Here is a 275,932-nt window from a genome sequence, read left to right as displayed (position 1 = left end):
TTGAGCCCTGACTTCATCACAAGTGGGTAAAACCAGCAACACAAACACATCAGAAACAAGACCGACTAGAACCATGGATTTTTTAAATATATATGTAAATCCTATTGTTTTAAGTTAAGGATATAATATTTCTGGAAGAATATTTTTTATTGTATCTAGGTGAAAATTATAATTAATAGCATATTTATAGTAATAATATAAACTATGTTCTTACTTTCTAGGAAAGGGTATGCCACCTTGAAGTTAGTGCAAGATTTTGAAAGATTACAGAATGTAACTTCTATAAGGAGCTTGTTTGCCAACACCAAACTCTGTAGAAAATCCAGTTCCATGGGGAACTTTAGTCAATTTGACAAAAATTTGGAACACATGTAAGACCTTAAAAAACAGATTAGCTTTAGACCTATTACTGTTACATGACCATGGATCATGTGGTTACTTGAATTTAAAACACAATACTTGTGTACACATTCCAAATGTGACTGCTAAACTGAATGATCAAATAGGACAGGATTAGAAACTAACGAATTAAATATTTAAAGAATTTGGATTTTCTCTGACTGGTTGATTAGCCTCACTTTTGCAAAGTATAATTGCAATCATAGTAATAATTGTGATTATGATACTTGCCTTAAAATCTTATATGATGTTAGTAAAAAAAAAAATAGTGAGGCTTACAAAGGCTTGAAAAGCACAAGCTTCACAAGCCTCAAAGGGGGGGATGTTACCAGATGATAAATTGTCTACACCTGGTGAACTAACACAATGCTTGTTCTCCAAAACTACTGGCCTGTGGAAATCACACAATGCCCATTTTGTAAGAAGGAGAACTGGAAGTTGACCAGCCTGTGTCCTGACAACTCAACCAGGTCATCTGGTATCAGGGACTGAAATAGCTCATTCCTCAAACATTGATATAAAAGAGTTTTGCCCATTATGAAAAAAGCTGTATAAAGAAACTACAATCAAAGAAGCCTCCCTGAAGATACTTGACTGGAACTTTAGACTGTAAATTATGCTGCCTAGATAACGTTATTATTCAATCATCCCAGCCTAGGGAAAAACAAATAAGTCATAGGAAGAGGAATGCACCCACAAGAAAGCCGAACAAAACAGAGATCCTTCCCTGGCTGAATTTGGGGTGGGGGAGACCACAGCCCACAGAAGTCAGGTTTACTCCCCTGAAACGAGGCAGGGGAGGAGGTTTTGGGTCTGTCTCTGGTCAGAGGCAGTGAACACCCATCCTCCCTTACACAAACTGGCCCAGCTCTGGAAGCCCCAACCCCACAGGCCACATCCTCAGGACATTCAAGTGAGAGGCAGCTGAGGGAGTGTCATAATCCATCAAAGACCCCCCAAAGTCTTTCCTGAATTCTCTCTCTCTCATATTTACTATCAGATAAAAGCCATACTATTGACATTGGCGTATGGTCTCATTTGCGCCTTAATTCGGGCAGGGGTATTTCTAAGAATTTTAGTAACTGGATCATGACAACTGGAACATTGGGATCCACGACCACCAGTGATCACCAGAGAGACCCCCAGAGCAGAAGAATGCATGCATAAAGGGATGGGGAAATACATTAATGATTTCCAGGAAATTATTATGATACGGTTATTCTGGGACAATCAATGCATAGGTATGCAGAAAACAGAAACTTCCCTGTACTCGGGATGCAAGGCTTTAGGAGGAGCTATCCCCCTGTGCATCCAGCTGAATAAAGAATGTGTGCTTCTTAATGCTGCATTGATGTTAAGGAGTTGTTTATTTTACCATATTTTTGGTAACGCTTTTATTTCTTCACATCATGATGAGGGATTTGAATGTGCATGGACATTTGGTTCTGCTCTCTCTGCCCCACTTCTGTTTTGCTTGAGCAAAAAGCCCAAATCTGGTCAGAGATGAAGGAGGGAGGACAAAGATGGATTAGCACATGACATCTACTGCCTCCCTCTCCTATGCCAGAAATGGGAGGAGCAGCTGAAGGCAGACTGCCCTTCCTTTCCTCTTCCCTACTCCTCTTTCACACAGGCAGCAAGTTACCACTGCTCTGAGCAGGCATCTATCTCGAAGGCTGGAAGGATCCCTGGTACCTCATACATTTTGTATTTGTATTGGGTTTGTATGGCTAGGTTTTGGTAGTAGGTGAGATACAGGGATGACTTCTGTGAACAGCTTCTAGAAGCTTTCCCCATGTCTGACAAAACCAAGGCCAGGCGTCTCCAGGACAGACTTGCTGTTATGATCTGTTTAACACAGAAGACCAAAGGAAACTAAGCCTCTGTGAATAAAACAGATTGAACCCAGAAAATTTTGAAATTTAGCCAAAAAACATGATTAAAACCAAACGAGATTAGATGTTGGTGCCAAAAAAATTATATATTTTATTTAATAGAGAAAGAAAGAAGGAAAGAAGGAAAAAAGAGAGGAAGAGAGGAAGGGAGGAAGGAAGGAAGGGAGGAAGGAAGGGAGGAAGAGGGAGGGAGGGAGGAAGAGGGAGGGAGGAAGAGGGAGGGAGGGAGGAAGAGGGAGGGAGGGAGGGAGGAAGAGGGAGGGAGGGAGGGAGGAAGGAAGGAAGGAAGGAAGGAAGGAAGGAAGGAAGGAAGGAAGGAAGGAAGGAAGGAAGGAAGATGGAGAGAGTAACAGGGGGGTTAGGTAGAAATATATCACCCTTGGGTCCCAACAGTGTCTCATTGCTCCCTTCCATCTGGTCTTAATGGTGAGGGTCCCCCACTGCCAAAAAGTACAGAATCCCATGGATTTGGGCCAGGTCAGAACGCACCCGTGCCTCCAGTGGGAAGGGCAATTTTGGCACTGTCCCTTGCAACACTGTGCATCTGTTGCATCATGCTGCAGTGCTCTGCTGCAGAGTCTGGGGACCCCTTTGGGGGGCCTTTGATGCGCCGTGTCAGCCCCTCTGCTGTCCTTCACATGGATGCAGCTTTGCCCGGGGTGAAGGGCTCTCACAGCTGAGGATGGCTGTTCACTGCCTCTGACCAGAGGCTTTTTCAGTGCACAACCAAAACCTCTCCTCCTCCCCACCCTGTGGTGTGAGGGTCTGTGCAGCCTGGCAGCTGATAGCCCCAAGGCTGTGGTCTCCACCCCAGAGGTGCTAAGCTTGATCCCACTGTCAATGTATTCTTCTTCCCTCAGCCCAGACTGGAGTTACTTTATCTTACCTCCATCAATAAGCAGTCCAGGGCCTTAGTCAGGGCATGGTAGTCTTTTCTGCAGCTTTTATACCGTTTTGCTAGAATAGGCAAAAGTCCTTCATGAAGATGCTGAAGCCATAAATGACAACATTTCAGTCACTTGCCAAGGCTGAGCCTATCAGTGGCAGTGGCAGCACCTCAGGAATAAGATATTTAAGAAGGACAGGAAAACTGCTGCACAGCAGCAATTGTGGAGAGAAAAGAGGAGTGAGAATATGTGAGAGGAAGAGCTCTGAAGAGACCTAGTTTGGTGAAGAAAGAGGGACAGGAGCTGCTCCAAGCACGGGATCTGAGATTCCTCTGCAGCCTGTGGCACAGACCATGGTGAGGCAGCTGTGCCCCTGCAGCCCATGGAGATCCATGGGGGATGCAGAGATCCACCTGCAGCCTGTGGAGGAGACCCGTGACAGAGCAGGGGATGGCAGGGAGAAGTTGTGACACTATGGAGAACCTACAATGGAGCGGGTTCCTGGAAGGACTTGTGGATCTATGGACAGATTAGTTTAGGCTGGAGCAGGATTGCTGGCAGAACTTGTGACCCTGTGGGGGACCCACACTGGAACAGCCTGTCCCTGAAGGACAGACCCTGTGGAAGGGATCCACACTGCAACAGTTTGTAAAGAACTGCAGGCCATGGGAAAGACCCACATTGGAGAAGTTTATGGAGAGCAGTCTCCTATGGGAGGAAACCATGCAAGTGGAAGAGCGTGACAGGCAAGGAGTGGCAGAGGTGAGTGATGAACTGACCACAGCCTTCATTCCCTATCCCACTGTGTTGCTCTGGGAGAGGTCGGGGAGAAATTGGGAGTGAATTTGAGCCCAAGAAGAAGAAAGGGGTGAGGGAAGATGCTTTAAAATTCAGGGTTTTTTCTTACTATCCTACACTGATTAGATTGGTAAAAAATTTAGCTATTTGTAGCCCAGCCCCTCACCACCCTCACAGTAACTCTGCTCTTCCCTAGAGAAAAGCCTCCCAATAAGAGAGTAACCAGCTGCACCTTTTCTCCTCCTCCCAGCAACATCTTTTTTTCTCTTAAGTGTCAGTAGTTATTGTTTCTTAGCAGCAAATGGGACAAAATTCCATGAGATAAGGAAACAAAAGGAAAAATCCTAACCCCCAACAAAGGTTCTCCTTTTTGGTCTCCCAAAGAATGGGAGTTAATATCACTAAAATATTTAAGGAAGGGAAAAACGTTGATTCTAAATTTAGTTAGAGCTGTATTTTGGTTGTTGTTTTGTCTAATAAAAGTTGTGGAGTACTGCTTTGCTGACTTCTCTGCTTGTTTGTCTCTTTTAGCAAGGAGGTGCCATTACACATCTCCCATATGGACCCAACAGGAAGTTTGACTTGCTGTCATTAGGGAAAAGAATACCAATTTATGCCTTGTTCCTGGCAATCACCCTACTCCAAAGAGTAACTTTCTCCTTACCATCAGAGATTTTTAAATGCAGAATTTGTGGGAGTTTATATAGTGTGTATTCATGAAATATGCCCTATGATCTTTCTTAAAAACAAAATTTAAAAACTGGATCTTTCCACTGTTCATCTAATACCAACAAGGAAGAAAATCTGGTGCTGCCTTTGCTTGGCTCATTTTGGAGCCATTGCATTTGTCTTGTCATCTCAATAATCATGAGCTACACTGTGAAAAGACTTAATTTGAACTAGGGATAATTAAGATAAGGTCTGCTGCAAAATCTGTCACCTGTTTCTCCATCCATCATCCACACAGGTGAGGCCACTTCTGCAGCACTGCAGATAGAATGTGACTCCATTGCCTTTCCCCAGGACAGGAGAGATGCTCTTCTGGCTGCCACACTGGCTGGAGATTTCAACGCAGTGCATGTAACTAATAAGTGTCAAAAATTCGACTAATTATAAACTTCAGAATTCTTTAGAAGAGGAGAACAAGAATTTTTAGAAAATAACTGTTAAAATGAGAACTCTAAGAAGATCAGCATTTAAGGGTGCTACATTTGGTGTCTGAATTATTTGAAACTGCTATTTGCTTTTGTCACAATCAAATATTCCAAGAAAATGGTATTCATAGCTATTGTAGAAGGTATTTTCTAAGTCCTTGTGATTCAAGTATAAAAAAATGTCAGGAAATATTATGATTTGCTCTCATATTTTATTTTTCATAATCCAAGATAATAAAGCCCTCATTTCACATCTAGAAGTACTTGAAATAATATGCTTTACAGGTAGGAAAAAGACTAGGGCAGCAGTTAAGCTGTTATTTTCACTAAGCCAAATAATAGGCTTTAATAAAAAGCCTCTTCTTAGCTGTTTTGTCCATTATTAACATGACTACATCAGTCCTGTAATACTCTTATTTTGAAGGACTCTTGATGGTGCTTTTTTCATCAAGGGAGTGGTGATCTGTGTGTTAGTAGCTGGTCCTGACTGATGTGCCAGTTGTGCCTGTGCATGGAAAGCTGCCTGTTCTCCACCCTGCCTCTGACAGCCGATGAGCTTGGGTCAGTCATTCCTGTGCAAAGTGCATGGCAACTTAAATAATCTTGCTAAAAATATTGTGTGCAGTGTGCCTGGGATTGCAAATGCATTGGATTTTCAGTGCATTTGTGAAGATAAAAGGAGAGTTTAATGCTAACTGAAGGGATCATTAGTGCTGGGGCTGTACTAACCATATACACTGAATATACACTGAATATTTTTAATGCAAAACGTTTAATTTTGTTTAACACGGCTGTCTCCACACATCCTTGGGGTGAAGAACACATTGCATGTTAAAGTGTTGAGCCTCTTGATTTCCATCCTCTCTGAGTTCAGCAGCCTTTGGATTAGAAACCTGACAGAGTTTCTGTTGGAGTACCCAGTAGCTTCCTTAAATGAATTTATTTAATCTTTGGAGCCAGAAAAGAGCAGAATACAAGAGAAAGGTGTTTTAATGCAGTAAAAGAGCTACATGCCTGTCTTTTTTACCCTAAGACCTCTGCCCTGTGGTGCAAAGTAACAGAAATTTTGCTTCTTCAGATCCCACAGTAAAATCAATGTGCTTTATTCTCTGTGGAATTTCTTTAGGGAGATTATTTTATTTTGACTTCAGATTGTAACTGTTGCCATTCTTTTGCATCAGTTTGCTCCCAGATTGGCAAAATCAGCTGTGTTAACATTGCTTGTAGTCTGTCATAGGCTGGAGATGTAGACCTGTATTACTTGTCTGGTAGGGTTTGATCTTATTTTAGTAGTTACTGCTTTCTCCCCTGTTTTCAGCTAGATCTTTCTCCAGACCTGGCCAAGACTGCAGTCTCAGAACTGTTGAAGTGGCAATAACCTCAAACTGATGAAGACAATCAGGTTGGGAGGAGTACAAAAGAGTTAGAACAGGAGGGAATACTAATCTCTTTGTCATCAAATCTACTGTTTCCAGGAAATAAATGTATTTAGTTACACCTTGAAAGCAGCATTATCCAAGGGATGTGCAAAGATCTTTCAGTGACCCATCCAAAGTGGTGTGGAGGGGAAGAGCCAGTTGGCATTTTGTCATGGTTTTTCCGTGTGAATCAGTTTTTTATATATATAAAAATATATACCCTTTGTTATTAATATTGTTGCTGTTGCAGTTCATTTTCTTACCTCATTTCTGCTTCCAGTAAATTATTCTTATCTCAAAACATAATTTTTACCTTTTTGTGCCTGCAATTCTCAATGCCATCCCTAGAGTGGGAAGAGGGAGGGGAAGGATGGGGAGTGAATAAGCAGTGTCTAGTTCAGGATAGTCTTGGGGAGGGGAAGTGCTAAACTGGGGAGTGCCATTCCTAAACCAGGACACCTATAAAATACAGTATCATGATAACTGATAATTAAAAGTTAACTTTATGTCCTTTGCAAAGTTACTGACTAACCTGGTCTTTTCTCTCTTACATGGAGCCAAGTGCCAGTGAGAAAGGATTACTCAGAGCTTCCTCTGTGTTTTGGTAAACATCCTGTCTCAAGGCAAGGGGGGTTCTTAGTTCTTACAGAATGCTGAGTATTCTTACAGAATACTTTTTTCCCCTTAAGGAAATATCCCACAATAAACTGCTTGAAAATGTTACATTTTTGTGGCAACTGTGAAATTTTCAGTGTCATTGGCAGTGTTGCCTCATCAGTCCACAAACAGGTTTGAAAGTAACAGGGAGTTTTGTGTATGGAGTATGCTTCCTACTAATGCAAATTTCACTAGTCGAATTGCAGTAAGAATTTCCATAGCTGTTAGGGTTTTATGAATCAAAATGTAACACGATTGAGCTACATGACTGGAAGAATTCTTTTCCATATGGAGTAACATACCTGGTGTATTAAGGAAAATGGACCCAGGTCTTGGATCTGAAGCAGAGAACAAAAAACATCGATCACAACTTTTCTTAGAGGCCAAAACTGTAAGTGGATCACTTGCTACATATATAGAGTAGCCATTTCTGCTGGCTTTTGGCTAGTTTAAGGAGCATTTTCAGTACACAAGGTATTAAACTGGATTCTGGCCATTTCATCATGTGAAATTGTGGTGGTCATTTTTTTCTGCTAGGAAATAAAGGATGAGATGGCAATCTAAGTACCTATACAGAGATTAAGTGGTGATATAACCATTATATGAAATGTATGAAATGCTGTTTTCTTCGTATCTTTCCTATCCTGAAAGGTTTAAAGACAAGATTTTCAGTGTATGATTACCAATTTTCTGGGTACTCCTTTGATAGAAAGTATCTGCAGCATAGCTCACAGATGAGTCCTTTGCCCATAAAGTGAAGATATTTATGGATTACATTATGTTGCCTCTTAGCAGAGCAAAGTTATTTTTCCTTGTCTGAAAACTAAGTACATTTATTTTAGAAAGCTCAGTCTCCCTCTTCATATCCTCAGTACAATGGTGCTGTAACTGCCCTCATGAAATAATACAAAAGGAATTTCCCAAGTAAACTTTTAATTTCATTAATTCACCAAAGAAAAGTAAATTCCCTGGTTGAAGAACAGCCATTTTCTGCAGCTTTTCACACAACTGCTCTGGAAACAGATGTAAAGAATTATTCAAATATCCCATGACTCTAATTAATTTTTTCTATTGCCTATCACTTTTCTGTAATACTGTGATATTCATGTTACTTTGAAAGAGGTTCAGTTTATGTCCTTCAAAAAATGGTAAGATATTTAGAGTAAATCAATTTTGTGCTGTTGGCACTTGGGTGGAAGGATTTGCTGCAACAAGCACCTCCCATGGCAACTCCTGTACCAAAGCATGAAGCAGGTGGGCTGATTTCTGAAATACAAACCTTGCCCTTCAAGAAGCCAGGCAGCAATGCATGAAAGAGACCTTCTTCATCCTTGCAGTGGAGTGATGGAAGGAAAGTTACAAGCCCATTTCTTTTAGCATTTGCAGTTCTAGAATAGGGAGAAGCACCAAGAGTGAATTGAAAGCTGGAATCCGCTGGACAGTGGTGATGAACCTTCCAGAGGACCTTCATGTTCCTCTATTCAGCCACAAGTTCTCATATGGCTGAAATTCTTGTTATTCTATTCAGCCAAAAATTCTCTTATGGGTGAAAGTCTCATTGTTGTCTTCAGCCAGATTTTTTTCATAAAGTTTATATAGTATCTCAACCTGTGCATTTATGACATACATATAATTTTCACAAGTCTGGGTCTGCAAACTTTGTGTGGATCATAGCCACTGTCACTTGGAGTGTTAAAGCTCTAAATTCTATCAAACTTTCAATACAATTCTGACCATGCAGCAGCTTGCAACAATGCAAGCTTCCAAATCCTATCCAAAAGAAATTTGAAGTGCTCTGAAACCTACAGGTTCCTCAAGAGCATAGCCAGGAGAGGCTTGTATGTAGTTATTTGCCAAAATAACTTCAGTTCAGCTGCATACTGAAAGTGGCCCTTCTGCCAAAGATGACTTGGAAGCCAACTGATCAATAACTGGTGCTCAGGTAAACACTCCTACCTAGTCATTTATTCCTTTCAAATGCTGACAATAAGGAATGTTCTAATAATTACTCAGTGTGTAGCCTCAAGAAGAGAAAATGATGGGCTATAAACATAGTTGGATTTGCCTTTTTCAGCTATTTAGATGGTCTTTTAGGGAACAGAAAATTGGGTCAGGCATTGAAGATTATGTATGAGTAAGCCTTTATTACTGCTTGTTGTCTAAAGCCTCCTGGAAAACTGGCTAGAGTACCAGCGGTGTTAAATCATTACATTTATTCTAAACAATTTACACCTGTTTCTGTAAGCTTTCCTCAGTTCCTGTTTGTTTGTTTGTTTGTTTTTTATTTCAGTCCAATTTGAAATTTGGAATTTAATTTCTGGATCTCTGTTTCCTTCAGCAGATAATGTACTGAAGCCATTCTGGGAAATGTGCTGTAGTTTGAGCAAAGCAATTTTCTCTGCCTCTAACCCCAGATGAACTAGAGTTTTGAAAAATACTTCTGGATGGTCATTTGCCTTCAGTATGTTAGAATTTTGTTAAAAAATATGTTTATGACTTCTACCTGTTTGTTACCCAAAATTGTCTGAGTCCTTTATCCAAATTCATGTCAAATCAAGGGCCACTGCAAAGTTTGCGTTCTTGATTGCTTTATTTGATGTGTGTGGAGAAGCCCAGCCTGTGTTGCATTACTTTTCCTGTCCTAGTGGACTATTGAAACTTCCATGGAAGAGCTGAAGAAAATGGGATTTCAAGGGAACAAAATGAATCCTGATTTCAGTATATATTCCTGAAATACTTTTGATGCTTGTTCACAACTTGATGATAATAAACACTACTAGTACAATCACTCCTGGCAGATGAAAGATAGAAAAGGGAATTCTAAGTTTTAATCCAAATACATATATACATATAAATATAAATTCAATCTAGCCAATGTCAGTTATTGTTTGATAATTTTTGTACAGGCTGATACGGCCATGGGTCTTCAGTCTTCTGATTTTATTGACAGTTATTTAAGCCTTATTTCTTTCCCTTTAATCAGCTAAAAGTATAGTGAAGAATGTGTTGCAGAAAAGTATAATTTCTTTTTAGCAGGCACTAATTAGAAAATAAAAGGTGTATGAATCTGTGCAAGAATATTTATTCTGAAAATCAGTATTTTGACATGGCCAATACATATTGGGAAGGATAAACTTGTAAATACACAACAGTGAGACAGCCATTAATTTTCAGATCAATACAATTCCCATTGATGACAGTGGTAATCTTTGCACTTATTTCAATATTTGGTGAGTTCAGTCTCCTAAGCAGCAGTACCTTTTGAACTCATAAAAAGGGCCTGATACATTTTTTATGTCTAGATTTCCTGCTGTCTTTGAGGTGTTATAGCTATCCAGACTTGGAACTGTGCTTGAAATTCTACTGATGGTTTTTTAGGTTTTGCTTTTGAGGGAAGGGGGTTTTGTTTGTTTTGATCTTGTTATACTTCTGTGTGTTGTTTTAGCCCTCATTGATAAACTCATTTATTTAAAAAGTTTAAGCTTTTTCTGAGTCTCTAGCTTTTAGATTATTATCATATGCATGATGACAAGAGTTGGTCTGAATCACTGAGTACTGAAAAGGGTTTTAAAAGCAATGGAGAGAGCAGAGGAGAATGCTGAGCACTTCTCATGAGGAAAATCAAGAAGGACCCTGTGTGTAGGCTACTGGATGGGTTTTGTTCTGGGAGCAGGGAGATGAATATAAGTTCTATGTATGAGAATGCATGGACAACACTTGGCTCTAATGAGCAAAAGAAACCTGCACAATTGCAGTACCTCCACAGAAGTTGTTTCGGGGTTGATTTATTGAGTATTTGTTTGTATTAAAATAAACTGTGACTTCTCAAACAAGGCTTGTTCCTTGGGGTAGGACAGTAGTACCTGTGGGAAGACATGATGGTGTCAGAGTAATTGTATGTAAGGTAGGGACAACACCTTTTAATCCAATCCCTGCAATAAATCCAAATACCCATACTGGGTATGTAAGTGTTTATATACATATATGTAGGTCATATCTTTATGTATGTGTGTGTTTACCAATGTAATTTTTTAATTTTTTGTGGTTTATCAGACACGTTGTAATGTCTCAGAAGTTACTGTTATAGTATACATAATAACAAAAAAAAAGACATCAATTTTTTTAACATATATAACCCAATATATTAAGGGGGCTTCTAGAGACCAAAGACACTCCACTGCATACATGTGCATTTCAATAGTTAAAGAAACTGGATGATTTGCTGAATGAAAAAAATATATATGCAAGATTTCTGCTACTGGTTAGAGTTGGACTCGATGATCCTTGTGAGTCCCTTGCAGAATGCCTATAATAATGGTTCTACTGTTCTGGTTTTATGCATGCTGGATGGATTGCTTACACATGAAATATGAAAAATGAGGTGTGATAAAACTCTGCCCCTACACTCTACCTTTTAGTTTATACCAAAATACTATGAAATATTTTTGAAATCAGTAATTTTTTTTGTATTCCCTCTTTTCAAGTATTGACCCTCTTTGGTAGGACAAGATTAACTAACTCATTATGGTGTCAATGATGCTTGAGAACCCCTGAATGGAAAGCACTGTGTATTTGTGTTCTCTGATGGAAAGCACTGTGTATTTGTGTCCTGTTCTGTGGCACTGCCGAGAGCTTGTCCTAAAAAGAGAAGCAATGTCTCATAAAAGAAAAAGATGCTGTTGTGGAAAAACAGCAAGAACAATTTCTGAGAATGAAGCAGCATATTGAAAGCATATAGCTCTTGGCTTAAATTTTCAGCAGTGTCTTATATTCCTCAGAGCAGTTCAGAAGGGAGCCATTTCCTCCTTGTTTTCTGAGTCCCTGAAGATTGAGTAATGGATGAGAATAAAAGCATTTTGATGGTGAGAGGTTTACAATGGGATCATTGTCAGACTGGTACCTCGAGGGCTCTACCAGGGGCCGTTGTCATTCCTGTTTGCTTTCTTCTAATGAGTGGATCCAGCTCTCACTGAGGTACAGGAGAGATCAGTGTAACTACCCAAGAGCTCACCATGGCTCATCTTTCCTGTCAGCCTCCCATACTCACTGTGACAAAGTGAAAGGCTTTGGAAAAAACAGACTCATTCAATGTAATTGAACTAAATGGATAATAGGACACTTATTAAGCTTTAAACAGAATACTCTTAGCTGGCTTTTGCAAAGACTACAGCTCTTTGTCATTTGATAATAGACATTCACTTAGGAGTCTATTATATATTTTTTTTTTGTATTGGGACTTTTAAGGTATTTTACTCACATCATTATTAATGAGAATTTTGCAAGTAAGCCCTGGGAATTCAGAAAAATAAAACCCGAGACCTTTGTGTTTCTAGCAACCTAAAGCTCAAATGACTGAGAATCTGTAATTGATTCTAATATGGGACAATCTTGGATAAGAAAAAGAGATCCAAGTATAAAGTATATACTTTATATATAAAGTATAAAAGTCACCCACTTCAGGACAAATTCTACAGTCCTTGGTTCACCTAGACAGTAACTTGCACTTCAGACAATCTAAATCTGTCCAGTTATCCCAGCTTTCTGTGGAGTAAATGGAAACTCAGAATAAAGCAATATGAACCTCCTGTTTCCCAGTCTGAAACCTTCACATATGTTTCCTATATAGGGTTATCCTCTTGCTCTGTTGGTGTCATTCAGAAATATAGCTTTCACCATGAGGAATCATGTTGAAGTGATGAATTTTAATTCAATGTTTAATTTCAATGATCTGAAAGTACTGGTGAGATTGGTATTTTCACCTTTCCAGTTCAGCTCTGCATAGATTCAATAACACTAATTTCGCAGTTTATGGGTGCCTTTTATCCTCAAAAAGCTTTTCAAATATTCAACCATATTTTCTTGTCATTTAATGCTTTAAGCTAGGTGTGAAGCCATCAGAGTTCACAGCACTTGTAAGTTGGACAAAGCCACAAGGAGGTGATTACTTATTAGCATTTATCTTACGGAGAAGTATTTCAGCAGGACAGTACTGTTAATGTCAAAATTTACATGATGAGACCAACCTTACAGTGAGAGAATTCCAACCTCTAGTGGTTTTTTATTCTGCCGTTTCTTTTTTTTTCAGAGGTGGAAAAACTGTGGGAGGAACATGGCAGTAAATTGCTCTGGTTTGAAAAGTGAGTGGAAGTAGGAAAAGAATTAACATTCATTTATCACTGGTGCTCTTCAGTAAAGCATCCCACAGTTGTTCAGAGTAACTTGTTTCTTGTGAACCCAGCTGGCAATTAAAATGGAAGTACTGGAGTGAAGAAGGAACCGAGGAAAAGGACAGGTAGTGCAGTTCTGCATTCTTGTTTTATTAGTATGTGGGGGAAAAAGAGATATTTGCCTGGTATACAGAGTGACTTGACTCTGTTTTGTCCCCTCAGTTATTGCAGTTAGCTAAAGAAATATCCTATTTGTTCCTCATGGCTTTCTTATTAATTTGGTATAGTACTTCGTGCATTTTCCTTGCCCTTTTAAGAGAGTAGGGATCTTCCTGAATGGATCAGTGCACCCCTACTCACAGCTGCAGGGAAATTTCAGTCCTTTGGGGCCACCTGTGGCTGTGCCAATGGTAGGAACAAACCCAGGATTTGTCAAGCACTGAGTTTGTTTTTCTATTAGTTGTTTACACCTATCTCAAATACATAGTCTCTGAATCTGAAAAAAACAATTGCTTAGGAAAGCAGCCCAAGATACACATAATATACCTCATTCCCACCTCATTTACCTTTATGTAATCAGAAACAAGCTTATTAATGCAGAACAAAGTTATATCAAAGGAGAGCCAAGCTTATAGGAGAAACCAGCCTATTACATTCAGGATGTTATATTTTCTTAAAATTGCTATTGTACAGCTGAAAAGGATCTTTAGGAGGACTTTGAGCAAGGTTGCTGCCTGTTTGATTTCTATTTGTACTGAGATCTTCTGAGTGCCCGCAATAACCCTCTCTGAATTTTCCCTGGTTGGGAACATTCTGGTTTCATTCCACTAGATGGCTACAGGGAAAGCAGTTTTGCAAGGAGCAGAAACATGCAGCTCTTGATATCCAGGGAAAACCTGTCTGGGATTTTTGTCTTTTCTTTACAAGTTCATTCTCTGACTGTGTGATACGGCTGAGCTTCTCCAGCCAAAAAGTCATGCTCAGTGGGGTTGGAGAACTGCCTTCTTGGAGACTGAAGCAATTCCAACATGATGATCTGTTTGATCCTGGTTTCTTTCAGTGATATTGCGAGTTCCAAGACTGGAGGTTTATCCTGAGTGCTGTTGGCAGTGGAACTTATCATGGGCCCTTGTAAGGTGCAGGTAGCAAACCAGATGTGGCTTTGCACAGGTTATGCTACACAGGGTGTTTGGCCATAGTGCTACAGGAGCTAAAACTGGGTCTGTGCCTGACTTTGGTCACCTGCAGCATCACGGAGGCTCACAGCACGTGCAGGCTCCTAAACAAATATCACTTTCCCCCAGTCAAATTAGCCAGAACACCTTATTCCAGCATTTCCCCCACTGCAGGAGAGCAGAGAATACTTGCTGTAGAATAAAAGCCTGCCTGGACTACGCTCTGTTGCCAGTGCTTCCTGAACATACATAAAATCAGAGAGTGAACTTACACTAGGGCAGCACTTTGAGTTATATGGCAGAGGTGGTTTGATCTTGGTGTAGAAGACCAAAGTCACTGTCTTGCTGCTTTTTCATTTTTCAAAACCAACATAACTCTAAGTGCATGGATATTGGAGAGTCTTAACTGGGACCAGTGAGGTGCAGCTGATAAGATTTTCTGGTGTTTCTTTTAGCCAAGAGTTGTGCATAGAAAATTTCTTCTGATTGTAACAACTGGTTGGGCTTTTTTTGTTGTGGCTTTTCCTACAGGGTTCCAACACATGAAATGAGTATCATTATTTGCATTCAGTAAATTAGGAGAACAGAAGTATTTCCTAGTGATGGGGCTTCCTCAAAGCCTTCCTGTCTATCTGTGGCAGATCTGTGAAAAATGAAGGTAAAAATCCCATGAATCAGAAAAAGATAGTGAAATTGAGAGACCCAGCTGCCATGTCTTTGGGGTTTTGGTGTGTGGCTTTGGCTGGATGGAGCATTGTCACTAATGTAAGTGGAAAAATTCCTACTATCTCCTTTACTGGCTTTACATATGGAGCACAGGATGCAAACATGCAGATGCCCTAGAGAGAGTTCTTTTATAAAAGCTCTTTTTTTTTTTTTTTTTTTTTTACCTAAACATCATAATGAATCTAGGATTTGCTCTCCAAAAAGTGAAGAATGAAAATAGTAACCCAAAAATAATCAGAAATTGGTGCTGTACTGAAAAAAAAAGCCCACAGTGAAATGATGGAAAAATCCTGTATAATCTTTATTACCAATGTTTTCTGCATTTCATATAATATTTTAAATTGGGACAATTAGGTATAAATCTGTAATGAAAGTTATATTTGCATATCTGTCATAATTCTGATTTATGTTAACCAATATAAGGCCATTTCATGGAGCATCTCTCTCCTTTGTCCATTCCCCTTTCTAACTGCAACAACAGAACAGAAACTCCCCTTACAAACCCAATTTTAGTCAGTTTTAGGAATTTATTCCTTCTCCCCCAATGTATCTTTCCACTCTGCACTTTCTGCATCTCTGATTATTACAATTTCTATTGTGTTTTAGGTAATGTCTTAGTCAGGATACCACCCTCTGTATTCTTTTACTATAAATTAATGTAGTATTTTGTGTGGGAACATATGTAGCTGTAGAGATAGAAATGGTCATCTTGAAGTTCACAAAATGAATGTAAGTCAGACTTTTCTGCAGTTCAGTGTATTTATGAAGGACAACCTACCATTTTTCTTGCAGCCTCAGTGAAGCTGTGTGGGAATGTAGTTCTACTGTGCCAAGTAGTTTCTAATATATCCATTACTTTCATGAAACTCTCTGCCGTAGTTTATGTACAGCTTGAGAATAAAGGGAGAGAGTAGAGGAGTGCCTGCTGCATCATCCAGTTCTGTGTACTGCATGAAATTCTGTATTTTGGAAACTTGTGGTCACCATTAAAGTTTTTCTTACACAAATTCGAGTCCCTCCTTGCCTGTTACGTGTGACTGTGATTTAGACAGCAAGCGTGTGTCCCAGGGTAGGGCCTGGCAGTGTGGAGGCAGGCGAGGGGTGAACTGGGCTGGTGTGTGCACTGGTGATGGAGAGAGCCCACACTCCAGCAGTGGCGTTTCCCCCCAGTTTACCTGGACACCTGACACTTCCTGCTATCACTTCACCCAATACACTCTTCTAGCCCAGCAGTATAAATTCAGCATCTCAAGAGCCTATTTTTACCCTAATTTACCTTTTTGGACTTGTCAACAAGCAAGGGCTCTGTATGGTCAACTTCTACATTACTCTGTATCCCCTGTCATTTAAGAATATCTCTCCTGTAATTCTTAGGGAAGTTTTCACCATCCTGTGAAGATACTCTTTCTCAAAGTACAAAATTGACATCTATCTATCTTTAGGAACCAAGTGTGGGAAACAAAATACAAGTTGCACTTCAGCTATAAGTTAAAGTCAGTATTCCAAGGAATAACTGTGTTTATGTATGGGACTCTGTTTACTTGCAGTAACATTGTGAAGAGTCAGATATTCTAATTGACACATTCACTGTGGCATGTCTAGCATCTGTAAGTGTCAGCCCTAGGGATGTCAGTCATAGTTGTGAGGCACCACATTTACACACACGATTGACTTAGTCCTTCTCCTCAAGCCCTTGACCATCTCATAACATCCAACTCTTCGTCTGAGAACTGTGGGTTCTCAGAAATCAGGAGAGGAAAATGAAGGGGCCATAAAGGGAAGGGGTGTTATATTTTGGAGGCTTGGTTTTCTTTCCTAGCTTCCTCAAGGCATCCATTGAACTAATCTGAAAATCTCTGAACCTCATTTCGCCTCAGCTGCTCCATCTGTATGCACTTGTCTCTTAAGCCCTTTCAAAATCAGGTAATGCTAATCTAAGCATGGGCTGCTGATGCTGAACACACAGTGATGCTGCTAAACTCTAAAATCATTTTGTTCATCTTACCAGTTCACCTTGGAATTACTGGCATGGTAAATCTGTAAGTCCCATGACTAATTTACAATAACTGGAACTGAAACATGTACACATTGTTACTTTTCCAGCTCTGGTTCCCAAAGATGCTAAATGCAGAATGACTACACCAACATTTCAGATCAATTGATCAGCAGCAAAAAGGTGGGAAGCTAAAGTGTTCTTGTCCATTATGCAGAGACAGTCACTAGCAGCAAAAAGTCAGCTTTGAATTAGTCTCTGCCCAGGCAAAAATCTGACTTTGCATAAGTCTCAGTTATGTTGTGCAGAGGAGCTGAGCAGCCCAGTGCATCCCTGCCAGAGGAGTCTTCCCAGGTTGGCATGGAGGGTGAGGAGCTCCGAGCTGCTCCCATGGATGGGAGCCAAGAGAAGTACCTGCACTAATTCCTGCTAATTGCCTCCAACCAGGCAATGGCTCTGCACGGGCTGCTTAAGAAAAGCCATCTTCAAAAGTCAGCTCCACCAGGAAAAAAAAAATAATTCCACAGCACTAAGGACACCCAACATGAAATTTGTATTCACTGGCCAACAACAGTCACCATTACATCACCCACCACCTCTCCTCACTTCTTGTGTGTCAAAGGCAATCAAGGGGCTGGCCAAACCTTGGTGCTCTGGCAGTGGTTTTTCTGCTGTATTTGCCCTTGTTGTGCACAGGGGACTGCTGTGGGAGAGATGGGAATGCAATCAGAACTGCACCAAGTGTATCAGGGAATACTGCCAGGGCAGCCAGTTTTCTCTTGACTTGTTGCAGCTCTGTGGGAAAAAAAAATCCAACAAAAAACCTACAGTGATAAAATAATGAAACTTGTAAAAGGCAGAGAATTCAGAGCCTATATTAGCAATCTGCACTCCCTGTACAGCTGAGAGAGGCAGAGTAGCTCAGCTAGTGCTGGGGGATTTCAGCCACACGATGAATTTCAAATGCTCTTTCAGTAGATGCCTGCTGTTTGGAGAATCTCCACCCAAACTCTTGCCTACTGAGTAGTTAAATTTGACAAACAGCTTTCATTCCTATTTCTGTGTTGCTTTTCATCAGCTTAGTGTATATCCCTCTTGTTACTGTACTGTCATGTTTTGATGACTTCATTTCTTTAGCTTGCCTGTCCCCTTCTTCTGCTTCCAAATGCTCTGTTTCCCAAATTCCTCAATACATCTTGTAGCACTAGAGAAGTGCTTTAATTTCCATGGGACTCTGCTGCTATCTGCTCACCAAAGGAGCATCTAAACATACTCTCTCTTGTATGAGCTGCTGAAGTTTGTTTATTTGGCACCCAGGAGAGGGGAAAACACAAATGAGTGGGATTTTCCATGTCTTCTGATAAAGTTTCATTTGAATATCAATCTCATGCAATTTTGTCCTCATTTTTCTGAGACTGCAAGTCCCACTTTTGCTTCTTGCTGATGTTGCTAATTCTCAACATGGGCTGAAGTAAGACTGATAGTGTAAGAACCTGAATTCCCTACAGTAAAATTTGTAGCTTATCATATTCAATAATAAGAAAGTAAGTTGCAAAGTTAAAACAATTTCTCTAAACTCATAGTGAAATAAATCTATGGTGGAAGACCATAAAGCATATAAATATTCAATATTTAATATCTTCCATCCTACTGGACTAAATTTATTAATGAGATTTATATCTGAATGCCATCCTCTCTCAGATGGGAGAAGTCAACTCTTTTCCTATGACACAAAATACATAATGATGGAAGAATCTTTCTGATCTAAATGAGTTTGAAGCTTAGCACGAACAGAATTGCCATGTACCTAACCATGTGCATTCCTATGATTTAGTCCAAGATCAATTTCCCAGAGTAGGTGAAAATCTGTGGATTAACACACAGACATGCAGACACACACATGCTACGAAGGCTAGGTCTCTGCAAATAACTTGTTACCTTCTCAAAGTGCAAACGAGCTACAAAAAATAATAGTTTGGAGTCAAAGAAATCAAACAATGTTAATGTCAAGGTGGCACTAAAAGGAGATACTTCAGTTAAAACAACAGAAAGCATTCCTATGTCACTTCATGTCTTCATGATTAAATTTGTTGCCAACAAAACTCTAAGACCAGTCTGAACTGATTAAAGGAAGCTCTGTTTGGAATTTCTTCTGACTAAAACAGCTTAATTGTAATCAGCATTTCAGTCAATGTGAACTTCTGTTCCTTGAATGAAGAATTAATAAAAGTAATCTATTCTGTTCATGTTGAAATCAAATGGCAAAACATGACCAAATATCACCCACACATAAGGGAGGGCAAGGAAAACTTCTGAGTGTTCCAATCAGAAGAGTAGAATTTAATGTAGAGTTTTGGGGAAATGAGAGTACTGATAATTACCTCAAAATTGTAAATAACCTCCTTGCAAACAGATGCTAAATAATTGTTACTTTAAAGACATTTTTGGGATTTTTTAAAAAAGGAGAAAAAAATCAAGTAAGTTTAAGTAAAATTTTTTTCGAGAAAAATTCAATGCTTTCATTTTTGATAAAGTTGTAATTCCAGGGGAGAGAGGCTACAGTCCACAAAATAATTGTACTTGAAAAAAAAATTGCTTGTTGAAAATTTGCTTTGATTATTTTTCTTTCCTTAAGAGTTCCTAGCTGCTTTGGTAGAAATAGCTATATTCAGAATATGTGAGACAGTGAAAATCCCAAAAATTTTGACAGCATAAAATATACTGAAAGATACTGATTTACAAAAAGCTATATAAAATCCTCTTCCTTTGAAAAATTATGGCCAGCTGTATTTAGTGTGCCTTAATTATGCATTTGATCCAGAATGTCATTCATCCTGTTTTTCCCATCTGATTTCAGACTGAGCATCTCAATGGTAACTGGGTCAGCTATATTTGTGGTGTGAATTGAAAGAGAAAATAAGTTTTGATCCCTAAGGAAAATTTGGAATGTATTTGGTTTTGGCTGTGAGGAGAAGTTAGAGGTGAAGGAGTCAAGCATGGAAACATATAAAAATTTATTTGTAGTGGAAGAGTTTATATAGGACAAGACAAAATGATTTGCATGTCAACGCTCCTTGTTTTGAGGAACCTTGCTGTTAGCAGCACTTGAGAACATATTCCCATACACAGGCAGCATTCAGAGAAAATTCAGTGCAAAAAAGTGTTGTGACAAATTACTGGTTACTGCTTTGAAATTCTCTCTCCCATGCCCAAGACTTGAAAACTTCCACACCAGAGCCTTACCTGCATTAGTGAGGAGGAAGACCCCTCTCCAATACATGGCTATTTCCTCCCACACCTTGCCAGATGATAACGAGACAAAGTAATGGAACTGAACAGGGCTCCAGCAAGACAAATAGAAAAGCAAAAGTCAGGGAGGCCTAATCACACTGCTATTTTTGATGGACTAATGATTTATTATTTTATTTTAATCCTTGCCTGTTTGAGAACCATATCAATTTAAAATAAGGAAACACTTAATAGTGTGACATTATTAAGAGATTTCCTCTTTTCCCTCTTCCCATATAATCTCAAATAGTTCTCATTGGAGTGTGCACCTGAGGACTGTCAAGTGGCAGGGCCCCGGGCATCTTTCTGGGGAATACTTTTGTTAGAAGCATGAATTTATAACCTAAACTGTGAACTCAAGTGAGCTCTGGTTCTCACTTGGGTGGGCATTAAGTGTGAGCTGGTTAAATACCATCTGTTTTCAGCCCTTTTGAGGGGATTGTAGCTACCCAGAGCTGTGAGATTCTCCTCCAGCCCATGGGATGCTTTGGGGAGAGGGTTCCCTGCTGCTGGTGCTCTGGTGATTACACCCGGGTTCATCTCACCACAGGAGCAGAACTTTCTCTTTTGTGATTATCTTCGTCTTCATCAGTTCAGGCTTATTAAGCTTATTCTGGCTTGTGAGTGTTCATTAAGCCTTAGCTGGCTTTAAGACATATTATTATTCCTCATGCAGAAAGGGACACTTAATTTTGAGGTGAATCTGCTCCTCCTGGTCCCTCAAGATTTCACAGATGGTCATTTTGGCCCTCTCAAAACAAAGACTTGAACATGGCACTGTAAGATAGTTCACACCTCTTCTTGAAATTCACCCAAATTAAACCAGAAAATGCAATAAGTCCATATAAACTGTGACAAAAGAGGAAAACGTCTGAATGACATTGTCCCCAAAGGGCCTTTGTTTGCAAATATCTGATTCTGCCATTTCTACCCACTTACATATGATGGGTGACACTGCTGCAGAACAGACAAAGCATCTGTCTTGGATATTTTAAAGAATGCCAATTTTGGAAAAGTGTGATTAGTTGTTTATGGTTTTTTATAAGTAGAAAGGCTGGATGTGAGTCACTGGCCGGGCTGTCCCAGTCAGCTGCAGGTGTTCAGGGACAGACAGGATGTTTTCTGTCTCTGCTGCTGAATGTGGGGTGTTGAGGGATAGCTTTGCTAGGAGTCTCCACAAGTGCTGTCTCCTGGGATGGCTTTGCTCTGGGGCCCTGTGTTAATAGCAGGATTGCACTTTCCTTGTGCTTGTCATGGCAGCATGGATGTGATGCCATTTGGGCAGTGAAAAATATCTCCATGAAGTTCAACTTCTCCCTGTTTCCTTAACAAGTCCTCTGGACTTGGCGCCAGAAGCCCTCCAGCAAAATTCATCCAGGGCTGGGGTTTGGAACAGGCACCTATGAAATCATGGGGTGCCAAGTGAACTCCAGTAGCCCAAGTGCCCAGACAAGTAACTCGGCACTGCAGCTGCTTCCAGAGGCACAAATGAGTCTGAGGAAGACAACAGACCTTCCTCCAGGAACTGGTGGGGCACAGCTCATGGTCCCTCGCCCTGTGACCTTGGGGCTATCCTGCCTTTTCTGCCACACCTCTCTGTTTCATCTCTCACAGGGAGTGTTCCGGCATGAATTGGTGCTTTTATTGCTGCTCCTACTGCAGGGCATCAGCAGCAGATTTTGTAGCTTACAACTTTTTAGCAAGATAAGGAAATAGGGAATACCTATTTTCCCAGATATTGTAGTGTATATAAGGTGTAGCCTGCTGCTAGAAATTTGGCTTACATCTCATCAGCTTCAGTGTGATAAAAACATTTATTTCAGTGTGTTTACGTGACCCCCTAAATGGCAACCTTCTAACACTAGTAGCAGCAATGTGTGCCTAGAGCTCTGCATGGCCTTCAGCTGGAGCCATCGTTTATTAGCTCCTCTGAAAACAAATCCTGTCAAGACTACGCCAGGAAACTTATTGCTGACTTTCAAGAAAAAAATGTCACTGCACTCTCAGTGACAAGATGAAAAATTTAGCAGGAATGTGTAAGATCCAAAAGGACAAAATCTCTGAGTGGCCCCTTTTGCCCTGTTCAATGGCAAGTCAATGGCTTTCTGATATTCTCTATGGGAAACCTGCAATGGTGAAAAAATACCCACCTGTCAGGGTAAAAATATTACTGATGCCCTGGTCCAAAGCTAATTGAAATTATTCTTAGAGAAAGGGCTACAGAATTATGCTTTTGCAAAGTTTTAATTGGACTTGGATGTGGGTCTAAAGGGGCCACTTTTGTGGGAGATGTTTTACCTGCTGTGCTTTTTTTTATTCTTTTTTTTTCTTTCTTTCCTTTTTTTTTCTTTCTTTTTTTCTTTTCTTTTTTTCCCCTGTCTCTGACCTGCTGAGTCCGATAGTGGAATTTTGAACACAGCCTGGTTGCCATCTCCAGTGTCAGACAGAGGATATTTCTGAGTCTGCCCATGTAAAATCTGCACTGGTGAGTATCACACACATAAACAGATGCAGAGGCTGAACTAAAAAGCATCACCAGGGTTATAAAACCAAATAAAGACATAATAAAATGTAAAAGAAAGGCAGTGTAATTCCATGTCACTGTTGTATACTCAAGGGCATTTTTCTGACTTCTTCACAGTAGGTTTTTTTTATCTTAATAATGTCCTTTTAATGCATTTATGAAATCACCCAGGTTTTTTTAGTAGCAAATTAAACAAAAAATCCCAAATTGTCGTCAGTGTTGTCAGCATTGTACTCATGGTCAGTTTGATCATTAGCAGGGATGAAACTTCCCTGGTTTTCCTGGGATGCGAGCTCTCTTCCATCATCCTAGAAGACAGCATCATGTGGTTTTTCATTTCTTGTGCTTCCAGCCGTGTTATAAACATTTTCCTAGTGATGACACTTGGCTTGTTCACCTGAAGAAAAGGAGACAGGGGAGACCTCATTGCTGTTCAACGTCCTCCCATGGAGCAATGGAGGGACAGCTCCAATCTCTGCTCTCTGGGACCAGGGACAGGCCCCGAGGGAACGGCTGCAGCTGCGTCACAGGAAGGTCAGGCTGGATATCAGGATAAAGATTCTTCCCCCAGAGGGTGTCGGGCACTGCCCAGGCTCCCCAGGGAATGGTCACAGCCCCAGAGCTGCCAGAACTCCAGGAGTGTTTGGACAACGTTCCCAGGGATGCACAGGGTGGGATTGTTGGGGCATCTGTGCAGGGCCAGGAGCTGGACTCGGTGATCCTTGTGGGTCCCTTCCAACTTGGAATATTCTGTGATCCCTGCTTTGGGTCACCAGTCTTTGTCTCCTAGCCATCTCTACCTAATTTTTGTCTCTCATCCTCTACTGCTCTTATTTTCTGCACCCTCAGTCCAGTCACAGATTTCTTCTGAGCCCCAGCTCCTGGCCCATTAGCCACTGTCCTCTCCCAACTGGGTTTCCAGTCATGCTGGGTACGTGTGTTCCAGGGTGCCATTTCCAAACACTTTTCCTGAGATCTTTGCTTAAACTTGCAGTCTCGGGGGTATTCTGCTTAGTCTCTCCTGCATCAATCTCTGTGAGGATAAAATAATTAAAGAAATTAACTGGAAAGCCTAGAAAGGATTGTCCATACATAAACAAACTGATCTTTCAAAGATTTTGCAACTGGGCCAAATTTTGCCAAAACTTCATGGTCCCTACAAAAGGCTTTTGTTCCATCAAACAAACTGTCTCCCAAGAATTTCAGGATGTGAATCATAAGGAAGGATTTGGGCGGTGCTCAACAAAAGGAGCACTAAGTTTGCATGCTTACTTTTCCCAGGGTAAGGCCACATATTTTCCTATTGTTTTTCTGGGTTTTTTTGTTTGTTTGTTTTGTTTTTTTTACAAGAAGAGTTTCCCTTGGAATGAAATGAAATTAAACAAATTAAACAAAAACACCCTGCATCCTGTCTAAGCCTAATAACTGGAATGGTAAAACTCACCTGAAACATTTGGAGTTTGGCAAAATAATAAATAGAGAAAACAGGCCTCAAAATGTCAAATATTGACTAGAAACTAGGCAGCACTATCAGCTCCAACTCTAAAATTACCAGGTCAACAAGACAGCAGAGGGTAAAAGGAGAAATGCAAAACAAAACCCAGTACAAAAGGGAGATGCTTTAGAAGCTTAGAAAAGTAACAGTAAGGTACCTACGTGGGCAGTTTGGGATTCTGAGGAGATAATATTCTGTGTTCTTCTTTCTTTTGCTGGTTGTCTTACAGAGCTGAGAGAGAAAATTGATTTTTCATGCAAAATATTGAGTTGCTGCTCACTTGTAATTTAATTTATTATTTTTATACTCTGCACAATTTGTTATGGCTTTCTCCTGTCTCTGTAACATTGTTGGAAAAGGTATTATCAAGCAATTTGCTACCAAAAATAATTTGCTATATTATAGGAATTTTTCTTATCATCATTATTATTGTTTCCAGGCCATAAAATGTCACTGGTTGTGTGAGCATATCAGTATTTGTAGGCTGAGACCACGCTGTGCACTGCCAGGGCACATTGGTCACACAGGTGGGTGGTATATCCACAGCATTTCCAGCCAGAGGACTGTGTCACAGCTGGTGTGAAAAACTAGCTTTGGGGCCTTTGTTTATCAAGTTGCTCATCTGTTTCCATTTGCCTTTTTCCCTAGTTCTTAATGCTTCACTCCTGCCTCCCTCATCCTTTTTGCCCTTTATTTATTCTAGGAATTCAGGAATGCAGGGTTGCAATAAACCAATTTTTCCAATATTTTTGTCTGATACTGCTTTAAGAGGAGTTACAGCCAACAAGGCTTCATAAGATGAAAAAAAGATCTCACTAGGAGTTTGCATCCTATGGGGATAAAGAGTAGTCCCTGAGCTCTCTCTTCTGTCTATCTCTTGCTATTTTTTGAAAGTTTTTTCCCTGTCTCTCGGTGTGGTAAGCACTACTGAGTGATGTCGTGCTTGGTTCCACCCCATATGGTGTTTCTTAGAGAGCTCTAGGAGCAGCCTTGCTTCTGAGGAGCTCAGTATGAGGAGAGAGCTGCTCTTCAAGCTTTAGGGGCAGCAGGATGTACAGGGAGGAAGGCTGTGAGGTTCTTGCAAATTCAGCTGCCCAGGAAAGGGGTGTGAAAGAGTACAGCCAAAGAAGCCACCACATCTGAAATTATTCCTTTAGCCATCCTCCTTTTCCATGGCATCCATGGGGCTCAATGATATTAAAAGCACTTGTATTTTTCCAACAGAAAAGCTGGGGAAAGGTAGCTTGCTTCTCCACTAGAAGTTCCTTTTTGGGCTTCTGGGACTTTGAAGGGACAGTTTCTACAAGCCAGGGAAACCTCAGTGTTGAATAAATCAGTGGGTCTGTATGAGCAGTTAGCCACAAAAGCCTTGGCCAGAAGCTTATGCCAGACAGACCAAGCACCCCAAGGAAAATCCATACCTACTGAGTGAGGGTTTGATGCAGAAAAATAGACTCTGCTTCACTAAAGATAGTGAGTTTCCACTCATTGATCCACCTGAACTGGTTCCAAGCAGGTGATCTCCCTCCTCCCTGCTGTTTTCTGGTCATATTCCATGGAATCAGTCCCACTGTTACTGGGATTGGTCCCCCAGTTACTGTGCTGGGGCCAGTTGCTATGCTGCAGGCAGCAGCTCTAAAGTGGCCTAACAGAGCTCAGCAATAAAAATCTAACTGTGTTATTTAATAGTGCAACAACGTGCTTTCATCTGTACAAATGATGAAGCACAAATGACTAAATTCATAAGTCAGAGGAAGTATTTTGCTGAACTTTTCTGAGGAGAACAACTAACTATTAATTTTCTCCTTACTGTATTTCTCCTATTTTTAGTGATATCATTTGCATCCAAATGCTTCAGTGCCCATGTTATTTCACTACGTGCATTTTTGAAAGGGGAATTATTAATATTTTCATAATTATATACCATGACAAATAAAGGGAAAAGGCACTTGTATATAACTTGACTGAAGAAAAACAAATATTATTTTAAATGATGTTTTCCTTTTAAAATAGAATTTTAAAATAAAATTGCATTTCCACATGTTCAGACCTATTGCACTGACACCTCAAGCTATAAATTAGCTGTATAACATGACCCCATTAACTTCACAGTGTTGCCTTCACAGAACATACAGAAGCAAACATATATGCAGATTTTCCTGGCTGCTATCTCCTGCTGCTGATCTGGGACTCCTCAAGCTGCTCATGAAGATGCAGCTCTCAGAACAAGGTGATTACTGAGAATATCATCTGGCTGAATGGCTAAAAAATACAAGCCTTGGACATCCAGAGGAAAAAAAAACAACCAAAGTACAGCAAAACTGCAGCTTTGTAAAAATTATTATTTTAAATTTATCTATAAAAAGGTTTAAGAAGAGATGATAAAAATCATTAACTATAGGCAGTGCACACAGGAGTTAGTGCTTGCATTGACCTTTCGGGTTCAATTGGTAATGTTTTTTAATTAAGACCTATCTCACTGAGTTCTCACAGTCTGATCCTTTTTATCACTGAATTTGAACAAAAGTATTGGCATAGGGATTTAAATCTTGGTTGTGTTTCATCCACATTTCAACATTGGAACAGCAGCTGAAATCCTCGTTTCATCTACATTAATTGCTTATGTATGAAGAGAAATGTTTTCCTGAAGTTTACCACGGTCTTAATGTTAGTTAAGGTTAACTCCTCACTGAAGCTTGCAGAAGCACGAGCAAAATGGGGTTCACCTTCTCCAAGAGAGTATTTCAATCACAGCATCAGAGAGAATATTTCCCTCCAGTATGTTTTTAATGCTTTGAGACGCCTTGTTTTCATTATTCCTCACATTGCCTTACAGTCTTCCCAGGAAACTACACACAAGGCTGATTTCTTTTTACTTTGCCTTCCCTTCAGGGATGCCACTTCTGCAGTCTCTTGTGGACACCTCAACAAATAACCAGTGACTCTTTTATGCAGAAGCTGAGGGGCGATTGCTTCAAGTCCAAAGGATGATCCAAAACTTTTAAAGATATCTTTTTGTTTCTTTCTTTTTTTTCTTCTTATTTTTCTTTCTTTTTTTTCAGATCAAATAAGCAACAGTTCTTCATTTAAATGATCTTGATCATGATGTGAGTAGGAAGTTGCCTTTCATAGTTAGCATTGTGAGGGAGAAACCTGATAATTAATTTATTCCATAATAATAGCAGGGGTAGCTTTAAGGTTTTTACCATCTGTGCTCCTATGGGAAGGAGGAGCAAAGCCAATACAAATTTAACCTTCAGATTTATGCTTCTGTGCTTCTCCATTGTGCATCTAAAGTTCTTCAGAAAAAATGCTTAACCACTTCAGTACTGTATGATAAACAAAACTACTGTTCCAGATTCCACTTCTATTTTAAATTTGTGGAATTAAAGTCTGCAGAATTCAATTTCATTTTAAATCTGCATGTTTTCATTTAATTTCAGACTTTAATAACAAGTACTCAAGGCAAGATAGATATATTTAGCTTGTGTTAAGCTTGATTGCATCTGTTTGTGTGCCCAAAATATCCAAACCTAACATAAGTGCTGTATCTGTCTTAAAATCTTTCTCTCTTTCTAAGTAATATCACAGTTTTACAGAATATACAACTACAAAAAGCTCATTTATGCCAAAGACTTTAACAAGGACAAAACTCTTGTTGAAGTGGAAGTGGGGACCTGAGACAAGGGGAAACTGCTAGCAAAGTTACATGCCAAGATTTAGGATAAAAAAGTGTATTGACGTGTAGGTTCATCTGGATTTATGGACTGATGATCTAAGAGAAACCAGGAATCTCTCTGTCCCAAACGAGTGTGCTTTAGATCACTCAAAAAAAGTGTGAGAATAGGGATGTCATGCCATTCAGGCTAGAGAAGTATTTTCCAAGGCTGGTCGTGAGAAAAAACAGAAGCTCGTTCGGAGCTCCTGAGAGGGAACAGTGTTTCTTGGTAAGCTCGGAGAGAGCTGAGCCCAGCTTGTCAAGGACAAGGCCTAACAAGTATTTTCTCAGATCACTCTGCATCCTGGAAAGGAGTCAAGGGGGAATGAATGCACCACCATAGCTACTCTGGAGATGAGACTGAGTTTATTAGGCAAAGATCAAAATGTAACTGCATCCAAAAAGGGTCAGTAACTGATTCCTCCAGCCTTTGACTGGGAAGGACTGAACTTCCTTAGCTCTAGAAAGCAACTGGTTATTGTTGTGAGAGCCAGGGATAAAGTAATAATGAAAACTTCACTTCTTTCCTTTTCTTTTCTCCAGACCCCTGTCAGGCCATGGAAACACTTCACATGTATTTTACTGCATATGAGCACATGATAATACACAGCATATGATACATGCAATGTTTAACCATTGCTGTCTTTTAATGAGCTTGGCTGAGAAAATGGAGTCATTAGGGGCAAAATTCCCTTCTCACTCTGGATTGGCTAAAAATTTGAAATTAAACTGACCATCCACTAATTTCCTGGAGGAGTTTGAGTTTAGAGTTCAGTTCAGCATCATATAATGTCCTTGGTAGAAGAAACTTTACAGAAGAGGGGAAAGGGTTGTTTTTATTGACCTACTTACTTATGGGCAGAATGGGATTCTCTGGCCACATTCCATGGTGGGGCATGGAGTCTGTCCCACAGAGAAAAACAGCAGTGTGGGAACACCTGAACTGTACTTCACCTGATGCTCCCCTTCAGCCTTGCCAAAATTCAGCTGAGTCTAAAAAAAAAAAAAATAAAAATCTATCTATCTATCTATCTGTGTTTTTATTAATTGTGCCTGGAAAACAAAGGCTCTCTTAAATAAGATCTGTGTGAGGTAGTACAGCTCTGCAAGCAGATGGCTGTGCCTTTGACTTGCATGGACTCAACTGCCTGCTTTGGCTAGAAAATTTCAGGCACTGCAGCAATGGTTTGTCTGACATTTCTTCTCTTAATGCTGTCACTGTGCGATTTAATTTGCTGTGGGTAATGTTTTAACTTTACACTAGTTATATAATCCTTCAAAGAACCTCTAGAATCCTAGAATGGTTTGGGTTGGAAGGGACCTTAAAGCCCATCCAGATGCAATCCCTGCCATGGGCAGGGACACCTTCCACTATCCCTGGTTGCTCCAACCTGGCCTTGGACTCTTCCAGTAAACAATCTCACTCCATTTTTATTGTCAGCTCCTTCAAGTGTTGGAAGGCCGCAACTGGGTCACCCCAAAGCTTCTCTTCTCCAGGCTGAACAATCCCAGCCTTTTCCCAGCCTTTCCTCACAGCAGAGCTGCTCCAGCCCTCTGAACATCTTGGTGCCTCCTCTGGACTCACTCCAACAGCTCCATGTCCTTCCTGTGCTGGATCCCAGTGCTGAAGGCAGCTCTGTAGGTGGGGTCTCACCTAAGTGGGGCAGAGGAGAGAATCCCCCCCTCACCTGAAATGTCCCAGATATTTCAGATGTCTGACAAGTTTTTCCTGCATCGCTGCAGCTGAGATATTGGTGCCATGTCTACAGGTGATATCAACGCCGGTGTGTGATGAACAAGGTCAGCAGTTGTTGTTGCTCTGGGCAGCACCATAAGTTATTTTGAGGCAATACTGTAATATGCATTTTATTTGTACAATTGGTGAGGGCAAATTCACTTCTCTCAAGTTCAAAATCACACACTAATACCGTAGAGAGGTAACTGCTTGGGGTGGCCCATTCCTGGAATGAGAGGGGAAGTCCTGTGTGATGAAAATAACCTCTTGCCTTCAGGTCTTCCATTTTGCCCTTAGGAATATCAGTTTCTCCATACCACCAGTCATGAGGGAGTCCTACTGCCAGTCCTGCAACACCACTGGTGCCCTAAGACCCAATTCTTTAGCAGCCACTAGAGACATGTCTTGCCATCACTTTCCCAGCAGATACTTATGTTAAAGGGGCTTTGATCCCAGTTCTGAACTGATTTGGAAGGGCAAGTTACTGCAGCACAGTAACAACAGTTCCAGTGAGAGATCTAGGAGCTATGCCAGAACTCCTGCATCCTGGTTCAGTGTCTTCATCTGACCCTTGTCCCACCTCTTCAGCCAAGTCTTACAGGTTATGTGCAGAGAATAGCCCAAAGTAATGTCAGAGGTCTCTCTTGGCTTGGCAGTGGTGAGGAAATCTGCATTAAAACTGCTCTGTTATTTCCAGCTCACTCCCCTGCACTGGAGCAGATGATGTGTAAGCGCAAGGCTCTGACAGAAGAAAAGGAGAGGACATCTCAGTGGGATTCTTCTTCCTTTCTTTGCTGCAAGTTACAGCCTTAATGTGTCTGTAATTGTTTTCACTTATGTAATTGAAAAAAGTTTCTTAATGGCAGGCCAGCTCCTTTTAAACTGTACTTTGCGCCTCGTTCCCACTCACCTAATTGCCTTTCTCCACTGTGGTGATTTGAGAGAGGGTAAAAGAGAAAAGAGGAGGATAAAAAAGAAAAAGAAAAAGAAAAAGAAAAAGAAAAAGAAAAAGAAAAAGAAAAAGAAAAAGAAATTAAAAACAAAGAAAGAGAAAGAGAAAGAAAAAAAGGAAATGGAAAATAAAAGAAAAATGAAAATAAGAAGAAAATAAAAAGGGAAAGGAAAAAAAATATTTTGGCACATTAATATTTACCTAATTTCATTGTCTTGTGTGATGACTCGCTGTCAAAATAGTGCTGCACTATTTGATATGCCACACTGGAACAACTTCTGAACTGCTCCGACTTGCATTTCCATCTGTACAATTAGGGAGGACTTTAAAAAGCAGATCTCTTGACACAACTTGGCATAGCAAGTTCAGTGTATTATGCTACTTTATACCACGGAGTCTCGACTAAATGGGCTGTTTGACATTATGCATTATAAAGGATTTAGAGTTGTCGTGTGTAAGTACTTTATAGTCTTTGTGATGCAAATGAAAAAGGATGTAACCTGGAAAAATATTAGAAGTATTGCAGACACCATTAGTCCAAAGGTGTTTCTCTGCACAAATGTGCCATCTGGCCTGGGTCTGTCCTGGTCCTTGCTAATAATTGTAATTAGGGTGAAGCAGTGGGATCTAGTGGCTGAAGGACCCTTTATTCCACCAATGGTGGAACAACAGGTGCTTCATGGCCAACAGCTGAGAGAAAGCAATGCGATTAAGAGCACATAATTACACTGAACATTCAGATCATGCATTTCTCCCATGTATTCCAGTGTTCTGGTGTTACCTGACTATTATGCAGGGCAATCTGCATAGCTGTGTACTTCATGTTCCCTTACAGACAGCCACAGCTGATCCACACTGCCTTGCACTGCAGATGGCATGGTGAAACCAGGTAGTTACAGTTTTTTGCATTGGTGGCAAAATACGTGAAAAAGAAGTTTTTAATAAGTAGTTGGCTCAGAGTTTCACTATGTGGATAATTTTTTTAATGTGCACACAAGGGTGAAGGAAACATCTTTGTCCAGAGGACGTGCCCTGTGGATGTGCACCATGCAGTGAGCCCCCGTTTGCAAGCCACAAAGCCTCTCACTTACTCTGCCCCTTACTTACTGAAATGCTCCCTACTCACACTTACTGCATTTTATCTCAGTTTATTGAGCTGGCTACAGGAAGAATAATTATTTGTTGCTTATAGAAGTTCATGTGACTGTCTTTACCTTTCCCACAGTGTTTTTCATAACAGTTACCTGATACTGTTTTTTTTCTTTTTTTTTCCCACGTGATTAAATTATTTCACTGAAGTCTGGTAATTGTAGCCACACGTCTGTGATTTGTCTAGTCTAGTTTTACAGGCTGTTCATTGTAAGGGAGGTACAGCCGGTTAGAGAAGAGGTATTGAAGCTCAAGGAATATGCCCTGGTTTAAGACCCAGGTAGTTACTATATTAGCTGTCTGGCTGACAGGAAAGTGTAAAATAATTTCTGGGCTGAGTGAAGGGGTTTTTTGAAGTAAGCACCTGGGAAGCATTCACTTCCATGCAGGTCCCTAAAGGAAGAGAAGTAAGGGCTCTCTCAAACTTCAGAGCGATGTTTTCCAGAGAGAGGGTTTAACTGACTTTTTTTTTTTTTTTTTTTTTTGTATGTTAAGACCGAAATCATTAGGTGAAAAATAAAAGGTGGAAAAGCATCCTGCAGTAGGAAGAGGTGAGGTTTGCCAGACAAAGCCATCTAGTGGTTACTGCTCACTGCTCTGACTGCTCATGGACTCGGAGCTCTGGGTCACCAAGGGGTTTGGTGCCTGCTGTGGCACCTGGTCGGCTCATGGGGCTGTGTCTGCTCGCTCCTGAGCAGAGAGGGAAAGGGCTGGCTGCTACTGAGTCAGAAAAGTAAAGGGAATGGTCCCCTTGAACAGAAGGAATGTAAAATTGCCCGTGACAAAATAGATTGTTGAACAGCAGAGGCCAGCAAAGGTGGTGGCTGGTCTGGAAAAGCACTGCCAGAAGTGGTGGCTCAAGTAAAAGCCTGACTGAATGAAGTGTGTGAGCCCAACCCAGGCGTTGAGAGCGTGGTGACCCTGGCTGTGCCTGGGGTGCACAAAGGACAGCCAAGAAACAGCTCCCAGCTGCTGCTGGCATGCTGCACTTGGGAGGAGATGTCAATGAACCTTTTTAAAGCAAAATGCTAATTGGATTAGTGTTGAATTTATTAAATTGGAGTTTACCCTCAAAAAAAATCACTTTAAAATCCAAAAGGTTTTGTTTTGACACATTCTAAATGTTTTGACGCTTACATATAATTTTAAAAGCTGAAAACCATAGAGTTTGGACAGCAGCTTTCACTTGATCACCATATGCAGTTTCTCTACTTCCCCATAAAAAAAAAACAATTGATCAACAAGAAATGTTTCATATTAAGGTAAAATACTCTCTTCCCTGTATTCTCTAGTTTGGTAAATGAACAAAAAATCAATGTTGTTTCCATTGTGAGGCCTTAGTTTAATGCACATTTTCCTCTTAAAGATGATACCTTTGAACTTTGTCATCTGCTGTGCTCAGAGAGCTGGCAATATAAACTTTTCAGAAAGTATTACAGAATCCACACTGGAGGCATATATTTATTAGGAAAACAGCTACCATGTCAGCATAATGTGACAGTGCCAGAAATTTACATCGTGAGGAAGCACAAAGACCACTGAGAGGGCTGAGGAAGGAATGTGTGTGCTGAGTATTTTAATGTGGTAGAGGTGAACAGTCAATGTTGGTGAAGAAATGTGGCAAAGTAGAAAAGCCCAGTGGAGATTTCTCCTGCTGTTGTACCCTTGCCTGAGAGAGAAGACAAAGGATTAAACGGTTCTTTACTTCAATAGCTGAGCCTAATTTCACAGTATCTAAAATATCTTCATAGTGCATGTAGTGTGTGTTCAGCTACAAGTACAATCCTGTTATTAAAATGCAACTCCAATGCATCTGGCAGTTGCATGGCTGCATTGCTCACTTTTTGTGAAACTCTTAAAAGCACTTCGACTGCTGTCTTTTGGTTGTTTTTTTTTTCATTAAGAATTTAAAAAATATTCCAAAGAATGCTGAGTTTATCAAAAGCTGGTGGGATTTTTGGGCTCTCAGTCACCAAATTGCTTGCTCTAAGTTTGTTCCTTGCCAATATTCAAACTCCATCACATGAAAAGTGAGCCCAAAGTCAGTAATGAGGCGGTAGAGGAAATGAATGTGCGTTTGATCACTTTTTTGCTATCCCTTTCTTTTATCCTGCCGGATGTAAACCATTTTTGGTTCTTCTGTGGATCCAGTTAATGAGTCTTGCACGTTTGGAGTTTGCAGTGTTGCACCTTCAATGGCAGTAGAACAAATTGAGTCCAGGTGTGAAGCTGAAGGGAGTAGGGGAGCAAGTGCTGTGTGTGCCTCAGAAGCAAGTAGTCAAGTCCAGCTTCTCTTAAGTAACATAAAAACTGGGCAGGTTTCTTTCTTCCTCTTTCCATAATTTTTGTTTGCTTGTTTCTTTTGAAGAGCAGAAGCACAAGGCAGGATATTGGGTCAGAAAAGGTAATTTTCTCTGTTAGCTGAGAAAAAGAAGACTGGGTGACACCTCCTTCTCTTTGCCAGCACCACATGAAGCAAGTAGCACTAACAGACTCAGCAGGCCACATTTCCTCATTTTCAGTATAACTGCTCATTTTAAGTTGTTACTTTAATAAGCAGATGGATTTTTCCATAACGCTTAAAAGGAATTAAAGCATGAAGGCACTTAAAGAAATCAGATGTCAAGTCTTTAACTAATGGGATTATAAAGTAGAGACCCTTTAAAGATGGTTTGGTCTAAGTGATCCAGCAGCCATAAAGACCTTATTATGGGTCAACAGTTTATTTTGTGAACAATAGTGCCTTCTGAAGAACTCAGACAATCAAAATTTAGATTTGTGCAAAGTGCTTAATTTTACTGAAGTGTCATAATATAAATGCATGAAGTACCCTGAGCCAGCTGTGTGTGCTTATGTCTGTACTTTTCTAGAATGCCGGCTCTTTTGCATCTTTAATAAATGACAAATTCTATGGATTTCCTTGGTCCAAAACAGCATTTTATAATTTTTCTGATCCAATAAATGCCATCCTTTCAAGGTTATTCTTGCAGGAGCAAGAGGAGAGGGGGAAAAGGTCACCATAATTTTTAAAAAATGCTCATGGTTTAATATTTAATAATGCAGTAATATTTCTTTAAAAGCAACTCAAATTCAGCTATGGGCCATTTCTCTTATGTTAGATTGTAAAAGGCAGGGTTTTGGTAAAGATTTGAGCATTTGGAAACATAAGATTTTATAGAAAACGCTGCATCTTTATTGTCTTCAGTGCTGGTGGAAGTCTGGTTGCTTTATGGGAAACATAAGGAGCTGCTGAGGAGATGTGAATATTCTCCTACATAATCTAAGGTCAAATTTCACCTATGAATTTTCCATTGACTCTTAAAGAATCTTCGTCTGTGATGTCTAGGGCCTGATGCAAAGGAATTCAAATAAATTGGAATTCTTCCATTGATTTCCAAAACGTTTAAATCACGTCTTAAGTTCTTTACTCTGTAACACATCTGATTTTGGTTGATTTCTTACTGAAATCAATGTGGACTTAACCAAGGCTAAAGAGAACGTTCCCTTGAACCTCCCAAGAGTGTTCCAGATACCTTTGGAAGCTCTTCTTTTGTTGGAGTCCCACCTCCAGGGCCACGGACTTGACCCGGTTTATGCTGATTTTGGGCTTTGAGCATGAGGTGAAGAAGGGGGAGGCAGTGCAGGTGTGGTACCCATCCCCTGGCACTCGAGCTCCTGAGCAGTTCTCACAGTGATCCCACACTGTGCTGACACCTTATCCCAGCCAGCAGGATCGTATGGGCACGTGGGCTGGTGCTGCTGGACCTTCCTCACTCGTGAAGGGCACAAGGTGTCAGAAGCTGATGGGAGCAAGAGGTCTGCTGTTGCCCACAGGGATGGTCTGGGGGACTTTCAGGCAACCACTATAGTCTGACTCCTAAGGTGTTTCTGGAATTAGCCCCTTTTTCAGTTTTACAGCTGATGAAGTCAGGAAGAAAGGTGACTCTTGGGCTCTGAATAGATCCCGCTGGCAGAGTTTTCATGACATTAAGTTGGGGTGACATCTTGGTGAGTCCAAGGGCAGGAGACACCCCTCCCTGAGAGTTATTGGGCTGTTCAGGATAGATGGAGGCTGCTGTACCTGCACTTGCAACTTCCTACAGTGACTGTAAGACTTTCAGGAGGCATGTAAGGGGGGATGTTTCTAATCCCAGCAGTGTCTGGATTGCTTAATTGCTGCTACTTTGTCCTTTCTGAAGTGCTTGTGCTAGAGAATGACTTGAATATTCCCACAGAGATGCTGATTCCAAGCCTTCTCTGAAGTCTACTGGAGGAACTGACCACGAGTTAGCTGAGTCCCTGGACAGGTTCTCATCTTGGGTGTGATGTGCTTTGCTAGAAATGCAGCTCTCCTGCAGGCAGGCAAAGAGCCAAACCTGGTTGAAATTTCAGTAGGATTTAGATTAAGCCCACAAATCCCAATTCTGCAAAGATTTAAGCTTGTGCATAACTTTACATATGTGAAGAGTCTCATTGAGATCAAACAATTTAAGATAATGTACAAATATCAAATTAAAATAATGTACCTGCTCAAGTCTTGGCAGTATCAAGGCTGTAATGAACTGGATAAAAACATGGAAGAGAAAAGATGGCTTTCTCAGAGCTGTTAAGGTATTATTTCAGAAATTGGTCAATGACAACTGTATGTACTATACAAAGACTAAATAAATGGGAGTGTTGATTCATCTGTGTAGTGTATTTGGGTCAGTAAGGGAGCTTCAAGGATTTGGCTTTTCTATTCTACTCAAAAAAATCACGTGAAAGTATCAGTTTTACAGTCCAATCCTAGTGCAATCAGTGGGTGTTTTTACTGTAGAGAGACTTCAGGATTCAGATTGCAGGCCTTATTAAAAATAGGCCCAAAATGAAGGAAAAGACAGTGTGACAGGCTGAGTGAAAGGTCTGCGATGCTGCAAGGGCTGCCTCGTGGTGTGAAGAGCCAGTTCTTCTCCAAAATAAGGATAGGGAGAGTTAAATAAAATCTTTTAGAGAATAAGAAAATCTTGTGCTAACTCAAGGTCTGAGGCAAGATACGAGGGTGACATGTGCTGGTGCTTGCAATGACCCTGCTGGCCACCTGTCCTGCCTTCTCCTTCCTCCCCTCTACCTTCAGCTCTGGGCTTCGGTCACTGGGCTCCTTCCTCTCAGCTGTCATTGGAAACTAGCGCATCCCTCCTTCTCTAGCAGGTGGCAAAACTGTGGAAGCAGGAAGCAGTGGAAGCAGCAAGGTTGTTTAGCACACCTTTTACCTCATCTTTCCTCGGTGTTTGAGGGGCCTAAGCCTCCTTTGGAACCCACATTGTTTCTGGGGATGGCATTCCCTTCAACATGCTCGTCTGCTCCTTGCTTGGCCCTGATCCCTGCATTTGGGTTTTCAGAGCCACAGGTCATCATTGCACAGGTAAAGAAACTGGAGAGCAGGAAATCCTCCCTGTGCCAGCAGCCAGCAGGGCATGTGCTCCAGTGGAGCTTTGACTGGGGCTAAGCCAGCAGCTGGGGCAGCTCTATGTGTAGGGCAGATCTTATTGCTAAGGTGTAATCATCTTCCTTAGGCTTAGGAAGCCCTCTGCTTCATCAAGCACTGCCAAAACAGGATTAATTAGGAAGGCAGCACTGTGCCAGACGCAGCCGACATTCACACTCACTGACAGCATTTTAAGGTGCCTGCTCTGTGTCTTATCAAAGCCAAATTATTTTTCAAAGCTGGAGAATTCTTATTCCTATAGTTCTCACACCCAGAGGAGCAGGAGGACAAAGTTGACCTTGCACAGCTGGCCCAGCATTACAGCCAGACCTGGAGCCATCTTTCTTGATCTCACCTGCCTCAAGCCTTGAGGGAGGAAACAGAGCTCACCAAGCAATAGGTGACAGTCCCAGTGTGCATTTGCTGGAAACAGAAACCCCACAAAGGAATAATCCAATGTGGCAGTCTGGTCCAAGCCCTAGATTTTGGAAGCCAAATTTTACTCTGCAGTAGAAGCTCAACTGAGGGACTAAAATATCTTCACCCCTTAGATCAGGATCCTGGAGACACTCTGTGCAATTCCTGTCCCAGGAACAACCTGTGCTATCTGAGAAACCTCAGCCAGGAAGATGGCTTTTGGTGCCCATACCTGCCTTCAAGAAGCACCAGTTGGGGAAATATAAGTCAAAGAAAAATCCATCGCCTGGGCTGAAAAAGTCATAATCCAGAGGGTAAGACCTCATCATCATACCTTAGAGGACTAGAGGTTTCTGCTGCTGTGTTTGCAGGAAAGGATCACCTGGAGGGTTCTATTTACAGTGGCATTGTATGACATCATGTGGGGCCCAGAACTCGGGGGGAGGGAGCAGAATTATTTGGGTAATGAAGACTAATGGAAATCAGAAAACATTCATCTCCTCCATTGCATTCTTCATAAGTTGATCACAAGTGGGAAAATGTCACTCATGCTAAATGTTGGGAAAGAAGGTGAAACGGCTTCTTCCAAGTCACCCAGCCAGACAGAGCTCCCTTGGCACTGGGCTGTTGCTAGCCAGTGCTCTGTCCTCTAGGATAGATCAAAGAGATCCAGGGGAGAATAATGTCTCCAGTCAACTCCCAGTGACAGGATTTTTAATGATACTTTTCTTTTTAAATAAATCTTTTTGTGAAGAGGGGAAGTTGTCACAGTGAAAAAGTTCTGCTCTGTCCCAATTATTTGTATAGATTTGCAATTACTATTAACCCAGGCACAAAAACACACACACACACATATACACATGCATGGCTTATTAGTGGCCTCAGAGCCACAGAACCAATCCTGTAAATACCTCCTTAGGCAGAAAAGTAATAGTTACAAAAATAGGGAAAAATATCTTGCATTTTCTATTTATTTGCTGTAGAAAGGCACGCAAACTACAAAGTGCTATTAGACATTTTACAGAAAATAACCTGCCAAGTGTCTGTCTATATTTTAAATAGAAATTCTTCAGGACCAGAAGTATGAGCAGCTTGTAAATTCCTAATTATTTTTCCCATACATTTCTAACAATGTACTCAAATTATTTTAGCACCTTAAAAATGCGCTGCTTAAACAACCTATGTGTCAACAAATTTAGAACTCTACAAGAGTGTCCTGCTACACAGAAGTAGTGATGGGGGGAAAAGAAAAAGAGAATTTAGACGTAAAGAGAGGAAGAATAAGAAGCCATTTAAAGGACATGGAAAAGAAAATGTCAGCTGACAGGAGTCCTTACAGTAAAGGGTGTTGCAGATTTACAGGGATCTGAAGAGCAAGTTGTTTATAATAATGCAGGTAACTTTGGGTGTCTATGAGCTGAGGGAAAACTAAGGATTAGGAGATGAAAAGATGGGAGGGAGGACTTGGGGAGCAAAGAAGCTCTCCTTTCCCTACCCTCCCTGAGGGCCAAACATATTGCAAGCACGCCAGGATCCCCTGTTGTCCCTCCACTAAAGTCACCATGCCAGAAGGGGACAGGATGAAAAATACTGGTAGTTTGGGAACAAGTATGGGGTTTGTGGCCTCAGCTGTTCTTGTTTAGAACATTTGTAGCTTGTTTTGGAAGACACTTCTTTCCAAAGGTCTCCCACTTAAAGGGCAGTCTCTAACTGGGACTGTATGGCTTTTAAAACTCAATGGAGCTTTCTTAAGGAAAGACAAAGCCAAAATTTCAAAGTTTCAAGAAAGACTACCAAAATTTCATGGTGGCTTTGAACATCACCTGGCACAAATATTATCTTCTGAGTTCCTTCTGTATGAATATTGTGAAAAACAAAGCTCACTCTTTAAAATTTTTAAAGATTTAATAACGGATAAAAGGGACAGTCCAGTGCTGAGGTGCCCAGCAAATTGCCAGGAGCTTAAAACAATTTTCTTATATACTTTTTTTATTACACTGGTTACATACATATTTATATGGTTATGCATATTCGAACATTCCTGTGAATTCTTTCACTTGTTCCTGGAATTCTTTTAGCTTTGTTCAACCCTTGACCCATATACAATAGTGTAGATCTGGTTTTTTTTGGAGTTGTGTATGCCATTTCCTCACAACATGTATGCCATTTCCCCACAGTGGTAGACAGGGAATTATTGATAGATGCAGAGTCAGTAACAGGAGTTTTTCCACATCCTTTTTCTGACGTTATCTGTGTGGTTCCTTCAATGTCGTCTAATCATACACGGTTTAAAGCTATTTCCACAAATTTATGTAAGTCTCTATTGTCAGTTAGCTACAAACAAAAACAACGATAGAAATGTATCCTACAAAAGCTAACATAGTCTCTATTTCAATATTTTGAAAGAAAGCCTAAACCTAAATATCTGTTTATCACCCTAATGCCTAGATAAGATACACATAGCCACAGCACTGGCCACGGAAGCTGACAAATTATACTATATCAAAAACAGATAAAAGAGATTACAAACTGTGCTACATAAAAAAATTGTTGTGATTAATAATAATTTGCAAAAGTCAACACATAACAGCAAAATCCAGAAATTCCACAGTTACTTATAACAATATTTGATAGAAGTCACTGCAAACAAAACTGAATCTGGATCCTATTTTTAGGACACTTTGACTGTGCTCTACACTTTAATAGCGTATTTGAAAACTCTTGTTGTATTCTCTCATCAGTGAAATTGTACAGATCAGTAAGTTTAAACACCAAAATTGTTTCTCATTTTCCTTGAGTATACCAGTGTTGGGGGTTAGGTTTTCTCAAAGGAATTTCTTCTCATTTGTTGTCAGGGAAATGCAGGGAGGAGGGGAAGTGGGGAGGGATGGCTTTCTAGGTAAAATGATGGAGATTAAGAGAAAAAAGTAAATGGCCAAGGACCTTACATATCACTGAAATGGTTTTGGGGATGGGAATAAATTTTGGCACTCTCAGCTGTGTGTGGGTAGTCTTAGCCTGGCTTGGAGGGGCAATGGTTGTGGTTTTTAGTGCTGGACTTCTCCTCAGGCCTCAGAGATGCTGTGGAATTCTCCTTGCTGTCTACTGGTAAGCCTGCTGCTTGCAGGAGCTGATGGTTGACCAGGACTTTTCAGCACCTGCCATTGCTGAGATCCTTGCCATCTACGCGGGTGTTTCAGGGGAAGACTGGGTCCCTGTGGAGGATCCAGGGTCTGCTACTGGGACTGTAACATTTCAGCCCTGGAGGGGCAAGAACAAGAGAGGAGAAACACCCTCTAAGGTTGGGGTGAGAAGTGCCTCCCTCCCATAGACCTTTGCAGGCACATAATGTCTTGAGTTCTATTGGTTGGTACAGTTGTTCCACCCTGTTCAGCCCCTGTTCACACTATATGTATCCTTTCTGGAATGTTCTTCCTTCATGCCCCATTGGCTATGTTTTGCCACATTGCTCCAGCCCTGTTACCCCGTTGCTTCCCTCAGGCTCTAGCCACTCCCCTGCACCACTTTCCCCTGTTCCTGCTGGACCCTGACCCTCAGACTTGCCTCTTTTGTCCCATGTTCGACCCTCTGCCCACAACCCAGTTTTGTCTTAGTTCCTGGACTCCCTTCAAGACCTAATAAACCTTCCCTTGGATTCCCATACAAAGACCAGTCCTTCACCTGTGTTGTCAGCCAGTATTTTAGCAAGCATGCTCCGGGCCCCAAAAGCACAGGTCACTCTCAGAGGAACCCATTGAGGCACTCTGCTTCAGACCCCCACCACCTCCCTTTCTCTGGACAGAGGGCCCCAGCTGCTGGTTGACTGGAACCTTGGGAATGCCATCACCAGTGAGATGAAAGATGTATGCTGTTATAGATGGGTAATGCGATGGTTGGCTCTCACAATTAAGGGATGGGTATTATGTGTACGTTAAGAGAAGTTTTATAGATGTCTAGTTTTGTTATTTTGGTATGTTCTCCCCATAGTCCTCTTTCCCCTCCCTCTTGTCTTGACACTGACCACCTTGGTAGTCAGGGCATTTTTGAGAAGGGCAGGCTTGTTACTAGAAGGTGCAGCACGGCAACACCCGACCACTGATCAAGTTGCAAAAAAGAAGCCTCCCCCAATGGATGGCAGAGAAGGAGTTGGCTGACAAGACTTAAAGAGGGGCCAAGGGTATAAGAAGCAAAGCATCCATTTTGTAAATGAGCACATGGTGGTTTAGTTCCAAGCTCCAAGCGCTGTAACTTTCTTTTTTTCAGTAATTTGTTATATTTGGTTATGGTTTAATAAACCTCTGAAGTTTTAAAAGTGAGCATCATTTCTCATAGTGCTAATGTCTTTACAAATAGTTTGATGGGTGAAGGTCTGGGTGTTAATGTCTTTGAAACTGATCTTAATGTCTCTACTGCAGCAGGTTTGTTGCAGAGCTCAGACAGCTTGGCTCCTGAAAGAGACAAGGGGTTCTGCACAAGCCTGAACCTCTGAACTTTGGGGTAAAATGCCAGGTTCAAGGGGAAATATGTGGAAGGTGGTTCAGGAAGGCTGTACCTTCTAAGTACCTCAGCCAATGGGGAAAGAAGAGAGCAACATGTGGTTGGGAGTTCAGGATAAAAAGAGGCTGTGCCCTCCAAAACCTTGAGAGACAAAACTCCATGGGTGTGTGCTCTGGTGACCTCTCTCCCTTTATTCGAATAAAGTGACTCCTCTGTCTTCTTTTTGGGCATAAACCTCTGGTGTTTGTGGGTTTTCCTGACACCGGGATACTGCACCAGACACGTGAGAGCCCGGACAAAGAGAAACCCCCCACCTTCTGCTCCAATCTGCTCCAGTTGGCTCCTGTCCTGCAATATTTAAATTGTTCTGAAAGCAACAACAAAGAAGCAACCTCAGTTCTTTGTACCATTCAGCTGAAGTAGGAAAAACTCCAAAAATTACATGAAAGAGAAAGTGGGGGGAAAAATTATCCCAAAATGCTACGAAAATGGGCTGTGAAAGTGCTGAGAGAGAAAATGTTTTCATAAAGCAGCAAGGGCTCTGAGCCACTCCTCTCCTTTGAGACCAGTGTTTCTCCTGTTGGCATCGATGGAAGTGCTGGCAGCAGATCAGACCCCTCTCTGCACTCCTGCTGATGCTTTCCAAACTCTCTGCACTTGGGAGATTCCCCACCTTTCTCATTCAGTTCTGTGAGGAGTATTGCACGTCCCTCTGACATGGTGCAAGACTGATCCCCATTTTTCCCACAGGGGAAAAATGTCACCTAGAGGAACAGAAACCCTGCTTTTCCTGGTGGGTGCTTTAGAAATGTCCATTCCAGACCTCTGGACACCTGGAACGGGCTTGTCTTCTCCAGGCTGTGGGAAATGTTCTTCTCTCCCCACTGTGGCCTCCTTATGCTTGTGTTTTCCAGCACTACAGGAGGAGCAGCCTGTAAAACACATTGTCTAGATAACAGATATTTGCAATTTTCCTAATCTCACTTCCAACTTTTCCTTTCTTCCTGTCACTTCCGTCCCAGCAAAAGACAGGTATGGAGGTTATGGAGCAGCTAAGTTTGTAAACATGAAGGAGGGATGTTGTGTGAGTGAGTTTAGGCAATTTTTCTGTGGGCAATTGGTATTTAGCGCTTAAATAACTGTGTAAGTAATTCAGGAGCAACGACTGTTGTGGTCACAGTTAATGTTTTTAAATCCTTGGCTTTTCTCTGCTGAAAGCCCTATAAAAACACCTTTAAGAAAGTAGACAAGGGAACAGCAAAATTGTTTATATATCTGTATAATTTTTGTTCGTTGTATAATTTTTTGTTACAGAACTGAAAACCAACATTACCTAAAAAAAAAATTAAAAAAAAATAGTAAATGTATCTGACAGATTGCATATCCAAAACTCTATCCTAAGAGCACCCCTTCTTAAGGTAAAGTTGAGCTTCAAGGCCTTTGTTTGCAGGATGACAAAATCTTCCCATGTGGTCACTAATACTATTACAAATGGCCCTTTTTAAGTTTGACTGACAACTCTGGCCCCTGTTCCTTTGGTTATAAATTAGGTAAAGTGCTTGCATAGAAAAATGGCATTTTACAGAAGGTGTCTCAGTGCTAGAACTAGGTAAAATTTTCAGACACTTTACTCATTGAAAAGTGAGGTTTTGGCTGAGAAAATAGGAAGTCTGGATCTCTAGCTCCTTAGGTTACTACCTTGTGCTTTATTTTAAAAATGTTATTAAGCACAGAACAGGAAAACATAATATTTTAGGTTGAGCTAAAGATTTAGTGTGACACCTAAAATATAACTTTCAGTTCTGTGCAGTTTGAGTTTTTCTTTCTGGAAACACAGTTTGATGAATAGAAAGTGTCTGCTTGTGGAAACACAGAGCAAGTTTTTACCAGATTATTTTTTTTTAATCTATCATGCTAAAAAAAAAGTATATATGCAAAATCAGTTTGATATGGTCAAGTGGCCCTCAACATTTGAATTTGAATGTCTTAGAAATTTACCTCCCCTCAGCTAAGATATGATAGTTGACCAAGTGTATTTGCCTGCTTTAAATTCAAAGTAAACTTATCCTATTTACTGTTCTGCTAACATCCTAGAATATTTGCAGATAGTTATTTGTGATTACATTTCCACATTTAGGTAAACTGTAAATCTGGGACCATGGATTAGAACTAGTGAGATAACCCCCAACCCTAGAGAAAGTGTCTCAAAAGGCAAAAGTTCATTGAAGAAAGAAAAGAACATATATTCTGCTAGCATATATTAGCATTTAAAGTATGACAAATTAAAAAGTCAAAGCTGGTTCTCTGTTAAAATTTGCAGTTCTAGGCTATGTCAGAGAAAATAGCTGAGGTCTTTGAAATAAGAAGGGTCAAGGACACAGAGAAGCATTTCTTGCTTTGGCATTCATGCAACCTAGTAAGGCTCAGGAATGATGCTTTAGAGCACAAGGAAAGCAGTTAAGGTTATAACACTACACAAATAGTGAAAATACTTTATCCAGATGACAATAGTATCTTTATATCGGTGCTAAAAATAAGTTTAAAATATTAAGTACTCAGTGTAAATAAATTACGCAACTTCTTCAATGGAGAAAGTGTTTTATTAGCTTATAACCTAAAAAATAATTATAAAAATAAGCAGTACAAATGTCAGCACCGTCTGTAGCTCATTAGGTTGCTTGAAACAATGGGACAGATTCTGATCAAATTCCTGTTGGATATAAACCTAAAATAAGTTCCATAATGCCATCACACTTTTTTTTTACTGTGCTGGAGGGCAACCAGCAAGCAGAAAGATCTTTTGTTTTCTTTCCAACAAAGTTCAGGGGAATTGCACATCCCTGTTTAAACCCTTTTGGTTACTTCATGAAGCCCTCACAAGGGTTTGTATGAAGTGAATAAATGTTCATAGCTCCCACCACAGAAACACAGAGATGCAGGACTTTTCATTCCATCCTCTCTTGCATGCCTCTTGCCAAGTCTGACTTGGGATCCATCACACTAGGAAATTCTGCCAGACTAGTTCCCCTCTGAGATTAATATATTTGAACAAAATATGAGGCAGTGCAAACTTCGTCTCTCTGCAGCAAATCAGTGAGTCTGTTTTTAAAACAGATCTGTAGATTAGATGTCTTTCACAGAGGACATTTGTTCCAGGGCATTATTTCTTACTAAGAAAAAAAAAAATCAAGATGATAAACAACAAGCTTTTACTATTTGCCTTTGTATGTGTTTTACTTACCATCTCCAGAAAGAGGCCTTGTTTGGGGGAATTAAAAGGCATATAGATTAAAAAAAATCCCTGGAATATTCTACCATATTGCATTTGATTTAGAGTTTCTTCTTTTCAGTATTCAAGATACTGCTCATTTACTATCAGACTTATTTTTATTTCAAGTCAATATTCTCCAATTTAACTTGGAGAGAATAATGGTGAAAATGGAAATTTTCTACCCCTAGCTTCGCTTTTGCCCTAATTCTCTGGTCCCTGGTCTCCACTCTCTCTGTGCTGTTGGGCCATGCCATTGTCCCACAGGAGACACACATCTCTTTTAAGTGGCACATGCTGTCAGCTGGTCCACACAAGTGCACATTCTCCATTTGTGTGAGGGGCAAATAGGCTTTTGTGATGAAGATGACACAAAGTTGCAATTCCACTCTGGTTTTCAGGTGTGTATTTTCCATGACATTCCCCTCCTGTCGCTGACTTTTAGCAATTTTTGCAAGGAGATTTAACTATGCATATAATTAAATGGGCAAGATTTTTGAGTCTTCCTCTGATAATTTATTTCTCCTTCACTAGTCACAGGGAGAGCAGAGTTTAAATAGCAAATTGACATCTGCCACACAGTGGCATGGGGCCTGTCTCTATTTAAATTTATGTCTATAGCAGCCACACTCATCAGGACCATCCTTAGTCAGAAGGACTGCAATTACAGCACCAGAGTCCTGCTTTCGTCCTGGATTAAATCTGGAGTCACATCACAGAACTTGCCTGATGGAATAAAAAAATAATCATTGCTTCCCACTCCTCAGGCAGGGCTTCCAGTCAAGTTCAAGCCAGGTTGAAAGAGTTCCTGGTTTGTGAACATGGAGAAAATGGCTTCTGCCTATGTATAGCTAAAATGTTGCATGGCAATGGAATATAAAGTTGGTATAGCATCTTTGTTCAGAATGATTGAAAAAAAAGGGTTTTGGTACATGAGTGTTTCCTAAAATTTTGAAGAGATGGCTAAGTGCAGGAGACATTGAGACTTTTAAAGACTTTTCTTTGATAGATTTATGTCTTAACCTAGCTTGTTTAGACCGTAGGGAAGAAATCTAAACTTGAATAATAAAAAATATATCTGAAAGTGTGTCCCAAACTAAGACGACTTTTGTAGCAAAATTCTTGGTGTTAAAAAAGCCTGCAGGCTGAGATGACCACCAAGTGCTAGGTGGCACCTGAAACTGAGACACTTTTAAAAGTGGCCTAAACACAGCAACTTTGGGTTCAAAGACATCATTAGAAAAGTGTTTCGATTTGCTAATCTGTGCTGGTTTGAGAGCAAACCAGGGGGAGAAATGAACTGTATACAATTACCTTGACAGGGATTACAGATCAGAATTACAATTTAATAGGAGGGTCACAATAAACACAATGATACACAGAAAAACTGGTTTAAACTCACAGAGAACAGCCTAGCACCCTGATGTTCAGAATGGAGGTTGCATTCCTGTCAAATGGTGGTTGCAGTCAAAAGTGGTGGTCCTATGAGAGTTCTGATCCTCCTCTGAATCCCTTCCGTAGTGGTGGTGTCCCAAGTCCCCAGTTATATATTGTCAGGTTCAGGGGGGAATGCTCAGTACCTCTGCCAGGGTGGGGAACTTCACAACTGAACTTTGTAATATTGTGAGTCATAAGGTGGTTTTGGTAGCTCTTGATGATCTTAAGTCATCGCAGCTGCTCATTATGCTAGTGCTGTTCCACATTACAGCCCATTAGCAGAGATGACCCCCCTTAGGAAGGGTAACTATGCCGGTACTTCCTTGCAGGGAATTGCTACGTCTGAGTAATTTGTGAAGACAAAGAAGCTCAAGGGTTTGCCTCTTCTCCCTTACCTTATTTAATAGCCAGCCTGTAGCCTGAGGGATTGGGTGTGCACTGGGCAGCTACAATGAATGACCCATCATGAACAGTTTGGCAGAAATGACATAGATGGGAGTAGAATACACGGTTTGGTTACACCCTGCATTGGCATTATTCTTCTGTAACCCATGATGCCTGTATAACTGAGATCAAAGTTAGAAGGTGCTTACATAGCTTGAGTTATAAGATATCAATATAAGCTGATAACCTGAACCTAAATCAGGACTCTTTATATACCCATACAAACTGATACCTATATAACCTGAATCATAACTTCTATACCTATATAACCTTATATAAGTAACTTTCTATATAATGTAATAGCTAGTATATGGTTAACTAGTTCCTTAAAGCTGAATACACACAAAAAAAAAGAAGAAAAACTCACCAGGTGGATAGCTTCAGAGATAGATAAGTATAGTACTAATGAGAAATTGGCAAGTGCAAAGCCAATTAGCCACAAAACAAAGAATCTGGCCTGGGTAGGACCAGACAGACCAAGGAACACCATAACTGTGCATTCTCTGAAGACAAAGTTGAAAAGTTCAGATGTGAAGATTTTGGAAGCCTTCATCAAAGATTTCTGACAGCTCCTGAACTGGGGAGGTGCTAGTGCAGTTCAAAAGAATTATCTAATAACCATGCACACATTGTGTAAATTAGTTCCAGCATGTATGAGATGATGCTACAGTGACACAGAGATAGTAGGCAATACTTACTGTATAAATATACCACAGCACTTGGCAAAGGTGGGTGAGTTAGGTGGAGAAGTGTCCCTCACCACCAGTGCTGCAATAAACAAATACTTGCTCTGTAGACACTGGTCTATGGAGATTATTCACAGCCTATCTTTTGGGCATCACCCTGGACATAATTGTGTATGAATAAAATCACACTGCCATCACATTTCATGAGGTGGGGGGTGCTGCCAGCCTGACCAAGCCTGACCAAACTCTCACTGTGATGCAGCTACTCTTTGGCTTGAGGCAACACAAGCAACATGGTTGTTCTGGCAGAGCAGTGTGAAAACATGCTCTGTACTGTGCACAAGGCTGTCAGGCATTGTTCTGATCACACTTAGGCTGTACTGACTGCCTTTTTTGGGTCAGAGCCTGAAATGCCCTTCACATGCTGCTTCAAGGGACCGATCCTCTCACAGGAAGATGTTTTACCAGCTGGGAAACACCTGATTTTCTGTGACACTGGACAAACATGGAATGAAAATGGCAGGTACATCTAATATATTTTGAAAAGGTTTGTGCTCCCACCTGTCTGTATTAGAGTGCTCCATGGCCAGTCCTGGGCCCTTCTTTGTCTGGTGTGGTGCCCAAGGTGGAGGGAACAGGTCCTTCTGTCCCTGCCAGTCTAACCATGGCAGAGTCTTGTCTCAAATTGACATAGAGGAAAGCTTTTGTAATTCTCCTGTTTGTTCGAGTGATGCAGAAACCAAAGTAAGATGTCCTTGGTAAGAAACTATGATATTCTGAGGAGAGGGTTTGAGAATTTCTCACTTGCTGGGGGTCAGTGATGCAGCATTCTCTGGGGAGTAATCAACTGACAGGAAATGCTCACTCATTTCTGCAAAGAAAATGAATAAGAGAAAGGGTTTGTATATTCCTACTTTGATTTTTTTTCTATTTTTATTTTATGTTAATAAGTTGGCTTGTGCCAGAGAAAATAAACTCTTTCTTTTTCTCCATTCCTAGTCTGTCAATGTGATATAAATACCAGCCCACAATTTAGCATTGTTAATTAATACGTACTTTCCATTACCTTCCTTTTTCTTGAGGAATGCAGCTCTTCATTCAAACATTTCATTTTGTAGCAGGAGAAAGAGACAGGGGCATGGAAGAACTATTTTAACTGGATTGTGTAACAATGGCTGTGGTAATAATTGTCTGGGAGAATTATATGGAGGTAACAAAAGGACTCACAACATGAATACATTACAAAGAATCTTTTATGACTGAAAAATACTGATGTCCTTAAAAGAGGGTGAGAGAAGTGGGAGTCGGTGAGGAGTTGGATGATTCTTTTAAGAAAATGCAAAAATTACACTTTGAAGTTTGTCTTGGCATAGGGAAGATGTTTTCTCGGGACTGCTGGAGGAAATCTTACACTCTGTTCCATTGTTTCCTCACCCCTATTTCCACAGCACATGTTCCTTGTCCTGCCCTAGCAGCAGTGAGAGGCTAGGCTGGTCAGGCTGACCCGGGCTCCGACAATTCTGATGCCACCAAGTGCTCGTCAAGCAGAGCAGCTCTTTGAGTGCCTTGGCTGCTGTGCCAGTCTGATTTACCTCTGCACAGACAGCTCATACCCAGTTAGTTTCAGCAGTCGAGGCTCACTGCCAGTATCCCTGTAGGATCCAGTTGTGCAAGCGGGGTAATCCAGGATGGGGTCAATAAATGGGAGGTTAAGAGGAAGGCAGAGGAGGTAACTAGCTATTCTGGGCATCCATTACCATGACAGCTATCTATTTCTAGATCTATCATATACACACACTGATTGCCAGGGGGCTGCAGGGGGCTGATCTACTAGGTAAAAGATGGAGATTTGCCTCTTTAAAAATATGAAAGACTTTATTGGACCCACTTGGTAAGTGGATTCAATCTTGTTAGTTTTCTCTTAACTCCAAGTTATAATCATGAGAATTCTGTTTTTCATGTCACTTATTTCAGCTAAGAGGTTGCACTTCCTGTCACCATTTGGAATGCTGTAGATGTTTGTACTGAACATTGTTCAGAAATTTTTATTTTTGTCATGAAAGTACAGCTGTATCTTGAAGGTGGAACAGAATTAGAATAAGGTATAATGAGGTGCTGTAGGTTGCTAATACACATTACAATCAGCTGCACCTTGGCACGTGGAAATGTGCAACTTTACACATCTGAATAACTGGCGCCAACAAAAAAGAGATAGAAATTCTTTTAATGTTAACAGTTTTTAACAGTTTAATGTATCTTTCTCAATGAAACAAGTAATTTCTTACTGGAGTTGGTGACTCCCCAGATGACCACCTTTCCATGGCTAGTGTTAATGTTAAGCACTTCAAAGGCATGGGAATGTGGGAGAGGAAAAAATCTGCTTAAAACAATTAATTTTAATTTTTCTGAGGGGGTAGTTGTCAGCTGGATCAGTTTCTGACTTGGCCAGGCACATAACTGTGAGTGCCACTGCTGCAGAGAAGGTGGTGGTGGGGAATAGGGGGTGTGAAAGGAAGCGGGAGAAAAAGAAGAGCATGGAAGTTCCAGCATCATCTTTGTGTTGGAGGAGGCTCTCTGATGTGAAGCGCAGCCATTCCTCATTTATGCAGGAACGGTACAGAGTGGAACTTTCAGCCTTTTATGCACAATGCTGGGTTAACAAACTGTTGTGGTTTGACACTGGCCAAACACCAGGTACCCATGAAAGCTGCTCACTCACCCTTCCCTGCCACAGCTGGACAAGGGAGAGAAATATTAAATGAAGGGCTCATGAGTTAAGGACCTGGAGAAAACACTCTAAGGGCAAAACAGGCTCAACTTGATATATTAAGTGAATTTATTAATAACAAAATCAGAGGAGGACAATGAAAAGTAAAGTAAGCCCTTAAAACACCTTTTCTTCCCTCAGCCCCTCCCTTCTTCCCACTGATAGTGCAAGGGACAGAGCGTGGGGGTTTTTGGTCCGTTCATCACTGAGATTTTCTTGCACTGCTCAGGGAGAGGAGTCCTTCCCTGGGAGACCGTGGGGTCCCTTCCCACTGGAGACAGTTCTCTGTGAACTGCTCCAGCATGGTTCCACTCTCAATTCGTCCCAAACCTGCTGCAGTGTGGGTCTCTCTTCCCACGGGGTGCAGTCCCCCATGGACAGGCTGCTCCAGCTGGAAGCAGGGCCCTCTCTCCACTGGATCTCCCACTGGATCACAGCCTCCTCCAGGCATCCACCTGCTCTGGTCTGGGCACCTCTGCCACGGGCTGTGGGTGGATCTCACATCCCCCATGGATCCCCACGGGCTGTGGGCGGATCTCTGCATCCCCCAGGGATCCCCACGGGCTGTGGGTGGATCTCTCATCCCCTGTGGATCCCCATGGGCATTAAGGACACAGCTGCTTCACCATGGTCTCACCTCCTCCTCTTCTCTACCTGAAATGAAAACTGCCCCACTATCTTTGTTTTGATTTTCTTCTAAAATCTGTTATCACAGAGGCATTACCATCATCTCTCATTGGCCCAGCCTTGGCCAGCACCATGTCCATCTTCAGAGCCATCAGGGATTGGCTCTGCCAGACACGGTGGAAGCTCCCAGCAGCTTCTCACAGAAGCCACCTCTGTGGCCCCCTGCTACCAAAAACCACACCATGCAGAATCAACACACAAATGTTAAAGAACAGCCAGCAAGCATAGTGGTCTGCTGAAGGTGAACAAGCAGGTCTGAGTAGAAAGCCTGTTCAGGATGTCTCAGGCAGCATTAAGGATCCTTTAGACTTCAGTTTTGAAGTATCCTGTGCAGGCAGACATCCAGAGTCTGTCTTTGATGAAATATTGAAGTCCATTTCCCTATGGATTTTGAGGACCATCCTCTCCCACAATTCCACTCCAATGACTCTCAATTTCTGTTCTATTTCTGTGCTGCACCATGGATTTCATCCCACAGGGAGATGATTTCCCAACTGTGTGTTCAGTGCTTCCTCTCATTGCAGCCTATGGTTGGAGTTGTGTGGTCACTGCCACGTCCCTGTGCTCCACAGACAGGCCATGGCTTTGGTGTGTGACTGATTGAAATTGAGTCACTGAGGTTGGCTGGGAAGGAGAAGAAAGACTAGGGATCATGCATATTATCATAGAATTATTTGGGTCAGAAAAGACCTCTATGATTAGAGTCTAACTCTAATGTCGATGTGACCAATCACCGACTTGCCAACCAGACCAGAGCACTGAGTGCCACATCCAGCTGTTCCTTGGATGCCTCCAGGGGTGGAGACTCCACCACATCCCCTTCCAAAGCCTGACAGCCCTTTCCATGAAGAAATTCCTCCTGACATCCAACATGAACCTTCCCTGGCAAAACTTGAGGTGCCATTTCTTTTTGTCCTGGGAGCAGACCTGAGCCCCACGTGGCTGCACCCTCGTGTCAGGGAGTTGTAGAGAGAGAAGAGGTTCCCCCTGAGCCTCCTTTTCTCCAGGTTAAACACCCCAGCTCCCTCTGCCACACCTCACCTGCCTTACTCTCTAGACTCTTCTCCAGTTTTGTTGCCCTGCAGGCAAGTTAACAACAGGAAAGATGTCTAACAGTGCATTTCAAACGCCAGCAGTGGTTTTTACGGTGTGTGTGAAACTGAGCTGTTCTAATCCTAATCTCACTTTGACTACGAGATTTGTAATTCCTGTAAAAGCCGAGCAGCCCTGGAAGGGGGGCAGGTGGTCCCATAGACGCAGGGCAGCCTGCTGGATGCTCTTGGGAGCTCTGAGTGGGGCTCTGGGGCACAAAGTTGGTGGGAGCCCGGCGCTGGGGGCGGCCCGGAGTGACCGAGGGAGGGGCTGAGCTGCGGGCGATGCTGGTCCAGCGGCTACTGAGGGAGCACAGGGCACGGCCGCTTTTCCAGGGCTGCCTGCTCAGCTCGGCACATGCTCCTTCCTTAACCCTTCCCCTTTCTCCCTGCCTTCCAAACAGATTCTTTCCCCAGGCAAAGCCGGTTTTCCCCAGGCAGTCATTAAATCAGCCGGATGCGGCTCCCTTCCCCCACCTGATACGGTGACGAGGAGTGACTGCTCATCAGTCCCTCCACGTCGTCTCTGCAGACTGCTTCTTCGGCTACGAGAAAAAAAAAAAAAAAAAAAAAGAAAAAGAAAAAAGGGGGGGGAGAGAGAGAGAAAGAAAAAAAAATAGAGGAAAAAAAAGAGAAAAAAGAAAAAGAAAAAGAAAAAGAAAAAGAAAAAGAAAAAGAAAAAGAAAAAGAAGGCCCTCAAACCCAGCAGTGATGTCCCGCATTCCCTGACGTTCGTGGCCGCAGCAGAGCCCCAGCGGCCGGGCAGGGTGTGCTGGCCCCGGGGAGACGAGGAGGTGGAGAGGGAGTGGTGTACGAGATTCCTGCGGACCTGGGAGGAGGCGTGGAGCTTGCTCTTCTCCGCTTTCTTTGAGCCGCATGGTTCCCGAGCGAGCCCAGGGCTGAGAGCCGGTGTGTAAAGGGAGCTGAACTTGGGTGCGATTTGCCGGCATCGGGTGCAGGATGAAGCCCCGTCCTGTTCCCCCGTCTCGCAGCACGGCAAGGAGAGAAGCTGGAGCGTCTCTCTCCTCCCTCCGGCCTCTTCTCTGGCATCCCCCTCTGGCTGGACACGCTGGCTGTCCTTCCTCCTCCTCCTCTTCCTCCTACTCTCACCCCGCTAAAATACACAAGCCCAGCGGCTTTAATGTGATAAAAGACTTGAGGAAAGTCAGAAGCATGCGGGGAAGGAAACAGGTTGGACATGTAAAGAGAAAAAGAGCTCAAGTGTTTCACCAGTGAGCCATGAAATGAGAAGTAACAGCTGATGTACTGGAGGGAAGGAGACTCGTCATCGGCAGCTATGGATCAACCTTGGTTAACGTGGCGGGACAAAGGAGAGAGCAAAAGAAGGAGATCCAGTCATCCAGTCTATTGCCCTATGCTGCAATAGCTGGGAAAGAATCACCAAGAAAAGTGGCAAACGTTAGCAAAAGATTTTGTGTTGTGAGAGCAACTTCCCCTCTCCTTTTAGAAGTACCATCTGAACACTTGATTTACTTTACAAAAAAAAAAACCCACAGAAAAACCCCATAGGACTTCCAAGAATTTGCATTTTCTATTCCCACAGTTGCTTGCCCAGGAGGCTGGAAGGAAGAAGCCATTTCACTCCCCTCCCCCCAGTTAGAATATAAATACAGAAATAAAGAGCTAAGGCGTGGCAATAGAAGTGTAGGGGGTAACTGTGCATCAAGGTGTAGGTTAAAAATGCTGACACCACTGGAGAAAGATGGAGAAAGAACACCCCTTAATTTTTCATTTAGAATTATTAAAACGAATGTGTTACATTTTGAGAAGAACATTGTGTTGTCCTGGTGAGATGTGATGTTGAACGATATCAAATCCAAGGAGTGATTTTTCTGGCTCCCATTTCACAACCACATATATACAAACACAAAGCAGGGCAGAAGTTTTCCAGCTTGGCAACCCCAGGCTCAGGAGCCACAATTCCCATTGCCCAAGCCCTAGTGCACAGGGGGGTGGCATGTCCGCTCCCTGTCCCAGTTCCTCCCACAGCATGTGCAGACAAGGCTTTTCCACGAAGTTGGCCAATGCCCAAGGACCATGAAGCCAAGGGGATTTGCGGGAGGGAGGTCTCCCATGGGATTCTCGCACCCCTTGCCATGATGCCCTTGGAAGTTGTCTTGAGCAGGTGCCCTACACAGGTTACCCAGGGAGGGTCTCGCTGCTGTGGCCCCTTCCTGCAGCTCCTGCGCTCCTTTGTTCCATGGCAGTTGCACCTTGACTACATCTCCCAGCAGGCTGCACTGGGGAAGGGGGGGAGAAAGGCTTTCCTACCTTTTTTCCTCACCTATTGCATTCCTCCTCAGTGAGATGAAAAAAACCTACTCACTTTGCTGACACATCGTGTTCTTTGAGAAGACAGGAGGTGCAAGGCTGCAAGAAGTCAGTTAAATCCTTAAATAGGAAGGATGTAGCCCTGATCTTTGAAATCTTAATAAATATATAGAGGAGTTTTTTTTTTTCTTTTGTGTGCAGGCTGCCAGTCTCTCTGGATACACAATTTATGCAACTGTTTCTTCATCACAAACTAGAGCACATGCATATCCTGCATAATGTTGTTTGCCACCTTACAAATATTTCTTTTCTGGCCCCTGTAGAGCCTACAGATTGCTTTGCTGATCTTCTGCATCAGATGGCTTTATCCTTCTGGTACTGCATAAATGCAGATCTGAGGTCTGTGTAAATATGTATAAACAAAATGCATATTTTGTAACAGATTTATTTTTAGTCCCTGTGTTTTTATGCTAGGGATAAAGAAGTTTGTTTAATTGAGATCATGGGTATAAAAGTGATTAATGCTAACAGTGGAAGCTGAAACCTTATCAGGGCTTTTAGAATTAGAATTGCTGGTTGTAAGTGGTCTCCCTATAAGCACTGTTCTATTTGTTATTCTTTTGATTTCAGCAAAGCAATGCTTGTTTAAATTAAGAGGTATCAGTCTCAGGTTTCCAAAGAATCCTGACAACAGAGTTTGTCTTCAAGAAGAGCTTGGAAGTGATGATTATAATGAACTCTGGGAGCTGTATGCCAAACCTCTGCTCCTCAGAGAGATGGTTCCACTTGCACACTGAGTGCTGCCCTGTGTGCATGTGTTTGGAAACCACATTTGAATGACTAAAGCAAGGTGAGGAAAAGACCTTGGACTCATACATGTGGGTTTGGGCATATATGTGAGTGTCGAGGTATTTCTGTATGCGTGTAGACATGCATAGCCTTATAAATGCCACATATCCACTGTGTAACAATTGTCTGTGTGAAAAGAGACAAATATAATGCCGATATGTAGGAATTAATTTTATTTTAAATTGTAAAATTTGGATTAACTTCTCTGGCTGATTTGGCAGAGCTAATTATTATTGTTCCACTGCAGACTTCACAATATTTGTCCTTGGTGTCCTTGGATATTTTGACATTATTATTTTATTTTATAGATCTTTAAAATAAACATGTTTAACTTTCAAAAAAAGTCACCTGTGCTGTTGGTAGTATAGCTATTTTGGAGAGAGTGGTTTTAAATCTGTAAGTTTTACATTAAATGTTTTCTTTTCCTGTCTGAATTGTAACGAAGGTAACAGTCAAAGCTCTTCCACTCCATTATACCACCACTTTAATCTCTGAAGTTTGGGTTTCAACGTTTCTGAGAATTGATAAAATCTTTTAACAATCAGCGGTGTTTCCACTGAAATTAAAAATTATATCAACGCGATAGTTTTGCACCAACTAAGCAGGGTTTAGATAATTGTTACATTTTTATTACACATTATATAACAGAGTATTGAGCTAAATTTGTGACTTCAAGCCCCAGACATAAGAGAGAGGTGGTAAGGAGGCACTAAGACTGAGATTGATCTCTTGGAGTCACATTTTCTTCCCAGAACCATTTTGTTCCTAAGAACAAGTGCCCATTTACTCCCAACAACATTTTGTTACCTCCTTCCTTTTCCAAACACCTGCTGGTACCCTTTATTGAATGGTGAAGGGCTGGTAGCAGGTTGTGTCGATCCTCATCTTTCCACCTGTTTCAGTGGAGAAATTTCTGGTCTGCCTGTTTCCTTTTTCAATTCCAAGATCTGGTGTGTTTTGTGAGTGTGTGTGTGCCTTGAGTTTGCTCAGATTTCTGTGGCTGGCCAGTCACAGTCTGGTCATCTAAACAAAGCTCTGTCAGGACGTTTGCTGGACAGTGGCCCTTTATGCTCCATATTTTAATCCATCTGGATGCTGGCATTAAATTCACCCCTGCTCTTGGACAGGCTTCAGCTCTGGGATAGGAACTATGGATTAGAGCCAGATAAAGGATATTTTTCAACATTTGCTAGCTGTTGAAATCTTCCTGTCCATGGTAAGGGGATTGGACTAGGTGACCTTGAAAAGCCCCTTCCAACCCAAACAATTCTATGATTCTATAGGTAGGCATATATTTAGTTGCCTTGAATATGAGAATATGATACAAGAATATGAGAAAATTATATTTCTACGGTGTTGAAGGCTGGGCTCAAATATATTTTTCTTTTCCTTAGAACATGTGGTTAGTGATTGTTCTTCTTACCCTGTCCTTATTGTATTTCTCTCTATTTCTTCAAGCATTTTGTTAATACTTTTTGTCATTTTATAGAATCATCACAGAATTCTGGAATGGTTTGTGTTGGAAGGACCCTTAAATCTTTTCTCATCCCATCCCTGGAATGGGCAGGGACACTTTCCACCATCCCAGGTTGCTCCAAACCCTATCCAACCTGTCCTCGGTCACTTCCAGGGATGGGGCAGCCACAGCTTCTCTGGGCAACCTGTGTTGGGGCCTCACCACCCTCACAGGGAATATGTAAACTAACCATATGCTGTCTCAGTATATAAGCCATTTTTCCTTGTCCTGTTACTCCAGGCCCTTGTACATAATGTCTCTCCATCTTTCTTGTTGGCTGCAGAATCCTGTTTCAAAACTGATGGTATTTCATACTGTGAAGCAGATGCCCAAACCTGGAGTGTGATCTCTGGTTGCTATTCTGATGATGATTACTTCTGGATTCCTGTTAGTGTTTTAGGTATAACATTTGAACCAATAACTGAAGATGTTTTACATCATGTAGATACAAAAAAATTGTTAATGGCAAATATGATTTGTAATTTCTTATAGCATTTGTGCAAAGGAATGTGGAATGCTTTCAGCAGTCAGTCGTGTTTCAGAGCCTAACATAAAAAAGTAAGAAAAAAAGATTAACCCAAATCATTGTATCACTGACAGCATAACAGATTGACAAAAATTAAGAAATAGGAGGAAAAGATCCATGGGCTCACTTCCAGTCCTGTAGAATCAAGGAAGGGAGAACTTGGATCTCAGTAAAACTTGTTAACTTGTTTAACTCGGCTGCTACAAAAGTGATCTTAAAGGGACTCATCATTGAGGGAAAGTGAGGAAAGAAAGTTGTTGGAGCAGCCCTTTTAATAAGATCACATTTATTTTTGTGATGTGTTTTTACAGTATATATTTGCAGCTGGGAATTTGAAGGAAAACCTTTAGGAACAGAAGCCAGACAGTACAGGAGACACCTTTCCAAGTCATGTTATTTAGATCCAAGTTATTTTTAGTGATTTTTCGCCTTTAACTTCTGTAATCATGTATTTCCCCAGCAATGCAAATCAGCCAAGGGTGAGATGAAGTGTGAGGACCAGAGGACACAGACGTTCCAACAGCAAACTTAGGATTGCTGAGCCAGGGCACTCAAACAACATGAGTCAGCCTGTTCCTGACTAATCATGAGACTGAATGAAAAAAAAAAATTAGCTGCTCTCAAGGCAAATTTGGGCTTCCTTTTGTTCGTCCTTGGATTCTGTTTTTGTCCTATGCCTGGGCTATGTTTGCAAGTTTTTCTCCATAAATAAAAGGACTAGGAGAGGATTTAAGTCCCAAGCAAAGGGCATTTGAAAAGCAAGTAGAATGCTAGTCTTGCAAGGATGGGCCAATGTGTAAAAAAAGGTTTCTGCAGAGACATAAAGAGAGTAAAACAGGCATCACAGAACATATAGTAGAATTAATTGCTTGGCATCCTTACACAACTCACCTAGTATTTAACTGGGGCAAGGACAGGGAGGCTGATGTTTACTCCAGAAGAAGACAGGGAAAGCACTTAGGCTGGGAATTCAACACTGAAAACAGGAAGTATCAGGACATAAGCGGCCTTTTTGGCTAACTTACATGAGCTGTAACTTGGAGATTCATGTCCATTTTTGGGCTGTGTGTCACTCAATCTGCTTGCTCTGACCAAGGCAGTGTGGCCATGGTGGGGCACAGGATCTCCTGTGGGAGACACCACTACACCTGAGAAGTTTCTGTTTTCACCTGGGGAAGGAGCACAGGCGTGGTGTTTGCATACCCAGTGTCCATCTCCCTCCTTTATTTTGACATCTCTGGCAACTTTTGGGAAGTGCCCAGAAGCCTTTTGTTTTACTATCTTTTCGGAGAGAGTTCACAAGCGAAGTGAGAGCACTTTAGTGCCTTACTAGAATGCTGGTGATCAGGAGAGAAACCTCACTCACTAAGGTTTTAATCAATTTTTTCTGATTGCCTGTTGTCTTTTGTCTTTGCACATCTTTCATTTCACTTATGCTTTGTGCAGAGAGGACTATTTAAGGAGTCTCACTACGTTTATTTAAAGAAGAGAAAAAACCCCTGAGAACTCAGAATGTACTTTTTAATACTCTTTGGACCTGCTCCCCATGATCACATGTTAAATAAGACACAACCAATAATTGCGTTGAACATGGAGACTTTCTATCATAGGTATTTCATTTCATTTCATTTCATTTCATTTCATTTCATTTCATTTCATTTCATTTCAATATTTCATTTTTTTAACCTCAGTTTGTACAGCTCCTAGTACATTGTCATACTGGGGAGCCTGTGTGTATGCTGCTGCAATAGCAGGAGATTATTAGTGTACCCTGCTCCAGAGAATGAGTGCATGGACTGCATGAACAATATCCTGTTGCTCAACACTTCTCATTTTACTTTCTCAGATCCCCTATTTTGAAGATGATATTCCCACAGCCTCACTCCATGGTGCTCTGCAATGTTGTTTGCCAGTAATATTAACAGGAATGGTATTGATCTGAATATATTCTCAGAGTGATCCTTGGAGCAAAATTTGTTGAACAAGTGTTATGTACAAATTTGCCTCAGTGTACAAAAGAAATTCAATTGTCTTCTTCAAAGCAGAGTGATAAAAGGATTTTGGCACTGGATCAGCCTTGCAAGACAGTGAGGCTGGAAGTGAAGGACATCAGCAGCAACAACAAAATTGAAAAAGAGGATGGGGATGAAGAGAGAAAAGAAATACAATATCTAGGAGGTTTCTGTAATTGAAACCATATTAAATATCTGTGCTCTGAAAACGATACAAATTGATATAGTTTCAAAAAGTCATTATTGGGACTCCACTATGGGAGTTCAATATATTTTCTGCCCTGGGGCTTTGTTCAGCAGAAATGTTAAGCAGGACTTCTGTGTGCAGGAGCCTGCTGAATACAGTGAAATAGGCCGCTTCAGTCTTTTCATCCCATTCAGCAGAAATTTAACTGTCCTGTGAAAATATGTCTCAGTACTGCTGGGAACTTTTGCATAGAGCCAAAGAGAGGTGAAGACTTCATTGTAATGTTTCTCTTGCTCCCTGCTGCATCACTGTCTGTTCATTGCACTACAAAGCCCTGTTGCTTTCTGCACAGAAATTAATTTAATATTTTCCTTTGGAGCAAAAATGGCTTTTGGTTAAATCCTGCATGGGAGAACAAAACCTTGGTGTGAACAAGGTGTGGGGAAGGGACAGGGAACAGATGTGCATGAACTTTGTGTACGAGCAAAATGTGGCATCAGACAGCTGAGTCAATTGTGATGAAGCCAAGGTGATAGGTGTCACTTCTTCTTCTTCACTTGACCATAAGGAGATGTGACAGAGAACGGAAAGTTTGTGGTCTCTGCCAGAGCTAGGCCTGGTTTTTATAGTAGGACAAACACAGATTTCCTCCATGAGAGATTACTTATTTGGTGAGGACATTAGTGGCACAGGTACCTCTTCCATAACAGTGTGGTTGAATGGTGAATCAGGCTTGGGCTGATAGCTGCTTACTCTTTCCTATGTTTTCCTACTAAAAAGTTAAATAAAGTATCTTCTAAACTGCTGAAGAGATTCAAATTCATAACTCTTGTTTGAAAGAGGCTTCTAAATCTTCTTGTAAGCTTGGGAAACCTTAGGACTAGCATGAGACATTTTTTCTATTACTGTGACTTTCGACCAGGTTTCAATCTGCCCATGTTTTCCTAGGTGCCATAGGGAGATGAAACTGTTCAGAAAGCTTTCTGTAGAAACAGTTGGCTCATTACCTCCTGCCTAAAAAGGGGGTGAAGGCATGCTCTGGAAGTGATGCTGGAAGGGATGGACTGCTCATTTCTTCGGAAGGAGTCAGATAAGGAGAAAACTTGCTATGACCTTCAATATCCTGTTGAATGCTTCATTAACATGAAATGCCTGGAAACAAGTGATGTTCAGATGAGATAGGATTCCTTTGTCAAAGGAGATGAGCAGCCCAGTTTCAAGGACTCAGTGGGGCCCAAGTGTGAGTGCACATATCCTGGAAGGGTTGTATCATTGCAAATCCTAGTGAGTGATTCGCTTGGAGGGTATCCATTTATCTTCTGAACCTTTTACACTTTGACACAATGCTATGCTGTCCTACCTATATCCCACTGTTCTTATGCTTCTAAGCTATAATTTAAAAAAGGAAGGGAGGGAGGGAGGGAGGGAGGGAGGGAGGGAGGGAGGGAGGAAGGAAGGAAGGAAGGAAGGAAGGAAGGAAGGAAGGAAGGAAGGAAGGAAGGAAGGAAGGAAGGAAGGAAGGAAGGAAGGAAGGAAGGAAGGAAGGAAGGAAGGAAGGAAAGCAAATTTGTCTACTCTTTGTTTTCATGTGTGTAACTTAGTACATCTTAAATTGACTTGCTTGTCCAGAAAAAAATAGAAGTTAGCCCAGTTTCCAGTGTGAGAAGAGAAACATCAGAATTTGCTGATCTAATTTAGCAACATTCCATGAGCATCAAGGTCATCGGAGGGATTTTTAGAAGTGTTCAGCATTATTATATCTCATTTGGATTTTACTCTCCACTTCAAAATTAGTGATTTGTGAAATGTAGTGACATCACAGATGTGAATCAGGGCTGGGTTACACTCTCAGGACTTGCTTCAACCCAGGCACAGCTCCTGCTTGGAGTAAGGTGCTGAAGTTCTTTCTGCACTGACTGTGCAGAAACAGTAGGAGCCTTTTCCAGGAAGATCTGTTTTCTTGAACAGCTTTTTCCAAATATCCAAGACTATGTGGAGTCCTCCTATAAATACTATGCTCCTTTTTCGTACAGGCTGCTCTATCATATGGGGACCATACTAGAATTTGGGTTTTCACAGGACTACATTTGATATGTCATTTACTTGGATTTAAAAGTGTGTTTAGAGATATTCAAAATGTTCTTTAAAAACAAAAAGGATTGATTCAGAAGAAAGCGCTTTTGTTTTAACTCTTCCCATGGAAAATGAACACAAAAATCCCCTGTTGTTCATCCTGCATGCTTCCGAAAAGTAGCTCATACACTTTACTAGATATTGTGGAGTAGGTGATATGTTAGCAGAAACACAAAAAAACTAAGTTTGGTATTTGGAATAAAAACTAATTGGGTAAGGAATGGAGATGACTTTGCTTCTTTGTCCCCAAATAAGTTGTATGTATCTAGTGTTTGGGTATGGGGGGGATGAGTAAAAGAACTTCAGTCAATCCTTCATGTTTACTCTTGACTAGGGTGGAATGTGTTGTGTCCTCCTTTTACCTGAAGTTCTATGTTATCCTTACTGATGCAGCTGTTAAAAAAAAAAAAACAAACAAAAAAACCAACCAAACAAAAAAAACAACAAACCAACCAACCAACCAAAAAAACCCAAACCAAAACAACAACAACAACAAAAACCAAACAAAAAAAACCCAAAAAACAAACAAAAAACCCCACCCCAAAACAGCATGGGGGCCGTCCTGCTTGGCTTGCGCATGTGCCAAAATGTTTGATATGAACAGATTTTTTTTCCTTGCATTGGCATGTCTGCATTTTTCAGAAGTCCTGTGGGTATGACAACACAGGGAGGGATTTTTCAAGGTCTAAAATGAAAGCAAAAGCCCAGCTGATGGTTTGCACTGGCACATAACCCACTGAAAGTTTGTCAAATTAACAAAAATGCTGGTAGCATTTTGCATTTAAAGGGCCAAATCTTCTTGGCAGATGGAATCAGGTATTCCCCACTGAAGTCAGTAAGAGCTGTTGATACATAAAATAGAATTTTGTCCATCTTGAGATTCAGAGTCTACTTGGGGGGGTCTGGTTTTGTGATTCAGACAGAAGGCTGAAATGAGATAACAGGGAAAAATCAGGAGAAATAGAGAGATGAAAAGACAGGAAGAAAGGCAAAACTGAAAAGTTCTCATAACAGAATAAGAGAACAAGAGAGGTGGTTATAATTAGATAAATGATCAGAGCTGACAATGGAAAGGAAACCATTAAATTGCAAACAATTTTGGATTTGACACCACAAGAAGAGCTCCTACCTCAAGAGAAAAGCCAGAATGTTAGCCTGTATAGATACCTAACACGTCCTGAAATCAAAGAAACTGATGCTTTGGAGGACAAGTCAGACCTCTAAAGTTGTTTGGGATCCAATCAGAGGGAAAAATATCTTTAAAAATTTAGTCCTAAGGCTCTCAAACCTTCAGTGTTGAGGAAATCTGTGTTCCAGAACTGGGCTGCGGCTGATCTAAGTGAGTGTAGAATGACAGAAAAGTCCTGTGAGTCAAACCTTGAGTGCCTTGCTAGAACACAGAGAAGGGAATTTACCTTTAATAATGATAGGACAAAGACTGCAGAAAAGCCTCAGGATGTCTGTTATAAATTTGTTTTGTTGAAGTTTTTTTTAAAGCCTGTTTTGTAGAAGACTTAGAGACAGGCTGAAGTGAGTCTTTTGATTGCACTCTAAAATCTCTATCTGCTTTTACATTATGGCAATATCCTAGAACAGCATCCTGGCTCCTTGGTACTTATTTGGTACTGCAGCTTCTACATTTTCAGTGTAATCCTTTTCCCATAAAGAAAGACAGGATAGTGTGTTTACATCTCTCTAGAGTCTTCAAGTTAGGAAGGATCTTGTGCTTGTCCTGACTGATACTAAGAGTATTTCTGAGAAGCCAGTATGTGTGAATCATTTTTGTGGATGTGGAAGAAGTAAAGCAAGGAGATAAACATGTTCAGAAAAATCCTCATATTTCTTTAAAGTGTAGCAGTATCTTAAGCTTATTTTGAGTTGGTTTACATTTGGAAGATAGTTGCACTTAAGGAATAGTATTTTAAAGAATTCCTCTTCAGAGGGGATTGCCAAAATTCAGCAGAATTTTTTTTAATGGTTGAAAGGATAAGCTCTCTTTTCCCATGCTGAGTTTCCAAAGGAATTGCAATACAGTCTGTTCTTTTTGCCTAGAAATGCGTCATTAATAGCTGGGGTACTCTCAGCTTTCAAGTGCACAATGCAGAAACGATCTATGGATAATAAACTCTGCTTCTCTGACCCTGATTTTACTCCAGTGAAGGAGGGGAAGGAACACAATGCCTCTTGCAACTGCATGCAAGACCTACCTTATGAACCTGTGAAGAATAACTGATCACAGTTCTGGTGAAGGAATTGTGGGAATGTGGACACTCATGGTAATGACACAGTGAAAATGTCAAACCAGAGGATCAAATTTTTAGAAAAATGTTTCAGCATTTTATTCTTCTTCAGATCCCTTCCCTCTGATAATCACAGGGAATTAATGAATTTTCTGACTCCTTTTGCCTCTCTGAAAGGTTTTTCCACCAGGGACAAGAGCTGGCTAGTTCTCTCAGTCTCACCGAGATGACTAACTAGTCTCTAGTGTCCAGACAAAACTTTTGAGAAGAGGAAAAAGTTACTTCCATAAAATAATTCTTGCTCTCTAAAGCATCTTCTCAGTTAAGGTGGAGAGATGATCCTAAAAGGGGAAGAAATATATTGAGGGATGGAGGTATCCAGAAAATACACACTACACATCTTGGACAGATTGGGTAGCCTTGAGCCCCTCAGTGGGGGTTCAAGCTCTGCCCTAGTTTTCTTCTTACCTTGCTGGTTCTGAAGTTCTATTACCACTGGCTTCCACCTGTAGAAAGAGCCCCTGCTCTGGCAGAGAGGTTGACAGCAGCTTGTACAAAAACAAGGTTTTGTGGAACACTGCTAGTCACTTCAAGGACTATCCCAGGGCAGCCTGTATCAAGCAGATATTCTCTTCTTTCTCAGCTCCTCATAATCTTACCTTTCTTTGCCAGTTTGGGAAGAGGATTTTAAGTCCATGGAATTTGCAATGTCATTAATCCATTACTTGCCTTTCAGTACTTAATTCCTCCATGTTTTTATAGCACTTTCTATAGGAAAGTGAGAATATTGCACAATGGCATGTGAGAACATGAATTTCCAAGTTAACTGCAATGAAAGACAGTATTACCAATAAGAATTTACTGCCTTGCTCTCTGTAAATTTTTAAGTCTTGTTCTGCATCAATTATAATATCTCATAAGAGAAGAACATCATCAGCTCTTGTGGGGACTTGAAATGTGAGATTAGACTTCCAGATACTGAATTCCTGGTTACCTGTAATTAGATGCATGGGAAGAAAAAGATCTTGGGTGTCTTGTGTTCTTGATACAACAATTGGTCCTGAGCCTCTGTATGCAGGAAATATTGTTACAAGTGTTATTTATTTGTCTTCTCTTAATATTGTATGGTGCCTTTTTAGGTTTTCTCATCAGACAGGTCAATCTGTCAATTTATTTCTGCAATAACTTCTAGCAGATAAAGGTTCTGTTTTAGAAATGTTTGTCCACATAAGCAACTTTATTATCAAGGACTGAAAGTGATACACATGCATTAAGCTTTTCATGAGTGGTAGTGCTTGTAAAATTTGCCTCTTTGTTCTCATCCAAACAATGTCATATAGAAACTAAAATATCTTCTGGCAACAAAAAAGCTATGTTTATATTTTGCTGTACAGCACACATATTTTCTCCAGAACGGCAGAGTAGTTTTTTTTTGTAAAAGTCCCTTTAGAATCACTGAATGGTATCTCTCCACCACACTAGGAGAAAAAAGGGGTGCAGTTTCTTCTGGAGGACCTCTAGAGTCCTAAAAGCTCTAAGACCAAGGATAATCTTTTCAGTAGACGATGAAAAATGTGTTTAATTACATGACATATAACATTACAGTCAAAATTATTTTTTTTTTTAGCACTGGCCATAAATTTCTATGCTTAAGCAAACCCACCTGCAACACTGCCATCCTACTCACCCCCAATCCACTTTGCATTTCCCAGCTAAACTGTAGCTGTTCCTTATGCAGAGGAATAGAAGGAGCCTTTTCAAGCCGGATGATTTTTGCCATCATAATCCTCAAGTAAATTGCATAAAGCTGTTAACATTTTCCTAGGTGATTGCATGTTATCACATAAATGTATTTGTCAGACTAATGCATTTTACACAACTTCCCTAGAAAACAGTATTTGCAGCACAAATAAATGAAAAGCAATGCACTTCATTATGGGTTAGAATTTATAATTTATATTTTTATTAATATTTGTAGCAGCATAGTAGCATTGTGGATGTATAAACCAATTTTTGAATGGTGGGCAGGTAAAATGAATTTCCAGACTTTTTCTGTTGACATCACAGTGCTGTGGGGAGGATGGCATGATAATCCTCACCCCTTGCTGTTAATGTCAAATTGTCTACTTCGTGAACCCATACACATCTTTGCAGGAAGTCAGGCTTACAGGAATCACTAGTTTTGTTCTGGTCAGCAAGTGACTATTTTATAACGGTATGAAAAAGTTTCTTTGCTCTACAAATGGAATATGCATTAAAACAAACCAACCAGCATAACCACTAACACCTAAAGAAATTATACTATACTAGTTTCATCAGTTTTAGTCAATGGCTGAACTCACAGAAGCTTTGGTCTGCTACCAGAGGTTACAAAGATAACCTCAATATTTTACAAAATTACTTGGAAAAGCCCTGCTTTTTTGTGTACAACACTACAAAATACCCTTGTACAGAACACATGAGAAGCAACATTACTTCAATATTGAAAGATTTTCATACTTATCTGCAGGATTGACTGATTTGTCTTTACAAATGTGAGTAGAATTTAGATTTTTAAAGTCCCCCATCAGCTAAGCCATTTTATTATTTGACAATTAAAAATCCTGTTGATATTTTAAATCCAGATATCAAATATACTATGGAAAACCAACTGACCTAGATATTATCTTGAGAGAAAGAGTAAACTTCCTGCTTTCACCTGTTCAAGCTGTGTGCCAGAACAAACAAATGCTGTAAGTGTAACCCATTACCTTAACAAATCTTACTATTGCAAGTAAGGCTTTTCCAAAAAAATCTATTTCATTGTAGGGTTAATAGAAAATTTCTGTTTAGACTTTACTCCTAATTTTAGCAGGCTAAGAATATTTCATTATGAATCTTCAAATTATTTTAGTGTAAGAACTTGTGCTATGCTTGAACAGAATATGTCTGAGAAGTTTAATGGAAATTGGGCACATTGTTTTAGAATCAAAACACATTATATCTCAAACCGGTTTAAATTATAGTTCATGTAAGTTGGTTTTGGTATATATTGGTGTCTTTAAATAGTTTTGAGATGAACTTAGTTATTAAAATTTGCATCCAAGCACAACTGCAGCACAGTGGTGTTTTAAATACTAATGATTTAGGCTGAGTTTCAGCTTTGTGTTTTAGTGCAGATTGAATAAAATATCAGCGTTCAATCAGTGCAGGAGTGGGAGCATAAATACACCCAAGTTCTGGTCCCTAGCACTCCATCAGCTAGCTACTTGCTAAAAGGTGCCCTGAATTTTGACTGTCATCAATAAAATTATCCTGAGCAGTGTTTTTGGCTTCCAATCCTACTCCGGCCATGCATCATGACAACACTGAATGTAACTGCACAGCTCTCATTACTGCATGGAAAATACTGCAGCTGCATGGTGAAACACTGATTTATACATTCGTGCTGCTGGGTTGACTCTATTTTTAAAAAGTTGGCAGCTGGCTTGATGCTGCATCAGGTGGGGTCTGTCTGTAAGACCTGGAGCCTTGTCACATGTTCGTGGAAGAGAAGTGACATCAAGGTGATGTGTTTCTGTCCACACCTAGTCTGGAGAACATCTGTGGTGCAGGGTGATCTGGTGACACTCAGGTCCTTTGCTAAAGACTGCAACCATGACTTAACTTGGCTGAACAGCCCTTCTGTGCCAGTTTAAAGTATCACTGGTGTTATTTATTAACTAAATAGAATCGGAGGATCCACGTTGCCATCCCTCAGCAGCAGGTTCATTTGAGCGGGTCCTGTGTCCAGAAGTTCCACACTCACATCCCTTCCCCTTTGAGCTACTAGGCCCCTGTTTGTGCTCTCCCCTAGCTGCAGATCTGAAAGTATCACGTCTGCCAGGAGACTTTACCTCCCCTAGTTACATTTTGCTATTTACTGTGTCTCAGGTTTGACATCCCGCTTTGGGGTGCGAGGACAGCAGCAGTGGGGTGCAGCAGCTTGTGCTGGCGAGGAGCAGGCGGATGGGGCGAGTGAGGAACCGCACAAACTGGATGCGCTGCCCTGTGACCCTCCAGCGTCTGGATCTCTGCCTGAATCAGCAGGTGACACCACCCGGGATCCTCGGGATGGCCGAGCCCGAGCGGCTGGGGGTTCCCTGGGGCTAGCAGGGATGTCTCCTCACGGCATGGGGAGGCACTGCCGGGACCGAGCGAGCTGCGGCTGCCCCGCCTGCTCCCCCCGTGCGGGCAGGGATGGGGAAGGGCACAGGAGATCCAGCAGATCCAGAAGGGGAACGTGCACCGAGCTGAGTGGGAGCGCGTTGAGTGGGAGGGGGTCTCTCGCCAGGTTGGGTGGGGGGTCCCTCCCTCACCCCACGGCAATCCCCAGTGGACACGCTCGGGGAGGGCAGGAAAGGGAAAGGAAAGGAAGCCGAACCCCCTGTCCCTGCTCCCGTCCTTTCCTCTGTCCTATCCCCCTGTCCCTATTTCTGTACCTGTCCCTATCCCTATCCCCATCCTGTATTTGTCCCTGTCCGTATCCCTTATACTTACCTCTATCCCCTATCCCTCTCTGTATCCCCTGACCCTGTTCCTATCCCTATCCTTATCTCTGGCCCTGTCTCCCCTATCCCTATCCCTATCCCTATCCCTATCCCTATCCCTATCCCTATCCCTATCCCTATCCCTATCCCTATCCCTATCCCCTATCCCCTATCCCCTATCCCTATCCCTTATCCCCTATCCCCTATCCCTATCCCTTATCCCCTATCCTTATCCCCTATCCCTATCCCCTATCCCTATCCCCTATTCCCTATCCCTATCCCTATCCCTATCCCTATCCCTATCCCTATCCCTATCCCCTATCCCCTATCCCTATCCCCTATCCCCTATCCCCTATCCCCTATCCCCTCTCGCTCTCCGCAGTCCCTGTCTCCTATCCCAGTCTCCTAACCCCATCCCAGTATCTCTCCCGAACCCTGGCCCCTCCCCTTCCCTCCCTCCCCACTTTGTTGTGGTGCCGCCGCTGGCAGCAGGAGCCGCTCTGCGCACGCGCGAGGCAGCGAGACCCAACCCCCCCCCCCCCCCCCCCCCCCCCGGCTCCATCCGGGCACCCTCTCGCGCGCGCGCGCGCGCCAAAGCCGTGTCACAACTTTCTGCCCCCCCGCGCGGCGGATCCCGGCGCGCGCTCTCTCCCAGGAAATATAGTCCCTGCCCGGGCCCGGCTCCCGGCCCGGCCCCGCTGGAGCGGCCCCGGGGGCCGGCGGGGGGCGGCGGGGCGAGCGCAGGGCGGGGCGGGGCGGGGCGGGCCGGGCGGGGAGGGGGGGGCGCGGGCGGGGGCGCGCGGGGAGGGGCCCCCCCCGCTCGGCGGAAAGTGAGTAACGAGTCCGCGTCCCCAGCGAAGAGGCGAACAACTTGCCGTGCACACCGGGTACTTGTGTCTGCCGGCTGTCCTGCCGCTTCTCCTTAGTATTGTTGTTCTTGGTGCCGCCACTCCTTTTCTTTTTTAATTTTTAAATTTTTATTTTTCCCTGGCTTTCCTTTTTATTTATTTATTTTATATATTTTTTAGTTACTTTAAGAAATTTTCTTCCATTTTTCCGCGGAGGGAGGGGTGGCTGCCTTGGCTGGCTGGAGGGTCTGTTGCAAAAAGCGGGAGAGAAAAAACAAAAACAAAACAAAAAAGCCAAAAAGAAAAGAAAGGCAGGAAAAAAAAAGCCAAACAAAACCAAACCAAAAACCAAACCAAAAAAAAAACCAAAACTTCACTCGGATCTGAAAGTGGCAGGAAAGTGCCTGGCAAGTTGCAGGGATGGAGCTACACAGCTTGCAGGAGGCGTTAAAAGTGGAAATCCAATGTCACCAGGTAAAAGAACGAACGGCCGAGGCAGCCAGCCGTGCTGTGCCTGCGGTCGGGGCTCGCAGGAGCGGTGCTGCATGTTCGGCGAGAGCCTTCGCGGCGCAGCGGCCAGGGGAGGGGGGCGCGGCGGGGACCCCCGGCCCCCCGCCGCAATGGCGAGCACTTCCCCGAAGTACTTCAGCGGCTTGTTTGGCTGAGTTGTGTGTGCGTGTTGTGGAGATGCGGAGTCAACGCTGCAGTCGGTGCTGGTGTGAGTGCGTGAGTGTGAGTGTGCGTGTGTGTGTGTGTGCGTGTGCGTGTGCGTGTTGGAGAGATTAGGACGAGACTTGAATATTTATGAGCTTTGCTTGAAACTGACTCGCAGTGTTTACTTGCCTCTTTGTTCCTTACCCCCCTCCCTCCCCCGTCCACACACATACATACATTTTAAAAAAATCCATTAAACTTGAAACACTTTCTAATTCCTCCTTTTTTGGGGGTGATTTTTTTTTTTTTTTAAATAGAAACTAGTTGCACAGATGAAGCAAGATCCACAGGTAAATGCAGATTTTTTTTTTTTCCTCTTCTTCAGTATTTTATCCCTGCCGTAATAAGCGCAGTTGTGCTGGGACAGCAGGATGAGAAACTTTATCAGTAAGAGATCTCATTTCGTAGTCTGCACTGAGCTTTCTTGCTAAGGAGGGTGTTTTGTGTGTGCATGCTTCTGTACGGCTTCGGTGGAATGGTTTTGCCTTTGAACAATTTCTAGCTCGCAAGTTTATTCATTACTGGGGTTAGTTTGCACTTTGCCTTTAATATGCGTCTTGTTGCCGTTTTTGCAGAACGGGGATCTTAAGAAACAAATCCATGAAAGGCAATCAAGAATAGCAGCTCTTAATGAGAAACAAGTAAGGAACAGATCGATTCAGTTGTGTTTGGTTTTTCTTCTTGTTTTTACGATGCACTATCTAAACATCCGAAAAGTGTCTGCGTTAGCTGAAAAATACTGGCGGCAGGGGATATAACATCCATTTTCTTTTGCATAGAGTCAGAAAATGCATGTTTTCATAATGAGGTCGGATTCTCTGATGTCTTGCTGGGGGAAAGAATTATTTCAGTACTAGTAGTAAAAAGAGAAGCAGTAGTTAAAACGCAAGAAAAAAAAGAGGCGTCCATTTTGAGTTGGTCGACATGTTTTAGGAATATGGAAAATTCTCCTGTCTTGGGTTACTTTGTGCACTTCTGTGTAATGTGCAGAGCAAGAGTTAGGAAGGAAGAGGCTGGAGCCCCGTTTGGAGCCATTTCTGGGTTTAATTGCAAAACTGATTTTTATTGATCACTTTATTTCTTTTCTCCTTGTTTTTTTTTTCTCTTTTCTTTTTTTTTTTTCTTCCTTTTTTTTTCCCCCCCTCCTCACTTGCCTTTCTCTTCCCTTGGTCTGATCTGACGTGTTAGCTTTTGATTCGAGTTCACTTAGGCACTTTCACTTTTTTCTACCCTTTCCAAAAACACGAATAAAAACAGATTAACCTGTTTCAGCTGCCGGGGGGAGGGGGAGGAAAAAAAAACAACCAAAACCCACCAAAACGGAGGAGAGAAACAAAACAAACCGGGAACCTTACTCCCTGCTTCCTCCCCTTCCCTCTCTCCCCCCGCCCTTCCCAAAGTTTCTCGTCGCTGTTTTTGTGCCGGGTGGCCCCCGTGCCGCTGCTCTGCCCGAGAGGAGCCCGGGAGGAAAGTTTAGGAGCGGGGGGCGGCGCGGGCGCTCAGCACCGCGGACAGCGCCACTCGCATTCCCGCTCGCCCCGCGCACCCCCCCGGCCTCTCTCCCGGCACTTCCAGCGCGGGAAAGGCAGCTGGAAAAGCCAGCGGGAGATCTGCCGGCCCGAGCCCCGCTCTCCATCCCGGGGCTGAACTTTCCGTGCGGCCCCCGGGCCCTCCGCGGCGGTGGCGGGTCGCTGTGCTCCCGCTGCCCGGCCTGGAGCGCGGCCCCTCCGTTCAGCACCGGGGCTGCGGACAGCGCCCGCCAGCCCTGAGCCGCCCTTCCCTCCCTCCCGACCGGGGGACACCGAACGGGGACGCGTGTGCCGCTCCCCCGCTTTCCCCCGCCCCTTTTTGTTTGGTTGGTTGGTTGTTTGTTTCTTGTTTTTTAATTTTCTTTCTTTGTTTTATTTATTTATTTGGTGCGTGTTTTGTTTTGTTTTGCTGAGTTGCTGTTAAAGTTGCGAAGTGCCTGTGTGATGCGTGCCTGCGGGCGATGGCTGCACGCCACCCTTTTTCTCCCAGTTTATTGTAATGAGAATTGGTCAGCACTCTCAGTTTGGTAGTGGAAGCTTCCATTTTGTGAGGAAGGGGTGTTGGTTCCTCCTAACATGGAGAAAAGTCTGCGGAGTTTGCCGGTGGGGGATGGGGCCCCATTCATGCTGAACATTACCATTTTGATTGCTTTGATGCCATTTTTGGAGGGGGGAGGGGAGAGAATACCCTACTCAGCAGAGCACAAAGATGTTTAATCACTGTGTAGAATCAAATCAGATAGTTTCTTTTTTAAAGCAAATCTGGCACTACATGATGTGTAAGGGCTGTTAGTCCTTGTTTTGCAGTGTAAAACAGCAAATTGTTGACTCTAATGCTACTGTATTGGGTAGAACCTTGTTTTTTTGTTTTGTTTTGTTTTTTTGTTTTTAATAAGGTAAAAGCCTTTCCTGCAACAATGCATCTTTATGTGTTGTTTCTTAAATATCTAAATAGTTTTGCTGTTCTAAGTGGGTATTTGGAACATAGATTTGATCATTTCCCCCTATATTGTAGCAACTATTTCAAGGCTGTTTAAATTTTTATGATCGTAGTAAATGAGAAGCTATTTATTATATGTCATGTTGGAATTTAGATAAGGCAGAGAGAGACACATTTGAAAATTCAGTTTGAACATTCTGATTCAGCTTGGGGAAAATGGTTTTTGCTAAGCTTGCACAGCATATTTATGTGTAATCCAAACTAACTAGTAAACAATCGTTGTGTATTTATGACTTACCATTCTCATAGTCTTGTAAATAAACCTATAGACCATGAAGTAATTAAGCATAAAATACCTAAATGCTGCAAACAGAAAACTTGGCCTAGCAGGAAACCTCCTATTTTTAGGTAAAACCCTAGATTTCTTTCACTGTTTTCTACATCCTGTGCAACAAGAGCGCATAATTAAGAGCCTGGCTGGTGGTGTGGTGTCCTCGTGCTCCAGACTGCCACCTCCAGAAGTCTACACTGAAATCTTTCTCGGGTCACAAGTGAAATGAGTTTGGAGGTCTTAGCTTGTGACCAGGTTACAAACTCATCATGTAACTTTGCAGACTTGCTATAATTAGCAGTTGCTTCTTAGGTAATGGCTGGTAAATGAGCTCTATGTCCTTGAGGGTATAGAGAAGGAGCAGTGAGGACCCCTGAGATGACAGATGGGCTAATGGTGGAGCTGTTTGGTGGTTTCAAGCCTTCACTCTCATGAAAACACCAGTGTAAATTTTAATAGGCAGTTCAAGTAGGGAGGTTATTTTTACATGTGTATTTACATTCCTTCCTCCTTTATCCCTCCAAAGGTTTGTTTAGGCACAACTGATTCATAATTCAATAATGTATACCTTTGATTGTACATGCACTGAATACAAAAGACGCTAAAATTGCATTTCAATTTAATTGCACATGTTAATGATGAAACAGTAAAACAAACCAAAAACCCCCATCTACACCTGCTAGGAGCATAGCAGGAGTGAGTGTTATCTCTCAGTGCCCCTATTCATCACTTTTCACTGGCTACAATGGCATTTGTGGCAACGTGTGCTTTTCTTGAAAGTTACAAATGAAGGTAAGAAAGAACTGAATGACAAACTCAACTTTTTAGGGAAATTTATGAAGTAGGCTTTTACATACAGCTGGATTTAAAGTTGCATCCTAATTAAGGATCCCTGGCTAGTCATCAACGTTTCTTTTTTTGTTGGTGGGTTAGAGAAATACAGAATTTAGCATAGTTTTAGTATTTTTCAGTGTCTTCAAATAAGTACTGTAAATCCATAATTTTCATTACTGGAAGACAACAGCTTCAATCAGGTCTTAATTTGGCATCCGACTCAGAAAGACAAGTTAGACTTCTGTCACAAGTACATCCTTCAGATGCTGTAGCTTTGATTAATTGTAATCACATTTGAGAGCGGGTTACCTCTTCTTTAACAAGATATGATGTGTGAAGACTCCATTAATTAGTCCGGTGGTTTTACACCTTCAATCTACAGCACATACAGAGCAGCAGTAACATTTTTATCTAAATTGTCAAGCAACAAGCATTTATATGTAAATAAAAGGGCCATCATAAGAGCCAGCATTGACCTTAATAGTACACCAGAGGTGCTCTGCTGTATGTGTTTCTTCCTCTTTATGTCCTTAAAGAGTTGTTAAGAGTCTTTTAATTCTAGAAAGTTGTCTCTTATTAATTAATAGATCAGGCTAAAAAAATAAACAAATCTTTGACCTCCATTGGAAGCTCCTTTTTACTTGTCCCTCCTTACTGACGTGATAGGTAGCAAGCCAGGTCTTTAACAATGAACAGTAGTGTGGGCTACTATATTTTTGACTATGATGAAATCTGAATTCAGACAGCCTGTCCTGGAGCACAGTAATAAAAATGTGCCTTCCTGAAAGACGTTATGCCATTCATATGTGTGCTGCCTCATTTCTTTACCATAATTAACTGTCTATGCAGAAAATCAACATTAGTTTCAGGCAGACTTTCCCAGCCTGTGCTATTGCTGGTTTGGGGTCTTTTTGGGTAGTATATCGGAAATGAAATCACTGACTGTATTTTGCCTGTGGTGATCACCAGCAAAGCCTGTTCGTGGAAAGTGTTAGACTTCTTAAAATTGAAGTACAGTTCTTATGCAATTTTTTGGAGATGGTTTAGCTAAAGATATCTTATCGTGCTGATGTTGTCTCTTTGTTTTGGGGAAGAGGAGGAAGTGGATTTTGGGTTTGTTGAAGTTCATGCTGGGCTGTGCCTGCAAACGGCAGCTTTGTTTACATGAGTTAAAGGGTAAATTATTGATATTGCCAGAGCTCAGTATTTCTGGCTGGGTTCTTTCAAAATGATTAAGGTAAAATAAGGGTTATGAGTTTCAGTGGAAACTAAAGTAAAATCTGAAAGGCATTTCCAGATTGAGTTGAACTTGATGTCAAACTCTGACCCAAGGTATGCACAGCCCTCCCTATTGGTGTGGCAAGAATTGCATCCATGGATGTCAGGGGAGGCTGTATGGTGGGCTCCCAGGTGGAGTATTAAACTTTTCTATCACTGCACTGAGTCTAGAAACACAAAGACAACAGGTGTTGAATGTGAGCTTGACTTTGCCCTTCTTCTGCGTCTTGATGTCCTGCTAACTTTGCTGGGAATCCTGAACAACTGCAGAATAAAATGAACTTACTGGATCAGAGTAAAGATTAGTTCTGGACTGTAATTCAGAAAGCTCCAGTTCCCAGAAAATTACAGGTTTGTTTGTTTGTTTGTTTGTTTTTTTATCTTTTTTTTGTTTGTTGGGTTTTTTGTCTTTTTTTTTGTTTTGGGGGTTTTTTGTTTGTTTTTTTTTTTTTTTCTTTTTAGTTGCAAAATCAGGTGGCAATGTATTGCTCGTTTTGCCATCTGTAAAAAGAGGGAAAAAACTAGGGAAGGAATTACCTTCAGCTCCTTGGAGGAGTAACTTAGGAATATAGTTTGCGTAATGACAGTCCTAGCATTCTGTGCTTTCAGTAACAGCATACTGAGATTCCCATGTCATATTGGAGAAAAAGGGTAATAAAGGATATTTTCATGGAGGAATGGAATATGACTTTCAGCCTGCTATTAGGTTGCCCTTATAAAGACTCATGGAATTTACACATCAGTAACAAAAAATTGTACTAGAGGGGTTAGAACCCCATTTTGTTTGGTAGCTGCTGGACTGGCATGGGAAATGCTATTTCATTCCAGCATTTTTCTTTGAGTGTATACTTTTCTCTACTTGTACAGTATATCACTTGGCAGGACTAACTGTTGAAAAGAGAATGTTACATTCATTCTAACAATTTAAAAGAGTTCACTTTGATATTTTACCCACTTAAAACACCTGCTGTCAGAACAGTACAATTGATTTCAATTAACTTTGAATTTCTTCAATAAGATGACTCTTATAATAACTCCAGTAATCCCATGATGCCTCATTAGAGGAGCTGGCTATGATGATTATCCCTGTGATTTAGCAATTTTTTTCCTTACAATGCCTTTGTCTATTCAGAAAAAGGAATTATGCCAACAATACCTTTTTATTTCATATCTGGTTTTACGCTAATGACACTTGCTACCTGTTGCACACTAAAATATATAATTTATACTTTCAGCAAACAGGTATTTGTTCAGATGTACTCAATACTTTAGCTGGGAGACTCTTTTAAAGAAACTTTAGTTCTGTGTAGGACCTCTGTGTCTTGGAGTTCGAATTTGTTTTAATTTTTGTGTGGGTACTTGGGTAGCTGTTAAGTGGTGCTTTTACAGGAGTCTTTGTCAGGAGCTCGAGTATGATAGAACCAAATCTCCACTGGTTCACACCATGTGTGTGGCTCATCCAGAACAGTATGTCATGGCAGATGTTTGAACCAGTTCATCTTGTTTCAGGATCTGGTGCACAGACTCCTTGTATCTGTGGAAGAAAAGGGGGAATGTCTTCTTTCCACAGCATGATGTTAGAGAAGAGTTTTGAGTGGTGGTTTTAAATGACATTTCCAATAGAATACTGCATCAGTCTAAACACTTCTGCTATGTTCAAGCAAAGAAAACCCCTTTTCATCTAATTTGCAGATCTGATTTTCAAGTTGAAAGCATGAAGGCATATAAAGACATGTTCATACAAAGTTACTTTTAACTTTTCCTTCTATGCCTTTCTCTGTGTGATCAAAGGATATGCAGCATTTTTGTACTTGATTATAAAATTATGCCTCCCTCTCCCCTCTACCCCCAAAATAAAATCTGAAGCACCAAAATTTTTTTTAAGCAATAGAGTTAGAAGATAGAAATTTGCAAATTGGTAAGACAAGGCCACAGTAAATGGTGTATGTGTGGCCACGATGTCAAGGAGGCCAACTGGTACACACAGAGGAGTTGGAGGTAATGGAAGTATGAATATAGGCTGCAAGTTTAAGATAAGAACAAAGAAGAAAACAAAAAAGAACCAGAAATGGACTAATTGAAATGCAAATTTGTCATTCTACCATTAAAGTAGACAGTTATTTCAGTGTAATAGACTCATATTTGGTCTATCCAATCCTCATCACACACTTCTCTTATGTGTCTATGTGCATATATATATGTATATAACATGTATTTTTTTAACTTAAGGTGGTACTACTTTTTTATTTCACAAAGTACATTTTAACTCAAGAAGAATAAAAATGTTTTATCTCCCACCCCTCTGCTTTTTGAATCAACTGCTTATTGTTATGCAGTAGCAATTTCCAGAGTGTCATATGAAATTGCTGATGCGGCTTAGTTCTCGCTCCAACCTGCAACTGCCAATAGTAAGCATCTATTGAAATCTGATATGTACCACAGGGCTTTTTGCACATGTGCAGGCAGACCCTTCTGGTTAATAGACAGAGGACTAGGAAATAGGAGCATGTATTTTCCTTTCTTTGACTCATGGAGAACTTAAATACATGTCCAAGTTTAAACTACAAAACAATCATTTGACTGAATTAAAGCAAACTAGAGAACTGACCATAAGTGCAGCTGCAGTAAAATCAAAACAATAAGTACTTGAGAACTCTGTAGATATGATGGGTGGTGTTAATTTAGGCTTTTGAGAGGCAATCTTATTTTCAGAGTTGTAATTCAGTTTTAAGAGCCTGGGCATTGAGGCTCTTGCCAGAACAGTGTGTTCACCTGAGGGTTGGTCTGATTGCTTGTGTTTAATTGAGAGAAGCATATAATTGGCCTTGAAACAGAAGTTAAGTCTATATTGTGTTTAAGTTATTTTTGTTTCCACATTGATTCAGCTTGATCCTTTGTGATGTAGCTTATGTATTATCCAGGGAGAAGGAGTGGAATTGCCTTTCTGTGCAACTCAGCTATTGATGACAAATCTGATAAGGTTACAGAAAGTGAAATTGTATATTACATTTCAAATAATTGAGTCAAGTGAGAATCATTGATACTTGTAACATGCAGCAGAGATTAACCTACATTTTCTATAATGTTCTGTTTTTCTAAAGCACTTCAAATCAGCTAAGATTGCCTAAAGATTTATTGGTGAGTTAAAGCTTTTCTAAGAATGAGGAAGAGAGAAGCTTCCATTCTCAGAAATGTACAGACTTGAGTGTCTCTGTGTATAAATTTGCTTCTGTGTGTGTGTGTGTGGTTGGGTGTGAGCATAAGGTCTTTCTCTTTGATATCGTTCAGGCAGAAAGCCAATATGCGCATGTAAATGAGCCTGAAAATGTAATTAAAAATATATACATACTGGGGACTGCAGTACTGAATTTAGTATGAGATGTGGGTTATAAAGTGACAAGTAACATTTCCTAAATAATCGCTGATACTAACTCTCATCTGTGATTTATGCATCTTGTGTGTTATTAAGTGCCAAACAGATAAATGCTGAAATTATATTTTTAGATATCGTTTCACCACCATTACTGAAAGTAAAGTACATCTTGCCCATTTGCTTCCCTTCAACCAAAACAAAAGCCAAAATATACCTGCCACGCAAGCGTTACTACAGAGACTAAAAGTATTTTACTTAAGGTCAGATAAAGACCTATTTGATAACATATCTTTCCTGGCAATAAAATGTGACAAAACAGACTTACTTGTGAATATATTAGATCAAGGAAATTCTGCAAATTATTAACGCGCATCTAGGAACTCGTATACAGATGGAAAAAGAGAATGATTGCCGGGGGAAAGACGTAAACAATTTTGTCCTTTATTTCAGTGTAGATAACAAAGGCTCACACATAAAAGCCTGTATGAGCAGCACCTCAGAAACCCCAAACTTTAAACAAGAAGCCAGTTTTCTTTGCTTGAAAGTATTTTCTAAAAGTTAGGTCAGAGTGCTGGGTACAGAAGGTAATGTTTCTGCTCTCCAGCTTAGGGAGAAACTACTTGGAAAAGCATTTATTTTGCATTTAAAAAAATACAGGTGGAGTCCAGATGCATTTCTATCAACAGCTCCGCAGCCCATAAATATATCCAACCTAAGCCAATGCCTTATTTACATTATTTTATTAACATTCTTTGCTGAGTGGGCTTGAATGGAACACAGTCTCTCATATAGAGGATCTAATTATAAACACAAGGGACAGAACCAAATAAGCAGCCTTTAAAGGGAAAAGAGTCTGGCAGCTTTGTTTAAAGTGTCCTTTAATGAACTTCTTTAGCAGCTTGTATCTTAGCAACACATTTTATTACATACCAGTGCGGGAGAAGCAGTTTGCAGATGGAGTTGCACACAGTAATTTATTTCCCCCCTTTTCCCTTTTTTTTTTTTTTTTTTTTTTTCTCCTCTGTGGTGACTCAACTGGAATGTGCAGAGTAGCTTTTCTAACACTGATAGCTCACTTGAAATCCCTGATTGGTTCATTTGTATCTTCTCTGTTTTGTTAGTTGATGAAAAAGGCATTTATTATGGTAAATGCATACTGATTTTGTGTGCTCTTAGAAATTCAGATATGACTGTTTTGAATAGGCATGGATTTAAATGGAAAACACCCCTAGTTTTTTTCAGTGCACTTTTTTCCCATGGATGTGTTCCACTCGGTACTCGTCCTCATTGCAAACACCAACGAGTTTCCACATTTGGAAGTTTTGGAGTTGTTTTAATCTCTCATCTTTCCCCCTCCAAAACTAATTGGAGTATAGGAGTGACAGAAGCATTTACAGTCTTTATTTTTTTTTTTGTCTTCTTAGAAAACCTGGCACTTAAACTGCAAATATATTAAAAAAGCGCTGCTGTTTCAAAAACCAATTGAAATTCTGCTCTACTGTCCCTCCTTCAAATGACCTACGGGGCTTATCTTTGTTGAAAGATACTTTTTGTTCTCTCCACTACTAATTGCAGACCAAGTTCTCATCATATGTTTTGAGTGAAAAAATATGTGACTAGTTCTTTTTCAATAGGGTCTTTGGAGGAATGTGGTATTACTGAAGATGAGTATGAGCAATACAATTTAGACTTCATCATTTTTTTCTTACAAATTAAAGGGGAAAAATGCCTTTATTGAGCAAACTAAATACTATTCAATTTACATTTTCTGCTGGCTAGGCAGGTGTAAGTCCAGAAATATATTTCCCTGGAGTTCACTGGAGTTACCCAGAGTTTGCACTGGTGTGATAAAAATCAGAATATTACCAGAGGGAGAAAAGCAGGTGAGGAAGGGAGAGGGAAGATGAAGGCAGTCCAGAGTGTTAGAAGAACCCACAGAAGATGGAGATTGTTGGCTTAAAGATACTGCTCTTGGGGATGGCTTCATTAAACTTCAGTTAAGAGCTAAGCTAGGGGTTGATATTAAAAAGACAAAACCTATCCGTTTCACAAAGTCCATTGATATTTGCAAGTAGACAGGAGATGTTTTTTTAAAGAGATGGAATTTTTTCTCTGCCTAACATTAGTGAAATATAAATGCATTTCCATTAACTGGCAAACTATTACATTTCTTGAGTCTTTATTTCAAAAAAGCCGGTTTCCTTTCACTCCAAAATATGGATGGATGGATCTCTCCAGTTTCCTGGTTTCAGTATGTCAGGTGACAGCCTGCCTCCTGTCCCTTTTTGGTCTGCAATATCTCAGTCTTAGTAGCAGCATAAAGAAGTCCTTTGAACTTTAAAAGCAGTAAGAGAGGTAAAGAATGGAGAGGTAAAGGATGCAGTCCCACTCGCCTTTAAACGTTGGTGATACTGGTTTTAAAACAGAAGGATGTCCTCTGGAGCCAAAAGTGTTTCAGTTGCCTTGTGATTTACTTACCTTTTCTTTCACAATTCAGCCCACTGTTAATTAACTCAACTTGGATTTAAAAATTCTAATGTGGAGGAATGCACTAGAATCTTGCACAGTCACCAGGATTAATGATGGCAGACTGAACTGCCAAACAAGCTAAATCATGAAATTTGCAATATTGCTAGACAAAGGCTTATTTCTTTTTTTTTTTTATTTTTTTTGGTAGCTGTAGGTCCCTAACAAAAGGGACCTGCCATTACTCAATTCATGTCCTGTCATGAGAAATAGTATTTATGCCAGGCACGGTGTTTGAAGACCATGTCTTAGGTTAATTTTTTAATGTGTTAGAGCTTGGAATACTTAAGTGAGGTATAAAAACAAGGGTCTTAACATACTAAGAAATTTCCTTCAGAAATGTTGCAGTAAGAGAGAACAAAATTAACTTTATTTTCTGAAACATTTAGGAAGGAATCAGGAACCTGTGTATCAGATTGGCTAAAACAAATCAGCAAGATCCAGTGTTTCCTTGTTCCTTCAATAAAGAAAAAAAACACCATTTTTTTTCCCCAGAAGCACAAACATTTCTAGAAACTTCTTTAACCCTCTGAGTGCTAGCACTGTACCTCATTACAGAAGTACTTTTAGTAAAGGAAACTTAAAGGAACCTCCATTCCCAGATGAAGCAAAGACTCATTTATAAACAATGAGAACAGGAACAATAGAATGCTGAGTGCATTCTGCATGAATAATATAACTAAGGATTGTGATTTTTGTATGCCAAACTCAGTTTGGGAGTGCAGTGTTTAGCTGACTTGTTTATTTTGGAGACTGGTCCCTTCTCTCCACCACGTGCATGTGCAAACACACACACATGGAGGCCTTGCACTGATGGTTAAAGAGTGGAGTCATCAGCAGCTCCTAGCTGTGGTGTTGAGACTCAGATGTAAACTCATAAAACTGGTTGAAATTGGGTTGAGATCTAGGCCAGCATTGAGCCTGAGGGAGATGGAGGAAAGGTGGAAGACCTGTTTTGATAATATAGTCTGAGCTTCAGTGTGTATCCTTGGCTGGGAGGCTTCGTTTATATATTTTTAAGTCAGAGAGTTTATGAGGCCTTCAATATGAATTCCTATTTCTGGCATCTTTAGATAGATCATTTTTATTTATGACTATATATGGATTTAAGCTCTCTATTTCAGACCACCTGGTTGAAAAAATTTGGCCATGGTTGGTTATTTTGTATTTTTCCTCCTGCACTTGCTTAATTAAAGTAACTCTCCTAAACATGCTGAAGCTCTCTGGGTCTGGGTCTGTCTTTATCCTGTGTGTATTTAGGGTTTGGCTTAATGAGATTCTCCTCCAGGATTCCCAGACCATAAGGTAATGCAAACAGTGAAGGCAGTAGTAGCTGTTGTTTTCTATACACAGTGGAAAAATAAACTTTCCCCAGAACTCAGCTTTGAGTGAGTTTGCCTACAGTTACAAATACAGAGCAAGTAAGCTGGAATTTTCCTGGCTTGGGCTGCCTGGGGTAGTCCATTTCACCCACTGTTATGAACTTGCTATCCTCTTTTATAGAAAAATAGCATGTAGTTATGAACAAGAAGTTCTTTCCAACCTAAGCCTTTCTGTGGTTCTCTCAAAGTTGAGTTGTTGGGTTATTTTGCTGTTCAGTCCCTGGTTGGTCTTTGAAATTGCCTCCTATTAAACTGAATGCTGTCAAATGATAATGATAGATTTTGTAAGATGATCCAATGTCCTGAAAGCTGGACTAATGTATTTTCTAAAGATCTTCCTACTGTATAGCCCCTATTAGTTCTAGTAGTGTTAGCTAAGCAAAGTGGTGTGCACAAGCTGTGTGTAATTACTATTTCTGATAGTCTTCTATTTTGGTTCAGTGTTTGAAAAAAAAAATTAAATGAGAAGGAAAATGTCTGAAATCTTCATGTTATGATTTCATAGTTTCTTTGGGTTCAGTTGAACTTTGCCTGTTTATACTTCCCAAAAGTCTGGGCCAGGTGTACTTAAGTTCCCTCACCATCCCCAAACTACAAAATTGGCCAATCACTGGTACAACATTTATCTTGATCTCCCAGGTTCTTGCTCTTTCATTAAGCTGTCTTCACTCTAGGTTAGCATCAACCACTGGTTTGCTGATGGACTTTCTCTAAAGGCTGTGGCTAAACCTTTAGATTTTAGTGTCAAAAATTGCTTTAAAAATGTTATTCCGGAACAAAGTCTGAAAAATAATGCTGAAAATTACTACATATTTACTTAATGATTCATTGTTCCTTGAAAGATTTTTTGATCATCAGATAGTTATGTATTCATCAGCTGGCCTGTTCCAACCTATCATAGAAATACATAAAGTTTTCAAAATGCACGGTTTTCAGCAGACTAGATGTGTACAGGACCTGGTGTTTATTAAAATGCAGAGTCTTGACATGACTGAGCTCAGCACTCCTGTAGACTGTTATTATCCACTGAAGGAATTTTGCCTTCTCTAAGGTGAGGATACACTGGGTAGGTGCAATTCCTCACAAGTCATTACACCATTTTCGGCTTAAAAAAACTTGAAATTGGAATTAGTGGATGCTGGACTTCTGTGGGAATTTTATTTGCTGTGTTGAATGTGCAATGAATCAGCCTTAAACAAAAACAATTTGATTGCTTTACTGCTGTCCAATGTTGTTCTGAGGGAACTAACTCTTGTCTAAGAGCATCCCAAAATATTTGTAGTGGAAATGGCTTAGAAAACAAAGTAGGCACAGGGATTTATGTTTCAAGGGCCAGATTCTGCCAAACTCAAGGATGTTGGCACAAGCACCACTCGTATTTTAAAGAGAAAAATCCCCTCCACCTGGTAGAAGATGTGTACAGAGATCAAAACACACAAAGAGCTTGAGAAAACAAATTTGAGGCGGTATTTAGAGCAAAGGGATTAAAATTGAAACTTACAAGATCTTTGTGAACATAGCAGGGAGCTCCTGGTATTTGGATGAGAAATAGAGGTCAAAATTTGAGATGGGAAGATGATTTTCTTTCCCAATTCCTGGCAAAGAGGAGGCTGTGGAGCTTCTGTGGAGGAACTTCTGGCAGGCACACTGTGACTTCATGGATACCCACAACTGTCATAGGTCTTAGCAGTCTCCTTTTCCCACATTTCCTTGTTTCCCAGGAGAAATAGAGAACATTTTACGATTATTTAGCTAATGATGATAGGCAGGGATTCTCTTCTGCAAGTTTGATGCTAGAACGGCTGCACTCCTGTGCACACTTCACTCTTTTATTTGCTTGAAGTTGATACAGTCTTTCATGGAACAAGCTTTTGTTGAATGTGTATCTAGTAAATGTGCAGGAAGCTGAGTTTTAATGTGATTCAAGTCAGTAATGTCAAAATGTCAATCAGTAATATCAAATCAGTAGTCAAAATGCTGTGCATTTTTATTTCTCAAGGCTAATATACTACATCTATTTTTAATTAACACCTGCTATTGGAGGTATGATTGATTTTCCTCTACTGGAGTGTGTTACTAGCATTTTTGTATTCAATTGTCCATGTTAAAATGTTTGAATAACCCTCTATTTAGAGTGACAGTGTCCCCCCTCAGAGTGCTAATTTCAATCTCAATAATTTCAATATTGAAATAACTTACTTTTAATTCCCTGAATGGATGTGTCACTTTGCTTTCCTCACTTGCGTTCCAGGGGGTGTAACATAAAGCTCATCTAGCAAAATGCATGAAGGAACCTCTATTTCTGTTTAGGTAGGCAGACCCACTTCAGCTGGGCAAGGAGAAAAGTACAAAGTGCTGAGAGATGGTGGCATCTCATGCTGTCACTTCCTTAGGACTAAGATGATCAGTTTCTAATGTGGGTGTTTATAATGCTCTCTGAGTAGGACAAGTAGTTGCACAGTGAAAACTGAACTTCTGCCAGTCACTGGTAGTTGTACTGGCTCCCCTCTGACTTCTGTCTTTGCTGTGTGGCTTTGACTCTTTCACCATGAAGGATTTTTAGATTTAGACACAAAGAGATCTTTCTTTGATCTTTTGGAATTCATAGGAAGGTGGTTACACCGCTGTGCAGTGCAGTGGAAGGTCTGGAGAGCAGAACTGTGGGTGCTGAGGACACTGTACGCATCCCAAGGGTTCATGCTATCCATCCCTAGTCTGACCCCAAGGACTGAATGGCTGCTTTTGTGTGGAACGTTACATGTGCTCCAGAAGTGTTCTCTGCTGTTGAGTTTAATCCCAACAGAATCCACTTGGCCCACTCCTGAATTATTTTGTACTGTGAAGCAATGTACAAGATCTACTTTCATCAGATCACAGGGTGATCTGCCTCAGAAATGAGCTACTGACTTGGAAGCAGTGATTAATGTGGATTTTCCCAATGTGTGTTCTTTGCTGGTGGGTGCCTCTGACACTTAAAACAGCACTGTTCATCTCTGGCCCTTCTGGCCCTTTATAATGATATGATGAAGGCTGTGAATGGAGGAGAGGGAGGAAGACAGTTTCCCTGCTTGTGGGCATGGGTGTATCAAGTGCATTCCTCTGTATTCTGCATAATGAGGATGAAGAACCAACCCCTATTTTGTTTTCCCACATTACTCTGAGGGCTATAAATGTTTTATATCCCTAATATCGGGGCCATTTCAGGCCTAATGGAATTCTGGAATCCTACTTAAAGCTTTTATTTTCTTATTTTGAATGTAAGACCTATATCCCACTATGGCTGGGAACACGGTCCCTCAAGGTTAAAGCCTTTTCCATGGCATTATAGTATTTTGGGTTGCAGTCTGAACTTAATTTGTCTGTGTTAACAGAAGTTTGTGCCCATTGATTTTGATATCTTGCTTGAACAGGACATTAGAGGGGCACTTTGGAACTCCTTATATTTCTTAAGAAAATGCCACCACTTCAGTTCATCAGCAGAAATTATTGCCTCTCTTTTCAGATTCCTAATATTTGTATTGTTATCTATTACAAAATACCCCAAAAATTAACGAGGTTCATAAGCACAGTTGAAACTTACTTGACTTGGTTTACTCTGAATGTTTTGCTCACTATAGAAAAATCAGCAAATATAAATGAAAGAGAGCATAGTAGTGCCATTTTTTAATGTTAAGTAATATTGGCTGTTACAAAACAAGGGAACAAATGAGTGGTCTTCCAACATTCTCTTTAAAAAGCCAGTAGCATTCTTTCATCCAGAACTTTACCACTGCTGACCTTCAGTGCTACAAGGAGCTGTTTAGCAGCTGGGTAGAGTATTAAAATGCCAGTGGTACTTCCTCTCACCAGGCTGGGTTGGGTTGTGACCTAATGGTTGGGTTGCACAGGTTGGGCTGTGACCTAATGGTACAGCAGGGTTTGTGCCATGGGCAGCAGGGGAGGGAGGTTCTGCCCCTCTGCCCTGCTCAGGTGAGACCCCACCTGCAGAGCTGCCTCCAGCCTTGGGGTCCCAGCACAGGAAGGACATGGAGCTGCTGGAGTGAGTCCAGAGGAGGCACCAAGGTGATCAGAGGGCTGGAGCAGCTCTGCTGTGAGCAAAGGCTGCGAGAACTGGGATTGCTCGGCCTGGAGAAGAGAAGCTTTGGGGTTACTCAGTTGTGGCCTTCCTCCACCTGAAGGGAACCTGCAAGAAAGATTGAGAGACTACAAGAGCCTAGTGTGACAGGACAATGAAGAAAGTCTTAATACTGAGAGAGAATAGCTTTAGATTAGATGTTAGGAAGAAATTCTTGGCTGTGAGGGTGGTGAGGCCCTGGCACAGGTGCTCAGAGAAGCTGTGTCTGCCTCATCCCTGGAAGTGTCCAAGACCAAGTTGGATGGGGCTTAGAGCAGCCTGGGGCAGTGGAAGGTGTCCCTGCCTATGGGAGAGGGTGGGACAAAATGATCTTTGAGGTCCCTTCCAACCCAAACCATTCTATGATTCTGTGATAAGTGACTCTTTTTTTTTTGCCCAGCAATTCCTCAGCTGCTGCAGGTATAGCAGCTGATTTTATACAGTTCTTGCCTGATACACAGTCATGATTTCCTGCTGCCAGCATGTGTCTCAATGGCATATCACTCTTTCTCCACTGTAAAGAGTCTGCATAGAAACACATGGCTATATCACAGAATTAATGGAGAGCTGTGGATGCTGAGGGTTTGGTGTGTAGTGGGGTTCTTGTGGAGTAACAAATATTTGTTTAAAACTTGTGAGGTACAAGGTGTGTAAAGGTACATTCTTCAGTAGTCCTCTTACTGCAACTACAGTAGAAATGGAGACTGGACATCGTGTTAGTCTCAAAGTGATGAGAAGAATAGGTTCTGGAACAACCAGCCTTTTATTATCCAGGGGAATCTGTTACATGCAAAGATGTTGACGAGCCCTGGCAGGTGAAGAAAACACACAGCAGCTACTTGTTTGTGGGCCATAATGTTTGGAACTATTTCTGCCGATTACAGAAAAAAATGTTAAGGACTGAAAGGATAGCTCAACATGTTAGCCAATCTCTATTTTATGTCATGTGGGGTGTTGGTTCCAGCTGTCATAAACTTCTTGATGGACAGATGTTTTTGTCATATTAAGAAACTGATGTTGAAATTATTTTATGTTCTAGTTCTTATGGCATCAGTTATAGGAGTGTTTCTATAATAAGTTGAATATAGAGAATTTCAAGGCACAGATTGTTCAGTTTGTAGGACAGAATTGTTATTTCCCAGTAAATAATACTGTTTCTGGCACTTCATTTTTCATTTGGATTGTTGTACCTGAAAGAGCCTTGAAGAGCCATGGAACATTTTTTCAGAGTACAGTGCTCCACTCAGATACAGGATCATAAAGAGAGGACTCCCTGTCTGGAGATAGAGGTGACAGTTTAAATCCTGACACTGGTATTTCTTTTTTAGCTGCCAGGAAGCACCAGAAGATGGCATGGTTTGTACAGATGCTTGCTAGAAAGTGAATAAGTGAGCTTGTGAAACTGCTATTAATAATCTTGGGTGGAATGTTTAACGCTGTCGTAAAGAAAAGCAGTGACATGCAGTATTTAATGCAGTATCCTTATTTCTTCTTTCTGCCAGTAAGGGATAGCAGTGAAGTCTAGCTTATCTATCTGTGAATGTCTTTCTGTCTATCTGTCTTTCTGTCTATCTGTCTTTCTGTCTTTCTATCCTTCTCTGAGTTTGGATGGCGCAGAAAATGGGAGAGGAAAAGTGAAAAGAAAGCAAGTGTGATGTAATCTTGGTGAATCATACACTGAAAGGTCAGCCTGACAAAAAGGGGTCTTGATGCTAACTGAAAAAGATGACACCTTTCCTCAATAATTTTGATGAAAAACTTTCTTTATTTCCTCTGTGTCTGTCAGTTCAAGCCTGAGAGCCCAGACTTATCCCTCTTACTTTCCTGTTCTCCCCTCTCACTTCCCAGAAAAAATGTGATGACCACAGGTTATTAGGATACTTGTTTTGCCCTCTGAACTGAAGTGCCAGAGTCGGCTAGCTTCAGAGGTTCAGCGTTTAAAGATATTTCATCTTAACATTCCTAATGTTGGAAGAAGTAGGAGTGTATTTTAAAAGCTGTGTTTGTAGGATTCTGTGGGACCAGCAGGCTCTGCCTAGCCTCCCATCATTTACTGAATCCAAAGTTTTCTTTCATGCAGGTGAAACTGGTGAAGGTTTTTATCAGTTATGAAAGGGTGCCTCAGTGGAGTAGTTTGAGATTGTGGACTAACTGGTTAATATTTCTCTAGCCTTTTTGAAGTGTAAAGAACTACAAAAATGTTAAAAATTATTTGTTAAAAAATAATTAGTACGGGATAAGAAACAGTTGAAACTATGTCCCCTACTGTAATTGTTTCAGCATGTTACATGCTTTGGCTGATAATCATAAAGTCATAGAATCACAGAATTACTTAGGTTGGAAAACAGCTGTCAGATTATTGTGTCCAATTTTGGACGTGTCAACACCACCATGGCACCAAGTGCCACATTCAGTTGTTTCTTGTTCACTGACACTGCTTTGTAAAACTCACGGAACTGTCTGGTTGTGGTTTATAGCACACAGTTGCTTTGATTTTTTATTTTTTTTTAATTGACTAACCAGGCTCTGGTACTGCCTTTTTAAGGACATGTTGAGTTAAGCTCTGTGACTTGGTCTTTTATGAATTTTTGAGGTAAAGAGCTTAATATAGAGACTGATTCTCATGTATGGCAGGAATAACTGCAGAATTTGGCAGGATGTTGTAATGTGGAACTGCTTTTAGACTGAGCACACTATTTACAGGGGTTGGGGGTACTTGAAATTTGCTGTTTGCCATCCTGTAATCTTTTTTTTTACCAATGGGACATATGAATCCACAAGGACATCTCAGGGATGGGTCATATTTTCTGCACGTTTAAAATGTTGAGAGATCTTTGCATTTATGCTTCTGAGAGAACTGAAGGAAGGTTTGCTTTTTTGCAGACTTTTTTTTTTTAAATCTGATTTTATTAGACTAGTTAGTAGTTAGAAGTAAACATTCTGTTCAGTCACTTTGGAACTTTTAATCTGCGCAGTACAATGTGAATCACTTTGGAGATGGAATACTTCCAAGAATAAAGAGTCTATAGATGATGCAACAAAATGAATTTTCGAGCTGAAACTCCACTAACCACAGCAGGGGGTGGTAAATGCTGTGCTTCTATAAAGCTAACATTATATGATTACAGTCAGAAGCTTGTAAGGATTACGGGGCATCAGGGTTTCAGTGAGTTCTACATCTGTAGGTGCCTTGGCTCTCCAGTGTGCTCGTTGCTGTGCTCCTTGTGGCATAAGGAGCAATTCTGTGAAGTGCAGTTCTGCTCAGAGAAGTGTCGGCCACACTTTCCTGGCTCAATACATCTGCATTTTGCTGTGGAGCAAATGATGCAGAATTGGATTTTCAAAAGCTTTGGACAGCGTCCCAGTGTTCCTGACAAACCTATCTGTAACTACAGTCCCATGAGGCTGTCGTCGCAGGAAGGACTGATCACAGCAGCACGCCTGGTCCCTGTCCCCAGGTCCTTGATCAGGGAAGTTCCTGTCTTTCCAGGACTGGCTTTAGTCCAGCAGGCCCCAGGGTTAGTTCTCACTGCCTTCATTGGGCTACAGATCAGTCCTTGACAACTGAGACAGTATGGGTTTAAAATGGGAAAACATGTTTACATCCAGTCTCAGAGATACTTAAACATACAAAAGTTTCACTCAGATTAAGAAAACCCCCAATGATAAAGCCAAAGGTCAAGTAGTGACCTGTAAAGTTTCAGATGAGGGTGAAACATTGGTGCTGCAAAGCAAAGGAAAGCAAAGAGATGTTTCACCTGATTGGGAGCCTGGAGTCAGCACTAATTTTGCAAACAGATATTTCTAAGGCCAAGTTATGCATGTGTGGAAATTTAATAGTGTTGTTTTGAATAGGTGTTTGAATTGAATAGGTGTTGTTTTGCTTTTTTTAACAGAAATTGCCAGTGGAAATTTTTCTTTATTGTTGACCTTCAAAATATTTTAGAAACATGGCTCAGTTAAGTTAGGCTACCAAAATGGTGTGGGTGTCAACTTGCTGCAAATACAGAGCAAGTGATATTTAGGCCTTATATTCCTGTGGCATTTTTACTTTCTTATATATATTGTTCTTTGAGCATAAACACTGTGAACACTAGAGTTTGATAAGTTTGTGCCTTATACTGGTGCTTAAGGAAGAGGCACACTCTGGTTCAGTGTTTTGCAGAGACAGGGGCATACAAAGGTGTTTTCAAATATTAATTCTCTAGAGCCTGTTGAGAAGTTTTCTGTGGTGCCTGACCTTCAGTTAGTCCAAACAGTAAACCTTACATTTTTGTGAAGCTTGCTGACCATTTAATATCCTCAGGATATCTTCTGTCCAGTTTAGTTGAAGTTGCATAGAAGGTTCAAAGTAACACACAAAGGTGTTGTAAAACTGCATTTTTCATTTTAAATTGTAATTAGCAACAGGGTGACAAAATTTTGAACTGGACCAGGTTTTTAAATCCCCGCTGGGTATGGGTAGGAGAGGCAATGGGAACCCCCTCATCTTGACTGGGCCAAACACCCCATGGTCCTCCCTTCCAAAGCTCCAGGTTGACTTTGCTTCTTGGAGGAAGTCACTCTGAGAACCTCCTGAATGAAGCAAATGTTTTCTGTAACCTGAAGGATTCTTGTTTGGTGTTATTATTTACATGCAGAGTGATTTGCCAGCCAAATGCAAGGCCACATGCTGCAGATACAGGTTTAAAAGACTGTTCTTCATCAAGTTTGTTTTACTATGTCCTCCATCTAGCTACTAACTCTGAGTAAAGGCAGCAGACCAACTGACCGCTTGGTAGCCATGCAAAAGCTTGATTTAATTGTGACAGTGACAAAGAAAGGGAGGAACAAGGTATACAAAGGTCCCAGTGTTGATATGACTTGAAAAAAATATTCTGGTTGCTGGCTTGTTGGCTTGGGTCTTTGGAGATGTAAGATCTCTTCCTTGTTTTGGTGGTTTCATGCTATATTTACTTCAGATGGTTGCCTAAAGCACCATCTCGTTTTTTCTCATTTTTAAATGGAAGAGCTGGCTTAGGGAGCTGAATCACCCAAAGATAACTTCACAAAAATAAGTTATTTGTTCCCTCAGGCTATGGATTGGCAAATCAGAGCCCTGTGCAGGATAAGGGCTTTCATTCATCTCAAACAATTCTTCAGGAAAGCAGAACTGGGTACTATTATTTTGCAGCACAAGGTGCACAGATCAGCAACGTCCCACGTTATGCAATGGCAGCTTTGTTACAACCAGCAAACATCTGACATCCTGATAAGTTTACAGCATGCTGCAGAATGGATAAATCCCACAGATCTGTCATGTAAAATCTTTCCATTTGGTTGCTTTCTTTCACACAATGTTCTGTAGCAGTTAACTATTTATAACTGTGTTAGTAACTAATATTAAATTGCACTTGAATTTTTACTGGAATTATCACAAAAAAAAAAAAATCAACTTGGGAGCATTACCATATTCTGTCCCCCCAGAAATAGGGATTTTTATGTATATGTTGGTGCAATCAGTGTGGTAATTTACAGTTGCAAAGGCCTTCAGCAAGTCAAGGAAAATCCATGGGCTACCTACTGATGCTGGAGTATCTATTGACCGTGAAGTCTGACAGAGCTCACAGATGTGTGCTGTGCAAGCTCTTGTTCCTTCCCACACAGTTTCTTTGTACCCACTCATCTGTGAACTCTCATCCACAGCGTTGGTTCCTCCTCAAAGCCAGAATAGCTCCAGTTGTTTCTACACCTTAGGTTAATCTCATTCCTGATGGAATGCATAATTGTCCACCAGATAAAGTTTGGGTTTTGTTTTTTATTTGGTCTGATTTACATAGGTGAGATGGTTCCTTGATAAACTTCTTGAATCTCAACTCTTTATACTTAGATGGTGTTAAATATAGAATCTATGTAAAAATACTATTTTTCTGGAAGTTATGTGATTTGCTCAAGTGTAATATTGCTGTTGTGTCTTATTTCATAGACTTTATTTGATTGTGGTGTGCTGGAAGCAAGGACTATTTGTCCAAATGAAGTCCTGTAAAGTTTTGTCTGTGTGTCAGTAGTTCTGGTAGTGGTACTTGGGTGTGTTGCACTGACCACACACCCAAGTGCCTCTCTGAGTTCAGTTCCTTCCTAAGTGTATTCTTGGTAGCACAAGAAATTTTCTGCTTCCTAGCTGGAACCAGCAGCTAAGTACAGTTGCAGTGTTGAGCTGTACTCTCAACTATTGTGACACTTCAGAAAGACTTCAAATACTTACACTCTGCATCTCCAAATGGCTGCTAAGTCTGGTGCTCCAAAGTGCAGGATAGATCTGTCCATTGCCTCAGGTTTGGTCTTGTCCATGTCAAGCATTGGGAAGATGATGACATCCTCATGCTTCTGGGGGCTGTAGGGAGCTGGGGATGTGTAGCACCAAGTCTTAGAAAGTGCCTACAGAAACCCTACAGCTTATCAGCAGTTTCTGCTCTGTTCAGTGCCTGTACCTCTCAAGCACACTCAGGCTTCCTCAGAGATTTCACATCCCAAAACAACTGTTTTAATTTAGTTTAGGAGAGAATAGATCAGGCTGTGATTTCTGGACACACTGAAGTTTTCTTAAGAAGGTCAGGTTTGTTTGTTTGTTTTTTTTATTATTACTATACTGAGCTAATTTTGGTCATCTTGTCTCAATTTTAAATCTCTTTGATTACTGTTTGCTGCAGTAGCCTCCAGGTGCTGGCAGTTATGAATGTTTACTGCTAATGTGTTGCCTTTTGTTAAGTACATTGATTTCTAGATCAGCACCACAATTTTAAATGGCCTTTGTATACTGTTACAAGTAGCTGTTTGCAAAGTTCAAAGTCTAAAAATTAATTAAAATCTGAGGCCCTCTTTGGTATAAAATATTTAGTTGTTTTCTTTCTTTTTTTGTTAGGAATGTCAGATATTTGTGCTAAGCTGGCAACTAATGGTAGCTGCAATTTAATTTGGTTATTGTTTTTTATGCACTGCTAAATATTGAAATCCTGTTCCGTTGTTACATTAACTGTGGTATTTCTGGATTTGAATTTGTACAAATTGTGGCTAAGGTTTTGGAGCAGGACTGATTGACAGAATTTTGAGGGCTTATTTATGCTGTGACACAAGACAAAATACTGGCTGTTGGTTTTCCCTCAGAAAGCAGTTGGCTGCATACATGGAAGCTGGTGGGTTTAGGATGGGAGAAAGTCTTCAAAACCAAGAAAAAGTCTTAGAGTCTGATCTTTCAGGAATCTGAAACATTTCCAAGGGCTGTATTGGTAATTTGGGGAATAAATTCCAACCTTATGTCGGTGTTCAGTGTGTGCCCATAGCAAATCTTCCTCTGTGTTGTGCAGGACTCTGGGTGGAATACCCAAGTTCAGTCCAACAGCATCAGTACTCTGGAACTGCCTGTTCACCTGCCTGAAACTCCTTTCCACAGCACACAGATCCCTGGCACATGTGAAAGTCTCTAGTGGAAGGGAACTTATTAAAAATGTATAGAACGGTGCAAATTTTAAAGGAAGAAGTTCCATTACTTTATCTTTTTTCTGTGTGAAGGAAAATCATATATTTGCAAATGTAATTACAGTTTTGGAAACCACATGTCAATTATTTTCTATTAAAGGAGTTTCCAGACACCTCTTTGGAATTTCTTGGTGTTCACCCAGGCACAGAAATGCAGGGGAGAACTTCTCTCTGAAGAGCTTTCAGTTTAGAAAAAGACAGGTTATAGTTCTACTTCCACAGTGTGGCAGCTGAGGCTCAGAGGTATTTAGCAAGGCAACCAAGGTTGTGCTGGGAAGTTTGCAGCAGAGCCGGAAACGGAATCCAGGGCTTCTGTGTCTGGTTTATCTATTTGTCCACATGGGCATCCTGTAAAGGTGTTGCTCTTCTATGCTTTTTCTGGGAAGAATGTGAGCATTCTCTGGCTCTAAATGAAAATATTCAGAGTGCCAAATAGTCTTCCTTATGGCATTTTGTACTAGTTTTGTTGAAGTGTGAAATAAATGAAACAAAGACCACTGGCCTCTCCAAACAGCCACAACAACAACAACCACCAAAAACCCCCCCCACAAAAAAAAAAAAGGAACAAAGCTTCATTTTTTATCCTTGATGAAATATTTATTTGGAAGCAGCACAACAAGTTGGAATAGTTTGATTTGATTAGCAAGTCTAAATGTATTAGCAGCAAGACAGAAACTATATTACAATTAGTGATAATTAGTTGCACTGATTACTTCAGACTGCAATACTGTTTGATGGATGTGTTTCTGTGGTGCACTATTGAAAGAGGAGCATGCTTTACCCTTGTGGTGGTTCTTGGCTTTCCTTCTCATGATATCTTCATCCTGGTATTGTTTGCTGATGAAATCTCCACTGTGATTACTGCAACTTGTGGCTTGGCATATACAAATACTCTCTTAAAAGTAAAGTTTAGACTGGGAAATAGTGATGCATGTCCTCATGGTAATGCTTGACAGTCCTAGAGGAGGCCTCCTGTTCTCCATGGAAACGGTCACAGCCCAGCCCATCATCCCTGCTACTGCCCATCAGCCCTGTCCTCCAAGTCTGATCCAAATCCTCATGAACTGCTTCTATGACTGGAGAAGACTTTGGATCAGATGCCTTCATTGGACAGAGCAATCTGGCTTCCCTGCCTGCTCAGCCCGCAATTTCTGTAACTCACAGTAGGGACTACCAGTGTCAGGATTTGTACCAAGAGGCTCCTTGGGATCAGATTAGGGAGAATAAAACCCTTTGGGGGAACTGTATCCCACAGGGAAGAAACAGCCTCTTCTGCTGGCTTACTCAGGTCCACCTGTGGCAGGGAAACGTGGAAGCCTAATTGCTGTTGCCTCACTGAGGAGCAAGCAGGAAGAACAAGCATTCTGGAACTACAGTTCATGGTCTATGACCCACCTCAGATTCACTGTTCTGTTAATCACAAGGTCCTGAAACATCCCTATGAATTGCAGGTGCTGCTTCAAAGAGAATCACTTTTCAGATTGGGTGTCCCTTTTATAGACAGTTGCTCTGTGGAATGCTGACTGTGGATCATTTTACACAATCATATTCTCCAGGAACTATATCAAGCTAGCCTCACTGGCTCAGCCTCTTGTTGATAAACCCATTAAGCTCTGACAATCATTCTGTTCCTCAGGAATAAACTGATGCAATTTTGGATGTCTTGCTTTTGGTGTATGAGCAATAATCCCATTGTCAGTCGTCCAGAATAAAGTGATATGTATTAATACAGACTGTCTTTGAGCAATCTGGGGACAGATAAGATAGAAATATGAATTTGTACAAGCCAAATGTTTTCCATGTTTCTCCAAAACATGCATCTTCTGTTACTGTGTATGTGTTTTGCTTGTTGCTTCAAAATTGTGGTTCAGACTACAAAGTGCTTCTGTCACTAGGCAGACATGATAGGTCAAAGAAAAAGGGATCATTTGAATGTGTGACACAGTTACTTGCTAGTATGGCAGAAAAAGCCAGAGGTTAAACATTTGGGATTGCCCATGGAAAACATTTACAGCTAACTCTGTAAGAAAGGTCTTGGATGCTAATGCTACATGAGTGGACACTTCATGACTATCAACTCTTCTAGAAATACATGCTTATTTCCAGCTGGATGAAGTTATGAGGCAAACTTTAAATCAGAAAGATAAAATGTAGAGTCTGTCTTACTGTTCTAGAGATGAGATGCTTATGTCCTTTGCCAATAAGGCTGTATTTCTGGATGTTTCCTTTGGCAGATCAGCTATCCTTAGTCACTGCTCTGGTAATACTGGGTCCTGAAGGATTTTCCTGTATTGTGATGTCCTGGGGAACTGTGTGTTACTTGTATCTTGTACGGTTCTTAGGGTTTGTAGTTAGCCTGCAGTGTAAAATCAGGGCAGACTGTATGGCAGGGAGGGAGGGATCTGCTAACCTAACTTGTGAAGAAATGTTAGGAGAGCTTTGTTTGCTGAGTTGTTTTTTTTTCTCCGATGGTGGGATTCTACCCTTTGGCAAAACACTGGGCAATCTGGGTTGGTGCTTATTGGCTTTTCTGGCTGTGCAGCATTTCCCAGAGGAGCTCAGCACATGTCAAGACAGAGCCCAGAGCTTGCAGTGAGCAGAGGTCAGGAGAACAATCACAGAGGTTGGGGCAAGAATGTCAAATGAAATAAATTTGAGGAATAGATAGGAAAGAGAGAATGGGGGACTGTGCAGAAGGCAGGAAGGGAGGAGGCTGAGTACTTACAAGCCTGATAGCAACTCCACCATAGCTCTTTCTCCGTGGGTGCTGCCTCCCTCTGAACACCCTTTCCCAGCTGGGAGCCCTCCTTCAGGATTACAGAAGTTGTCCCACTTCTTGTCATCCAACTTCCTTTAATAAAAAGACTTTGCTTTGCATTTCTTTCTTTTCCTCAGCTCTCCAAGCAATTAAGAAGCACAATTTAATACCAAACTCCTCAAGTCCTTGTTGTAGATAAGCCTTGTGCCCTTCTCCTATGTTCACATAAGGGTGAGGAAAAATATGGGGCTTAAGTGGTGCGACAAAAGTCACGATCAGCCTTTGTGGCAGGAGTGGGAAGAGATTGTACTGGTGTGCAGACTCACAAAGACTTTTTGCCATTAATAGCCCCTTGAAATCAAAAGCTTATAGATATGTTTATGGATCTGGACCTTATTCCAAACAGCTGCACTGTCTTTGTGGTATCTACCTAGTCAGCAGAAGACGTTTCACTGAAATAATTATGCCCATGTGGTTTTGCAGCTGTAGCAAAAAGGAATTGCACAGTATCTCTTTAAATAGTATATGAGGTCTGCATGTTCCCAGTGCAAATGAAATACTTTTCTCTAGCTTGAGCCTTACAAGCTTATGAAGTGAGCTGGTTATCATAATGGGTGGAAAGCCATCTGTGAATGCATGGCTTCCTCTGTGCATTTGTATGTAAAGGACGATGTCGTGACAGCAGTCCATAGAAAACTTCCTTTACTAACTGGAATTATAGAAGGTGGCAAATTTAGTGGTCAGCTGAAACAGGAAATTTAAGTGAAGGAGAAAAAGAGTAGGTGAAATTAATCATGCTATGAAGAGCTTTGAATATGGAAAATGTGGATTTTCAGAACTTAAAAAAAGGCTTTAGAAGAGACATAAGGTTACCTTCTGGCTGCCATGCTCAATTTGTCTTGATTTTTGGCAGGTCACCTGCATAGGCCATTATCTTGGGATTGATGCTAGAGATGGAGTAAACTACCTAACACTAAGAAAAGGTGATTAACGGTATCATGCTGATAGTGTACATTTATAGTGATCAACGCTGGCAACTGTTTCTTTGAAAGCTATGAAACCTAAGACCATGAATTTTCATTAATGAAACAAAAGTTAGAGGCATGCCTAAAAATTAAATTAGGACACCTTTATACCAAGCAATTAAAAACTGTGTTTTTAGAAACCATTACTTGGTTTCTTGTACTGATCAGGATGTTTCATTAAGGACCTGTCACGACAGGCTGTACTTGTCACAGAAAGCTATCAGAAAGCCTGAAGAAACCAAATCAGCTCAGACCCCAACTTCACAGTGACATCTTTTCTTGGTTACTTGGTTTGAAAAGACAGGTATGTGCTAGGGAAGAGTGGGGCCTTCCCTCAAAATGGAGCCAATAAATCCCTCTGAATTAGTATAATTTCGGAATTAAGGGGCTCTCAGGCAATATATCGAGGCAAACAAAACAACAACAACTATGAAATTAACAACAAAACAGAACAGGAACCCATAAAAAGTTATTTTGGTTGTTGACACCTTTGAGTGTCTGACTATAAGAGCAAGCAGGGCCAGCAAGTGCCTCCCCCTCTCCTTTATCTGCTTCTGATCTCGAGGGTTTTGCCCCCTTCCCCCTGTCACTAGCCATCAGTGCTAGGGTCTAGCCATCAGGGCTTCTTAGCATGTCAATGGGGGAAAATTCCACAGAGAGGAAAGGGAAAAAAACCAACCCCAACATTCTGCCAAATGACAGTATCTCTGTCACTCAGGATGGTATCTTAACAATCAAACTCTGAAGTTGGATTGCACTTTGTAGTTTATTAATTTCTGTGTATACACATATGTGTGTATTGGTAAGTAATCTCTACATATATATATGTATGTAGTTTCAGCATGAGCACAACAGAACTTTAACATCCCTGCAAATTTCTGTTTTTGAAACTGTGTTACAGAACATCCTTAAAATAGAGACCCCAACTGAGTTATTTTAAAATGTGTAATTTTAAAATATAAAAGCTTTATTCTGCATCCCCACTGATGCTTCTAACTCTTTTGCGAAGAGGAAGTAAATGGATATGAGCATAACTACCCCAGATAGCTGTTGCCTGAGACAACTAATCAAAAGCAAAACTCTCAACCCTTCTAAAGCTGCTGTCAACTGTACAGCAAAGCTCACTTTAAAAAGGAACAGTTTTCCCATTGCTGCTGCAGTTCAGTTATAACAGTTAGTCACCATTTGTACCCATAATAGATACAGTAATCTCACTGTTTTTTGAAACTGATAATGTTTCTTTGACTACAGTATTACAGGTCACACTGTCTCTTATACAGCTGGTCACCCTTAATAAATCTGTTTTGAAAAAATCACGTGGTGGTTGCGAAATATATGACAAGTGTCTTATTAGATCAAATTTTCATATAAAATATACTTAGTGATGTTCACTATGTAATACCTGCCCTGTTGAATTTCAATTACTATCATAGTTAGGAAATTCTGATTTAAAGTGCCCTTCTAGGTGGAATGGAAAGCTACCTGTATTTAAAAGAGCTGGTTTTCTTTCTCCTGCACTTTCTAATAATGTTAGATACTCAGTGTCCTCTGCTAGGTCACCCTGTGTGATATGACAGACCAAATGACCACGGGCATAAAGGGGTGCAGCCAGGTACCTTATGGTGCCTTTGTGCAGTTGTATTAGGAAATTGAAAGGAGCTTGTAGTCAATGCAACTTTGTCTATCCATTTGCAAATGAAAAATTCCCTACAAGTGCCTGACCTTCGCTCTTGGAGCAGACATTTTGCTACTATTCATGGATAGGGAATACAGCAATGGTGATTGTTTTTCAGAACTTGTAACTGCTGTGCTCAGAATTATGTGCCTGAAGTAATTGGAAATAATGCAGTTGTGTTTTAGCACTGTGAATATCCAACTACATACCCCAGAGATTTGCCTATATAAAAATGGTAGCAAAATATAACTGTGTTTTTATGTATTACATCTGAGAAGTTCCTTTCTGGATGTTGTGGACTGGAAACTTCTGCAAATTCCCTCTCCTTTTGCAGGAGAGTCTATCTGTTGGCTTACTTTCTTAGCACAATGTAGCCACATAAAGCATCACTGGCTTCAATTTCCTCCTGAACCTCTTTAATCTTGCAACCTCCTGCCCTCTCTAGTACTGCTTCCCAGTTATCAGGCAAGAGCAGGGGGTCACCAGGGTTTTCAGAATTTCATTAGCGACGTTTTTATGAATAATTCAGATTGTTTGGTACCAGCACAAGTAATCCAAGTAGCAATTTGAAAAATCTGATTTAGGATTTAATGTCTCTGGAAAAAAAAATTAATTAGTGCTGCTGATGAGGGCTCTTGACTTTGTCCATTCATATTGATAAATTTAGTGCCAGTGAAAAGCAAGATTGAAACAATCCAGCAAAAACAAGTGTTTCTGTGGCAGAGCCCATATTCTGTTACAGATACCCAGGGTGCACATGCTCCTTTCTGCCTGTTCCAGTCCAGCTCTTTCACTGTGTGCCCTTTTCCTTCTGAAAAGCAAGTTCCTGAAAATCCATGTGGATCTAGTAACACACTGCTGTCAGTAATGGACAGTGCTCCTCAAGTGATCATGTGCCCATTATATAGTTTTTGTGATCCTACCAAACATTAGTTGATAGAACATTCTGCTTCCTTTGCTCTGTAAGAAATTGGAACTGCAGCACAAATTCACATTTGTGAGCAGAGTGGAGTCAATGGCAGTGGGTTTGCCTCTGATGTAAGTTGGTGCATTTAACTCTGCGGTCAATTTGACAAAAGCCTTTGCAATGCTTCACTATTTGAACAGTTATAAGGAGACCTCTGCATGTTTAGGACAGTTTGGCACTGCTTTTGTTAAAGAAATAGTGGGAGGCCACTTCAGTTCTCCTTTTCTACCGTGTCTGAACTTTGCAGTTTCCCAGGCATTAAGATGTTACTATTTTACACATTGAGGCACTGAGAAATCAATGCAGAGGTTTTCATTCCCAATGCTCTTATCAGTGGGAACCCTTGGCCACTCTGGAAGATGAAGCTTCATGTCAGAAGCAAGCGCAGCACCCCTTGCCTTGAGTCCCAGAGTAACCTCACAAGGGTGAGCCAGAGTCAGAGTGCTGTGACTAAGTATAGCTTGGAAGCTTTCATGGTATAAAAATCTACCAAAGTCCAATTGGTAGGTCTTTTCAATAAAATAAAAACCTGCACTTCGGCTTTGAGCATCTGGCTGCTGACTGTATTGTCTCAGACCTTCCCAGGCAGCATTATCTGTAAGTGTGATCTGATAGGGGCCTATCCTCAAAGGGTCCTGGCTTCCCACCTGAAAGAACCCCAGACATGTTGGAGCCTCAGCTTGGATTCTGTTGGGTGGGGCAGCCACAGGACAATATCTAGCTTTGCAGAGGCAGCAGTGTTTTGCACAGTGCCTGTTTGCTGTGCCCCTCTTTGCTCAATTGGTTGCGACACTGGCAGCTGCTGAGGAGCCCTCTGTCCTGGCTAGTGTTGGTCAGACATTCCCTTGGCATTGTGCACACCCAGCAATGTGCCAGGCTCTATCCCTGTCAGCTGTATGCAAATCCTCAGTGCTGATGTTAATGCCAGTTTGGTTTTTATAGCCTGGTGACAGCAACAGCCCTCAATATTAAACACAAGTACATGTACACAGTTACGGCAGTGATTACTCTAGATGTTCAGCTAGTCATAATATTTGCACTTGGCATGATAAGGAGCTTTGAATGATAATAGCACTATAGTAGAAGCTTGTTAAAGTGACAGTAACCCTGGTGTCAATATGGAGTGGTGCACTGGCGTGCGCATTCCTACAGCTTTCCCACAGACTGTATCTCCGTTTGCTGTATGCAACGTGTCGAAAGAGAAAGTGCTTGAGGCTCCTGTGTGAAACTCTCTAAACTTATTTCTGTGTTTCATCTGCTCTAAGGCAGCACTGAGACATGAGGAGGAATGTAGTCATTAGGGACCTTTTTCTATGTGAGTCTTATTTCATTAAAATAATGCAGTCCTGATGTAGGATAATAGTCTCAATAGATATTGCTTTTTTTTTACTGACAGCAGAGAGGCTCTCAGCTCCTATTCTGCTTCTTTGACTAGCACCAGCTGCAAAGGGGAGCAAGTAAGAGCCATGCTGTCATGTCATGGCAGCATTTTATGTTTTGTCTTTTTGTTTCGGCTGAAGAGAAAATTTAGCAGAGGAGTTACAGCAACCATCCCAAACCCTGTGTCTGTTTCCAAAATGTAACCATGTGAACTGGCTTTTATTTTAGGAATTCGGTTGTGTCAGTAAGACCCAGGATATTTCTGCCATCAACAGAGCAGAGGCCAGCTCCTCGAATTTGCTGGCAAGGTTAGTGCTTGGGTGCCATTGCACCCATGAGTGTCATTCAGTCAACCCAAGCCAGCAACCCTCCACCTCCCAATGTGGCATGGGCTAGTCAGAGTTCTCCTGGTGCTCTAGGTTCTTTGTCAACTTCCAGAACTCTGAATGCCTTGTTAATGCATTGGGTTGTCTTTGTGCAGTCACTGTTACAGCCAAGTCTGTCAGCACCTGAATGCTCCTCTTCTCAGGTATTTCTTTGTGTGCACAGCTGCAAAACCTTGGTCTGTGCTGTACTTGGGAAACATTCAACCCATGATAGTGTCTACTGGCTCTTTGGATTTTGGAAAGTGATGAAACGGAATATGTTTCAGTGGCTGAGATATTGTAATAGCTGTGTTATTGCCTTCAGGTTCTGCCAGCAGCATGGTGGGTGGAAGATCTGCAGAAGCATTGGGTTCTAGTAGCCCCAACTTTTGCAGTTATGCACCATTCCTGTCTGGTGGGCTGACTGCAGTGCTGGGGAGCAGCATGTGTAGAGAGAGCTCCTTGGGAAAAAAAATTAAATATATGCCTGAAAACATGTAAATAAGTACAAAAACACTAAAAAGAAATACTTATATAAGTGTATGGAAGAATGATAAATGAATACTCTTGATTTTTTTAAGTGCCTTTTTATATCCAAGAGACTTTTCTGGTAAATAACAGGCCCTTTTGAATTAGTCTCTAATTTGACCTGTCTTCAGGAAAGCTCTTTCCCATGTGTTAATGGAAACCCATGGATCACCCAAGCCATTTGTCAGGGATTGTAACCCCCATGTCTCCTCTTCCACAGCCACCTTTATGATGCTATTAATAATAAGAGGGATCCAGGAATCATAGGACTTAGCCCAGAACAAACAGTAATGAAACAAATCTAGTGCTTTCAAATGGATTTCTTGTTAAAGCTGATGTTCTGCAAGTAATATTCACATTTGTAGAGGGCTGTATTGGCAGATAATGTGCCTTTAATGCCATCTTATGACTTTGTCTTCTTTTCATTATGAATAACTGAGATTAGAGCCATTTATTTGGCCAGGAAACCCACAGAAGGGTTGAGTGAGTAAATGTAGTCACCTTAGTATTCTCAGCCAGGAGAAAAAGCTGCTCCTTTGAAGCCATTTTGTTGAACATTTAGTGTGCATTTTTATTCCAGTTCTGTGTTTAATATGCAGCATTTCAGTTTCCATATATATTGTATATGTGCTTCTTTTAAAAGTTTGGAATGTCTCTTTTTAAAATTGAGTTTGAATTTTGTTTTACTTTAGAAAAAATAATGGGTACTAGGCAATTCATATATGTTAAAAAAGAATATGTGAGGGGTTTGAATAATTTGACAAAAGGCAAAATATTCTGATTTGAGTCTATCATTTGCATAGTTTGTTGTGAAATTCAAAAAACATGAAGCAGTTAAACTCTGAGCCAGCAGGTATTTCTTTTTCTAGACAAAAATCAAATGAGGCACTGACAAGATACTTGTTTTATCATCCTTAACCATCTTGAGTGCATGTGTACTGCTACTTAACTAGTGCTAGAGGCTGAGGTTGTCTATGAAATGTCACAAAGTTCAGTGTGTTCATGCAGATTGATTATGTTAGTGTTTTGCAGTTCAATTTCATCTATGTTATAATATTGTGCTTATTTCAAAATCACTAAAGCATTATAGGGTGCTTGTAATTATCTCAGAAACAGCTATTATGTATATACAGAAATAGAGTTAAAATATTAAAGTTTGGAGGTGTATCAAGCATATCTTAATATGGAATTGCAACATTTAGCCACATTTAACTGTTTTCAAACCATATCTGGCCTTAGCCATCCAACAGGGATTTCTAGTTTCCTGTTTGCTGCTCTAGTTTTGATTGATCTAGTTTGCTTTAAAACACAGGAGGGCTTTTGTCCTTTCTTATTTTTATATTTGTGTTTGTGCTATTCAGTTCAGGACAGAATAAAGGCAACCTGATTTTCTGTGACACACCATGCTAAAATTTACAAGAGAGGTTGTACCACCTGCAACAGCATTGGCTGTAGCATTTTAAGACAAATAAAATGGGAGCAGAAAATCACTACTTTTTTGTAACTTCCTAGGAAATGTGACGATTCCTATGGATGTCAATCACAGCTCTTTCTTCTGCTTTTTACAGAAATGCAGATCAAAAAAGGATATATCCAGTCCCAAGATCTTACAGTCTGAGTTACCTTAATTTAAAATAAACATCAGCATGCAGGGCTATTATAGTCTGAAATAGTACAATGAGGTACTTTTAGAAGGAACTGACCTCTAGACAAGTGTGATAATATATTTTTATATGAATAATAAAATTAATTTTAAATTAAGAAAAGTGAACTGTGTTGTTTGCAGTTGTGAAACGCCAGTAAAGCCTTGATATGCTGGTTTTGCAATAATTGATTTTTGGTGAAGAGGGAAAACATCAGTTTTCCACAGAAGTGATTTTTCTGTGAGGAGTACTAGCCACTTCCTCCGTGCCTGGCAAGACCAAGAGCTGGTTAGCTCTGAGGATGGCTGCACTGCTGAGCCAATTAGAAAGGCTGGGCACACCTCTAGGAGTCATATTTAAGGATGAAAAAAACATGGGAATTTTTTTTTCCCCTGCCTTGGAGACACAGCCCCAGGCTGAGTGTGGCAGGATCCAAGCTCCTGCTGCTGAACCTACAGACAAACCTACAGACACCAATTCTCTTCCAAATCAGGGAAAAGAAAAAGGTGAAGACACGTGAGGACAACAACATGGAAACACCAAGTCAGTGGATGGAGAGGGAGGAGGAAGAGGAGATGCTCGGAGCTGAAATTCTTCTGCAAACAGTGGTGAAGACTACAGTACACCAGACTCTTTCCATGTAATTCATAAAGTTTATAGGGGGATGCAGCATTCACCCACAGCCCTGAGAACTGGAGAATGTAGATGCTAAAATAGCTGTGATCTGACTTGAACAGAGAGAGAGAGAGAACTTTTGCTTTCAGAGGTAGAAGAAGAGGACTCTTTGCTTCTATGATAGAACAACTCATCCAAAAATTGTACCCCATAATCCAGAGTGAGCACATATAGTAGTTGTGGGAAGACTGCTGGACTGTGGGAGGGATTCCACGTGCAAGCAGGTGCTGGGTGGACTGTTTAGCTGTGAGAAACTCATTCCTATGGCATGGCAGGAGAGACTTCTCTCCCTAAGCAAATTGAAGAAAGACTTATTTTTAGAAGTGGTAAATTGACTCAAAATCCCAGGTTTTGTCTCTTTACGTTGTCGGTGGGAAAGAAAGAGGGGCTGGGGGGAGGAGAGGTGTTCTAAGGTTTATTTTAGTTCTTACCCTTCCTCTTTTAATTATTTTAATAGAACTTTCTTTATACCTTTTTAAAGTTTTGAGCCTGTTGTTGCCCTTAAAATGTCCTTCTTTCACCCCATGAGCTCATTTTTTAATCAATCTTAATGCCTCCCCTGCTCAATTAGAGCACAAGAGGATGATTAGATGATTTTTGTGAGTGCACTGGCGTTTTGCCAGTGGTCAGCCCGCTACACTTGAGCATTCTGGACTCTTTTTTAAAGGAGTAGTAGCTTGTCATGAAAACCCTGACTGGTAATTGTGCTGTGTGACTTCTTATCATCCTGTCTCTCCACTGGGCAGCTTGTAGTCAGTGTGTGCTACAATAAGCTCCAGCTGGATAAGCTTAGTGGAAACAGTATGTTTTAAGCAAATTTGTCCTGAGCACATTGCTCTTAAATACCTTTCCTGAATAATTACTAGTAGTTTAAAAGGGGTACTGCACTGGATGGGCAAGATTCAAAGCTCAGGGGAGCCAATCCTATTGACTGCAGAGGTTCACACCTGTCATGCCTGTTTCTTAGAAAAGGGTCTCAACAGGTGCATCTCTCGTGTCCCTTCCTTCAGGGCAGAGTGAATGCCTTGCTCCTGTAGCCTCACCTTGAGTACACTGGGCAGTTTTGGGCACCAGAATATTAGAAAGATGGAGAGTGATCAAAAGAGGATAGAAAGATGGGGAGAGGCCCGGAGGGGCCACACAAGGGATGGCTGAGGGCACTTTGTCTGTTTAGCTGGAGAAGAGGAGACTGAGGTCAGACTTCACCAGGGCTGCAGCTCCTCCCAAGAGGCAGCAGAGAGGCAGCTCTGCTCTCTGGGACCAGGGACAGGACCTGAGGGAATGGCTGCAGTTGGGTCAGGGGAGGTTTAGGTTGAATACCAGGGAAGGGTTCTTCCCCCAGAGGGTGTTGGGCACTGCCCAGGCTCCCCAGGGAATGGTCACAGCCCCGAGGCTGCCAGAGCTCCAGGAGTGTTTGGACAACGCTACCAGATACAGGGTGGGATTGTTGGGATGTCCTGGGCAGGGCCAGGAGTTGGACACAGTGATCCTTGTGGGTCCCTTCCAGCTCAGGGCATTATATATTACATGATTCTAAGTGTTTCAGTCCAGGATCATCTGTGCCAGAAGCAGCACATTAGTCAGATCCATGCTTTGCTGCTCAGCTGGCTGAGACAGAGGTTTGCAGAGCTGGGGCTGCTCAAGACAGCAGTGCTACTCAAAAATGTACTGCTTAACAAGGCTGCTTCTCCTAAAGGCTTCCTTCATCTGGCTTGTGATTCAGACTGGTGCTGAAATCCAAGGACTGATGTTCAGCTAGGTTTTGAAAATATTTCTCAGTATTGCTCTGTTCCCATTAGTGTCAGGAGCTGAAATGGATGCCAGGATGCTGACTGGAAAGGAAAGCAGTGGTGTCACTAGTGATGCCAGGATCTATAACTTTCCTTGGGAGGTCAAGACAAGTTGAGATCAGCTAGGAATTTTATGTAAAATATTGCTGTTTTCCAGAGACCACAACTCCCAACATCCCTTGAAGATTTATATCTCTTTGTTTACTGCTGTCTTTGTATCCAGCTTTTGGTAATTTCTGACATCTGTGTGTGGTCAGCCCAATGACAGTAGTCTGTGATTATTATAGCACCCTCTCAGCTGCAGTAGCCACAGGAGGTTTTCAGTGGTGTATTGTGTAAATGCAGAAGGAAGTACAGCTTATGAAGTAGTTGCTGCTATGAGGGGAAAGCAGGGAGAGAGATGTAGATTGTACCAGCAGGTTAGGCTTAGGGCCATTGGATAGCAGGTGTTTGTGGACAGGTGAGGAGGAATCAGCCAGTGGCTAAAATTCCTGTGGAAAGAAAAAACAGTCAGGATGCTGTCATTTCGGTGCCTCTCCAGTTACAGTGTGCCCTCAAGTCTCTTGTCCTGCCTGTGCATCGTCTCCCCTGAATAGCCTGGCTTTTTTTACTGAAGAGGGCCTTGGGACAATGGACTGCCTGGTGCTGAGTTTGTGCAGCATCTCTGATGTGAGGCTTGGTCTCAGTTGAGGTCTCCTAAATGCAATGTGTGGGGCCACATCCAGGCTCAGGCACAGCTCCACAGGCCCTCCTTGTTCTGACTGGACCAAGGTGGCACAGTGGTGGCACAGGGATGCTCATTAGGACACCATCCTTCATAGCATGCTTTAAATATTGGTCAGCCCTGAAGTAGTCAGGTAGTTGAACTAGATGACTGTGAAAGGTTACTTTCAACAAAAAAAATTTCTATTCTATTCTATTCTATTCTATTCTATTCTATTCTATTCTATTCTATTCTATTCTATTCTATTCTATTCTATTCTATTCTTTGTTGAATAACCCCATATTTTGTGGAACACAGAATAAGAGAAGATGCTGATTTCACATACATCATTACTATAGGGGTCATGCTCAAATTTTGTGAGGAAAGCTCGTGTTAATCTTTTGCTTAAGCATGAAGACAAATCTGTATTTTATGTATGTGAAAGGTGGGGCTCTCCAGTGGCTCTTGTGGTTCAAAGAATGCCACAAGCAAAACACTGTACAGCCAAACACCATGTCCAACTTTCATTTGCTCGTCAGTAACTATGCAAATCATTACATGTCCTGTGTTATCATTACATGGCCTCCGTATCCCCATCTGCTGCTGAGGATAGTGGAGCTCTGCTTTAATATAGTAATGTGCAAATGGTTTGAGATGCTTGCATAGGAAAGGCTTCCACCCAACTTGTTGTAGCATTCTCCACTTTCCCTTTAAGTATGGGACATGCCTAGTGTGTCACAAGTTTTTGTGGGCGCACCTTTTCTGTAGGTAGTCAATTCCATCTCTTATACAAAAGAAGAGAAATGAAGGATGAAGAACATGTTATGGCTGGGAATCTATTGATTGAAAGGGGAGCTAGGTCAGAGCACTTATGCTTTTATTAATGATCCTGACAGTTCAGTATGAATGGAGAATGGCTGGTAATTAGGTTTGCAACCGTTATTGATTGTTGTCATTTTCAGTATTGATTATCTTACCTCTTGGGAAAAAATAGTCTGGAAGCTCCTCAGGAATGCTGAGCAGAGCCTCTGGCCTGCCTTTCTGCTTCTGCAGGGAAGATGGAGCTGCTACTCATGATGAAATGGAGCCCTGTCAGCTGTGTGGGCTGGGCATTTAGTTCAGTGTTTCTCGTTGTGCTCTCCACCTCCTGCATGGCATTCAGTTCATTGGCTGTCATTCCAGAAAGGATACACCCATTTCTTTTCTGAACTGCTTCCCAATATAAATTTCTGAAAGACATGGGGTTAAATCCCTTAGATGGAGAGTCAAGATTAATGGTTATTATTTGTCAGCTGATAATCACTGAAAAGAAAACATATTTATCATTCATCCCTACAACCAATGTTGTATAAAGCCGTGCATATAATGACTTGTAACAAATGAGAAGATCATGGTATGAGCTAACAGAACTGAAATACAAAATACACAAAACTCCTTTCAAAAGTCTCTCTGATTTCAACAGCTAGCAGTACTGATCACTCAATGCATCTGCAAGATCAAGGTTGTTTACAAAAAAGATTGGGAAGCAATAGAAAGGTGTGTTTTAAAAACAGCAGCAAAGTCGGAGTCACTCTGCAGTTGTGGTGACATGGCTGGTGAAGGAATTTTGTGGGTGGTTGTTTCAGAGCAGAAAGCCCGTGTGATTTGTATTTACTGAGGTCACTGCACCTCCATCAGCCCCCTGGGAGAGCAAAGCTGCTGGGGGCAGTGGCTTTGGAGGTTTAGAGGGCATTCCAGTGGCTGGGCAGTATTGTTCCTTTGTCTCCTGCATTCAAAACAAAACAATAAGGTTTCTGGAGAAGAAAAAAAAATTCCTCAAATGCCTGGGATTCTTTCAGAGCCTTTTGCAACAGGGGCATTTTGCTGAAGTTGTGCTGAGTATTGAATTTTTGACTAATGGAAGTTTTCTTGAATCCAAGAAGATAAAGTGTTTCCAGTATATAACAAGAGAGACAAAAGCAAGCATTTTTTTCCCCTTGGTCAACTTCTGCTAGATATTAAGGTTTTGGTTTTTCCACCATTTCTGTTTTGATTAGTATGGAACATCTCATTCCACAGTGGATTTTTTTTTTTTTTTTTAAGAACAAAGACCCCCTCTGACCTGGATTTGGATGCATCTGTGACAACTGACTTCACTGGCTGCCAGCTGAGCATAGTGCATTTAATTGATGAAATAATAATGATGTACCATGCCTGAACTTGCTTTGACGACTACTTGAAGCAGAAGCCAGAGTAAATCAGGCCAGTGCCGCAGCATCCCAGTGGTCATGGTCCATCCACTGACTTGGTGCATGGAAGATACCAGCTTCCAAGTCACATCACCACAGGCGTGCTTCATTCCCATCTAATACTCCCCTCTCTTTCCTTTAATTAATAGCCAAATTAAAATAATCTCTAGCTCTTTTTAAAAGAGCAACCTTTTTATGCATCCTCTTAACTGCCCAGAGCACTAGGATTATTAAAACAGAGCTTTCCTTTTCTGAACTGTCTCAGTGGAGAGACAGGCTAGGGTAGAACGGCTAAATAGATTCACTGGCAGAACAATCTATCTGTCCTGGCAGTTCTTTAGTCTGATTACTGGGGCATGTTCCCTCCTGGAGACTGAACCTGCATGTCCTTAACTTCCAAACTGCATTTGCATTCATAAATGAGGCTCCAGCCCTGCAATTTGTACATGGGGAAAATCTCAGCAAACTTTGTATCAAGACTCAGCCTTTTTTGGGTACATTCATAAAAATTAGTGGAACACACCAAGAGTTGTTTTTTTTGTCGTGGTTTGATGAGGGGAATAGATTTGGAGGGGATTTTGTATGGCTTAATTAATATTACGCATTGGTTTAATGTTGTGAAAGAGGACTTCAAAAAGATAAATAGTTTGCCTCTAAAGTCCCCTTAGGTCCTTTCAAGTCCTTTGCCTTGAAAATTGGGGTTTGTTTTCAGGACCAGTGTGGAAAGAATAAGTACAGGACGTGGAAAAAGAAATGGTTTTCTGAGGCCTTTGTTAGAATTTCAGGCTGTTTGTCTTTTGGTTTTGATTCCTCCCATCCCCCCGCCCTCCACCCCTTCCTGCTCAGACATGACAAAATTTATCAATTAACTGCAGCAAAGAGATCAAAGCAGTTCTTACTTTGCAAAAAGGAACATTTATGCTAAAATAATGTCTTTCAGAGCTGATAATGTATTTTTAGAAGTAGTACAATGTCTTTTTTTCTTGTTTTTTAAGCAAATACTTGATCTCACCTACTGGTGATAATTAAATGAGCAAATGAAGTGCAAGAAATATATTTTTTTTCAACACAACACACTTGGTAAATTGTGTGGAGTAAGACAACTATGTACAAGCATCACTAATAATTGGCACTGTTTTGTGTGCAGTTTATTCCAGGCAGACTGGTAGCTGAAGGACTTGAGCAGATATGCTGGAAACCTTGATACTTTATCATGATGCTCAACTGCTGCAGGAGGTTTTGTAAACTGTAAGGAATCTTGCAAGCATTGTGAGGTGTAGTGTTCCAAAGCCCATTTCATTTTTTTTTGAGATTGTTTTAGGATCAATAACCTTGACTTTACAAATTCTGTTCCACAGAATATTATTTTCCCTTAGTCATCTCATGTAGAGGAAATGGATCCCTCTGCAGATACCCCTGTGAGGCCCCCTTGGTGTTCTCTTTGAGATAAGAAAAACTACTTAATTAGAATGACTAATGCTAGAAAAAATGTAGAACCCTTGATATCTTTTTAGAAGATGGTTGGTTAGAATTGGTTTTTAGTCGTTGGTTATTCTATACAAAGAACCTTAATGTAGTTGGACAGTGTTTCAGTCCTGTACCATATTGGTCTACTTTTGATCCCCTCCCTGAACCCTATAAAAGTACCTCTAGTAGCCCATGTATTCGGATTTGCTGCCTGACCCCCTTCATAAGAGAAATAAAGCCTGTGGAAAAAGCCTGAGCTGCTTTCGTGGTCTCTTTCTGTCGTCTGAAGAAGTTCCCTCTGAGTGAAGATGAATTCACAGAAGAGCTGACTGCTTAAGAGGAGCAGTGCTTACAGACCTTGTGGCTGAAACCTGCCCGAGAAGGGCAAGGGAAAAGCCACAATCTCATATTAAAGTAACTTAAATGTCAAGGAAACACAACCATGAGATTGAGAGATGGGGACTTTGCTGTGAATTTCAATTGTGCAATGTTTTGCTGTTAACTGATTTTACCTTCACTCTAACCAGGGTTTGTGCTTGTAGACCTACAGCTGGAATGCTTTAAATATTTTGCTCACAAATGCTTATGGAAAACGCTTTTTAAGCAGTGCAGTATGGGGTGGGAACCAGGACTCTGTGATTCTTCCTGCAGCTTTGTGTGTTTTCCACCATGGTCATTGCCTGGTTCTTGGAGAAGTCATTCTCTAACTCTTCAGCAAGAAGTCACATATGGCTTTGACTGCATCATTCTGTGTATTGGTGTTTTTAAAGAAGGATCCCAAGTGCTGAAAACACTAATTAATATTTCTGAGGGATCAAAGATATGAGAAGGAAGGTGTTCCCTAGAACAGTGTGTCACAGCAGTTAGTGTTTTCTGCATTTCTTGCCTCTCAGAGCTGAGGTGTGCTGCTCCACTCAGTAGATGTTTTGGTTAAGACACTGAGGTAGTCATATCAGCAACTTGGAAGTTGTGACTTGTCTGTGTTACAAATGTAGTAAAGCTGTTGTTGTGTTGGCTGTGATGCTTGGGCAAATAAAAGCCCAGCTGTGCTCTTGTGGGTGGGTAACTGTAACAACTGAATAACTTCTGGACTTTCAAGACCTCAAAGTCGCCTGTCAAAGGTCAGTGCAGATCTTCAGGAGCCCTTCAGCAGCATCAGCAATTATAAATACATACCAGCATGATTTAATGAACTTTAACAATTAAGAGTTGGCTTTGTCTTTTTTTGCTGTTTGCTGCACACCGTATGTGACCTCTTCACTGCTTAACCACAGTTTTCTTAGGATCATAACAGAATGCATGGTTCTGTTTTCAATTTTATTAAATCAGGAAAGGTGTGTTGACAGCAGTAATTTTACCCATGCAAACCAAATGCAAGGGGAGAAAATTTGGGTCAGCAATCTCAAAATTCCTTCTTGAGCTGTATAAGTCCTCAAAAATGGGCATGAGTGAGACATAGGTAGGTATTTTTCAAATTATTTCATAGTGATCGAATGTTTAGAGTTTGCCCTTTTTCTTATATCATGATCTTCTGGAACTGAAATATCACTAACTGTCATAATTGGCATATCTTCACATGGCTTTAGTGCTGTGTTCCAGTGTCCAGCAGCATTATGACAGCATGTCAGTAACTGGAAATTGATTTGTTAGTGGTTGAACTGAGTGAAATAGAAGCAAATGGTAGGAAGAGTGAATATTATTGTCTTAAAATTGATTTCTTATTGGCCTTCTAATCTTGTCAATGTATTAGGATGAGACATTCCCCATAACCACACAGCTTTCAGTTAACAGTTTTTGTTTTGCAAATGCAATCTTATATTACCAAGAAGTATCTGGGTTACTCCATTACTTTTAGTTTTATACACGTTCTGTAAAAATGCCAACAGCATCCTAATAGGAACTACGTCCCATCTGGCATCAAGTCTTGCCCTTCAGACAAACTCTCCAGCCTGTGCAATCTGCCTGCTAAGGACATCCCTTATCAGAGCATCTTACTTGTTTATTATTCTCCACTCAGCACTGTGCTTCTCTGAGACCACAGAATGAAGTCAGAGGATTTTGAGATGCTGCCTCAAGACTGGCTGATTTTCTGTCTAGCTAAGGAATTGTGACAAAAATGTAGGTCACTTTGACACTCTCTTTCTCCCTGGCTTTCAGGCTGTGGTGCAAGTTCAAGTGTCCCAGCTGGAAACTGAAAAAGGCACAGACTCTGTCTTGCTGAGTGTATGTATGAGCCGGAACTGTGATGAAGTGCATTTTTCAAAATACAAAATAAGTTAATATTTGGTGAAAATATTAACAGGATCAATAACGCTTCCCATGTTTTCAGCCCTGAGAAGTGTGTTTTTAAATCAGCTGAAATAGAAGTTTCAGATTTGGAAAAAGAGAGTTTGGAAGGGAAAGACTGGCAGAGTTTTGACAACGGTCTCAGCATGGAGTTGAGCTATAGCTCTTACAAAAAAGGACCAGATATATGAGTAGGTGAGAGGGGAGCAGAGGTAACAAGATGGTGCAGGAACCAGAGGATCCTCAATGCTCAGGGAATCTCATGCCTCACCTTCTGATGGTATGAAATTATCTGTCTGTAACTGAGGACCTTTGAAAGCCAGTTTTTGAAGTTTCTGTTTAGTGTTGATGCTATATTGTTGAGTAATGGAGAATCAGGGGAAGCAACAAGATGTCTTTAAACCCCTTCCATGGTACCTGAAGCTGATCTTCCCTGCTTTCCTTCATATAAACAAGGATGTGCCTCTCCAGTGACTGAACAGATTCTAAAAATGTACAGCCTGTCTTAGAATTCCAGAAGGATGACAAAAGTACAGAGACACAGATAGAAAAACTTTAGTCAGATTGAAATAACATAGAAGGGGCTGGGGGGGTGGGGGGGCATGGGGGAAGAAAAGTAAAGCATCTACTAAAATTATACCTCAAATGTGAAGAAATGGTGCTTATATCAAGTGACAAGGGATCCATATCCACAAGTTACAATAATGCATTTTCAAATTGAATTTTTGTGGCAGACCAGCTGAATAAAATTGTGAAGCTGTGCTTCAGTTGTGTGGTAAGTGGTGCATGTGGTGTGAAAGACAAGCTGCAGTGTGATAACAGACTATCTCCTCCATACACAAAGAGTTCTGTATTCTGATAAACTCAACAGCAGGTGCTGGTAAATATTGGTCCAAGCTACTTGATCATTAGAATTTAATGTCTTGGTTAATAATATTGAGTTTAGTCATTCTTTCTACTGAATTTATTGGTTTACTTTTGGAGACACTGCTGTGGAATTACTATCCTGTGTCCTATTGACATGAGTTGCAGAATTACTGAGGATTCTGATGAAGGGCATGAGTGAGAAGTTGGTGTTGGTGTGAATAGAATCGGCTTTTGCTTCTCTCTGGACTTTCAGGGTCAGTTCCAGACATGAGCATCACTAATCTGAGTTTTTGGCAGGACTAGGAACAGAACAAATTCTGTCATGGTTCATTGATCACCCCAAATTAACTTGGGGAATTTTTGGCTTGTGTTTGTCACAGGGATGGCTACCCCATGACTCCTCTCAACACCTCTCCACCACTGCCTTCTGTGGCAGAACTGCCCAGCTACAAAAGGGCAGCATGACCTCAAGATCAGCTGCTGGAGTGACTGTGTTGTGGTGCTGATGGGGTTTTTGTCGTGCACACCCAAAGCACTGCCTTTCATTTTCAAATATTTGCCCCATGGTTTTTCCTACTATAGTTTACAGACATCAATAAGACCTTATGGGTTGTAGTTGGTTTTGGTTTTTTGGTTTTTTTTTTCAAATTTTATTTTCATTGTAAGGTCTCTTGGTTGTTGAAGTGAATTAGAGGAAAAGTCACAATTACTTTGGGCATGGCTGTATGTCCAGCAAGTGTTCTGTCCTGGGATGTGATGTGAACTCAGGTATCCTGTTATTGTAATTCCAAGAGTTGCTTGGGGGGTTACTCCAAGTTGTCCCACTATGTTTTGGGTGATATGATTTAGTGATTTAGGGGTTACAGTGGCAATGATGGGTAAATCACTGGGGACTGGATAGTCATAAAGGTCCCTTCCAACCTTTATGATTCTGTGATTGTCTGTTAATAAACAGGGATTAGAATAAGATAAAACAAGTATTTTACTGCTTGTGATTTAACCCAAGTATCATACCCAGACCAAAGCCCTTACTTAAAATGCCGGGACTCTGAGGTTTTTGTTGCTGGCCACTGTCATGGTTTTATCACAGATCTTATAGTGGTGAATACTTTTCAGATTAAGGCTCAGCCTTTGTCAGCAAGCATTAGACTTTGATTTTAAAGAAAAGTTTTTAGCTCATCAGATGGTGGAGATAAGCTCAGAAGCTCAATTCCTTTACAGAATCCTTCCTGTACGTATTTTTCTCACACCTTACAGTTTTCAAGCTCATTTCTGTTCCTGTGTGTGTGGGAAGGGGCTTGGTCTTGCATTTCTGAATGTTTGGAGCTGCCAGTGTTGCTTTTTATATACCACTGCAAGACTGTAATTGGAGGTTTTTAGACTTTTAACTCTCAATGAAATCAAAGAGAGGACAAGCACCTTTCAAAATTTGATCTCTATCTTCATACCAGCTTGTGCCTTCACAGCCCATGATGATTCCATTGAAAGCAGCGTAAGGGGCAAGATTCTTTCAAAGGGAAAGAAAAGTTTCTAAAATTCCTTAAAGAATTTAGAATCATCTATGTTGTCTATTCTGAAGGCTTCCCTGAAGTGGAAGTAAGTTAGTGGGAAGACATGAACTGGAGCTCTTTATTTTCAAGCTGCAGTCACAGGCACAGCAATTTACTACATCCACCTAGCTATTTTTGCCTGTGATGTTTGGAGAGATAAAATCCTTTTAAGATGTAATTTCCAGAGTACTCTTTGTAGTTTCTGCAGTGATTCTGGCTCTAGAAATGGTTAAATTAGAAATAGAAATAGGAAAAAAAGAGCTCTGGAAATGCTAGGAAATATTGGAAAGTCCAAGGTTAGGCATTCTTTCTGGTGCCAGTCAGGTGGGAACTTTGTCAGAGTTCATCATGTCCCTGCCAAGTTGGTAGTTTTTATTCTGGTGGTGGTAACCTGAGGATGAAATTTTCAATCCTCACTTCCTACTGGTGCTGACTTCTTAAACGCAAAACTATTAATAAGAATTTGAGAGTGGAGTGGCCCATAACAGGTACAGGGGAAAGGCATTAGAGCAGGGCAGGGAGACAGGGAAACTCCACTCAACCTCCCACAATCTGTGGCTCGGGAACTTCCTGAGCCAGAGGTGGTCTCTTTTTAACATCTCTGTACTAGTCTTTAACAATGCCTTTATTTAAGATAAAAGTAATCATTTGCCTACTTGAACCTGAAATAATTTTGCAGGCATATTTATATTGAAGGCCAGGGATAAGTCCGAATATATTTCTAAGTGTGAATCACCACAGGTAGCACGTCGAGTTTTGCTCAGAAACATGAACCTTTATCTGATGCCTTCATTATAGTGTTACACTTGAGGGGAGAAAGTGAGATGAAGAAATTAAACCCCACAGCAAATTAATGAAGCAAAAGGAGTGGACTGTGGATTTACAGCCAGATTTTCCAAAGCACTCAATACTCAAAGCTCACACTTAAGAGAACAGTTAGATTTTCTAAGCAACTTAGTGCCCACTTGTGAAGCCTTTTTGAAAATCTGCCTTAGCCCCTTAGTGAGGGGTTTCTGCAGGCTTAGCCTGTAGGTTTGCAGGTTGAGGAGCCCTGGCAGATGCTCAGCAGTAATTTCTTGTGTTCTTTGGCCTCTTCCAATGAGCCCCATGTTGTGGTGATGTGGGTGGGTGGCATAGCGGCACAGAGCAGGTGGAGGGAGTTGAAGGCAGATGAAATAAAACCTGTGTGGGATTGATCCACACAGGACATGGGACCTCTCACCAGGTGAGGGGGTTACTACTGCTTATTTCCTTCATGCCCTCATGCTTTTCCCAACCAAAGGGATGCTTCTGCCTGGAGACCTGTGCTCTCCTCACAGTGGGGCTTTCCTTGTTATCTGTTGCTAGGAGCTTGGAGGGGCTGGTTGACACATTGCAGTTCACCATCCTCAAAGCACACGTTTGCCCAACTATTTTCACATCTCCTACACTTCTGTGCCACGTTCATGGACTTGCTGAGGGATTTTCCAGCCATCTCCAAAGCATGGGTGCCTCTTGGAGCAGTTTGAGGTGACAGAAGGGCCAGAGGCACAGTGAATGTTAACAGAGACAACCCGTGGGTCAGCACCAGGTCAGGCTGGAAATGCAGACATGAGAAATGTAGGGCAAACCCTTGCTAAATCATCACTTGAGTGATGCTTCTATCCAGCCATGCAGGTGTGGTGCACCTGCCTCTTCCCATGGCCATGATCAGATGGATGGAGGAGTGGGGTTTTCCTGGGTCACCCGAGGTGCTCAGGGAGCAGGGCTGGTGCATTGTGATTTACTGCTGCCATAGATCAGCAGCAAATTACTAGCAGCAAAGGAGAGGCTAAGGTTTGATTCTCTTCCAACACTGATGCTGAGGAGTATCTGCAGTGCTTGGGGCAAATATCCAATCTGGCTCTCCATTGTTAGAGCTGGGTTTTCCACATGGGATCATTAACATACGCATAAATGTGAACAACAAACCCAGGATTTATAGAGACTCACATTCAAAGTGCAGGTAAAAAAAAAATAAATTTGATCTCTTAGCAGAAAAAATCTCTTCAGCTATGGGCACAATCTTATTTTCAAATAGCTACAAATATGAAATTACTCAACTCATTAATTGACTGTTCAGCTTTATGAGGATAAACATATGGCTACGAAATCTCTTTCTCCCTTATTCTGCAGTACCGCCTCCCCCCATGCTTTGTGTTTAGACCTGGAAATTCAATGCACCATAAAAAACTATTAGAATTCTCTGGTGTTGTGAACCATAAAATCTTTGTATAATCAAGCTTGTTATTCCACTATGTCATTTAATAAAGATTAGAAATAATTTTAGTCTGGTTCAAAAATTTGAAGAGAGAAATTTCTAAATGAAGACCAGAAAAGTTTTTTGTTTGGCACAAATGCCTGTGACAGGACCAACGGATTGAAGGGATTGTGATGGAAAATAGAGACAAAATTTCAGAGATATTTTTGTTAAGTGTGCCTGTTTTTCAACCAGATCTTTACACATTAACAGATAGCAAAGTATGATAACTGTGTGCTCTGCAATGACATACACAACACATGGATTTCCAAACAAGTATATGCAAACACATGATTAACAAAGCAGATTGTTACCCAAATTAATCTGAAAGCAGATTTTTCAGTAAACCACTTATGGGAAGCAAAAGTGCATTCAATAAAACTTTCTGTATCCACTGTGTAATTGCACATGTTGTACTGTTGTCTTGGGGCTGAGCCGTTTCTGGCTGTGCAAGTGGGTAGAGGGGACTTTTTTGTGTGCTTGCATCTGTGTTTGGAAACTGTGGCTGCAGCCAGTGGGGGGGCAAGGAGGGAGGGATGTGCAGAGCACAGGAACAGCCCTAAGCAGGGCAGTGGAAGAGCAACTCTGCTGCATTTTTCTGCAGGCAACTAAGGATTGGAAGAAGCCATCCAGAGGCATCTCCCTACAAAGCTGCCTTGGTACCAAACCACAGATGAGCTTCTGTAGATTTCCATGGGGAGAAGGGCCAAAGTCTTTGTGCTCACCTGCTGATGCTCTGTTCCAACTTCCAGTTGGTGCCTGCTTGCCTCCCCTCTCATGCAAATACTTCCTCACTCACCTCCTGGGGAGTCACTTCGATGCCAGTCTTCATACAAGCAAATATTCCTTTGAGCTGTGTGGTGATTAAGGCAGACTTGCCAGTTTCCTCTCAGCATGAGAGGGGATGAGAGATAGTTGAATGCTCAGCCTACTGATGCCTTTTCTTTCTAATTTCTCACCTTTAAGCAGAAGCTGAGCTGTCCATGGCAGGACAGTAATGAGGTCTCCTATATTTCAGTAACTGCTGGTATATGGAGAAGCCCCATTTTTCAGGAGGAAGGGGTTTCAATATAAAATCTCTCTCATCAGGGAGTTAAGTGCATGTTTTTGTTCACCTCAAACAGCGATAACAAAAAGCAAAAGATTGTAGCATGATCATTAAAAGGGAGCAATGGCATTGCTGCTTTTTTCTCCTCTAGAAACTGAATCTGTCTTCAGTTGATGAACTCTTGTGTGGTAAAAAATGGCAGAAATTAATGTCACCAAAATGTTTCTGATTGTCCCCCCTCACCTGTGTATTGCCTTTTATGTAAATAAGCCAGGAAGGTCAAAGGAGTAGGAATTAACCCTGGACTGTCACTGGTATATCAGATTATCCTGAATCCAAATGGTCTGCACCACTAGCAAGGCAGTGGGTGCTCCTAGAAAAATAGAGGTGTCTCAATTACCTTACTGGTTCTTTGGAAACTCACACAGTCCTCTTGTGCATCTTCATTTATAGCGAGCACCCAGGAAAACAGGGAAAAGGAGCTGGCCCCTGGTGTTTAAAATCCACACTCTGAGAGTGACATATGACTTAAAGCTGCATGGACACTTTGCCTAATGAAGGAACCCCATATCTTCTGAAGAGCCATAAAAACTGATAAATACCGATATTTCTGTCACTAAATGATATTGTAATGAGCTAAATCGCCACCTGCAATGAGTAAATTAAATATTGACTATTTCATTGACTTAGATTTAATTTGAAGCAATCATGCAGAAGGCATAATGGCACAGAAGATGAGTGACTATTTAATCTTGTCATCCCTGTTAAGTGTTGAATAATGAGAAAAATACCCACTTGACAGAATAAGGGAGTTGTCTTCATCTTGGGTTTCCATGTCAGGACTTCCACTTCATAAATTTATAACAAAGCTGTTGGGAGCAGGTGTTGTTGCAGGCTTGCCTCCCTGGTAACATGGCAGGTTCCTCAGTAGTCTGTCTACATGATATCCAACCCAGCAGAAATATTTGTACGAGCTAGTCAAGGGAATCACTGGCTTTTCAGGAGCCCATGCTCTGCCACACACAGCTGTGCCCAGCGTGGAACTCCCAATGACCTTATTGTCTTCTCAAGTTTAGCTTAGGAAGTTATAGGCCCTGTTGGCTTTCCCTGGGACAGTATGTTTGTGATATACACACAGTGTCTTCTCTTCTTCCTTTTCACTTCCTACTTTGCCAATCCCAGCAAAACCCTCACCTCCTTAGCAGAAATTTATGTTTCTTGGGAAACAAGAAAGTGTCTCTTATTTAAAAAGAGACACTCAATAAGTTGCTCGTATTTAAAAAGGAAAAAGGCTAGTTCCCATGGATTTTTGAGCCTTTCATTAGTGAAATCAGTGGCATTTTAGGTGCTCAGCACTATTTAGCATCCAAATAAGTAGTTTTCACAGTCGTTTCCCAGCTTTTGCTGTTTCAGAATTGTTGGATTTCTAAAAGACAGCAAAGGACATTCTTTACAAAGAATAGGCACTTGCTGTTTAAAGCCCAGAGATCAGATAGAATTTTTAGTTTTTTTTAAATGGAACTTGTTTTTTAAAACCTTGTCATCCTTCTATTTGAGTGGATATTTTGGAGTGTGGAACAGACAAAGGTTCTTGTGTACACGATGCTGACGTTCTTCTCTCTCGCATTCACATTTCTTCATAAAATAGATTGTCTCTCAGCACTGCATTCAAACTAGCAGTTCTCTGTAGGTGAATGCCATCATTACTTTGTATGATGAAGTCTGCTCTAAGATGGTTAAATTGAAAAAGCATCTGTCATGTACAAGCAAGCACAGAAATGACTGTTTAAAGGCAAACAGAACCATTTTATGCCTTCTGGGTTTTGAATTTAGCTGCAGTATTCAATTGTTTTCTCCTGCATGTAAAATTTTCAGTTCTAGATAGTCAACTCCTGACATTTCTTTGTATGTTTCTGCAGCAGTCCAATCTTCAGCAGAAAAGACTGGGATTAATTTAATAGAGTAAGTGAAGTCCCTGTGCTAAACAACCTCTAGCTGCAGACTGATCTTTCATCTTCTCTTCATATATCCAGCAAAGTGATCTGATATGAATAGTTCTCTGCTCTTGGGATCACCTGTGGGAGAGAGAGGCAAAAGCAAATTCCTTGTTGGGGTTTGCAGACTGACTGTAACTGCTCACACCTGCCATCCCTACCTCTGTAAGAGACAAGGAGGTTCCTCCAGCTCCACTGCAGCACAGAAGGCTCACTTGTACAGTTTGCTGGTGGCAGACAGGGAGGGGTCCACTGGAACCAACACGTCCTCAAGTGGCTGGACCTGCTGGACTGAGCACAAGTAGGTTGCTGCAATCAAAGCAGCTGTCTTGACGTTGTGTTTATGGTGTCCTGTGCATGGTGTCTCCCAAATATGGAGTTCTACCTTGCAGAGACCCAAAGCTGTTTCACACAAGGCTCAGGCCAGGCAGGTCTGGTGCTGTGTTGGCACATTTCCCCAGAGATCATATCTGCATCTCAGCTTCCAGTTTTGCTCTTTCCAGTGGCACTGAGTCTGGCCTTCGGGATTGCTTTGGGAAGTGTTTTGTAATTGTGGCCCCATACTCTAGGGATAGTCCTTCATGTACCACCCTGGCAGCAGCTTCAGCAGAATTGTGCCTGGTTTAGACAATATTAAGGACCTCAAATTCAGGCCCTCTGCATCCTATTTAGATTGAAATTTACACTTTAGGTGGTGCAGGAATGGCAAGCAGTGATTGTTCACCTGTGCTGGGCACTGGTGAAGCCACCCTGCAAATCCTGTGTTCACGAGCTGGAGCGTGTCCAGAGAAGGGAATGGAGCTGGGGAAGGGTCTGAGCACCAGGAACAGCTGAGAGAGCTGAGAGGAGTTCAGCCTGGAGAAAAGAGGTTCAAGGGGGACCTTCTGGCTCTCCACAACTCCCTGCCAGGTGGGCCCAGCCAGGTGGGGGTCAGGCTCTACTCACGTGGATCAAGGGACAAGGGTCAGGATGAGAGGAAATGGCTTCAAGTTGTACCAGGGGAGAGTCAGGTTGGACACCAGGAGGGATTCCTTCATGAAAAGGCTTGTTGGGCATTGGCAAGGATGGCCCAGGGAGATGGTGGAGTCCCCCTCCATGGAGATGTCCAAGGAATGACTGGACATGGCACTCAGTGCTCTGGTCTGGGTGACACGGTGGGGATCAGTCACAAGCTGGACTCAGTGACCTTGGAGGTATTTTCCAACACATATAGTTCTATGACTATATGATTCCGTGACATGCTACTAGTTAAAACAGTGAAATATGTAACATTATCTCCTTGTGTCAATTAAACTAATATGTTCATCATGGAGGTACCATGCTGTAAAGTTTTACGTGCTCCACTGAGTGCACTGAAGTGTCCAGTGTGGGAACCCCATCCCAGTCAATGAGCAAAAGTACCAAATGAAGTCTGTACTTCTGCTTTTCCTGGATTTGCTCACCCGGGTGGGTTATGAAATAAGGAATGTGAATCTGAGATCTTCAAATAACTGTCATCCATGTGATGTGCTTTCTGTAAAGCTGCTCCTGGCACATAAGCCTAGAGAGAAAAAAAAGTAGACAATTTGCTAATTAAATTAATTATGTTTGCAAAGGTAGGCATTAGAAATGACAGCTCCAATTTAAATGGAACTTCGTGATGACTGCAGGAATAAAATAGAAAGACAGAAAGCTCACAAGTGTAATAGGTAAATAATTGATTCATGTATCTATGAAAAGATGGATCAGACTGTCCCCCTACCCCATATTTAGCAGCTCTAAGTGAATATTTTTGACTTTTGAGTTTGACCACAGTGCCACAACTTAGATTTTTTTTTCCAACATGATAATCCAGCTTCTGTAGAGAAAATGGTAGCTTGAAAACTGAGTCGCTACAAAAATAATATGGTAATCTGGAATATGACTTCCTTGTCTAGAATAAGTAATACCTGTGAAACAATATAAAGCAATTTCAAAAGCAGCCATTCTGAGACTTAGTGATGCCTGAGAATGAAAATATCTACAATCTTAAAGCAATTCAGCCACTGGCTGACAAGAAACAAAGTGTGACCCTGTCAAATCTCTGTTTGCAGTGTAAGTAAGGGCTCTGCAGGCCCTGATTTGGAGCAGCAAATTTAAAAGCTTTGAAAATGTAGAATTCTGCATGCTGGTATAAGAGGTTTTTTTTTTATTGGTCCATTTGTGATCTTAGATAAAATAATGTCCTCATTTTAATGAAAAGAGGGTTGGGCCTTCTGGTTGCTGCAGTCTGTGAGTGTGCTGATAGCCACAGGTCAGCTAAAGAGCTGTTCTCTGACAGTTGCATCGGAAGCTCATTTACTACCTGTTGACTCATGATAGTGAAGCCAGAGACACAACAAATGTACCTAGTCCATGACCAGTCCATCTTTATCTTTTGTCTTGTCTTCTTTCCCTTCTGTACTTCACAACTTAATCCTGATGTTTACAATTGGGACCCAAACGTGTTGTTTGTGACATACTCTGAATTCTGTTGGTAGATGTGGTATTACAGTGTTCTGCTCTACTGATGAGTATCTCGAAAGTCAGTGGCTTTGTCTGGATAAATGCTCATGGTCTTTTTAAAGTTTCATTTGATCATGGTCCCTCAGTTGAATTAACCTAATACTATGTGTTTCATATGTCTTTAGTACAGGCCTCAAATCCAGCACTCAGTTTCAATTTGAGATAGAATTTGAGGGCTGGAAGTGGACTGACATAGTGAATCAGGTTGAGCACTGGCCTCCTGCATGTGTTGAATTTCACTCTTTCCTTATTTATCTGAAATCCCTTTGAAATCCTTGAGAATTTATTTGAGTGCAAATTGAGAACGAAACAATGGACTGAGAACTTTGGGGAACAAGTTCAGTGAAAGATTTACTCAATGGCTGAGTAAAGATTTTAGAATTTTTTCTTGCCCAGAAAAGAGCTTCTGTATGGAAAAGTATTGACAAACAAAATTACCCATCAGTAAGACTGGCCTTCTCTGGATTACATTGCTCCAAATTGTTCAGCAATTCCCAGAGGGAAGATCTACTTCATTTGAGAAACATTCCCTCCAGAAGGCATTCAGGGGTTTTAATTGCATTAAATGAAATTCACCATAGCTGCATTATGTTTCAAGAGAGCTGATAAATTAATAAATTAGATCAGCTAAAAGGAAATGAAAGTGAATATGGAAAAAAACATTAAAAATATGAACTTAACATACAATAAGAACACAATGAAATATATTTACTGTCTTAATTTGCATAAAGTAAGACTGCTGAGTTTTGTCATTAGTCTGAAATACATAGATTGTGGTGAAATATGTAGAAGGTGATTTAAAACAGTTGAGAAGAAGGACAATTTCTGGGAGCAGCATGGGAACCTCAGTTCAGAGTGCATCAATAGCCAAGTAAGCCAAAACTCTGGGTCCCACTCTTCAGTGAGCAAAGTCTCTCTCTTTTACCTCTGACTGCAGGATAAGGTGTTTACACCTCTGAACATTGCCTTAGAGACTGAACAGCTTCCTAAAAATCAATCTGTTTGACAGTGCTCCCCATACTTTGTTGTCCCACCTACCATGAAGAGACCTAAACATTTTGGGGCTCCAACAGATAAAAACTTCCTGTTGTTTTCAAGCTGAAAACATATTTCAGAAATATGATTTCCAGAGCAGCTATGGATTGCTGGTGCAACCAGGGAACCATGAATTTGGGCCAATTGCTTGGGAATTAGAACTAGAGCCCAATCAGAAGTTATTTTTAACAGATACAGGAATTCTTCAGTGGAAATTATGTTTGCTCAGATGGTAGAAGGTGAGAATAAGCAATCCCTGCTGACCATGAAATCTTTGAACTTCAGACCCTTTTCCATCTTGTGACTCTTAGAAGTATGACTTTGTAGGAGACAATATTTTTTGTTTCAGTAGGATGAATGGCTGCATGTTTGAGAACTCTGGAATGGTACAAGTATTGATCTGCTGGAAGGCAGGAAGGCTCTGCAGAGTGATCTGAACAGGCTGGATAGATGGGCTGAGGCCAGTGCTCTGAGGATCAACAAGGCCAAGAGTTGGGTCCTGCCCTTAGGTCACACTAACCCCCCGCAGCTCCAGGCTGGAGGATGAGCAGCTGGAAATCTGGGAAAGGCCCTGGAGGTGCTGGTGACAACAGCTGGACATGAGCCCAGGTGTGCCCAGGGGGGCAAGAGGCCAATGGCACCTGGGCTGTGCCAGCCATGGTGTGGCAGCAGGAGCAGGGCAGTGACTGTCCCCTGTGCTGGGCACTGCCGGGGCCACACCTTGTGTCCAGTTCTGGGCCTCATTACAAGAAGGACACTGAGGAGCTGGAGCATGTCCAGAGAAAGGCGGTGATGCTGGGGAAGGGTCTGGAGAGCAAATCATGTGAGGAACATCTGAGGGGGCTCAGCCTGGATAAAAAGAATCTTCTGGCTCTCCACAGCTCTGGGGGGACCTTCTGACTCTCCACAACTCCCTGACAGGAGGGGGCAGCCAGGGGGGTTGGGATCTGCTCCCAGGGAACAAGGGACAGGACGAGAGGAAATGTCTCCAAGCTGTGCCAAGGGAGGTTCAGGTTGGATTTTAGGAGGAATTTCTTCATGGAAAGGCTTGTCCAGCATTGAACAGGCTGCCCAGGACTGTGGAGGGACCACAATCCCAGTAGGTACATGTAACTGTGGATGTGGTACATGGGGACGTGGTTTAGTGGTGAACATGGCAGTGTCTGGTAAACAGTTGGACTCAATGATCTTAGAGGATCAATTCTATGATAATCAATCAATTCTTAGATAATCAATTCTATGATTCTGAGTGACAGCCAAGACCAGACAGCATAGGACTAAATATACAAAACAATCTGTGAGAAGAGAGGCAGAACCTGTAGCCAGCTGTTGAAAAACAAATGGGAGACTTTGTATCAATAGTTTCCTTTGAACAGCTCTTTTACAATCCTACCTTTATTGATGACAGAGAATGAAGAGAAAACCATTTGTCTTTGGGGTAAAGGCAGAACTGCTTCTTGGTCCTTTCCAAATATTTTAAAGCTGGGGTGTAATGAGACGCTCCTTAAAAATGATGCTTTGTGTGAAATGCGGAAAATGACAAAGATTATCAAATTGCTCAGAAGTATCCTATTCAGGAAAAACACTGATATATTCCCAGGAGACATATTCAAGAAGATGACTGTTCCAACTCCTTTCAGACATTGCTGATAGGAAACAATAACTTTAGACCTGAGCTGGTTTTAAGATTTTAACTGTAACAGTTGAAGCTATTTGAAGGAAACATGCTCATCTGTAAATAGAAAAAAAATAAGGATAGAGTGGCTTTGTAATCTCATAGCTATGCAATAAGTTATCAAATAAACTATGATCCTAATTTAAAATCGTGAACTGCATCCTGATTTGGTGTAAATGATGCAATTCTCTTTGAGTGACTGGAATTACACTGATTAATATAATCTGAAGTCTTATCTTTCTGTTTCTCAGAGGGAATAGATTTTTTAAACATTCTGTAATAGTTCTTTGCATATTGATAATTGGCCAGATATGATTTCAGATGTAAATATGTGTTTCTTCAAAATCGTGAATAAAACTGCTTGTGTCAAGAAAGAAAATATAAAACAGGTTCACCAGAGAGAGGAAGGAAAAATAGATAATTACAATATTTGATTGTGGTTGTTGTCAGTCTTCTTTCCTTGATAGTAGATAGTTGGAATCAGACATTCTGAAATAATGACTTCAGATTAATCTTTCTTTTATTATCTTCACACATTGTATTTTGTTCAATGTGGATGATTGTTGCAAACCTTTTTGTGTTGGGTTTGTTTTTGTTTGGGATTTTTTTTTTCCATGTGGTAATTCTATCTGTGTAAGAGTAGTGAGAATTAAATGACAGTTGGAGATCTCAAAACTGATGATTCTTGAAGCATAGAAGGTGTTTCCATACATGTGAGCTAGGAGTGAGCAGACAGCACAACTGAGTTGTGAGGCTCAGTTCAAAATCTTTGTCATGGTTTGAGAGGTAGTTACCAGAATGGTGAAATGTCAGGAACATAAAACTCTAAAAGCGTGTGTACTGAATAGTTCTTATGATAAATGATGCCTCAGGATATAAATGCAAATAAAGAGATACTTGAAGTACAGTTGTTTGCAGATTAGATATTCAGGACTGGCTTCTCAGTTACTTCTGGAGTAAGTTGATAGGACACACAATTCAATGTGTAGGCATGGAGCTAGTATGTTCAGGGTGGGAGCCAGTGCCCTGTGCTCTTAGGAGGGCTGCCAGGTGCTAAGCTGATAATTTTCAATCTGGTACCCATAAAATGCCTTAATTGCTCCCATTGGCTTCAAGGACAAATGAGTGCTCAGGATACAACAGCAAGAGGCTTGATCTGTGCCTCCACAGGCTGGGCTTATGCCTATCTTAAACTTAAGGATCTGATGCCTTTCTCCCTGTCTGCATTCCCAGAGTCATTACTGCAACAGCTATTGTGAGAAAGGGCTGCAGGATGAGCCCCCATCTCCTTCATTCTCCAGTTGCTAATTTTTAAAATATGCTGGAGGAAAAATAATGTGACTAATTAATTCTACTTTTTTTCCTTGCAGTTCTTTAAATGTAAGGTCAGATCTGTAATGAGAATTTCCATTGAGAATTACTCAAAGAAAATCCAGCCCAACAGTTTTTCTCCACTATAAGATTCCACTTACATGAAAAATTAGAAACAATTAAAATGTTTAAAAAGTTAATAAAGACCACTCTGAACTGGGAAAAGGAAAGCCATGCTCATTTGTTGAAGTGTTCAGACATAATTGTTCTTGTAGTATCTTCCATGTGTCCTTTAATATTAATGTAGTTAAGAGTGGAATTTTTCACCAATATATTCTTGGGAAGTTGTTCACTGAGATTTTTTGTCTCGTACTTCCCTTCATGCATTTTATCTTTCTTCGACCCAGAGGATGAATTCTCAAGCTGGACAGCTCTAGAAGGAATGAAGTGAAGAGGAAAAGGATGCATAAGGGGGGAAAGGCAGAGTGCTGGTTGTGTTGCTGCTGCAGCAGAGGCCCAGTGGCAGCAGGGAATTTGCTGCCTGGGCATTTCTTCACCAGAACAAGGCCAGGTTGCTTTGTTGAGGGGATGCCTTCTTGACCTTCTTACCTTCCTCGTGGCTGCACATGCATACAGATAGGTGTAGGTATGTACAGGGATTTTCTCCTGCATTCCACTCTCTCCTTAAGGATAAGTGGAGGGTGAGTCAGAGAAAGGAATGGCTGGAAGGTTCTACAGATGGTTTTAGGGAGGGGTCACCGAGGGGGCTGTGTATGTCCTTGCTCACAAAATGCCAGCCTGCAGAGAGATTCACCAAACACATTCTGGCAGATGGACTTCTGCTCCCAATTACCAAGGACAGATGCAACTCTACACAACAAATCTGCAAGCACTTGTCATTTAGAAACTGCACTGTGCTCATGATCAAACAGAAAAGTCCCCTAAATGCCTGCATCCTCCTTGGCCTCATGTAGATAGAACTCTGAATTTCATCTGTGTTTTCTGGAACTTCTTAAAAGACAAATGCATTTAATGGTGCAAAATGTCAATCTCACACAGCAGGAGTTTTAGCTGGGTTCTTCAAACACACATTTGGAACATGGCTTTCCGTCTGATTCAGAAGAGCTTTTTCTGGAATACTACAGACTGAAACTCTTGCTGAACTTAAATTGTGAAACATCTGAGAGGTAGTCAAGGACTATCTGTGCATATTTTCTCAGCCCTTGGTCTGAGTCTGGTGCCAGGGGAGTGATTTATGGCTCAAACAGGTAAGACTTTGGACTCTAAACAAGCTGAGTGTGCATTGCATGTACAGTAATACCAAACTTATTTGTGTATCCACCAGGTTCTTCTTATGATTGAACTCAGCAAGAGCAGCCCTACCTGCTAATCACAATCATATCCTTCACTTGCAGTAAAACTGTAGAAGGCAGTACCTTGAAATGTGAAAACAATAGTTCATTCACTTATTGCTAATATTGGCACCTGTGTTGCAGTCTGCTATGTATTTAGGATCCACTTGTTATTATCTTTTATTTTTTATTGAAGTTCACATTTTCCCACTCATTCAGTAGTTATCAGGAAACTTTGCTACACTACCTGGAAAGCTCAATCTTTTATCACCACAGAATTTACCAATCTGCAGGTTTTATATTGAAAATAAAGGACTAATTTCTTAGCATGCTTGTTGACATAAGTAAGCATTAACTTCTTCAGACACCTGAAAACCTAAAATGAAAGAAAGGGGGGAAAAAGGTTACAAATGGAAAGTGAAGGTTTTTGTTTCCATCCATGTTGCAATAGAAGTAAAAATTAGCACTAATCACAATATCCCCAAGATGTTTAAATATAGTTACATTTTAACATTTTCACTCTGTGACTGTAATACAACAAAGACATTTCATCACTAATGACATAACAGCTGCCTGGGGAAAACTACCATGTAAACAAAACACTGTTTGTTGGCTTTATTGTTGCATGTGTGCTGTTCATTAACAAATGAAAACTTTATTCAAACTAATTACTTCTTTACTTTCTGGGAGCTGTAACACCGACAATTAATGTTGCATTTTGCAGTTTGTACTTGTCTCTGTAGTCTGGCCTACACACAAATAATACTGGTTGTAATAAATTGACTTCTAAATCAATTTAATAAACTCATTGCAATCCTGTTGTGCAGACATTCTTTAAACTGAATGAAGCTAACATGATATTAGCTATTCTTAAACCAATCTATGTGTACTCACTTGGAAGCTGTTCCAATTTAACTAAATTGAATTAGAAACTGATTTAGTTAAATAGGTGTCATTTCTCTGTGTGTAGACCAGACAAACATTCATCATAAATTACTGAAAGTATCTGTTGATCTAGTCAGCATGCATTATCAAATGTTCATGGTTGTGAGGATAAACAGGATCAGAAGCAAGAATTACAGGTGAGAAGTTTCTGTGACATGATTGATCAAAAAAGAATGAACAGGGCACTGACAAGCATAAACAAATGCATCAGTGGATTTTCACTGATTTATTAAAGTTGAGAGCAGTAGCAAGGGGCTACTCCAAGTATCCTTAAATGCTGATAATGTGATTCTGTTCTCTGATAGCATGTCTGACTTTGTACAAATCAGATCTTATACCCTTACTTTGTCATGGCTACAGGTGTGTCTGTCCCATCTGAGGGTAATAAGAACAAGTACAAGACATCTGTGTTTCTTGTGCTTGATTTTGAGGTGCTCGTGTGCCAAAATGTGCTGATGGAGAAGTGAGTTCTTAGATTTTCAGAAATTCAGTGTTCAAATAAAATCTTATTATACAAGCAGTCTGACAACAATGTTTTACCTCATCAACCAATGAAGAGCAAGGTCAGATCTATTGTTAGGTAGCCATCACTCAAAAGTAGAAATTATACAGCAGGATATGAAAGCTTCCTTTCCAAACCTTAATTTCATAGGAATATGAATACATTGCCAGACACTTCATAGCATTCTCTGGTTGTTGACCCTTATTTTGTTTGATAAGAAGAAATGTGAATCTGCATGCCAGTAATCTGAAATAAGAAGCCAGTAATTCTTTCCTCATGAAAGTGGTGCAATTAATGCAATTGAAGTAGCCACTTATTTCTGTCACTTAAGAGAACAATTTACAAATAACTGTGATTTTTACTGATTTCATTATAGAACATATATTTAGTTATAGCACAAGAGAACCTGGTTGCAATAGTATGATCAACATTTATGAGTCCAGTGGTTCAGACCAAGGCAAGTTCTCAATGGCAGTCAGGAGTTTTTCACTTTAAAAAGAGTAGAGTGATCAGAAATCATGTTTTCATTAGATCCCTGTTTGCTAAAGCCTTTGTCTTTGAGAATCCTGCCTATCATTGATACCACAGCTGAGCTCTACCCCACTTTCTGCATATTAGGGCCTTGGGTCCATTGTGATATTGAACAAGGTTTACAGTGGACAAAAAAGAGGTTTTATAGCACAGCCTTGAGTCCAGTGCAAATATGGACCTGATGGACTTGACCAGGATGTTAAGAATTTGACTTCTAACTTCTTATGGCCTTGCTAACAGCACAACTGGTCCTTTTTACATTAGAAAAAAAATCCAAAAGAGGCACTTAGATTTTCCTGCACCATTATGCTCCTTGGCAGGAAAACATACAGATCCATAGATTCTGTTGTGAGTTTTTCCTCGAAAGCAGCTTTTCATCATATTAAAAAAGGTGACGTGTTCTTTTCATGAAAAGGGTGGGCAATTAATTTGTGTATTTTCCTTCAGATCTTTTGTCTCTTTATTGGAACAGGGTTTTTTCTCTGTCAAGGGGGAAAGTCTTTTTAAGAAAGAACAAATTTAGTATTAAATGCATTTAATGTCATGGGTTAATAGAATGAGTAAATCATAATCTGATACAATAATATCTTAGGCTAGTTTGAAAATTTGTCAGAACATGAAGTTAGCATTGATATAGCTAAATCCCAGCAGAGTACATCCAACATGAAAAGCTGACTAATAAAATTCCTAGTTTGGCTAATAATTTTTCAAAGGATTAGTACTACAGCTAGTGTGTGAAGTCTTCCACTGTTAGCACCATGAATTATTGGAACTCTGAAAACACATTGTAAATAAGTTATAAATGTGAGTGTGTTCACAGGGATCTTTATATTTCCTTTCATTACAATGAAAGATTTCATATAATTAAGAACCCAGCTTCTACTGCCAAAGAGGAATAATGGTTAAAGGTGGATATGAAAAACGATGCTGAGTGTGTAAACATGGAAACATGCTTTGAGATAAATCTTACTTCTAAATCTACCCTGTCAGCCACCATCTGAATTCATATTGCATGAAGAAGATATATCAAATGCTGCATCCATCTCCCTGGAAAGCAGAGAATATAATGTACCAGCAACCCCAAACCTCGCTAGCTATTACAATTTCTTCTGAAGGCATGTAGTTCACAGTGTCTTAGGAAAGTGCATTATCTGTCAGGCTTTTTGAATGCCTCATAATAAAAGTGCCAGCTGCCAACAAGCCTCTCCTCCCCCTTCTCAGCACACAGGCTTTACAGCTGCTAGCATGGGCTTTATTAAATATTCCAGTTTAACTAGCAGAAATTAACATGGCTAAGTTTTGAAAGTCTGACAGTGGGAATCAAAGAGGTCAGCATGTGCTGCTGTGTCTTTAGCTCCAAACATGAAGAAGTGAGTGTAGCCATGGAGCCTCTCAAAGACAGTGAGGCCAATGTAGCTACACTTTTTAGGCAGCAAGGAGCAAGTAGGAAAAACAGCTTTAAAATCATGTAAGATAGTTTACTTTTTTAAATGGCTGTGCAGGTATTATTTCAGTTGTAATCTTGAACTTTTGAAGTAAATGATCCTCCGCTGGTATTGCTTTGTTTATAGCTATTATGGGCAGTAGATTTACATGATCTCATTTTGGCTGAAGAAAATGCTCCTTTTCCAAGCTCATTTGTCTTTCCAGTGATGTTAATAGGAGCTGCTTTGTTATGCATGTGAACGAGAACAGGACTGTTGTAATTCACACACTTGTATCTCCAACTAGAGTCCAAAATAATTTCTGATTTGGCGTAACAGGAGAAAAATCAGCTTTCACTCATTAGCCTTCCTGACTTAAGTCAGGAAAATCACAAGTAAGGATCCTTTTGGGACAATATGTAAATAACTGTAAAGTGTCTAGAAAATAAGTTGGAGTGAATTTCAGTTTACTTCTTCTGATCCTTTGCCTTAGTTAAGATACACTGGCAGAATTTATCCCACCTGAGATTTATTAAAATTATAGAATCACAGAATATCCTGAGCTGGAAGCGACCTGTCAAAATCATTGAGTCCAGCTCCTGGCCCAGCACAGGACACCCCAACAACCCCACCCTGTGCCTGAGAGCTTTGTCCAGATGCTTCTGGAGCTCTGGCAGCCTTGGGGCTGTGACCATTCTGGGGAGCCTGTTCAGTGCCCCAGCACCCACTGGGGAAAGGATCTTTCCTGATATCCAGACTAAACCTCCCCTGACACAGCTCCAGCCATTCACTTAACTTGAAGAGTTTTGTAATTCCCGCATCAGAATCTATGAGTGAAACAGTCTTGCAAAAGTATCCTTAGTTCAATGTTTTCCGCTGGATATGGGTTTTCCAGATCCATTTTCTATAGGATATTTCATATAAATTAACTTCTCAGTATTCTTGGCTCAGTTCCTGCCTCTGACACCAACTTTATCTACTAGGTTGGAAAACACATGTATGGCTACACAGGGCCAAATCCTGCTTGATCCCAGTAGATATTCAGGACACGTTTTGTCTAGGATATACACCTTAGCCTATGCATTGTCTCTGTTGATATTCCCAAGCCTAGTTCTCTGTGTCATCTACAGAAGAAACAATCATAGTAATATCTAGGTACTTTATAAAGGAAGAGGTGTGATACATTTCATTAGTGGTTGAGGAATTCTTTGGGATTTCAGGAAGAAATAGGCATTACTAGTGCTTTATGGCAACCAGTGCTTCTATTTCTCCATGGAAAAGAATATAACTAGATCAATGGCTTTCAGCATGACCTGAGGGGTCTGTGAAAGTTAACAAAAGACTCAGAAGGTCTGAGGAAGTCATATCGCTGCTATGCTCAAATTTATAGTCCTGATATTCACAGTTGCATGGGAAAATTTTATGGACTGCACAAACAGGAAAACCTTCGTTTCTTTGAATTAAGGTTTTAAGAGCATGTCGTGGTTTTGTAGGCATTGCTAGTTAAAATTGGGCACTTAGAAAAGATGTTTCTTTTATAGAAAGGGCTGCTTTACACCCCTCTGTAAATGATCAAAGAGGTCTTCAAACCCTATTAAAAGACTGTTACATTGCAGGTCAAGCCTATTTTTTCATTATCAAAGCAAATTCCATCAAATTTCAGTCCATAGCTGTCACGGGTGAGTTTTGGCAGCTTCCTGAGAGCCAGGTGGCTCAGTCTTCAGTGAGATTTCTCAAGGATGGGACAGGAATTCTCTGAGCCAATTCAAGTGGCACCTGGGTAAGCAATACTTTGCAACAGACTTTACTACACAGAGCCCTGCTGCTTTGCTGCCATCCTTATTGCCTCCAGGCATGTCCCACTGGGATTTTGTGTGCCTGGGCCCTTGGCACGGGCAGAACAAAGAGTGACATGTAGTGGGAAAAGAGAGAAGAGAGAGGAATATATCAGGGGAAGACAGTGCAGTGTAAATGTTGAACAGTGTCCATGACTCCCTAGTAACAGCTGGAGGATGAAAACCCAAAAAAACACCTGACCCAATAGGCAACCAAAGTGCCAGTGAAAAACACACTCATTTGGAAGAGGTTTTTTTAGTGTTGTTTGTGAATAATGATTCAAAACTTCTGTGTATTTTTTCTTTGTGTTCTTTGTGCTCCTTTTGTTTGCATGAGCTGGAATATTATACACATGTAAATTTTCTTCCTCTGTTATTTCTTTACAGATAAGAATAGTAAAGTGGTTTAAATCTTGAAAGCACATATAAATAATCTTGAAGTCACAATATTTCTTTTACAAAACAAGACCAATAAAATTGAGAAATCCAAGGTCAACTCAAAAAATACCTAAAGCTTTATTTAGTTACAGAGATGCCCATTAAAGCATGTCAAAACAGCCTTACCTTGTCCCTCTCATTCAGTAATTATATATTAACAGGGTGCATGAGAACAAGTGAAATTTCCCAGAGTGATATTTCCCCCTAGACTTTCCTCCTTCACCAGAGGTAAATTTTCTAGTCTCCTGGACTGAGCTTCCTTTCTTGGGTGTCAGCTGCAAGATAGGTGGTTCCTAAAGGCAGCACTCACGGTTAGTCCAAGATGAAGCCCCAGGCGTGACTTGTGTAAAGCTGCTTTAGTGACTGAATGATTCAGTTCCAGTGTTGGAAATCACTCCAGCAAGGATGGAGGCTGGGTCAGGACAAGCCAGTAGGTATGATTTTATCCAGTGTTCCCTGTGCCCAGAGGTGGCTGGGTCACCTTGAGTTCTACAGGTGGGGAGTAGAAGTGACAGCATTGTTCCTAAAGTGTCTGCAACACAGAGGCACTGCAGAAGCTCTCAGTTCCCTCCCTGTTCAAGTAGGCCTGTCATTAAAGGATCAGGAATTTCTCTCTTGTCGATAATGGAGGACGTGGCCAGTTCCTTTTCTCATCTTTGAAGGAAGATCTTATAGTTATGTGCCCTCTCAAGGCTGCCTTAGATCAGTGCTGTGTACAGTGAGATGCATGGGTGTGCACTGAGTAGATGTTACACCTGCCACTCACTGCAGCATTCTGACCTTAATAATTTTGGCTCTCCAAATCCACAACCCAGCATTGACAAATTAAAACATTTTTCCTCTTGGCAGGCTGTATTTTACTCATGTGAAGTATAATTTTATGGTGTTCCTCTTCCCTACTGTAGAGGTTTTTAACTTTATAGATTTAAAAACAAGCCATGATGTGTCTTTTTTTCAGAGAGATTTGGAGATGTAATGAAAGGAGCTTGCCAAGGAAAAAAAAGGAGCAAAATTACCTGGCCTGTTTGTTTTAGAAAGAACATTAACAATTCACTAAGACAAATTTAGCTGTGATTTAACGGTGTTATAATATTAAAATTCTCCCAGCAGTTAAACTCTATTGATTTGTGCCACAATTATATTGCATTTCCCTTACTGCATTTTTATACCATAGGGCTTTACTGTCACAAATTCCAAAAGTACTTTATGCTTTCTATTCCATATGACTTCATTGTCTGTTGGGTTCGGGAGCACCGTGTCTCTTGACTGGTATGCAGACTGAAGGCTGTCCAAAGGCTGACAAAGAGCAGGGAGCTCAAGGATAGAGAGTGTGTCTTATTTATTTTAGTGGAACCCTTTCCTTTCCTTTCCTTTCCTTTCCTTTCCTTTCCTTTCCTTTCCTTTCCTTTCCTTTCCTTTCCTTTCCTTTCCTTTCCTTTCCTTTCCTTTCCTTTCCTTTCCTTTCCTTTCCTTTCCTTTCCTTTCCTTTCCTTTCCCTTTCCCTTTCCCTTTCCCTTTCCCTTTCCCTTTCCCTTTCCCTTTCCCTTTCCCTTTCCCTTTCCCTTTCCCTTTCCCTTTCCCTTCCCCTTCCCCTTCCCCTTCCCCTTCCCCTTCCCCTTCCCCTTTCCCTTCCCTCAGGTTCTTTGTTGTGTTGTCAGAAAATCTTAGTATTTTCAGACATCTGCCTATGTAAACCCCAAATTAGTTCTCTAGTGTCCCCCACTGCTAGAAAGCCTTAAATTTAACTTGAAATGCATTCTCACCCTACTCAGACCTGTTATCCTCCAGTTTTGTTATCCTAGTTTATTAACATTTGAAGGCCTGAGAAGAATGCAGAGAGAAAGCAGAGGGCCTTTAATGTGATGACTCAGATGCAGACAAAGCATGCAGAGCTTCAGGAGATTAGAAATGGTAATACTTGTAATTAGAAATTCTGCAGTTAAGTAATGTTAGTTAGGAGCTCGCAATCAGAATTTAAGTACTCAGATTAATCTATATGTTGTGAAAATAATTATGCCAAGCCAAGTGTTTCCACATCAGGCTATCTGGGATCAGTCCTTTGGATGGATCTTCATTTTAAATTCTAGCAATACAGACATGGAGTGTGAGGCATCAGTGAGCCACTTGTAGGTGTGACACTAAATTCAGTGTGTAACTCCTCTCCTCCGCAACTGTAAGGGACACAGAATTTACCAACTTCGGATTTATAGGGGTGCATTTCCACAATCAGCCCATCCTTGTAATCCATGTTCAAAATGCTGCAGGATTGGAAAAGCACTAGGCAGGGCAGAGGAAAGTTTTACAAATGAATATCCATTTTTTTTTCACAGCAGACTGGTAAATTCCATTACATAAGTATGTTTTCATTTTCTTCAGTGCTGTGTGCATGTATTTCTTCTCCCTTTCTCCAGGAGAGCTGTGGGCATTGAACACCTTGTTTACTATTTCTCTCTTAGGGAATTTGTCATGTAAAAAGCAGTAAACATCAATTTTGTAAGGATCACAGAAGCATTTATATTTTAGCTAGGTTTAGAAATATACAGGTTTTGGCAAAACAATGAATACTTACAATTTTTCTCCCCCTAGTTCAGTTCTCCTTCTGCTCTTGGATGTTACTTAGCAAGTGAGGGACTCCTGTGCCCTGGTGTGGCTTGCTCTCTGATGGCTTTTTTTGTTCACCTGTATCTGCAATTTCTCTGGTTCTGGCAGCATGGCCTTGCTCCACAATATGCTCATGCTACGTGTTCTTCTCAAGCTGATTTTCTGAAATCCAGCTTTTGCGCTGGCTTGCTTTCTTTCTGGGATGACCATAGACAGCCCCTGAAACAACTCCTTCAGTCAATCCTCTGCAGATACTGTGCAACAAAGCTGATTTTCTCAGTTCTTGGCCATACATCACCTACACAAAAACCACTTTGGGTTTGAACCATCAAGATGTATTTCTTGTCTGCAGGGTGGAAGATGCATAAAATATACTGTCAGGCTGTGTATACACCAAGGTGCTCTGTGACACAGCAATCCCATGGTGGAGCTCAGAGTTCTCCATAGCTATCTCCTGCATCATCACACACAGCAAATGATCCTGTACATTTTTGCATTTATAAATCAAGGTCTTCTTAAGTAACAGCAATTAAAACAGACTGCTGCACAAGATCACATAAAAACCAGCCTTTCTAGAACATGGGAAATTAGGAATATCAGTTCAGAAGCAGAGGTGAAAAAGATGGTGGATTTATGTTAATGAGCATTAAAAAGCCTCAGTACACCTGTTGGGAATGTCTGGATATACTAGAATGGATTTGAGCCTGACTCTGAGCTGGAGTGCCCAAGGTCCCTGGGACCCAACATTGCTGTGCTTCTACTTCTTTATTTGCATAAAGAATGTATTTTGAGCTGAAAACTGTACTGGAATAGATCCAGAATACTGGGCTATATCCTTGTTTCACTTCCACTGTAGATGATGATATTTTTAATACTATAATTTACATAATTAGAAATATTGATTCCTTTATAAATGAAGCAATTTAACTGTAAATGTGTCGAGAGGCCAAAAAGTAATCAATCTGTTGTTATCTTGCATGCATGAGTGAATTGTGATCCAGAGTCAGCAGGGTTCTTTTTCTTTTCATTCTTTGGTTTGGATCAGATGCCACTAATTTAGTATTGTCCCCAACTCATGTACTTTTTGTGATTACTTGGTGTCAAAGTGATGCTAAAAGGCATAAAATTAGTGTTTTAAAATAGTCTCTGATTAGAAGAACACAGCACATTCAAATTGTGAAACAATTTCCGGTTCTAGTGCAGGTTTCTCCAGTGGCATATCAGATAGTGAGATTTAAATGTGAGCATTGTCTGGGCCCTGGAGCACAGAGCAGAGTGACATTCTGCATGAGATGAGAAAATTAGAAGTTACATTAATTTTTCTCTAAGTAAGGCTGAAAAGTGAAGTCTTTATATTGCATCATTTGCAAAACACACAGTCTCACTAGATGCATATTTCTGAAACAATAAATGTGAATAAAGCAAACAGGAAATCTTGGTCTCCAGAGCAGAAGGAACAGATTCAAGTCTAGAGCTTAATAAAAAATCCACAAGGAATCTTTAAATTAGTGTATCAATTACTGAATTCTCTGTTTGTACCTTTAGCACAGTGGTGTGATTTTTTTTTTTCTCATAAAGCTTTAGGAAAATTCCTCAATGACATTTCTATGTAGTATTTGAAAGGAGTAGAAGACTCGGCTACTGTAGCTCTGTGTCTTCCTGGAGAAAATGCCCAGTGAATTCATTCCAGCAGAGGGAAAACCAAGTTGTTTCTTTCAGGAGAACTGAAATTGTAAAGGAACTTTTAACTATGTTTCACATTGTAAGGTTTTTTTTTCCCCCTTGGTTAGCTGCAAACACGAAGCTGGTTTTCAGCTTATACAGATTTTCAGTAAAACATGCTATTCTTTCTAAAATACAGACTTAGAGGAAAGCAGAATATTTGGTCCCACTTGGCCAGGAGTTGACTTCATGCACAACTCCTGCTACTAATGTAACTTCTGTGAAAGCTGTTTGAAACTGGTTGTATATTTGGATTCATGGCTCAACAAAAATTCAGTGTGGACTGTTAAATGACCTAATGTCTTTCCATGAGGTAAAGCTTGAAATAATGGATGAATGCTGAAGGAGGAAGGCAAAGGACTTGTGTGACTGCCCTGACACTGCAGCTGCTCTTGCCAAACTGTTGCACGTGAACTTGGTATTTTTCTTGGCATGACATTTGGAGTCTACTTTACTTTTCCCTTCCCTTTCTCACTACATTTACATGAATATATGGCCAAGGAGAGATATGAAAGAGCAGAGGCACACTCCATCATTCTTTAAAATCAATCCCTTTAGTTAGATACACCAGCAGTAGTAGCCAAAGGAAGACTGGGAAGTACAATTACATACTGCATTTCCTATTTTTGTGCCAGTATTTTTCCCTGAATTGGAATATTCTTATGATTCAAATGTGCAGTCTGGTTTCAAAACAGTGTATAAGATCTGAATCAGAAATAACACATATGTTGGGCCCTTTAGAAAAGTGGTAGCTTGGCAAAGAGGAAAGTCAAGAAGTTTTTTTTTTGTTTTATTTTGTTGTTGTTGTTTTGTTGGGGTTTTTTGTTTGTTTGTTGGGGTTTTTTGTTTGTTTTGTTTTGTTTTGTGATCATCTAGTAGAGACATACATAGAAATATGTAATTCTCCTCCATGAATCTCACTGCTTTATTCCACAGATTCAAACATTTTACTTCTAAAAGAATAAACTAGGGGGAAAAATGTTTTTATCTGAAGACCAAATTTTTGTTTCCTTTCAGTTTCCTTTCATATGAATGCTGTTTGAAGTGCTTGAGTAAGAAATTAATACCAGAAAATCAGCTAAAGACAAACTGAAGAGACATTTGTTGAGGAACAGGTGCAGTTATCACATAATTACTGAAATGATACTTAACATGGCAAGCTCCATTGTACAAATTGCTTGTAATATAGTAGAATAAAAAGTACTCAATAAAAAAGCAATCACTATCATAGTACACATCAGTCAAGTGGTTCATTTTAGCATTTAATTTTATGTATATACAAACATACACCTAGTATATCAAAATTTGTATGGTCTCATATATATGTTTGTGTAGTTATCTCTTTGATTTCATTATTGGTGTCTGTTACATCTTGTGTACACCTGCATAAGTAAATAAGGACATAAATTTAACTTGTCCCAGATAAGTGGAGTGGTTACCAGAGTAGACAAGTCTTTCGTATCCAAGAGAGATGTTATGAGAAACATGATGCAAACTTTTTCACAATTTCCCATGAATTTCTATTCTTTCACTCTCTGGAAGTCATTTTACCTCACAGGTAAGTACTGATGTTTGATGTGACTACATCAGATAAGCACAGCAGATGCTGCCAACTTGTCTCTTCATGGCTGTTAATGATAATGTTGCCTAAAACCACATGTTTTTGAGAGTATTTAACTACTAGCCAACACTAGGGATAATATCCATTTGCTGTTTCATGTGGAACATTCAGACTTACTAAAAACTTATTTATTAACTTTTTCATGGAGTAAAGACCCTGAAGTGTTAGATTTTTAACCACCATGGTGCAAAATAGCTTAGCCCAGTCTAATGACCATTGAATGATCACGTGTATCATTCTATGTGAGAAAAAATGCATGTGACAGGGGAAGTTTCCTATCTGATAGCAGTTATTGATTGAATTCTGACTTCAGCAGAAGCAGAGCAGAGTCCTATAGCAGGATATAAGATATACCCAGTGCTTTAATTGATTACAACCTCCCAGTGCAGCAGAAGTGAAACATTGCAGTCTTCCCTGAGCTTGATTGAATTTGTTTAAATCTGTGCAGGAGTTCAGGGCTTTTGGCTTCTTGACACTCTTGTTAGCATTTGATCAAGTAGAATGTTGCTTGCATTCACCTGGTCGGGGGGGGGGGGGGGGGGGGGGAAGGAAAATTGGAGTTTTCAAAGGTAGATTTTGTGCAGGAAATGTTGCCATTTCCTGTGTAATTTCAAAATTACCACATTCCACCTGTACTGTGTTATTTAATCTAAATTTAAATGAGGAAGATATTTTATCCCCGAAATTCATAGTCCTGAAAGGACATCCAAAGACTAAGTGGACAGTCTACTACATTTTTCACTTCAGTTTCTACCAGACAAGTAGGAGAGAAAATATTGACCCCAGGCAGGCTGCAGAAGATGCAGAATGACTTCAAAATTTTTTGCCAGTTTACAGCTACTTTCACACCTTCAGTTCAGAAAGCACATACAGGGAGAACAAGTCAGTCTCCTGCTGGACTCTTTTGCTATTTTAAATTTTCTTCAGCTCTGCTCACTTAGGTTAGGCTGAAAGTAACCAATAAGATAAAATATAGATAACTCAGCATTTGCATGAAAGGGAAAGATTTTTCAAAGGGAATTATATTAATTAGAAAACAAAGGTTTTCCTTAAAAAGAAAATGATTACTTGATTTATATTTCTGATTGACCTTAATCAGAAATAAACCTTTCTGAAAATTGCAATTGTCGCAATTGTTGTTCTGTTGACTCCTAAAATATTTTTTATTTTATTTTTTCATCATCACCAAAGACTGAACTCTTCGTTTTCCTCATACAACTTTCAAATAGCCACATTTTAATACTTAGAAAATGATTCAGAGTAATTGGTACCAGGAATTCCTCTACTTACCTAGCTCTCACTGATTCAAAATCAGGTTTGCACTTGAAAAAAATGGTGCTCTTAAACATTATGATCTCAAAGCCATCCTGCTTTCTGTAAACTGAGTTCTTCTCAATTACATATCATTCACAAAAATCAAATGAAAAAACAAAGACCTGATTACTATTACCTAGTAATGGTTGCCCTTGGTCACACTGCATGTCCATCAGCATTGCATCTGTCTTAGCAGCCAGAAGCTAAATCAAAGAGCAGGACAGTTATATAGGATATTTAATCAAAGACTCTTTTGACAGTGATTTCATCTCAGCTTTCCTGATCCAAACATAGTCTCCATGTATTTAGACACCCTTGGTGGTATTTTTTTCCATGAACATCCTTAGTCTTCCCATGGTCCCATGAGAGCTTTCGTTTGCCACAATGTCCTCCTGAAAGATTTTTTTGTTTTGAACTTGGCTTCCACCAGTTTAATTGGATTGCCTTTGCTTTTACTGGATGAGACATAAAAAATGAATCTCCACTGACTTTGAGCCATTTCAGATTTAGCAAACCTCTCTCACATTTTGTGTCAGTTCCATGTGAATCTGAGCAACAGAATTCTAATAGTTCCTTTTGTATAAGGTTTTCCTTATCTTTGGTTATCATATTAAGCTATTTTAGTACCTTATGAACCTCTGGAGCTTTTCCTGGTCTAGCAGTAACCTTTTCCAGTGGTGAGGTCAAAACAGCGCTCAGGGTGCAGAATGTCAGGCCTGGCTTCTCTAATATATATTCCCCATCATTTGTGTTTGGCTATCAGAGAAAGAATGACACTGATTACAACAGAACCTTTTCTTTAGTTGCTTTTCTACTGAAAAAGATAACACCCCCACCAGTTAGAAAATATGGTGAACTTTAGGATTAAAATTGTGGGACTTGGAAGGTGGATTCAAGCCTCCCTAGGAAGGAGGAGAAAGGCAAGGTAGGTCTAGTAGGCAGGGGATGATTTACTGTTGCATTACTATTACTGTGTTGCCATATATTGTTTCTCTTCTCTTTCTTTCTTGCAACACTTACATTTGGCATAGAAACAGTCTTTAGAAACTGTTTTTCTTGAAGTTCTTTTAAATCTGTCTTTCACCTTAACCTTTTTCTCAATGTTGAGAAACCTTTTTTATCTAGATATTCAGAAACTGGGATCTGTAGTTTTTCTCATAGTATGCATCTTCAAAAAGAAGATTAGGTGCCCATTAGGTAATATGAAATCTAGAAAGTTAGAATCTGAATGATTTGTTAAAAAAAGGAAGAAAGCTCATCACGTTCAAATTGTTAATGCATACCAAGATGGACTCAGTGAAAGGAGGCAAATGACAAAGTGTTTCAGCTGTGCACGGGCATGAAACCTGAGCATATCAGGATTCTGCAAGGAATCTGGTACAGCACAGCTCCCTGGAGCAAAGCTGTGGCTCTGCGCTGTGAAAGGAAACCCTAAGCCAAATCTCCCACTAAATGGATAAGTCATCAAAGATAATGACACACTTTTAGTTTGGTCTTGCTGAACTTATTATTTTCCAATTCCACTCTCTATCCTCATGTGACCTATTTAGTAAAGTGCGATGTTCCTCCTGATGTCTGGCCTTCCCTGCCAAGTTTTCAGAATTAAGACCACAGTTAGTAGTCATAGAAATAACCTCATGAGAACCACAGGTCCTATCCAGAGCAGAGACTGGACTATCTAAATTATCTACTCTGCTTTAATTTATTTGGTACCTGTCCAGTTTTTTCCTGAAAAGTGTTGAGAACATGTCATTTGAACCAAAAAACTCCCTGTGCTATCTATTAACAGATTCAGCCTTTCTCATAAAGCCTGGTCTTGTGCACTGAGACTGACTATTCAGCACTGAAGCTGTTTTCTTTAGAACAGTGCTCGGAGGTTTCCCAACAGAAGCAGTGAAGCCCCTTTCCCAGATTTTACAGTTCAGGAGCTAATACTGTTTTTGATAAATGTGAAAATCTAGAACTCAAAATATTGTTAAACCAGATATAGTGAGATTTTCACTCCTCCAACCTGATTCCAGCATCCAACTACCTTTTCAGATCCGATGTTGTGAGAGATCTGATCTGATTTGCTGTGTTCCAGACCCCCAAATCAGGTTTGATGTTCAGTACTTAACAGTTGGACTCAGGGTTCCCAAAGGTCTTTTCCAACCTTACTGATTCCATGAGTCTGTGGCATAGGGGCACTTCAGTCCCAGCAATTGTCACTGCCGGCTGAAAAAGATTCAGAAAAAGAATTTTCTGAAAATTCTGAAGAATTTTCTGAAAAAGTAGGACACAGAAAAAGATTCCTGCAGTTCCGTCCTCTGAAAGGACAACACTGAGTGCTAAAAGTCACCAGAATACTGATATAATGTAAGAATATAAATTAATTTAGTCTAGAGCCTTTGAAATGGATATAGTGAGGAGAAAAGAGAGAGCTTTAAAATCATTACCAGTCTGCTGTAAGCAGTCATCATTAACTACTATTTAAAATAAACAAAACAAAATACAGGAGACTGTAGACTGATCTGAAGCAGTCTGAAAGACAGTGCTCATATTTCTTATTGATTTGCATTTATGTGTGAAGAATACTGTGAGGCAGCCCAGTGCTTTCAAATATTTCATTACAGACCAATCATTAAGACAGAAAGAGCTGCATGGATGCCATAAAGGGCATTTACTAGATGTGTGTTTGGGTGTGCTTGTGTTAGCAATGGACTATAAAAAAATAAAATAAAATAAAATAAAATAAAATAAAATAAAATAAAATAAAACAGAGGAACAAACCAGGTAATTTCCTATTTGGTGTCTTCAGGTTCCCTGTTGTGGATGTTAGCTGTGGATGTAATTGTTTTCTTGGAGAGGAATTTTGAAAACTGTTGGGTATTATTTCTGAGCTCTGCTGCAGTTAACAAAATCCTGTAAAACATTAAATCTGGCAATATTATACCTCTGTAAACAAAAGGTCATTAGTGCCTATATTTTCTTTTATTGTTGCAGTTTTGTTCAAACAAACAAGTAAAACCCCCTCAAGTAAATAACTGTACCTCTGTGTCACTCTGAGCTACTGGTGCAGTGCTGTGTGGGTGTCTCATAGCAAAGAGGTGATTTAAACTGAGGGGTTTTTTTTAAATCACACAATATAAGTATTTTATAACAGCACAAAAACGTAATTGTCAGTATTAAGCACTATGAGAAAACTTGGGCCCAGAGTCACAAAAGCACTTAGGACTTTGGCATTTCAGATACCATCAGTGTGAATCCAGAACGTGGTGTCCTCAGCATAAGCTGACAAACATTGCCAAGATCGTCTCTAAAATCACGAGCGGTGTATCACGAGTAGTGTATGAGTATTGATCCTTAGGAGGTGCAAAATTGGCTTCAGTGTGCTGAATTCACCTGAATAGTCACATTTAGACCCAGTCTTTAACCCTTGTGGAGAGTTCTTCAAACATGGATGTGGTAATGATGATTCAGAGGAACACTGATGCCTTGTCATTGTTTACAGTAATTGAAGTCCTGGCCTGGTTTGATATGCAAATGTTAGAAGCTTGAGAAGCTTGTGACTCACCAAGAATGAGTAAGGACTGAAATGTGAGCTTTGAACAGCAGCATAAGGTAAAATGGTGCTGGAAAATTTCTTTTCATTGCCCAGTTTGAGTTTATAGCATATACATGGAACACCACCAACCCTAGCAGGGATATTGTGTGTCATACAGTGCTTGATTTTTTTTTTTAAACCCTAGCTGTAGGAATCATGTGATTGCATAAATTCTCCACTTAAATTTGTACAAATAATTGTATTTCTAGTGATTATTTCTGGAAGTTTGACCACACCACTCCTACACAATTAGTAAAGGAGACAAACACCCACAATTTATTGCTTTTATAAAGCCCCGTATTTTTAAGTTGTTTCTGTGATTAGTTGGGATACAGCATTTGAATACATTACTGTTGCCAATATTCTGAATGTAAATGGTAAAAAAAAAAATTGGGTTTGATTGGTCTTTAAATTTTGTTCATTTGCATTCAGTTACCTGTTCAGAAATATTTGAACAGTGTCATTACTGTTATTGTCCTACTGAAAGTGATGTGTAGCTGTTGCACTGTGGTGTGTAAAAATATCCTAAAGTTAGAGAGAAGGCCAGTGTAAAGGAATCTTAAGGTGAGAGAAATGGGTGGAAGGCAGACTATGAGTTTCTTTCTCACCTCTCTCTGGTGAGAAATGATGCAGTTGTAATTCCTACACTGTAGTTTCCACTACAGCTCCAGAGTTATGGTAGCACAGCAGTGAGAAGGCATGTCACAGGAACAACAGACCTTCCAGCTGTTACAGGAACAGTTGAAGTAACTCCATTTACTCATTGAAATATCTGCATCAGATAATCTGATTGTGAAACTTAGTCTCCTCTGCCTTAGGTTCTCAAAAAAAATAATCATCTGTTTATCCAGATCAGGGCAGAATTTTGATTATTTGTTGAATAACTTCCCTGGCTCATATTTTCACACATGCAAAACATGGGGGCAGGAATGCAGTAGGGCTCATCTTTTTTGCAGAGGACCAGTTGGGTAATAATCCAGGATGTTGATCTCTCAGATTGAAAAAACTCTTCGCAGTGAGGGTTGGACACTGGGCGTGTTTTTAAAACCTTGTTATTTTTTGAAAAAGAATTTGATTTGGGCTTCATAACTGACACCAAAACTGATTGAAATGTATACAATGAGAGAAAAAGAGGGGACAAATTCTGTGGACCTTGAAAAACAAATAAATTTTTGCATCCCATCCCTCTGGAGAACCCCAGCTTCTTTAAAGGCTGAAGTGAGCTGTGGGACTGCTTAGCTTCTTTTTGACTTCAAAGAGCTGGAAGAAGCATTGAAGGAGTACAATTTCTCCGTGTAGCAATGAGCCATATGGAGAGTTTGTGTAATATCTCCTTGAGGGGCAGGGAATGAAACACAGTCATAATTCTCTGCTTCTTCTTTGGACAGTCCCTCATTATAGGACTTCTGCTCCTGGAAAAGACTCCACCCTCTGACATGCAGAATCAACCACCGTGGTAATAGCAGATATTCTGTTGTAACACATACGCACACAATGCATGGCTTTGTGCCAAGCTGTAATTTGTTTTTGTCATCTATCTACTGACTAATGTGACAACCCACACAAGTATTTATTTCCAGAAGGAGGAATGCATAATGAGAGCTGTAGCTCTCCCAAGTTCTGAAAAGCTGTTTAATGAAAAGGAGGGGGAAAGAGCAGCCTCCCACCCTTCCTCCCAAATGACAGGTTTTTTAAAGCCCAAGCACCAAATTCAACAACTTTGAAGTTGGCCTTATGCATTTTTTAGCTGCCATTTTCTCTCTGCTGTAGCTTCAGAGAAAGTGGTATTTGTTCTTTGTCAGTTTGGGGGTATTTGGGGACTTCAAGTGAGATGTTGACAGAATGTGAATGGCTGGGAGCTGGGAAGGCGAAAGACTGGATTGCATGCTGCCTTGCACATGAATGACACATGCTCCTGCACACTCAGCCCACTTTAGCTCCCTAAATCTGATTAAAATACAAAAATCCTAGAACAGTGATGCACCCACCAGAAATTCTGGCCATATCAGAGGCCCTTGCAAGCCTGGTTACAGCTGCAGGTGAAACTCCTGAGCTATTCAAGTCACAAAACAGGCTTATATTCTACCCCAAGCTTAGTGCCTGCTGTGGGTATGGAGAAAACCAGAAACATTGTCCCTGTCTTTCAGGAAAAGAACATTTGAGTTAACAGGCTGCTATTCTGTGTATCTGGGAAAAAGGTGTAAGTGGCTGGAAGCTAAAGCTGGGATTTTCAAGATTGAAGGCCATGAACCTAGTAAAATAGTAGGTGCTACTATTTGAGATACTTAAATTGAGGTTTCACTTTGGTTTCAGAATGGTTTCCAGGAAGAAATCATAAACTTCATGCAAGTATTCCTGAATTAAGTTTTCTGAATGGTGCAACGTGATCCAGTAGTCACATAATTCTAAAGTTGCCTTAAAACACTTAGCTCTGCAGATAGTCATGTCCTGACCATTCTGTGATAGCCAGCAGGCTGTGACAGCCGTGAGATGGATACCAGTGGTTGTCCAAAGGAATTTTGGTGTATTCCTGCACAGATTTTCTGGGAGTCCTGAATCACTGTGGTTAAGCAACTTTGGGCTGGAACTTGATTCACACCCTGTGGCTTGAGGCACTGATGGAACTGCCCTACAGGTCTGACAGGCTTCCTCTAACGGTCATTGCAAATGCTTTTTCAGAGGAGCCTGTCCACAGAAAAATGGAACCAGGTTTGGAATGCTTGGGCCAGTCTCCAAGGTAAGTGTAACTGCTTTTCAGGGACAGCAATTCCTCAAGGTGTTAGTGAGGATGTGCAGCCCTCATTTGTTCTTGCCCATGTGTGGAGAAACATAGCAAAAGACCAAGAAAAATACAAATGCTCTTGTAGCATTCTATTGTTGGAAGTCAGGCATGGTGGCAGTCAGTAGTTAAATACATCCCTTTTCCTGTTGATGCTGTGGAAAGTTTGTAATTGCTCTTGAAGGGCTTGTCTTTTTCATAAACAATGCATTTTTTATGGTTGCTTGTGGCTCAGCTGACACATCCCTCTTGGTATTTTTATACAACACAATGTAGAGAGGTTGTCCTAAAACTCAGTTGCCTTTTTTTTCCCTGTACTGTCCTATCAGTTGGTGATATTATCAGCTCCTGCCCTTTCAGTTATTGGCGAGTTGAAAGAAACCAGGCATTGTGAAAACTTTTTTTTTTTTTTTACTACAGCATGAAAATGGTTTATAAGTCACTTTAAAAGTATTTCTGTATGAAATTGTAGGAAATTTTCATTCCTTTTGCCAGCCCTTAAAAAGAATCATGAGTGATTTAAAAAAATGGAGATGTCTAATTATATTTTAGTCACGATGATATGAGGGCAGATTTCTACTGTCATGAGTCAACTTCTGCTTGTTCTTGTGCTCTTTGGACACTGAGTTTGTCCAGGTCATTTTGGTTTGTCTCCTGCGTAGTTGTAAAAATCCTTGCTGATAAGGTCACATCCAAGCTTCATTGCTCAGCATGAGCAATCTTAACAGCATCAGCCTCCTTCCTAGCCAAAACTTCTCTTAAATTACATTGCAGTCTCTCAAGGAAAGCCAGAACTTTCCAAGGCAGGAGGACTTGTGTGCAAGGCTGCGCCAAAAACACTGTGTGTGTTTCCAGTGTACCAAAGAGAGTATGAATTAGGAGCTGGTTTTAATTTAAAAGCAGGAACAACTAACTGGCAGTCTTGGAAAGGGGGAAGGTGAGGCAATGTGTGCCTGCTTTGGAGAATGCTGGCTAGCCAGCAGCCTATCTCTGGGTAGAAGATGGCTGCTGCAAGTGCATGGTGACAGCACATTCTGTTTAGGGATGGCAGGATATTTTGTAAAATAGCAAGTTGTGACCATCCTGACTATGTCTGTCTGGGTCCTGGACAACTGGAGGGAGATGTCTCTACTTAAATGGACTGGTCCTGAGATCAGTATGCAAATTCTCCTTCTTGTGTCATTCAGACTTAACATTCTTAACATGTTTGAAACCAAACTAAATGCTAACAGCAGCTATTCAGGAGCTCTCTCTGAACATCAGGAGATGTTAATGGTCTAAGGCATAAAGGCCTGGGCTAAAGCAAGGTGAGCTTTTTGTGGTTTAGGAACATAATTCCTGCAACTCACTCATCGCTCCTATTCCATTGTCCTAAAATTGGGATAACTCCCAACTGAGACATTGCAATTTTATACAAACATGTATTTCAAGATAAATAACACTTAAGATAAATAGCACTTGCATCACTAAACATTTCACTGTTTAATTTTCTGGGTTAGAATTCTCCAAATTCTGTCACTCAGTAGGGATATTTAATTTATAAGCCAACATGCCTATTGGCAGTGGAGACAAACCTCAGAGGATAATCTACTGATTAGGTGGGCTGATGCTTCCCTCTGTCTCTTCCCATGTAAAGGTATTAGTAGGATGTTCCCAGGGAGACTGTAGGGCCCCCACAAGGTGAGTGAAGATCCTCATGCTTTGATCCATTTGAGCTAGTTCTGTCAATTGACACTGGAGATAACAGAATTGTGTAAGACTACATATGGGGGACATACAAAAAGTGCTGCAGTTTGGAGCTGTTCTCATCTGGCTTATTTGTCTTTACTCTCTATGCAAATTAGAGCAGAGAGAAAGTAGCAGAATAATTTAAATACATTCCATTGGATTTCTTCTTGCTCTTACACTAGTTTGAACCAAGACTAATTCTGCTGAAGCTGATAGTTGTGATAGCTGATAGGTCTGCTGTATGAGAGAAGAATTAAGTTCAGTGAGCAGTGAGTACATAAACTAAAGAAGTGTTGGGGGTTAAGATTTTTCCTTTTGTTTCATTCTCTCCTGGAATTTTGTCCCACAAGTTGCTAAGAGAAAAATAACACCTGGTACTAAAGAGACAGAAGAAATTACCAAGGTGGAGGAAGGAAGGAAGGGTGCAGCTGGCTGCTCTCTTTTCTGGGGTGGGGGTGGGGGGGTGGGGGTGGGTTTATCTTTGGAAGGGCAAAGATACTGCGAGATTTTGGGGGGGCTGAGGGGCTGGGCTGGGCCAGGCTCCTCTTTGTCTCTCTGTCTCTTGACACTGGAGGGGAAACAGACTGAAGATGCTGTGGGAAAAAATTGCCACCACTGCTGGGTTCCATCTCCTGCTGTCTTCTTCTACCGTGAGTGAAACTCTGTTTGTTCTTATTAACAGCTTACCTCACTAGGAACTAGTTTATCTCACTTATTAAGTAGTTTACTTCACCATTTACTTGGGTGCCTCAGGGAAAACCCAGGACCCTGAGCACCTCTGAGAACTCAGCTACCACTGCCCAACCCAGCCACTTCTCTGCGGCGGCTCCAGGTTTTTCCCTACACTGTAACTCCACATCCCCTTCCTGCCGGGACACCCGCAGCTCCTGCTGCAGCTGCTGAGTTTCTGATACATTTCGTTCTCTGCTCCCGGGTCTGCTCGTCCTTGCCGTTCCAGCTGCTGCTCCGAGGTTCCAGCTGCAGCCCACCTCGCCATAGAGAGGGGCATGGGGCCCGCTGTCCCTGTGGGTTTGCTGAGGAAGCGCCTTTTCCATCCTGCCCGCCATTACCTGCGGGCTGTGAGGCTGCCAAGCCCGCGCCACAGCGCCCCCTGCAGGAGTGGAGGACTCATCACACCTGCCCTGCCCGGCCCGGAGCCAGCAGCGCCCCTGCTGGCCGTGCCCGGAACTGCACCCAGGGGAAAGAGAGAGGCTGGGACTGGGGTTCGGTTCTGTTTGTTTGCCTTGTTGCACACACATACCAGTAAAGAACTGTTATTCCTCTGCCTGTGGCTTTGCCTGAAAGCTGCCTAATTTTAAAGATATAATAGTTCTGCGGGAAGGGGGTAATATTCTCCATTCAGAGGAAAGTTCCTGCCTTCCTTGGCAGACACCTGTATTTCAAACCAAGATAAGAAGTTTCTTCTGACTCCGTAGCCCAGAAGTGCCCTGAGCTGGAGGTGTGCCAGTTATAGGTCTGCGGTTACTGAATTCAGCAAATGGGGAACTAGAGAGGCATAAATCTTGAAAGATGAGTAAATATCTCAAAATCTCAAGGCCTGTTTTCATCTTCTTGGCCCAACAGCCATTTTGCTGAGAGTTGGCACCTCAGCTCCCCTTTATACCAGCAGCAAGGCTCATCTGGACACATACATGTGCCAGTCTAAAACAGTTGGGGTGAGTTCTGTTTTCTTCAGACTTAAAGTTGCTCTTGGAACAGTATAAGGACTGCAATGCCTGCTCTGAAGCTACACGTGTCAGCATCAAAAGCCTGTGTTTCCCCCCCACCTCGCAACCATATTCCAGTCACTCCAGACTGACTTGCCCTGTTTTCTGCAGCTGATGCATAGGTGGCACTGTGAGTCCTATTATACTCACAGACTATATGGTAACCAGCAAACTCTTAGGAAATTGATCACATGTCTTAGAGCGCATAGAAAAAACAGTAAATTAAATCTCTCTGCTGAGAGCATTTGTTCCTTGTTTCAACATATGTACCATCTTCTGTTCATCCACACCATCCCCAGATAAACAATCAAGTGATAAACTTCTATCATGTTGTAGAGAAGAAATGCTAATAAGCCCAGAAGAGCAATGATGTTAATGGATGATATAATGAGTAGCAGGAGATTCAGTCATGCTCACTGCTAAAATACTTAGGAGCTTTACTTTTGTTCCAGCTTTGAAAAGTTTCCATTTACAGGTTGCTTAGCCCATTTACAGACTTAGCTACTGCTGAATTCAGCAGTCTCTATTTATTGTCTCTGATGCTGTAGTTACTTTTTCCTGAAACTTTTAGGTAAAAAAACTGAATGCATCTGCTTTTACCACAGCACTGCATTCTAGCCCAGCCTGCTTTTGGTTTTAGGAAAGAATGCTGTCAAGAAATATGAAATTTCTAATGCCTTTCTCTCAATGTCCTGTTTCTCCCTTACCTTCTCTCTACCTCTGCATTTGACTGATTTATTTTTTAATAATTTCTGTTGAGTTGCTTTTCTGATGACTCCTATTCCTGTGATTTATTTCTTATTCACCATGTCAGCAAAAGACTGGGAGTAGTGTCTGGTAGGTGGATGTGCCTATGTGGGGATGTTAGTGTCTATTTAGATGAGGTGTGAACTTGTAGTGCATGAGCTCTTTTGGTGAAGGTTGTTTGTAAGAAGAAATTTCTACTAGATTTAGTAAGTATAAAAGCATAATCATTTTTCTAATAAAGTGATATATTTTCCATGAAATGGCTGTTGAATATACAGAACATATTCCCTGACAAGCTATAAATGCTTTAAGGCAGGTTGGATTTTAGATCTAAATGACTTGACAGAGACCTATAATCTTTTGAGGGTTTAGAGGGTAATTTATTCATTCTGTCCATGCAGCCTTTAGCCTCTCTACTGAGTCTGCATATTGTCATTGGCAGCAGTCTGCTGGAAATTGACATGTTTCCACACAGGCCACTCAACACACAACTAGAAAAAGTGTGTGTGAGTGTTGATTACTACTGGAAGTACTGTTACTAAACTTGTTGGCCTAGCATGAAAGGCACAGTGGCTCTGTACTTGTTTCCTTTGGCCAAAGTACATTGTCCTCATAGGCTCTTGCATATGTTCTTTCCTTTATTCTCTAATCCCTTCTTTTCCGTTTCCCACTTTCCTCACAATTTGTTGTGAAATTGCTAAGTCTGTGCCCATTGCTGCCCCAACACCATGCCAGCACTCTGCTGAAATGGTGTTTTTCCTTTCTCTTTCCCCCTTCCTCCCCAGTGCTTCCTTCTATCACTTAGCCTAGTTGTTTTTGCAGCAAGAGTGTGATCTGAAGTGGGAAATCCATCTGCATTAAAAGCGAGTTGTTTTTTTATCTTTGATAGGTTAGCTTTAATTAATAGAGCTACTGGTTTATTGCACAGCTATCTGAATGCTGGTGCAGTCACATTAGTCGGTGTGTCACAGGAGGAGGATTAAGGGACTAGGAGATGGATTCCCTTGGAAGAACTGGGAATTCATACTGGCGTACTGTGCTCTGTAAAACATGACTTGTTTCCCTCACCTTCTGGAGAAGGACATCATTACTAAAGTTTATTTTATTTTGCCACAATTCCTTTTCAAGGCTTTAATCCTTCAGGAAAAAAAAATAGTGGGGAAAAGCAGGAGTGAAATTATAGGGGGCTGGCTGCAGTCATGGTATCTATAGTGCAGGTGTGTAGAGAGCTACTGTTTCCACACTGAGCGTTGTTAATGCCTCCTGCTCAGCTGGAATCCACTGGAATGAGCAAACTTGATATTGCCACTTATTTGTCCCATCCTATTTCTAAATTGTGTCATTACAGTTCACACAGTTGTGGCCCAATCTTATTCCAAGTTGGGAGTTACACCACAGATGATTTTTGAACTTGAACAAGGACTTCCTTTTTCATTCCTACATATTATTTGTGCTGTATTTGAACTCAAATCAATGGGGGCTGCTGCACAAACCTGCCACCTAATCCTTGCCTTGTGCTCTGAAGGGTGTTCCACTCTTGAAGAAGAAAAGGTTAACTCAAATGGGAATGTAAAAAAAATAGGGTGCACTACAGAACCGGAGAGCTAGAGCATTAGTTCTTTCTGACCGCCATGTCACTTTTTTGTACTCAGCATCTTTGCAAAATGACTTTTATCAGAAGAAAAGTCAGAATTAATGGGAAAAGCTGGGATAAATATTCCAGACAAAGCATCTGGTTGACTGACGGAGGCTGGTATTCAAGTGCTTGTGATGTTTTGCACTCAATGGGAAATTATTCTGATTCTGAGATGTGAAAAAGTTAGTGGAAAAGTTTGCTGAAGCTTCTCTTGGTTGCTTCTCACCATTCTTTTGTGTCCTTGAATCCTTTCTGAGTATACACACAGATTAGTGTCACTCTCCAGTTCCCTGTAGAGTTCTCATGGCTGAAGTATCCAAGTGCTTGCCACTACAATAGCAAAAAACTCAACATACAAACATCTTTCTCTCTCTTTAGCAAAAGGTGGCTTTTGCAAAAAACCTGTTCATGGGAGTAGTTTAGAAATTAGTTCAGACACAAAACTGAAGACTAGGGACTAAATTTTGCTGATAATTTCCATTTTATATGTGCATTAAATAATAATTTCCATCTTGATGGAAATACATCAAGAAAGCAAAGTGAAAGCAATGGCAATGTAGCGTGTCATTGCCTTCTCCTTGGCCATTGTGCTCCTCTCCTGTTGTTGTTTTGAAGTGGGCCCAGTCTGTTCTATCTCATTCTCTCTTCTACATTCCATCTTATTTACTGTCATTGGCACAATCTGTGTTATTTATTGCTTGTTACTCTCTCTTTGGCCTCTAAAATAATGGTTGTGTAACTGTCTTAGTTTCAAGGATCTACAAAGTCCTTCATTAGCAACTCTTTTATCTCTTTAATATTCCTTCCCAACACTTCTGTATATCTTTCTTTCTTTTTAAGCATTGTCTTATCATTTGCATTTCCATTAAGTTAGAGTGAAAGCATATAATTCCCTTGTTTCTTAAATTTGCACAGTATTTTCTACATCTGCTAATGTATTTGTACAGTTCAGTCATTCTAAATAGTTTTTTCATGCATTCTCTGAAGTCTCATTAACAGAAAAATATTACATACTGTATCCTCCTCTTATTATAACTGATCAATTATCTGTAGTCAAGTGATATTCCTTGGGATTCTCAAACTGTCTAAGTTGGTTTTTGATTTTTTACATGTGCGTATTCACACAGCATTCTTTGTCCAGGGGCGAGGACTAGGGAGAAGAAGTTAATTTTTTAAAAATTTGTCTAAACCACCCATGTCTCTAGAGGACCTAGGCCATTATATGCCCTCAATATTAAAAACAAACAAAAAAAAAAGGTGTATTGAATAGTGGTCTGAGCAAAGACAGAGGGCTTAGAGTTCCCAATTTTCAGTTTCTCCCACTTCTGTAGGAGGTGATATTTGATCAGGCAGTACTCATTCAGCCAGGTTTTGAACATTACCTTATGCTTTTGGTAAGACATCATTTGATAACCTACCTCTTTGAACACTCCCTGCTTGAAAGGCAGAAAACACCTGCAGTGCTGTTGCTGCCTGAGTGGTGTGGCAGGCAGCCTGCCTGCACAGTCAACACTCAGGTTGGATAAAGAGAGCGATGTGATCATTCACAGTTATGTTTCTTGATGCTCCACTTGGCAAATGAAGTGTTGCAACTGAGGGAAAGATTAAATGAGGAGTGAAGGTGCTCACTCAATAACTAAAGTTTTGTGTTTGTGATGTGGAACTTCAGTTTCCAGCTTTTACTTCCTGTGCTTCAGTTCTAGCTGCTGCAGCTTCCTTCCACATGCATAGTCAGAGTTCCTACCTCTGGAGGGGTTTCAGAGGATCATAGCCATTCTTTTGAATGATGTACAGGTGTTCAGTCATCCTGGGAAGGAACAGAGAAATCGCTGAGGTTGTCATCCTCTATATATTGTATGATAAAGTAGGAAGTCTTGAGATGGAAGTCCATTGTCAACTCATCCTTCTTCACCCTTTACTTCTGCAAACACCCACCCAACTGTTCATCATTCTCATTCCATAGTTTGTAATAAACAGTTTTATTTTATGATGCAGGAGGAAAATCTCTCAGAGGTTTTCTACTTCAACTATTTCTCTCAATTGACAGCAGAATGGCAAGAGTGCTCTTGTGAGAAATTGAGCTCTGTGTCTCTTCTGCCATCCCTTCCAGCTTCTTTGAACACTTCTTCAGATTTGTAGCACCTCTTTTTGAGGTGCAGTTACCTGTTGTGTGTTTCCCGCCTCTGGTCATAGGCTTTACTACATTTTTTGGTCTGTAGATTGCTTTTTATGCAACCTATGGAAAGGAAAATACATGAAATTATGTTTCTGCCATCTGCATAGTTCTTTATTTGGCCAAGCCTGCATACACGCAGGAAAAGGGTTGGACTTGTGAAGTATCATCGTCATCTCCACAAGGTTTCCTTTGGAGGACATGTGAAAATATTTCAGGCACAGTAAGATAAACAGGGTGATAGTTCACTACCTTTGATTTGACAGCCATAATCCTGTGGGATAAAGATAAAATCATATGATTTAACTTGTCTTTAAAATATAAATAAACAGCTTTTAATGGATGCTAAGAAGCTCATTTTCACAATGCCTCAACGAGGAAAACATGTTATGGAGTTGGAAAATTAAGGCAAAGGGATTTATCTAGATCTTGAAAGACAGATCTGATTCTACCTCAGTCCTGGTTTGCTTAGCAAGATGCAGACTCAGACTGGGGTCAGCAGAAGGATCCTGCTCTTTGTGCTGCCAAGACACAGGGTTTTTCATTAGTAAAGTGTGCTAACAGCTGATGGCTTTTGTAAAAAACCTGTTCATAAAGTTGCCTTCATCTTTGTCCTCTGAACAAAATGCACTCTTCAGGTTCCATGACAAAATCAGCTTCTTCCATATACTGACATTCCCTTGCCAAAAGGGTGGGATCCCCCTGGGCTCAGGGACAGGAGCATGGGGTGACTGTTCCTCTGGCCGCTGCTGCTGCCCTTGTGTCTTTTGGCAGTGGTCCATGTGATCACAAGAGCCTGGATTTGGAATGAGGTGGTGCCTGGAATTAAGTACTCAGTTGGGATCTTTTTTTCCCCTCCTGCTTTGTTTTTTTTTTTCACCAAAACTGTACTTGGGAGAGATGGAAAATTGAAAGGTTGCTCCAAGCAGTTTCATGTGTACCATGCAAATATGCCTGCACTTGAAATACACTAATCATTTCAGAGTCATGCTAAAAGCTCATGCTGCTGGGATGAGATGTGTGTATGTAGAATTACTGCAGAAATGTCTACACCAAGCCTGGAGAGAAAAAAGGGATTTTTTTATTTTCTTTGCACCTTATCCAGAATTTCTGATGGGAATACTTCACCACTGAAGATCTGCCTTCCCTTGGGAGAAATGCAACCATTTAATTTCTATCTTATTCCTATATATAGTGAAGAACGGATGGTTTGATCCCATGGGGAGTCTGTATCTGTTCACAGTTACATTTGTTCATTTCAGAAGGATTCTGTGTTATCTAGGAAAAAAGGGAGGGGGAGCATTTGGCTTGGTTTATTGTACTGCTGGTTCTTCCTGCCACTCCAAAGAAGATGTGTATTTCCAAATTTGATTTTAAGCTGGGGTGAAGGAGGGAAAAATCAAAAAAATTATTGCCAGGTTGGGTTGGGTGTTGGGTTGGGACTGGTGGGAAGAATGGGGCAGAGGAAATATGAATTAGGAGGCAGCAGCATTGGAATTGGATACAATAAATTACTCTAATTCTTAGTTTTTCTAATTACATGCAGTTGCATCTCTTTTTGCAGTGCTTGGTCATAGGAAGCAGTGCGTTTTTAAGTGAAAATGAGAAGAAGCCCCTGAGTTCTAGACACATAGAATACAAACTTTAATGACGTTGATGGAGAGGAGGAGAAAAGAGGCAGAGTACTGAAACAAAGGGAAGCAGATTATCAAGAAATGTAAGCTTGATGCCATTTAGAAATGGTCTGGATCCCATGATTTATCTAAAGATGATAAGATGCCACTCTAGAAATGCAAATGTCTGCCCAGCATCTTATAGCTATAGAGAATGAGTTTCACACAATGGAAACATTCAGCTTGTTCTAGGGCACTTACTCAGTCCCCATATGCTGGCTGTATGTTCCCTGCCTTTAATCACTCTGCCTTTGTTTTCTCAAAACTTAAATTAGAAGTACATTAGTGTTTATATGGTGTACACCTAGGGTGTTTTTGTGTGTTTGTTTGTAGAGAGTTGGTTTTGTTTTTCACCAGCAAATAAGCCATATGAATGCAGTCCTCTTGAATGCATGGGATGAGGAAAATCATGACAAACTGAAGCTGGCAACAGCAAAAGTGTAAATTTTGAGCTGCTAAGAGAAAGTAGGACTCTGGCTTTGGGGCTATGGGAGAGCCCGTGTTACACAGCAGGGAGCCCTCCTCTGACCTGCCAAGAGGATGCCTGTGTGCTCTCTGCTTTATTCATAGGGAGATCAAGCCAAAGTTTTTCTCTGTGGTAAGTTTGGGAATAAAAAAAGCATGTTGGAGCCTTGCAGACCTGCTCCAGAACACAGTGCTCCCTATCTAAAGGCTGTTATTACTGGGGGTTTCAGCACTGTTAACAGCTCACTGTATATTTTAAACTTGGGATTAAGGAAAATAATTGAGATCCAACCATCAAATACAATGGAAAACCAACTACTCTTGCATGGATGATTTTTTGGGAGGTGCTTATCCCCCCCCCAGTATTTAATTTTCTGGATGCACACATGTAACTCTGTTGCAAATTTTAAAAGCTCTGTTTCTGACAGAAAACTGGTCTAATTAATAGGAGTAGGAGACAAAATGCCAGCTTGTAGATTTGTTTCCTTGGCAGAAATCAGCTCCCCCCTCCCCGTTACACTGCTCCTTCTTGATCTGATGTAACAAGAAGAGAGAGTCAGCTGTGAATCAACTGCCTTGTTCTCATTTCCTTGATCATTGGCATGGTTTGAGAGAGAGAGAAAGAAGGAGGGATTATCTGTGAGGTTATTAAAAAAACCCCAACCCTAGTTCCCCCTCCTCCTCTCCTTCAAGATGTACAGGCACCACCAGAATGTTCCATGGTATCAATCTGACTTTCCTCATTAAATAGAATCCCTTTCCTCCCTACTCCATATTAGTTAAAAAGTGCTGTTTATACGTCACTAAGCAGCTAATTCCAAGCTTTGACAAGTGGATTGCCAGTTAGCAATACCATTTAAAACGCATTGGCTTTTGCAGTCAGCAAGATGTTTAATGGGTTCAAAAATTAAAGGCTAATTGCATTTGACTGAGTATGTGTATTTCTAAGCCCACAGTTACCACTGTTGGAGTATTTCCAGCTTGGAAAATTCTCTCTTTGCATAAATCTGTTAATTCTTTTTTGCTGCCCTGTCCTGGAGAGCAGCCACATTGAGAGTTTGGTCACTCACACTGATGAGGTGGGGTAGGGGTTTTTTGATGCAGCTTTTAATCATTGTCTGTCGTCACATTTCTCTGTGATGGTTTTGGGCTTGGAGGATTGAACAAATCTGTTGATGTAACATTCAGGTTGTATATGATCCCTTGTGAAAAAAATGGCAAGTTGGTATTCTCATTATGGTACCAAGGAGACAAGGAACTTGACTGTCTTTGGAGAATAAGAGAGAAATACAAGGGTAGAATTAGAAGTGGAAAAAGTTTAGCTGTCATGTGTTGCAGTATATAAAACTGCTGATGTGAAGAAGACCTTGTGAATGCTTCTAAACCAGATTTTTAATACCAATAATATTAAAGGAAGCCTTTCCTGAAGAATGTGGCAGGTTAGAAAATCAAAAGCCATTTTGCACTTTAATGGAATGACTGTTTCAGTATTTCCTGGCATGTGCTTTCCTTCTAATTAATTTCATACACAGAAGGGGTAATCATTCAGCCATCTTCCCAGCTTTAAAAGAGTCAAAGATTAAAATACAAACAACTACACAATGTAATTAATTGAAAAAGTGATTTTGGGGGGGCATGTCTGGGGGTGGTGATAGTGTTGTGCGTTGCTCCCTTCTTCTGTTTCAGGCAGTGTTTGTCATTCTTTGGCATGAGTGTCTAATTTATTGTCTGACTATTGTATCTGGATTCATACAGGGTGGCTTTCAATCCCTCCCCTACCCCCCCCAACTCTTCTGATGTGCTGTGTGTTTGTTTGGGAGGGGAGCGAGGAGGGGGAAAGGGAGAAGGTTATGTTTCTGACCTGCTTTACTGCTTTTCAACTGAAGTAAATTAATGCACACGCTAGCTTCCCCTCTGCTGTGCTGATTGGATCCTTGTGCCGATTAAATATTTCACACTGATAGAGGGATGCTGAAAGCACTCAGCTGGTAATGCAGTATGTACATCAGTGATACAATAACTGACTCTCAGGTTAAAGTCAAACAAAACCCCCAGTTTGCTGCAGTTTTGATTAGAACGAGTTTCACTTTGAATTTAAATCTGTGAGCCTGCTGCAGCGATGGCTAGTTAACTAAGATCTGATAGAGACAAAGAAATACATTCTTACTTCTAGTGACAGGCAGGCTGGAAGTTGTCAAAAAAAAAAAAAAGAAAGAAAAAAAGAAAAAGAGAGAAAGAGAAAGAAAGAAAATGAATAAGAAACCAGCAGACAAAAGAAGCTGTGAAAAAAAAACCAAAACAAAAAAAAAAACCAAAACAAAACTAACCAACTAATGCTGAGATTGTACTTCAGCATATGTAAACCTTCCTGCCCGTGTTTCACACTCGTCTTCCTTTGGCTGACAGTCTGCCCCTGGGAAGGCTGTTTCCATCGAGTCCCAGATTTTCTTCAGCTATTTTTAAAATTCTTCTAAAACTCGAATTGTACCTAGTCGGGCAGTTGCTACCTCTTGTTTATTAATCGTGCATTTGGGCTTTTGGGTGCTTCCTTTAGGAAAGGGCAGGGGGACGGGAGCAGCGCTCTGGGGAGGACGAAGGGAGGAGGAGGAAGAGGAGGAAGGCTGCCTGCCCCCGGGTACTTCACGTCAGCCTGCGCCATGGTGACCTCTCCCTGGGGGTCATTCAAAATACCTCTGTCTAGCAATTTCTTCTCCCTCCCCTCCTTTCTCCCCACCCCTGCCCCCGCCCAAGCTGGGGCGTTGCAGGGACAGCGTTTGCATCAAACTGACAGGGTCATTTACCGAGCAACTGGCAGGAGGAGCTACCGCAACCTTCTTTAAAACCCTTCTTCTCCACCTCCTCTTCCTCCTTCTCCTCCTTCTCCCCCTCGGTTGCAGGTCTTGAACATTTTTACATGAAGTACAGCATTTTTGGAAACAGCACATAAAGCCTTCCCATGTGACAGTCTTCATCTTTGTATGAGAACCTGTTTTAATGTCTTCTCTTTGGGCACAGGCAACCCAGTGCCCAAGGCCTGTATGCAAAAGGAACCATTTTTTATGGGAGCCCAGGGATGAAAAACAGACTACAAAGCCTTTTGCCTTCATAAGCATCCACCAAACTCCTCTGGGTGCCTGTGTGTGCACATGTGCTTGGCTGAAGCCCTGCTCATTTCTTTGTTACAAGTGTGTGAAGTTATGGGGATGGTTGGCTCATGACTTAGGGTTCAGATCAGGCATGTGTATGAGCAACAACTTGGAAATATAGGAGAAATATATGGAAATTCATGGGATTTAACAAAATCACAAAACAGAGTACTAAAGTGCCATAGTGGTGACTATGTTTATAACTGGTGACTATGTTTACAGTGCCTTTGTGTGTTGTCACTCTCTGAATGTGTGTTTTCACTCTCTGAATATTAAATGTTCTGTTGTTCAAGAGAATTTTATTGTGACTATTGGGTAAATGAAGAGAAGCCATGGCTCTCACTGCTGGTGATGTCTGTTCAGCTGGTTTGCATGCATGGCATTCGATTAGTGCAGAATGTTGTATTATTAATTGACAAAGACATCATTTTGGTTTGAAAGTGGATTGCCAGTGTTCTGGAAGCTAAATAAACTCTCAAGGTTATGCCAAGTGTTTTCTCATAGCCATGGGGAGCCACTAAGGAAAAAACCTGATATTGCTCTGTAAGCAGTTGCAGTTTTTTACAACCAAACTGCTTTGTCAGATCATCATTCTTGAAAGATTGGAGTGAGGTCTCTTTCTACAGTGTGTAGGTGTTAAAATATAAATGTGATGGACAGTGAATTTTAGGTCCTTTTTAAAGAGATCTCATATTTTACTAGGAAAACATGAAGGTTTGCTGAAAAGGCGTGTGGCTGTTTTAAATTACTGCTATGGCAGACAGCAGCCAGAAGCTGAGAAATCCTCCTTTTTAGAGCATGACCATGGTCTTATTTGAAATGCACATGTGAAGTGATGTTGACATCAGATCAGTAAAGATTTGAAGACATGATGTAAACTGCAGCAGAGGCACAATGAAGGAGCCAAAGCCTTGCACCAGAAGCAGAACTGTGTATGTGGAGCCTGGCTGGAGCCTGCATGTGCGCATACATGTGCCCCATTGCTCAGTGTGTGGATCACAACACAACAACTGCCTGCAAATACTTTCTCCCTTTGCTCTTTCTGTTGCTTTATTCACTAAACAGATTGATTTGTGGTTTGTGATAGCAGAAGTAGCATTTGAGTAATCAAATTTGAGGCTAAAACTGTTGGACAGCCACCTTCTTACCTGCAAACCTTCATAACACAGACCTTGCTGGAAAGGAGGGGATGGGGAGAAAGCTTACATGTACTAATGAATAGGAAGGCCAGAGTTATTTTGATACATGTGGGAAAAAAACCAAAAAAACTCTGTTTTAAATAGCTGAGACCGTGCCATGTACAAGATGGGAAATCATAAACAGGTGGCAGATTTCCAGCACATTGTGGCGTGTTTGCGTGTGACCAGCATACATATTTCAAACTCTGGACTGCCTGTGGCATCCTGCAGTGAAAATGAAAGTCGTGTTGCTATTGAAAAGGCGCTGTTTCAAAATTGGTGTATTGTGTGTGCTATTATGCTGTGGATGAGAAGCAGAGACCTGCTTTCCAGCATTTAAAGCCAATATTTTTTTTCTTCTTTTCCTCTCTTTTGGCTCTTCCATTGTATCAACACATGTTTTCCGCTGCGGTGTCCAAAGCTTGCTTAGCGTCTTATTGTTCATTATTTCAAAAGTATCTGATAATATGTTATGCTGACTTATTCTCAAAATGCAGATTTTCTTTCTCTTTAAAATCTAAGATTATTATTTTAATTTATCTGGCAGAAATAGAATACAGCAGATGTAGGTTTTGTTGAAGATTATTTTAATCTCTCATAATTTTTGTTTCTTGCCAACACTCCTTTACCAACATCTTCTCAGGGTTATAACGTAAAAATGGCTGTTACAAAGAATAAAACCACAAAGAGATGAGAATAGCTCATCTTTTAATTAACACAGATTGATTAAAGGGGCTATTTTAAAAGTTTTGATAGGTACAGTTTAGAAAATTAATAAAAGGGACACGGAAGAGATGCTGCTGCTGCTTTTCGCTAAATAGACAGTTTTTCTGTACCTCTATTTTGGAAGCCAATATAGAGCATCTTATCCTTTATATTTACTTCCATATTTAGTTTCTAAAATGTTCAGTTATTTAAATAAACTTAGTATAACATTCTACACTCAGGGGGTGACAGACACAGGCCAGTTGGTCTTTGCAAGCCTATCCCAAGGACATAATGTTTTCCCTGTATTTATTTAGAAAAGCCACAAAAGCTATATTCAAATTAAAGTTTTCCAGTTTTAAAAGCATTTCATATTTATCACAGCTTAGCCTGAAGCAAGCAGTAATCTTTATTTCCTTAGCTCTTTTGGTTGCATAGACATGAATAGACAGGATTGTGAGGTTATTAGGAAGAATGTTAACATGCAGCACATGCAAAGACCCAAAACTGACTCACTGTTAATGCTTGTAGAGAAAACGAGTGGGTAGGGGATGGATGGTACTTTGAGTAGTGAATTTTTTTTCTGTTTTTCTACTTATTAGCTAATTTGCTCCTTTGAAAAAAGACAAAAAGCAGTTAGTTGCTATTGAAGTTAGTCAAAAAAGTCATAATCTACTTCATTTACTTGTTCTTTCCACTGAGCTCCCAAGGATTGTCTATCTTTTGGAGTCAATAAATTTTATTTGCTTAGATGTTTTCTGTTGCTGAACTGTCTGAGAACAAAGTACTAATACCACTAGAATATTGCTTATTAGAAATTTAAACAAAATATGAAATCAGAGTAATGCTGAGTGTTTCTGTAAGAAGTTTTTCATTCAGTAACCCGTTCATGTCTGAGGACAAGTATTAAAAGACATTTCATCAGTACTGTGATCTATCAGGAATAGCAAATGCTCCTAGGGTCACAAAAGAGAATCCCCACCCAATGCTCCTGATGCCAGCAGCAAACCTCTGGTTGTCTGCAGCAGAGCTAGGAATTCCCTCCTGGACTATCTCCAGCTAGGCAACTAATTTCTAGCACTGTAACAAAGTACAGCACTTTCAGACGGTCTGTGAGCTTGCATTTTTCATAGGACGTAAAGCAAAAATACAACCACAAGGCTGAACTGTTAGTCTGAGAGCTTTATGTCACTGTAGGGGTTAATAAGGTGCTTTGCAAGGAAATATTCTGTAGAGCAGGAGGGGAGATGGTCAGCTCTCCCACATGCTGTCACAATTTTCTTTGGCATCTGCAGCAGCATAACATGGGGCACGGAATCAGTGCAAGGAGCACCAGTGGAAAACTGTGCTACGACAAACCAGAGAAATAGGATTTTCTAGGATTTTTTAATAAACAACTTTTCCCCCCTACATAAAACACGTACTTGACCTTCTTGTCTTTCACTTGAGCACTCTTAAACTGTCAGACAGGTATATTTCTGTTTTGAAGAAAAAACTCTTTTCTTTTCAAAACTTCTATGACACACAACAGCATAGAGAATAAGGAGAATATTGCCTATGCTTCCTTGTGATGATTGCCAGGATAATGGTGAATGAAAGGTAAAGACAAAAATGAAAAGAGCTCAAAACAATTTATAGAAAGTCACAATTACTAGAATATTGCTGACATTAGAAACACAGAACCACAGATTCAGTAAGGTTGGAAAAGACCTCAAAGATCGCTAAGTCCAATCTTTGACCAAAAAGAAGTAATTTCTGTATATTAAAATTGGAAGCAAGTATCTCTGGTAAAGAATATGTTTGTGACATAAAGCACATGCTTGTGATTTCATATAAACACAAAAACTACAGTTCTTGGAGAAAACATGTATTTCCACTAAGTCTTTCCACTCTTAAAGTGTGTGATGGGTTTAAAGGTAAGAAGGGATTTATTTTCCTAGAAGTTTTGTGCAACAAGGCTTCTACCTTATGCCCAGTAGTAAGGTTTTGAGCCTTGATTCTGGAAAGAACTAAGCATGTCTGTAACTTAATACACACACACACTTCTATACACACACTGTATTTTAAACAAAGTTGACTACCAAACTCTTACAGGCTTTAACAGTAGAACAGCAGTTTTCCAAAGGCTGTACGTTGCATGTAATTGCATTGGAGTCCAAAGTTATGGTCAGTGTATAAAGTTAGACATAGGCTGAACTGTCTGCAGCATTAAGTGCCTTTGTTGTCAACTCTAGTTGACAAGATGTTTGATAATTAAAGGTATCAAAAGAGGCTTCAACTGGCATATTTTTTTCCACATGCACCTAACTTGCCTAAATGGAATTAATAAGAAAAGCTCCCAAGATTACTCAAAGCGCAACAACTTTATAAAAGGTTTTTTTTTTCTTTTCAGAAGTGAGCATTTTATGCACTATTATTTACCGTATGCATCTTCACAGTACTTACAGAAATCTCAAATACAAATCTTGTCAGAGATCCTATAACAAGGTCGTAATCTAAATATTTCTATTACAAATGACGGAATAGCCATTCTTTAGCAATATAACAGAGCAAGTGTTAGGAAAAACAGAAAACTGTGAGTTAAAATGGTGCTACGGGAAAAAGGTAGTTTGGATGATTACGATAATAATAATAATAATAATAATAATAATAATAATAATAATAACAGATAATACTACATAAATATTACCATTATTATAATTATCACCACTGCAAAAATAGCGGGAGGAAAATAAAACTTGGAAGGGAAAGCACCAAACCGACTCCTAAGTCAATCATGCTGAAAGAGCACAGGAAGTCGCCAAGCATTGGGGGGCAGTAGGCACGGGGAATGGATGTTCAGACCAATGGAAGAGAAAGTTGAAAATACCATTCTTTAAGCCTTTTATTATTAATCGAACCTTCAGAATTACCTTGACTTATATCACAATCATTTATACTAGGATATTAGTTCGAGGCAAAGAACCCAAGGGGGAAAAAATCCAACCCAAAACCCCAACTTTGGAAGCCCAGAGCGCAACCCACGAGTTCCAGAGCAAAGAGGGGGAACCCGGCCCTTCCCCTGCCAGGAAGAAAACTGTAAACACCACCAAACGGAAAGGAAAGAACCCCAAATCCGTGCTGCCCGGGGGCCGCGGGGGGGGGTGGCCGTGCGCGCCTGCAGCCCCGCGGTGGCGATGCCGCTTCTCTCTCTCCCTCTCCCGGCAGAAGCGGGCGGTGCTGGCGGGCAGCGGCGCCAGCGGCAGCGCCGAGCCCGGCGTCGTCCCGGCGCTCCTCAGGGCTCCGGGCGGCGGGAGCCCCGGCGGCAGCCCCGGGCACAGCCTGCCCATCGCCGCTCTGCCGGCCCATGGTCACGGCCGGCCTGCCCGGCGGGATGGGCGCGGAGCCCCCGCAGAGCGCGCCCGGGGCTGTGGGTGCCCGCCGGCCGGCTGAGCTCGGCTCCAGAGCCCAGGTACGGCCGGCGGGGAGGGAGGGAGGGAGGGATGGGGCCGGCAGGGAAGGATGGGGCCGGCAGGGAAGGATGGGGCCGGCAGGGAAGGATGGGGCCGGCAGGGAGCCGGGCGGCGCTGCGGGCTCTGCCGCGGACGGACGCGAGTGGGTGGCGCTGGGCGGGAGGCGTGAGGGGGCTCCGGGCCGGGGGAGGGCCCGGCGGGGCGGGGGCAGACCTGTCCCTCCGTTCCAGTGCTCCCGGGCTGCAGGAGCAAGGAGACGTGTCCCTCTGTCCCGGAGCCGCCGGGGTGCGGTGCTCGCCCCGCCGGAGTGCAGCGGGAGCAAGGAGGCAGGAGACAGGGAGCGATTCCTGCTCTGGTGCTGAGCGCTGGGCAGTCGGGAACCTCGTGCTGATGGTCCTCGGTTGCCTCACCTTGCCTCGTCTCTGATTCAGAAGCAGTTCTTCAACCTGACAAAAGTTCTCGTAGAAATGCTTGCGGGGTGGATGGAGGAACTCCTGGCTGTGCTGGCGTTTCAAGAGCTGGAACCTGCCCTCGCTTAGGCACAGGGGGGCTGGCAGGCTAGTGCCCCCAGGTCCATGTTTATGTTCATGGTAAATAAAATATTAAATGAATGGACTTGGTGAAAGGAGATCAAAAGGGAAACGGGTGCTGATTGTTTGCTGTACACCATGTTTTGTGCAGTCCATTACCAGAGAAGATTTTACTCCAGTCACGGTGTGTGTCAGGAGAGGGAGATGATGTTGATGAAGTTGAAGTGTGAAGGAAGTGACAATGCCTTTCCAAAACTTCGTAGAAGAGGGTGTAATATATAATTGCTCACACGGGAAATGTGAATTTCTTCTCTACTTTCTGCACATAGGAGTTGTGTTAGTCTGGGGTTTGGAGTTTGTTTTTGTTTGTTTGTTGTTGTTCGGGTTTTTTGTTTGGTTGCTTTTGGGTTTTTTGTGGTTTTATTGTTTGTTTTCTTTTTGTTTTGTTTTGTTTTGTTTTTTTGTTTTGTTTTGTTTTGTTTTGTTTTGTTTTTTGGTTTTGGTTTTGGTTTTGGTTTTTTTGGTACTCTGATTCCCCTTCACAGGCTCAGGATATGGATCTCTAATAATCAGGAAAAGAGAATCTGGTTTGGATAAAGGCAAACTATACCTGGAGATTTTTATAAGTCAGGGTTATGTTGGAATGCATGAGGGTTTTTAATACCCCTTCCTAAACACTATATGATCACCTACTGCATCCACGAACAAATGGGAAGCGCATCCAACCACTTTGGAAACCAGATTGTCCTGTCACTTTTTCTGGAGAAACAGTGTTCTGTTGAGCTGTTTAACACTAAAGTATCTGTCTGGGGAATTGGATTTTGAATATCCATTTTGTATTTCATGCTGGGTAATTTCCTTTTTAGAGGGTATTGTTTATGCTTTACTGAAAATATACTTGATGGTATCCTAGTAGATATTTCTTAGAATACTGGAAAATAACTATATAAATGATAATAATATGAAAGCTAAAAGTTTCACTATTACAACGGTCTGTCATTTTGTGAAGGACTATCTTTTACTGTCACTGTCAGGAGCCATTGGGAAGAAAAAAATCAAAGTAGTGAGGGAAGAAGCTTGAAATATAATATAATGTGTTTAGACCAAACAGTGAAGCAACAGTTCCAGGTGCTGGAGAGCAATGTGAGTTAGGACATTTGGCTGCAAACTTTTCACTTCTTCAAGTGTTGTTGGAGGAAGACTTTCTAACCTGCTGTGGTGTTGAATAATCCATGTTCCTTCCCATTTTTCCTTTCAAAAGGGGAAATAGGTCCCAGTCCCACATTCCACATCCTCAAGCAGGCTGGGCTCAGTGATGTATTGCAGCCTGCTGGAGCCAAGCACTGATGCTCCTGCAGGTTTCTATTTATATACTCTCAAACCTGAAACAGTATTTGTCCTGGCATTGCAACTTTTCCTTGCAAGGTGCAGCTCCATTTCAATCAGAGGCTTGTTGTTGTTGGAATAGCATGGGAGTGTTGACCAGCATTTGGGGTTTACTTTGCTTTTGCTAGAAGAAAAGAGCTAGTGTTTTTATTTAGAGATGGCTTCACATTGCAAGTTTTCAACAGTTGTAGTTTTGTGATTTGGAATCTCTGATTATGTTTGTAATTTATGAAGGAAGAAGCTGAGGAATGGCAAGTTTCTAAACCAGAGGACCATAGTAGTTTTATCTTTTTGAGAATAGTCAGCAAACATGGATAGAAACAATTAGAAATATTGAATTACAAAAATACAAAATGCTAGCTGATCATTTGTCCTAAACTGTCGTCAAGTTTAATGCCAGATTGCGTATTACTTTTCACACCTCTACCCAAATTAAACTTGTTTTGCAAGACTTCTTTTTCTGTGAAAATAATAATAAAAAAAATCCATTCTTGCTTCATGCTCAGTATTCTTGATTGTTCCTGAAGTGTTAACCATGAATCAATATAGTAACACCTTAGCTACAAGCACTGTAGTGTCAGAGGGAAATTTCATTGCTGACGTTTATTAATAAGCATTTGCTATGTCTTCTTTTTGGGTTCTTTTGTAGTGTTGTTACTGCTCAATAAAGTAGTTTTGGATTTTTTCTACAGAAATGTATGTAGTCTGTAAGATGGAGGATAATAGATCTCTGCAAGCTGGGCTAAAATGGCAAGTTGACAATTGTAAATGAGATTACTGATGTAGTGTAACCTCTTCCTCTGATAAGTGAAGGAAAGAAAGGGTAGAGCATGAAATGCAATATTACGAATGTCTGAACAGTGGTTTCTGCTTGAAAGTATTTAGAGGATCAAGATGTGTATATGGTCATCTCATGTGGTATCTAGCAAGAAGAATGAAATGCCAAATGAAACTCAGCAGAAAAAAATAGGGCATCAAACATTATCTAAATACAGAACTTTCAAATACAGATAGGATTAATTGTAAGTTTGTTAGAAAAATTTCATTTAGGCAGCTGCAAGTCAGTGCTTTCATTTTAGGCTGTTGTTTACCCAGCAGATTTTTTAACTAATTTTGAAATATTGTTGACTTAATGGAAGCCATATCTGCATTGGAAAAAGTATCTAAGTAAATAAATGCATAACAGATGCTAAAGGATTTTTTCGATATATATAACATGATTTTTTAGAAGCAAGATATATTGTGAGATTAAAAAGGATTGAAATGTGTAAGCATTGGAAATGGTGAGCTTCAGGAATTAGTGCTGGGTCTACACTATTCCCTGGCAGCCTTTCAGTGTCCATCCCACGTGTGAAGACATGACTGATGGAGCAACATGGATGCAAATGTACAGATGGACATCATGAGCAGAGCTCTTGCTCCCGTTTTGAGAAATGAAGCTTAGAGCTTCATTCGTGTGATCTGGAGCAAGTTATGTTGGCTAAAACAGAATTTTGCTTGCATACACTGAATTTTGCTGAATTTTGAATTTGGCATATGATGTATACATGATAGCTGTGCTTTGCCTTCAGAGAATTGCTACTGCTGGTGTGTAGAGAGAATGCCCTAGAGCTACTGGATAGTCATCGGTATGCCTGTACCTACAACATACTTTGGTATAAAGAGATTTTGATAAAAGCCACTCAAAATTTCATTGTAATTATATTTATGTGATATTTACCCTTTCCTATCCTCCCCACCATTTCCTGACTGAAAGCAAGATCTGAGGTTGCTTTGCTGAAGGACAAAGTCCCATCTGCTGTGCTGGAACAATGTACCTTCTAAAAAAAGTGCTGCTCTGCTGCCTCCTCATTCTCTTCTCACTGGCACAACTGTGGGCCAGAAGTCATCCCAGGGTCTAGTTTGAAATTAGAGCAAAGAAATCAGAAAGCCTTTTAGCTGTTGGGAAGAGAGTTGGATCAGGCAGTATTGGGAGCACAAGCAGAGAGGGGGAACACTGCTGTCAGACCCCTTGGCTGCTTTTCAGGATCTGTAGTGAAAGACGGAAGTTTTGAGAGGGCATGTCAGCACTGGGCCATGCCATGGAGCACCAGGACACACACACAGAGTGTCTGGAACTCACTGGGATCTCTGTCTCCTGTGGCTCTGTGCAACTCTTACAAAACACCTGACTCCCTGTCCATCATGATTCCACGAACAGCATCAAACCTACCTCTCTTTACTTCCCTTCTCACACGTGTATTCCCTGGATCAGCCAGAGAAAATTTGGCAGCTTCCCCATGCACATGTGCTCCTGTGTCTCGGGGCTTTTCTGTACAGAGGGGTTCTTTCAAAGCAAAATACAGTATGAGAATTTACAGTGCTATAAATTCTTGGCAAGATAGTAAACTGTTGTCCACAAATGCTTCATTAACTCCACAGCCCACAGAACTACTTGTGTCCCTCTTTAGACTGAGCAGACAACACTGGTATCCATTTATTTTTTCAGGAAATGTTGCTTTTATACATATAGGAGAATGCTCATATATACCTGTTAGTTATCTGTATATTCAGTTTACCAGAAGAAAAATGCATCCTGGAACTTTAGTAACCTACTTTTGCCTATGATGGCCATTTTTCAGAATAATGTATTTGTAGAATGATTTATTACCTTTCTCTTCACCATCCTACTTTACGTGCTTCACTATGCTCTTTGTAAAAGTACTTCCTCCATAACTAGAAATCTGACTGTGCATATGACTAAGTCTTTTTGGTTTTTATTTATTATTTGAATTGCAGCAGTACTTACAGGTTTTATTTATAGAGGTATTTACCTGTATTGGTTATGTGGCTATATATAGCTGTTTTTTTTCTAGAATCCATGTTACTACAGTGCTTGAAAACATGACAAGAGTTAATTTATCCCCACAATATGGAGTGAGTATGACTGAGGCATCATTATTCCATGTTTTACTGTGGGAAAACTGAGAAATACAGGATCCACTTATGCTGATCCCTCTGTGCTTTTCCATAGGAAGCTCACAAGGGCTGCCTTAGGCAGGATCCCTGTTTCTCAGCCACACTAGAGGCCTTTTGGGTAATTTTGAGAATGCCTCAGACATGACCATGCTGCACATGGCATCCTTGGGAATGAGAACTGTCCAACAAGTCCTTAGATCATGCTATGGCCCCCCTTAGCCTTTGCTGTAGCTCTTTGCACATCTGCCTCATACTTCTTCCTCATCCATGTAGAACCATGTGCGGAAAGCAGATAGAAATGGTAACTATTGAGCACAAGTAAGATCTAGACAAACAAAAGAAAGATCCAGAGGCTACACACTGATATAGGGAAGGGAAAAAAGAAAGACATTTTTCTATGGATTATGACAGCCTTGGTCACGTTGTTCATCACCAGAGCATCACCATCTTGCTGCCATCAGAGATGTGGCTGGTTGTCTGTGATTGCCAAAAATGGTTGTGTTTCTGGAGTCCATGGCTCCTGCTCTTACTGTGTGTTACAACTGGTGTTCAGCTATCTTTTTCTTCAGATCTGTGCTGGTCAGTTATGGCCGGTGAATTTCAAGATGTTGAAGGGATTTGTTGGGGACTTACTTTAGCTTTGTTTTATCAGTCACTGTATTGGTTTCTGGACATCTGTCCTGGAGGAACAGAGCAATGATTGCTCTGTGTGGGTAACAGTTCCCATTCACTTTCCTTAAATTTTTCTGGTTTCCTCAAGTGTGAAACAGAGGCTGGGTTTCCTGCTGGGGCCTAATTAGGGCTCTGAGCTTTCTGCTTCTGCTGGTCTGTGAGAGCAACCCAGCATGGTAACAGTGTTCTGTTCAAAATAACAACAGAGGAGAAAACTCCAGAGAAAGTCAGTGGTGTGGAGATTTTGAACAGACCAGTACTGTCCATACTATCACGGCCACAGTTTCAGACACCAGAGTTGTGAACAGAGGAATTCTGAAGTATGGTCCTATTAGAGTGTACCTTCAGGAGATATGTGAAAATGTAGAATAGGGGAGGTAACTTGGGTCAAATCAAATTAAGAATAATAATAAAGAAAAGCACTCAGAGAGTAGGAACCCCAAGGATTCACTATCCAGTGACCCATTCTTGGCACTGGGGCATAAGTTTTAACTCTACCATTAGAATGTTGAAAAGAGCATGGCACTTTTGGGAAATGGGTTATAGAGTGTGTGTGACAGATCCTGCTCATATCTGCACCCTCTTAGTTGCAGGCTTCTTAAGGGAGATTCATGAATTTACTCCATATGTAAATGGAACAGGATTTGGCCTTACTACTCTGATATATAAAGCGTAAAAGCACTTTAATATTTGTATTTCTTGCCAAATAGCATAAAATTACATCCTTTCAGGTTAATTAAACCATTTCTCAATGCTGGTTGCTGTTGATGGTATATTTAAATGTCAGATTCACAATAAGCACTTATGCTTCCTGATGATAAATGGCTTCCTTTTAAATATCCCAGATATACATATATGGACAATGCATCTAAAGCATGTGGATTTCTGCTCGGCTCAATCTGCATTTCCATTTGGTCTACATTAGGATTCAGATACCCAAAGACTGAATAAAGTCACTCAGGAACTGAATAAAACCTCATTAGGCCCTATGTGGTATTCCTTACATAGCCAAAAATTTCCAGTGGAGGCAGCAGAATATTCAGCAGGAAAGGATAAGTAAAAGTGGACTTACACTGACTGATACTTTGTTGTAAAAATCTAAGAGCAACTTTTCCAAAATTGTTTCTGTGGGACCTGGCAAACAAACATCCTGCTGGAACAAAATTAATGACTAGGGAATAATTGTGAGTCCCAGTTTTTGTAAACCATACCGTGGTTGTTGTCTGCAGCATTTATGTCACTGAACATCCCATCTGCCGGTCCATGTCCAGTGGGGTATACAAATGGATATGCTGCTTAAGTATTTATGGGATGGATTTTCTTCCTGTGAGTGTCTGGGAAGTGTCTCTATGAGGAATGCAAGCAGAAGGAGATTAATTGAAAACTACTTTAGTTTTGTCAGTGATTCCTGGTCCAGCAGAAGAATGATGGAGCTGAAAGCACATTTGTGTGTCTAGTCCTTATAGCTAGAAGTACTTCATTGTCCTGTCCACAGAGAACCAAACAAAAGCAACCAGGTTAAAGGAGGGAATTGCAATTTTATGCCTCTTCTTGGGAGCAATTTTAACTACCTATAAAATAAAGTTTTAAAATTTAGGAATATAAAAATTCAGAAGCATGGGCAGCAGGGGAGGGGGGTGTTCTGCCCTTCTGCCCTGCTCAGGTGAGACTGCACCTGCAGAGTTGCCTCCAGCCCTGGGGTCCCAGCACAGGAAGGACATGGAACTGCTGGAGTGAGTCCACCAAGGTGATCAGAGGGCTGGAGCAGCTCTGCTGTAAGTAACCCTGGGAGAATTGGGACTGCTCAACCTGGAGAAGAGAAGCTTTGGGGTGACTTAATTGTCTGAAGGACCCAAAAAGGAAGGTGAAGACAAAGTTTGGACAAGAGTCTGGAGTGACAGGACAAGGGAGAAAGGCTTCAAACTATTGGAGGGCAGGGTTAGATGAGATATTGGAAAAAATTTTTCCCTGTGAGGGTGGGTGAGACACTGGCTCAGGCTGCCCAGAGGAGCTGTGACTGCCACATCCCTGGAAGTGTCCAAGGCCAAGTTGGATGGGGCAACCTGGTCTTGGGGAAGGTGTCCCTGCCCATGCCAAGGAGGAGGACAGGATGAGCTTTAAGGTCTTGTCCAACCTGAGACTTTCTAGAATTCTGTGATTCTATGAATATATAGGCAGTCCCCTTATGGAAGTTTCTGTGATATTTTTGTAGATCCTTGTATATTATCCGTACAAACAAAGTTCTGAATCCCTTGTTCTAATGCTTAGAGTTTTTAGTGCATTATTGTTTTGACATGAATCAGAGTGGCTCCCATGGAGAGCTTTGATTCACTTCAGAAAAGCAAAGGATGCTCTAAAAATGATAATACACTATAGCTATTTCATTGTAATTGGAGGCTGTCTGTGCTTCACAGAAATTACCAGGCAAGCATTCCTGAAAATGTCAGAATTTTCAAGTTAGTTCTATTTAAAATGGGGGAACAAAAAATGTGAGGGGGTGGATTGAAATTTTGAGAGCTGTGTGATTCAAACTTGAACTGCAGTTTGTAATAGTGAAAGATGATCAACTTTGGGGCTAGAGAAATCATCTCCTAGGTCTTTTTCTAAATTATAGGATGCATAAACAGGCCTACTTATTCTACATGTGTTGTTACTGTAATAAAAGGCACCACTTTAGGAAATGAATGGCTTTGGAATATTGCCAAACATCTTAGTTCCATTTATTGTCTAAAGGTAGGGTTTTCTTATTATCTACAGAGTTTGTGGGATAGTTGAATAATTTGCAGGAATCAGTTTGATACCAGATTGCAAACTCTGAATTTATCTTCTTTCAATGTTCATATTGCAAATACAGGCATGATAAGGTCTCCTGTTGGTGTTCTAACTGTATAAGAATTTGGCAATTGGTCTGCTACTAATCTCACAGTGTGCATTTGTGTCTATATTGAAAAAGATTGGAAAAATGTATCAGGAACTATTGATCTTCAGCTATTTTATGTATAAATGTGGAGGGGTTGGTGAAACAGGAGAGAGTAGATGCTGTAAACACAGTGCTGATGCATACTCAAGTAGTAAATACAAATATCTTAGAAGTCATTCTGACAGTAATAAAGACAACAATTTTATTTCATCTGTGGATAATAAACTTGTTTCAAATTGCAATATAAGTGATGTTTATGTTATATTAATATTTATTAGTACTTATTGATGTTAGGATTTAGTTGTTCTCTTTTCCTCACATCACAGCCATTTTATAAAAATTCAAGTTAAATTGCCACACAATAAGCAATTAAAACTGTTTGTGTGTGTGTGAAAGAGAAGAAAGTAGTTTGTGTGTGGAGGCATTCCTATAGAGAAGGACAGACCCTCCCTGACTAGGAATCCAGAGAGTTGTGTTCCAGGTGATGGTGTTCTGTTTGCACTAGTTAAAGATTTGCTCTTTGAATGCATATTTCAAACCACAGGCACTGTTTTTCTGTTCATATCAGAGTGGTTTGCATGGGTTTTCTGCCTTTTAATGGGGTGTTTTTTGTATATCCCTTGCTTTGACTGTGGGCAGTGCCTCTTCAGGAATGAGATTGTGCATTATGTTCAGTGGCCTTTTTGTGCGACATGTGGAGGATTGCCAGCTTGGAGGATAATGTGAGTCAGAAAGTGCCTGATCCAAATTTAACCAAACTTGTTCATCACTAAATTTAGAGAATAGCTGAATGGCAAGACAGATATATTTCAATTTCCATCAGTGACAAGGACAGAGTGTTGGCGGATGCCTGTTAACAGCTATAGCATGTGTTTTTGATACTCATATGTGTGTATGGGTGGGAAAAGACTAGTTACTTTTACTTATCATGAGCCTGTTTCTTCTTTGGCTGCTTTTAAATCACTCTTGGGCTTGATGTTTCTTCCGTGCAGATAATTCTTGTACAGACGGTGCACTGTGGTCTTGAGTCATATTTTTGCCCTCTTGAGTAGAAAGACTTGCATTGGAATTGGATTTTTATCATGAAAACTGAAATATAGACCCTTTTAAAATAAGGCAGGCACAAGGCAAGGTAAGACAAAACAAAATTCTTTTTGTTGATCTTACAATCAGACTTCAATATCAATAATTTCAGAAAACAATTTCAAGTTTATCCTCCATTTGAGCATAATCCTGAGTTGTTAATCTGCATATAATTCACTTGTCTTCAACAGGATTAATCATATCCATGTATCAGTTTGTATTTACCTGCTTTTCTGTACTGGGGTCTTAATTTTTTTACTGTTCTAATTCTTTGGCCAAATATTTCCCTTGGAGATTTGACCAGTGAAAGTAAGACCATGTTCCCACTGCTATTGTGCCATGCTTTTTGTTAATGGGTATGACTGTTTGTTTGGGGGTTTTCCATGAGATCTTTATCGCAGACCTCTGTTCAGCCTCTTGTTTTATTTTATTAGGACCCCAGTTCCGTGACTTGTGTTACCATATTTGCACATGTAGTGATGGACTGTGATATTGCAAACAATTTGATTGTTGCATCCCTCACTGAATCAAACAATGAGACTGGCTGGGTGGGTTCATTTTTATTTACAGGATCACTGCAATAGCAGTGACTGAATAGGTAATACCAGAATGTGCATGACAGCTTTGATAGGATTTAAGCAACATTAAGCTTCCTGTAGTTTGCTAAACTGGTAATGATGATTTAAGGGTCTTACCTGTAATATTTACTATCCTTCTGGGTGTGAAATAAAACCACAAGTCATTGTTTAATTTAGTATCATATTAATTTTTCTTTGAATAATATCTTAGTGCACAAAGGTATTTTTAAAAGAGATATTGTAGCATAGTAGTAATGAGAATACTGTATAAATATGGCAGGGATACTGCAGGGATATTATGATTTTGGAAGACTGTATAGGGTAATTAGTAAACATTTGCTCTAATGAAAACACACAAGCCAATTTGCTGATTTCACATTTTCTTTAGGGTAAAGCACTACTGTATTCATTTTCCCTCACACTTGTCTTTTCAAAATAGAAGCCAGTCATCTATATTCTGTTGACGTGTTATTTTTAACCTTTCCTGTAATATGGGAAATTAGATATTCCATTTGTTATTATTGCTAGAAAAGGACAAAAAGCTTCAGGTTTCTGCTACATTTGTGTTCGTAAGTGGGTTTCAAAGCCAGAGGAGGTGGCTTTTAACCATCACTATGATGGCTCAGAATTGTCAAGTCTTGAGGAATATGAGCTCTCTTATTCTTCCAGCCTGAATCCAGAAATTGGTTTTGAATTTAGAAGTTATTACATAGAACCAGAATTAATTTATATATTGATGTTTCATGTTGTGTTTGTACTTCAGTAAGTTAAGGTTTATAACTCTTAATGACAAAGTATTTCTCTGCAAATTCTATGAGCATTGTCAAATGTGTGAGTTTAAAATATCTCCACAGAAGTCAGGTCTAGAGAAGCATGTCTTTAACTATTTTCCTAATGATGGTACAATAGGCTTGGCAAGCTATTAGTGACTTTTGTTGTTGTTATTACTAATATTACATTTGCTTTGAAAAGGGATATTTAATAGAAAGAAAATCCCACCAGCTTTTTGACATGTTCATCCAAATTTTTACATTTTTTCAATTTGCAGTATGAGGGTGTAGAGTGTACAGAACTTTCATATCTGCATGTAGAAGATAACTGAGTAACTTCCCTTACCACCATTCAGCTTTTGCAACCAATGATATGGTTGCATAAATGGCATGGTATAAATATTAATGGCATGGTATAAATAACCTTGTTTGAGTAAGAGCGACTCAGTCTAAAAAAATTATTAGCCACATCATGCTGTAAGAGTTCTCTTTGAAGATTCCTGACAATTATTTTGGGGTTAGGATATCTTTTTAAGAAAGATGGAGTGAAACTTTTTACAAGGTCATATAGTGACTAGACAAGGGAGAACAGCTTCAAACTGACAAGAGGGTGGAGTTGGATGGGATATTGGGAACAAATCAGCTGAGGCACTGGCACAGGTTTCCCAGAGAAGCTGTGGATGCCCCATCCCTGGAAGTGTCCAAGGTCAGGTTAGATGGGACTTGGAGCAATGTGGTCTATTGGCAAGTGTCCCTGCCCATGGCAGGGGTGGAAATGGGATGATCAATAAGGTCCTTTGCAATCCAAACTGTTCTATGACTCCATGATTGTCCAATTAAAAAAAAAAAATACTCCGTTTTATCTCTGGGAATGACATGGTTGAAGTCCTGATCTCTTCTATGGATATACACTCAGCCTTTTGTTGGGCTAACTCTAATACAGGTCCATGGCTCTGCCACCATGAAGGCTTTATTGTTGTACCATCTGATTTGCACAGTAGGCAAGCTAAAAACACAACATATTTTTTTATTTCTAGCAAAAGAAATTTAGACTAGATCTTGGGAAGAACTTCAGTGCTGAAGTGCATCTGGCTGCCTGGAGCTCAAAGATCTCAATCTTTGCTCAGTAGCATTCAGGCCTGGGCCCAACTGAAATCTGGGAATGCCTCTATTTCTACCAGCCATATTCCAAACAAATGCACTGGGGCATTGTAGGAACTGCTGTCATGTAAACAAGGGTGAACAACAAGGTAACCACAGCATTGATTGGAATTGTTGGTTCTCTTTTCCCCCAAGTATTCTCTAAACCACTGGGCTGTGAAACCATGTCCTTTCTTCTGCCCCTGACTAATTTAGCAGAGAAGCCTGGAAGAAGAGTCTTTCCCCAAGGCTATTCTGATAGTTAAATTATTCACAGAGCCATGTGTGAGTGTAAGATCTGAAATCTTCCTGCTCTGGAGTAGGTGGTTAAACTCCCAAGAAACTGGTTGAAGGAAGAGATGGGACAGAGAAGGAAAGGAAAGCACAGCTTTCATGGAGTATGTTTTAATTTAAACTGGTTAGCCACAGATTAGTCTTCAGAACTGGGCTGAGGGAGGTGAAACTCAGTGGGAATGAAGGAGGTCTCTTCTTTCAGAGCAAAATACAAACACGTGGGATCACTAGTGCAGCAAAACACATCAATACAGCATCTCAGGAAGGAAAGGAGATTTTCTACTTACTAGTTCTAAAATTTCCTGTCTGTATCATTGAAAGGAAGCACTAGTGCTCACTTCGGTACATTACAACTCTGGAAAAGTATTACGTATAATATATTGTGTTATGAAATATATGCTTATGTAGTCCCATAAAAATAAATAAATAAATAAATCTGTATATATTTATGAATTTATTTATATAAGCATAAATTTACCAAATACTTTTACTATCTGAACATAAAATAACACTTTTTTTATTTGGATCATTAAAGAGACAATTACATTGAATTACATGAATACTATAAAGAGTTTATTACCCTCCAAAACTAAATATGCCTATTTTCTTTTACTAGAAGATAGCACCTACATAACAGTATCTACAATGATTTTTTGCAGTCCTAGAATTATGGAATACTAAAGTTAGGAATTCAATAGCAATGGTGATTCCACCATTGGAAAGCAATATTTTCCATTGGCTTTTGTTGAGGGTTAAGTAGCTTAATATTGCTGGGCAGTCTGCCTAAAGTATATAATTCATGCTTATGGGATGTACTGCCCATCCAAGTTAACATTTGCTGAGAAAGTTGATGCTTCCTTTCTTTAATCCTAGCAAACTATATAATTTTAAAACCAGTCATATTTATACACACTTCATATGGAATACAGACAAAATTTTATTGTACTTTCCCCAGGTTCTATTCTCAAGGAAGTAACTCTTGGTACCAACATCCAGTTATTATGGTTGTACTGATATAATAGCTTCTTTTGTTAAAAAGGGTTGGAATTGTCATTCCATTTTCTTTGTGGGTTTTGTCTTTCCCCCACCACTTTTCTCTGCCACCTTAGCTAAGAAACATTTTTTTCCCCCTTGTCTTTATTCTGTTGCTTGTTGGATACTTTCCTAAGCAAATTCAACTTTCTTCTGCTTAGCAAATTGGATTAGCTTAGCTCAGGCCTGACAAAAGGTACTGTCTGGCAGCAAGCAATTTTGTTGCTTCAGGTTGTCACTTCCCTCATGTTTTCCAGTTCTTCTGATTGACAGAAGAACACCTAACAGAGTACAAAAGCAGCTCTGAGCCCAGTGGGTGTTAAGGTGGAATCATATGGAATTCTAATTTTTCAGTAGCTGCTAGTAGGCTGCATGGGTCATTCTGATAGGTGAGAATTCTAAATCACTAAGGGATGATGGTAATTTCCTCCTTTATTTTTCATACCCTTTCCTTCCCTTTTCATATGGCAATCTTCATATCTTGCTGCTGTGGTAGGACAGCGGTGCTTTAGTAGCTGCTGGGTCTGTTGAACATTTTCACTCTTGCCTGAGCTCTCTTGAGGCAGAGGTGTGAAACTGCTTTGTGTGACACTGTCCATGCATTTTTCCTTTACTCGGGAATATTTCTGCAAACTGTGAACGTGGACTAAGTAATTTGAAAACATTAGTCATTAAAAACCACATCAACCTGGAACAGTTGAGTAGTTTAACAGCAAACCTTTTATGAATCATCTGAACAAGAGACCATAGGTGTGATCACAGCTGCTGAGTCTTGCTGCAGCTCATTGCCATTATGCTCATTTGTGCAGGAGGTGGAGACTTAATTAGTTAAATATGGTTTGTGAATAAGGCTGCAAATCACAGAACAGGTATGTGTGTGCTAATGCACTTGGCACATCAAAACTTCCTTTTTGTTTTTTATTTTCTTTTGATTCAGAAATTTAGAGTCTTATCTAATGCCTGTGGAAAAAAAATCCTAATAAAAATAATTGTATATATCTTATATAAAATTTATTTTTATAATATATGTAGAAATAGTTTATAATTGTTTTGATTTTAAAAATGGTACATTAAAAAATTACTGACCAGTAAATTATATGGTGCAAATTGTGTTTAGGAATAGACATTTGGCACAGCTGTCTCCTTGTGTAGGTAATCAGTGAGATTTCTGAAATGGGGAGAAATGTGGACTGTATTAATTGTGTTTTCCCTTTGCCAGAATACATACATACAGTGTGTTAGTATTTTTCAGTGCACCCAGATGGCAATGTGTAAGTGGCAAGAAGTAGATATAGTGGTAAAATGGTAAAAGCAGAGATAAATCGGGTGGTGCTCTGAAAGGTCTGAGAGTCACAGGAAAAGCAGAACATTACTTGCTTCATCTCTGCATATTCTCTTCTGATATCTGCATGAGCTGCTTTACCACCTTGGGCTTCCTTGCAAATGAGTGGTGATGAAAGGGATGAGTACAAAAACCTCAGCAGCAACTAAGAATTTGGTTTTCAAAGCAGGTGTGGAATTTAAAGTGATACTTTTCCTCCTGCTGCTTGTGGCTACCCCCATGCAGAGTTGTTTCAGGACAAAAGTCCAAGTCATTGTTAATTGGCTATAAGGAAAGTTGGTATAAATTGTATTTTTGGTGGCCAAAGAAAGCATGGTTTTAAAAATATTGATATTTTGAAAAAGCAACAGGACATGTATTTCCAATTGTCTACTTCGTTACCATCATAAATTGCATATGAAAGCATGATTCTGAATAAAGGGAGAGGAACTGGGGAGAACAAACACTTCTAAAACATGTAAAAGTAACCTTTACATTTCTATGAAATTCCAATTAAATTACTGTTTACACAAAATATGTGTCTGAAATAACAGCCTCTTTAGAATACAATGAAATGTGAAACTGATATTGTATTCCATCAGTTTATTGGAAACACCATGCACAGTAACTTCATAATATTTTTGAAAATAAAGAGTGTTTTCCACTGATTTTTATGCAAGCTGAGACTAGTAGGAAAGAAAAAATATGTATCTGAACATGTCTTACAGGAGCCTCAAAGTTATGTCTGAAGGCTTGGTGCTTTTATTGGCGGACTCCATGGAAGAATGATAGTATTCAGATATTTAGGACAGCAGTTATTCAGGATTCTTGAGGGAAAGGACAGCAAGTTTTAGGTCAAATCAACTTTGAGGCTACATGTAGCGCTTGGCATTTATATAAAGCAAGCTCAAGGTTGAATGCAGCATTCAAGTTGTAAAATGGATGTAGAATGGGTAAAAAACCCCTGCAATTACTTCAGCGATGATCCATTCAGGTTAAGAATTTTCGTCTTTGCTGTTGCCATAGCAATCTGTTCCCCTGTCACTACCACATTAAAAATCCATTCTGTAAAACTGTTGTTGCCAATATTGAACACATAACAGACAAAAACATTTTTTTAAATAGCTTAGCTTCAACACAAAAAGACCTAGATCTTAAAAAGATGCATATGTTCTTTAAAAAGAAGAAGATTAGCATTTCCATAATTCATTGCAGGAACACAATATTTGTGCTGCAGTACAACATTTGTGCTGGTATAAAATAATTTACAAATAATCCAGCAGTGCAGTGTCAGTTGAGCTGAAATAATTGAACTGTTCAGCTGAGATACAACAAACCCATATGTTCCCGTGTTAAACTCTCATTTTCGTAACGTGCTGTAGAACTGTGTATCTCTTTAACCTTCTGTTACTGGCTGAGCCTGATTCTCTTCAGTGATTGACAGGAATGATTTTACTTATCCTGGTGTAACTTTGGAATGGGAGAGCAGTTATGTCCCCCAACAGCTTTACATCTGTGATCTAATCTTAAACTCCTCATGGACACAAGCCCTGCAATGGGTTTGTACAGATAATGAATTGTAGCAATAAGTCCTTAAGCATTTGTTAGTTCATCTAAAGGAAGGAGGAAAGCAATTTATAATTCAAAGCGAACGTAGCAATGGTTTGACAAATGTATGTACCCAAAATGAGTAAAAAGCAAATATTTTTCAATAGAGATACAATATCTAGACACATACATATGTCTATTTATGTGTATATGTGTGTGTGTGTATTCATTCAGGACTGAAAGGCAGAAGCTTGCTTAAATCACAAATAGTCCGAGATTTGGAAACTCAGGCACTGACTAAATAAGTCATAACATAATAGCTGGAAACTGAATGTAAGGCCTTTAGTCTGGTCACTGATAATATAGGTCTCATCTTTGTTTCTGCTGCTGCATCCTTCTATTCTCAGACAGTCTCTAGACTTCACCCTTTGAATTCTTATTCTCTATCCATGCCATACTTCTTTGTTTCATTTTTATGTCTTCCACTTGCAGCTTTCCTCACACTTCTATCCCTCAGTTCTCTTTGAGAGCCTTTTTCCTGGGATGGTGTTAATTTAGTATAGGAGGATCATAGGAGCTTCAAAGAATATTCTGAGTTGGAAGGGGGGACCCACAAGGATCACTGAATCCAGCTCCTGTTGGTTATTCCTGTAGTTACAATGGAAAGCATTAATAGAAATGATGGCGATGAGTGATCTTTTTTAACTGCCCTTGGCAATATCTCCTAAATGTTTCATTTTCTTTTGGTTGAATTGGAGGAAGTGCACTTTTTTTTGCCTTTTTTTTTTTCCTTTGGTCTTGTTTGGAGGCTTGAGTTGGTTTTCCTATTTTAAGGTATAACTATTTTCTTAGTGAATAAGCTGACCAGTGAAAAGGATTATATAATTTGGATCCCTTCACCTGTTTTTGCAATTTAAAGTGTGACCCTTTGGAACGTGTTGCTGGGTTACATTTACCCAATGGAGATTGCAGGAACCCTCCACAGTGGGCCTGCTGTATTCCTGTCTGAGAGCATCTGTGGATTGCTCAACCAAAGCCATGTCCTTGACATGCCAGATCCCTGTCTGGCTTGTGGAGATCACTGGAGATCGGGGTAGGAAGTGTCTTGTGTCCTGACCACATCATCCAGTAACTCCTGCACTGAGGGATAGAGTGGTTGAGCATTCTGTTCCAGTCCAGGGCTGGAACTTGAGGTAAGAGTTAGCAAAAGATCAGAGCTCCCAAAATGCTTCTGGATGTAAAGTATAGTGAATTAGACAGTAGGAAATACACCTGATGAATTTGTTCTTATTTGAAAAGAACCCAACCGTATAAAGTAGGAAGTCTGGTTTAAATGCATGCAATCAAACCTGAGGCCAACTGAAACTCGGCTCTTCACTTTCCCTCATCCCTTCACGTTGTAGATGTTTCAAGGGGTCACCAGGAAAGCCCAGGTAGCTTTAAACAGAGGAGGGATTCAGAACCATCTTTGACTTTTATGGACCTTTTTCATTAAAATGCTTAGAGCTGTAAATGTAGAAATAAGGAACTCATTTACCTTTACAAAAGTGTTGCTATTCAGCACTCATAAAATAATATTTTAAATTCTTGTTTCTGCTTGTATCAACAAATTTGTACAGAATGCTTAAAGGTCAAGCATTGCCAGAAAAATGTCTTTTCAGCTTGTTAATTAGAAGTTTATAAGAATGTGCACCAGCTTGCTCTTTTGATAAGCTGGAAAAGAAGAAGGAGAAAAGAAAAATGATAATGTGGAATTAGTGAATGCAAATCTTTGATCCATCAGGCTCACCATGGCCTGGACAGTCAGGGCATGAAAACAGGTGGCTCTGCTAACAGGAGGAACAAAAGTTTATTTTTCTGTTTGTGGGAGAAGTATCTTGATTAGTCACCTCCTGAAGCCCATGGACTTGAGCTGAGGGCCCAACTTGAGCTGCTGGACAAAGGGGAGTGTGAGCAAGATTTGACGTGTCATAGCCTGAGCCGTGGGAAATTTGTCCATCCAGTTCTCATTGCGTGGCCAAGGGCATCAGAGAAAGAAACTTAAGTTTTTATTTCCCAGGCAAGTGGTTTTATCTTCTTGTTTACATACAGCTTGTACAAGAACAAAGCAGTGAAAATTGTACCCAGAGCCAAACTGCCCAACTACCCATTCTGGCACCTGCACCTCCTTCATTGCAGAGACAAGTGGGATTCCCTGTTTCTTACTTCCCTTTTTTCACCCATCATCATGGAGACATCCTGGTCTGCCTAAAAATTAGGCCATTGGGATGGAGCTCTCCATGCAGATGATCAGTTAAACGGATAAGACACTGGAATTTCCACCTGCACAACACTCTAGCCCTGACCATTATCATTTTGCCTCTAAATCTAGATTTTTTTCATGACTAAAAGGGAGACAGTAATATTGAGCTAGGCAAAGTACCTGGACATAACAGATGAAATGTGTTACAGGAAAAGTACAGAGGTCACTGAATTCTTGAATAGCTTGAGCTATTTATTGCCCAAGCTGTAAAATAGTAAAAAAACTGGTGTAAATAGTGAAAAATAAAAGAGATTCTTAGATGTCTCTCTGTCCGAACATACTGTAGTGCTAATATTAACATGAGATTGAAGTTCTGATTTTTTTCTTTGGCCGTATGATTTCTATACTGAGATGGTTTCCTTGAATATTAAATAACAGATCTTTACTGTAAAACCATTTGTAAACAGAAGGTTGCATCTTTGTCACTGAGCACTTTATAACTTAGGAGTGCTGTTATTTGGTTTTGTACTTTTGAGTTCACTGCTGAACTACTACTTCAGGAAAATAAATCTGATAAAATTTTTGATGCTGCAGGTGACAGAACTGTTGGTAGCTCATTTCTCCACTACCCACAGATGATTTATCCTGACTTTGCCTTTAAGCGAAGCTGAGGCAACAGTGCAGAGTAGTTTTGTGGTGTTTCTTGTTTGTTCTCTTATTCCCATTTCTTTTGACTCAATCATTTACTGTTTTGAAACTTGAACCAGAATTGGTCCAGCAGTGCACCCAGGGGCCAACATGAGCTTCTTCTGTGCAGGGTAGAGCCATTCTGTTCTAGTTGTTTGGTTGGTTTCTTATTCCCTGGAGATATTTGAAGTAATACAAGCAAAGAGCTTTGTTGCTCAGACATGGAGGGTTTTTTGTTTTTTTTTTTGCGTCTTAACAATTGCTAGCTCTATCTTATTTAACATCTCAGTAATTTGATTCTTATCTTTATAATCAGTTCCAAATTTAATTTAGTGCCAGTGCTTTGTATTTTAACGGCATCACAGAATTGTTAAGGTTGGAAAAGACATCCAAGATCATAAAATCCAACCTTGGACCAAACACCACCATGCCAACCATCATGTATTTTGTTGTCCAGTTTGAAAATACTTGCAAATCCTTTTGTATCTGTAGGAATATGAATATTAGAATGTATGTTTGCAAGGTCAGAGGCAGCAGCCTTTAAAGCACTACTTTCCAGAAGGAAGAACTTTTTAACTTTCTGTAGAGGATATCTGTACAGCCCAGGAGAAGCAGTGGTGCCCCTGATATTTCCTAGGAAATCTTGGACTTCACTGTGGGCTGAAAGAAATCTCATTTGGGACAGTAGGAAAATACAGATCCTATTTGTGATAAGCTTTGTGTAGCATGAGTTGGAAAGTTCATTTCAGTATTTACCATAAAAAAATCTAAATCTGGGCTGAATTGATTACAGTTTATGCTAATATTAAGCAGGAAGTTGTGATAAGTCTAATGCCCAGACTGCAGTAGCTCATCATGTTATTCTTGCCAATGTGTGAGGCTATGGTACGGTAGACAGGGCAATGAAGTTGTTCAGTCAGATCCTTCCCATTGTTTTAGTCCATGTGTCACCCTATAAGGAAACTGTGGCAGAAATACCCCCTTCTGTTCCACACCCTGCTGCCAGAACCTTATTTCTAAAGGAAGGTGTGACTTGCTTGTTCTATCATCCATACAGGGAAATGCTACTCTCTCTGCTCCCTTTCCCTCTTCTCCTAGCTTGAGACAAAATTTTAATGGACTATATTTTCCCATGGATAATCCAGGGTACTGTATCCATGAGTACTCAAGAAAAATTGTCTTGCACATTTATAACTGTTCAGCTCTCCTTGTTGTTTTACTCAGGCAAATCTTCTTCAAATGTTAATCTTTGCTGGATGTACAACATCACACCCCCAAATGTCTCTGACAGGAGTAGCAGCAGTAAAAATAGAAAATCTGTAGGAGAAATTTATTAAGAATATTCTGCCTGAATACACTTGTTATTTCTTATCAAACACTGGAGACAGAACGCAATAGACTGTTGCTCCATTCTGTGGGTGAGTTCTGGGGAGAAAATAACTGCATGGATACGACGGTTTCACCTTCCTTGAGCTGATTATGTTATAGTTCCCTTTCGACTGAAAAATTTAATTACCATATTGGGTTAATAATAGCATATTTTATCATGCTGGCTGTGATCCAAAAACTTTGGTTTAGAGCAGAGTTAAATTTAGATAAATTTGGTGGAATCTATATTTTTCTCCATATTAGCTATTTCTAACAGCCTGATAAGATTTTGTGTTCAGTGACTGAGTGTCTCTTGTTGTTATAATGTCAATCATCTGCTTGCTTATATTGCTGTGTCATCCCAACTGCAATAACCATGTGCTAAATAAAAGTTACATAGCCTTGTCTTAAGAATATTGGCCAGTTAACCAAAGAATGAACTTTTGGTTAGAAGCTGTGGCTTTCCCATCCCTGAAAATGTCTGAGGCCAGGTTGGATGGGGCTTTGAGCAATCTGGGATAGTGGAAAGTGTCCCTGCCCGTGCTGGGGGATGAAACTGAGTGATTGTTAAGGCCCCTTCCAATCCAAGCCATTCCATAATTCTATGAACAGAAATCAGGGATAAAAGATGTTGAATGGAAAAGTTAGCTGTCTTCTTTACATATATGGCCCAATCACAAATTTATAAGCTATCCATTTATTCCATCCTATCTTAAATAATATTTTAATAAATTTGGTATACATCTAAGAAAAGGGTGAGTAACAAAAATAAACATGGGTAGTAATAGATGCTGTGTTGGCCCAAATGGGTGTCATCTTAGCTGAATGTTGTGTGATAGTGTGCTGTAGTAGATTTATAGGCAGCTTTATATTTTAATAATAATACAGTTATTTTAACTAATTCAGTTTAATTCAAATTCATTTTAATAATTCAATTATTATCTCTTGAGGCACAGCAAATATCTCTTTGTGACTCTGGCGACCATGAAATGCATCATTGTACTGATGCATGTTACTGTGGTGCATTTCAGATCTCTTTTGAAAATAGTCTGGGGCCTAGAGAGCCTTCAGCCATGGCAGCCAGGAAGAGAAAAAGGAACTGCTGGCCTGGAGAGGTTCTATCTCCAAAGCTTTGCAATTGTTTTAAGCTGTGTTCAAATGTTTTTCTTCCAACAGACTTTGGGAACGATCACTGCAGTGCCCATTAAGGTTCCTCAGGTCAGCTCCTTGCAGAGGTTGGCAGGACAAGGACCAGCAGTGCTACCTCAGGTACAAAATACAGTTTCAAAAATAGGATTGTGTCATTATGTAAATATTCTCTGCTCCTGTCCAGTGCCCAGGCCGGGGTGCATAAGCACACTGATTTTGCAGAGTTGTGTTTTTCTTCAGTCCATGAAGAAAAAAATTCTTCTGGGAGTGTACTCATAGCACAATGAAAAGCTATAAAATGTTATGTAGATTCATTGTGGAAGAACAAAATACATATGGTGGAATGTAAATTTATGCTTTAAAGTTGAATCACAAATCACAGAAGTGAAAATCTGAAATTCTATAATTGAAAGAACTGGTGGAAGTGTTAACTTAACCTTCCTGTTCAAGACTTAACCCCATGTTCTGTTTCACTGACTTATTTGCCTTGTCCACCCCCAATACAAAGTTTTGGCCCAGCTAACCCCGGTGCCAGACCAAGGAAAGATTCTCTGGGTAAGAGTGAAAGGAGAGTTGCACTCACTGGTTTTTAAAGTGTTTCAGACTGTCTTCTTTTCTGAGCACCCATCACTGTTTCTCTAACTATGCACTTTATTCCCCATTTCAACCCTCTTTCTCAAAATTTTTGGATGCCATTTTCAACAGGTGTTTTGCTGCAATTCGATGATTTGCTCTTCATATTAATGATTATTAAGTATGAATATATTTGTTCCTTAGAGCTCTATTTCTCATATATGAACACTGCAAAAGTGCTGAAGTTGATAATATGTATTCTTTCTATTATTTCTTTATTTTTTCTAATCTTTTTAGTGGCAGAATCTAGTAGGATCTGTGAGCTAAATTTACTTGGAGGAAGAAGTATTTCCAACACAAAGTTCTTAAATTGTCTCTTTAATTTACATTTTGTGGAAGGCAGAGTTATGAACATAAAGTGAGGTTATAGTTTTCTTATCAAATTCAAGACTTTGATTTTCAGTTATCCTTACAACATTATAACATTTTGATTTCTGCCATTTTGGGGTGTCAAAAATTAGCAGATTTTTCCTGAATATAGATGATGATATTCAAGAGAACCTGAAAGACCTCTAACAGGGCCTAAATTATCATTTAGGTTGTGCTTCAGCAATGGTGATGACATTGTAAATGCTGCACTTAGAGAAGTACCAATGCCCTATGCTTTTGTTAAATAGAAAAAATTTAATTCAATGCTAGAATTCAATTTTGAAGAATTGAAAAAAGTGGAGGAAGCTGTTTTCCTCAGCTTTTTGGAAAGAAGACATCCTTTCTGTCTTGCTGTTTAGTTCATGGCAATATTTTTGTTTGTATTCCACTTTGTTTCACTCCCTTCCTGGTACAGCTTCCATTTCAGACCTGTTTATGCAATTATACTTAATACTAATGAACTACCACCACTTTCTTGGCTTCCCTGAGCCTGAGTTCACTAACTTTCCTATTTTGTGAATATTTCGTATAGATAGAATGGGCAATAACTACCTAGCAATCTAATTTCTGAATAACTAAAAATGAAGTAGGCAGTGGTATGTAAGATCATGTTATCAGGGTGTGTGTAATGCCCTGAGTTTTTCTGACTTTTTCACAGGCCCACAATGGGCCAGCTTCTTCAGCAGCAGCCTGTCCCATTTACATGCCAGTCCTCCTTCATCTTTCTTCATGGTCCATATGTTCCTCTCCCCCTCCAAGCTCACAGAGAAGTTTAAAATTTCCATATAGTTTCCTAGTGGGGAGCTACCTTCATCAAACATCCCTCCTTTGTGCTCAGTGTCTTCAGAGATACCAGGTTTTCATCTACAAGTGGAAAGTTTGGTTTCTAATTAACTAGTAAGATGTCTTGAAAATAGATTTAATATAGTCATGGACCAGAGAGGTGCAAAGCTGTCATTCCCCAGGTACAGCTGGATGCAGGTGACCTGGGAGGCCTCTCTAAGTCTGCAGCACTAAGTCTGTGTCAGTGTGAAGGCTGTCCTTTGTAAGAGCTGTAGGGTGAGTGCATAGTCATCTCTGGTCCAGGAAAACTGGAAGCTTCAGATGGAAATATAAAAATTCCAGGAAGCAAGGCCCTGTGATACCATGCAGGTGTTATGGTAAAAAAAAAATCTTCCTTCTAGTGCTATGAAAACAAGCACCTAATTAACAATTATTTTGGAAATTAAGAGATGTATATTATCTTCCAGTAGGAGCTGGAAATCATGCAGAATTAAATCCTGTCACGGGCCATGTCCTCATCTTTTTTTCACCAGACTTGGTCATGGACCAGGCTGGCCACTAACCTCCTTTTGTCCCCGTGGGTGACAGGTCCCTTACCTTGCTCTGAGTTACTGGCACAGTCCTGCAATTCTAGGACTGACACTTGGACATGCAAATTCCCTTCTCCCAAGCATATCAACAAGTTGAGTGCAGCTGGGTTTGGCATCTGCTAAAACCTTTACTTTGTTTGCCCATGTAGCAGCAAATTACTCGGACAGCAGAACCATATTCATCACTCCTCTACCAAGAATTCGGAGTATTTCACAGGGAATTGCAGCAGTGAGGTGTCTGGACTTGGATGTTATCTATGGTTCAGTCTTGTTCTGGAAGGGATGGTAACTTCCCCAGTCTCCATCTCTGCCAAGTCTAGTTGTGACAGTGAAGTGTGTAGAGCCCTGCAGTGATGAAAGCAGAGCAGCAAAGGCTTCTGTGCTCTGCCAGCTGTGTCCATTTAGTCAAGCAGGTGAGTCCAGGTGTAGCTTGTGCAAGTGCACCTAATCTTTTGGGCTGCATATGCTGTTTCTCTGCAGGTCTGTGGGGGAGTGGAAGGCCTGGGTGGAGCCCTTTTGGGATTCCTGCCATTTTAGGAGCCTGCTTATATATGAATCCTCTGGGAGTGGCTTTCCTCTAAGGTGGACAGATTGCACTTCTGTCTCAGGTGCATGTAGATAACTGAGAAAAATCCAAGCCAGTGTCTGCATTCCAGGCAGCACACCAACTGTTCCCTGGCATTTCTTCTTTTGGCCAATCTCATTATTTCTTTGGGATTTCAGATTCTCTTTGGATTTACAGGTAGGCATAAATATTGCCAGGCTGGTGGACAGAAAGAGAGGACTCCTTCATTTTGAGGGTCCTCATCATGTCTAAAGGAGTTTGATATATTTGACACTTTTGTGCTCCTCATCTTGACAGCCTCTTTTGATTTACCCCTATGCAGTCAAGCAAAAACATACCACACAGATAAACTGAGGCATTTAACAAGAGTTATATAAAATAATGCATACAGGTCCCTCAATTTCCACATTTGTACAGATACTTGTCATTTGTTTTGTTCATTTGAATTTATCATATTTTATTAGATGAATTTATCATATTAGCTTTATCATATGACCCCCTGGGAGCTTTTGCATCTGGGGAACAAAGTTTCAAAATTTGCACAATCACAGATGGCAGCAGAATCCCATCACTTAGAGCCGCTAATTAAGTGGTGAGCAAACAAACATTACTTACAAGTTCTTTGCGCAATGCAAACAATATTTTTTAGGCATTCATTATTTGCCAAAACAAGCTTCTTTGGCACATATTTGTTCTTTTTTAAAAATTTTCCTAGAATATGAAGTTATTTTTGCTTTCATCAAATAAATGATGTTTCAGAAGCTAATTCCAGATAGTCTTTCTCTTCTTACTGTGATCTTTGAGGTTTCCAGCTGAGTGAGATGCTTTGAAACTGCAGACTCTCCACAGCACTCTAAGAAGAAAATCCTAGAGGTCCTCTGCTTAAACACTGTGGTACTCCTGAGCTATTCCACTTCTTTATGGCACCATCTGCTCTAAGGAGGGTGTGGCATTCTGTCAGGTTGAGTTCCAGCTTCCAGCTGCAGAACAACTATTCTGTCTATTTTGAACTGGTTTACAGGCAAATATAAGTCGCATTGTAGCCACCTGAAGGTACATGTGAAATGTTATTTTCTGTTCTTCAACAGGAAGATTTTAAATGAATATCTGATGTAAGCTATTTCTTCTCTTTTCCTTTTGGAAGAAGCATATACAGTTCTGCTGTATATGAGAGTTCTGCTTAGGGTTTCTTTTGATCAATTTGCTTATTTTTAATGTTCATGCTACATGCATGTCCCTACAGAAAACATTTAGTGTAGAAATTGATGCGTGTACTCGTAATTCTTAGAGAAGTTTGAGACAGCTGCCTCAGCCTTGTTGTAGGGACTCCCTGTACCAGGCATGTGTGGCCAGCCTGGTCTTTCATACTAAGTCTTTACAGGGAGAGCTTTGAAGATTGGGATGGAAACACAGTACTTTATTGAAAAGTCTGTGGGTATCTCAGTTCCACACTAGTGGAGGGTTTGGTAGGTTCCCTGTGCTGCTGAGAGAGGCCGTGGCTTGCTGTAGCACCTTCAAAGTATGTATTTTACACTGCTGCTGTGCAGCCAAGACAGGTGAAGGTGTGACTAAGGTGGTGCAATAAGAACATTTCTTGTGGATGGTAGCATGACGGAGTGTGGCAGTGACAAGAAATCCAGTCTTCTGCAGTAAGGTCGAGGATGAATGTGTAGGGTAGATCAAGGAGGGCTATGCTCAGAAACACCTTTTCCAAAGGACCTCTGTTTCCTCCGCCTTTCTATCAGTGTCAGTTTTCACTTCTTAACAAGAGAATTGATCCAGAGTGGTGAGGAAGGAGAAGCAACCCTAACCCAAACCTGTTACTGTCGTTTGAGACCTTCAGATCTGATCAGTGTGGTAAGAACTTTGAAAAGGACCTCTATAGAAGTCAACTCTCCATGATAGTCTGCACATAGAATTCAAAAGTATCCATGAAAACCTCAGAAAACATTCAAGCCATTTTTACATCTGACATGGTACCTTTTTAGTGGTTGAAACTTTTATGTTACTCCATGTCAAATGCTGCTTCGCAGAGTAGCAGCAAATGAGAGGGTAAGAAATTTCCCCTCTCTCCACTGGTGCCATTTTTATCCATGTGAAAGTTGTGACGTCCAATCTATGTCTGGCCTAGATCTGGACTATACTGTGTCTCTGAGCCTCAAGGCCAGTTGTACAAGCTTGGATTGGAACTCTGGGTGTATAACAGGTGGACAGAAATTGGCTTTCTTTGTTTGCATGAGCTCAGTAAAGGCTTGGAGGAACTAGTTATGCTGCTGTCTGACCCTTCATTTTCATCTCCTGGTGTCTCTGCATTTTGTGTGCTTCCATCTTGCTTAGGCTGTCAGCAGATGGAAATTACTTTTGTTCTTACTTCTATTATTGTTTTTGTCTTTCTTTTTTGATTTTGGCTACTAAACGAGTCGGGGCTGGTCAAATCATCATAATGTGTTGTTATTGCTGTCTAGAAACAGGAGCAGCTCTTAAAGTGATGGACAGTACAAAACACTGATATCCATGGTCTTTAATGTGACACCAGATTTTGTGTCCAGTGAATGCCAGCTGTGTGGATTAGTTCAGAGCTTACCTAAGGAAGTATATGAACAGGAGGAAAGCAGACAGGCCATCTCTCATTCCTGCCTAAAGGCTTCATGGACACTTTAAATTGAAGGAAGTTAATCAAAGATGAGTATCTGTGAGAGAAGGAAGCTAACTTGTTAAGCTGAAAAGAGTGGAAATGAAAGTAAGTTATTGACTGGTGTGTATAATCACCGTCTATCTTTTATATTCCCATTGTAATCCTAAACAATAAGGATTACTTTTTTTCCTCGGAGGTACAAAGATAACTGCATGTTCAAGGACAGAATCATTGTGCAGAAGGTAAAAAAAACCCAGAAATCCTTGTCAACTTCAACCTCTACTTCTTAATTTTTGAATAATGTTGATTTTTATTTGCTGGTTTAATGGTAGCTTTTCCCCTTTGCAAATAGAAAAGAGTCACAATGAATCATTTATTCAATAGTGGCAGTGCCAAACCAGAAAATATAGGCAGAAAAATACACAGTCCATTAGCAAAAGTCAGCCAAGTTTCTGTGAAAATACAGTTTTGTGTTTGTTGGGTCTTGACACTGGATAGAAGCCACGCCACCCACGATAAACCATTCTCTCACTCTCCTCTGCTATAGTTGGCAGAGGAGGGGAAAAGAAAAACCAAAAAGCTCTTGGTTTTGAGGTCAGATAAGGATTAGGCAAAAACACTTCAAGGGCAGAGCAGGCTCAAAACTGAGATGGTACAAAGAAAAAAATATTAACAGAATTAAAAGAGGATAACGACAACTAAAATAAATCTTTAGAACACCTTCCCCCCCACCCCAGGCCCTTCTTTCCCTCCTACCGACAGTGCAGGGAGACAAAACATGGGGTTTTTAGTGAGTTTGTCACTTCTAAAAATCTTCCACTTGCTTAGGGAGAGAAGTCTCTTCTGTTATGTCATGGGCTCCTTCCTATGAGAGACAGTTCTCTGAAGTTTTCCAGTGTGGTTCTAATTTTCCTGCCTGACCTGCTGTATCCCGAGTCCACGGGCAAAGTAGTTTTCCTGAACTAAATGGCATGGGTCATTTTAGTTCATGGTGTGTTGCTTTTAAGGATGAGTTGTTCTAGTTTGGAAGCAAAGATCCTCTTTCTCTATGTTCTCTCTCTGTGTTTCCCACTGAATTGCATCTTTTCAGCATCTACTCCCTCAAGCATGAGCACCTTTTCTTGTGGGCTGTGGGTGGACCTCTACATCCCCCATGCACGTCATGAATTAAAGGGACACAGTTTGTTGTATTATAGTCGCCCACCACGGCTTGCAGAAGAATCTCAGCTCTAACACTTGGAGCACCTCCTCCCCCTCCCTCTTTTCACTGACCCACATGTGTCATCATGTTGTTCTCATCACGTGTCCTCACCTTTTCCTTTTCTCTGACTTGGGAGAAAATTGGTGTCCATGGGTTAGTTTCTTTCCAAGTTCTACGAGCTGAAAAGGTCTTACAGGGTTTTGCAGCACTGAAAGTTTGATTCTATCTGGGCTCCTCACATTGGACTCGCTGGCCATCTGTTGCATGGGTGCCTCTATTCAACACCTCTCTTCACGTGGGGTGCCTAAAAGGAAAATTCTGTTCTGCCTGAAAGCGGCTGAATGAGCAGAATTCACCACGAGCCGTGCTGAGATGGTGTGGCCATCCAAGGTCCTGGCTGCATGGCGGCTCCCGGTGCCAGGATGGCCCTGGCAGATACCTTCCCACCCTACAAAAGAAAAACAGAGGAATTGTGCATGCTTTTTCTTTCTTAACTATGTCATCACAGAGGTGTTACTCACTATGTTAATTGGCCTAGCAGCATGTCTATTTTCAGAGCCAGCCTGCAACTGGCTTTGCCAGGCATGGAGGAAGTTTCTAGCAGCTTCCAAAACAAAAATCATTTCCACAGCTGGCTTCTTCCCCACTCACCAAAAAATCATGCCATGCAAAACCAACACCTTTGAACAGTGTTCAAAACATTAATAAGACTTTTAATAAAAAACTCCCACCTGACTGCCTTGTGCCAACATCCAGAAAAACCAGAGCTCGCAGATTCCCACTCAGACATCCTCCTCAGCAAAACTTCCATTTCTGTAGCATCAAGAAAAGCCGAAAGAAAAACTAAATTAAATTATTTTACTCTCTTAAGAACTGCCCAGGAGTTCTATTAGCTGCATGACGCCTTTACACTAAAGTTAGCTGTCCATGACTAACAACTGAAATAGCAAATCCTGGCAGGTACACAGCACCTGGGAGATGCCCGATGGAGTGTGTGCAATTTGAACACATGTGAACACACTGCTGAGTGACTCCTGGGTTGTGCTGCATTGTAAACTGAGAGACCAGGGTTTGTTTTGAGTGGCTTGTTGCAGTTCTGGCCTTGCTGAAGTCTGCTCAATTTTGCTATTGGTTTGGATCAGATTAGGGTTTCTTCCCTGGTCTGCTCCATCCCAAGCAGTGGGATTGAAAATGTGGGCTGGAGCAGCTCCTTGGGTTTTGCCCTGCATTTCACACCATCCTGTAGGTTCACAGGCTAATATTCCAGGGATATGCTAAAGAGAGGGCTGTGTTATGTGTGAACATGGGATTCACTGATTGTGGGTCATCTTGCCTGGGCTTTCTACAATGAAGAGTAACTTCTTTTTTGTGTAGCCCCATCAGAGGGGAAAGAGAAGAAATAAATCTTCCCTGTGGGAGGAAAATAAACTATGTTTGTTTTGACAGTGGTTTTAGACCAGGCTGAAGATAATGGGAGCTTATTGGGAATGGAACTAAAAATTAATCAAGATGCAAATACTTGCATTTGAGTGAGTGGGGCAACCTGGATTTTAGGGAGTGTCATTGCTGTAAAGTTAAGCAGAATTTTTTTTTACCTGCTTTTTACTGATTAAAAAGGAAGAGGGAAGGAGTCAGTCCTCAGCTGGCATAAATAGACACAGCTTTACTGAAGTCATTGTGCATCTGTTCATTTGGATGCAGAATGTGATTACACCATATTGCACTCTTTTTATCAGCCATTGCTAATGTTTTCTGTGTAATCCTATAAAGTTTTCAAGAATGAAAGCTCTGGCTGCTGTTCCCAGCACTTTGCCTCTGTGACATATGAATTGTGCTAAATCCATTTTGAGTTTTTGTTTTTAAGCTCTGAGTACAAGGGTGAAGTGAAAATAAATTGTGAATAATGGTCTTTCTCTCAAAGGCAATGTGATATTGCGTTGAGCTGAAAAATTTACTTTCATACAGATTGGCCCTGCTAGAAGGGCTGATGGATGCTGAGCATGATCCAGCTGATATCTGATACAGGGGATGAGGAGGGCTCTTCAGTGTTGCTGACAAAGCTACAACAAGATCTAGGGACTGGAAGCTGAAGTTAGGCAAATTCAACCTTACAATAAAATGCTAGTCATGAGCATAAAAAAAATTAATAATTTACTGGAGCTCATCATTAAGAATTCTTTAGTATTTTCCTTTTAGAATCAGTCTTCAGTTTCTGGGAGAAATTATATGGCCATACAAGAAGTCATGTTTGTCACAGGAGCTGATTCTTTCCTGATCTGAAACTCTTTAAAATATATCAAATTAGAAGTTGTTGAACATAAGAGCACTCTGTAGGTCTCACAGGATTGGGCCCTCTCTTACTTCCATGTCTGAAAAGCAGGCAGCCCACACCTAGTGAATGCTCAGATTTGAGAATATCTCCTTGAAAAATGTGCTCACCTGCAGCTATCTGAGAAGTACCAGTCTGAACATTGCTGCAGGAAATAAAATGTTTCTGTTATTGTGGGTATTGAGGAAACTCAAGAACAACACAGGTTTAGGAAATCATTATATTGAAGAAGCAGCTCTCTCTTCTGCATTTTGAGCCCTGGTAGTATCACATTCTGTTTTGACAGCTGTCAGAAGTTAAATGGAAGATACTTGGGGAAAGAAGGGTTGAGCTACAGGAGAATTGTTACTTGCAACACTTGCCAAGAGTTGAAGTGTTCTTTTGGTAATGTACATGCTGTCTCTTTTTCTTTCTCTTCTCTTTTGCTCAACTTTGGGGCCTTTTATTTCTGTAACTCTTGTGACAGGGACTGGTGTCATCCAACCTGTGCTACATTCAGTAGAAAATTACTTTTTGGTACTGTGTGTGTGCAGTGTAGTCCCTGTCCTGGCCTAGTTTTATTCTACCTCTTCTTCAATGATTGCCAGCTTCCAAACTTTTGCTAGTGCCTTTGTCCTCCTTTCATCTCCCAAATTTACACTACAGTTTTTCCATGAGGGAAAGGAATTAATGCTACCTTTTCTCTTATTTTTTTCTCTCTCTAGCTGGCACTATTTATCTTCACAAATAACAGTAGCAGTTTGGGATTTTAGGTGACACTTTTCCGAAGGTCTTTCATGTAGCTGTTTATTAAATATTTAAGCTTAGTGGTTTTATTCCGAGGGGAATGTTCATAGGTGTTAGAGCACAGGAGGCTTCTATGTCTTCTTTCTGTTTTGGACTCACACTTGCAGGCCCTGGAAATAAATGTAGTTTTCACTTTAAATTATCGTAACTTTAACTGAGGAGCACCTGAAACTTTTGTTTCTGTAGTCACCCATTTTTAATGTTCTGCAATTGCAAGTAAATATGGTCTCCCAGGATTAGGTAGACTTCACAGGGAGTTTACAGAGGCTTAGCCTGTGAAAACAGCTATTCCTCTTCTGCATCACATGGTGGCAGAAAGTGCCCAGCATATGCTCTGTGCTGTACCAATTTGGTAAGTCCTATCAGCTAATTTCAGTATGCAGCACTTTATAAAGAATTTAGTATTTTGGAAAATTAAGTTTGTTTAATTATCTGTGCAAGAAGAGCTTATTTTACAGTGAGGTAATACGTGTTCATCCATATCTTGCAGGATGTGTATTATGGGTGTGTAGGATTCACTGAGGTATTACATCATGCAGCAGAAAAGATAATTATATAGCTGGAATATATGTAGGCATTTAGTTTTAATCAGGCTTTTGATTAAATATAAAAGTACAATTAAGAGTGACAGATACAGTGCATGACTACATGACTACATGACAGTTTTTGGCTAGAAGAACTCCTGAACTGATGGGTTTAAACCAATGCTTTGTGCACTGCTTTTGAAAATAAGACCATTAACTAATTATGGATATGAAACTAATTAGAGAGTTCTCCCTTAAACTATTTGACCAAGGTATTTGGTATCTTAACTAAGCCAGTGAGATGATTGTTATACAAAGTGATTGCATAAAGAAAATTATCAAAGAACCCTTCAGTTACTGTCAGGGTATTTTGGCTATGGTTCATTGGAGTTCTGTGTAGTTTTGCATAATTTCCCAGCAGGTTTCTGAGGCTTTCCAGTGTTACCTCAAAGTTGTGAACTGAACACAGTGGCTTCCTGGCTCTGCACGAGTCTGCAGGACCTTGGGCAAATGTCCTTTACCTTTTCATCTACCTTGACTGCTGGACATGTGAATGTCCCGAGCAGGACTGTGCCTCTGATACCAGTTTGGCACTGCTCTTGGGTGTTGGGTCCTATTGACATTTGAGGGACAAGTTACCAAGACACAGAGAGCTTGCAACAGCAAGTGTTGCTGCACTAAATACTTGCTGTGAGGTTATGGTTCCTTCCTGACATGATAGGGGATGATGGCCAGCCTTGCGAGATGGTTTTCTGCACACCAGTAAATCCCTGCATTTTCTTTAAATTGCTTACTTAGGCTCAAGATTGAAGTTGGCACCATTTGAAGGGCACATGTAGACTCCAGCATAGTGACACAGGCAGCTGTTTCCCATGTTTGTCTGTTAGAACTTGGCATTTTGTTTCACAGTATGGAAGGTGCAAGAAGTGACAGGACTAAATAAGCACAGAGGGAACTGACTGTTTTATCTGGCTGTGTTAACGAATAAGCTGGGAGTGAAGTTAACTCCATGTGAAGCAGTCTTAATTATTTATTTTCAATCCTGGAACTGTACTTAAAATGTTGTTAAGGCAGAGCCATGTTGACAGGGTGATGTTAATTACACCACTGGAAACACATCACATTAGCTGAAAACAATTGATTGCAGCTGTCATTCATGGCTCTGGGTACAGTCCCAGCTGTTGCAAAGCTGGGCAAAGTGTCCTGTTCCATTCATGGAAGTTCCTCCTGCATCCTCCCACAGCTGCAAATTAGCTCTTTAATTACTGCAATAAAATATGATGTTTGGTGGTTGCAGGTTTCTTGTATCCCTCTCTTAATTTTATTTATTTTTTGTGAGCTAAGTGATTGTGTGACTGATCTCTCCATTTGACTTGGCATGCCTTAAACATGTGAGGATGTTCATTGATCAATCCACCAGTATAAAAGCATATACTTTACTGTCCCTGTAAATGCTTTCCCACAACTCCCTCAATGATTCAGCTCCCTCCCCTTAATTCACAGCATAAGTGTTGTGACCTTCAGAAAAGGAAATTTTTGCACCTGGATTTTCCATTCTCTGCAAAGGCTTTGGCATGCACATCCCTTCTGAGAACTGAATGCAACTTGACTGGCATTTGTATGGGTGTGTGCTAATCAAAATAAGGATTTTGCCTTCTCACTTATTGTTTAGCATTGCAGTGAGTTAAGAACTTCAACATTACCCAATTGAGAAATGCTGGGAATGTATATACAAGTAAATGAATGGCTGGCTTCTTGGAGATGCTACATTCTGTTTTTCTAGATGCTCCTGATACAGGGTTAATGCAATTAGAGATTCTACTGGGAGAAGGCATGTGTGCAGTGTTTGTTCACGTGCCTCTCTTTTTGTAGGTTAGGCCAAAGACCCTGATTCCAGACAGCCTCCCAATTTCCCCGTGCAGAGACCAACCTTCCAAGCAGCCTCCCACCTTCCAGAAGGCAACCATAGTGAGCATCAAAAACCCTAGCCCTGCCCTCCCAACTGCCAACAACACCGTCAGCCATGTCCAGACACACAACAGCCAGTCACAAAGTGTCACCGAGCCTGCAGCTCTCTCGTCCCCTCTGAGTGGTGCCGGTGTGGCCTACGCCATCATTTCCACCTCCCCCAGCAATGCAGCTCCGATCAGCACCAGCGCCACCGTCTCCGTGGTCAATGACAGCATCAAAGTGCAGCCGCTTCTAATCAGTGCCGACAGCAAGGTGAGTTCCCTGGGCAGCCAATGCAGGAGCTGTGCTGCAGGTATGAGCAGAGTGTTACCCTGGGAGTGCACACCCTGTGCAGTGTTGTCAAGAGTTCTGATAGTTCCTTTAAAAAGAAAAACAAATAAACCACTTTTATCCAAATGTTCACATGTCTCTGTACCAGTCCCGAGGGTTGTTGGGCTCTGATACCTTCTTGTCTGCAGCTGGGTCCCCTCAGAGTGCTGGCGGGGTGGGGGAGCAGGAGCTAGGTGTTCCTCCAGTCCAGGGGTTTCACAGGTGCCTTGAGGTCCCATCTGGGGTGCCAGAACTGATGCCTGGAAAGGCTGACCTGGAACAGAGACTAAACAGAGCAAAAGGAATAAAACAGGTATTAATTGAAAGACCTTAAAAGGGTTCACCTTGGGCAGTACAAGATCCTGGCCAGGGCTACACCCAAGTCGAATCCAAGATAGATCCCAGTCCCGAGTTTTTACACTTTTATAAGTTAGTTCATCTCCATATTGGGGTTAATTGTCCAACCACAGTCCCAGGTTGTGGAGTCTCAAACCCCTGGCTTGGCCCCTTCCCTTTGCTTTTGTTTATACTTTTTGGGTACTGAGTGTCCTTGATTCTCTAGCTGGGAAGGGATTGTTGTGTCTAATTACCCTGGGAAGAGAACTTACTGACAACTAGTATGAAGTTTCAGAGTTACATACCAGGCACCAGAGAATCTGAGAAATGTAAAAGCTAAAACCCAAGGCACCAGCTCTCAAAATAATCAGAAAGCAATGGGAAAGTTCTTCCCATTGTCCTAAAAAAGGGACACATAGAGGCTAGTAGACTTTTATCTGTGTACAATCCTTTTTGCTACTGAGAAAAAAACACAACATTGTGTAGGCTGACATTAATAAGAACCATATGAACTTAAAGAGAAGTTCCTTAAGCCAATCCTCACCAATAAAATCCCTGAATTCTATACAGGCTCAAATTTCCTATGGCCTCTTCATTGGTGCAGTGATACTAGATTTGTTGACTGACCCCAGGGAGTACGTTAGAGATTCCCTTCTGCTCTTCCAGGGGAAGACCAAATGAAATGAGAGCTCAGGGTTTCATGACTGACTAAGAGTCAGTAGAAAGAAAAAATTCAAGCTATGAATTACTTGTTTCATCTTTGTACTGCTTTTCAGCACTGGACTGCAAGAACTTCACCACTCTTATATTAGAGACAGATTCCATACAGGCTGCTAATGTACCCAGCAGACATTCACTGTAATTTGCTACTGGGATTCTGATACTTTTGGTCTTCTTGGCAGCACAGGTTCTCATACAGTGCTAAAAAATACATAGGATGTAGGATGGCTTTTGAGGTAAATAAAAACAGACATCTCTTCCCCATTTCTTTGAAATAAATTATTTTTCTCTTACTTAAAATGACTGCTGGCTCAGAAAACCATCCATTTTTATGCTCATAAATCTTCTAGAGTGACTGTGTTGAGATAATATATCTAACACTTAAATGACAATGATTGAAAATTAACAATGAAGTAGATGGAAAATGCTGAGTGTTCAAACCTAATAATCTTTATCCAGAAGATGATAGTCCTTGGGAAGTCCTTTTGAAGCTTCCACAGTCCTTTTGATTGTAAGTGTGAAGTCATATGTGTAGTTCTGTGGGCAGAAATTAATTTCTTTTGATTTAATAGCCTCTAGATAAGGTGACCTACCTCGTGTAAATCTTTATGTGGTAATGCAAATATGAGCAGTTGGATATACTATCATAAATGTGTGAATGAGGTCTCTGTCCTAATTCTTATAGGTTCAAAACAAGACCAAATTTTAATTTAAAACACATATAGTTTATTTAGTTTAAGGAAAACTGGACATCCACTGCTTATAACATAAAAAGGCTGAGGACTGAAGTCTGATCTCAGTTGCATGAGGAGCACCTTCTTTCCCATCCCCATGTATTTACTCTGAAATAACACAGGAATGACTGAGATCACACTGGGTTTGAAAGTTTAGCAATCCAATCTCTTCTGCTTGTACACAAAATAAAATCAAAGGAAAGACCTTGAAATCACTAGCTCCACAAAGCATGGCTTCTCAGCCACCTTCACAAGTTCTCTAAATACAAAGTGTCCTAATTTTCAGAGGCACTGATCAAGGACTTAGGCTGCATCAGGTTTATAATGCACCAATAAGAACTTTTAGAAACGTAAGTATGGATTTAGGACCTTAACCTAGGTATCCTGTTTTTTTATGCTTTTGACTTGTGACTTACATTTCTTTCTTGTAGGGTATCAATTAGCCCTTGAAAGAGGACTCAAAGGTTTCAGGCAGAAAAATTCAGTTTCATATAGTGAATTCTCTTATTTGTACGTTGTCTTTTAGGTTATCATTATTCAACCTCAAGTCCAAACCCAGACAGAAAGTAAAGTGGAGACAAAGAAACCTCCTGAAGAGTCAGCTCAGGGACTGCCTGCTACCAAAAAGAAAAAGGAGGAAAATCCAGAGGTGATTTATTTTATTTTTTATTTTTAATAAATGAGGTACAATATGGTTAAGTTACTGGGGCCAAATATAAACATTCTTATGTGTGCATATGTGATTACTTTATTTGTGGTCATGGTTCTGCCAACTGTTAATCTCCCTGCCAGTGAGTGCCTTGACAAATTTGGTTTACACCATTCAGACCTTCCACTGTCACAAAATATTAGACTTGGAGGTCTCATAATACCTAGAGGTCTCAATAGTCTAGGGACCCCATGGTTGTAGCTGGATTTCTTGTGAAAAGTGTATACAAGCTTAAGATATTTTCTTTTATGGTACCAAACATGTAGCATCAGAATTAGAGGCTGTGTGTGTGGTGGAATTAACATTTCTTTTGTAAGCTGAATTTTAACATCTTCTTTGTAATGAATCTTGCAATTTTTAGATTGTATTAATAGTTTCCTGCATTTGCTGTGTACATATCTTTCCACATGTACACAGATTCTAGTCTGAAATATATTAAAATCCTTTTAATTGAGTAAGAGAGTAGAAAGCAGGTAATGAGACTAAATTGCTTTTGTGAATTATACTTTTGATTTAAACTAAAAATATAAACTGCAAGTCCTTGTAGAAATGGGGTCTCTCTAACAGACATTTTGGGTTTTGACTGGATATGTTCACATTAGATTGGGTGTAATTTTAGGGCATTTTGAGAAGTTATACAGACTGAATCTACTTCTTTTGTGGAAATGCTCAGCTCCTGTCAAATCTTGAACCTCACTAGTCTAATAAACCTGTAGCACAAAAGCATCCTTGGAGTTGTAGATTTAAGAGGATTATTATAATACAAATCTATGTTACTTGAGGCATGTTGGTGGTCATTTGTTTTACCATTGTAAGAGGTTCATATACTTAAACAGTGTTAAGGATAAATATTTTACACAGCTCTGTGTAGAAACTCTGCAAAACTACGCTTAGGAGACCTCCCAAGTTTAAAACCTGACTCTTACATGAATCTTCATTATCACTGAATGATGAAACTGTAGAGTCCTGTTTTGTTTAGGCAGGTATTTCCAAAAACTTATTTATTTTGTAGCACCTTATGGGCAGAAAGGCCAGTAGGCCCTTCTTAGAAACAGAATGCTAGGAAAAGACATAATTTTTTCTTTACCAGTAACTTTTGCCCATAGAAAAAATAATGAATAAAAGCCTTCCAAGGAGATGCATGAGGAAGCAACTGGACTGGGCCTACACTTATGGTATGGGATTCAAAAATGTAAGGTTTTCATTACATTGCTAACTAGAATATCTAATTTTTCTAACCACAGACACTGTTCCTACCCTGTCTACTGGAGGTCTCAAAAACCTTAATTTTCTGGGTAGAATGCTGACACTGTGCCCTTAACTATGACTGTTCTTCTCATAGATTTGTTGCACAGCCATAAATAGGTAGGGCTAGAGTGAATTTCTTTTGTTCTTTGAAAGTAAACTTTAGTTGATTATCATGTATTTATGCAATTAGTGTAATTAGAACTGACATCATAATTAGTATAAATACATGTAATGACATAAATAGAACATGTAATTACAAAACTAAATGCTTTTATGAAAGTCTTTGTTTTGCTTCATGAGAGACATGTTGTGTGTTTCTATAAGCACTCATGGTTTGTCAGCAGATGATTAAATTTAAAGCAAAAACAACATGGTATTTTTAAAAAGAAAATAGGCACTCAAGACACTTCTCACTTTTATTTATCTTCAAAGCACAAAACTGAGGCAGGAACTCCAATACATCTCTGTGTAGAACTTAGCTGGGAGAGACTGGGATTTAACAAATTACACTGACAATTTGGAACAAGCTGACTAGAAATAGCCAGACTTACCAGTATCCAGGATTCTCACATGCAGGTACTGAGTGCACCTGAACAAATTGAGAAGAGTGAAGATAATTACTGTCTTTAGCTCCTGGCTTGGTCATTCTGCTGAGCTGGGGATGGAGAACAGTGATGATGGATCCGTGATGGGCCTTCTCCCACCAGGATGGCTTCTGTAAAGAAATGGAGGAATTACAAAAGGGAGTTGCTCCTCTGGGGAGAAAATGCCCTGGACATCGTTTTTTGGGGTTTTTTTTGTTCATTTGTTTGGGGGGAGTTTGTTTGAGGGGGGTGAGGGAGATGGGTTAGTATTTTATTTTTTTCTTAAAGAGACTAAGTTCAACACAGAAAGAAACAGAATGTTTCTTCAAACATTCAAAACAAAAATGTTTTGATCATTTAAAAATTCATAATAGCAAACAACCTGGCAACATTTTCATTCTAAAATGTTTTTATCTAAAAGAAAAATTACTGCCATAAATGCTGGTTATTTAGTTAATGGCATTCTAATCCTTCCTACGCACGAGAGACACATGGCAATTGTGAATTAAATGCGAATATTAAGTCTGGGTTGAAAATCTGGAGAAAATGAAGTCTTGGTTTTGCAGCTTCCTGTACAGAGGAGAAAAAATAGACGCTGTGATATTTGAAAGGAAAGTTTCACAGTGGAAGTCATATTTTGAGTTGAATCCAATAATCTACAGGGGTGTGAAATAGCAAAACTCTTAAAAACAAATAGGCTATTAATATAATATGCTTGTTCAAAAGAATATGGCTTGTACTGGGATTTTTTAAAAGGAACCATCTTTCAAGTCCCTATAAAAGCTAACACTTCTGTGTTTAATCATGAGATAATTATCAAGTCCACTTGTGATGGCTCTTCATATTTTAAGCAGGTATGTTGTCATTACATTTAGTTAGATATATATTTAAATAATTTCAGCATGAAGAGAGGAAATTGTTTAGCAGACATTCCAGTACACAAATAATTTCAGTTGAAGCATCAGAAAATGTGTGCTTTCCCTACAGTTTCATGTTGGGGTAAAGCAGGAATTCTGCACTGCATTGAGAAAACACACATTAGCCATTCCAGCTTTCTGATTCTCTCCCTAAATTTTGTTATTACTTTTGATCACAGTGCTGAGAAGTATCCTGCCACCTTTACTTTTTGATGGGGCTAAGGTGAATCCTACTCAGTTCACTGATTTTCTTCTCAGATCTGCACAGTGGATCACATACTCATCTTTTCCTTCTGGTGTGAGGCCCCCAAGGCGCCTGGCTGGTGTTAGCCATGTGAGGAGTGAGCATTACTGAAATCAGGGTCTGACATGCAAATGAACACGTGTGTGTAATTACCACAGATATGGAAGGCAGAAATACAGTGAGAATATATATTTAAATTGCCAGTGAGGAAATTCTACACCACCATTTTATAATCTACCTGGAGAGTAGGAATCTCCTGAGGTTTTGGAAAGGAAATATCCCTGTCTTACGTGGATGTTAGTTTGACAAAGGTATTTTCACAGATGCATGAGTGGTAGAGACGTCCAATCCTAACCGTCTGATTTTGATGAACCCACCCAATAGTTAGAGCTTTTCATCTACAAAATGAGAATGTTTTTGCTTTCACATTTTCACTAAGTGAAAGTCTGCATTGCAAGGGAAATTGGTGACTTACTAGTTGATTTTATCCTGAACTGAAATGAAATGTCAAATCATAAGGCTTTTCACAAAACAAGAAGGTCAGACTAATTTTGACTTGGAAGTGTTGAAATGTGTTCTCCTGACAGTCTTTGAATGAAACAGAATGTTTTGACCTTCTACTGCTCAAACACTGTGTTTTAGTTGGACCTGAATCAAAACATTTTAATTGAGGTATAATAATTGGCTCTTCCTATGGTTTTGTAAACTTCCTCAGGCTTGGATTGTGGATTGCTTGCTTGGATTTCCCAAGAGCTTGAGTTTCATACTCAGATTGTCTCTCCTGTGGAATTGAACCACATGAAAATGCCCCTTGGGTAACCTGATCCAACAAGATTGTTCAGCACAGCAGAAAGAGGAGACCTCCAAAGCCCTACAAGTACCACAAATGTGGCTGAAAACCAAACCATTAAGTTCAGCTTGGGCTTGGAACAATACAGTGTAATTTTAGTTTTCATCAAAAACACACAATAAAAACTTTAGCAAAACCTTTCTGCAAGGAAAAATTTTCCAGTGAGAAAGCACTGACAGAAAATTTAAAATCTGTTCTAATACTTGTCCTATCACTGCATCAGCATGTTCTGAATATTTTTCAGTATGTAGATATGTTTTGTGCATATATAGTTTAGAAGAGTTGTGAGTAATATTTTAAATCAGATTCCTCACTGCAAAATGAGTTCACCAGTGTCAGTGGGAGGTTTTTGTTCACTTCCCATTGAGGAAAAATCTTCACAATCCATGCACACGATGCTATTTTTATGTCTTGGGAAGAGAAATTTCTGGCTGGTTTTTTTTTTTTTTTTGATTGGAGGGAACTTTCAATATGCTTCTGATGTCTTGTTTAGTGTTGTACAGTTTATATATATTTCACTTCATACAGCTTACTCATATCCAATAAAAGCAGTGTGCCATGTCCCGATCATAAAAATAATACAAAATTACTTCACCAAAGAATGGAGTAACAATCCAGCTAGTAATGTGAAATTGAACTGATTGAACTGACTGAATTTTGGTCATGTGCTGTGTAAGATCAGTAGTCATTTAGCATTGACTTCATACATCTTTGAATTGTTAGAGTTTATATAGTCATACTAGGAGAACCAGGCATATCTCAAGCGAATCTTCAGTTAAAATTCTTTACATTGCTATGCATTCAAATAATAAGTTTCTAAGAGACTTCTACTGGGTTTATTCTGTCAATGTTAATTTTATTTATTTTCTTACCATGATTATTATAGTAGAAAATCTTACCCATTTATTTTTTCCTTAGAAAATTGCCTTCATGGTAGCACTAGGACTGGTTACAACAGAACATTTGGAAGGTAAGACAGCATATGTTGATTTGCAGTTCAGCTTTTGAATGAAATATTTTCTGTTGGTTTCTCTGCCAGAGCACATTACTGAGGATTGTGTTGAGATGGCTCTTGAATCTCTCCAGAGAAGGAGATTCCACATCCTCCCTGGGCAATCTGCTCAGTGTTCTGTTACCCTTTTGGAAAAGAAGTTCTTCCTCATGTTCAGGATGAACGTCCTGGGCATCAGTTTCTGCACGTTGCCTCTTGTCCTGTTGGTTACCACCATGGAGCACAGCCCAGTCCATGCTCTGACTCCAACTTGCAGATATTTATATACACGTCGACAAGATTACCTCTCAGTTTTTCCTTCTCCTATCCTTTGAAGGGCATGGAAACTGAAAAAAATGAACATGAAAAATCAGATGAAGTGTTACCTTTGCACAATTCTGCCTTTCAGTCTCACAGTAATGGGTGAACTTGCTGAGCCCTGCCTCCTACCCCATGGCACAGCTCAAGGGGCATGAGAACTGGCCTCACAGCCAGCCACCAGCATGCTCGACACAGGCTGGTATTTGGACTCATTTGGTCATCATGGTCCTTTAAAAGATGCTAACAACTGGAGGAAACAGCAAAACAAAAAGCCTGCAAAGGCTCTGACCACCACTGACCTGGTTGATGGATCTGTGAAGTTCAAAGATGTTTGCCCAGGCATGCAGCAAGTGCCCTCTGCTCTCTCCCATGTGAGATGGACTTCCAGTTTTTGAATGGATTGTCTGGCATCTCTAGAGTTCCACAGAATAATGTGTAAAATAGTGGTGAAAATCTGGGATTTGTTTAATAAGATTTTACTTACTTAAGACTATTTCTCAAAAATAATTCCTTCCCTCCATTTTCCCCACTTAGCCAAAAACTTAACAAACATCACATCTAATCCTGTGTTTGAGAGCCTCTAGTGTTTGAGAGCCTCTAGGCTCCTGAATATGACTCCAAACAAATATTGCACATAAGCAAAATGCAGTATCACATAGTTTTCAGTTTCCTTCTCCAACCTTCCAAAAATAGCTTGCAAAAGTTAGCACATTTGTATCTTTCTTTGCCTCAGCACATTATAGATGAGAGGGGGGAAAAAAGGAGTTTGTTTAGCAAGTTTGCCAGTGGTGTGAGACAAGTTGAGGTGGCAGAATAGCTCTCATGGACAGGGATGATGCAGATATTTTTAAGAAAAGATCTGCACCCCATTTGGTTTTAGTTACAAGCTCAGCTACAACAAGCTGGTGTGATTCCACCAGTAAAAGGAGAGAAAGCTGGTATCTGTGTCAACTGACAGTGATTCTTGATCACAAAAAGTGTTAATGGCAGTTGATATTTACCACACATGCCATGGACCATAGTTAGCAAAATACTTAGGAATTTCCAGTGCACTGAGTTTAAGTTTTATGTTCTTTAGACTTAGGAGCACACTTAGCTACCTTGCTGTCTCAAAGTATCTACCATTTTTAGCTCGATTTGTTTTTACTAAGATTTCCAGTTCTTTGGTTTTAAGTATTATATAAGCGTTTTTCCTCTTTAAATCTGCATTTTAGAAAATTATTTAATGTCTCAGTGACTGAGAATTTCAAAGCAGTTTAAAGAAATGTTAAGGCTTCGTAATTTTTAATCCCTTAATGATTATGGATTGAAATGGAAATCAAAAAGCTACAACAATTTGGGGAGAAGATTTATAATCCAAAAAAGTACAAATGATTCTGGTTCTTGTTTTCTTTGTCTAAGGAAAACATGAAAACTTTTGATGTTGTGCAGAAGTACAAATTATGCTTACAGCAGAGTGGACTTAATTTTGAATAATTCTATACCCTTTGATTTTATTGGAACTAATAAATTGTTTGTGTGGATTTATTACTTATGTTCAAAATGCCAGGCAGTGCTCTACTCTATCCTACACTAAGTATTGAGATGCACATTTTAAACCAGACTGCTACAACACTTGCCTTGCCATGCAGAATCAATTCTTGAAGACAAATTCACTTTTTATATTCCTACTAACATTAAATAAATGGTTCCAACCAAGAGCTATTTACTATGGAAAGGGTATTTCTTCATCAGAATTGGTGATTACAACTGTCAAAAATGTCTTTATAGCTTCCACATCCTAAAGGTTATTATTTTACTGCTCTGTCATGTTTAGAGTTACCAGTCATTGCTATTTATCAGGAAGTAGTGGTCATTACACAGTTCAGTTTATTTTAAAACTTCTAATTACTTCTCAGTTTCACATGTTTTGAATTTAACTCTATCCAGATTGGATCATTAAGACCTTATTCATTTGGTATATTTAATTCACAGTGTTACTGTTTTTCTTAATTTTATTAATTAATTTTCTGGTGGAGGGCTGAATCCACTTCTATGTGGATTTCTCTGTCTGCCTAGAAACCTTTTCACCTAACCTCCACATGGGCATTCCCTGCCTGGGAAAAGAACTCTGTTCTGCAGAGCCTGAATGTGAGGTATCTTTGGCAGTCAATGAACACAGCTGCTTTCACTGACTGACAGTCTGCAGGGTGTAGCTTTCCCTGAAGATATATTGCCATCATGGGCCTCACAGAATGACCATGCAAAGTGCTTATTGGTGAAGACAGCAGCTCATTGGAGTTTGGCCTCCAACATAAAGCTATCTTCATTCATCTTTGTCAAATGTATTACAGTTTAATTTTTCCTGTTTGCTTTCTATTTTTTTAATTGATAAGCTAAGGAATAAGATAGCTCAATTCTGTGATACAGTACATGGTTGTAACATACTGAATCTTTTCTCTAGGCTATTAGAACACCTTTTAGCATTACAATTGTGCAAAAAAAAAAAAGTAGAAAGCAAAACTTTAAAAGAAGGACCTTTAGTTCAGGTCATTTTAAAAATGCATATCTTGGTCCATCCAGATTACTGAAAGATTTATTATATCATCAATTGAAACAAATTTAATTGAACTTTATTGCACCCTGTTCTGAAAAGTACACAATACTTTTATAGCAGATGTAACAAGTAACAAAAGATAACACACCAGTGTATGCTTTTGCTCTTTCTACTTGTGAGTATTGACAGAACCACTCTAGATGTACATAGATGCATGGTATTTTTGTTTCCATACAGAAAGTGCTCTCCCTCCCAGATGTCTGCACAGGGTGCTGCATATCTCGAGCTGTTTCCATTCATTACTTTCTCTCTCTCTTTCTTCATTTCCATCTATTCCCAGTGCTATTACTTTTCCTCCCAGCCAGCTCTTATGTCTGTACCACAGCAATGCCTCTTCCAAATCTGCATTCCTGGTATCTGCCATATGTATGATTCAGACCCCACCAGATATTTTCAGTTTCCTTGATGAGAGCACGTGCCAAAGAAATTTCCTCTATAACCTGGGACCAAGAAGAGCAGAGAGCAACAGATCCATCACTGTCCTTTTAAGAGATGCTTGGCCCAGTTACATACAAAGAAAATTCTGCTGCATTGAATTCTTTGTTTCTTTTTCTGGGCCATTGAAAGTCAAAATTCTTGTATCCCTGTGAACACTTCTGGAAGACCAAGCATGCCCTAAATCCAGTTTTTTTCTCTGCACTGCCATGGCAGTGCTAAGATGCTGCAGGCCCTGAATTCACTGATAAGGGTCCTGAGCCTGGCTGCAAGAGCCTCAGCTCCAGCTCACACTGCTGAGAACAAAGGAAAGAGTCAGTTGAGGGCCTCTTCCTCTGTTTTATTGCTGCACCAAGGTTCCTCAGCTGTGACATCTCTGTTATCTTTGGGCCTTGAGAGCATTTCCCTTGTAAGGACTGACACTGACATCAAGAACAACATCTCTCTTCTCTGGCTTTGACAGGCCACTGGATCTGCATGTAGCACTCATCCTGCTGCTGAGGTATAATTCCCTTTAGATGATTTCAAAGAGCCTGGGAGCTTTGGGATGAAAATTTCAGCACAGACACATGAGCATTTCATAGGAAGCATTTTCACAGCAGGACAGAACTGCCTCCCAGACAAGATCCTGTGTTTTGGAATCTGCATAACGTGCAGGATGTTAATATGATGCTACAGTGCTTACAGCCAAGGCATTTGTCTCACATCTCAGTGCAGCTCCAGATCACACATTTCTTGGTGATGAGATTCTGTGCAGCCCCTTGAGTCACATGGCAGCATGTGACAGCTTGTGCCAGCCTGCCTGTGCTATCTGAACTGCTCTAGGAGAACACACTTTCTGAACATGAGAGGAGACATGTCTCTGTGCCATAGGAAAACCCAGCTTATAGTTGCTCTACTGTTTTTCTTGTCCATCTAGTTTCCCTCTGATGCATCCCTCTCTTCCAAGAACAGTGGCTTAGCCAATAGTCTTTTGTGAAGGAAAGATTTTAAATCCATACGTTGGAAGGTAGGCCAGTACAAAACCCATACAAATTGTTGGCCTCGTCTCTAGGGACACCGTGTTCAAGACATGACCAAAAATACCTACACCCTGTACTGTAGCAATGCTTGAAATGGTATATGGGAATGATCAACACTTGGGTGTTGGAAACCAGAAAAGTGTGAAAAGGGTACTGGAAACCAGAACTAAGTGCTGGGGATCAAGTTCCCAAGTATCATAAACACTCTGAAAGCTCAGCTGTATCTTACTGCTGGGTTACAGATGGGAGGTCTTGCTCAATACCCTGAAGGCCATTTTCTGGTGCAGAGGTGTTCTGAGATAGACCTCTTTAGCTCAGACATTGAGGAAAGACACCAGACCTCCTGCATAATCAGGTGGTGTCCTGAGTTTCTGTTGAGTGTGCTCCAGGGCATCTGCTCTGAAGAACATGCTCCTGCCAGTTCCTCTTCTTCTGAGATAGAGCAAAACAGAACAGAGGCATCACCACCATGGGGGAATTTAGACTAACAAGATCCCTCTGCAGAGGGAGTCCTCTGAGCAGAGTCTAAACTTTACTTTACAATACTCACATAGGGAATATTTTGTAATAGAGCACACACTTCATATCATGGGATGGATGCTGTGACTCTCCTTGCTGAAGTATGTCTGGGGTTTATAATCAACGTAATAAGCTCTAAAAGACGTGCTTGTAATAATTTCAGCATTCTGAACTGATGTCAAGAGCTGGAAAAGGAAATTCCATATGATGTAAATGGAATCCTGGCTCAGATCAAAGTAGCATTAAACCTAAAGATTTCTGTGGCTGAGTGATCTCTCTGTGTTTACAAAATTGTGCACATGGTTGCTAAATGCAGTCCTCAGCATGTGCCACCTTCAGTAGGTGTCACCATTTAGTGGAATGGAGTTGTGGAAGTTTAGTGGAAGGGAGAAGTGGGCTGCAGTCCAAAGAGCCCATCTGTCTGCTGGTGTTTTCAGTGACACATATACACATATATGACTCATAATGACATTTTGCAAGCTCAGGATTATGAAGTTGTATGCTTCTGGGTGGATAAATCATCACACTCTGGTTAGAACTGAATCCAATTGTGCCATTTCAACTATGCTTTTTCTAGCTTCCATGAGGGAAAAGCAATGTAAATTGATTTTAGAAGGTTCTCTGTGCTTTCATATGATATCAACTAAAGGCTTAATTGCTTTAAATGCTTCCCTTCTGTTAATAGCAGACATCAACAGTATTTTGAAGTTTCTCTGATGATGCTAGCTGAGTATGTGTCTGAAGGGATCATGATAAAATTGTTGTAGGGCAGCAGAAGTCTACCTTGAAGGAAGAAAAAAAAATGCCTGTGAAAAATGCTTTTTACAAGGAAAAGCTTATTAATGTTAAACCTTGAACTGCAGCAAATATCAATGCTGATGCAACCCAATTATACTTTAGAAACTGAAACAGAGCACAAAGCTCAAGGGGCTGAGGATAAGATCATTTTGTTTAACAAGTTATATCTATATTTTTCCCTGATGAATGAGAAATACACATTTCATGTTCCTTTCCATGGTTACAGAAATCCAGAGCAAGCGTCAGGAAAGAAAGAGAAGAAGCACAGCAAATCCAACCTACAGTGGACTCTTGGAAACAGAGGTACTTTATCATTCACTTTTTTTACCAGAGTTCTATTTCATATCAATAAAAGGTCTAAGTGTTTCTTACTACAAAAATATATATGAATGCAGAACCACAGATACTTGTAAACAGATACTGATGTAGAAAAGAAAGAAAGAAATATCTCAGTGGCTAAGCATCAGGTTTTCACTACAGAATATTACTTGGTCCAAACAAGACTTCATCTTAGTTTTAATAGAGGCCAAAAGGCCTAAATTAATGTGGGACCTAATTACTCTTTTATCTACAAAGCCAGTCCCTTTAGATCATAAGTGGAGAACAGAAGTGCTGCATTATGTTCAAATGTGCATTGCTATTTCTCTTACCTTGTGCCAAATAATAAATGGAGATCTTTGCTTTTTTATTAGTGACATTCATAAAAGGGGTGGGGTGTGTTGGTTTAAGAATCAGTGTGGTCTACAAAGGGTATAGAAGTTTGCATAATAAATATAATAATGCATTATTAAAAGTAAAATGCTCTGGATAATCTCTGTTGTCTGTTACTCTTACACCGTTGCAATTACAGTAGCATCAGAATTTGGTCCTGCATAATATCAGATTGAAAACTTGATGTAAAAGTAGCATATAAATAGGCTTTACTTCTTATGATTTTTTTTCTTTGTTTCTAAATTAACATATATGCATTTATTCAGCTAATTAAAAACTCACCTTTAAAATTTCAGCACAGTTTGATTTTACTGGCTGAACTTTCTGAAATGACATGAAACTCAGTTGCAGCCAGCTCTCTGTTTAAGCAAGTCTCCTCTGTGTTCTGAGTCCTCTAAGACTAAGGAAAGTGATTGTTCTCTATTTAGGCATAAGTGATGAAGAATTTCTGGTATGCCAGTATTTCAAGATTTCTGTCTTGGTTGGCAGATAGCAAACAGATAGCAGATGAGGCTAAGAGGAAACCCACTGCTGCAGTCAAACTGCTGAGTCGCTTGATTGTTCTTTTTGTGAAAGCATTGGAGATTTTTATACTCCAGAGCAGCTCTGGGCACTTAAATTCTTCAGAATTCCTCAACTGTTTTCTTCAGTGCAAATACTGATGTCCATATGTGCAGTATTTAACACGGTAGGAACTTTAGCCTTCCTAGCATTAAATCTGTAGCTCCTCAGATGTTTTTGTCCTGATTATTAAAATACTTGCAGAGTATTTTTAGAGTAGTTTTCAGAGTTTTTATAGCTGTAGCCAGATTGGTGTTTGTGACAAGCTCTATTACCTTGGAGCAGAGGTGGAAGAAGGCCTGCTACATCCCTAGTTTGTACTTCTCATCGTATCTATTCTCAAAAGCATATGCTGAAATAAAGGATGGCATGGAGAAATAAATGTCTGTGAAAGACTCCTGTGGCTGATCAGCTGTGTCCTCATTAGGAACTGTCATTAACTACTGACCATGGGGAATGCCATTCAAGTAAAATGGAGGCAGATGGTTTTTCTCTGATCAATTAGCTGCTCAGACTGATTTGCTAATCAGTGAGTTGAGGTATTTGTGACATTTCAGGCATTTTTGTGCAATTCAATTTAGTCTACTGGATGATCTTTAATTCATGATTGTTTAAATTGAAATTGCATATAGATTAGACTTTTTATTTGCCAACACTCCTTAAATTGGCAGGAGCTCAGCATTTGTAGTTCTGATACTAACTTCGATCGCAAAGATGTGATCATGGTCTTATGTCTTCACTTGAATAATGTGCTTTTGCTTTTCAAGGCTTTGTTCTTAAAAAAAAGAGATATCGTTTTATTTTCCTACCCTCAGTAGACTTTTTTTTTAATAGAAAAGGCTTGTTTCAAGCTGGTTATTTTTTGAAGAAAGAAACATCTATTCAAATATCTATTAATTAACAGACTGGCAGATATAAGAGAATAGTTTGTTCACCACAGAATAAATAATTTAGTAGCAAAACCCCTCTAATTTTCTTCCAAGCAGAATCTTGCAACATCTAGTGGAGGAAGATGGTGCTGTTTCCAGTCCTGCTACCCCTACAAGTACTGGGGTAGCTCAGAGCAACAATTCGGGGTTGTCTAGACTATTAATGAAGCCTGGCTTGCTACTGACCACAGCTTGTACCATCAGACAGGCTGGCCATGGGCTGCATTAGATGAGTTAAACATCTCAGACAGGTTTGAGGTGCTCTCCGTAAGTTTGGTGATCTCAGCAGATTGAGATCACTGACAGCTCTTCAAGGTCCTGCACATTCACTTCTGAAAGGGAAATATTTTGCTAAGGCACTCACTCGTTGCTTGCAAATGCAGTATGCTCCTCTGAACTGTAGGCAGGTGTCACAAAGACAGTAGAGATTTTCCTGCAAGTGAGAAATCCATCACCATTTCTATATATGCAAATAAAGATATAAAATCACAGCAATGATTTTCCCTTATGGACATTGTTGGGCTCAGAGTTAGTTCTGCTGTAGTCTTCCTCTTGCCAGCCCATGCAATTTATCCTGCAACCCCACCAATAACATTTACAATTTGTATTTCTCTATTCTTAATAAAATCTAATGCACAATAAACTGCTCTATGAAAAACTTGTTAGAAAGGTAAATCATGCAACTGTTTGTCTGACTGTGCCAGTGGTCAGTCTAAATAGCTTTTGGAGAGCTGGTTAGGTATGAGGTAAGCCCATGGAGATTGATAATCCGAATTGTAAGAGAAAACCAGAGCGCTTTGCAATGACATGTGGGCTGGTTTCTTTTCTCTTGTAGCGGAAACGTCTTGCATCAAATTATTTGAATAACCCCTTGTTCCTTTCAACGAGAGGTAAGCATATTTTTAAATTATTATACTACTATTCTAATGACATGTTAAAATGTAATAATAGGATTTCATATGAGTTACTGTTAGGATACCATAGGACATTACATTGTGAAATATCCCTGGTTTTTAATATGGAGTGAAAATAGATGGTTTTCCTGCAAAAACAATGGTAGGATAAGGCTAAAGGTCACAGTTGTATAGAAGTGGATCCAAAGCCTCTGCAATGAGTGTTAAATCTGATCTCTGGCACTTTAAGCACCATGCAGTGAGAGTAGTGTTGCCAACCCCAAGTACTTAAAAATATATATTGAAAAATACTTACTATTTTGGACTTTTCATTTGCCTCTTTCCACCAGCTTTAAGAAACTGCTCTCCATCGTCAAGCACTATATATTTCCCACAACTTTTGCTTCAATAACAAGGGCTGAAAAACAGTTTTTCTGATTCTGAGAGGTAGAGCCATAAATTTAGACCTGATGATGTTGAAGATGCCTTCCAGTCTTGTATTTATAAGAACTTCAAATCTGAAACTTAATAGTAAATGCCTTAAGAATAAACAACTCAGAGGAGCCTTTTGGGGATGCTGATGATTAGCTCATGGGAAGAAGCACATTTCAGGAAAAAAAGTACAACACAGAGAAGACAAAGAGTTGGGACATGTGAGGTGAAACACAGAGAATGTTGAGTATAGTTTAGTTCTTCAGACAAGACCCATGTAGTGTGCTAAGGAAGAAAGTGAGAAACTTGGATTTCAGAAAAGGAGACAAAGCCAGTAAAGAAATTTGATTCTGTCCTTGCCCTTGTTTTGCCTTTATAACTTATTCTCTACTGAGATGCATTAGAGGTAAAGGAAGAAACACCTTTTTGTAAGTTAAATATTATTTCAGTATCAGGAGTATTTGCAGGGATAATTATAATTGAGACATGAAGTTCTGACAGTTTTTCAGTGTTTGCTTGATTGCCCTCTCAAGTGTCATGTTTCATGCTTGAGATTCACCTTTCTGCCTCTGCCTTGACTTCCTGCACCACAGGAGCACCGACTGAAAGGGAGTGGTTCTTCTCTCTGCCTTCAAAACTTCACATGCCAGATACAGACACTTGGCCTACTTACCATATGCCTGTAATGTGTTTGGTCTCAGAGGACAGGAGAGGTTATTACAGTAAACAGCTATGATGACATGCCTCTTAGCAGGAAGCCAGGCTCATGTGAGCCCCACTGGAAAGAACATTATTCCTGGCTTAGTTTTATCTTCAAAATTAAAATTGTAATTTATTGTTTGTCTTATCATAGCACTTGGTTTTCCTATTTAAATACATGTGAGAAATCAGGACAGAATGGCATTGTTAGTAAGTTGTGCTGCCAGCCCCTTGGTGGGTTTAAGTTAGGGTTTGATATCTCTGACCTTCTTTTCATGACATGTTTCTCATTTTATTTGCAAGGAAGTAGGCAAATGACAGAGCTCTACTGATGCAACTGTCTTGGTGCTTCCTGGAAATCAGCAACCTCTCTCCTTAATCATTAATTCCTCTTTGAGTCCTGTATCTTTGGTTTTCCCAGAATATGTGCTAGAGTTCTGCATGTTCTGAGAATGTTGAGATGGACTTCTTTATAGCAGAATTCCCCACCTCTGCAAGGATTTTTTTGGCACCAGCACTGTTTTCCTGGATGTTTTGCAAGTGCTAAACAGAAGGCAGGTGCTGTCCCAGATTGCTTGGCTCTGCAGTGATTAAGTTCTCCAGCCCCTTCTCTTACAAAATGCTCCTTTAAAAATATTGTCCTCAGTTTATTTTTTCAGCAAATAGAAGAGGGAAGTGGAAATGTTTTGAGAAGTTTAAAACTTTGTAGCAAAAGTGAGCTGAAAAGACAAGTAAACAAACTAGAAAAAAATCCCCACGATGTCCAGGAAACAACTGTCATTTCTGTAAATACAGAAGAGGACAATTTTTGTAAATTTTGATCAAAATGTTAATTAATCAGGATTCATTTATACTAAAATGTCTTATCTGAAATGAGGTCACATCCCCTGACATGTATCATTTGTACAAAAGATTCATCAATTATCAAGCCTCTTTTTATCTGAATAACATTTATATCCCCTGAGTAATCATGGTGTCATACAGTGGTGGATCTTTGTGTGTGTATTTTTGGGTATGAAGTAGCATCTACACATTTTATAGGTCTGTGATTATTTATGGAACTCATTGCCAAAATATACTACAATTCTTAGAAGAAGTAGAGAAATCTATGGAAGAAAAAAAATCGATCAAAGGCTGTTAAATATAAAAATGAAGATGCAAGCTCAGGGTTAGGGAAGCCCATAAACTGCCAGCATCAGAAGGATGCTTCTGGATTTACTCAGTGTTTGCCCCGTTCTTGCACTCTGTGCAGGAGTGGCAGCACTGTGTGCTGTTAGCAGAGGACATGGGGATTTACAAGCTGTGATCCAAGTTAGGTGAGGCTGTTTCTTTATTCTTGAGTTCCAATTCCCACATGTATGTGAGGCCAGCATGTGTACATCTTCATGCCTGTGCACACATCAGTGTGTAAAACCACTGTGTAACAGCAGGAGGGGACTTCAGGTGGGTCTGATATGAGGGATCACAATGGAACAGCTATATTCTCACTCTGATCAGAGGGACCTCAAGCAGGACAGGAGAGAAATATCAGTTTGGTTGTCTCCACTTTAATCCAAATAAAAGCCTGTCCATTAAGTGTTTTTCATTGGGAAAGTGTGCTCCAGCCCCTTGCAAGAACCCAAGTGAACGGCTGGACCTGTTCCAGGGGCATATTAGGCTGGATATCTTGCCCCACAGGGTTTTGGGCACTGCCCAGGCTCCCCAGGGAATGGTCACAGCCCTGAGGCTGCCACAGCTCCAGGAATGTTTGGACAATGCTCTCAGGGATGAAGAGGGTGGGATTGTTGGGGTGTCTGTGCAGGGCCAGGAGCTGGACTCGATGGTCCTGATGGGTGCCTTCCTTCTTAGGATATTCTGTGATTCTATTAAATCAGCAGCAAAAATTGCAACACACTGTGGAGTTTCCATAAAACTGTTGATTTTTTCTGGCTTTTTATTTTTGGACCAAAATGTGTTGAATTCCACAATTTTAATTTTTTTTAATTTTTTTTTAATGGAAGGCTTGGGCTGCTTTCCAAATAGCTCTACTGGTTCTTGTTCATATCAGGGTGTGAATAAAATCATTACAGACTCAATTCATCCAAAGGTCACTGGTGTTCTGGGTTTGATGGGAAGGAGTTAATGATACTATCAGGACGAATCCCACAGGATTTTGTCCAGGAATCAGCTCAACATTTAACTCTGTGTTTAACTGTTAGTTGGAGCCACCTATTTCATACTCCATGTTAAGTACATTGCTGGTTCAGGGCCATAGTTTTCAACACCCAGCATGCTGAAGTGCTTTAGGAAGACTTTTTGACTAGTGGCACGTAGAGAGGAGTTCTGCATGAAAATTTCTGAAAATTTCAAATACTATGACATTTTAGCATCAGACTTTTGGACATGGTATCCCTGCAATGTACATTTTTAAATCTCAAATGCTAATTCCACTGCTTGCTGTTATATTCTTTCTTGCCTGCATTGATTTTGGCAATGTCCTGATCTCCCATGCCACATCTTGATTAAAATTACTCCCAAAGCATAGAACTAGCTACTGCTGCAGCAATGTATTTTCCACTAATCTGTTTTCTGTCCTTCTTTTACATGCTAGCAAATGAAGATCCATTCTGGAAGGTATGTGTGGCAAAGTTGGTGTATTAGCAGGTATCTTTCTCATCACTGTGTATTCAGTGCTTGCTTCTGATTATTGTAGTCACTCTTGAGGTACCTAACTGCAATATTCTCTTCTCCCACTTAACTAAATCTTTGAATCCTTGACTAGAATTTCAAAGAGATGAACTCTTGGACTTTCATATGGAAGACATGTTTAGTCCCTTTGTTGATTCCACTGATTGAGAAATTCCTAGTGCAGATTTATGAGGTAAATGAAAATTTTATAAGAAAAATGAGTAATCACTTTAGTTTGTAAAGATTAAATGTCTTTACATTGTGGTTAAAATTAGGATCCATTGAGCACGTAGTTTATAAAGAGTAATATTTTGGAGAGTGATTTTTTGACAGGACTGGTTTAGAATTCGAGCCTGCATAAAACTTCCATGAAATTTAATTACTAATAGTAATTTAATAGTAATTTTTAATCGCTATTCCTAAAAATGAAAACATGCTTGTGGAATTAAAAAAAATATAAAATTACTATTCTACTTCCTGCAAAGCCAGTAGGAAATTTTTGATTTTTTGTAAAGATTCACAAGTTTTGAAACAATGAGAGTTTCAAAATCAGTGTCTCCTTTATTAAAAAGAGTAATTATATTGCCACCAGATTAGCATAGCAATCTATTACATAACATTATAACTTTGTTGATGAGTCTTAGTTCATGTTACGTATTGCTTCAGACAAAGCCCTAATCAGTCTTATTGGAGAAAGGCTGTCAGAGCAAATCTGAGCAGAAAACAATTAGTGCCAGGGAGATAGAGGCCAGAGGAGTTCACAAAAGAGGGTATATAGCCCAAGGCTGTGCTCCAGCCTCCTTGTTTCCCCAGCTGCCTTTTGAGGCAATGGGCATGAATCATGCAACTGGGAAGAACCCCAGAACCCTTTTCTTGCTTGCTTCCGTCTGCTTTGGGCATGAAGGACAAGTGATCCCCACATTAATTCTGATCCAGGACAGAGCCATGCATGGGGATTCATGTGTTGTAGGAACACACTGGCAAAGAAAAAAGGAAAATAATTCCTATATCACAATCTGGCTATATTCGTCAATTCTCTCCTGTGTTTGATTAGTTGGACTTTGTGTTTCTGTTTCAATTTATGAAACTTGCTTCTGGCTCAATTGTTGTTTGTATTTGTTGCTATCATATATCTATTATTTCTGTCTTCTGTGTCTGTCAGGGTCCTTTTGACAATTAGATTTCGTGTTTGAAGGAGCCTGTCTGCTGCAGTAGAGGCTTTGAATGCTGTATAGAGAGAAGTTCTCAATGGATTGACTTTACCCAGGGCACCCTTCTCTTGCAGAATGAGATCCATCACGATGAACACTGCACTGCTTGCAAGTGTGGAGTTAACTTGCAGCCCTGTGGCACATGTCCCAGAGCATATCACCTCAACTGCTTGGACCCACCCCTCAAAACTGCACCCAAAGGGCTCTGGGTCTGCCCAAAGTGCCAACAGAAGGTAAGCTACATGGAACATGATGTACCAAGAAGGGAAAATGGGAGACACCTCGAATTTGTGTACTCCTAAACAAATCTAACCTATGGTCGTAGTTCAGCGGACTGCATTAGATAAAGAAGTACTGAGAGGTTTTTAGTGCAGTTTGCGGTATTGATTTCTGGTGTTTTTCACCATCCTATAGTTAAAACATACATGGAGTTCTGTAGCTTGCCTGTAATCGCTAAGAATTGTCCTCTTAAAATGTCTCTACTGTGCCTTCAGCTCCTTTCTTTATAGTAACACCACCACTATGTAGCCAGACAAAGAATGTAGTTCTTAGATATGAGGGAGGCAGTATCAGAAGAAGACACTGTTCACCAGTGGATCTGAAAGGTGTGAGGAGAAAACTTCCTTTTCTTTAAATCATGTTTGTTACACACAACTGTTTATCACAGTTATGTGATATATGCTAAACTGACTAGTTGCTGTGAATAATGCTCATTGCACAAGTAAGAAAATATTACTAAAACATTAGAGTGTCACTAAAGCGTAGATTCTGTGCCATAGAGTTCCTTGTGCTTAGCCTTAAGATCACTTTTATATTCTGAGACAAGGAACCAAGACCCTGACCAAACTGCAAGGCTGGAGCAAATATTAATGTGTGTTTTTTTGGAATCCTAACCATTTATTGTTTCCTGGGCTTATAGGTGTTAAAGAAAGATGACAATGTGCCATGGACTGGAACTCTGGCTATTGTTCACTCCTATGTTACTCATAAAACAGGTAGGGATTAACTCAGTCACTGACAAGTGATTCCCCGTTCATGGTAGGCCCTGCCATTTGAGTCTTTAGCTGAAATATCAAAGTAGTATTACAATGCTGCCAGGTCTGATGGTGTAGGTCATAGGGCCATAAGTGACTGGGGAGAGCAGACTTTTTCTCTCCTCTTTCCCTTGATCTTCTCCTTTGCCATCTTCTCTCTGTAAGGAAGTTGAGAGTGATCTCTCAGGAACTTAGAGAAGAAGCTGTCATCAAAGTGGTGCCTTCCCTGGAGCAGTGCTGAAAACAGGATTTTGAGGCAGAATCACTGTGAAGCAGAGACAGGATAAGCAGATCCATGTCATTGGATGTATAGCACAATGCCAGACTAGTGTCCCAGACACCACAGCAATACCAGCTTCTAATTGTTTCAGTGTAGTGTGGCAGCCACTTGAGTCACATACTGTGTGACAGCTTGCATTGAGCATTATTCTTTTCTAATTCCCTGTTGCACTGTTACAATAGGCTGTTTGGGGCATTAGATCTTATTTGTAAGGACATTTATGGAGGTCTGGCACAGTTATAATTTTGCTTTTCTGCCAGGGTCACTAACTATTGCCATTCCAAGGGCCTGGCCTCTTCCTAAATACCATTCACCTACCTCTTTCTTGGAGACCTCCAGGATCACATGTGGTCTAAGGATGAATTTTAATTCACCTTAAAGGTGCACTGTACCTTTTGGGTTGTCCTCCCGTGTGCTAACCATTGACATAGACACATGCACAGAATTCCAGAACCATTTAGGTTGGAAAAGACCTCCAGGTTCACTGAGTCCAACATGTAATTGATCCCACCTTGCCAACCAGCCCAGAGCACTGAATGCCATGTCCAGCTGTTCCATGGACACCTCCAGGGATGAGGACTCCATTGCCTGCCTAGGCAGCCCCTTGCAATGCCTGACCACTGTTTTAATGAAGAAATGCCTGCAAGTAGAAACTCCAGATTTCTTTGGCTGTACCTGCTGACAAAAGGCTAATGAGACCCTAAACTCACTATACAAAATACCTGCTTCTGCTTTCTGTCCTCAAGCACACAGTACATCGTTTTCTTAACCTCTGCGTCCTCAATCTTATTGTTCCACAGTCAAGGAAGAAGAGAAGCGAAAGTTATTAAAGAGAAGCAGTGAGCTGAAGAGTGAGCATAGACAGTTAGAAGAAAAAGATCGACTTCTCAACAGTGCAGTGAAGGTAGGACACCTGATGGGGACACAGAGTCTCCTGAAGAGATGTTTATAAAGAATTTAAGACCAGAAGAATGGTACTTTGTGTCTAGAAAATTATTCAAGCTACCAAGCAATAGATTTTCAAGTGTGAATGTGTTTCTCTCTGAGGAAGTGCAAGTGCATTTTCTTTATGCACAAAAGCAAGCCACTTTGGCAGGCTGAGGAGGAGAAATCACTTGAATTCCCATGCCAAAACACACACAAAACTCCACAAATAGCTATGGCTGCCTTCCTTGTAGTTGCATCCATTGCTCTGAGCTACTCAATGACTTCAAGGCACTTCAATCCTCTAGGTGAAAAGTTCAGTCACAAGCATATCCTCCAGTGGTAGCTGCTTGTCCATTAGCTCAAACCTCTTGATATTAAGTAGAAATAACCATTTTTGCTGAATGTTGTAGCATCTCTCCATGACTGGACATGGACTGTTTTGTCTCTCCAAACTAATTTCAGAGCTCAGTGTTGTCTGGAGTTATCCTCCATACATGTTGTGCTTTGAGGAGCAGTCTCTGGCTTAATGGGCTTAATTCAAAGGCTAATTCCTACCCTTCATGGCTGAAGGAACTATCTGGGGCTACCTCCCTCCTGAGAGGTAACTTGGTTTGCATGGAGGCCTCAATAAATATTTGACACTTCCTCACCTTGAAAAAAAAATCAAAGTGGCAGCTGCAGGAGTAACTGGTCACTGCTTGTTTTACCATTGCAGTTATTCAGAGGGGGCATGTTAAAATGTTTATCATGTAAAACAGAGTGGAATGAAAAGCAATAGCTTATTAAAAGGCATCACTGTATATTCCCTGACCATGTGTATAGCACTAATGGAACCACATATGCATATAGTAGGTAGGAGAGTGCAGTGGGCTGAAGAATTTGGAAAGAAAAGCTGTCAGCTATCAGGTGTGTGTCATGGCTGTCAAAATCAGTAAGATTTCTACCGGGTTATTAAGAATCGGGTTATTTCAGTGGCCAACACTTATTTAAATGGTAATATGAGCCAATGATTATATTTATTGGAAATGGATCCACTTGAAAGGAGAAAATAAATTAAAGGTGTCCCAGCACAGAGCAATTTCATTCTGACATTTTAACAGAGATTTATATGAAAAAGAACATTCTCATACACCCCTCAGCTGCAATGGTAAAAACAGAACATAATTTATCTTTCATCTGAAATTTCGTCTCTCTAAACCAATCTCCAAGCAGCTCCACACAGTTGCTTTCCAAAAAAGTTGATTTTCAAGTGAGCATTTCCCAGCTCCCCAGGAACTGGGAGATTGTGGAGAATCCCCACCCCTAGGGCAGTCTGTACCATTGCCAAAGAGGAGCAATCTGCAGACAAGTAATCAGTTTGGTCAGAATCCTGGGCTCAGTGGGAGGAAGAAAACAGGTTTTAGGTATTAGAGGCCACTGTCCCCTTTCACCTGGCAGACAAACTCAGGGTGTAGGTCTGTCCCTCACAGAAGAATGGGGTGCTGGATGCAGCAGTCCATGGTTGGGAAGGGAAAGGATATTACTGATTCTTCCCATCTCTTCTTGGAGAAACGGAGGATTTGGATACCTTTGTTTAGCTTCTGCTCTTGTGTCCATTTGCATGGAAGTTTTTATTTCATACAATGCAGTTTGGTCACCCTGAGAGATGAGAACTTTCTTGTGAGTGCTCTGGTGTAACAGTTTTGTCTTGGAGCAAGGTTTTCTGCTGGAAAAATGTTAATATCATGTTCAGTGAGATTAATGCATCTTCACAGTGCCTATTCCCTGAAATGTGTGGCACATACGAAATGCATCCTGGTGAGGTTCCCCCACTGAGCATTTATCAGGGTCCTTTGGTAAGAGTGAGAGACCTGAGTGGTGCCTTCTGTACTTTCAATAACACAGCTATTACACTCCCATGCCAGGCATCTCTGTGGAGTGCAGAAGGTGTTTCAGCCAAGCTATCTACGGGCTGGAGTTGGAAACATCCTCCAAATGTATTTGCCTGGGAAGAATATTGTTCCCTCAGACAGCTGCTGCAATATGTGCAGCACTGCTGATTACTCCATTTGTTAAGCTGTGGTTTTGCTTTCCCCAAAGGAGAACATACTTCATTTGAGCAGAATGTGCACCCAAGGCACCAAAGGATGTTTGGAGAGATGTTTGACACCACTTTGAATGTATTCTCAGTCTTTCCTTCTCTCTCCCCTTCTCTTTACTTGACAGAAATGCTTAGAGCTAAAAACCAGCCTGATGGCCCAGCAGAAAGGGACTCAGTCATCACTGGAACGTCTCAAAACCCTCATTAGACTGATACAAAATGAGCAGATGATTCAGGTTACCATGACAACCACCACCACCACCTCCCTGCTATCCATCCCCTGGATCAAACCCTCTGCTGCCTCTGCTGCCATGCACAAAGCCTTGCAGCCATCCCAGGGTAACAACTGACAAGAGTCTGCCATGCGATGTCTAAGGAAAGGGCAACGAGAAACTTTGTGCACATGAGCAGAGGAGAGAGGAAACTGGAACAAATAACAGAAGGAGCAATCTCAGTTTTGATACACTTTGAGACTTGCAGACCAGTCAGCCCAGTTTGTTGGTCACTGTGGCAGCAGGTTCCCACAGAGTGGGTTGTGCTGCAGTTTCATATTTGCCAAGACCTTCAGTGCTTTTGACATTTTGTTTTGTTATGTTGGCCTTAATGTATTTATGACTGAGGATGCACAGGAAAAGCATGGCTGATAGGAAACAGGATAGCCTTTTGTGGTGGCAGACAGGCTTTCTGTTCTAAGGGGAGAGGAGTTAGTGAGGTATTAGAGAAGTAGTTGGGCTGAAAGCTATGTGTGTGGGGGGGAATCGGTGAGATAACCAGAAACTGAGCTACTTAGCACTTGACATGGATTGTTTTCAGAGGAACAAGTTTGGCTCCATTGATTTAGGTGACCTGGAGATGGGATTGGTGTGACCAGAACAGCATCACGGACACTCACAGAGCCTTGGAAACAAAAGATTTTTTTTTCCCGTATTATTAGACTTGAGAATTGCAAATATTTAAATAAAGAAACTGTATGAAGTTAGCATTTCTAGTAAAATATTGAAGTATTTTCATGCTGATGCTTCTGTATATGCATTCCAAAATATTTTAAAAATATGACTGTAAAACTCCTTTTGCAGGTCCTTTTTACTTATTTTGCTATCAGTGTATTTTTCTCATGGAGTTTTTGTGCAAGGTTTAGCATCAACCATAACAGTGGATAGCTTTGACAGTTTTGGTTTCATTTTTTAAAATAGATTATTTTGTGGTTTTCTGTCTTTTTGTTAATTTTGGATTCTTTTTTAAAGAAAAAAGCAAATAAATATTCTGGTTTTTGTTTCTTGTCAGTACAGATAATATGCCAAAAAATAACTTAACATTTTTGTACTGCATTTTTATTGTTAAAGATATATAACATTATTTTTTTGGTTTGTTTTGTTTGGATTTTTCTGTTTGTTTGGGGGTTTTTGTTTGTTTGGTTGGGTTTTTTTTTTTTTTTTGGTAGAAATATCTGCTGAAATGGTACAGGAAAAAAAAAACTGCCTCAAAGGGTTGTTTCTCGAACTGGAGACTCAAACTCAAGACTTCTGGGGGAGGGCCAGGGCATGGAAAATTAAAAGGGTTTGGGAGGATTTTGCTTTTGGAAACTTGATACCTTTTTAACATTTTGTTGGATTTTAGAGTATTTGGGAAGTGTTTAGCATTAGCCTGAGAAAATTCCAGTGCACTTGCTTGTTTTGCTAGCTGGTCTTCCTGATTCTGCAAGGTCCTGCCTGGTCTCCTGCAGCTGCCTGGGAAGATGATGATGGACACCCCGGTTTTCTCAACTCACACTCCCCAGTGCCATTATCTCTGTCCTTAGGAGTTCTCCATCAATTAGCACAACAGGTACTTATGGAAAGCCACCAGGGCAGGACACAAGGCTAGTCTCTCACATCAGCATATCACATGGTGCCGAATAGCCTTTTTTGTTTTAATTTTAAAAAATAGACACATGAGGGACTGGCTTTTTCTGTTGCCCATCACTAGGCAACCCATAGTCCCTTTAACCATTTTCACAACTCCGGGAGAAACTGTGCAGTACTATACAAATCTATTTTAATACACAACACTCGATTGAACAAGATTTTTATATTCTTTTATTGATGAACAAAGTGAACTAGGTAAAACACAGTTGTTATACATTGGTTAATGTATGCAATTATGCATTCTGAGTGGCTTGCAATGTAGATGTTTTCAGGTTTCATGGGGTTTTTTTTCCTTCTCAGACAAATTTAAAAAAAAAGAGAAAGTGTGGAAGACTGAATATGTGGAGAATTTCTGAAAAACTGTCTTCAACTGTTAAAAGTAGTTATTTTGAAAAGGGGGCTGTCCAGTGGATAGTGTGCATAGAAAAAAAAAAAGTGTTTGTCTTAAATATGCCAATGTAGTTTTACTTCTTTATGATGCATTAAACTTGACTGACAATTTCCTGGAATTGTTGTGGTGTTCTCTGCTGCCAAGGGTCACAGCATGGCCTGCCCTGTCCCTGTTGAGGGTCCCCCTCTCTAGCCAGACTCTCTCTGGGACGGGGGAAGTGACTGGTGCTGATTTCTCTGCCACTGTGTTCCATTTTCAAACTTAAGCACTGCAAGAATGAGTACAATGCTTTCTCCTTGCTTTCTGTCAGGTCCAGTCACTTGCTTAACTTCCCACCTCTTGGAATAATTGCCAAACTGCCAGACCCCTGGACTTTGCTTTCAGACCTGCACTCTCAGGTGCTCTTCAAATGTCTGGTGACTATTTTGTAAATTATAAATCATTTTATAACTGTAGTTAAGAAACAGGGAGAGAGGGTCCTTGCAGGGGCTGGCCGGTTTTTGGCTGGTAGAAGGGATGGAAATGCTTACCAATAAAATTAATCAAATTAAAGCAAAACACTGTCATAGCTGCATGAAGCCTGCCACAGTGGCTAGGGTTATGCACAGCAGAAACAGGGTTGGGGTTTTCTTGTAAGGGGTAGGGGAAAGGGCATTTTTTTGTCTGGGAGTGTTTTCCCTTGTCTTCACCTCCTGGAAGTATTACTGTTTGATTTCAGGCCGCAGTAGGCAAGGGTGCTCAGCACTGCAGTCCTGCTTCCCCTACAGCTCAGATGCCCCCTACTCACTCCCAGCCCCTGCTACATGGAAGGCAGGCTGATTTTTCCTAACATTGCTTCCAGTATTAGAATACACCTTTCCCCCTGCCAGAAAACTCTCCAAATCATAAGTCATCATCATCATCATCATCATCATCATCATCATCATCATCATCATCATCATCATCATCATCATATCTGTCTGCCACTACCCTAACCTTTAAACTCAGTTCTGTGCTAACAGACAGGAGTCATTTACAGAGCTCTGCATGCTGCCTTAATAATGCAGTTGCAAGAGAATGCAGCCCTTAATCTTTGATAGTGTTTTAAATTGAGGTTTTGGTGGAGGTTTGAAGGAGTCACGGTAGCCTCCATGTTCCTTGCTGGGGTACAGGCACTGTCTTTGAAAAGAATCAGGAGCTGCAAGGTTCCCAGCTTTCCCTCCCAAGCAAAAGTTAATTCTACAGCTATGCCAGACTTCACATCTTCAGGGCTCTTTATTTTACCATGACAAACTGTTTTCTGTGCACGGGACTTTTCTCCATGCCATAAGTTATCTTGCAGAGGATCTGCTCTGCAAATAGGCATTTGAATGAAGAGTGTTGTCTCCAAGCCTGCCGGTTTTGTGTTTGAACCTGTTCAAATCTAATTTCATCTGTTCTTCCTCCTCACTGTCTCTTGTCCCTCAGAAATGAGAGGAAAAGGAACACTTCTCTCTGTTGGGAAGTAATACAGAGCAATGTCAGAATGAGCAATTTTTGTGTCAGTATCTCAGGTGTTTCGAGGTGTCATACTCTATAGAGAGAGAAGTCATTAGGACCTAAACACTCAGGAAGCAAAGCCAAGACCATTCAAATTTTTTCTAGTATTTAGTTTACAATCACAGCAGCAATTTTTGCAAGATGTTGCAAGGTTATTTCACAATAATGTCAGCCCAGCAAGTGTCTTCTCTCATGGCAGATTTCTGTGTAAGGATAGCAGCACAAACTACAGCAGCTAGATCAGGAGTTTATTCCACATGCCAAGCAGTTTTCTGGTAATTTGATGACCTGTAAGGATCACTTAAACTTTAAGAAGAATGCATTATAAACTGATATGTGCTTTTTGAGCTGTGTTCTGCCTGTCATCTGTAGTTGGAAATAAAGTCATTATGCTGAAATGAGTGGCAATAGCCACATCAGATAAAACTCTGCTCACTTTAATCAGGTTTTTCCAACTGCAGCCTATTTTGCTTAGAAAATGAAGCCTGACTTCTGAGATCAATCACTAGTGACTGACTGATGCAAACAGAAAATGCCAGACTCCCCTGCTGTAAGCCACTTTTAAGTTCACCATGGTGAAGATAATTAAAACAAGAGTTGGGATTTTTTCCCTCCCTTAAAAAAGTGAACAAAAACTAAATTGTCATGACAGGAAAAAAAATACTACAAAGTGTACACAAGCTTGCTGTAATACATTCTAGCCAGGGAGAAAGAAAAACAACAACAACAAAAGATGCCACTGCCCTTTGAAGTTCTTGTTTGCATTTGCACTGGCAAATTGCAGATGATTCTTTGCAGTTTAAATGCAGCAGAAATACTGCACTCCAACCTTTGATTGAGCAGTTACCACAGAAATTTTAATTCACTTTTGCATTTCATCTTTGGGTTTAAAATGCTGCAATAAAACACATTCCCCCTCAATATTCATGCTAGAGGCACAGCTGAGTGGCAGTCCAGTTGCATTTGACGTTCTTCCAGTTACTGAGGCAAACTTTGATCATCCCAGCACTGGTGCTGTGTTGGCTCCACATGGGAACAACAGCACTTCACTGCTGGTGTGTGGCCCTGTCTCCACTGTGCTTGTGCTTACCCTGCTAAGCAAGAGTGCTGCTGTGATGGCAGCTCGGTGAGAGGCTGCTCTGGCTCACTCCTTGAACTCTGGAACTCCAAATGCTTCACTTACCTCCCTCTCAGAGAGACAGAAGGGAAATATAAGAAAAGCACAGGGTCCCAAGCTAGAACCACGGCCAAGGACCTGAAAATCAGGGTGCTACCAGATTCATTATTTTCCATTGGAGGAGGATTGAAATAACAATTTAATGAGTGAGTCCAATATCTCCTTAAATACTACATTCCCTTTCTCCCTCTCATTTTCCAAACAGGGGTACTGTGCTGCAGCAGCAGCAGGGAGAACAAGAGACACAGGCTCAGGAGTGACTTTCTGTCCTTGCATACAGGTGAGCAAAAGCTCCAAAGCTAGAGTGACAAGTGCCTGCAACAAACATTCCTCCCTCTGCAGCCAAGCATAGCAGCTTCTAAGTTACCAAAGGAGTTGGGAGATCTTTACAATGTCTCCCCAATATGAGGGTCCTGCTGCCAATGTGCTCCATGTTGTTGAGATCCTGGGTTGTGGTTTAAGCTGTAGCTGTAGAAAAATAAATGATGCATCCTTCATCCTGATGGGCTTTTGCATCCCTTACATGAGACCTTCCCAAATGTCTTCATCTGCGTCTTGGGGGCACTCCTGCTTTGCTTGGTCATGGAAATACTGTCTTAGCTAAAACTCCAAAGAGAATTAAGAGGGGGTGACATTAGAAATAAATTCACAAAGCAGTGAATTGAGAAAAATTAAATTCTAGTGTAGATATTATGTTATGGTTTAAAGTGCACTTGCATAACTAAGGAATTTTCTAATGGTTTGAAAGTGCATCATAAATAAATATGTGCTGAGCCACTGACTATGTGTTTCATTCTTCTTACCTTCCTCCATTACATCACAGCTGAAAAAAATGAAACAAATCCCAAATCTCACCCACACAGATGGGTGTCGCTTCATCTGGGGACTCATGCATTTGACTTTGCTGAGCTCTGGGAGGTTTCAAGCTGATGGAAATGGCTGAACTCAAGGACTTCTCACGCAATATTAATCCTCCCGCTTGTCCCAGTGTCCCCTGTGCTGGTCGATTCTGCCCCAGCTCCCCTCTCCCTTCTGCCCCAGCTGCCCTTTCCCTCTCCCTCTGCTGAGGAGCTCCAGGAGCCTCGTCCAGCCAGTGTTGTGTGGAAGAGACAGACACAACTAGTTAAGTGAAGGCTGTGCAAATTCATGTGGGTTGAAATTTGATTTAACATCAGCCATCTGGTGAAACAGTCTTGGCACAGAGTGGCTGCAAAGCTGCTGGTTGGCAACAGCTGAGCATGAGCCCAGGTGTACCCAGGTGGGCAGGAAGCCGAGGACACCTGGCCTGGATCAGGAATAATGTGTCCAGCAGGACCCGAGCAGTGAATGCCCCTTGTGCTGTGCACTGTTGAGGCCACACCCTGAATGCAGCCTCCATGCCTGAGCCTCTCATGACAAGACAGACACTGAAGGGCTGGAACATGTCCAGAGAAGGAATCAGTGCTAGGGAGAGGTCTGGAACACAGAGGGGGGCTCAGCCTGGAATAAAAAAGCGGCTCAGGCAGAACCTTCTTGCTCTCTACAATTCCCAGACAGGAGAGTGCAGCTAGCTGGGGGGTCAGGCTTTGCTCCCATAAAACCAGGGGTGCTGTCTCTGAAAATATTTAGAAGACTTGTAAATGGGGCACTTGTGGACTTGGCATTTCTAAGTTAGTCACTGGACTCAACCTTAAAGGTACTTTCCAATTTAAAGGATTCTGGTATTGTATCATTACTTCTGCTGTGCGCCCCGGGTGTTTGGGGCTGTCACGGAGTTGCCTCAAACAGGGCTACCCAGTGTGCTGGGGCAAAAGGGTCACTTTCTTTAAAGTAATGTTGCTCCGGGTGTGTCTATCAACTGGTTTATTTAAGTGGGCTCAGGCTGGAGCCAGGGTGTGAGTCCTAGCAGTGCCAGTGATCTGCTGGGTGGCTGCCAGGTGTCTGCCCCGTGCCTGAGTAGTAACTAAAATTCGCAGCCTAATGAAGAACTGAAAGACACATACAAAGGACTCAAACATGAAATAATGATGAAACAAAAAAAAAACAGATCAAAGCTTTTAATTTCACTCTAAGTGCTTTGCTCTCAGAAATTCTTATCAAAGACAGGCAGGCAGATGTCACTGCCTCCAGGGGTCTCAACTCAGAGCTTCCCGATTTGAATTTACTCTACAAATTTGCCTTCAACACCAGAGACCAACGACGTAATTGTAGCAGCAGGTTTTGCTGTGGCTAAGCCACATGCTGAAATTTAATAGCACTGCAGAGCTGAGTAAGGCTTTCCAGTACCCATTAGGTGCTGTACAATTGTGAATGCAAATAAATCCCTGCACAAATGCCACAAAGCTTCTGCATACTGGTAAGATGAATTACTATCAGCTAACACAAACATTTATTTCCATGGCAAAATACTAGCATAAACCTTCCATTTTGGGCTCTATATTAGGCGGGAGAGGGTTTACAAATTTTATAAATAAATTGTGCTCCCAGTCACACCAAGCCATGGGGTGGGCACAGCTCTTGTGGAGCTCAGCCTGTGGGAGTCTCCCTTCTCTCCGGATGAAGGTGGGGATTGCTGGGCTTTCGTGTGAGGTGCTTTGCCTGGATTTTTTTATCACCTCTCTGGTCATCAAATTGCTTTCCTCAGTCAAAAGCTCACTTAATGAGTGGCACACGTAATTTGTTCATTGGAAATAGCATTGGAAGGGCCAGCTGGGAGCTGGGCTGGGTCCACAGGGACTCCCTACCATCAAAGCTGCAAGGAGCCAGGGACACAGCATAGGCTATTGTGCTCCTGCATTTTGGAAGGTGAGGTTGCACAGGGCAATGCTGGGTCACAGGGATAATCCCTCGGATGCCAGCAGAGGTCAGATGAGTTGTTTTCTGCAGCAATGCTGACGGAGCCACCTGATGCCATCCCAAAGGGGTAGGTTGGGAAGACTTTGCTACTTAGCTCAGCTAACAGCCTACAAAAATAAACTGTACTCTAAATCTTCTTGGAGAGAAGAAAGCAACATCCCATGTGTTATGGCCTAGTATTAATTCTAGTGATGCCACAGAAGTGCTTCTTAAAAGCAAACAGTGCAGAAAATGAGTGCTAACCTAAAGCCTGGGGTGCTGCTCCCCTTTGTGCTTGAAAGAGCCCCCGGGCTCTGCTGCTTTAAGCTCACAATGAATATGAATTTGACTCACTTTGAACCATCCTGACCTGTTCACCAACTGCCAGCACAGCTGGAGGGGTACATAGCACCCAGCTGTGCACTGGAGGAGATCACAAGAGCTTTACATTTCTCCTTCAGTGGCTGTCCAGGGCAAACACTTGGACTTCTATGCTGCAAAGGGCATAGACTTGCTTTTCTCTGCCCAGGCAGGAAGAAATCACGGCCACCAAATCATCGTGGCTGTCCAGGGCAGGGGTAACATCCCCTTTGAGGTATTTCAAAGATGTGCAGATGTGGCACTAGGGGACATGGATTAGTGGTGTCTTGGCAGTGTTGGAGGAACAGCTGGAGGCCTTTTCCAAGTCAAATAATTCTGTGATTCTGTGCTAATCAGAGAGCTTCAGTTTCCTTATCTGAATCATCCTTTCCTGCACCTCACTGATGTCCTTCACAACTCCGGCAGGGAGGAGGAACCACTTCATCTCTGCACTATCCATCATCTTCAGTGTAATGGTACAATGGGGTTTCCTATAGGGAAATCACTTGATTTCTAAGGCAGCCTCAAACAACTTGTCTACCAAGATAGTGCTTCCACAGCCAAGTCTGCAATGACAGCCACGGATGCAGGATGTGCCATGACTATAGAAAATAGAAAAGACAGCCATCATTATGAAAGCAGAGTCCTCTTAACTTTCAAGTGGTAATTATATGGAGAAGTTGTGGTACTGTGACATGGAGAGAATGGGGTGTTTATTCAGGCTGTGTGTCAGGGCCTGTGACAGAGCTTTACAAGGACTCTCTTCATTTTCATCCTCTCATTTATATTACTTTGTAATAAGCTCTTTTGGTACATAAGGTGATGATATTATCTTACTGAATTTTATGTTATTTTGTAATGGAGTAAGTTTGTTTTGTCCTTGGGCTGTAGCCACTTACCCATCAGGGTTGGCAGCATGCACTCTGGACTCTGGAAGGCTTTTACGGCAGAGATCAGCCAAAAGCCAAAGAATAAGAAAATAAAAAATTAATCAAGTTTCTGAATAGAATGTGAGAATAAGAATAGAATGTAGTCCTGCTAATCCTTCTTAAAACCTGGAAGTCATTTGTGATAGTTCCACATCTTGTTTGTTGTTCTGTAGCAGCATTAAGTGCTCCATGCTGATGAGACTGAAAACATTTGGTGGCCCATGGCTGCTGGTGTTTCATAGGTAGCTCAGTAAGCTTGAAGGAGCTTCTGTACTGGGAGGGAAAGGGGGAAAGGAAAAGGATCCCTCTACATCCCCTAACCTAGAACAAGACAGCCACAGTTACCAGCCTGTGTCTTGCTCAAGCTCTGTGCATGTACTCAGAGTGGAGAGTGATGCAGCTTGATGTGATCCTGTGTCTATTCTGTGTCTATTCTCAGAATAGTTATTGAATACAGTGTAAGCATTACTAGATATCAGCTGGGGCTGCATTTCATCATACACCTGTAGAGCAAGTTTCTCAAAGGACACCTGCTGCTGTGGAAGGCTGGGAGCACTGGGAAATGGGGAAAGAAAAATATCATCTAACTTCTTTTTCCCTTCACCACAACAAGAGTTGGGTTATGGAGGTATAAAAACTCGATGAAGTTATCAAAAGCATAACCATCTTTTTCCTTCAGAGAAAGGGAAACCCACTTTGACATAATCCACTCACTCAGAAACTGTAATTTGAAATTTACCTGCAACCCCAAACCTCTTGCAGTTTCAGTTCAGTTTATTCAGCTGCAGAATAACCCTGAGACTCTTAGATCATTCCTATCCCATAAAATTTCAGTGGGATTGTGTGCATAGGCTGCTGACAGACTGGAGATGAAGAAGGATGCAGCTGGAAATAGACAGAGGACACAGCTTTGAAGGGGAGGGAAATATGTGGGAAAAGAAAAAAGACAACACTAGCAGATGAAAGAAGAACATGTTTCTTTGGACGCTTTTGAAACATAAAAGACAAATTCCATACTATAGCCATTATTATATTTTAGGCCTTTGGGTCAAGAAATTCTTGGCCAAAGTGTAAAATATCGACCCATCCAAAGACTCTTCCATAACTTGCTGCAGAAATCTAGTTCAGACACTAAAGATGACACAGTTTGGTGCATTTTACGGTTGCTTTTTATTGTCCTACTAATTAAGGGGAGCAAAAATAATTTTTCAATCAGCAAATTTTTAGGTTTTTTTCATTTGCCAAGTATTCTAGAGAGGAACATCCAGGTCTATAGGTCTATGATCCTATTGTGTACAATTACCACAGCTCTCCTAGCACTAAAGACAGCAGCTAGGAAGAAACAGGAGAACACTACAATCTTACTACAGTCTTCCATTGCTCTCAGATGATGCTGGAGAACACTGGAATCCTGTGCAACATTCCATGCACTGAAATGGCTTTCCAGGATGTGCATGGATAAAGACAAAAATTGAACTCTTCAGATTGTGCAAATGGGTATTACTCAACCAGGAAAGGGACAACACCTTTTACACCCCAGCCATGTGTACTGAATATATGATTTACACACTTTTCACAGACATACCTTTGACTTTGATGGGGTGTTCCTGCTCAAAACAGGGCATGTTTGCTTTTGACTTCTCTTTGTAGTTGAAAGCCTCTTAGAAATTAACAGGGTATGAACAGGAACACTACAAGCCAGTAGAGCTTTGGCTGAATGTGAGTTTCTCACATCAAAAATTCCATGTGCTGGCAGTAACTCTCTCTCACCTTCTTCCCCTATAATCCAACACCACCATGGCCTCTTGAAAAGTGAGAGTGTTGGCAAACCTACATTTTCCACAGTTGGGAATAGAAACCAGTCAGGAAACGAAAGGAGGGATGTGTGTTTGTACCATCAATCCCATTAAAAGTTCAACTTGCTACTTAAGAACACATTGATCACGTGAATAAAATATGGGGAGCTTTTCTATTATTAGTCTCCTCACGGGTGGATGAATACATTAAAGTTTATAAGGCTCTGAGAGATTCTGTGATGAATGCCACTCAAGGATTGCAGCACACCCAGACAGATCATCTGCACACATGTAAGTGATATTCATTTATGGAAGTTTTTTTGTAAGAGCTGCAAAGGGCCCCCTCGGTTAATGACGTTGTTCAATCTTCTTACATTTCTTCATAGATTCAGGGCAGAAAAGTATTCCCTTTCCCTTTTGGTGCTTGTTGCTAAAGGTGTCCTGATAATCAGAGTAATCTTGAGACCAATTTTCAATTCCTAGCAGCTCAGTAAACTAAAATGCTTAGGCAATTTATTCTCTCTCTCTATATATAGTCAGCTAGGTAACACTTGATTTCTCATTTCATGACTGCATTTTATTGTTTTCAACTGAAATCCAGCATGTGTGTTTTCAGCAGATTATCTCCATAATCACTTTCTTTTTGCTATGGAAATGATCTGAAAATTGTTCTTTGATACGAGAGAAGAGTTCACAAGGCCACACTGTACAAAAGCCTGAATCGTGCAATTATCATTTGTAAAGAGAAACTGTTATCAAAGTAACTGCAGGGGACACCTCCAGGACTCCTCTTAGAGTCAGGAAATGTGAAACATATATTCTCTAACATGAATTTCACTCCAAACCCTTCTGAATAATTCATGTGAGCTGATTTAATGCCATAGTTAAGCCTGGCACTCAGGACTGAGACTGGGGGGTTCTGCCACAGATGGAGGATTTCACCAGTTCCTCTAGGGCTGGGAGACAGAGCTAGGGTCTCATTACTAGCGATTTGTAACCAGGTGCCTTTCGTTTGGGAGAGTCCACATCCCATGATCAGCAGCCTTGGAGGGATCAGTAGCCTTGTTTCTGCCCAGACTGCCTGCTGGAGAAGCAGGAAGGCAAAGGGGAGCAGGAACCCTGGTCCCCCATCTCTCTGTCCCCAGCAGCGCTAATGACAATCAGACCCAGAGCTTCTGGTTTTCTTAAGCAGCATCAAATGACTTGCACTGGGATAACAGGTGTGATTTGTTCTTTAAAGAAAATAGGTACCTTGTTGGCATGAGATAGCAGCATTTTGTTCTTCATTCATTAAAGAGAGCTATAAACCCCTAGGAAATGGTGGTTTTCAAAGCACTACGTGGAAGATCATGTGTTTAACATGTGACCAATACTGAAAGAGGGAGTCTGGTTTTGACTATCATTCCAAGTGTCCACAGACAGTCAAATCAGCCAAAGGGATGCCTGTGGCTTGTACTTTGTAAAAGTAAAAGGGTCAGAGACAGCTGTGTTCTGACAACTGCAGCTGGCAAATTCCTGTTGTCTCCCAGCCTAGGAGGAGTGGGAGATCTAAATCTGTGTGGGAGCTCCTACCTACCTCTGGGGACATTTTTGAGCAAAGCTGACTTCCATGAACTCAGGATTTCAACCCACAGGGCTCTGGTCTGTTACTCTGTTAAAGCTGTCCAGGACTCCCATTCCCATTACAAAACACAGCCTGCAGACCAAATGCCATTTAATGTTGGCTGGATGTTTAAAAAAGGACATGAGGAAATGGAAAACAACCCTTTTATAGGACTTACCAGTATTTAATCCCAGGGAACTTTTAATTAACATCTTAATGCCAGGTGCTCCTTTTTTTTTTTTTTTTTAGAGACATAGAAACTAACTCATATGTATTTTAACCAGTCAAAGGGTGGCAAAATACTGTGGTTTTCTTAATTCCCAGAGGCCACATTCCTCCCCTATCAAAACAGGGTGCTGATGTATAGAACCAAGTTGCTGAGCAATGCTGAGCAGAACTATGTTTTGAGTTTCAATACAGTAAGGCTGGGAGACTCTCACGCAGATGTAAAGCTGATGAGTTGCAATACGAAGCTATGATAGTTTTGTCCTTGGCAATCTCATTTTGCTGAACTGCAACAGTCCTGAATTCTTGTTAATTATTCTCTGTGTAATATGCCAGATTTTGTATTTAAATGGGAGTCATAGGCAGTTATTACTTAAAGATATTCAAAAGCCACATGTTGTTTTTATAACACTTGAGGAACAGGAGAAAACACGCAGCTGTGCCATCAGAAGCTGGTCCTAACCCATCCTATTCTAAAGCCTCTATTTTTCAAATTTTAATCACTTCCTAATGCTATAGATGACACCTACTGGACAAACGAAGGCCTGACACATGCAGCATTCCACAGTCTTCTGATTATTTGGTTATTTCCCAAGATAAGTACAATCCCTCTTCACCTTCTGTGACAAGATTTTGTTGCACTTTTCACACAGGTTGGCAATTTCCAGCTGCCAAGAGGAAGGACAGAAACATAAGCCCTCAACTCGCTAAAACTTGTGGGATAAAAAGTGGCTATTTTTATAGAGGAGAAGGTCCTCCTGAGACTACTCCTTTTACTGCAATCCAAATATTCCCTTCTTCATTTGCTCTGTACAGAAGCAGGAAAGCCAGAGCCTTAGGGAAAACACTACTTACCTTTTTTTGGAGTACCAGAGGCAGTTGAGGGAGGTGGGGAGGGGTTCAGCCTGGAGAAAAGGAGTCTCAGGGGATACCTTCTCACTCTCTACAGCTCCCTGACAGGAAGGTCCAGCCAGGTGGGGGTCAGGCTCTTCTGCCATGTCTCAAACAAAAGGACTAGAAGAAATGGCCTCAAGTTGTAACAGTTAGTAAAAAAAAATTTCACGGAAAGAGTGGTCAGACACAATAAATTGCCCAGGGAGGTGGTGGAGTCACTGTCTCTGGAAGTGTTCCAGAGGTGTCTGGAAGTGGCACTTGAGACATGGTTTGGGGGTGATTATGGCTGATGGTGGGACTTGATCCTGAAGGTCTCTTCCAACCTTGATAATTCTGTGATTCATGGATAGCACCGGAGTGAAGCAGACACTATACTGCCTATTGAACTCAAACTGTGAAACACAGAGGATAGGAACAACCAATTACTACTACATTTTAAAATATAGCAATATCACCATCTCTTTGGTTTCTCAATTGCAACGCTGAAAGGAATGCCACAAAACACTTTCTAAAGAAAATTACTAGATATTAAAACACCTCCACAAACTCACTGAAATTTAAGTTTCTACCACCCACTGTCAGCTACTTTGCAGATGTGCCAGCTACTTGTATCTGCTCTATGGGGCTTAGTTATTTGATCCTTCCCAACATGCCCCATCACCTCCAGCCACCTCCAAGCTTTAATTGGAGGTAATTACACTTTTCAGTTGAACAAGTGATTGAGACAGAACAATAATTCAGAGCAATTTATTACATCTTGCATTTGGGTTTATATTTGCTCCTTTGGTTACAGATCTGAAGCACAGCTTATAGGCCCCAAACATTGTCTGTTTTCTAGTTGGTCCAGGTTTGAAAATTTGCATTCAGCAAGTTTTTCCAATGGTTCTTTCAGAAAAGTCATCCATCCTTCCCCCCCATCAGGCATGATTGTAGGGACAGAACTCAGCAGCAGGTAAGGAAAACATAAGCCTCTACAGATTCTCCTGCTTCATTAGCCTTATGGAAAAATAAGTAAAAAAATATCGGTCATGGAAAAATACAACTACATACAGTTTTCTACTAAATGGTTTTTGGCTTCAGAACTGGGTACCTGTACCCTCAGAGTGCTTTGCCATGTAATCATCTTTGCAAGGAGGATTCTTTGAGCCCTTTAAGTTTGCATGAGCATTGATAAATCTGCTCCACTGCCAGTGCAATGCAGGGCCTGTGCAACATGAGCACCTGTGCACGCTCATCTCTCCTGTAATCAGCTGAGCAAGCACAAACATGTTTTATAGGCATTATTCAGGTAAATATTATTAGCTGTGAAAAGCAGGTCTCTGTTTTCCCTCTTGCTCCTGGTTGCTCATTTCTGCAAATCCTTCTCTAGCAGCCAGCTGGACTGTAAAGTAGAGATGGGCTGGCTGATTTATACCTTTCACCACTGGCTTCATTACTGGCAAAATCACTACTAATCTAAAGTTGAAGAATTTGGACCTATTTTTGAAATTCAAGTTTGGTACTTCTGTACAAGTTGTACTGTCTTACTGTAGCGTTCTCGGACCAGAAGGAAGCAAGGTGGTTGAAACTGCAGAGAAAATAGAGATATTTTTATTCTTTCACAAGCCTGTATCAAACTTGGAGTGTTCGAAACCTGTTTCTAGTGGTTACAATTCATCCACTTCATGAAATTGCTACAAGTACCTCTTGCACTACTCAAGACTTAGCTCATGGAAGATTAAATTGCCTTTTATATGTAAGGCAGAAGGTTGATGCTTGCAGGTAAAAACTAGGATTATTGTTAAAGTATGAATTGTGGAAGCTTCACTGCAATCTGCAATGAATAGAAAGCTCTAGCTCTGAGAATGTTTCATGTTCCCTTGACCTTTCCAAATGCAAATATTCCCTGAGACATTAAGGAAGAAAGCCTATGGATCAGCAAAAATTGCAGTAGTATCACTTGATGCTGTGCTTGACATAATAAGGCCTACTCAAAAATAATGCTATATTCTGTTGCCCAATTACAGAAAATACTGTGTGGTACTTTTGCACACCTCATTTACGCATCAAGTGCTCAGCTCTTAAGAACTACACTAAGATGATGCATCTATTACTGGAATAAAGTCACTTACACGATTCATAACACTGAGGAGAGATATCAGTTGCTAAAATAATAATAACTGACATGAGGATTTCCTTAATAGCTTTAGAGTTCAGCTAGGCAAGGCAATGAACACGTGGGTTTTATAGCAATTGCTGGTTATATCAATGTGTTTATGCTTTAATCTTGCTTCTCACTAGTACTTTGATGGAAAAAGGATGTACTTGTTTCTGAAATAAACTTGGCTAAAATATGGCCAACATGACTGTAGCCCAAGAATAGCTACTGAAGGCAAATTATCTCACTGGTGAAAATCAGTATTCTTCCCCAGACATGATCGCTGTGGTGGGCTCTTATGGTTTTTGAAGGAGAGATCATTTGCTTTAGGTGTCAGCCACACCATGAGCCTTCATTTTAGGCACATTTTAGGCAGGTTTGAAAACTGCAGTCTGAAAAAGATGATGCATTGGATAAAGTAGAAGGAAGGAAAATGTACAGCCCTGTGACTGCCATTTTCTGCACAGCCAAACTATGCCACAAGGCTGAATGTAGAACTGTTCATAGTTGATGTTCCCCAAACCCTCCCCCTCACGGGTTCTCCAGAAATGGGTTACCAGAAATCAGCAAATCAAAAAGTAGGACAGAAGACATGTGATTAATTTATCCTGAAACATAAAAGAAATCCTTACAAAATCCTTGCATTCTAAGTTTTTCATTTAACACTTGTATATGAATGGCTATTTTAAAGATTGCATGTGAATTTTTTCTGATGGTTGTTCTATAACTTATTAATATTATATAATTTTCTAAAATAACAGTAATTTATTTGGTGTTTTAGTTGCCCAGGATTTATACTTTAGGGGAAACAGATGATTTCACCTATGTTTTCTCCAGCCCCTAAAATTATACAACCACCATTTTCATGTTTTCACTCCAAAATAGAAAAACAAAACAAAACAAAACAAAATTAAACTTAAAAACCCCACATGTAGTGAATGTGGCATGGAAGAACAGGACTTGTAAACATACCCATCTGGCACTACTGTATGTTTCTATATGCAAGTGAGGAAGACCAGATATCTGGAAGAACTGCTAATTATTTTAGGACTGAGTGTAACACCAATCTGGAGAAAGATCTGATGATGCCAAACATGCCTAACCTAAAGCAGACCATTTTTGCTGATATTTTTTCTCTATCTGTTGCATTTCTCTTTCTCTCCCTGAGAGTTCTGCACATGGATGTGTGTGCATGAACAAAATTGCAGCATGTTAAGTGTTCTTAAAGCACGAAATTAAATGCATGAAACTTTACTGTGGTGACATTTTTCCTACTGCAAAACTATCAGTACCCACAAAACACACTAATCTGTGTCCCAAGAAGTATTTTTTCAGCCTTCTGCAGATTAAATAATGCAGGAAGTGTTAGCAACCCTGGGTAAAAGAAATCTTGCTTGCAGTTTGCATGACCAAAGGTCATGAAACTTTTATAAGCTTCTTTATGTTTATAAACTTTGAATATGTTTGTAAACTTTTAATAAGTTTATTACATTTATTATATTTATAAGTTTATAAATTTATACTTTTATGCTTATATACTTAAATATACTTATGCATATTATATATATTTATATATATACTTTTATACTTAAACTTATAATCTTTTTATAAACTTCAAGGTTTTATTGATTTTTAAGTCTGTCAGCTAATTTATTTTGCAGGTCCTATCAATAACACTTAAAAAATTCAAATGAGACAGTAAAGAGAAAAGTTTCACTATCACTTCAGAAATACTGTATTTCTGGGTTTTCAGGTTAAGATATGTAATAGATACATCATACACATACACACAGTTCCAGAAGACAGAATGAGAATTCTCAAATCATCCCAAGACAGCTGTCTGTGATCACACCTCTTCAAAGCTGCCTTCTGCACTGTGTTCACCATGAAGGTACCATTGCTGTGGTCCAGCTTGGCTGTCAAGATTAAGATCTTTTAAATTTGGGATATCATCACAGCATTAGTAAAGTACAGCAGACATCACCCTGCATGCACACAAAAAAGCCCAAGGAGTAATTCTTTCAAACTCCACTTTTCAAAATATTTCATCAGAACTGAAAACACAAGTAAACAACAATTACATAGGATGAATGTTTCACAGGCACTTTGCCAAGCAAAACCTCCCGGTGTTCCTAGACAAAGCACTGCCCTCAGATTATTTTCAGACTTGTTCACATTTTATACTCTCTCATGAAGTAAAAATCCAGTAATTTAGGACAAGATTATTTCACTAAGAAATTAACATTTATACATCAGTTTTCCAAATTTCCCCTATTCTTTCCAGTTCTGAGTGACAATCTGTAATCCCTCAATTCCCACCACCTTCCTGTGAACAGCCTTGTTCTACAGAATGCCCTGAGATATTGTGTGAACAGATGAATCCTTGATTTGGAAAATGCATGCTTGTGACTGGAAGCCCTCTGGGTTCCCTGATAGCTTGGCTATAGCCTGGATGGCAAAAACCTCATTCTCTGTAAACAGGTAATGATTTCCAGATATTCTGGTATCTCAGGTGTTCCAGCCCCATGCTTTAAAGGACATTATAAATGACATTATAAACTCTTACTCCCTAACAAAGGCTACCTAATTGAAGTTTTGTAATTCTTAGCTTTAGATCCTTTATTACCCAGGATGTTATCTTATGGGATCAGATGCACTGAAAAAACCGAACCGAACCAAACAAAAAATCCCCCACAAACAAAACCCAAACCAAACCCAACCCAAACCAAACAAAAACAAACAAACAAACAAACATGCATACATACATACACACACAGACACTCACTGGTGATTTCAAGGATATGATCATAGCAGTCAAATGTTAGCAATGGCTGAGGGAGTTCCCTGAGGAAGCAAGGTAACAGCAAGAGTATGGATATCATGATAATCATCAAAATTCAGAGACTTGCCTAAAAGGAGAAGAAGCAAAAAGGGTGCTCAATGATATGTTTTACTTTTTCTTCAAGCAACTCCTGGAAAATTGTTTTATACAACATTTTGAGCAGAAAGTCTCTTGGCCTTCTGCTGCTGGTAACTCCGATATTTTATTTTTGAATTTTTTATTTGCATAGAGTTTTATTAATTTACCTAAAAGAGGTTCTCCTCATAAAGGGAATTCATAAAATGACTATACAGGGAAGTCTGTGACTTTCAAAATTACTTCACTACTTTTCATATATTATTAGGTAAAATTATATTTCTTTGCCATAACCAGAGGCAAGATGACACAGGGACTCCGTACTTTGTAACTACAGTAAAGTGCACAGACTTTTTTTTTTTATTATTTTTTTCTGTGTGTGTGTGTGAAAAAAATACACCTTTTCGATTCAAACCTCATTAGCTGTTACAGATTTTTTTTTATGGCTCTGGTAAGCATTAAGTGCCTACTGCTATCTTTCAGGTTTCTCTTCTAGTGCTCTTATTATTTTATGTTAGAAATGGATTTGATTAATTAATTAATTGCAAGAGATTGCATTTCTTCACTAACAAAACCAGGATGAACATTGCCTCTGGCAATGGTATGATGATAGCTTACCCTGATTGTAGAGTTTCTGCACATCTTTGATAGTCTGGATGCTGGCTGACCTCCTGAAGAGGCCCTCTACTTGTAGTCCTGAAAAATGATTTTAAAATTAAACAACTATAAAACAAATTTTAAAAATACACTCTTTTAAGGTATTTTGGTGCAGACCTTTGCTCCTTCCACCTCTCTGGAAGCCATTGGGACTTAACACTCTGCCTGTCCATGGTATTTTGAAATACCTGATTCTAGTCTTGAGTCAGTTCTAAATTATTGATCATTAATCTCCTGAAAGATGTCTATCCAACATTGTGGACTAACTGAAATCTGACTTTATATAGAGGAGAAAAATCTTGAAAAAGGACCTCATTTGGACCTCAATTTTCAAGCTAAATTATTTATCTCAATTATTATCCAAAATAGGATGGGGTCAAGACCTGCTGCTTTTCTTGAGACTTGTGGTACTTCTTGCTTTTTGAGTTTGGTAAAAGTCTCATTCCCCTCTCCCTTTCCTTCTTTCCAGTTTGTTCTGTTCCTAACACCCAGCCCATAATGTAATTTCACTCATATGCTGTCTGAATTGGAAATTCCTACTGGAAGCAAAGTAATCTAAAACATTATCCTGTTCTGGTCTGACAAAACATGAAATTGCAGTTGAGAAGGTTGGCAGAGTACTCACAGTCTTGGAGGGAATACTTTCTTATTTTTGCATGCAGGTAAGTAGCCAGACTGAAACATTTGAGTATTTCAGCTGAAGTACACCTGGGTTTGTTTGCATGATCAAGAAAAGATGGAGTCATGCATTAATGAAGGATACTCAGTCATTCTTGCAAATTCACTCAGATTGCAGATGTATTTCACGCATGAAAAAAACCCCAGTAAATAATAACAGAATTCCTTAAAGAACCCATCATCTAGTATTGTTCACAGGAATTTAGGTCAGTATATTAAAAGAGCTGATAACACACCACTGAAGTACATTTTCATAGACAAGTTTCAGGGACTTTTGCCAAGGGCCTCAAGCTCTGCTTGAAAGCACTCCACTGAGTAGATTTAGAGGTTTGGCTGGAGTTCAGCTGAATACAGCTCCTAGTTGCTTCCTAGGAATATATGCCCCTGCCTCTTGAAATGAATATTAAAATTGTAACCCATGCACTCAGTTCTGGAAGGAATATAACATCTCAAACTACCATATCTAAGCCTCTTAACATGTATGGTTACTAAAGGAACCAAATATGATATATTTCAGATTGCACTTCACTTAAATAACAGCAAATAACCTCATTGTAGTAAAACTGTTCCATTAGATTTATAGTACAATCTGTCTAAAAACACAGTTTGGGATGTGGCAGCTGGGAACTGCTCGCTCATCAAGGCATTGTCCTCAGCAACTGTTTCCTGAGAATTTACAGAATTTTATGCTGGTTGTCAGTGGGCAGGAGGTGTTCTGAGCAAACAACTCTTCCAGAAAATGGATATCCAAAACCACTTCCAATTTGGTTTGCAGGAATTGGGTTAATAAGTAATGTTTTTATCTGTTGCAAATCTCACTTTAAGGACTACAATGTAATAAATATCAATTATTAGCAGGTTTATGCCTTTATTGGCTAAGCTTTTAAGAGTCTTATTAAAGACATTTATTTGTAGCACAGACAACAGCTGTACTTGTCTGGCTCTGCATCCCATCAATGTTACTGTAGTGGCACATAACATTTAGCTCTTGCTGCTTATGTTTTTGGAGAGGGAAAAGCAACTTTTATCTTCATCTGCAAAAAGCTGGGATACAGGCAATATCTGTGCTTCTTCCAGAGCTCATTTACCAGGCCAGGTGGAACTGAATCAATGCACAGCAATTTGTTTGATCACAGGTGGCAACAAGCCAACTACCAAACTAAATATACCCAGTATTTTTTACATTTGTGGGCAACCCAGACAAATGACAGGACACATAATTAAGTGTAGGTTAGTGCAATTCTTAAGGAAAAAGAAGAAGCCATATTCTTCTGCAGTAAATGAACCACAGCAGCAAGAGTTTTCTTTTCTTTTCTTTTCTTTTCTTTTCTTTTCTTTTCTTTTCTTTTCTTTTCTTTTCTTTTCTTTTCTTTTCTTTTCTTTTCTTTTCTTTTCTTTTCTTTTCTTTTCTTTTCTTTTCCCAGAAAACAGGAAATTAGAGCAATTCTTAAATCAATCTAGGGCTCTAACTTCAGTCTCTGTTAAACAGAAATATATGTCAACAGCAATTATGTTCTCAGTGGGAGAAAACAATGAGCCTGGGTACACTGATGAACTGGGATAAACATGGACTTAAAAGGACACTTTGCTTTATACATTTGTAAATCTATTAATTGTTCTTAGTGTTCTCTGTGTTTAAGTTGGTTAGGGGAAAGCTGCCTAAATCCATTGTTTGAGAGGCAGCATTTCCCTTGTCACACAATGTGAACAGCATTAGCATATGACCCCAACAAGTCACCCCAAGCAAGACAGGAAGGAAAAAAGGGAGCTGAATCCTCTTCTTGGATATTCCAATGTGATGGGTGAATAAGCCTTATAAACCTGGAAATGCCTTCTCCAAACCTGAAACCTCCTTTTCAGACACTGAGGAAAAAACAACCCAGATCTTAGAACTATCATAATTAAGCAACTTACATAGGCTAAAATAAAATTAATTACTGTGTCTTCCTTTTTTTTGCAGGCAAAATGCATGCTAAAACCACCTGGGTCATAGGATGAGCAAACAAAATTGAGTGAAGGCAATCTTAGTCATTACAGCTCAAAGCATTCATTTTTGTCCTATCAAGAAATAATTTGGAAGCACTCTATTTAATTTTTTGTTAGCAGTGTTCTTTGATCAAATCCTGTTTACAGCGTGACCCCTTATGGCTGTCTCTGTAAAAAGACTTTTTTTCTGTATGTACAAGTTGAGCTATTTTGCCATCTATATTCAATCAAAAGTGATACTGCGATTGAAAATGCAATTGAGTATTTAAATGTCAGTAATCATAAATGAAACCAGGCATTATTTCATTCCACACTGAAATAAGATGCCTTTCACCAGAGTAGGTAAAATTTCACAGTGCCATGACACAACTGTGTCACACACTGCATTTATTTACTGTTGCAAAAAAAAATGCTTAGCTCTCCTCCTACTTGGCCTCATCAGTTGTCCCACAAAAAAGACACAGAAAATCAAAACTGATAAAGATAAATTAAAGCAACACATGCTGTCACATTGTTGAAAACTTGTCAAGGAATGGCAGACAAGAAAATTACATTATTTTTCTTTCAATCATCCTTGATTTGAGGGTTGCTGGCATCAGAAACCTTTGTTAATTTGTCTGCTTTCAGAAGAGAAATGGCAACGAGTGAGCATCTGAATTCCTTCTATCCCAAATTGAGTTTGGAAATATTTCTTACAACTGGGGTCCTGCCAAGTCTTACAAAGTGTCCATCCTGATTTGGAAGTGGTTTTCATTCCCACTAATGCATGCCTAAACTAAGACATCTTCTTTCAGATTTCCTACTTCTAGTAAGATTTTTTTTTTTAATCAGAGCTAGTTTATTTCTAATACAAGGACTGCTGGTTTTATAGCATATTTTAATAGTCAGTGTTTCTTCTTAAATGCCCAAAGTGGTATTAACTTTCTTGTTTAAGACAGTTTTTTTTTTTCTTTAAAGCTAGGATAACAGTGCCAGATTGAGGAGGAGATTGCATATCCTTCCTTTTCCTTGCATTCTGTGGAATGAATACAGAGCAAGCACATGTCTGCATCCCAGAGAGGTGATTTGCTTTGCAAGAAAGTGCACAGCAGAGCAAGAGCAGGGGGCAAGGGCAGAGACAGTCCCGGCCCTGCTGAAAAGCTGAGCAGCAGCAGAATCCAAAGTGTATTTGTGTCCTTGCAGTTTTGAACTGCACAGTCATATAGCCTTTGCATGTGTAAAAGAATATTCTCAGTTCACACTTGGAATCTCTGAGGATAATTTATTTGCAATGCCTGATGTGTTGGTTATTTGGTGGAGCGGGAAGAAACCAGCCACTGAAGTGACTTTTCTGTGAGAAGCTGCAAAGCCAGTCCCAGGATGGTTCTGAGAGTAGACATGCTGCAAAGCCAGTTAGAGAAGTTGGTAACACCTCTGTGATTTAATGAATGATGGGGACCATGTGGTCAGGGCATGGTGAGCGATTCCCCGATAGCCCAGGCGAGATCAACCTTTCAGGGCTGTGAAACCCTGTAAGGGGAACAAAACCCACAAAACTATTTTCTTATCATCACAGAAAAGGAAGTCATAGAAAAGGAAAAGGTGAGGACACGTGAGGTCAGCGAAAGGAAGAACGGAGAGCTGAGATTTTTTGCATGCTGTGGTGGGGACTATAATATACCAAACCCTCTCCCTATAATTGATGAAGTGTGGGGGGGGATGCAGAGATCCACTTGGAGCCTGTGGGAAAAGGTGCTCATGCTGGAGAAGGTGGATACTGAAAAGCTGGAATTTAGTGGGATACCTGAAGACAGAGAGTAAGGTCTTGCTTCCAGAGAACTGCTCCCATGGGAAGGTCCCCACAGAATAGCAGAAGTGATTCCTCTGCCTTCGCAAACTGAAGAAAGATTTTTCAGGGAAAAACTTTTGACCTTGAAGTGTTCCTCCTGGTCCTTAACTCATAAACCCTTTGCTATTTTTTTCCCTCTCCTCCACACAGCTGCAGCAGGGAAGGGTAAGTGAGCAACTCTCATGGGTGCCTGGCCTTGGACCAGCATCAAACCATGACACCTGAGCATAAAAATCACAAACTGTGCTAATTACAATGTTCATTTTTATTTGATGGCACATGAACCAGTCTTGGAATTTATCTCATCTCCATGAACCCTATGTGAGAACAAAAGAGCCAAGAACTTGGAATATTCAAGTGGCCAATGTGAATCTTTCCCAACGTTGCATTTTTAAAAGATATTTGATTGATCACAAGAAGACAGGGCCAGGATGCAAAGCTACAGCATTCCAAACATTCAAATGCATAACTGTCCATCTCTACCCACTCAGACTACCACTATCATTTAAACAATAGAACCAGAACTTTCTCCATCAGCAAGATTTGATATGATTCATGGAAGGGAGGAAGAGAATCATTGATTACCACTGCTTCTTCTATTGAACAGATAAAGGACAGCTTGAGTTGTCACTGTAATCATATAAAAGGATACTTATTACTTCATCATTAAACTTCTATTGCATGGTTATTGCCATTTCATTTAAACCCTTGAATCATAACCCAGGATTCCCCTGTGGTACCACAAGACAACAGAGAACAAAAACTTTATGTGGCAAAGCACTTCCAGTCAACAAAACAGGTGGGGTAACAAAGACTTGCCCCTGGAGTCTTCTGTGAGATAATTTTCATATAGGGACCAGTTTTCTGTTTCACAACTCCCTAGCACAATTCTTTCACTAAATTTATTTTTCCATCATTTCTGAGCTGCTGTTGATCTCACATGAGCACTTTAGTAACCAGTTCTCTGTGCAACTCTGCTGTAGCTGTTTCCTTATGTGGCCACTCCAAAGAGCACAAATGTTAAGAAAATTTTGGAAATTTTAATAATAATCATAGCAGGTTACTTTGCTTTTGAATTTTTTAAAGCATGAATAAGCACGTTGTTTATACCTTTGGGGATACACTCTAAAACAAAAAAGACATTAACAATAATAATCCCACTATTTCAAAGTTCTATTTTGCATAAAAACTAGCTACAAATGACAGTGTTTTAGTGTTGGAAATAGGCTTGAGTGACATCCCTGCCCTTTGTAACCCATTTAACATCTTCATGCAGGTCTGAACAGTTCAGTTTGTACGTGTATTCAATCAAATAAAAACCCCACAAAAGCTGATGCCTGACCTCCATATGTTGAGGGGGTTTGCAAACAAAATACAGATTTTTGTAGTGTGGTTTTATCCTCCATAGCATGGTATTACCAAAACAGATTGTCACAAGGTGCAGCCCCCTTTTCCAGTCTCACTTTGGCACAGAAGAGATGGTGAGGACACATGAAACATTAACCAGAGAAGGTAAACAAGCACCCTGTACCTAAGTCTGGCTTCTTGAGGAAAAGGCCCTGTGAGTGAAGCATCAGGTGTTGCTCCCTGCCTGAGGAGCAACACCAGGTTAGAAACACTTAAGAGCTGTTCTGAAAAACAAATATTCTGAAAAGAGAGTGGATACTTAATTAAGCAGTGTAATTTCTCAGGGCATAGTAGAGGTAAGGTAAGCCATCTTATTTTAGTGCAAGTCAAGCCTTGCAGTTATGAACTAGATGGTTTTGAGGCTGTGCACAGAAAAGAGTCCTCATTTTCACTGGTTAATATGAAGATCATGCTCCAAGTGTGCTTTCTTTACAAGGTAAACCTGTTTGGCCTGACTAAATCATCACATGTGTTCATGATGATTCCAACCCTTCTTTCTGAAATTAAGAGCACTTCCCTGGTTTGGTCCAGAAGATGAACTCTAATGTTTAGCCTTAATGAGCTGCAGATTTTTTCAGATAAGCAGAACACATTTTAGGAAACACATTTTAGTTCTTCTCTGAGGAAGTTAAAAAAACCTAAATCACAATTTTAAAATTCAGTACTGAAAACATTTTTCACTCTGAAGTGGAGCTGGAATGAAACTGGTGAAATGGCTGTATTTTATTCCCTTCTTGAGAAAAACAACCTGAAAATGACAGAAATTAAGAAACTTCAGCTTATTGTGTTTATTGTAATACTGTCTGAGGCATGAGCTAGAATAGCTCTTGTTTCTAAAATACAAACAGATGTAGATCTCTGCAAACAAGAAATTCCTCAGTCTCTGTGAAAGTACTGAGGGGCTTACTGCCTTGATCCAGTGAGAGTAATCTTGGTCAGGAAAAGCTATCTAGCTATGCAGCCAGATAAATGTAAATATCAGATAAATGTAAACTGGGTCCAAGAAGGGGAGTTTTGTCTCATTTGTACAGGTTACCCTGGGAGGAGCCGCTGCAAAAAGAGGTGCCTGGAACTGAGGCACAAAATTTAAACATCAAGGAGGAAGATCATGACCCCAAGCAATCTGTTGAAGGGACTGGAATCAGGAAGGTGAAAAAGGTCAGGTGAGCTTTAGGGACTGAGAGCTTCCTTAGCCTGGACACACCACTGCAGGTGACTAGTCTGAACAGCAGCACAGCTCCTGCACCAGTGCTACTCAAGAAATAAAAGTCTGAGCAGCACAGAACAGACTTATGACATGCCACAGGGTCACTGATATTTCAAGAAATCCTAACTCTTCTGATGTAGCAGGATTTTGCAGGAGCTTCTGTGATCCAACTCAGTTTCCAAAACTGATTTCAAGTACACAGATGTGAAAATGTAGCAATGGAAGAAAGAGTGGAACTACTGCACCTTGGGTGAAAACCAAATCCTACTTCCTGCTAACTCTAAAAGGCTGATAACTCTGCCAAAATGGAATTAAACAGGGCAATGACAGTGAATTTTTGTCACTTCCAGAAGATGAACTGAAGCTTTCACTGTGCTTACAGCCATGTTTGGAGTGCAAGGAATGCTGCCAGTCACCCTCTCAGGGCTGTCAACAGCCCGCGTGGCCAGCACACACTGGGGATGGCATAACAGATGCTCCAGAAATATAGAAAGAGTTAAAATCACAGCAGACAGCAGGTACGACAGATACCTGCACACCTACAATCAAGTACAAAAAAAAAAAAGGCATGTCTATCACCTGCTACTTAACAGCTTTGCCATGGCAGGTACTTGGCTTTGAAGCATCAGCTGGCTGAGAATGTCAAAAAACACTACCTGACAAGGAATCTCTCTTTAGAAATCTGCTTTGTGCAAATCTCTTTATGATAAGAAATATCACAGCTCTGAGCAACCCTGGGCTTAGCTGGAATATAAAAACATTGACAGAGCCCCAGACCCTCCTTTCCTGAGGGCACAAAAGGACTGAGAGCTGGGGGAAAAAAATGAGATAGTTCAGCTATGAAGAGCTTCAACTAGACTACGTATTGGTGGCCAGCACTACTGTGCCACTGAGTTCTGAAGATGCCCAAAGTTGGACAAGAAATCGCATGACAGTCCATCCCTTCCAAGCTGTATTAATACTGCACTGAACAGGTGAAATTTTAGCCAAAGGTGGACAAGGTTTGGAGAAAAGAATGATTACTGCTTTCAGAATGGCAAACATCAGCTAGGAGAAATTCTGCAGTGACAAAGATGAGCCATCCCTGAAGTTTCTTTAACCATCACAACTTGCTTTCCCCCCCCACCCTGTACTGCATATTTGGCATTGCTGCTTCAGAAAACTGTGTGTGTGAGCTGACTCAGCAATTATTGCAAGAGAAGAGTAAGAAATTGATGCAGCAGTGATGAGACAAAACACCCAGAAAGAACAAAAGCAAGACAAAGGTTTTATGTCAGATCAATGCAAGAAAAACTGGTTATTGGTCACTAACACAGAATTACGTCCACAGACCTTCTGTTTTGTTAATGTAGAGATTGTTATGGGTTTAGGTCTTCAAAGAGGCAAGAGCAGTTGCTAGTTGCTTTAAAGCTCTTTATTTGTAGAGGCACCTCAGTCTCAAAGACAGAGTCTCAAATGACAAAGTCCATGCTAAAAGCTTCCTGTCCTAGAGTCCTGAATGGTAGCAGGAGCAGCAGTTCTCTGTTACAGAGTCCTGAGCAGCAGCTGCCTGGTGTGGAATCCTGAGCACAGAAAGCAGCAGTAACTCTCCGGTGCTTCTGTTCTTCTCTTCTTGGTTTTTCCTCTTTTTCTTCTGCTATGTGGTAGTAGTGATGATGATAACAGATGCAAGAGATAATGTTAGCGCCACACTCATCCTTATTATAGCTCTCTTGACTCCTGTGATTAGTAAGGAAGAGGTATTGGTTATTAGGATAAAATAGGTACATGGAAGGATGATTATTTCGTAAGTTTAAAACACCAAAAAATCTCGCTTTCATCTACAGATGAGGAATGCAATGATGTACGACACAAGCTCTAATTATCCTCTTATGATTATAATTACAGGAATGACACTTACTTAGTAGTGAGCTATTTACATTACCTTGTATTCAATTATAATATTTGATACAAGCTCCCTCTGAAAAGTTTTTGTAATCAGCACCACTCTGGAAACGGCACATCCAAGGACCTTTATGGGTCTGAGTGGAAATCCTGAATTTGGACCATGATGTATGCAAAAAGGTCTGTTAGGAACTCTTCACCTTTAACCTTTAATTTAAGCAGGATTAGCCCCACTGCAGCACTTGGCCTTGGCTGCTGCAGATATTTTGAAGTTAAATAAGCAATTTTTAGGGGCAAGGAGCCAGCTGTTTCATACACAAGCACCTCTACAGATGCTCCACTACTTGCACACTCTAAGGGGCAGTGGATATTTCTTATTCTTCCATAACCATCATTAATAAGGTTCATTTAAGGTAATTTAGTAAAAAAAAGGAAATAAAGTAGTAAGTTAGTTAATGTTCTTATTTACCCTGAGATAAACTAAGATACAAAGGAGCATAGCCTAGCAATGAAGTCAAATGTCAATCTAGACGGTCATCAATTAAATACATGATCTCACACTGACCTAAATGAAGCCAGGATTTCTCTTGAAAATTAGAAGTAAAGCTGAGAAGCAACATTTTTCTTGCCTGCCTCCTTTTGTCTTCACAACTGTGAAACCTATTCAGTGCAAGTTTTTAAAAGTGTTTGCAATTTATCACTTATGGTTAAAATCAACTCAAACTCAGACCAAACCCTGCTGGAAATGCTTAATATGAACCCATATTAAGACACACGTTGTTTGAGTACTGAAAGCAAAAATTAGAATACATTGATTTTTATGGGAGATTCTACTTAATTCGAACACTACTATATGATGTATATTTCAAGACACTCCTCAGTTTTTCTGTTTCCTAACTAATCCCGAGAGAAAAAAAGATTTGTTTAGTGCTTGATTAGGGTTTTTTATTAAGACCATACCAGACTTTTTTTTTAAAATCAGACAATCTGATAATTGTTTTCCATCCTCTCACATCAGCACCCAATCACCACTCCAGTCCTCAGGATATAAGCACATCCTGTGGAGTTGTAATCTTTGCTGTATCAGGCACTGAGTGTTAAATTGTTTCATACCACTGTTCATATAATGGTTCAGAAAAACCCTTCCTCTTTGGACAGAGCTCACCTTTTTTTTTTAGATAGGATACTGTTTCCTTGATTAAGAGGGGATTATTTTGCCTTTATTTTTGTCCTTCATACTCTCAGAGAGGAAAAAAAAGAAAAAGTAGCATCCTTTAAATATTATCTATAAACAGACTCAAAAGACAGAGCAACCTGAGTGAAATATGAGATCACATATACATTAAATTTCACAAATAAAGGCACCTGTACAAAAGACATTTCACAACTCTAACAGGCACTGAATGAAAAAGTGAAATAAATGACTTGGATTTCTATCCAAAGAGCCATTCTTAAACACTTATTTCTTGCCAAGAAAGCTGTGGAACTGCCCCTTTTCCTGGGCTGAAAGGGCAGCAAGGAAAGAGTAGCAGAATGATATTCCAAGCTAATTTTCTCCCTGTATAAGAATGGTTTTGCTTAATTTAGTTCCCTGCCCTAGTAATGTCCCAGCTGAGCTGTGTTTAACCACAACAGGCTGCTGGTGGATTTGGCTGGACACTTGGTGGAACAGGGTTTCCAGGCAGCTTAAAGGCAGGCAAGGAAGGAATTCACAGCAAATGCTTCATGTTAGGTCTTGATCATGGGATGCTGCAAGTTGAGGAAACTTCCACCATGCAGATTTTTCTTTGTCATTTGTTTCTCTTAAGCCAGAGTATATGTATAATTAAAAGGATATCATACTATTTATTTTGAAGGCAAAGCAATGCAGCGAGATTATTAATGCTTTTAATTATTTGAAATTAGGGTTCTCTCTCATGAATAAACAGTTAAGGTAATAAAACCAAGTATTTTTTGGATCTAGACAGACCAGAAAACTCATAATTATCTTATTAAAAAAAAGTTTTGGCAGTTTGGACAAATGAAAGGTCAGTACCTGCTAAGCATTCTGCTACACTTTGTAGTAATCAACAACAAAACAACAGACCAGTCTCGGGTTTTAAAGTAGACTTTGTGCTACCAGCTGAAGTTGCATCTGCAGAAGATTAAGGCCTTTTTCTCTTTCTTTTCTACTGTGATTTCTTCTTTCTCTCTTTCTAGTCTAAGTACTTTATTGGTATTAACTAAAAGATAATAACTGGAGTTGTATTTGATACAACTTCTGTAACATCATCACATGGAAAGAGCAAGCCAGAATTATGTTTTGGGTTTACACTACATGTGAAAACTACTTCAAAAGGAATGTTACAGCAACTAAGTTAGCACAGACAGGAAAATTTTCAGACCTCTCTCCCCCCTCTATTTTTTTCCCCCATGCTTGTCAAGAGTTGGAAGATAAGTGGATTGGTTAACTTTGGGTCTCCATGCTCAGGTTGGTCACTCCCAGCTTTGCAGGTGGGGAGATCCTCCAACAGGAAGACTCAGAGCAAGATCATGCCTCAGGTACTGGATCACCCTGTGGTTTTGCCTCTTATTTATAAACTGACATGGGAATTCACTTCATGTTATTTGGTTATTAAGCCATCAAATATTTTGATTCCATTCATCACTCTGGGGACACAATGCTGTCATTGACCAGTACAGTCTCTCCCATTCTCTCCCCTCACTTCCCTTATGGAGTATTTTCATATCCTCCCCTCATTACTTTGTCTCATTTTTTTTATTACCTTATTGCTCATAAGGTAAGGAGTAGCTCATAACTAATCACCATCTAAACACTGATGCATCAGCATGCCAAAGGTAAGAGAACTGAATTCCTGCTACAATTTCTATCCTTTCAAGCCATGATTTTTAAAAGCTCACAGTATGTAGGAAAGCTCAACTCCTTTGTCAAGTTTGGATGACAAGGTCAAAGCTCTTCTGTGAGCCTTACTTAAAAAAAAAAAAAATAAAAAAAAAAATCAATCCACTGACTGTTCTTTTTCAACAAAACACCCATATCAGAATCTAAAGTGTGTATAAAATTCAATGATAAATTGTGTGGGTTAATATCACTTTGTGAACACTGTTGTATCTATATGTAACATTAACTATTTAGGAATTTTTCTTGCTATAAACAAACATTTTGCTTTAAAAACACAGCTAAATTTCACAAATCATGTTCACAATATGACATTCTGACATTTGGCCAAATAAATTCTACAATTTATGCCACCCACTTGTAGGAAAGAAAAGATTAACAGCAAGGAATTGATTCAGATAGTCCTATAGTATGGTCTTTTATACATTAGAAATGATCATTATTTGCTGCTGCTTCCAAGTATAATCTTTAGATGAAACTATCCAGCTTCTTGTTCTTACACCTTGGCAAGGCACCATTAATTTCAATACAAAACAGTACCAGACCTGCTGAAGCAATGGTTCTCTGCAGCATCATCATGACATGATAATGGCCAGAAGAAATATTTACAACACAACTTGTAAGACCACGTCCCACCTCAACATTCCCCATTATCACAGACCTCTGAGTGCTAAACTTGAGGCTATGAGTACTCCACAAATAAAAACCCCAAAACCATGGCACTCATGAGAAAAGCTCCTGCCACCAGGACCAAGCTCATGACCTATTCCTCAGAGAAGCAACAGAGAACAAAACCGTGACTGTGCAGCCCCATGAATAAATTACTCCTGCTAATAAACCACACCAGGAAGGAAGTTCTAGGGTCTCTCAGCACAGCGAGTGAAGTTGAAATCCCAAGTGAAACTACATCTCCCAGTCAGGGACTAAAGAAGAACAGGGATGGGATATGAGGTCAGTACTGAGGCCAACATCCTGGATGCCAGTGAGGAAAAGCCTGCAGCAAATCAAAGTAAGGCAGAAAACAAACCACATTAATTTTAGCTTTTCTATAAGAGGAATTCTAACACTTTGTGTGTCAAAGGATTTTATTTCATGTATTTAAACCCTAAACACTCAGAGCAGCTTTTATTAGTCAAAAGCCTAACTGACTTAAATGGGAACATCAAGACTTTAATGTGCTTGGAAGATGTTACATCTCTATTATTGACAATTTCAGCTCACAGAGCTCATTCTCAGCCTTTCTAAAGTTGGACTGATTGCATTTGCTTTCTTACAGCTGTTCACTTCAGAGGAACCAAACAGCAACCCAGCTATTTAAAATGTTCTCTATTACTGTTACCCATAAATGTGTTGCCTGTTTCAGTGTATAAATAGCAAACTGATTATTTACAGTACTTGCACCCATTGAGAACTAATATATCTGTCAGAGAGGTAAAACAAATAACTAGGCTATAATCTTTGATTATAAACCCTACACATCATTTTTTTCCATAGGGAAAAAAAGGTACAGTCATACAATTTCTGCATTTCTACCATTTTCTACAGTATTCCAGTTTCCCTTGAAGGAAAGGTTCTGTTCTCAATAAAATCAACAAGGTTCAAGAAAAAAAATATGTTTTAAAATAGAATAGGCTATTCCCTGGCAGTCACATGAAAAAGATTGCTCAGTTTCTGCAGCACTGGGGTGAGCTGGGATGTGTAGTTTCAGTAAAAGCTTCAGGACAACTTGTTACCACATTCAAGTTCAAGCTGCAAAGGCCAAATTATTAAATTCTTACAGAAGCTCATAATGAGGAAGGTTTTCCACTTCACATCTGTGCCTAATACAAAGTACATGCTTAAATCCCAGAGAAGCAAATATAAGTACAGCTGGATAGAGACACAAGATGAAATCTAACTGGTGCATGCTTTTTTACTCCCCACAAAGAGTTTAGGGTGACTCAGTCTTAAGACAGCAAATGCAGCCATTTTAAATTTTGGTTTTGCATCCTGAGTGGATGGGAGTAACATAGGGAAGAAAAATTTTGAATTAACCCGATAATCCTTTCTGTTCACTTACAAACTAAATCAGATTCTGTATATACTACACTCCCAAAAATTATACTCCCAGTTCTCACAGAGCCTCCATGATTTCTAAATGCCCATTGGCCTTAGATAGTTTTGAAAATCCAACTCTACAAGGTTAAAAACATGATTGTGAGTTAAAAGATTCCTCCAGTGCAAGGTACTGGTCTTGGAAATTAATTGCTTTATCACTGTCTGGATGGAAGCTTCCTTTAGGTTCACTTTGCTCTCCTAATAAAACAGGATTTTTCCCTCCCATGTGTTGGACAAAAGTGAGATATTTTGAATCAATGTTTAGGCACTTTCTGCTCTTCTAGTTTTTAATTATAGGTCAGGAAAGCAAATGCATTAACCAACAAACTGATTAAAAATCTTACAAGGGGGTGTGTTACCAGAGGGCATCACCGATGCTTCTAGGGAGGCGTGTTCTAGAGCAGGTGGCTTTACCCCTTCCAGAGCCAGACATCACTGGGATCCCATTATCAAACACCTCAGCAAAACTGGGCCACCTAGGAAGGCTTTGGATGAAGCCCATTCACCCATCTTTTACTGACAGAATAAAAATCATCATCCCAGAAGTACTGAATACGATCTCAGGCCTAAGTGCCTTATAATTTCTGTTCTTAACCTAAAGAGTTCACAGTCCTTTAATGACAGTAACTTTATCTGGGCAGCTTCCCTGATAGTGCAATTTTTATTAACTGTAATGAAATACACTGTACACATCTTCCCATATGATAATATAAAAGTAAAATCAGCCCTCCTGTAGATCTCTTTAGGGAAAGAGAAGAGCCTCTCAACCAGAAGCAGCTTGCAAACTTGCCCCTTTGCCAGACAAAAATACTGTTTTGCTATCATTGTCTATAGAGAACATAAAAGGAGAGGGAATAAGCAGAAGCAATTCCTAAAGATGAAAATAGATACCTTTTCTTCTTCAGATTTTAAAAGCTTTCAGCACACACTATTTCCTCTTCTCCACTTCTATCCATCTTTCTTTACAAACATATATTTATTTCTGATTTAGAAGTTACAAGAGAATTATTTATTTGTAATTTTAAGTGGTGATGATACACTCTCTACTGAATAAAACAAGGTATAAAACATTGTCCTTCTTAATGGCTCAGTAGAGCCTACCTGAAAGATATTCTCTGTAGAAGGGAAGTAAGTTAGCCATGTTTCAAGTATTAGGCTTAACTATAAATAGCTCATAAATATAAAAGTTAATCTCATAGTAGCTCTTACACAATAGATATTGATTGTACTAATTTCATGCCTTCTAAAAAAGACTAATGCTTAACATTAAACTAGAGAAAAAAACATCTGTTTTGTATCTCATTTTCAGCTGAATTCTTGGAACCAGAAAAGTAGACTGGGGGTAGAAGGTTTAAAAAAAAATGCATGTACCAAATAGCCTAAATTGCCTTTGCTGAATATGAACAATATTCTTTAGCTGTTTTTGAGAAGACTAGAAAGATGAAAAAAATTACTGAAACTAGGTTTGTGGTATGTTGCTGGTTTTTATGAAATTGAATTTTGCAAGTCCTATTGCCATCCTGCTCTTCATGTAAAGTAAGCAATTTTTTACACTACATCCAGTGCTGCAATCTATGCAAACAGCTGTCAGGGCATTTCTGGAAGGGCATGATTTTATTCATTTTTTAAAATATCAGAACAACATGTGAACAAGAAAATGTATAAAGGCTCAAGCATCCATTGTAACTTTATGCAGGCCCTGTGGAACCTCAAGCTCTGTTTTGGCTTGGCTATCCATAATCTAAATATCTCCAAAACACTGACTTTCAGCATCCACCAGCAACATATCTTGGAGCTCTGGCACACACAGGCAAACTTCTGTCCACCAGGAAAAATTATGCAACTGTGATAGCATTGGCTCCCTAAAGATACTGCAACATGAAAAAAGTCAGGCAGGTCACTGGGACTGTGAGAAAAAAAAAAAAAACCAAACAAAACCCATTGTCCAGCCTTATGGTTTAGTGGATTTTAAGGGGAAGGAGAAACTAAGCATATAACAAATTATTTGCAAGCAGTGTCTGGTGAATATGCACATTACAGAAAACTGAAGGGTACAGAACTCTTTTGACATCTTATGGCTTACTATTGCAGGCTGACTCCAAATTGCTGGGTAGGCAGAAGTGGCCATGGTGGAAGAGCCTTAACCATAGGTGGAAGTCTTCCCTTCTGTTTCCTATAAAGATTTTCATCATGTCTGCTTAAAAAACAAAATAAAGATCTGCAGGTCTTACAGAACCCTGTTCTACAGAATTTCAGCATGAGGAATTTTTTAAGTAGTATCTGTGGTGGAATAATTAAGCAAGATATAGAAGAGCCTTTTCGCTTCAGCCAGTGGAACAGAAAAATATGTCAAAAAAATAGAATCACACTAAAATTTAACAGTAAAGTTAAAACATTTTTGCTCCTCAAATTACAACTCCATTTTCTTTGGCAACCATGCAATCCAATTTATAACCTCAGAGCACTAAGGTATTTTCTGTTATTCCATATTTACACAAAAGGTGTGTAAAAAGCCACTGGGCATCAGTAACAGTTTTAATCAAAGCATCCAGTTACTTTCATTCAGCAGTGACATAAAATCACTTTCTGTCAGTACATCAAAGCGTTTCTATGTAAAGCACCATGTTAGAAAGGCTTATTAATGCTAATACTGGTGCTTGACTATCCCAGCCCTGTGCAGTTCTTTTCATCTCCCATCCACTCTCAAATACTTCCCCCTAACACACATAGATACACACCACATAAACATAATAGACCCACTATCTATAGACTCATCCATAAAGTTTAAAATCAATCAACACTTTGCTGACTGGGAATGCTCTTCATAAGAGGAAGTCAATCTGCTGTAATATGTAAGGAAAGAGGACAGGATTACAGTTTTGCCCAAGAAAACTGTATGATACTCACAAGCAGCAATGAAATACAGACTGGTTTTGCTAATATTCACACAGAAGTAGCAATCATATTAAGAAAATGCTCCATGACAGAGATGGAGTTTTTCCACATCTGTAGAAAACACCTGATGCAATTCAGCATGTCTGTGATAGCAATGCAGCTTTCAGAATTAATCCAACCCAGCACAAGCAGGTAAATTACACTTTTAATCACTGAGAAAATAGCTTATTCTTGGAATACAGTGACCGGGATGCAACTCCACCTGAGAAAAAAGTGAGGCAACATTTATTAAATTTGACTTCTTGAGATATGTTTGAGATGTTGTCCCAGGTCACCTAAATAGTTCAAGTAGGTGATCTTCTTCCCAAACTTACGGCTAAAACAAAAATTACAAAATGCACAAAGTAGTATAAAAATTAGCATTGAAGGAGTATTTATACAGGGTTTAATTTCTAATTCTATAAAAATTAAGTGCTGATGCAACTCAAAATTAGACTAATTGAAGCACCAGAAGACGCAAGATATGTTTCATTCCATATGATTAAACACATACATCGCATGCCTGAGATTCTGATTTGAATAAAAATAACTGACTTCCATCTTAATGTTTTGTGATTTACACAGATATGAAAAGCATCACTTTAAAAGGCACTGGAAACTGGGTTTCACACAGCATTAGAAAGCTTTCTAAAAGAACTGTTAACCTTGGAGAAAATGTTACCCAGCCATCAGAACAACATGTTTGTACTCTGTAGGTATGCCACTCTGCAAAAAGACAAAATAATGGGGAACTAGAAACGAACTACAGAGAAGCAACAGGTAAAATTTTCAAAGCACTGATAGTGCAAAACCCTTGAGGTGCTGGGCCATCAGCTTTACCCCTTCTGGAAAGGGCTGGACAGCCTCTGGTAAACACCAGAAATACTATTTTTTCCTACAATTTGTACAAAACAGACTTCCAAATTTGAAGCTCCAAGTATCAGTTAGATCTTTAGTTTCAGACAGAATACATGACCATACCAGCTAAGGTGTTCAAACAGGGCTCAGGGACATGTTTACACATATTATCTGAAATAATGTCTTATTTTTCCACAAAGTAAAATATCCTTACTGTAATGAAGTAACAAGATAAATATTAGGTGCTGATGGTAAAAAGCGTACTTTGCTGCAAGTTACTTGCATAATAAAATTGGGGAAAACCTCTGGCATGAGTTTATGGAATGAGTTTATCCCTGAAATGTCCAATCCGCATGCACATGCTCCCTCTAGCGGTACATGGAACAAGCAGTCACTTCCCTGAATTTTGGTAACGGGAATTTTGGGACGCACGAGGAGTATCATTCTGTGCCTGCACAAAGTCAGAGCTCTCCAGGATGTCTTATCCAAAAGAGCCAGAGCTTCCAAAATCTTCTCTAAGCCACAGCTGAGCACACAACTCCGTAACCAATCACCTCTGGTAGTAGAGGATATGTCACAGAACCCACAATACATAAAAAATACCATGGGCAATTAGGAGTAAGTGCTGCTTCTTAACAATGCTGCATCACCAGTGTTACCTAAATGCATATTTACAGTTCTGTTAGCTCATAGAAATATGGTCCTTCCTGCAGCTGTCTTGCACTTTGGAGATAATACTGACTTAACACATTACTTCTTGCTCTTTTTTTCTTTCTGGACTGGAAAGAAGATCAGTCAGCTTCAGGAATTAGAAAAAATTCAGGTATTTACACTTTCTTAAATACTACCAAATGCAAGTATGCTAAATTACTTCATTCTAATAACTCTTTCATCCAGTTGTTACCAAATACATTGTCCTGTAAAAGCACTGAGGCCATGTGCAAACACATACCAAATGTACTAACAGGTCACTGAAAAATAAACACATGCCTTTTAATAATGGAATCTATTTTACATCTGCTATTTTTACTGACAACAGTATCTACAAATGAGTCTGGGCTATGTTTCCTAACTTTGCTGAATTAAGGACTAGAGGATTTTTCTCCCTTATTTTTGTGAACTGGAATAATACTGACACTTAACACCATGATATACCAAGATAAGGTTAATCTAAACTGGAATGAAAAGGTACCATGAAAAAAAAATTTAAGTTGTGCTACTCTAGTGAATTAACACTAATAAGTTTCAGTAGTCAATGAAAGTATAATTTAGCCAAATTGCACATGGACTGTTTCACACTTAGCAATCCAAACTTTTTTTGACAAACTCAAACTACAGTCAATCTGAAAAGCAAAGGCATTGTTGGCTATTAAAACATTTTAAGTAGTAAAGAGGGCTTTTCCCTACCTTCAGCTGATTCCTGCTCTCTGGCTTGTGGATCTTTTCAGAGTTCACTCATACTTTGAATTGTTTTGTCAGTGCCATTGTACAAACAGCTTTGTTGCTGTTGGTTGAAGACCTATAAAACAGTAGAGTGTTACTAAATTACACTCAAAACAGGCACCCAGGTACACAGTGCTAAAAGTCAAGTGCAAAGAGAAACAGCCAATTTTGATGAAGACAATTGGTGATCAGAAGGTCGAGATTGCATATAGGATGACAGGCATTGGCTTGCATTATTAATGCTAGATATGGATGTCTAAGTGTATCAGGATAATTCATTTTTCAACTGCCAGCATGTCATACTTTCCAAGAAAAAAGCTTAGACACAGTAAGATCCAGGGGAAAAGTATTTGCAATGGTTACCTGTAAATTCATACTTTAAGAATTAGCAGGCAATTATTGTTCTAAGTCAAATAATACCATTGTTGTTCACTTGTGGCTCCACTGAAGGAATTAACATGCACAGGCTGAAAACCACTGGTGTCCCAAAAGCATCTGCTTGGAGCTGTTCCCAAGGAGCTCTGAGCTAACTCTGAGAAAGGAGACTGTTTCATCAGAGTACTGTAATATCACTAAAGAATTTTTCTGGGTTAATTGTTGGGTATTGTTAGTTGTTTTGTTTGTTTTTTTCCCTAGAAAGTTTCCATCCTAAAGCAAATCAGGAGTAAACAAACCAAAAATAAATCCATCTCCATTCCTGAGACACCATCAGGTACTGGACATCCTGCTTCTATCACAGTTTTCCCACAACTGCTCCGTGTCTGGGGCCAGTGCCATTTATTTTACTGCCAGTTAAAGTAAAGATCTAGAGAGTCTTCTCATTTCAAAAACAGCATATTCTGGAATGACTTTTAGCTATAATTACTTTCTTAAAAAGTTTTCACATGCAACTTGTTTGTCCTGGTCTGTCTAGAAGTTAAATTTCCTTTTTCTACTTAATTATCTTTCTAGCACTCAAACTGAAATTGACTGCAAGCTACTGTAGTGGAAGTTTTACAGCTTTATAGGTCCACTATAGCTTTACAAGATTAGCTGTTTCCATCCTGCAGCCCCAAAAATATTATTATTATTTGAAAAGTGACAGAATTCCTTTGAAAGTACCAGAAGTTGAGAAGCAGAAGCTGAGCAAGCCCCACCATTCTTGCACTTAACAGTGTCTGCCTGCTGCTGGTAGTTCCTTGGAGGTAGCACCAATTTTTACCATGCAAAGGCAAAGAACACCCAGTAAAATACATAACCTTTACCATTTTATCCTCCTTTTCAAATTCTTATGGGTCCTTCAGGGATTACCCATTAACTTTGAGAACATAAATAGTGTCAGGCCTATTCATCCCAACCCTTCTGATCAGCCCCAAGGTTCATCATTCATTATCCTCTTTATTGCACCACCCAGTAACTCCAGTCATGCACAGAGTTCCATTTCCCTGAGTGCTGTCAAACACAACAAAAGAGTTATTCATAGTCCACATAATAACCACGCTTTAAAAGAGATATTTACTTGAACATACCAGTAAAACCACTAGGAATTGAGACTTTACTTAGAGAGAGATTTCATTTCCAAGCTTAAGTTCAGCTTACTCATTAGTTCAAGACCGTTTAAATGGCTGTTGGGCTGTTACCTGACATATTTTACTCCAAGCCTTTTTAAAAGCAACTTAGAGAGCAAACCATCCTTGAACTAAATGGGGAAAACGTGTTCAATGTACTGCCAAGTACCTTATAAGAGGTTTCAAGATACTCCACAAAATCTTTATGAAGTTGGTTGGATGGACATCAGAATGCTTTAAGGTTTTTTTTTATACCTAGAAAAAGAAAATTAAATAGTTAGAAAAGTGTTGATTGCCAGAGATGGTAGAACTGAATACCTACAATAGAATGGAAAGCTGTTATTACAGAAATGTTACACAATTATTTTCAAATACTGAATTAAAAAGACCCAATTCCAAAGAAATTGAATATAAAATAAAAAAGTCAGCTTTAAAAAGTGGTCAGTTTGTCTGCTGTCTCAGATTTAATATCTGAGAGACAGAACAGGAATTAGGCAATGTGAAAAAAAAATCTGATAGGAGAATGAAGTCTATAAGGAAACCTTTGATTAAACCATTACTTTTTTCATATCCCTTTATTTTCTGCTTGCAGGACTTTCATGTTGGAAAAAAATTAAAAATTTCAGGTACAGAATTTTTATCTAATTCTTTAATTTTACCACTAATTTTGTCCTGCTTTGCTAATAATTACTGAGGGTGAAGCCAACTGCTAGTTGTTTGACTTTTGCATTGTCCCTCTTGTATGAAACAAAACCTTCCTTCCTTATTGCTTTGCTTGATTCTACAGTGTTATTTCATGGTATCTAAACAGTAGATTAGTTGGCTGAAACTGAAATAGAAACCAGGCAGCACAAAAGGCTCTTCTCTTATTGAATAGTATTGCAAAATGAAACGGAGACATGCATACTGGAATAGCCTGCTTTTACACAGATTTTTTTGCTTATTACTTTGCCAAGTTTGCTTCCCAGTAGGGACAATGATCAAATAAAAAATATGATCATGAACTCTTAAGAAAAACCTTCTTGTAACAGGTTATGCTAAGAGGGGGAAACTCGGGAATTATGAGTTTTTCCTTTTGGATTTTAATTGGGCCCATGCACTTGTGAATGAAACAGGCACTGTGTGTGTTCACAAAGCCACTGCCACACAATTATCCCTGTGCAACTGGCACTCCTGTGCCCTCAGAGCCCAAAAACCAAAATGAAAACTAATAAGCAAAACACCTGAGTTGCTTTACTCATGTTTCTATTTTGACTTCCTCCTGCACCTTGAAGTTTATATTCTTCAGTTTCCTAGATTAAAATGCCCAAAGACTTGACTGAGCCCCTGCTGTGAGCCTTCAAAGCAAGATCTATAATTTTGAAACTACTCCTATTCAACATCCACTTTCATGATACTGGCTAATGACTTTCATCCTTTGTACTCATCCATCCTTCCCTTCCTTTGACCCCAGAGGTCTGAAAAGGGCTATTTTTGTATTGTTGGGTTCCACCCCCCCACCTCTGGGTAATACAGTACCCCATACACATTGGGCTGGGTATTTTGCCTTGAGTTGTCAATGCCAGTATGCCAAGTTCCAACTGTTAATAAAATGACAGGTTGTGCCTGATGACCTGAGCCTCTGTGTTTCCTTTGTTCTGTGTTTTCTGGGTCAGGGTGGGGGAATAGAGACAGATTCTTGGAATAAATCAGAGTCTCACCATGCACTCATGGGCAACAAAAGAGCCAACAAAAAAACCAAAAAACTACTGACCTTATACTACTTCCCCCCATAATACAACTCTAAATTTAGCTTAAGACACTCTCAAAAGGAGAGCAGTGCAATGATCTGTTCTGGAATTGTCAGTGCATGTCAAAACCCAGTATTGCAGTCCAAACCTCTCACCAAAGAAAAAATATGACAGACCTTTGCCTTCCTTGTCTTTTACCCAGTCCTAAAAAGAACAGATACGATGTACTACCCACATTCCGTCACATTAACTTCCTGAGACCAACTTACAAACAAGTTACAACACAGACAAGTAAAAGACCTATGTCAATAGGGACTGGCTGCTCCATCAGCAACTTGACACTTTCAGGGAACAAGTGTCACAATTCTGGTCTCCACTATGAAAATGCAATTTACCCAAGAGCTTTCACCTCAACTACACCCATCAGTACGCCAAAGTTCAAGTGCATCCAACCACACATCTTGGTTTTGTTCCCATAGCTTTTCAAACCTTTGCATAACCACTGCAGCACCCAGGCCATTCCTCAGTACTGCACAGAAGACACTTGACAAAAGAACCAACAGCACTGACAATTTTAAGAATTTGCAACGGCAAAGTGAACTCAGTTAATTGTGGGTAGATCAGGACAGAGACACCTAACTTCCTTCATGGAAGTTAGCTATAGACATTACACCACCTGAAGAGTAAACCAAGTCTTTTAGAGATGGCTTCCTGTCAAATTCCTGGTGGACTGTCTGCAACCATTTCAGAGACATTTTATTCAGACTCTTCAGGACATAGGGAAAGTAGACAACCATATAATTATTTTCTACATACAGATCCAGAGCATACTTTAAGTTCCTGAGGAGAACAATAACATTTTGGTTTGACTCAGTTTACTGGATGAGATTTTTCCAAGCAGTATCTGGGAAAGAAAAAGTGCTATTTTTGCACAGTGACTGCCAAGTCATGTTTCTTTCAAAATATTTGCCTAAGAAGCTCACCTTGCTCTAGTGGCAAATAATTTCACATCACTGCAATGCCTGAAATTTTAAAGAAAACTCGTTACAGAAACTGCAGTGCCCATGAATTAGTTAAAAATGAAGATAATATGGGACTGTGATTGCCAAGAAATTTTTAAGAGATGCATTTTTACTAAAAGCAACTTCTTTTTGCTTTTCAGTAAAGCCCTTCCTTTCAGATAAGCAAACAATGTCATTTTGCATTTTCAAAACAAAAGCATTTTGGGCTTTCTTCTCAATTTAAAAGTTTCTAAATCCTTGAAAAATCCATTATCCCTAATTAAACTGTTCTTCTTGAGTATATTTATCTTTCCCTTGTTTGCATTGTGAGCACTGAGTTTGTACATTTCCCTTAAATTCAATTTAAATCCCTTAAAATTAATTTAAGGAATTATACTACACATCCCCATCTTGAAGTAATATTGTATGTTTTATACGCAGATTTTTGTGAGTTCATTCTTTTACAGTATAGTTTAAGATAATTTTCATTCCCTTTCTTCTACAATTGCAAACACAGGATGGCCTATTACACAGCTCAATGACTCAAAGCAATGATGGAGCAGTGCAATCTAGACTCATTTCTTGCTGTGTCAGGTTTCAAATTTCTCATGTTATTCTCAATGCTATCTTCTTATTCTGCAACAGCCCCAACTATTGCTCTTAATTGTATGCATGTGATTTTCTTTCAATAAAGCAAATAGTTCCATGTGCCATTTACTGGGCTGTGACTATCTGCAAGTACGAAGAACACTTGGACTATCTCTCTTTGCATAGAAAAGCCTTTCACTTCTTACCCTGTACTCCCACAGTCCCAGTTATCTTATTCCCTCAGTGTACTGTAAATCTTAGACTGCAAGTATCCTGCAAAAAAGGATTGCCGCTGCAATTAATATAATGCTGTTTTAATCCCTGATTTGAGTATTAGTGGTATTTTAATGGAAAAAGCAGTAGTGACAGTCAATCAAGACTTTAAGAGTTTGAAATGAAAATATACCTAAACAGCTATTGCTACAGAGTGCCTCGTGGTTTGTGTTACAGAATGCAAATTCCTTGTTACACTGCATCCAGAAAACATGTGCTTTCAAAAATAAGAGTGTTTTGGGGGCATATAATAACCAGCAGTTTTCTACAGTCAATTATCTGTCCCAAGACTGTAACAGAATTGCAGGGACACTACAAAAGCTTTACCAAATCAATTTTTTAAGCAACTTCATTACAAAACACCTACCAATCAGAGCCTACTGTTTACCTACAGCTTTATCTCAGAATTCAACATCTGAATCTAATTACCTAAAACCAGATCACTTGATAGCTATATTGCTACCTTCACATTCAACACTTGCCTTCAGTTCTCTTTTAGGATAGATTTTCCAAGTGAACTTGATGTGGGCTTAGAGACAGGAAAATGTGCTGTGAAGAGCACAGAAAATGAAGTAACACACTCTCAAAATTATTTAAGTAACCTGTCTTTTAATCCCTCTCCATTTCTATGAAGTTGAAACAACAGCACCTTTGTCATTTCCGATGGTGGTGTTTGAAAGGTAGTCAGACATTTTGGCAATGGAGGCAATACAAGAACTCTAAATAGGTTTAAAATGCTTAATAAGGACAGGACATGCAGGATAAAACAGATCTCCTTGCAGTGACAAGTTATAAGGCAGAAATATGTCCTGGTACCTTGCTACAGCAATTTTATAAGGAAGAATATTTTTAATTTACACTCAACTCCTTTTACCACAAAAGCCACAAAATTATATACATATAAAAATGTTAAGCATAATTTACTGAACATAATGCAGGTAATTTTATAAAAGAGACCCACTAAGATGCAAATAACCAAACAACACTCTTCCTGAGTGATTTAGGTAAAGTACAGCAAATTAGAGCAAACACAGCTATTCATGAGAACATATGTACATAGCACTAAGCTACTAGCATTTCTCTGTCACTGGTCCACATAATGAATTATTTTTTAAAAGACAATAAGAATTCATCAATAAAATCAAGACAGCAAGTAAACATGAATTGCTTCTTCCAGTAGAGACCCCAGGTGAGTTAACTGGCAGTTTAAGCCACATCTCAATATTAACACTAGTAGGTCTTACATCCTTTTTTCATTTCACTCCTTGCTTATTGCTTCTCCTCCCTGGAAGCTCATCCCCCTGGAAGGAAGCTAACAGAAATTCTCGTATAAAGTAGTCCATGCAGGAGGTGAAAGAAAAGCAACTTACTCAAGCAGCCTTGTGTGACTGAGCTGGTAGGATGGGGACATGCAGCAGCAAATGAAGGTAATCACCTTCCTTCCAGAATTGTCATCACCTGTAAAGAAGACAGTAAAGACAATACCTAGGTACTTCTGTGACCTCATGTACCTGAAAGAATGGCTTGTATCGTCTGATATCTGGGGCTACCTCTCTCCCCTGTTATTACCCAGAACATCCTGTGACACTTCACTGTCCAGTCACAGGCTACCTGCAGAAAGCCAGGCAAATGATAAGGCAAAGCTCAGAAAGTCATATGCAAATGGTGGTGGTGCTGCTCAGCTTCAGACAAGGAACACTTAGGCCCTCCCAGAGCATGTGGAAGAAAACAGGCCTGCTTATCCTAGCAGTCTTGGAAATAAGCTGTTTTCAAACACCACATGCTTTGTTTTTGGAATTTATTAGAACACAAGCACTTTGGGCATCTGCTTTGTCCCACATGCAAGTTGGATGTTTTTAACCAACTTAGGCTCTTAGATACTCTTTCTGAAGCACTGCTACAGTAAGTTCACATTAAAACACAGCAAACAAGGCATACAAGAATGATTTGCCTAACCTGAGGATCTGTAGGTATACATCCTTTAGTCCCCCTGATAAAGTACACATTGCTGCACTCAAATTCATTTGCTCTTTGATCCATGACAACTTCACCCACTGTCTGTACAGACAAGGCTGGTGTTTGTGCCATGCCCACCCCACAGCCAAGTTCCACTACATGGAAGGCCAAACAGGTTATGCCATGCTCATACTAAAGGTCACTTGGCACTGAAGACAGTGAACTGTTCAGATTTTAGCTTATATCTACATTAATTATACCATTCCTTTTAAATGAATACAGAAACATTCCAGAAAACAGATAAACTGAATTATTCACATTTAATACATTCTTGGTCTAATTTCCATGTTGCAACTAAAGGATATTTAATATCTTGCCCTTATTACCACTGAAACATTGAAGTTTGATATCAGTAGGAGTATAGGAAAATCAAGAACTTGGGTTATTATTTATAATTCAGTTAGTCTCCTTTCACCCCCATTAAGTAGCTGTAACAAACGAAGACTAAAATAGGGGAAAGTTAAACTGAAACAATCAATTAATGAATACATAAAATCATATGAGCACTTTTATGACAACTGGGTAGAGCAACTTCAGACATGCTAAGCCATGCTAATTTGTACTAGTGATCAAACTACTTGATCTGCACAAAAAACACTTTCCAGCACTGCAAACACACATTTTTCCATTTCCATTCAACTCAGAAAGAGGTTGCTGCCTTCACCTGATGCATTTCACAGTAAGAAAAAAAACTCCTGTATTTGCCTTGTCCAGGTCAACAGTCATGACAGGACAGCATCTATTTAAACCCATTCCATTTTAGGTACCAAAGGAGAAGAGAAGGAAGCTACAAGATTAGCAATTGCTTTTCATGTACGGACATAGCCTGGGAGAGATCTGCATTATCAATTCCAATCCTGTGCCATCACAAGGAAGTGTGCCAGATAATCCTTCCACTGATTTGTCAAGTTTTATCTTGAAAACCAGTTAGGTTTTTTTTCTGTTTCATGCTCTTCCTGCTCACTGATTTGACAACTAACAACCCATTTTCTCAATTCCAGTCTGAAAGCCACTTTCAATTTGTGCAAATTTGTTCTTGTGACAATATCTCTCAGCTGAAGCAGTGCTTCTCCTTCAGCACTATTAGCATCCCAAAGGACTCCAGACAATAACCACATTCCCTCCCAGCCCATGCTCTGCTTGTAAACATATCACACCTGTCTCTCCCCTGACATTGGTGTTCTCTATTCTGCTCCAACCTGAGCCTGTCTTTCCCAAGTGACAAGAATTATATGATAAATTTCAGATGAACATCACACAGAGGACTTAAAAACCTTTCCTAATGGTATCCACATTGTCGCTACTGAAAAAATTATGAAGTAATAATTTAGCTTGATAACTACAGCTGAATTATCTGATAGCCACCCCACTCATTTCACAGAGGATCACTGTTTTTTTAGATTAAAAAAACTAAGAGCCTTTTCCTATTTGCTTTAACATCCTCTAAAAATCTACCTTAGCTTGATTTTTGATACTTTTCAGTCCTGTAGTTTTAGGCAAAACAGATTTCTCTGTTGGCTGACTCTTTTCTCCTGTTCATTTTTTTTTTTGCTAGCTATTTATTTTTAGTATCTTCCTCAGAGGGTTTTTTCCATACCACAAGGCCTGATGCCCCTTTGCATGTTCTGACTCCTGGGTTAAGGAGCTTGAGCACCACTAAAGAGCACACACCACCACCATTATATGTACCCAGATATGTCAGCATATTGCTCTAAAACAGACCATAATTTTTCCTGATGTTATCTGAGTGTCTTGTTTTAAATTCTCAGAGTACTTACAAAGGCTTTATAATGTGACATACATTAACAGGAGTGATGGATTAAAACATTGATATGATTGCTTTCTAAATCGTGGCTTTTTTGTAAAAAATTGTTGTGTTACAATGCACTCCAGATATTTTATCTGTTAGAAATAGTTTTTATGAACACAGTAAAGCTCCCTCAGGAAGACAGTGACCTTGGAAAATGCCTACTGCATGTGCCAGAACATTTGCTTTCCAGCCCACTACAGTCTGAACTCATGAATAGAATTTTTACCCAAAGACATGAAAGCTTGAAAAGTAAAATGGGGAGCAGCAAACACAAAGAAGAGTGTAATTGGAAGTATGTGGATTTCAAACCCACACAGAGCATATTTTGCTACTGGAAACCCATACTTCCCTGCAACTTAAAACTGAAAGGGGCCTCAATTTCTACCAGGAACAAAGAAGAACAAACTGAAATTTCAGCTTTGTTCCTTTGCTCACTTTCAGGTCAAATGTGTACTTTTGTGTTAACCTACTTTATTACCCAGTTTAATGTCACCAGACATCTTCAGAGCAAAACTTCTTTTACCTTCCATGGAAAATATACTCCCCCCTCCATCTCTCTGCATTGGTTTTGGGCTCCAGATACCCAGGACACATTCCTAGAGACAGAGGGGACTCACATTCCTCCAGCCAGCTACCCACCCCTCATGCAGAGGGAAGGTCTGATGGACTCTGCTCACACACAGGTAGAAGGCTCCTGCCTTTGGATCAGGCATTTGCTGTCTCTCAGACACATTTCTGGGCAGGCTCAGAATTATCAGCTGTGGAGGCACTCCTGGAAATAGAGCACAGAAATAGCCTCCTCCCTGCTCTTGGTCTGGAGAACGGGCCAACCACAAAGAGATTTACATGTGTTAAAACACAACTTATCTATTGCAGTTTTATTTGTCTGGATTTCACCAAAACAGGCATGAATCATACATTACTTGTGACATCTAACTTGGCAGTGGGGAAGAAGTGTTACAGTAATATTGCAGTTATGTCAAGACAGACACAGCTGGTATCACCACCAGCCCTTCAGCT

General features: G+C 40.3%; 2 protein-coding genes across 2 annotated transcripts; one reads left to right on the top strand and one right to left on the bottom strand.

Annotated features, from left to right (window-relative positions):
• Positions 1–69,983: 69,983 nt before the first annotated feature.
• PHF21B (PHD finger protein 21B) lies at positions 69,984–227,754 on the top strand. Its single transcript, XM_062490881.1, is given in 17 exon segments — positions 69,984–70,473; positions 70,971–71,003; positions 71,289–71,354; positions 129,197–129,220; positions 167,342–167,475; positions 167,477–167,582; positions 189,289–189,381; positions 201,549–201,899; positions 204,273–204,395; positions 209,217–209,268; positions 215,207–215,283; positions 218,017–218,071; positions 221,796–221,818; positions 223,158–223,316; positions 224,003–224,078; positions 225,198–225,301; positions 227,530–227,754. Coding segments are annotated over 17 exon segments (1,755 nt in total). The 5' UTR covers positions 69,984–70,419.
• A 17,378-nt stretch (positions 227,755–245,132) lies between these two features.
• Positions 245,133–273,174, bottom strand: ARHGAP8 (Rho GTPase activating protein 8). The gene is given in 12 exon segments (XM_062491569.1): positions 245,133–245,137; positions 245,938–246,005; positions 246,007–246,061; positions 246,688–246,765; positions 256,882–256,920; positions 256,923–256,954; positions 262,796–262,906; positions 263,870–263,983; positions 267,664–267,728; positions 269,914–270,064; positions 272,457–272,544; positions 273,063–273,174. Coding segments are annotated over 12 exon segments (918 nt in total).
• Positions 273,175–275,932: the final 2,758 nt, after the last annotated feature.

The sequence above is a fragment of the Cinclus cinclus genome, chromosome 4 (genome assembly GCF_963662255.1).
Source record: "Cinclus cinclus chromosome 4, bCinCin1.1, whole genome shotgun sequence".
Taxonomy (NCBI): domain Eukaryota; kingdom Metazoa; phylum Chordata; class Aves; order Passeriformes; family Cinclidae; genus Cinclus; species Cinclus cinclus.
The sequence above is the reverse complement of the archived record's forward strand: the minus strand, read 5'-3'. Positions and strand labels throughout refer to the sequence as shown.